Source organism: Mus musculus, chromosome 18 (assembly GCF_000001635.26).
Source record: "Mus musculus strain C57BL/6J chromosome 18, GRCm38.p6 C57BL/6J".
NCBI lineage: Eukaryota > Metazoa > Chordata > Mammalia > Rodentia > Muridae > Mus > Mus musculus.
Window position 1 is genome coordinate 73,601,575 of NC_000084.6, and position 247,681 is coordinate 73,849,255.

General features: G+C 44.3%; 3 protein-coding genes, 3 long non-coding RNA genes and 1 pseudogene across 16 annotated transcripts; 3 read left to right on the plus strand and 4 right to left on the minus strand.

The window, feature by feature from the left end:
- Window positions 1-33,215: 33,215 nt before the first annotated feature.
- On the minus strand, window positions 33,216-102,217 carry Smad4 (SMAD family member 4). Of its 6 annotated transcripts, none has more exons than NM_008540.3 (12): window positions 101,856-102,217; window positions 76,089-76,465; window positions 74,197-74,371; window positions 73,587-73,616; window positions 61,084-61,293; window positions 57,205-57,324; window positions 56,994-57,110; window positions 55,621-55,671; window positions 48,152-48,335; window positions 47,311-47,479; window positions 40,209-40,347; window positions 33,216-38,895 (listed from the first exon to the last, which is right to left on the minus strand). In NM_008540.3, exons 2-12 carry the CDS (start codon window positions 76,335-76,337, stop codon window positions 38,684-38,686), a joined length of 1,656 nt encoding a protein of 551 aa, NP_032566.2. In that variant the 5' UTR covers window positions 76,338-76,465; window positions 101,856-102,217; the 3' UTR covers window positions 33,216-38,683. The 6 variants fall into 6 exon arrangements, 5 of the variants coding, with proteins under 5 accessions (NP_032566.2, NP_001351896.1, NP_001351897.1 ...); XM_011246855.2 differs by having other exon boundaries at window positions 33,284-38,895; window positions 47,297-47,479; window positions 101,856-101,938; NR_157374.1 differs by lacking the exons at window positions 47,311-47,479; window positions 48,152-48,335.
- A 134-nt stretch (window positions 102,218-102,351) lies between these two features.
- On the plus strand, window positions 102,352-105,631 carry 4930578L24Rik (RIKEN cDNA 4930578L24 gene). The gene has a single exon (NR_155448.1). It is a non-coding gene; the product is annotated as an RIKEN cDNA 4930578L24 gene (long non-coding RNA).
- Window positions 105,632-109,753: 4,122 nt separating this feature from the next.
- Window positions 109,754-116,019, plus strand: Gm32548 (predicted gene, 32548). The gene is made up of 3 exons (NR_166872.1): window positions 109,754-109,876; window positions 113,255-113,405; window positions 115,433-116,019. It is a non-coding gene; the product is annotated as a predicted gene, 32548 (long non-coding RNA).
- On the plus strand, window positions 129,190-129,859 carry Gm17943 (predicted gene, 17943; annotated as a pseudogene).
- Window positions 133,464-152,945, minus strand: Elac1 (elaC ribonuclease Z 1). 4 transcript variants are annotated; one of them, XR_385970.4, is made up of 5 exons: window positions 152,828-152,945; window positions 145,593-145,757; window positions 140,763-141,227; window positions 139,984-140,100; window positions 135,956-137,726 (listed from the first exon to the last, which is right to left on the minus strand). XR_385970.4 is itself a non-coding variant. In XM_030250276.1 (4 exons), exons 2-4 carry the CDS (start codon window positions 145,747-145,749, stop codon window positions 140,057-140,059), a joined length of 666 nt encoding a protein of 221 aa, XP_030106136.1. In that variant the 5' UTR covers window positions 145,750-145,757; window positions 152,828-152,945; the 3' UTR covers window positions 133,464-140,056. The 4 variants fall into 4 exon arrangements, 2 of the variants coding, with proteins under 2 accessions (XP_030106136.1, NP_444485.2); XR_003952490.1 differs by having other exon boundaries at window positions 133,464-137,726; window positions 139,984-141,227; XM_030250276.1 differs by having other exon boundaries at window positions 133,464-140,100.
- Window positions 152,946-163,379: 10,434 nt separating this feature from the next.
- On the minus strand, window positions 163,380-213,864 carry Me2 (malic enzyme 2, NAD(+)-dependent, mitochondrial). 3 transcript variants are annotated; one of them, XM_006525496.4, is made up of 17 exons: window positions 213,730-213,819; window positions 210,462-210,560; window positions 203,478-203,595; window positions 200,155-200,288; window positions 196,255-196,404; window positions 194,740-194,815; window positions 193,207-193,368; window positions 192,872-192,975; window positions 190,227-190,336; window positions 190,035-190,132; window positions 189,510-189,623; window positions 186,780-186,894; window positions 184,121-184,263; window positions 179,468-179,570; window positions 173,805-173,875; window positions 171,556-171,654; window positions 163,382-169,234 (listed from the first exon to the last, which is right to left on the minus strand). In XM_006525496.4, exons 2-17 carry the CDS (start codon window positions 210,470-210,472, stop codon window positions 169,052-169,054), a joined length of 1,791 nt encoding a protein of 596 aa, XP_006525559.1. In that variant the 5' UTR covers window positions 210,473-210,560; window positions 213,730-213,819; the 3' UTR covers window positions 163,382-169,051. The 3 variants fall into 3 exon arrangements, 2 of the variants coding, with proteins under 2 accessions (NP_663469.1, XP_006525559.1); NR_157387.1 differs by lacking the exon at window positions 210,462-210,560 and having other exon boundaries at window positions 163,380-169,234; window positions 171,556-171,698; window positions 213,730-213,864; NM_145494.3 differs by lacking the exon at window positions 210,462-210,560 and having other exon boundaries at window positions 163,380-169,234; window positions 213,730-213,864.
- Window positions 213,865-231,216: 17,352 nt separating this feature from the next.
- Gm52346 lies at window positions 231,217-231,738 on the minus strand. The gene is made up of 2 exons (XR_003952631.1): window positions 231,593-231,738; window positions 231,217-231,423 (listed from the first exon to the last, which is right to left on the minus strand). It is a non-coding gene; the product is annotated as a predicted gene, 52346 (long non-coding RNA).
- Window positions 231,739-247,681: the final 15,943 nt, after the last annotated feature.

The window sequence follows — 247,681 nt, forward strand, 5'->3', positions numbered from 1 at the left end:
GCAAGTGCCACTCCTGAAGCTGCTGGCCGCATGTTTCAGAACTGTCACAGGGTGTGGCTGCAATGCAAACTCCAACTCTACTTGGTGTCCAAATAATATGCAGTTGTCTTTCCCAGGGCCCAGACCTTCTCAGGTGGCTTGTGGGCAGTGAGGGCTTCTAGAAACCCACAGTTTCTAGAAACCAGAAGCTGTGACTGCCACAAAAACAAGCCACTCCTAGGGGTGATATTTAAAGACAGGCTAGTTTCTAGAAACAGCCACTGCAAGCCAGAGTCCCTGATTGTTAATTAAGTAGACCCATGTCTTCATGAACGGTCCCCCTTGAGACTTTAGACGGAGCCAGCAGTATGAACATACATCCCTTCTTTACAAAGGATGTTTTAGTTATTGCGTTGGTGCTGTGTCTGTCATAACCGGCTAGCTGCCCTGAGGTGACACAGAACCATCCCTAGCTTCACTAGTGGATGAGGAAATAATAAGGTTTGTACCTTGGCAGGTGAAATGTTATAGACCAAGGGCCTCCCGAGTGGCTTGGAAATGGGCCAAGCATCTCTTGCACAAATCACAAAGGTTTATAATAATTTTGTCAAGCTGGAGATTGGAAAGGAAACCTAGATTTTGGCAGGCTGCTCCAGAATTAGCCGGTCTTTATGTTGGAGTGGTCTTTTCCGTCTCAAAACATTTCCTAGTTATTGTCTTCCTTTGCAAGATCAGGAGTGCAGGTTCTTGGTGCCCATTTGGCTCGTGGTCAGACAGCTGGAGCTGAAATTAGAAGCCAGGACCCCATCTGCTCTCCTGCAAAGGAGGGCCGCCAGAAACTTCCTTTCATAGACACAAGGTTTGGTCTCTGTGGCTCAAGGCCTGAGTGTGAATTCAAATACTGTTCTCCTGAAAGGCAGGAACTCTGGAACTCAGGGGTGAGCAGAAGTGCTTTCACAAGGGGTCAGAGCATAAATGATGTATGTGACACAAAAGTAGCTGCAGGCCACTCGACGGGCCAACGATGCCGGGATGTAAGCTTAGTAAGACATCACAAATACTTGAGGTTTTCAACACTTTCCAAGTCCAAAGCTTAGCACTACGAGTTCGTAAGTCCGTGTTGGAAGAGGCTCTGGGCAGACTTGGCTAACAGGATCTTAGTAACTTCTGTCAGCAGCTGTACCTTGAGTGTAAAATTTTAATGACAGATTAAGTAAGGAAACTGAGAAGGAAAAAATCAAAAAACAAAAACAAAACAAAAAACAAGCACAGGATGCCCCAGACAAGGATGCTGGGGATATTGACTGGCTAATGTCACCTGCTATGCCCTGGAAGATAGCAACTACCCATCTTGGCAGCCATTGTATTTGAGGTACCATCAGAAACAATTCAGCCCTCCTGAGAGCAGAGACCCTGCTAAGCTGGCGTCCACAGGCTAGCTGACCGTGAGCCAGATGGCATCTCCTTCTGCTCAAAGCTTCTCGGGCATTCAGTCCCTTCTGAGGGTCCTTCCTCGACACAGGAAGGTGAAAAGGCCAGGTTGTCCCACATTGCTGTCGTGTTTGAGGTAGCTGAAGCATGGCACTCGGCAAGTTTCAGATTCTGAAGTGTTTAGATTTCAGTTTTTCAAACAAATGATGTGCTGCTAAGTCGACCTAGGGAAGGATTCTAGAACTCAAAACTTGCAGATATCTGAGTCACCCCAAGGCCTCTGCATTCTAGATGAGAGATGCTTCCCCTGCATCTCATGAAGTTGCCCTGAAGAAATGAGATGCCTTAAGATTTTATAAGTGGAGACCTGAAGTGGCCCACCCGAGGCAGAGCACAGGAGGAAGGAACTTCAAATTCCTCTTTTTCTTTCTCTCTTTCCTTTTCTATATAACCCTGGCTGTCCTATAGCTTGCTCATGCTTATGCCAATCAGGCTAACCTTGCCCACAACAGTGATCTGCCTGCCTCTGCTGTGCTAGGATTAAAGGCGTGTGCCACCACACCAGCTAATTTCAAACTCCTTATTCATCTTCCCAGCAGCGTGGTGCCCACAGAAACCACCAGAGACAAGGTCCTTCTGCATGAACAACCACAGGGAATCCTGTGTTTCTATGTGTCCCTTCGTTAATGGGATCACAGACAGGCAGTACAGTGTAGTGGAGGGATGGATGACTGTGTTAATGTTGAATCATCCATCAGATGCCCCAAGTTAAACCTGCAAAGGTTTTCTGGAGTGTGGTCATGCTGAGTCAGCACAATAAGAATGAAGAATGTATCCAGTGGGCCCAGCCCATTTACACACTCGCCTCTCATCCTTGGCCAGCCGTCCGTAGCAAGCGGCACTCTGTCTCACAGAGCAGAGGACTTATGCAAGCTCACGGATCACAGGAGGGAAGTCGACTGACCATCCACAGCTTGTTCTTCTCACATGGTTCTCCTGTCCTTTTGCAGGAAGCTCCATAATATACCTTAAGGACAATGCTTGGGCCCCGAGCAGAGAAAGTTCAGAGATTTCCACACTGCCCAGGCTGCAGCACTGAGTGTAGCTATGCTGGGCCCAGGTAGAAGCTGTTTGCAGTTGTACCTACTCCCCACAGCCTACGCGCACACAAGGTCTACAGTTCTGTTATTTCTCATCAGACGTCAATGCAAACACGTGCAAAATCCTGACATCCCAGGAGGTCCCTCAGAAGTGAGGATGGGTGTGCTTTGATGTGACCATTTAATTGCCCTGTCTGCGCTGTCTGCATCCCATCTTCCGGTACTCCAGAGCCTCCTGAAGAAGGTGTTATTGGGCAGGGGAGATGGAAAAGGTCTTCCTGCCAGCTCTATCCTGCCGGAGCATGGCCTCTGCCCATCCATGTGTTTATCCACATCACCTTCTGACTCGGCCTCTGTGGCCTGCTCTTGGAAGAGAACGGCTGATTGGGGGCCTGACACACAGTGTAGTAATAGCCTGCCCCACACTGGTCTCATGGCTTCCCCACCACGTGCTCCCTCACACCCTGCTGTCTCAGCAGCAACCCTCAGCTCCTCCATACTAGCATCGAGCCTTTCAGTCCTAAGACAACCTTCTCAGAGGACAACACAAAGATCAGAAGCATTATGGCTTTTGAACTTTTGTTTTTGTTTGGTTCCGGTTTTAGTTTTTTGTTTGATTTTTTGTTTGTTCAATCTGGGTTTTTGTTTTGTTTTGTTTGTTTTGCTTTTCTTTTTTGAGACAGGGTTTCTCTGTGTGGCCTTGGCTGTTCTAGAACTTACTCTGTAGACCAGGCTGACCTCCAACTTAGAGATTTGCCTGCTTCTGCCTTCCCAGTGATGAGATTAAAAGTGTGAGCTACCACCACCTGGCTTGTATTTTTGTTTTTATGTTGCATATTATCTTAAGACTGAGTGAGTCAAAATAAATGTCTCCCCTTTAAGAGAAAAACTGGGGGGGGGGGGCAGAAACAACAACAAAAACAGCAGGACGAATTCTTAGCCAGTCTGGGCCACAAAGAGAGCCTCTTGTCTCAAAACACCAAAAATCACTAGGACAGAAAAGACTACTCAGTAGTAGAATGCGTTCTTAGCATTTACATACAAGTCCACGGGTTCAGTCTCCCGGCACTACAAAAGTAAAAAGATAAACCCAGAAATACTGAGGGGCCCCATAGAGGATCCATCTGGATGTCTCGGGGCCACCAAGGCCAGTGGTTCTGAGAAGGGAAGCCAGTAAGTGGGCTCCTCACCACTGCACCACCCAGCCCCCACCAACACCACCAACACCCCCCCCCCCAGCTCCCCACCTTCCCAGCACATACACACACACACACACACACACACACACACACACCCAACACAGTCGTAGCGTTTCTGTCACAGCTCTGCCCTTTCTACAAGGCCAAGTCACAGCCACGTTCAAGGCCAAGGAGTCTGCCTCTAATATGAACTTAGCTGTGTGGTAGGTCCTCCATCCACGCACAGGACTCTGGTCTTTCCCCTAGGGACAGTGGATATTCCACCGCTGTGCTCCATCTGCTTCTGCTGCTTCCATTCAGGCTGGGGTCATTTCCAGACAGCTGCAGCATCTCCTAGGAGCTTGCTGTTAAAAGAGTAAATGCTCACAACCTGTTGGCTCTGACCCACCTGAAGCCAGAGGCCCGCTGCCCTAGATCTGGTCCCTACGTTTATCGGTTGAGATAAAGATAAAGTGAACATTTTTCCAATGCCTCTGTCAGTCCTTCATAGCACAATCTGCTCTTCAGGCAATATTCAGCATAGAAGCCCTATGTGTACATCAGCCCAAGTTACAGATCAGAGATTCTCCAAATAAGATCGCAATAGGAATATTTATGCCATAGAGACTATGGTGGAGGCAAGGGAGGTTTTAAAACAAAATGAGGAGGGGGCTGGTGAAGTGGCTGAGTGTAAGGCACATTGTCCTTTGTCCATGAGGCCTCAACCCTATGCAAAGAGCTTCAGTCAGCGAGGGATGCTGGAAGAGAAACAGTCTCTCTCAGTGAAGAGAACGCCAATTGGTTATCCGACACGTGGCCAGCTCTGAGGCATGTACACAGGTAACACGGAGACTGAGCGGGTTATATTTAGGAATGTATGTGCGTCTGCATTCACCTGCAAAAAACCAGTTCATGACAAAAGAAGCCATGAATCTGAGAGAGAGCCAAGAAGGTTTCTAGGGGAGGATTTGAGGGGTGCAAAGGGGAGAAGGGTGATAACTCAGAAATTTTAAAAAGTTTAAGAAAGAAGTTGTCCTCTCATCTCTACATGCCCATTCACACCTGCAGACCATAAACACGTTATAACAGTATCCAATAGCAGATATGAGGATGGCATCTGATACTGGAAACAGTAATCCTTGGTCACAATGACCGGTACCAAGACCAATCCGGAGGCCAGACCGTTGCTAGGCAGCAACTCCCAGTGGAAATATGTTTTGTATAAGAGTGTGGTAGCCTCTATACACGCTGGTAATTCTGACAGCATTCTTTACCATCATTACTACAATCGCTACGCCACTAACCCTTCCTTTGGGTCCTTCGAGCTTTATTTTTTGTTTGGGTTGACGTGTCTCCATTTTTATTCCGACAACTTTCTTTCTTGTTCCTTTCTCGGGTATGAAACCGTATTTCACTAGTCTTGATTTCAGTTTGACCAAATGCCCTCCTCGTTTCGGCTGATTAAAGAGCCACTGGCTGTTTTTGCTGCCTGCCATCCGGGCCCGTGCACTATCATTTCCACATTAGTGTCATCTTCAGTCCAAAGCTCGGCTTCGGCATGGTTCCCAAGGCACACACACTCTTATTTGTGAGAGTTGGTTCATTTAAAAGCAGCTAACTGGCCCTGGAAGACAGCTCAGCAGTTAAGAGCACTGGCTGCTCTTCCGGAGGGCCTGAGTTTAATCCCCAGTACCCACGTGGTGGCTCACAACGGTCTGCAACTCCTGTTGCAGAGAATCCAATACCCTCATACCGGCATACATACAGGCAAAACACCAATTGTACATAAAATAAAAATAAATACGTTATTAAAGGTAGATAACTAAATCTGGAAATGCCCTTCACTTGGGGGCATTTACGTCACAGTTTGCTCATTGAGCCTTGTACACATAGGACACTCCTTGCACCTCCATGACAGTATAGGACCCCAGGGGTGCAGGGCTTTCTCAGCTTTGCAGTGAGTAAAACTCTTCTCCTCCCAGAAGGATTACTCTCCTGTCCCTTGACCTCAGAGGTCACCTGACACATCACTGGTCCCTACTAATTCCTGCTCTCTGTTCTCCTACAAACCATGGAGGGGTCCCTAAAGAGACACGGAGAATGCACTCTAGACAGATGTGGTATAAACAGCTCCCAGACCCCTGCCTAGAGTCACCTAGAGCCTTGGGTCCCACAAGGGGCCCAGCAGTCAGTAAGGCACCAAGACTTAGAGGAATTGTGAGATGGCTATTCCAGCAAATTCTTGTAGCATTTGAAATCCTATTTCCAGTCACAATCCCCAATGCAGGTGCTTTTAAGTACGTTTTCCACAGCATGGTTTGTGGGCCCAGCCCCACCCAGGGAATGCAAAACAAAAACAGGCCTGTGCTCCTTAGGGGACCTTGGCTCCCTGGGGTGTTAAGAGTGACTAGGGACTGTCACAGAAGGAAGCAACCAAAGCACTTCTTACAGGGAAAGCCAGAAAACACACACACATTTTACAGATGGGGGAGGGGGTCTACAAACACCCGGAGAATGCCACACGTATTCTCTTGACAATTTCAGTTTTGTTCGAATGAAAGTCTTAAAAACCAAGGTGAACATGTTCATACCATATATAAAACCTTCTCACAGAATACCTCTAGGGATTTCAGGATTACATAGTACTGATCTTTGAAAACAGAACAAAAGCAAAACAAACCAAAAACAGGCATTGATTCAGTGTTCCTAGATACTTGGAAGACAGAGGCAGGAGGATCACTCAGTCCTAGTTCAAGATCAGCCTGCACACCATATGAAGACCCCACGTCTTTAGAAAAAGCAGAGCAGACTACAGCAGTTGTAAATACCACACTAGTGTCACTCTGGTGAAGTCACAAAAAACAGGCATGGACATCACTGAGCTTAGAATCAGAAAACAGTGTAACAACTCTCATTAAAGTGCTGACCAGGTGGGGTTGTTTAGTGGGAACCTTCGGTTTTTTTCATTTCTATACTTATCAGTGTCTTAGGGTTATGTAAGAGCTGTTGAAGTAACAGCTTACATCATTGTATGTGGTGCTGACGCTCTATGTGTTTATATTAAATAATGTTTGTGTTTAATGTGAGAAGCAAAATAATTCGTATCAACTCTGGAGTTATGGTTTCCTTTGTCAATAGTTTTGGGCACGAACTCTATTTTTTAAAAATCACCACTTTCGCATCTGAATCACATCTCTACAGTTATTGACAACAAAGGAGGTTGCTGGGAGGATTATGAAGTGTTTGGGGGCTAAGAACTAGCAAAGGGAACAGTGCCAGGAGCTACCTCGAAGTGATGCAGAGGGCAGAGAGAGGCAATGACAACAGCTAGGGAAGACGCAGCCAGGGGAAGCTGGGGGGAGGGGAGAGGGGGGGAGGGGGCCGAATCTAGCATTGCCTCATCCCACCCTTCCTGCTTTAAATGTTCTGATTTTACTGCTGTAGTCAATAAAGACAGTGGATTTCAGAGATGTGTGCTAATGACTAGCTGATATATGATCTATATGTGACCACACACATGCATACAGAGAGAGGAAAAGAAGGGAAGTGGGGCGGGGCAGGAGAGGTTTCCCTAGAGAGCAGCTTCCAAAACACCTCAAGGTACCCAAGCAGGTGAGGTCATTGCCATGGCAACAAGGAACTGCTACTTTGGCTGTGCTGGTTTGAATGGGAATGGCTCTCCATAGGCTCAAAAGTTTGAGTGGTTGGTCACCAGGGAGTGGCACTGATCGAAAGGATTGGGAGGTGTGGCCTTCTTGGAGTGGGTGTGGCCTTCTTGGAGTGGGTGTGGCCTTCTTGGAGTGGGTGTGGCCTTGGAGGAAGTTCACCACTGGGATGGGCTTTGAGGATTCAGAAGCCCGAGCTAGTTCAAGTGGCTCTCCCTCTTCCTGATGCCTGCACATCCGAATGTAGAACCCTCAGCTGCTCCTCCAGCACCATGTCTCTCTGCCTGCTCCGTGCTCCTATGCTCTCCACTACAATAACAGACTAAACCTCTAAAACTGTAAGCCAGCCCCAATCAAATGCTTTCTTTTATAAGAGTCGACATGGTCACGGTGTCTCTTCATAGCAATAGAACATCACCCGTTCCACAACTTTGGAGGGCAGACATGAAGTTCCCCTGATCTCTGTCTCTGAAGCCAGGGCGGAGGATCCCTGGACTAGGATGCCACAGCTGTAAGGGCAAGTTCAGACTTCCTAGGAACCGACCCCGCTCAGGTGCAGAACCAGATGTTCATAAGAGTACAGCCCACCGTGCAAGGCCAGACCTGCCGCCCAGAGGGACACAAGTCCAGTCAACAGCCTTCTGGGCCTCCAGCAGCTGAGTGGAGATGTCAGATGCCAGGTCACCTCAGACCCCAGAGATGAAGTGTTTCTGTCTCCTTAGATGAAATACTGCTAGCATCTGCTCACTCACGAGGAGGCAGCTGGCAAAGGAAGACACATGAGAGAGACACACACTCAAAAAACAAGTGAAAAGGGAAAGGGGTCTCAGAAGATGGTACCCCGGGGGCAGGTGGGTAGGCGTTGCCAGGACGAACAGAAATGTCACCATCCTTCTTGTCAGCCATGAATATCTGACCCCATTCTTAATATGTTCTTGGACTAAGACAACCAGAACTCGTTTCCTCAACATTCTAAAGGCTAGAAATCCAGAACAAAAGGAACCAGCCCTTCGGTGGAGAGTGAAGATCACACAGCCAACCTGCCTTTGTAGGGCTGGAGACTAGTAACTTCTATTCACCAAACGTGATTACCGTCTCAGAGGCTGACTGCTGAATAAGCTCACACTTCCCAGTCCCTTCTGAACGCTAGCTCGCCGCTGGTTCAACTCAGCAGCCCCGCTCAAAACGCCAAGCTGACTGGTTCAGACTGGCTCCTCTCGACTCTTCAGCGTTTTCCCTAAGAGGGAGTCACTCACTAGTCTCCGTTCTAAACAAAGGCAAGTTGGCTGTGGTTTTCGGTCCAGACCCCTCTCTCTGAAGCCCAGGCTGTTGAACTAGCCCTAAGCACTCGCACTGGCTTAGAGTCAGTGACCCTGGGTGCCCAGGCCACCTCAGGTGCTCTTTTGAGTTTTTACTTTCTAAAAATTATGTTTACTCAAACAGGGAAGCAACTGTGCAGCTTCCATGTCTAGTTAACAACCTCTGGTGCGGGGTCGTGTGCTGGGTCCCTAAGTCATCTTCCCCAGACACTTTGGATGGGACTCCCCAGCCCCAGTAGTGGGGGTTGGACCTGCTTATACCCCCATGCATGCTAAGCAAGCATCTGACTGCTGAACTATATCCTCTCCCTCCTTTCATTTCTCTCATTTAGGAACTCAGGAACTCACTAAGTTGATCAGTAGGGTCTTGAACTTTCGATCTTCCTATCTCAGTAGCTGGGATTACAGGCCTGTGCTACCAGATCTTGCCGGGCCATATGGATGGGATGACTCTGTTAGTGGCAATACTCCATTAGGCTCTTCTTCAGACAGAGTAATTTTAGTACTACATTTCTCCTTCTATTATTGACAGAATACGTGGATAGAGCAATTGTTTCGACAACAGGAAAGCTTAGACTAACAAGAATCATTGCAGCCACCCTAGAGCTGATAAGAGAATGAAATGAGTGAGTCACAGATTTCTGGAAGGGCACTAATAGATAAGAAAGGTGTCAAGGGTCCTAGGACACAGATGGCATTACCAAAGAACTCTGTATCCTATCACAGAAATTCTTGCTCGTCAATCATCCTTGCCGCTCCAGTCACAACAACTGGGAAATGAAAATGTGGTCCGTGTTCATGGTGGATTCTACTCACCTGTAACAAAAGGCAGAATGGTGATGACTGCAGGTAAGTGGAACTGGAAAGCCGTCTATTGAGTAAGGCAAACCAAGCACAGGAAAACAAATGCCACAGGTTCGCTCTCATACCTGGATCCTAGTATGGCATCTCTAATTTTACATTTCAACCCGGAGGAGATGTAGAAGCCAGAAAGTAGAAAGAGGGCCCTGGGAGTGGGAGGCCTTATCGGAGGGGAGAACTGCAAAGTAGGTAACGTGTAAGTGGAAGCAGAGAATACTGATGATGGAGATGTCCACACAGGGGCAGGAGAGGGGTGGGGAATAGGGGAGGTAAGAGGGTATGGGTAGAGTTAATAAAAGTGAATGGAATATGAATAGATACATATGAGACACACACATATGGCAGTCTCAATATGAGACTATATGTAAGCCTATCTTATGACCAAACCAAAAAAAACCATTATTTATCTGCTAGTCCAAAGGCAGTGACTTATCTCCACTGATTGTTCATAGTCAGGTAGTTAGAACACCTGTTCTATGCTTTCCCCTTCTCACTACTACACCTGACTAGTTAATTTAAAATAATAATAATGATAATAATTTGGGCTAGAGATATGGCTCAGCCAAGATAGCCAAGTCAGTCAAGATAGGACAATGGGAGAACAAAAGAGAGCAGAGCAGAATCAAACCTTATCTAATACAGTGGACTCCAACCTCATTTCTAACATGCAAACCAAAGCCTATCTCCAGAGGCCCAGGTCTCATCACAAACAAGCAAGATGGGGGGGGGGGGGTAATAAGTTCCCCACCGAGACCACAAGTCCTAGTAATGAGAGCTATAAATGTAAATATGTTCATGGAGAGAAGGATGCAGAGACTAATAAAACACTTGATTGAGGACAGGTGTTTGGTTGAAGTCCAAGAAAACAAAAACAACTAAAAGAAATAGGGAAGACAATTCAGGTTGTAACATGTGACTTCAACCAACCAAGACATTGAAATAGTGAAGAAAACCAAGCTGAAATACATATAAAAAATGAAAATATCAACAACCCAATTCTAAAAAAAAAAAAAAAAAAAATACTCAATAGAAAACCATACAAAGCCGGGAGTGGTGGCACATGCCTTTAATCCCAGCACTTGGGAGGCAGAGGCAGGTGGATTTCTGAGTTCAAGGCCAGTCTGGTTTACAGAGTGAGTTCTAGAACAGCCAGGGCTACACAGAGAAACCCCGTCTCAAAAAACCAAAAAAAACAAAACAAAACAAACAACAACAAAAAGAAAGAAAAGAAAACCATACAAACAGAATGGATCATACAGAAGAAAGAATGTCAGGACTTGATGGGGTTTGTTTTTTAACTCATAAATGGGATATGTAGAAACTGTGAGACACCATGAAAAGACCAAATCTATGACTTATGGCCGTAAAAAAAAAAAAAAAAAAAGAGAACTCCAGGTCAAAGGCACAGACTAGATCTTCCATAGAATCAGAAAAGAAAATGTCCCCGAACTAAGAGAGGTGCCTATTCAAATATAAGAGGCACACCACTACAAACAGGATCAGAAAAGAAATTCCAACATTATATTGTTGTTAAAACACTAAAATACAGAGCAAAGACATGACACTGTAAGACTACAAGTCATGTGTGAAGTCATCTGAATAATGGCTGACTTCATAATGGAAACTTTACAATCCAAAGTGCTTAGAGCAGCCTACTTCTAAGTCCCAAAAGAGCACAGATGCCAACCCAGACTGCTTTACTCAGAACAACTAACTATCTGCCATAGTTGAATGAGAAAGAAAACCTTTCCATGATACAAACAGGCTAAGGGAATCCATGTTCATGGCCACCAACCCAAGCCTGCAGAAAATCCTAGAAGAAATACTTAGAAATGAAGAGAGTAGTAAGCATAGCCAAGAGGCTACAGGATGAGAACAAAGTAACACTGTGATAATAACATTGTCCTAGTTAGCCTCCAGTGTCAACTTGATACAACCTGGAATTGTCTGCCAAGGAGGAAAATGGGGACAATCTCAACTGAGTGATTGTCTTTATCAGATTTATTTAAGTCTGTAATGGGTTGTCACGACTGTGTTAATTGATGTAGAAGGACCCAATTGTGGGTTGCCCCATTTGCTCCACAGGTGGCCCTTGGTTATATCAGAAAGCTTGCTAACCATGAGCCTATCCACCAGCCAGTGAGTGAGCCAGCAAGCTGTGTTCCCCCATGGGTTCAGCTTGAGTTTCCTGCCTTGACTTCCTTCAATGATGAACTGTGACCTGGAAATACAAACCAAATAAACCCTCTCCTCTCCTTAGTTGCTTTTCATCAGAGTGTTTATGACAACAGAAAGCAAGCCAGGACAAGTAGTCCACAGAGTAGGACTACAAACCCGCACAGCACCACAGAGTAGGACTACAAACCCACACAGCACCACGGAGTAAGACTACAAACCTTCACAGCACAAAAGCAGCGCAATGACAGCAATGGACACGCTCCCTCAACAGTACCCTTAAAGAATAATGACCTCAGTTACTCAATCAAAAGGCACAGGCTAGCTGAAAGTGAAAGAACTCAGTGGGGAAACCCCCACTCAGCTCCCGATTCGGCGTGCACCCAAGAATCACGAATAGAACACAACACCTTGATGTAACAACAAGAGGTATTTTAATGGCGAAGCTCCGGGTCGAAACGTATCTCACACAGGAGACAGTGGATTCGACCACGAGGCTTGGAAGCTAGGGGTTTTTATAGAAAAGGAGTGGGGCTGGGGGAGGAATTGGCGCGGTTTCACATGATTGGTCCATTTAAACATCAGCAGCCTGTAACATTTAACTTAGGTCAGAGGGGTGGGAGATAGGGAGGCGATGGGCCTGCCCGGGCATGTCCTGGTCTGTTCTGCTATGTTCTCAGCCCCAGGTTTCAAAGCTCACAAACAACTCTTTGGGCTATTTGACATACATTACGTGAATTACAGTTTTATTTCCTTTCAAAAGTTAGCCCAAAAAAGTAGCTGGAAAATTAGACTAAAGGCAGAAATTAATAAAATGGAAGCAACAACAAAAATACAAAAGAAAAAAAATCAATGAATGAAACAAAGAATTGGTTCTTTGAAAAGATAAACAAGATTGACTAATGCTTACCTTAACTAACTAAAAGAGAGGGAGAAATTTCAAATTAACAAAATTCAGAAATGGAAAGGAAGCCAATACAACAGATACCAATAAAACCTAGAAAATCAATAAGTCTTACTTTAAGAGCATATATTCTATAGAATTAAAAAAAGGAATAGATGAGTTCTTAGATGTGTATCACCTACTAAAATTAAGCCAAGATGGGTTAAATAATTTACACAAATCTATAATAAGCACTGAGTTTAAAACAGTAATTTTGTATCTCACAACTATAAAAAGTCCAGGGCGAATCACTTGTAAATTTTACCGGTCCTTTAAAGGACTAATACCAATAATTCTTAGATTATCCTATAAGATAGACAAGAAAGGACATTACCTAACTCTTTTTTTTTTTAACAAAAATAATATTACCCAGATACCAAAGCAGATAAAGATGCCAAAAGAAAAAACTATGAAACAATTTCCCAGATGGAACTTCAACACAAAAATTATCAGTAAAATAATTGCAAAGTAAACTCAAGGACACATCAAAAATATCATTTAAGCATGACTGAGTTGAGTTTGTTTCAGATATAAAAGGATGCTTTAATATATATAAATTAATAAATGTTAAAAATTACATAAGTGGATCAAAGAACATACATAATAAATGGGCTGTAGGTCAGATTTGCCTGTGTGTCCTCAATCCAGTTGCCCAATAATAATAAGACATTTGTTGATGACCTTGTGTTCATACCTGAAATTCTGTGTAGCCTTGAAAATGCATGAATGTGGGGCTGAAGAGATGGCTCAGCTGTTAAGAGTTTGGGTTGCTCTTCCCCAGGACTAGAGCTTTGGTTCCTATCACCCGGGCAGCTCACATCCCCCTGTAACTCCAACTCTAGGGTGTCAATACCTTCTTCTGGACTCCACAAGCACTTACACGCATGTAACACACACACACACAGGCACACACATGCACACGCACACCACAAATAAAAATAAACCTTAAAACAAAAGAAAATGGATGGACTTTAGCGATTGGCAGCGAGTGAGCTCTATGCAATAGCGTAGGTGAATCTCTAAAAGCCACTTTATTTATTTAAGAGCAAAATGTGAAGTGAAACACCCATTCGGACTGCAAACAGGTATAGTGAACTGAGACATGAGGGAAGGCGATACCACAGAATTCAGGAAAGGTGTCCTCGCTCAATGTCACTGGATGAGATCAGAGGATGGGGGAGGGGTCATGAAGAACATGAAACCGCACTCGCTTTCTGTGTAAGCAGAAGGACACACACACAGGATGCTCACAACCCTCATATCCTAATTATGCTTTCTAACACGTCTACTCACACTCAGTACAACTCATTAATAAGAAAGACATCTACTATACCCACGAAGTGTGGGCCAGCGAGATGGCTCAGTGCTTTCAAGTCTGATGACCAGGGTTCAATCCCCAGGCCCCGCATGGTGAGAAGAGAAAATGAATTCCCAGCGATTTTCGTCGGACCTCCACGAGAGCACCGTGGTACACACTATTTAAATTTTTAATTTGAAAAATACATTTAGTCTAATAACTGAAATTTAAAAAAAAAACAATAAGACTTTTTTTTCCCATACAAGTAAGAAAATGAGCCCCTCCCGGCGCCCAGGGTTTGGTGTTAGTGCTAAGCAAAACCACAGCAGGTACTTGTGAAAGGTGTTTGGCAACAGAGACTTCACCTATGGCTGGCTGGGTGGCAGTGGGGTAGGATTGGAGGGTCAGGAGAGTTTAGGAGAAAGTCTGCCTAAGGTGTTCTTTCTTCTCTTTCTTCCTTACTATAGTAAGTGGTCCTGTGCTCTGCCTCTCCTCTGGCCGTATCTGTGCAAGGTCTAGGACAGGGGTCCACGGTCCGTATCTGTTCTACACCAGGCTGGAATGGAAGAGTGGGGCCCAGGGCAAGCAGGATCCCTGTCCGGTTGGGAGCGGGTGATGAGTTCAGGGTGGGAAGTTCTTCGGGAGTCTTACGAAGTCTAAATGTTATGGCTCCTTTAGGCTAAGGCCTTCCCTGTGGCGATCTCTAATGACGCAGTTCTCTGAGAGGATCTTAGCCTGTTCGTGTTTCTTTATTGGGAGTGGATTTGAATGCATACACTTTATTTGGGGTGAACCAGGGATTAAATGATTTGGGGAAAGGTCGTGAGGCTATCCAGGAATGGAAGGTCATTGGTTGAAGGCTAAGGCTACTGAGATGCCTTGTCAGCATGGAGAGGCATTCCTGGTGCTGCGCTATGTGACCGACTGCCATGGTCACCTTAGCTGAGGGTCCTGGTTATGTGTTCCAGAGGAGGCAGGGAGAGAGCACCTCTACTCCTGCTGTCTCAGGTCTCTGAGATTCTGGGGGTCTGAGCATGCGCCACCTGACCAGTCCCACAATCATCTGGTGGCACAAGTCCAGGTGCCCTACAATAATATTCCTGTTGTTTGTTTCAAAATAGAATGTGTTGCTTTAAAGGTTCTTTTTCTTTGAAGATATTTATTTATTATATGTAAGTACACTGTAGCTGTCTTCAGACACACCAGAAGAGGACATCAGATCTCATTACAGATGGTTGTGAGCCACCATGTGGTTGCTGGGATTTGAACTCAGAACCTCAGGAAGAGCAGTCAGTGCTCTTAACTGATGAGCCATCTCTCCAGCCCCTAGAGGTTCTTAAGATGTATATTTGTAAGCAGAAACCCTAGAATTCCTGGGAACTAGCTGTGCTCACTGGCTAGTGACTATTAAAGCTAGAGAAGGGAGCCTTTGGTCTTGGCTGCAGTTGAACAACTGTAGGCAGATGACACAGTAGCTAGGTTCAACTTCCAGCTCTGGGAGGCCTTGGAGAGGTCAGTTCCAGCTTCCCCGTCTCTGATGTTTTGTGGATAAAGAAGACCTCTTACCTCCAAATCTTCGACCCTCAGGTCCTATAAACACCACCAGGTAGAACAGCCTAGTCAGCACCTTGCCTTCCCTTTGAGGTGTTGGGGAGCAGAGGCCCAGGTAACAGTGTGACAGAGGGGAAGGAGAGAGAAAAAAATAAAGGTGTGGGGGGAGGGAGCGGGGGGGGGGGAGGAAGAACCCACAAAGGAATAAATCAAGCAGGGCTCTGCAGCATTACCTGCTGATCAGAATGAGCCGCCAGCAGCCTCAGCCCAGTTCTGCCAAGGACAACAGGATGCGCATACCACCTTTAAGTGAGTAAGAGAACATGATTTCCACCTCCGTGAGGGGTCTCACACTGCAAGGAAAAGTCAGGCTTGATTGACCCCAGTCCTCGAGAGCCATGCGGAGGTTAACTATTGAAACGAGGCCCGCAGACACTGATCTAGACCTCTGCTGGCACAGGCACACGTGTCCAGCCGTGATGACATCCTTATGTCCACAATGTGTGACTCTGCCTGGGTGGACGGAATGACAAGGTCACATGCAGGATCAGACAGCACAAAGGTACTGGGTCCAAGAAAAGTGTCCTGAAAATAGCCCATCATGTCCTTAGGACACAGGCTAGTTCTGTGAAAACCTACTGGCTTGTCATCTTCTACCCCCCCCTTTTTTTTTCCTTAATAAAAAACTCAGTTTAGAACGTGAGGCCTGAGTCTCATCTGAGTGGCCACACAAAGGCTCTGGCCTCCGAGAGCATATGTTTCTCTGTTGGGTAGTTAGAATCAGCATTTAAGTCTCTATGTCATGAGGCGAGCTAAGTACAGGTGAGTACTGAGCGCACTTTGTAACCCCAAAAGCACTAGGCATTTTTCTGTTCATGTTCTTTGGGTGGTGTCTGCAGAGACCCTGGAAAATTCTGTCAAGCAAGTGAAAAACTCAGGTAAGGTTCAGCCTAGAATAACACTATTTGGCCAGGCAGTGGTGGCGCACGCCTTTAATCCCAGCACTTGGGAGGCAGAGGCAGGCAGATTTCTGAGTTCGTAGGCCAGCCTGGTCTACAGAGTGAGTTCCAGGACAGATAGAGCTATACAGAGAAACCCTGTCTCAAAAAACCAAAAAGAAAAAAGATAAAAAGAAAAACACTCTTTGACTTTTCAAAAGAAACATTTACTCTTGTCAGAAAGTATTCTTAGTTCCTCCCTTACCTCAAGGACCCTTGCTAGGCAAAGGCCACCTTTCATAGTGCATGGGTTAGAAAGTCACAGTTAGTGGCCAGGCTCTAAATTGATATGATGGCATGGACTTTTCTGGGCCCGAGTGAAAAGCCCAGCTTCGAGCTGGCCACACATGCTGTCATGGGACTGTTTCTTGAGCTGCCTGGAAGGCAGAAACGAAGCAATGGGTAAAAACCAGGCCTTCGTGGCTGGGTTGGATCTGGGTCGGAAACGTTCTCTGCATCCTTGGGCCTGTTACCTCGCCATGGCTTCAACAGGTCTCTCCTTTCCTATCTGTGTAACAGGAAAATGAACATCATCTCTTAGCAGGTCTATGTGGAATTTACTAATTCACACGAAGCAGCTGAACTTGCCTAGCTCTGAGATGGGCTTCACAAAGCATTAGCTATTACACTAGGAAACAATAACAAAAGAAATGTCAAAGTTTCCACAGGAAGGCATCCCAGGGAGCCTTCCAGAAATGGACTCACATGAATGATGACGTCTTTCAACCAAGAAGATATTTAGGTGCCCATTCTTCATGGGGCCAATAGGACACAGACTTAGGTTCACACGCAGTAGCAAGTTCATATAGAGGGCCCAGCAAGGTTTGTCTTAAAAGTCTCTAATAATCAAAACCTCTCGAAGAGCTCTGGCTATCAGGGGCTGTGACCACAAGTCAGGGCTGCAAGTTGTCCCATCCACAGGTCAGCAGTTCACTGCCCATGCACTGAAATGTTACTCTAAGCATGGCCTAGCACATTGAGAAGTGGGGGATTCCCCAAGGTCCAGCTGTAACCATTCACTGTCAACACCATTCAGTATTCCAGCATATTTATGAGAGTCCAGGTGTCATTTCAGTGCCCAGCGAATCCCTGTGACCATGAGTGATACTGTCCTCAGTGTCTTCACGATGATCTTTCTGTCCAAGCCTCGGAGTCTACACTCCAGAAACATTCATGACGGCGTCTATGGCCAGGATCCATCAAATCACCAAAGAGTTGGGAGCAACTGACTGCTCTGCTCAGGCCCTTTGGGGTGAGTTTCTCAGCCAGAAGACATGACCCAGAATGGGAATACATAAATTCAGTCACCCAGAGACATAACAAGCAAGTTGGACCAGAGGCTCTCACAGGACACCCTTGGAAAAACAACTGAATTCTTTTAGAATTTCCCTCCATAAAGTACCCATTGAGCCTCGATCTCAGGAGCAGTTACACACACACACACACACACACACACACACACTCATGAGTGTGTCTCAGGGAGGCTCCATGCCTTTCCCGCCCCCCCTACTAATTTTATAAGTTCAATAATCTTCATTCATAAGCCTTTTTAGACAATGTCTCACCTTGTAACCAAAATTGGCCTTGAATTCAACATCTTCCTGCCTCAGTCTCCTGAGTCCTGGGAATAGCAGTATAGATTGCGTGTCCAGCATTGTTTATACACTTTTACTAAAAAAAAAAAAAAAAAAAAAAAAAAATTCACACATGACCAGAAAGAGCAACAGTGCACAGAACCCCGTTGTATTTTGTCATGCCTCCCCTCCCCCAAACAGATGCACCTTGTTTTTGCTAGGATATTTTTGAAAGCAAATCTACTTATTAGTTTCAGAAACAAAAATGCCCTGAATTTAACAGTAAGTCCAATCTAGCAGCATAATCTATGGCTCCAAAATGTCGTTCCATTTATTTTTGTTTGTTTAGGTTTTGGCTTTTTCGAGACAGGGTTTCTCTGTGTAGCCCTGGCTGTCCTGAAACTCACTCTGTAGACCAGGCTGGCCTGGAATCAGAGATCCGCCTGCCTCTATTCAGTGAGACCCAGGGCTGACAACCAGGGCTGCTGCAGCTGCAGCCTGCTTCTTACCAGGAGACCAGGGAGACTGACTTTTCTCTCCGTCTCTAGAGTCTCCTTTCCTTAGCGGTCTTTGGCTTCTTTGGGACTTATGGAATGGGATAGGAGACTGGGAGATACAGGCTGCCAGTGGCACTTTCTCGAGACCCTTCATCCCCCCCCCCCTTCAGATTTTGGATATCTAAGCTGCCCCCAAAGAGATGTCAGAAAGAGAAGCTGTCTTGGGACCTGGAGAAAAGCCTCAGCAGTCAAGAGCACTGGCTTGACCCATGTTTGATACCCAGCACTGACATGGCGGCTCACAACCACCTGTAACTCCAGTTCTAAGGGATCTGATTCCCTTTTTCAGTCTCTGTGCCCACTGCACACCTGCGGTGCAGAGACATTTGTGCAGGCACAACCCCATACACATAAAAAAAAAAAGTATTACATTTTCGTAGTGTCATAGTTAAGGTTTCCATTCCTGTGAAGAGACACCATGACCAAGGCTATACTCTTAGAAAAGACAACATTTAATTGGGGCTGGTTTAAAGGTTCAGAGGTTCAGTCCATTATCATCAAGGTAGGAACATGGCAGCATCCAGGAAGGCATGGCACTGGAGGAGCTGAGAGTTCTACATCTTCATCTGAAGGCCACCAGGAGAAGATGGTCTGTCTCCCAGGCAACTAGGAGGAGGGTCTCAAAGCCCATGCCCACAGTGACACACTTCTTTCAACAAGGCCACACTTACTCCAACAAAGCTGTCACATCTCCTAATAGTGCCACCCCCTGGGCCAAGCATATTCAAACCACCACAAGCAGCATGTTACAAAATTACCACAGACACTGAAAGAAAGAAAGAAAGAAAGAAAGAAAGAAAGAAAGAAAGAAAGAAAAAAAGAAAGAAAGAAAGAAAGAAAGAAGGGAGAGAAAGAAGGGAAGAAAGAAAGAAAGAAGAGAAAGAGAGAGAAAGAAAGAGAAAAGAAAAATGACACTATATTCAACGAAGGCTTGAGTGATGAGTGTCTCCTTAGACCTTCCTATATTACACAGAGTAGGACTAAGACCCAGAAACAAGTGACAAGGAGGTTATAGTCACTTGTGTTCTTCCAGAGCACTTAAGCTCTATCAAGCCGTTTCTGGAAAGTACTGGAAAGAGGGATACATAATCTCCAGAAAATCCCTCTTATATCTATGCCCAAATGAACGTATCTCAATGGCCACTAGCTGTACAGTAGCTGGGGAGATCAATGACAAGTGTCGCGGTGTTTTCCCACTGCCTGAAGAGATGGCAGGTCTGAGCCAGCAGGTCCTGTAGAGGTCTGGATCTCAGGTCAACCAACTGGCAGCCTGAGCCCTTAATCTAGCCCTTAGATCTGTTTGGATTGGCTTCAGTGCTGGACAAATTATTTGAATCATTTGCCAACATTTAAACATTGGGAAACAGCGATAAAAATACAGATCTCCAGTTAGCCTTGAAATCACAGCTCTGGTGGCACGAGGTTCGTTTTTCCTCCTGGCAGTGGGCTGTCCGATTCCTTGGCTGCTTGCTGTCTGCTCTCCACTGTCTGCAGGCAGAGGCATCGTCTCCCTTCCCTACAGGCCATCTGCTGGTCCCCTCCCAGAGTCTCTGGCAGCAGCGGGCAACTGTAACTAACCTGTTCTCTTAACAACACAGCTGAAAATAAATGTACTTCTATATATCTGCCAGTGTCTACAAAACTAAAACGAGTCAAAAGAATTTTCATGGTGTAAGGGTATAGCTCAGAGTGCTTGCTTAGCCCTGAATCTGATTCCCAGCATTGCATACATTGGATATATGTGGTGCAGTGCATCTATAGCCCCAGCACTCAGGGCACGAAGGCAGGAGGGTCAGAAGTCCAACCTCATCCCCAGCTATATACGAAGTTGAGCGTGTTTATCTCAAAACAGAAGGCAGAGATGGCCAGGGACAGAGCTCAGTCCTTAAACTGCTTGCTTCTCCAGCCAGAGGACCAGTAATTCAATCCTCAGCAGCCGATGGGGTGGGGGTGGGGGGCAGGATGAAGGAAGAAAGGAAGAGAAAGAAAGGAAGAAAGAAGACACAGATCCCTGGGGCTCAATGGCCATCTACCCTAGCCTAGCTGCTAAGTTCCAGGCCAATGAGAGACCCTCTCTAAAAAGCAAAACAAAAACAAAAAACAACCAACCCAAACACACACACACACACCTCAAAGCTTCACTTTCTAGGAGTAAAAAAGAAGGGGGATTTTCAGTCCGGCTGTTTCTCTGTTGGCTGGCTGCAAGCGCCTGATGCCCATTACCTAAGAAAAGGTGGCCTGATTTCTCACAAGGAAACTGAGGCAGTGATAAGCAGCCATGAGCTGATTACAAGGAGCTGCTTGGAATGAGATACCCCCAGGGCTCCTGAGCTATGGACAGTCTTTGGGCTTGGTCATTTGCCAGGGCCAGGTCCTCGGGATCTGTCTAGCCAGGGCCCCGGGTGCTTCTGTGACAAGGACAGTTAGCACACCTCTCAGAGCGAGCACAGCCAGTCAAAGAGCAGAGGCCTCCGTGGAAACGTCTGGCTGGAACTCGTGCTCCTTTCCCACTAGGTGACCATCTCTGCTATCATCCCAGCTCCCCGGTCCTCTTCTCTCTCCAGGGTTGTGTAGATCCTGCCACAGACAGGAGCGTCCACAACATGCTAGTCTTTGGGGTGTGCCCCCCATATCGGAAGTCCCGGGGCTCGCCCACTGAAGGGCCTCTCCCTCTCCAAAAGAGAACGCCGGAACCTGTCAGGGTGAGTAACCACTTTCCATTTGCGACCCCGTTATGGTGTGAAGGTGTGCAGACACCAAGACGTCAGAGTGCCACGGGCCTTGTACCCCTAGGGACTGCTGACTGCTTGAGCTGGATTCTAGGAGCACGAGGGCCTGCTTACTCGCTCTTCCAAGAGTGAGATACTTGTAGCCCTAGACCTAAAACGACATTTCCGAGACCTATCTCTCTGGAAGTCCCGCAGCCGCCTTGTTTTCTGCACCGCGCCACGCGGGTCTCGGCCTCCGCCCGGGGCGCAGGCTGCAGCGAGCGTGGGCGGCGCGTGCCGGGACCCGCTGGGCTTCCTCGGGGAAGTCTGTAAAGAGCAAGGGCGGGGAAGGAAACGCCATAGGCAGACGTCCTGCGCCTTTCGCGGGACAATAGCGACGCTGAGTGGTGGCTGCGGGAATGCTCGGAGCTCGAGAGCTCTGCCCTCCTCCAGGGTAAAACCCATCCTAGGGAAAGGCTGCTCCTTCCTGGGGTCCCACTGTCCCGGAGTTCTTAGGTGGCCCTGAATACCAGCACCTAGAGGCACTGATAAGCAGCAGTGCACGGATTTCAAGGATTCTGGAGTGTGATATCTCAAGGCCGTACATCTTTAACGCTCTGGGACACCTGTTCCTGATAACTTGATTTACCACATGAGCATCGCTCTTGCTGACCGCCTTTCCGGCCGCCCCTGGGCAGCTGTGTTGTGGAGAAACGTCTTCCAGGCAATCATGACAAACTCCTCCTGATCCTTTGGCGCAAGGGTTACCTCATACCTACAGTCTGCCAGCCTGTTCGAAAGCGGGAGTCCCAGAGCCCAGGCCACATGCCTCCTGTGATTAGACCCACCTCTTTCAAAAACCAGGCGACATCCCATTTCCGGGCTTTGCATTAAAGATCCCCTAATGAAGGTGTCGTCTGGGGTTTAGTGCACCTTTCTTAGGCACCAAGCCCATTGCCGAGAAGTTAACATATACTTTCCTTATGTCAAAACTAAGAAAGCAGTAGTGTTTTATAAAAACAAAAACAAAAAATGTTAAAAGTTAATTGCTCAAGATCCAACAGTGAGTCGCACAGCTGCGAACTGATCCATGTCTGTTAGATGAGGAGACCCTCTAACCAAGTACTGGCAGTCACTTATCTGTGGGGAAATTACATGCTATAGCAGTGATGGTGCGTCTGCGTGCCCTTCCCCTGCGCCCGCTCTCCACACCTGCACCTCTGTCCCAAAATCATTTGTCTCTCTCCTCCCTGTTCTGAGCAGTCCTTTTGATTGATCCTGCCCTTTGAAAGTCCTGCCCTACCGTTGCCCTGGGTGCTTAAAAACCATTCCCTGGACCCACGACCTACGTTTTCCAGCCTTAACCTTCTCAGCCTTCAGCTCTGCATCTCACTGTAGGCTTCCTCCATCTGACCATACTCCGGTCCTCCTGAGCAACTCCTTCAGCAAAATCACGTGAGGTCCCCAGCCCAGGCCAGTTCTGACTGGTCTCAGACTGGTTTGAGAAATGAATGAACAAACACTGAACTAATTGCCTGTGGCGACTTAACTAAGTACCACAACCTAAACAATGGAATTTATGCTCACACACTGGAGAGTCGGGCCTGAGTCAAGGTGTGGAAGCCACCGGCTGGGGGGGGGGGGGGCACTGGGGGAGGGGGAAGGGGGAGGTGTGCTTTCCTGCCTCTGGTGCTGGGGTCAGTCTCTGGTGATCTATCTTCTTGACAGTGTTAAAAAGTTAAAACTCTTTCTCCCGTTCCTGTAAAGATACTGATCGTACTGATCTCATCTCTCTCTCCACGATTTTTATCCCGTCCCGCGGGACTCAGTTATTCGTGGGTGCGAGGGGGACCGCAAACCTGGAAGGAAATGGGAATAAAAGAAAGAGAGTCGGAGGACCAAGTAGATTGAACCTATCAAGGTCTCGTTTATTAGGCTGAGGTGCCTTCTTTTTAAAGCATACATCGCGGGGAATATGGGAGGGGTCTAGGGAGAATTATACAAAGAACAAAGAAGTGGGCATCTGCTGACATGGGGGCCGAAGTCAGGCGCCAGGCAGCGGGCACTCTGGATCTTATCTCTGGAACATCGATCCTCCTTGACAGCCTTGGGGGTCAGGCTGGGCTCAGGCGTAACTCATGTCCTTGGATGTCATGGGAACTCAGGAAGAGATAGGGAAGAGGGGACTATAATTTAGCTTTTACAGCCTCAGGTGCCAGGAAAGGAATAGGGAGGAAAGGGGGGTGATAACCAGCTCTTAGTACAAGGCCCTTGATTTGTTAAGGAGATTGTGAAGGGCTCACTTTCTCACGGAATGGTCTCTGACAGATTTTATCTGCAAAGACTCTATTCCTGAACAATGTCACTTTCACAGGTACCAGGGGATAAGACACTAACGTGTCCTTTGTGAGGACAAACCTGAACTCAACAACAAAGGGCAATTGGCTTGTGAGCAGGGTTCAGATAGTCACAGGACAGGGCAGCAGGTTGACGGGGGTCACTGCCGACACTGGCTTGCTTCTCTTCTGACTCCTTCTCCTTTTAATTGGCCCATCGGTAATGCTTTGTGGTCATAGTAATGACTGTGTTTACACCAGGCTTAAGTGCCTGTGTTTCTCCCTCTCGTATTAGGTGTAAAATGGAATATTAACTTGGAATATGGCCTCTCCCTCTTGGGCAGTGGTGAGGCAGGCCATTTAATGTCAGAGTAAGTCAAGCTGACCTTGCCTTTCTGTAGAAGCTTCCCCTCTGCCTGTTCTTTAAGGCTCATCAGAGTCAGGCCTCAGCTCCTGGTTCTGGCTATTCCTGCATCTCAAACTCCTGGTGCCTCTTGAATTCCTGAAATGTTAATCAAACTTGATGCTGTATCTTTGTCTTTGTTTAGTGGCGTCTAAGGCCATGTTAAACTCTAGACGCTTCTTGTTAAAACTGGGGGTGGGGGGGGTGGGAATCGTCTTTGTGAATACGTGAAGTCTTAATCCATTTCATCCAATCTCTTGATAAACATGAAAATACAATGAAGTTGCAGTTGTTAGTCAATGATGCTTGTGGCTGTGGAAACATTAATTTTCTCATTCAGAAAAATACCTGAAATGGGGGGGGGGGAAGAGAGGATAATAGAGGGGTAAAAATAATCAAAGCACATACATTATATGTGGTTAAGAGCACTGGCTGCTCTTCCCGAGGTCCTGAGTTCAATTTCCAGCAACCACATGGTGGCTCACAACCATCTGTAATGGGATCTGATGCCCTCTTCTGGTGTGTCTGAAAACAGCTACAGTGTACTTGTGTAAAATAAATAAATACAATCTTCTTTTAAAAAGGAAAGAACCCCCCATTGTCATATTTATAGTCTAAACAAATGTAAAGAGCTTTGGAGCTATAATGACGATAAAATAATGTGGTCTCAAAGTATTTATGGGAGCCTGAGGTGTCGGGAAATGCATCTCAGAGGGTACATTTCAGCTTAGACTTGAAAGACACAGGAGAGCGCCCAGAGAAGAGCGAAAGTAGGTCCCATCAGTGGATCCAAACAGAAGCATAGGGTACTGGCTGGTTTTGTGTCAACTTGACACAAGCTAGAGTCATCAGAGAGAAAGGAGCCTCCCTGAGATCCAGCTGTAGGGCATCTTCTCAATTATTGGTCAATGGAAAGGCCCAGCCCATTGTGGGTGGTGCTGTCTACCGGCTGATAGTCCTGGGTTCTAAAAGAAAGCAGGCTGAACAAGCCACATGAAGCAATGAAGCAAGCCAGGAAGCAGCATCCTCTGCTCCTGCCTCCAGGTCCCCGCCCTGGAAGTGTAAGTCAAATAAACTTTCCTCCCCAACTTGCTGTTTGGTCACAGTGCTTCTTTGCAATAGAAACCCTAAGACACAGGGTTTACGGGAGCAGCTGGAGATTGAGCAGATTAGAATGAACCAGGAAAAGAGAAATAACCTGTGTAGAAGGAAAAACAAACAAACAAAAATCAGTGCAAAGTGTATGAAGAGAAGTGGTTGACTGAGTCGTATCCTATGGGAAATCTGATAAAGACAAGGAAGCGATCACGCAATCCGTGAGAAAGTGGGTTACCGCCGACTAACAACGCGCAGCAGTTGCATCAGAATGGCCAGTTGGAGTGGCGTGGGGAAAGACTGAAAGGGAGGGGAAACAGGAAAAGCAACATAGTGAAGAGTTTTAAAAGTTTTCTCCAAAAGGAAGGCTAGCCAAGGGACAGACCGGAGGAAATTCAGCGGATGTGACCGCACCAGTGGAAGTGCCGCCCCCCACAGAGAGGGAAGCCGGGAAGCAGGCAGGATCCCCAGGTGGAGGCGGGGTGTGCTCAAGAGAGACATTGGCTCTAGACCGTGTACCCAGGTTCCGGCTTTGATAGAAACCTGGCGAACTATTTCTTGTGACAGAAAGAGCATTGGATATGCAAAGAGTGCTGTGGAGCTTAGACTGGAGGTTGGCACTTTGAAAGTTTATGAACATTGGGGGCGTAAGAAGTTAATGTGTGTGTGAGAGAAACAGACAGACATTCAGACACAGAGAGAGAGAGAAAGAGACAGAGACAGAGAACATCATGCAGAATTGAATACACTCAGCATTGTGGTCCCAAGTTGGATCAGCCAGAAACTTTTTCTTCAAGGTTTGTTCAGCTCCCTATATGTGGAAGAGAATAAGACAATTGGTTTTGTTTGGGAATTGGGCGTGGGGGTGGGGGGCGGTGCAGTAAAGGAAAAAAAATAAAAAGTTAAAATTTCTTTAATATATGAAATGCAGTATCAGTCAAATGAGGCAAATGAAGGAGGCAGAGAATAAAGAACAGGGGGTGTATGTTCATGAAATCAAAGCACACCTGGCCTGAGGATGACTGTGAAGCAGACAGTAGAGTTGAAGGCTGTCACACACATGGGGACCCGTGACAGGATGGAGATAAACCAGTAGGAGTGGGTTGCTGGGACATGGTAGGGGGAGTGGGAGGAAAGTGAAGATTAGGAGGGCTCAAGGAATGTGGAGGCCAGGATGTTGGATGAGTTTTTGTGCTACATCATTAGTTTTTGTATGAGATGCAGATTAAGGAACACTGAGGGAGCCCAGCAAGTAGAGGCGCTCTCAATCAGGACCGACAACCTGGGTTCAATCCCTGCCCCATGTAGTAAACTGCCTCCTGAAAGTTACCCTCTAACTTCCACACACAAGCTATGGTACGTTCCCACACACCTAGGCTAATTTTTCAAAAACTTGAATGAGCCTTTAATTTCTCTTCAGTTTTCTGGTGATTTGGTGAAGGGTTAGCTTCCCCCCCACACACACACACACACACACTGGGTTGTTCTGCACCCCTGTCAGAGCTGCACATACCTGAGTGGGGTCTATTTCTGAGGTGTCAGAAAATGGCCCTCTGAGAAGGTATATTGAGGCTTGAAAGATAGAGATTTCCCAGAGACAAACCGAGGTGTAGGCATTCCCAGCTGTGACCCTAAGATGCTTATGTTGTTAGGGAAGCTGGGGCAAGGTCAGCAAGACTCATTTTGACATTAACTTGGGCTGGTCAATACCCAAGAGGGAGAGGCCATTGATCTGTGGGTCTATCCTCTACCAAAGCCATGTGTTGGTTGCTGTAGCTCTCTAGAATCTGAAAATCATAGACTGGTATCTATCATTCAATTCCTTTTTCAAAATTGCATTAACTCTTTTAGGTTTGTCTTTACAAATACATTTTAGTATATAATCTTATCTACATGTTCAAAATTGTAGAAATTGTATTAGGTTGGTAAACTAATAGATTTTATAGAGAAGCGACATATTTACTACGGGTGCTCCAATCCTGACCATGGTGTCTGTCCATGTCTGAGATCTTCAAGTTCTCAGCACTGGGCAGCTTCCAGCACACAGTCTTATTGCTTTGATACCCAAGCACCTGAAGTGATTATGTGATATTACATTTTTAGTTCATGTCCGTATGTTCATTGCTGATATATGAACAGTCTCAGTAGACAGAGTTTGTATGCAATGGTTTCTGCTAGACTCATTCATTCTGGGAGGTTTAGAGATCACATCCCTTGGGCCAGCGAGATGCCTCAGCTAGGAAGGGCATTTGCTGACAGGTCGAAAGACCTCAGGCCGATCCCAAGAATCCACATTGCAGAAGGAGAGAACAGATGCTTGAAAGTTGTCCCAATTTCCACATATATGCTGAGCACCTTTGCAAGAACAAACACACACACACACACACACACACACACACACACACACACACACACCCTGATACCTGATACTTAAAGAATTCTCCAGCAAAACCACCCAGTATGTGCATTTAAATAAGAACAGTAAACCTGATTTTTTTTTCTGACTCTGTTGTCCAGGCTGGCCTTGAACTCACAATGATCCATCTGCCCCTGAGTGCTGGGATTAAAGGCACCACAACCTGCCTGATTTTCTTAATAGCTGTATGACCCATTTACATTTCCTTCTTTCTTTTTTAAAGATTTATTATTATTACATTGTAGCTGTCTTCAGACACACCAGAAGAGGGCATCGGATCTCATTATGGTTGGTTGTGAGCCACCATGTGGTTGCTGGGATTTGAACTCAGGACCTTCGGAAGAGTAGTCAGTGCTCTTACCCACTGAGCCATCTCACCAGCCCTACATTTCTTTCATACTGGATGAATGTGTAGTCTTGTTCCAGCTGTTTTACTTCAGTTCTCACGTTTGTGAGGTATCCCTATTGTCTTTGTGGTGTCTATAGTCTGTCCATTCCATTTAATTCCCTGAATTAGTCATTTGTATGTCTTCCCCATTATCCGTTCTGTTGGATACTTTTTTTTTTTTTTTTTGGCTTTTCGAGACAGGGTTTCTCTGTGTAGCCTTAGCTGTCCTGGAACTCACTTTGTAGACCAGGCTGGCCTCAAACTCGGAAATCCACCTGCCTCTGCCTCCCAAGTGCTGGGATTAAAGGCGTGCGCCACCATGGCCGGTCTGTTGGAAACTTGGATACCTGAGTGTGGTCTGCTAAGAACCATCCAGTGGTTGTGTTGTTGTCTTGTTTTTTTTGTTGTTGTTGTTGTTTTGTTTTTTTCCAATGTTACTAGTGCCTAGCACCTAAGTTTCTTTACTTCTTTCTGATGGCTTTTGATTTGTTTGCTATCCTAAGTGTTGGAGTGGGAACACAATGCGTTGGCTTGGAACTTCCCAGTTTTGGCGTGGTTCTATAGGTTTCCCTCTCAGCACTTGAATGGCTAGACTCACACTGAATGCTTGCTCTCCAGTCTGCAGTACTGTTTTGGGAAGTTGTGGGAACTTTAGGAGGTGGGAACTAGCTAGTGGAGATAGGTCCCTGAAGACAGGTTCTTAAGTATACAGTCCCTGACCCTTCCTGTCCACCAGGAGCTAAGCAGCTGCCAAGCCATACATCCACTGCTGTGATTTTCTGCCTCACAACGGCCCTGGAAGGTGGAACCAGCTGACCACACTCAGATACCACAAGACAGTCTGTTCTCTTTCCAGTTGTCAGTGGTTTTTGTCATCTGGTTCAGAAAACTAATATAACACCGCTGTGTGGACTAGATTTGTGTCAGTGTGGTGTAAGTTAGAGGAAGCCTCAGCTGAGAACATTCCACCATTAAGTTAGGCCTGTGGGCCAGCTCGTGGAGCATTTTCTTAATTAACTGATGGGAGAGGTCCCAGACCATTGTAGGTGGCACCATGCCTGGGCTGGTGATCCTGAGTTCTATAAGAAAGCAGGCTGAGCAAGCCATGAGGAGTAAGGCAGTAAGCAGCACCCTCCATGGCCTCCGCATCAGCTCCTGCCTCCAGGTTCCTGCTCTGTTTGAGTTCTGAATTACTTAAGTGATTAAACAATGATGTGAACCTGAGAGGCAAATAAACCCTTTCCTCCCCAGGTTGCTTTTTGGTCATGGTGTTCCACCATAGCAACAGAAACCATAAGAACTGTTTCCAGACTCCACAACCTCCAGTGTTTTCATTTCCATTCAGATTTAGCTCAGGCTTTTTCTTTATCCCGTTATTTAGAGATGCATTGGTGAGTATCTGAGCAGCCTCTTGTGTCTGCTACCAGTACTTTACAGTGTGTTCAGAGAACAACTTACATGGTTGCAAATCCTTAAAGTGTATCCACTTTATAACCTGTATCATCTATCGCAGTACATGCTGTTACCACTGGGAAAAGCATATGCCTCTTAAAATGTTTTCTTAAACATTCTGAGAATATTTTAATAGTTTTAAAAATTGTGGATAGATTTTAAAAGCAAAAGTAATCAAATATGTGTGCAACTCTGAATACGGGCAAATTTGTTCTTTAAAAACTCATTTTTAAATGGTAAAATGGGATCTGGCTAGGTAGCACAGACTGGGCTCCAAACGAATGATCCTCCTGCCTGTCACCTGAAAGCTGGGATTACAAGCTTACATCACTCTGCCAATTTAGACCTTGCTACTTTTTCTGTGGTTGGTACTTTTAGGTTAGAGTACCAAGATGATTTGAGGCAGCACCTTCGTGCAGGTCATCACTCTATTCTCACGTCCTCCCTCAAACACCACCACCCCCACCAGCCTCTTTCCTCCCTCAGCCAATTCCTCCTCCTGCAATCCTGTTCCGTTACCCTCACCCTATTTCCCACTCCTTTAAGATCTTCTCTCCCCCCCCCCCCCACTTTCTAGTTTCATGACCTCAAATGTGCACCTGTGCCAGCACTTATGTAACTTTAAACGTAGTTTCTGCACAAGAGAAAACGTGGTGGTTTTTCTCTAAGTCACTCAACATTCTGGTACCCACTTCCTTGCAAACTCCATGACTTCATTTCCCTTACGGCTACACAGAATTCTGTTGTGTGTCTATGGCATTTTCATTACCCACTCATCTGTCAGAGGCTATCAGGACCGGTTCCATTCCCTGGCTGTTGTGGACAACACAAGCATGATGCTCAGTACATCTGGGATGTCGACTTATAGTCCTACAGGTACATACCCCAGTACTGGGTCTGAGTCATATAGCAGTTCTACTCTTGGGAACTGATTTCCATAGACGCTACAGAAGTGTACACTCCTACCAGCAGTAATTCAGGTTCTAACTCTCCACAGCCTTCCCAAGCACTTGTTACCATTGGCTTTCGTTGACAGAACCCACTCTGGAAACGGAATTTACTTTCCCTTAAACACCTTCCTGAGTAACAGTGAACCATTTGTAATTCTCCTTTTGAAATTGTCTATTAAGTAACTTATTCATTAACCCAATAAATTTTGACTTTTTGGTGTTTAATTTTTTGTAGTTCTTTATGTATCTTGGCTACCAATCCTGTGTGATGTATAGTTGGCAAATAACTTTTTCTCATTCTGTAGGCAATCTCTTCACTCTGGTGATTTTGTCATACAAAAAACCCTCAATTTCATATAATCCCATTTGTCATCTCTTGGAAGTGTTCTCTGTGCTATTGGAGTCTGCTCAGAAAATCCTTGCTATGCCTGCCTCTGTAATCTTAAATCCTATGATCCATTTTGAATTCATTTTCATGGGGAGAGACATGGACCTAATCCCATTCTCCTAACTATGGAAACGCAATTCTCTTAGCACTATTTGTCAAGAAGGCTGTTTTTACAACATGTTTTTGATAGCTTCAGCAAAATTGACATGGCCAAAACATGTAGTTGTATTGCTGGGTCTTCCATCCCACTCCTCCGGTCTGCACGTTTTGTGCTAGTGTGTGGGGTTTTGTCACTACAGCTCTGTAATATGAGATGAAATATTAGAATAGCTCTGGCACTGCTCTTTCCGCCAAGGACTGCTTCCCCAGTTGGGGACAGTTTGTGCCTCAGTCTGAGGGTTAGCATTTTGTAACTCTGTCAAGAATGTAAGTAAAACTTGGAAGGGGACTGAAATGAACCTGGAAATTGCTTTGGTTCACTTTCTTTCATCTTTAATTAAGTTACCTCTCCTTCCTCCAACTTCTCCTATGTCCCCTGCTCCTTTAAACTCAGCCTCCTAGTCTTTAATTGTACATATTATACAATTTATATAATTGTATTATAGAGTATATTTATATAATCTATATCTATATATATACACAATCTGCTGAGTCAGTTTAGTATTACTTTCCTGTGTTTTTAAGGCTGGCCACTTGGTACTGGATAGCCCATTACGGGGCTCACCCTGGGGAAGGCTAATTCTCCCTTGCTCAGCAGTTAACTGCCTGTAACTCTTCATCTGAGGGGCAGGGCTTCATGAGACTGGTCTCACATTGGCATGTCAATCAGTGTCATTGTTGATATTTTTTTGCCCCCGTCATGGTGAGATTTCATGGGTGGGACTTCCCTGTCATATCTAATCTAGAAAACAACTGTTGCAGCAGACTTCTTGGTCCGCTGGCTTGTTCCCTCTTCCTCCATTTTCTGAGTCTCATATGTAGGAGCTGTGTTGCAGCGGAATCAATTAGGGTTGTGCACCCCAGTCAGTTGTTCTCTGAATTTGGACCAGATAGGGATTTCTGTAATGGTCTTCTGCAAAAGAAGCTCCTCTGATGCAAGACGAGGGTGACAATTAACCATGGGTGCCAACTATTCAGAATATATAGCAATAGTAATTATGCTGGTTTAGCAAAGTGGTAAAAATGGATACGCCAAAGATTCACGACTGCAGCAGGCACAGGTACTTGGCTGGGTTCACTGTAGCAGGCTTGATTTCCCTCCTGTTGAGGAGGCCTTGAGTCCAATTAAGCAGCAACTTGAAGAGGAAAAAGTTTATTTCACCTTGCAGCTGCCAGTTCTTCATGAAGGGAAGTCAGGGCAGGAGCCCAGAGACCGGAACGGAAGCAGAAGTCAAGGAGCACTCTTGCTGGCCTGCTCCTCTCATGGCTGAACTCAGCTTGCCTTCTTACACAACTCAGGACTACCTACCTGCCCAGGGATTGCACCACCCCTTTTGGTCATGATCTTTCTTGCAGTAGCAGGAAGCTATGGCATGTGTGACTTATCCTCCATGTGTCAATCAGACCCTGTCAGCTGCAGGTGGTGCGAAGTTAAGTGCCCTCGGTTAAGCTGCAGAAGTCTCAGGCACCTTTTGCTTCATGTCTTTTGTAGGTCAACTGTCAGGTGGCTGCTGTCCAGGACTCCTCTCTCCTTAATGGACTGCCTTCGTCCCCCTTGTGAGATGCTGCTGCGTGTGCCTGCACTTCTGGCGTACAAGAGGTTGACGAGTTCCAAAGCCAGCCAAATTATGCAGGGAGATCTTGTCTCAAAAAAAAAGGGAGAGGGCAGCCAAGGGCAGAAAGATAAAGATACAGCTTCCCTTTCCCCTGAAATGTGGTCCATCTACTTCCCTCAAGTTCTCTCCTAAGATACTGCAAAATTCAGGTTAGCAAACAGGGAAGAGCAAGTCTCTGGGCCTGGAAAGCATCTCTAAAACTCACAGGAAGAACAGATGCAGTCACACGAGCCATTACTGTCCACACATTTGGTCACACAAGCCATTACTGTCTACACACCTAGCTGGCAGACGTTCTTCTTCCCTAGAGCCTGAAACTTCGAGGGCACGGACTTTCTTCAGTCCTGTCTCCACGCCATGCCTCTCCTTGAAGCACCCGGGGCTCTCACTCCTCCAGCACCCACTGTCCTCAAGTCACTGTCTTCCCACCCCATTTCAGAGGCAAGGCTGAGGGCTGTTATTCCTGGGTTGTCCTTAGAATGTCATTATTTCCCATCTCAGAAAGAGAGAGAGAGAGAGAGAGAGAGAGAGAGAGAGAGAGAGAGAGAGAGAGAGAGAGAGAGAGAGAGAGAGAGAGAGAGAGAGAAGAAACTGTTGATGTGAAGTGTAAAATTCAGGAATTCTTTCCAGATCCAAGACATCCGTGAGTTTAAGAAAACGAGTGAGCACAGGATGATTTAGTTGGCTTTCTCTTTTTAATCAAAAACATACTTTGTTACAGAGTTCTCAAGAAAGATTCAACTATTTTTTTTAAGCCACAGACTTCAACCAGGCAAAAGTCTATAGAAAGAAAGTGGTGGGCCTTTAGCTGACCAGTTTTTCCTAAGAGCCAAGCTAAGAGTGGACCCAGAGTAGGAGACTCTCAGAGCTAGAAGTGTCACCATCAAAGCTGTCCCCAACGCCCAGTCACCTCTTCCACACTGGATCTGCAGCACACCAGTTTTCATAACCTATAGGAAGTCATGCTTTTAAATCACGTTAGATGCATGGAACAAAAAAAAAACCCTCCCCGCTTGGAGAAGTTTGCCAACTCTATATTTAGCCTTTTAAGTAACCCAAACCGGTGAGTCCTTCTACCAATGACAAGCAGCCTTAGCAAGAGCAGCTGGCTTCATCCCTTCTTCACAGCTGCCACAGATGTGGCCTCTACCAGGACTCCCCACCCCACCCCACCCCACCCCACCCCCTAGAAAGGTTCCCAGGTCCGTAAAAATAACAAAGTCGGTTATTATACTCATCCAAGCAGGCTGGAAGAAAACTCTCTGAAAGGCATGATCCAGCCAAAAGTTGTCAATCAAAATGGATATAAAAGAGGCAAAAATAAAGTGGACAGTCATTCACTGGGACTGTCTTTCATAGCATCAATTAAAATATTGATATAATTTCTGAAGAACTTCCTGTTTTGAACATAGAGGAATTAAGCTACAAAAGACCCAAAGAAAGGCCCTCTAATATTACCAGGCATTTACAACAGGATTTCAGTCCAGTTTAGATGAAGAATTGCCAGCACTTAGGAGGACAGAATCATACACATACTAACTTCAAAGTCAGAATGTCATGACAGATGAAGGCCTTTGCAGAGGCTCTGAACACAGACGATGACACAGTGAAATGAAGGTGCCCCCCGCCCCCCACCCCAGTGTTCTGTATGGTACTTACGGCAGCCCCTAAGGTGGTGCTCGGCCTTTGGTTAAAAATAAGTCATAAGGACATATGTAACTACTTGTCCACAGGAGAGCGGGTACTCAAAGATCAAGCCTAGTCTCACTGAGTAACAAAGGAAAAAGTAAGATTCCCCCTCACACAGCAGAAAAAAGGTAAAGAGCGCATCTCAACCTGCTGCAGGGCGGGCAAGGTCACTTAGAAGCCAGAGCTGGCACAATAGTCCAACCCCTCATTTCACAGACGAGGCAGCTGAGGCCCAGAGAAGGGAATGACTTGCCGAGGGAGGACACATGAAGTCGTAAACTACAAGTGCAACGGTCTGGGCGAGTCCAGAGCCTGCTTTAGGTTGAACAAGAACATCAACTCTGGAGCTACTGAGAAAAGCATCTTAAACTGTGTGAAAGCCTTTACAGCAACACAGAGAAATGATTGTCGTCACCCGACGTCTCCTCAGTCCTTCCTGCATTAAAAAAATAAAAGAAAAGAAGGACTTAAAAGTTTCATTCATTTATTTAATTTGATGCTAAAATCCCTGAAAAACATCACTCATTGCATCAGCTATTCCTTGGGGCACGGTATCAGACCCTCAATTCTCATAAAGGCACCTATAGGTCAGAAGTATCTACAGAGGAAGGAGGCCAGAGAGCAGGGTCAGGACACAAAACAAGCAAAGATGTTTTCTAAAAGAGCGTGTGGTTTGCTGGTGCCAACAGGACAGCTTTTTGAGTGAATTCGGTGGAAACTAAATCTTCCACAACACCAGGGAGAGGGGAGCAGCTATGGGCTATGAATATCAATTAAATTCTCTCCACATCAATCGTATAAAACTCATCAAGGATCGGAGACGATGGCAGCAATCAGAACAATGCCGCCCCCGACAGAAAGGTGAACTCTAAGACTATCAGTTGTCGTCTTCCCTCGCCTGAGCAGCGAGGACAGGAAACACTGAGTAGAGGCTCACTAACCACGCAAGAGCAGGAGCTGTGAGGAAGGAGGAAGGGAGAGGAGAGCCCAACAACCCCAGCTGGCTTGGGCATTTCGAATGGCTAGGCAGTACTGTCTATCTCAGAAGCCCCGGAGGTCCACAGAGACAGGAGAGAGAGAAAAAGAAATGGTATAATATTCTGATTTGTGTAAATAGCTCCTGCCAATAAACGGCTCATTTTTCAAAAGTTTTACTGCTTAATAAGGCAAGATGATGAAAACTTTCATTCCTCAGGAGTGCCAGATGCACAGCCTCACTGCGCTGAGAAAAAGGCCCTGCCAAGGGTGCTGCTAGGAGTAAGGCCACGGCTTTTTACATACAGCCTACTGCACCGCAGAGATGCGATTGCTTGGTTACTAGAAGGGAAAACTAGAAAGGCCTGGGCAGGAGTCTCACAGCCTTTTCTCTATGTCATGCAAAGGAGGATTTAAAGGGCTAGTTACAGATGGCTCCATGTAACGAGTCCCTTCCAGGCCCCCACCTGGGAGAGTTGTTCCTGCTCCACTCATGACAGTGACCTAACTTATACTTTACTAACTGACCATTAAAGAAAACAGTGATGAAGACCGGATGAAGACAGGAACTACCAAAAACATCTCTGGCCAGCTCCAAACAAGCTCCTTCCAAGGGGGTCTCAGCTCATTAAAAATTTTTAAAAATCTGAAGAGTGACAATTAGCCAGTTACAAGCAAGGCCAGGAGCAAACACATTTGGCCACCACAGATACTTCACAAGCATTCCAGGAAGCTTCCCTTCTCCAGACTGTAAAACCTCTGAGTTACTTCGCCTTCAAAGCTGCTAATATAAACCACACCATTCCCCACAAAACTGGATTTCTAACTTTGAAATACACACAGTTAAGCATGGTTGTTGCTGGATTCTGCAGGTGTGCGCCTCGGCCGGCTCACCCTGTCTGTGAACTTATACTGTGAACAGGAGCAATGGGTTCAGGCAGTATAAAAAGACTGTCTATGGAAAAGCAAGTTCCCGGCAGTGGCTTAGCATCTATCTGTACAGCAGGGGCGGTAAAGGACAACGATTAAGGTAGACTCTATCCCAGAAAAGAATCTACTTCCAAGCAAATAAAGGCAATACCATTACAGATTCTCTTTAATCATGCAAAGAAAGGCACAAGACAAAAGTAGAATGGTTTCAAACTGGGTGCCCACTGAAATTTAATCTTGGGAGACTTTTGAGCTATGACTTAGAAAAAAAACCCACCCAGAACCATACCCACATCATAATCAGTCTCTAAGAACTAGGGAAACTATTTTATCCCAAAATTTTTCAACTCAGGGAAGTTTTTAAAAGTCTTATTCAAAGATAGCGAAGTGAAAGGAAAAAAGACTAGGACAGGCAAATTACAAATTTCATCAATAACCAGAAATCATTTCTATGGCTCTTAGTAAGAAAACCAAGACAAGTGGCTTGGCTCTGAAGAGATACTTCCCAGCAAATATTTCCCACCTACTTTCTGAAGATGATTAAATATGGGAAAGGTTCCATAAGGTACAACAGGAAGCATCAAGTTACAGCACTGCCTGGTCAGATGAGCTGGGTCTTAAAAACCCGTTACACTACAGCTTACTCTCTCTTCTCACTCCTGTTCCCCGGCCATCGTGAAACGGATCTGAAGACAAGCATTTCTAGAGAAGGTATCTTTTTATAATTCTGTCAATACAACATTTAAAAAAAAAAAATCACCAAACTTCTACAGATAAGATTAGGCCCGAGACAAAGCATCCCTAAGTACAGAAGACAAGACACAGAGGCAGCTTTTACAACGCACGCTGTGTGCGCTGGGCTGAGATGGACCCCAGTCACTGCAGCACTCTGGTTTCTCAGAGCCTCTGGAACCTTCCGCAGCAGGCTGCAGGACGTGGTCATTTCTGTTGGCACAAAGAGAACTGCTATGCACGGGGTTTCCAGAGCTCAAATGCCTACTGCAATTTAAAACTCACAGAAAACTCTCAGGGTAAAAACATCTCCATGGTCTTGATTTTATTCACACTATTTATCCAAGTTTTTTTTTTTTTTTTTGCTACAGTAAAATAAAAACTCAAAAAATAACCAACTACACATGATGCACAGTGTCCATGGGAAAGTCCTGGTAGAGTGGGAGGGAACCAGCGCTGCATGGTACAACTGGCTGCCACCTGTCATTTAGCAGAAGGTGTCTTGCCACTGAGACTGGACTCAAAAGTGCAAAAGGAAAGCATTTTAAAAACCAAATCTAGAATTCCACTTCGTATAGTGACTCAGTTTTATTTACGCTAGTAACTAGGTAGAAAGTATACATGTGTGTCTGTGGTACAGTCAATGTGTCTTAACTCCTCCACTTCAATCTCTACAAAGTCACCGCCAAGTGATCAAGGATGGCAAACACAGGGCTTATAACCAAAAGGTATAAAAAAGTCTGCAGTCTTGCCCTAAGATACAAAAACTGAATTTTAAACAATGTCAAAACATACATGATTTTAACAGTATATGAAAAGAAGTCACACATCAAATCAAGTACAAAAATATCCAAACCACCTGTTACCAACTGCACTGTTTCCATTATTCTGCACAGTATTTAACATAGAATTTAGCAGTTTCCAAAATATTCATTATTTCAGTTGAAGTACTGCCACCTTGCAGAACAGTGAAGCAGCAGGCAGAGTGACACTGCTTTTAGTGTTTTATACAAAACCTTCTCCCTAGGAATTAAGGGAAAAATCCCTCCCCTAGGCTTTTTTTTTTTTTTTTAAATAACTAACCTTGTGCCTAGAAATATAGAAGAATTCATTTACTGTTTAACAGGGCAAAGTATACATCTTGATAGTGGTCATCCATTAGGGATTAAAAAAATTGTAATTTTAAATGGCATTTCTTTGACTGATAATTGTAAGGAATTGTCAATATGCACACAGATTAGTGTTTTGTCTTGGGGAAGAAACCCTGAAGTCTGCAAGACAGTATGAATTTAATTCACCTTCACTGTTTAACTTGCAAAAACCATTGTGAATCAAAGGTTGCTAAAAGGTTTTTAAAGGAGAGTAAAGTTGCTCTTGGTAGAGCTGGCTGGCCCAGCGCCACGTGAGCACAGTGCGTTTAATAACTCGCCCACTAAGGGGCAGGTGGCTTAACTGTGAGAACTTCTCAGCCTTACAATCAGCAGCTCTGACTCTCCTCGGCATGCAAGGCGCTCGCACACACTAAAGGGCTGAGCGCCCAGCACTGGCCGACTCCTCCATACAGAACCAGCAGGGAAGACTCAGCAAGAACTGCATCTTTCTGATCTTCAAGCACTGAGCCACACCTGAAAGTTCTAAAATAGAAAAGAAGTTTTAATTCAGTTTCTGTCTGCTAAGAGCAAGGCAGCAAACACATCTCTCAACCCTTTAGGAAAAGACAGAGCAGAACAAAATGCAATAGATCTTCAGATTATAAACACGAGTATATTTCATAGTCCACCATCCTGGAAATGGTTAGGGCGTCCGTGGTGTGAGATCTCAGTCTAAAGGCTGTGGGTCCGCAATGGGCATGGTGTGCAGGACTTCATCCAAGAGCTGCAGAGCTCGGTGAAGGTGAATCTCAATCCAGCACGGGGTTTCCTTGATGCTCTGCCTGGGGTAGTCTGGGCCCCAGCCCTTCACAAAGCTCATCCTGAGAATGCACAATCGCCGGAGGTCATCCACACCGATGCCAGCAGCAGCAGACAGACCTAACGGAAAGAAGCACAAGTGTGGAGGCTGTGAGGGCGCAGGTCCTCTCTTCCCATCCTCCCCAGTCTGCCTTCTTTGCTTATTTCCTCTCAGCATACAACTTCTCTGTCAAAAATGTCAACAGTAACCGCAGATCTAAACCTTATCACGGGTAAGTGAAAATTTGGTTATGACAGTTTATATATGGACTTTAACTACGGGAGGGCAAGTAAATTTCCACATGCCACCAATAATTCCCCTACTCTTCTCTTCAGAAGTAGGGTATAGGAGCAAAACCAACTTCTCTGTAAGAGGCAGGGCCTGTCCCCGGTTGTAAGAAGCCCAGCCTCTACCGGCCAGGCTGGACTGCAGCAGGACTGACTAATCAGCAGAGCCATGCACTCAGCCTCCCTCACACAGGTCAGCTGACTTTTGTCTGTCTCTAAGTTCTGAGAGAATATGGAGGGGGAAAAGCATGGATAAAAATCAGAAATTCAATACTAGCCTGAATTCTTACAGATCACATTTACAACATTGAAACTAGCAAATGGTTTAGATCCCAGTCTTGTTTAATTCAATTAGTGATGTCTTGAATATACCTAAATTGTAAACTCTTAAACATATGTCACAACAGACTCTCATTTTCTAGTCAGAACATAGTCATATAATCAGTCCACGTTTATCATTATTACCATGAGACCCTGCAGGGCCACTGCAGCTTTCTGAGCAGTGTGACTTGCTCAGCACACTGCAGAAGTTAAGGACACTGCAGCTTTCTGAGCAGTGTGACTTGCTCAGCACACTGCAGAAGTTAAGGACAGGGGTTGAATGGATCACTAGTTACGCCTTCAGATGTGGAAGATGGGTCAGGAGTTTAACTCTGCATTAAAAAACTCCCCATCAGTGTGAAACCTGGCACAGTTCACTTTTACCCTAAAATTAAAAGTCTACAAGTTATAAACTGCTACCCTCACTTAGCTCTCTCCATGCTCAGAAAACTGTTTCTAAATGGAGGTGTCCAGTTCGGAACCTGCAATAGCTGTTCACAGCAGCACAAAGCCAAGCATTCGGTGAGTTAACCCCTAGCTGGTCAGGCAGCAAGTGTCATAGGAGAGACTGAGATATGCCAACCCCCTTTATGCCCTGATGCAAAGAGGCTCCAATCCCAGGAAAAGTGAAACTACAACAGAAGAAAGACTTTTCAAATTCAAATGTTATATATAACCCAGTAAAAAATTTAATTTCTATTATTGCTTAAAACAATGGATCAACTGAGTGAACCGAGGTTACAAGTCACCACTGTACTCTGAACAGAAAAGTCAAAGGTACGTACTGATGGCTGGAGCTATTCCACCCACGGACCCAGGGCCAGGGATGTTCCCTGCCACGGCCGCCGCCTGAGCAGCAGCTGCAGCTTGCGCAGTGGCCGCCTGTTGCTGCATCTGCCGGTGACACTGCCGCAGATCAAAGACCTTTTAAAAGCAAAAGTGTAAGTTTACTATATGAGTGCACTGCCAAAGACTCCATTCATGAGAAGCCAATAAGCAATGTATCAACAACCCGGAGCTCCATTTGCCTCTCGCAAGAAAAGAGCTATCTCCAAGTGTTTACATTTCAAGGCCTTTCCAAAGTACCCAAATTTGATCCTTAGCACCCATGTGACAGCATGTAACTATGTAACTGCAGTCCCAGGGGGTTTGATGCCCTCTTCTAACCTCCAAGGGGCTCCAGACACTCACGTGGGCACAGCCATACATGAAGACAAAGCACCCAGACATACACATACTTTTTCAAAATAAGCTTTTAAAATTTTACAGTTTGGATATCAGCAAAAGGTACATTTCAGTGTTTGGAACAGATCCGTGTAAGCCAGCTGTCCCTTGCTTTGTGAAGAGCTACCTATCTGTATCAAAAGAACAAGAAATTGACCATCCTAAACTATTAAGTTGTCTTTTAAGCTACAAGGGATGGCTTTGATATCTGGCCAGCATCTTTGACAATGCTTAAAATTGGAAAAGCATAGCAAACTTCATTGTTACTATAGAAACATCTATAGTTGTTACATTTAAAACACTTACTGTGTGTATGGGTATGCATGCAATGTGTATGCAGATGCCCAAGACAGCTCGAAAGAGGATGTCCAATCCCTGGAGCTAGAATTGCAGGCAGCTGTGAGCTACTTCATGTGGGCCTGCTGGACGGCTGACGAGTGCTTCACACTGAGATGCTGAAGCTTGTGGAGAAAGCACTTTGCCAACTGAGCCACTTCTCTATTCTTTATCTTATTTTAATGATAAAATAAAATTTATTTATCTTTATTTTAACTTATTTTAATAAAGTCCAAATTATGAACTATTTTTATAAATCAAGCCTTTGATGTTTTATCTAAAGTTATTAACAATCATCTAGGTTTAATTCTGGTAGCTTATATGAAATTCATATTTTGTTGTGTTTTACATTGCCTACATGCAATCACTTTTTAAAAGCCATTACTAAGTATAACACATCTAACTCTCCTTTAAGGGGTGAGGGTGGAGAGGTCTCACTCTACAGATCAGCCTGGCCTGGAACCCACAGAGATCTTCCTGCCTCTGCCTCTGCCTCTGAAGTACTAGGATACAAGTATGTACCAACATGCCTAGCCTAATATGTAATCTTATTATTTAAACACAGGCTAAAAATAGTGCCTCCCCACCCACCACAAATCATTAAAATCAACTGAGTCGTCTTCACGTGTGGGAACAGTACAATGATGTCAGTGATCTCACACACTGCTGAGCACAGTGGTTACATTACACGGAACCACAAAAGGGAGAACTGAGGACTTCAATCTGGAGATGAATAAGAACGACGTACCAGATACCGCAGGAAACCTTCCTTCCACACATCATTCATGTCACTACTATGCTAAACAAAACAAAGTACTCAGCTGAGCCATCCAACACATCTAAGACCCGTGTGCTTCCTGGCACGCTACAGAGAAGGTCAGCTTTCTACACAGATTCTTACGGAATGGGAAACCAAGAGCACTCACGAAAATGGAGCCATCTCCCTTCAGAATCATCTGAGGTGTTGATAGAAGCAATTCCAAGAGACCAAAGGCTATAAATATTCTTTTTAGCAAAAATATAAAACAGTATCTCTGACCCACCCTTCCTAAGCTAAAAAAAAACCATGAATATTTATGATCATGTTTTCTGCAGTTACTTTCATTTAGTTTATTTCAAACTCATTACATAACACGTGTGAGTATAATAGTTCAGTATCTTATCTCTTTTAATCAAGAGCCAACTTTTGCATCTCTTTTATAAGCTTCAATTGTAATTCTACATCAGCTTAAACTAACACCAGGAAATAGCTTAGGAGAGAAACACTGGTGTACTATGCACACCTGTAGACTGCATACAGGATTCACTAAGTTACTGAGCTAACTAAAGGTAGAGATCACAATCTGGGCCTGAGAAAATGGTGCAGTGCTAAGAGCACTTGTTCTTGAAGAGGACTCAAGTCTGAGTCTTAGAACCCACACGGTGGCTACAGACATCTACAATCCCACTTCCAAGAGACTCGCCAGCCGCTGCTGACCTCTGCAAGTACTAGGCCCACATGAGGCATGCATACACACATGCCAGCAAAACACTCCACACAGAAAAATAAATATACTTTAAAAAAAAAAATCACAAAATGCAGGTGCTGGGAATAAATTAAACTTAGTGGGTTCATAACACTGTTCAAGGTAGCTCTATATAAAATTTTTGTTTTAAAAGCATCTTCTGCTTTTTCCCTCAATATGTGTATATTCAAAAACAAGTTAGATTCAACATTCAAGAAATGCTAAAAGAAACCTGCAATGGGATTCCACTAGTATGGATGGAAAACAGATAAACTGAAACCATCACTCACTATCGGGAAGGTATGGGTTTGTAGAACAGTTTGGCACATTGCCCCAGCTAGGGTGACTGCTGCTTGACAAAAGGCCATGAACAAAACCAACTGGGCAGGGCTTATTTCACACAGTTCCATATCAAAAGTTCACATTCATAGCAGTGAGATCAACAACTCAATCAGGGCAGGAACCTGGAGGCAGGAGCTGATTGATGCAGAGGCCCTGGAGGGTCTGCTTACTGGCTTGCACCTTGTGGCTTGCTCAGCCTGCTTTCTTATAGCACCCAGGACCACCTTCCCAGGGATGGCACTGCCCACTATGGGCTGGGGCCCTCCTACTTCAATTACTAAGTAAGAAAATGTCCTACAGGTTGGCCTACACCCATTTTCTCAAGAGAGGCTCCCTCAGTTGAAAAGGTAACTCCAGCTTGTATCACACTGATGAAAAAGCAGCCAGCACACAGACCTTCCAAAACTAGAAGTTACTTTAAAATCAGGAGTTCACAGATGGCTAAGGCCTATCCAGGAAACCGCATGCTTTGGTCAAAGGACAGAGAATCAAACAGGAACTGGGCTAGAAGCTCTCAAAAGACAACTGGCAGGCAGCTGGTGGAGAACTGTCATAACACTGTTACTCAGTGTAGATTCTGAGTGCAACTGACTGAGGACACAGGCAAGAGGTGTCTACTGGTGCCACAGTAGCAAGTCTGCTATGGAAGTAACCAACCACCTCGCATCCTGTTTGATGGTACTGCAAAACCCAACCAAAACCCAGTAGCCGAGGAAGTCAGAGACCCCAAGGAGGAAGTTACTGCTATTTTGTCAAATGCTCATAATAACACGTCCATCAAATTGTCTTCCAATGCCTACATTCATGCCCATGGACTTGTGTTGCCATCAATTTTCTTCAGAAATACTACTTTCTGCAGTAGTCAGTGGTAACCACAGACAAAGTGGTAAGAAGTGCCTACTAGATGCTATTCATAAATAAGCAATCTATTATTGCCTTCTCTAGTGCTCAGAGAACAATGCAGGAGGAGTCAGAACGTAAGAGCTGGAGAAAGAGAGGTGGTGTGGAATGATAACTTTTGAGCACTGCCATGGTTGACTGATTCAAACTCACAGGCGCTGTGATCGCCTGCGCAAGAGCTATACAGGATTGGACCATCAATATCCTGGCATGGAAGAGGGGCAGAGGGGCTCCTAACAAACTGTTGAGGAGATATGATGCAGCCACTGTTCAGAAATCTATGCTTCTGTAATCAACTGTAATGCAACACTAAGTCAACATACAAAGATCAGAATAGTTTACCAAATGTATGACAATGTCACTGTTAAATATATTGCTATGTATAATTAGCATTACCTAAAAAGATATAGGTCTTCTTTCTAGAATAAAGAAATATTCTAAAATGGTTTGGAGATGGTTGTACAATTCTGTAAACACTAAAAGTACTGAATACTTAAAATGATTTGTGTGACATATAAATTGCAATTGCCTCAATAATGCTGTTGAAAACCAGAATTCCCAGGACTAACAGATCAAAGTGACTAGAGAGTTGGTTCCACGGCTAAGAGCACATGTTGCTATCACAGAGCACCCATGTGGCACATCACAACCACTGGTAACTCCAGTTCCAGGGGATCTGATGCCCTCTTCTGACTCTGCAATGCACTACATATGTGGAGGCATTCTTACACACACATACAAGAAAATAATAAAGCCGCATAAAGAAAAAAAAAAGGAAAGAAATTTTTCTTTAAAAATGTCTTTAAAAGCAGGTGTGGTGGAGCCTGCCTGTAATGCCAGGGTCCAAGGCGTAGAAGCAGAAGGGTGGGGAGTTCAAGGTCATCCACAGCTCTGTCACAAATGCAAGGCCAGGCAACAGGGCTATGTGGGCTACAGGAAACCCTATCTCAAAACCCAAAACCATGAATACACTTGTTTACCCTGTTTCAACTCAACAGGGAAATGTCTGTCTGTCTAGGAGTACTTCTCAGTGTAGGCACTTGTACGGGCTCCCATTATTTGCATACATTTCACTTCCCTGGTGAGAACCTACCTGAGAGCAAGTAACTGAAAAACACTCTTTACTCACCACTGCCAAAAACAATCATCAAATTAGAAAATATCAGTAGCTCAATATAAGATATTTGTAAAGAAAGAAAGAAGCCTTGCCAGGCACGGTGGGACGCACTGTTATTCATAGCACTTGGGAGACAGCAACAGGCAGAGCTTTGTAAGTTCAAAGCTAGCCTGCTCTCTACACACAGCTATACGGTAGGACTGTCTCAAAGTGAGCAACTGGGCATGGTGCCACATACCTTTAATTCCAGTACTCAGAAGACAGAGACAGGATATCTCTGTAGTTAAAGCCAGTCAGGGGAATTCTGGGATAGCCAGAACTGCAAAATCATGAATGACTCTTTAAATCTTAAGACAGCTAGGACAAAAAAGGGTATTGTGTCATACCAAATACTCTGTCCCACATTCACTGCAAAAATTTATGAGTAACAAAAAAAATCTATCCATACAGTGAAATATCAAAAAGACTTACCAGAACTTAAACACAAATGTTCAATGAATGGTTCAGCCAAAAAATGACTAGCCAAACAAAGAAACAAATGAGCCCCTTGCAAAACTAAAGTGCCAATACAAAAAAAAGAGAAAGGGAGAGAGAGAGAGAGAGAGGGAGGGAGGGAGAAAAAAAGGGGGTGGGGGGGAACAGCCTCACAGCAGCCAGTCATTAGCACTTCCAAGACCATAAGAGGGTGAAGACAGAAATTCAGTTTTTGTACTATGAAAAGGGACAACAGTCTAGTTTTCAGAGCTACAACTAAGCATGCATCTGCCAATGAATCAAGTACTAGGTAAGATAGTTTGATAGTTCAGTGATGCCCCTAGGGTGTAAATATAGCCTATATCAGAGAAACTCAAGGGAATTCAACTCTCTGCATATCCGGAGGTGGAAATTAGCTCCCCAAAAGACAAAGTCTCCCTACCTCCTACTTATAAAATTGTTTCTAAAAAGTGGGTTCCAGTGACAAGAAAAACTGCCCTGTAGGGAAGGAAAGTAATGATAGGGAAAAAAAATATTTTAATTAAAAAAAAAAAAAGATTCTTTCAAAACAAATTTTCAAACCAACCAAAGTGAAGCACAGGACATATAATGGCACTGTCAGCAGCAGGATAAACAGAGCTCTGGTGTGGCTCTAGCATCCTGTTAGCCTGGGTGTGATGTCTTACGCTTGTAATCCCAGGACTCAGTAAGGAGGGAAAAGGATCACCAATTCAAGGTCAACCTCAGCTACTTAACAAGTGCAAGGCCAACCTGGGCTCCAGAAAGCCTGCCTCAAAACAAAGACGAAAATAGTGATTCAAGTGACAAAACATAAAAATTCCTTGTAGAAAAGTTATACACTGCAAATCCTTCTAATGGCGTGTTCTATGAGCAAACCACACGACGATGCCCTGCTGTAGAATTGCTCCACAGGAGAACTAACAAACGAAACCACGGAGAGTGACCAGTTGTCACGGTCCATAAGTACATCGGAGTGCTCATTTCCTCCATACTTGGTACGTTTCTAAGTTTCACAATAGAAGTCATATGGTGGGTCATATCTGTACTCAGGGATTCAAAGTCAGGCAGGGCTAAAGAGTGAAACAGTCTCTAAAAACCTGCTAAGCCACAGGCATCCTTGGTGACTGTAAGGTCAAGGGTGGAGCGGGTTAGCCACTGGGAAGAAACTCTGCTTTTGTGCACATACTCTGTATCTATTACTGCTACATTCTCTGTATCTGAAGCATTGCCCAGAAGTCCACCATGTTGCCTGCTGGTAAGGAAAGTGCTCAGGATAAAAAAATCTGAAACTGAAAATATATTTAACTCATTGCACCTACTTTCCTCTTGCCAAAAGAGCAAGTGTTAAAAAAACATTAAACTGTGCTTAATATGAACAACAATAAAAAGCAGCCTGTTTCTCAGTGTCTTCATTTGCAGGTTTACGAAGGGATGAGACTACTCCATCCCTTGAAACTCTGAACTCTACAACGGTCCTCCATAAACTCACAAACACTGGCTGAATAAAATTGTAGTTAAATTTTTAACCACTCTCCTGTTGTAGAATACAGGTTTGGAGATTTCAGTCAATGTTTTCAAGAATTTATGTATCACTCTAAATGACTTCAGAGATCTGAAACACTAGGACATGAAAGTAACCACAAAACTACACAGCTGCTTACAGCAAAGCACAGGTCCCCAGAAAACGTGTCTTACACTCAGCACACGCATACTTTGCCGTGGTGGTGCTCCTATTTGTTGAGATGGAGTAGCATCATGCAGCCGAGGCTGGCTTGAAACTCACAAAGCCCAGCATGCTCTGAGCTCACAATTCTCCTGCCGTCTGTTGAATGTGCCCACTGTAAGATAGTCTCTCCCCCTCTGGCCAAAACCATCAACCTAAGACAGCTTCCACTACCTTCACCTCCACTTCCAGGCTTCAGGCAACAGAGGGTTTTAAGTCTAAAATACTTACATATAAACACTGACCTTTATATACGCGCTTGGGTAGATCTTATGAACAGCGTCGCCAGGTGCTCGGCCAGCTTCTCTGTCCAGGTAGTAACTCTGTACAAAGACCGCGTGGTCACTAAGGCACCTGACCCAAACGTCACCTTCACCTTTACATTCCAACTGCACTCCTTTGCCTATGTGCAACCTCAGGAAGGAAAGACAGAACTACATTTCATCTTGTTATAACAGGTTTCAGTTCAGGTGCATAGCAATAATAAAGAATAAAGAATATAAAACAAAAGCTAAAACACAGCCTTGTTAACAACTTTTATAACAAATGAATATTAATTTTTTATAAACACAGTACTTACTATATATCAGAAGTACTCACACAAATTTATTTCACCCAAATAACTCAGTGAGATAAATTCTATACTTTAAGATTTCATTTTTATTTGTGTGTGTGTGTGTGTGTGTGTGTGTGTTGGTCTATTTTTTACAAGAATACTGAGTCTTATATGCTACGCTGCCCAAATCAATAGCCACTGAAAACATAAAGCTATTTAAAATATATGTAAATTCAGCTATTCAGTCAATATTTTAAGTGTTCAATATTTTAAGTGTTCAAAAGCCACATATGATTAACAGCTACTGAATGGAATAGCAGACAGAAATCATAGTTATAAAACAAAGAAAACTTGTTATTTTTTAACTCTATATTTACCAAGTACCTACAATTAAAATGGAAGCTTACAAGTTCTAAAAAAAATATTGAAAATGACTTAATTCCTCGATATTTAAGCTCATATACATAGAAAAACAATAGTCTGGAATAAAAGTTAATGTACTATTCAATTTCTTTACTCTCGAAACATACCTCGCTCTCTCAATCGCTTCTGTCCTGTGGACATTGGAGAGTTGACCCAAGCAAAAGCGATCTCCTCCCGAAGGATCCACATAGCCATCCACAGTCACAACAGGGCAGCTTGAAGGGACCTTAAACGTCTCTCCTACCTGAACGTCCATTTCAAAGTAAGCAATGGAGCACCAGTACTCAGGAGCTACAGAAAGCACAGGGAACAGAGCACAGGCCTCTGTGACAGGGCTCAGGGAGGGAGGGAGTCACCTCACCAAGAAACCAAAACCAAGAGGAAGGGACGACTGAGTAGGGAAGCAAACAAAACAAGTCTACTAAACAAACGTAACATACTTTAAAAATAGTGATTTCCATATTATATTTATAGTACTAATACCTTGACACTCTAAGGAACAAGTCAACTGAGAACTTAAAGTACATCGGAAATCAGACTCTAGCCAGGTGGCAGTGGTACACGCCAGCACGAGAGAGGCAGAGGCAGAAACAGGTGGATTTCAATGAGATAGGCCTGATCTACAAGTAAGTTCCAGGACAGGCGGGGCTACACAGTGAAACCTTGTTCAGAGAAACTAAATAACTAAATCAATCAGATTCTAAAATAAGCTGTTCTATTATGATAGTTCATTCGATTGCACATCTGTTCTGTGGTCTGAATTTTCAATTTTCAAAACCACACTAACCCTGATACATAGTCTGTTATGTTTTTACCGACCCCTAACGAAGATAAAGCTCCTAAGTCAGGCAACACATTCCTGCTGACACTTAGAGTGACATAGTTCCTTTACAAGGAGATTACTGTCTCTCAAAACTCAAAGGGCATTTGCCCAATGTACATACATCCCATGTACAGCAAGGTATAGCGTTAGCAGTTTAGGGAAGCAGTACAATCGGGGCTCTGAACACAGAGTTAGTTTATTCATTTGAAATGACTATCAGGGTGGGGAGAAGGGACAATGCTTGGTTTGGATTGCAAATACAGTTTATTCTGATTTATTTTTGCATTATTAAAGAAAATTTATATACATATTTTTTTGGTTTTCATTTTATATTTATTTAACAGATATATACAGAATATCCAGGGAATCTTTTGGTGATATATGGAAAACAGCAAATGAAAGAGTTTCCAGTCCCTCACACATAAACCTCAAACAGGTGCAGGGCAAATGAGCAAGTGAACATGCGACGTACATCATGGGCAACACTGCAGAGAGGGAGGAGGAGGAGCAGCAGCAGCAACGGAGGACGGGCATGGGAAGGAGGACAGGCAGTGGAGGATAGGGAGGAAGAAGAGTGGCACAGAACAGAAGATGACTGGAGGACACTTCAGCCTACAAATGAGAGAAAAGCTATCTGAAAAACTCAAGAGCAGAGTACAAAAGCCCTGCCCTGGCCCCAGGGGAAGAACTTATGATTAGGAAGGGAGTCATAGTTTTGTCTGCAGAATTTACCTGTATCACAATGTGTTATAGTTTGTATAATCTGAATCAAAGCTTTTAGCACGACAAAAAGAAGCCTACATTTCAAGTCCCTCAATGAAGTATTGACACTTAATACGTAATAAGAAATGATATAAATATAATATTAATGAATGAATTTCACAAAAGAAATTTTTAATTGAGCCAAGAGTGGGGGTGCACACCTTTAATCTCAGCACTCCAGAGGCAGAGGCAGGTGGATCTCTGTTAGCTCAAGGCCAGCCTGGTCTACATAGTGAGTTCCAGGAAAAACAGGGCTATGTAGAAAAATTCTGTCTCCAAAAAAAATAAAGAAAGAAAAGGAAAAATTTAATTAAAAGCAAACAAAAAAACCTAAACAAAACACTTTACAGGATGATGGTTAATACTGTCTACAGGATCTACAATCACCTAAAAGACAAGCTTTGAGAATGTCTGTGATAGTTTTGATATTGGGTTAACTAAGGTAGAAAGACCCACTCTGAGCTGACACAAGAGAAGAGAGCAGGCCACAGGTACTGCTTCCTGACTGCAAATGTAATGTGCCCAACTCCTAACCATCTTGCCGCGCATGACACCCCAACTATGATGAACTATACACCATCCTGTCTTACACATTTTCTCAAACAAGCAAAACAGAAACAAAGTACTGAGAAATGGGGCCATTGCTGTAATCTGCTTGACCCTGTGGCTCTTACGCCTCAAAACTAAGAGGAATGTGGGAGTTTGGAACTTGATCTGGAAAAGTCCTAGAATGCTGTAAGGGGTCATTCTGGTGTGAATTTGAAAGTAGAATGCCAAGAGAAATACAAAATACAGACAGTTGAGGCCAGGCACTCTATCTGAAGCTGGTTAGACTCTGGCTGGACCCTGCCTGTGTTCTGTAAACTTTACTCAGGACAAACTTGAAAGTAATGGGCTCCTGTGCTTGGTGGATGAAATAAGTCTCAGCAGAATATGCAGTCTGTGTCATAATTACTGCTCACAGCTCTCATTCAGGACTACAGTCAAGGAGCAAAAAATTGGACAGTAAAACATGACCAGCACACAGTTGGCCAAGAACAACAAAAATGTGAGCTTAAGTCACACACGAGTAACAGCAGCAGTAAACAGTGAAGGCTCCCACTACAGCTCAGCTATGATGAGCGACTCTCAAACCGGGAGCCAGCTTGCTTTGTTCAGGTGTTGTCACAGCAGTAAAGGCAGCAGCTAACACACAAGGCCCCTGGCAAAGCTGGTCAAGCAACAATCAAGTTCTTTCCAATGAGGAGTCCTTAAGGCGGGCCTGCCTGCCTGGGACACAGCACTCAGCCTGGGACACAGCACTCAGCCTGGGACACAGCACTCACTCAGCCTGGGACACAGCACTCAGCCTGGGACACAGCACTCACTCAGCCTGGGACACAGCACTCAGCCTGGGACACAGCACTCACTCAGCCTGGGACACAGCACTCACTCAGCCTGGGACACAGCACTCAGCCAAGCATGTGAATGATGCCAGCCTGGACTACATACGACTATTTTGGAAGATTGTGTATTTAAAAAAAGAAAAGAAAAAATGAGTAGATGACTCAAAAATGTTTGAACCTTTTGTAACATCAATCCAACTAATTCACTACAAATACAATTCTTTAAATATATTTGGGGGAATGCCAGGGCCAGGAAGTGGGAATGGGTGGGTAGGGGAGCAGGGCAGGGACAGGGTATAGGGGACTTTCAGGATAGCATTTGAAATGTAAGTAAAGATTTTTTTAAACACACACACACACACACACACACACACACACACACACACACACACACCAGTTTTTTGAAACATTCTTGAAGTTATTTTCTATAGTAAGAATCTTGTAGATTCAGTTATTTTCATCTCATTTGTTTGTCTGCATGTGTGTATGTGTACGTGTGTGCACATGTGTGTACATGTGTGTGTGTGTGCGTGTACGTGTGTGTGTGTGTACATGTGTGTGTTCATGTACGTGTGTGTGTGTGTACGTGTGGAACCGAAAGAGGCCAGAACAGAACACCAGATCCCCTAGAACTGCAGTTATGATCTTTGAATAGCTAAAATAAAAACAAAATTGTTATGAAATGAACATAATGCTAAAGGCAAGGCTTTCAATTAAACCCAGTATCTACTGTAGGCTGAAGCTTCATTCATTATAGGCAAGAGTCAACTCAAAGAAGAAAAAAGTAAGTTTTGTAGCCTCCACGTTTGAGAAAAATAAATTCACTACTTCCTTGCCACCAAGATCCCATCTGCCTAATACACCAGACACCACACAACACAGCGATGCTTAAATAAGCTGCAGCCTGATGTGGGGTAACATGCACTGACCTGCTAATAGCTGACAGAGGTTTAAGCAATTAAGAATAAGAAGGAAGTTGTATTAGGTCACAACAGAGAGCAACAATGGAAACCCAAGCCCTAAGAAGGAGGAAAGGAGGAGTCTCTATCTATGAGGACACAAGGCTACAGGTAACCTAAGTGGGAGAGAAGGGAGAGAACTTGGTACAACTGGGCTACAAGCTACTTCACGAAAAGTTTTTTCACTCTCAGAAGTCAGAAGGGAAGGCTTTATTTTAAAAATAATGCAAAGCTGACAGAAAATACCCCTTAAGCTTTTTTTTGCATATATCTGTTATTTTGCCTCAAAGACAAGCCTAAAAAAAATTTAAAATAAAAAATAAAAAATTTCTGTAGGACTAGTAGAAACAAGAAACTGGGGCTATGCAGTCCAGAGAGTACTTCATGAAATGTGCAGGCAAATCCTAAGTGAGAGAGCCCAGACCCAGAAAGACAACATGGCATGTACTCACTGATAAGTGGACATTAGCCATAAAGTACAGGATAGCCATGCTACAGTCCACAGACCCAAAGAAGCCAAGTAATAAGGAGGGACCAAGGGAGGGCGCTGAATCCCACCCAGAAGGGGAAATACAACAGACACTGGAGGTGGAAGGAGGAGGGAACTGGGCAGGAGGAGGGGGTCAGGTGTGAGGAGAGGAAGGGCAGCAGGGCAAGACCGGAGATGGGAAATTGGGGGCATCTCTGGGACAAACCAGAGACCTGAAATGGGGGAGGGTCCCAAGAATCTATGGAGGTGACCCTAGTTGAGACTTCTAGTAACTGGGGATAGTGGCCACCTCCTGAGGCCAAGTGGGACTTCCAGTGGAGGGAGGGGGACACCAACTCATTCAAAAAACCTTTTGACCCAAAATCTGTCCTGCCTACAAGATGTACAGAGATAAAGATGGAGTAAAGATTGAGGGAATGGCCAACCAGTGATTGGCCCAACTTGAGGCCCATCCCATGGGAGATGTAGAGCCAACTCCTGAGACTATTAGTGATACTCTGCTATGCTTGCAGACAGGAACCTAGCATAACAGTCTCCTGAAAGGCTTCATCCAACAGTGGATAAAAAAAGATGGAGAGTCCCACAGCCAAACATTAGGTGGAGCCCAGGGAATCTTGTGGAAGAGTGGGGGGAAGGATTGAGGGAGCCAGAGGGGTTAAGGACACTACAAGAAGATCTACAGTCAATTAATCTAGGCCTGCAGAAGCCCAACAAAGACTGAACCACCAACCAAAGAACATGTATGGGCTGGAACTAGGCCCTACACATTTGTAGCAAATGTGTCTTCATGTGTATCCCCTAGCCATTAGAGTGAGGGCTACCTCTTAACTCTGCTGCCTGACTCTGGATCACTTTCTCCTAACTAGGCTGCCTTGTCAGGCCTTGGTGAGAGACGGTGCACTCAGCCATGCTTCAACTTGATATGCTAGGGTGGGTTGGTGCCCAAGAGAGAGGGGCTTCCCTTTCTCTGAGAAAAAGGAGAGGAAATAGTGGAAGGGGGGGGAGGACTTGGGAGGGAGGGCTGTGAAGAGAGGAGGGAAGGGGCTGCAATCAGGATGTTAAAGTGAATAAATAAATTAATAGAAAAACGATGTCATTAATGACCTGATTTGAGGTTCCTTTGTTTTAGTAATATAAGAACTCAGGTAAATACTGTTTGTAAAGGAGGGGTGGGTTGTAAAGCGCAGGTTTTACAAATACTGTACAGTTGTAGCTCTCCAAAGTATTACCTTTAATTTCTGAAAATAAGAATACAAAATCTGGATGGATGCCTAACAGACTCACTGAGTTACTTTTTATTTGAATGTGATACCAATAAATCTTTTATGAGCATATGAATATTCTCCTGAAACACAAGCAACCTCAAAGATACTGAAGAAAACCTAACAGAGCGACTGACTGTTTAAAGACTTCTTAGGTAAGGCATCGGTAGTGCACACCTTTAATCCAGTACTCCAGAGGCAGAGACAGGTGGAGCTCTGTGAATTTAAGGTCAGCCTGGTCTAAATAGTACGTTTCCAGGACAGCCAGGGTTACAGTGGGGAGAAGACTATTTCTTTTCTATTTGTCCAAGAATGAAAGTAGGTGTGTAGACTGGTCACTGTACATGACTATGGCTGGCATTAGGTGGCAGCAGCGGCACGGACAGTGGAGGGCAGAGTGAGGTGCATGACCCTAGCACTCCAATGTGTCCTGTCTTGTGATACTAACATCTTCGTATCTCTGCCTTGGAGTTTCTATTGCTGTGGTAACACACTATGATGAAAAACAACTTGGGCTTATTTCATCTTACAAGTTTCAAGTCACAATCCATCCCTGAGCAAAGTCAAGGCAGAGCTTGGGCCAGGAACTGAAGCAGAGCCCATGGAGGAACACTGCTAACTAGGCTTGCTCCTCTTATAGCAACCAGAACCACCAACCCAGGAATGGCACTGCCCAGAGTGAGCCGAGCTCTCCCATATCAATCATCAAAAACCAGACCAAAACCAGAGTTCTAACCTACAGACGCTACGCTAGAAGTGTAAGTGCAGAACTACACCTTTCCTCCAATTAAGTGGATAACAATCCCTTTCAGGATGCCCTTGCCATTAAGCCACATCTGTGTTCTACTGAAAGATAGATGCAGGCTGCTACAGCGGTATCATGAAGTAGTCAGTAGTATTCTCTAAACAGTGGGGGCTACTGTGGGAAGAATGAAGTAAATTTAAACTGCCACTACTTATTTCCACTGTACATTTCCTTCAGTATTACGTCTTTCTTCATAACTGGACCATCCTTATTCCTGCAGACCATCTCCTCCTGAGCTACATATAAAACACTAAGTAATCCTTTAACTTATAGGTAAGGGTCCTTGTAGCTATATTTCTAAAGTCTTATTAGAAACATACAGTTGTCCTGTGTCTAGAAAGGGTTGTTCCAGAAGAGCCATCAGACACCAAAACCTGCAGTTGCTTCAGGTCTCTTACGTAAAATGATGCTATGTTTGCAAATAATATACTAAAAGGAACATGTAAACCGTATGAGACTGCTACATGGTCTGATATAAAGGACCTGAACAGTCTGAGAATTGGGTATCTGAGGGGCATCCTAGGATCAGAACCATGTGAATACTGAGAGCCAACTAACTGTAAGTCTATCTTCTGAAATGAAGAAAATCAGTTAAAAAGAAACAGAATTAGAAAACCTCACATTCCCGTTGTTTGTATCTTTGACGCTTCACGTTTTCAGGGTTTTTCTGTTGTCAAACTCTGTCTCTACCACGTGGGCCCTGGGGATCACTCAGTCTCATCAGACTCAACAGCAAGTCCCTTCACCCACTAAACCACATCACTAGCCTCTTCCCTGGGTTTCTAAGGTACAGTTCTGAAACTATTCTACTTAAGCTTACTTTCCTTCTGCTGAATATTTATGTATTCCATGCCCAAACTTGACAATACCATACTTAGTATCTGATTTTAAAAGTTTTTTACTTTTCTTTCAGACAGTTAAAAATTAACTAAATATTATCTATGTGTTACTATCAGCTACTCTTAAACTGCTGATTAAGTCAGTGAATATTACACTATCTGAGTTTAGTTACCCTGTAATATGCACTGGCATATGCATATCAATTATCATAATAAATATATACAGAAAATCAATATTGAAATATACTTACCAGGATGATTGGAAATGGGAGGCTGGAATGCAAGCTCATTGTGAACTGGCCCTAAGAAGAAAACATAATAAAAACCCCATTTTATTCATTAAAAGTTTTCCAGTGCTAAAACTTTTAATAAATCTTAAATACAAATATCATAAGCCTTAAAATTTGTTTAGATCAAGTTTATGTCAAGAATTTAAGTTTATTTCTTGAATTATGTCAGATATCTTAGTGTTATCTGACAAATCCTATCTAACAATTTACCAGCTATACATGCAATACTTAGTACAGCTTATAAATTATTTATATAACAGAATAGTATAATTAATAATGTAATATATAATGATTTAAATTGCTAACCTTTCTAAAAGTAAATGCTTCTACTTGTTAAATTAGGAATATTTATATACTGGAACAGTAGCAATCATAATTGAAAGCTTATTATTTGTTAACACATTGTGCTAAAAACTTCACAGAATTACTATATTCACTTTTTACAATATTGCTTCAAGCAGATAAAATTACAACCCTTGAGGCTTAGTAAGTTTAAACAAGTGACCAGCAAGCATAGAGCAAACCCAATAATTGTACACACTGGTCCTGGCAGCCATTAGAAATCACCTTCTCTGACCACATGGGAAGATAGTAATGTAACTGATATGTGACAATAAGCATATAGCATAAATCTCCCCCTATATATACATATCACACACACACTCATTTATATGACTGGAAGGATATACTAGAAGAATCCTGGGTTATAAGACTCTAGTGTTGTTATTTATACCTTTGTACTTCCCAATATTTGTGTACTATTGATCTTAAAATGAAAGGAAAAGTGATATGGAAGACTAATAGGACACTTTTTTCTTCATCCCTATACTTGTGATTTTTAAAGTCAAATGAACAATGTTCCTATTCGGCCTGAAATGGACTGTCTGTAGGGTGTCGTTCTCAATGATGCCTATATGAAAAAGACAGCTCTACAGAGTCAACGTGTAAGTATCTCTTGTATCTACCGCAATGATTCTGCAGTGAGGGAAACCTTGAGATCATAGCATTCAAGGGCTTAAGTCAACTGTGGGTGGATACACAAACAAGACCTGAAAACAAAAGGCAAACAAATGAATGGAAGTCAATGCGGTGTTGATGAACCATCAGTCACAGTGAAATGAATGTTCTCAGAGACCATCGTGCAAAACAGAGGTATGGTGACTAGTTACAGAGCTGTTTACAAAAAACACTGAAAAAGTAAAAAGCACTAGTTATTTAATAAAATTAAATTCTAAGATGAAAAAAAGATGCAAAACCATTTTTTAAGAAAATAGAAATCAAAGTCCTAGCTAGAAAAGAAAAAGGCCCTGCTTACAATGAAAACGAGAGCTTACAGTAATGTCCAGGATGGGGCGGCATAGGCGGGTGGTGCTGAAGATGGCCGTTTTGGTGGTGAGGCAAATTAGGTGTGTATGGTGCAGTCCTACTTCCAGTCCAGGTGGTAGTGCTGTCTAAAAATTAAGGCCCATATGCATTAATTTGCTTTTATAAAGGCTGCCTATTTTTTCTCAACTATTTAAAAGGTTTTAAAAAGCATGTACATACTATGATGGTAAGTAGCTGGCTGAGCAGTAAATCCATTCTGCTGCTGTCCTGGCTGAGGCCCTGAAGCTATCTGCAACAGTCCTTCACTATGGCTGCCCGCCAGAATACTGGCCGGCTGACCTAGAGAAACAAGAAGACATTAACATGGCACATGGATAGATGCGATTTTATGCTTTTATACAAAACTGAAGATCTAATTATATCTGATAATCCACAATTACAAAAGTGGACCAAAAGTAGAACTCATCCATTGCCTATCAAATAAAAAGTCTACAAGCAAACCTTCGGAAGTTGTTCAGAACGTCCCTTTCCTAGCCATGTCTTCCATGTTAGTGCCTATCTCCTCTCAATGCTGAGAAATGCAGCCGCACGCCTAAGCTATCACAACAGGCTGAGCAGCATCAGTTCACTCCTCACCCAGACCACACTGGACTTTCCTGACTAAGGTCTTCAAAACACAGGCAGGAAAATGCTGCCAACATAAAGTCAGTCGTCATGGCACTGGTGCTGGTAATGCAGGACAATGGCATTCAACAACAACAACAACAACAACAACAACAACGAGCACAGGAGGCACATGTTTTAGATGGAATAGGATGGCAAGGGTGAAAAATAACAGAAAATAAAACAACAACTAGGTCCATGTCAAACCAATACACCGTTTGTAAAACAACCGACAAAAGCCTATCCGTCAATTTTAAACATTTTCATATCCTTTTTACACAATCAGAATCATGCCAAGAATGTCACTGTGTACCCATATTTGTATTAAATTAGTTGCTCTTTCTGTAATACACCAAGAAAATAAGTTTCATTTGGCTCCTATTTTGCTCAAAATAAGTTTCATGATGTTTTATTATCTGGCATTTTAAGGTATTCTGTAAGTGGAAAAAACCTATTTCTTAAAGCAAGCATTGCGTCATGTTTATTCCAGTTGGAAAACACTGAAAGGTTCTTACTATTATTTGTCACCAACACTGTAGAGTGCAATCAGAAACTAAGTCACTGCAATCCAAAAATATCAAGAAAAAGGAACTTGCTAGGCAGAGCGGTATGGCCAAAGTCCCAGCCTGAGAAAGGTAAGCAAGAGCTATAAATGCTAAGACTCTTGTCTCAAAATAACAAAAACAAAAACAAGGGCTATGTCTCCTCCCCACATGGCATTGCTCCTTAAAACCAAGGCCTGCCTGCAAAGCCACTGCTCTTATCTCTAGTGAGCACTGCTGCCACAGCAGACACAATGTCACAGTGAAACAGAGCTCGTGTAAAGGCTTTCCCACCCTCTGTCTGTCTGTCTAATGTCTTTCCTTCAATTTTATCAATGTCTTTTTAGATATAAGAAAAAAATCTTACCACAAGTTCTAAAATCTACATATTTATATTTCAATTATAAAAATCTACTGTAAAAAGTACTAAGGCAGAATTGGATACATTTCCTTCATTCACATCTTTTAACAGCCTTCAAGCACAACTCTTCCTGCAGGAAGGGAAAGGAAAGGAGAGGTAAGAGGAGGGGCAAAAGTCAGAATGAAGTCACCTTGGAAATCCCTGAACAAAGTCTGACTTCCAGAGACCATAAAACAAGCGCAGGCCTGGGCTCCAGCAGCGATCTCCATATAAGAGGATGTCACCTATTTTATTTTCCATCTCCACCATTTCTGTCACCCACACTCCAAATGAGTAAATAGAGACAGGAAGCCAGAAGTGTGAGGTAGGCAACATGCAGCCACACATGTAACACTAGCATTTCAGAGGTGGAAACATGGAAATCAGGAGTCCAAAGCTGACCTGACTTATGGAGTGAAATCTTGTCTCCACCCCTGCCCCCAAAAAGCTATATACATACACATGTCAAATGTGAACATGAATTATCTGTGCTAAGATTGTAACCACTGAAAAATTCTGCTTGCAAGTGGTAGAAATGGACTAATGAGAAATTGTGAAAATATTACAAGGGCTGGGCGTACCCAGTGGGAAACCTCTTGCCTATCATAGGTGACACACTAGCTTAGACCCCAGCCTGGGAGGAAAAGGAGTGGGCAAAAACACTTAAGAAACAAACCTACTTATCCCAAAGATTAAAGTCCAATGTTAAGTCTAACACAGATGAACATTCTCTTAGGTAGTGACAAAATATCAATCCTTATAGTCAAAATCTCTTGCCAATATAGGTTTTTAAACAATGCTCTTAGCAATCAAATGCAATTAACACTGTTCGCATGCTCTATAAGCCATTTAAATGTAAAAATAGTAATTAGGGGCTAAGAAGATGTCTCAGTGCAAAGCGCTTGCTCCCCACGCATGAGGGGCCTAAAATCTAATCCCCAGAAGCCACATAAAGCTAGGTACAATGGTGTGTGTGTGTGTGTGTGTGTGTGTGTGTGTACTTCCTCTGCGGGGTACAGTCAGAATCACCGGCACCAGACAGCTAGACTGGCAGATGCAGCTCAAACAAGAGACCCTGACTCAAGTAAGATGGAGAGAAAGGACCAATGACAGAGGTTGTCCCCGACTTTAGCATGTATACCACAGCACACACAGCACCATTCACACATACATGTATATCACACACAGTCAAAAAAAAATTTTAACAAATTCTCAATTAAAGCAGATTATTCTATAAAACAGGAAGGTTTTCAACCTCTGGTACTGTAAAAGCAAGTAACAATATAAACAAAACCAGATCACACCATCTTGTTAGGCCGAAGGTGAAGTTCAGCCATCAAGGGTTTACCTAGCATGGACAAGGTCTTAATTTCCATTGAAATGATCAAGAAACAAAGAAAGGAAAAGAAGGAAGAAAAGAGAACAAACAGAGATTAAGCCTCCTGTGACATGGTATAAAAGGTAACATTTTTACCACAAGAATTCTTTTCAAAGATGTAGCTTTTAGCTTTATACTGAAACTGGTCAAAAATACTTGAAGGTCTACCCGGGAAATAACTATTGAAAGCAAATCTGTTTAAGTGCCTTTTTTCCCAAGTAATCACAAAAGAAAACTGAGAAATTATAAAGTTACTCTGTCAGATAAAATAATGGACTAAAAATAGGCTTCAAATGCATTGACAGATTTTATAAATATCATGGTTCAAAGATGTTTGCCGGTCCAGTGAGATGGCTCAATAGGTAAGGTTCTCGCAACACAAGCTTGGTCACTTGTGTCACCAAGAACCCATGTGAGAGGCTGGAGAGATGGCTCAGCAGGTAAGAGCACTGACTGCTCTTCCAGAGGTCCTGAGTTCAATTCCCAGCAACCACATGGTGGCTCACAACCATCCGTAATGGGATCTGATGCCCTCTTCTGGTGTGTCTGAAGATAGTGTACTCACATAATATATAAACAAACAAATCTTTAAAAAAAAGAAAATGTAAAGATGGAAGGAGAGAAATGACTCCACAAAGTTGTCCCCTGATCTCCACACACACACTGTGACTCACATGTGCTCATGCACATACATGCGCACACACAATTACACAAACACATATGAAAATTAAAAATTAAATAAAAATTACTTGTTAACTACTTAAATATTTCTCTAAAATCTATCTGAAAACTACAGGACACTTCATGCTCGTACATGTAATAGTAACAACGTATGCAAGATTACAATCAAGGCCATTATACTTGACTGTATGTCAGTATCAGAAACTTTAAATAAATTACAAACACTACCTTCTCCAGAATGAACTCAAACACCAATTTAACATAAGCTTACTTCCAGGCTGAGTGGTAAGGCTCAGGAGTGAGAATTCACCTAAGGCATGGATCAGGCTCCATACCATACCCAGCACCAGAAAGACCACAAAAGCTCCAAGTGGCTACACATAAATACTTGATGGTGAGGAAAACTTTCGACTCGATCTGACTGCAACACTCACTTGTGGAAGCCACAGGAATGTTGGGGAAGTTGGTGGTGCTGGTGGCGTTAGACTCTGCCGGGGCTAACAGAGCCGGGGCGCTGTACGTCTCCGTTGATGCGCGATTACTTGGCGGGTGTTGGATGGTTTGAATCGAATGTCCTTCAGTGGGTAAGGACGGCTGTCCTTCAAAGTCGTGAACGTACTCATCCTTCACTAACATACTTGGAGCTACGCATAAAACACAAACAAAAAAGATTTTCACAGTCTTCCATTTCCACAGAAAGGCTACATACAAGTAATATGACAGTACCTAAAACTTAACCACAGTATAAATAACTCAAATTCAGAATGTTTTTCATATAACAGACATGCATTTTATCAGCTCTAGCTACTTTAGAGATTTTATTAATTTGACTCACTAAACTTTGAAGACATATTCTTCAGTATTCTAGCGAATTCAGAAGTACACAATCGCTTACTCAACTGTGAAAGCCACTTACTCCAGGCAAAGTGCGCGAATGAATACTTAGTTCTACCTTTCTGCACTTCACGCTGTGATGAAGTGGGATTGGAAAGGTATTCAGACCAGGACCAAGGATGACAATTAACATATCATTTGGAGTTGCTGTACACTGAGAGTCCCTTTAAAAAGTCAGCCTGAAGCTAAATGTAGGGTGACTGCCGACAATGTGGCATCCAGAAGGCAGGCTAAAAAGATCACAAATCAACAAGCTTGAATTTCCTTTTCAAAATCCCAATCTACACAAAAATAATGAGAACACCAATAATTAAATCTTTCACAGTTTAGTGAGCAAATCTAGGGTCTGAATCATGAAGAACAGTTATCTTTAGTCAACTAGGGATTGATCTGCTTTGCTGGGGTTTTTGTTGTTGTTTTTTGGTTTTTTTGTTTGTTTGGTTGGTTGGTTGGTTTTTTTTGTGAGTGAAACTGAACTGTATTCCTATCAGTTAGTTCTCTGTTTAGAGCCTTCTCATGTGGTCTTGCACAATGCTTTGGGCTCTGCTGTCTCTCCAGTAAAACCAGCCTTTAGTCTCGCCCCTGCCCCCCCCCCCCCAGGGTTTCTCTGTGTAGCCCTGGCTGTCCTGGAACTCACTTTGTAGACCAGGTTGGCCTCAAACTCAGAAATCCACCTGCCTCTGCCTCCCAAGTGCTGGGATTAAAGGCGTGCGCCACCACGCCTGGTGCCTTTAGTCTTTTGAACTCATACTTGTAGATAACTACTGTAAAGTTACAATCAGCTGAACTCTAGGCTTAGGTATCTTCTTCGAGCTGTTACGTAAAGTCCACAAAGGCATTCTCTTCAACTGAAAAGCGAGTGTGTTACTCTCCTTATCCCGGTTAGCTACTGAATTGAGACTTCTAACAGGAGAAATGTTGCATATCTGTTCACGTTTCTGCATACAACCTCTTTTTTGACCTTTGAAACATGAAAATGTCGCTATTTGTTAAACTCATATATTCCAGTAGGGACTGGAGAGGAGGCTCAGGAGTTAAAGAGAGCAGCTTGCTTATCCCTAGCTTGGTTCCTTCCCAGCACCCCAGGTCAGAGAGTTCATAACTTCCTATCACCCCAGTTCCTGATGCACCTCTAGCCTCAAGGGTCCTACACACATATGCATAAACTCAGAGACACAGAAATAAACACACAATAAAAAATACAGCTTCAAGAAACTCCCATGGAAAACAATTCAATGATAAGATACTTTATACATTATCATTTATCAGTTAAAAAGTCAAACCTACAAGAGCAACCTGCTTACAAGACTTACTGCTGTAATAGTGGAACAAATGTTTCTAGAGTAACCAATCGCTCTTTTTTTTCATCAGATTTAAGGCCCACTTCATAAGATAGACCCCATACCTGACACTGTTAAGGTAGTCACAAACCTAAGCCTAGATAGCTCACAGACCCTAGAGGAAAATGTATTACTATTATTCTGCTAACAGAACAAAGCAACACAACGCCTTCTAAGGGCATCCTGCTGTACTCCTAGATGAGTCATCACCCGTCCCGTATCAGAGAAGCTTCTCTTGCAGCAAATTAACAGAGACTCCCAACTGGACACTGCAGAGAGCAGGAGGCTCGGGATCCCCCACCTCCCCCATGAGTCTTCATCAAATCCCTCCCATCAAGGCCCGGGCAACTGAAGAGGAGGTGAAAGATTGTAAGAGGCAGAGGTGGTAGATGACTGCAAGGAAAGTGTCTTCAGGACACAACAGGACTGATGTAAATATGAACTCAAGAGACTGGAAATACAGACACTGTACAAGTTCAAAGCCAACAAAAATCCCAGCACTGAGATGGTGAAGCAGACACAAAATCATCCAATGGCGTATCACTGGGCATATCAACCACATTCCAGGGCAGGCCCAAGTATCTGGCCAACACAAAATCAATTCTATATTTTTTGTTTTGGTATTTTTTGCCTTGATGGTTATTTGAACCTCTGTTTTTGTTTAATGGGGTTTTTTGAGTGATTGCGGTGGATCATGCACAAGTATGCAATAGGAAGGAGAGTAGGATGTGGGAGGAGTTAGGGAAGAAGGAATATTAACAAAATATACTCTATGTAAAAAGGAATTTTAAATTAGAAAGTTGGCCCTAAATACTCACTAATGTTGAACAAAGTATTATAATAAATAAAATCCTGTTTAAGGCATTAGTTGGGTATGGTTAAACTTTTTTAGTTTTCTAATTATGCTCTTAGCAAAATTCTGGAGTTTTCTTCAGAAAGATCTTGGCATCTCTATTTAATTCCTGGACATTTAGGGCTTTGCTGAAGTGACTGAGGATTTTTTTTTAACCTACTGGCAATGCTAATACAAAAGGAACCAGCTGTGAACTTGAAGGAACTGCTCTGAGAAGACTCCGCGGGCGGGCGACTGTGACATCCGGAAGCAGCAGCTGGCGTCCCTGTAAATAGCTAAGCCTCCTTTCCCAGATACAAGTCTGGACCTTGGACTTTTCAGCTTCCCGACTCCCCGCCTGCTTTCCAGCAGGTCGTTTTCGCTGTTTGTCTGTTGTATATGTGTGTTTCCTCGCCCCAATAAACTTTCCTAGAGCTCAGAATCTGTGATTCTTTCCAACGATGTTTGCAGTGTTCAGAGATTTCGCCAACGCCACCTGTTGCACTTCATTTTTCTGCCTTTTAATTCTTTAACTAGCAGAAAAAAAGAACCTAACCAAAACCCCCAGACTGTCCTTCTCAGACCCTGTCTTGGGAATCCTTCTGAAGATGATCAACTCATTGAGGAAGGGCATGAAGGGAATGTTCCCAGTGCTGAGTTCAGTCCCTCCATCAGACACAGAATGTCTGTATCCCTTCACCTGGTGAGGAAGAATTCTGGCCCCCTGGGAATCAAAGTGCCTGAGTATACATCACCAAGGACATCTATTTAGGCAAACTTGAGTTCCCATGTTTAACCTCATCCTCAAGCCATTGGAGACAAGACCGTTGTCAAACCTAAGAAAATGCACCTAAAAATCACACAGCACAGGAGTCTCTCAAGATCACCAATGTAAAGATGCTGCATTAGTCTACAAGCACACACTCAGGGGCCCAGTCCAACGTGCTTGACTGATGACTCTCCTCTATATCCCACAGGCCTGACTCACTTGAAGCAATGGCACAATCCACATGAAAAGACATCAGCAAGCAGAAAACACTGAGTATGCTGACCATTGAGTTAGCTGAACTTAAAAGCCAACTTCCAGACAAGGGGCTCTGTATCCAAAATATTAAACCTATGACAGGACAGATTAATCACCTTGTCTCTGATGTTGCCCAACTGTTCGTCCAATATGAGGATAGAAAGGTCATCACAGTCCCTGCAACACCCACACGGGGACAGCATGGCGCTATGGACTACCACACTGCTGTTTTTCTATTCCAGGCTGTGAAGAGGAAGCCTATCAGATGACAGGAAACCATTTTCCCCAATCTGATCCCACTCCCTGGTTCTCAGCAACTTCTTACAAGCCACTTGGCTGGGAATTACAAAGCTTTCGGTGAGTGCCATTACAGAGAGCAGGAGTTCCAGCAACCTTCCAGAGGCACCAGATGATACACTCAAAGGCTGGGAAAGGGCTCTCAGCAGAGGCTGCCGTCCTGTCCACACCAGGAGCTGATCATTTCTGTAGCAGTCCTGCTTCAGTCAAGGACATTACATTCCAGAGACTGATAACCCAAGCCTGTCATGAAGGTCTGAGGGCTGTAGCCAAGGGTGCCACAACATTAGGGAAATGGTAGGTCTTATCGGGGAATTGCAGAGAGTTTGATTAGGTTAAAAAATCTAGGAGAAAGTTCCGTAAGCTCTGCATCTCTTCTCAACTGTCTTAGGTTGTCAGCCACATTATAAAATAAAGTCATCATCTTACCCTTTAATTGATTTGACAAACATTGGGGGAAAAAAACCACTTTAGGCACATGAAAGACTGCTCACTGGCACACCATGGGTTGGAAAAAGAACTTACATCAAGACCAGAACTGAAGCACATGAATGTGGATGATTTAGCTCGAGATGCCTGATCATCTTCTATCATGGAGTCTGACAAGATGGTTGCTCAAAATGCACAGATGATAGCACAAGTCATGAAGGATCTGAGGCTTACAGAATATGAACCCAGAATTATAAACTGGATGTTTAAGTGTGCCTTCCAATATGTGAGCACAGTTTTTGATGATGCTAAAATGTATTCAAGCCATATCAAGAAGCTACTGTTGGTGCAGATGCACAAGTGGCAACACAGCACCATGCTGACCAGTCTGCTTTCTCCTCCCCTGAAAGACTTATTGGATTTTGCAAGACAAAGAAATGGTGGCTGTGATAAACTGTGATCCACCCTCGATGCATGTAACAATATATACTTGGTCTCCAATACACTGTACCAAAATTTAACAGCATGCTACACTGTTCAAGCTATATTTTAGAATATGGTATATTAATTATATTTATTATGTTTTCAATTAAAATGTTCAGCTTGTTTTAATAAAATTAGTAATGGTTTCCATCAAACTTTATGCACAGAAATAAAATTGCCAACAATTTCAAAGAAGGAAGGAAGGAAGAAAAAGAAGGAAGGAAGAAAGAAAGGAAAGAAGGAAGGTGGGAGTTAAGTTTGGAAGTGCTGCCAGCCTAGGGATTTTTTTCTTTTTTCAATTTAACTTAAAATATGTATTTCTTGGTAAAAACTTAAGACATCAATTAGGATAAGAGTCTGGAACAAAGGTTTTTGTTTGTTTGTTTGGTTGGTGGGTTTTTGGTTTTTCAAGACGGGTTTCTCTGTGTAGCCCTGGCTGTCCTGGAACTCACTTTGTAGACCAGGCTGGCCTCGAACTCAGAAATCTGCCTGCCTCTGCCTCCCGAGTGCTGGTATTAAAGGCGTGCGCCACCACGCCCGGCTGAAACTAAGTTTTTAACGAGAAAAAAAAAAAAAAAGCAAGTCACAAAACACTAAATATGATGATATACATGATATAGGGGCTTAGGAGATGGTTTGCCACCAAGACTAGATACCTGAGTATGGTTCCAAAAACTCAAAGTAAAAGAAGAGAAATGACACCCAGTAATCATGTGCATGAGCACATGCATGCGCGCAAGCACACACACACATCACTTTCTTAAAAAAAAAAAAAAAAAAGGAAACCCACCAAGGCCCAGAATAGTGTCCACAGTTTGTGACTTTTATATATATATATATAAAAAAGGGAATAATGCATGTATTTTTGGCATGAATACCAAAGAAACCCTGGAAGCAAACACTAGGGGCTAGTCCACGTGACTCACAGGCAGGCACAGAGCTCTGGGGGCACTTTCACTAGATACCTTTCTATACTATTTCATTTATGGACCAATTATACTGCTTATCAAAAAACTAATTAAAAAAGCAGAGTCTATACTTTTTTAAGTCCATAAAGAAAGACACACTGTTAAGGTGGCTCTCTCTCTAGAGGAACAGGACTGATGGAAAGGGTTTACTAGAGGCTTACAGGATGCAGTCAGGCTAGTCCAACAATAGCTGTCTCCTAAAGGGAAGTCCACAAGACTCCATGTCTCAGCCAGCCTTCACTATATATGGCAGTCCTGGAGGAGGAGGCTGACACAGTGAATGGAGGCCTCAGCAGCAACATCTATGAACTTGCCAGTCAGAGTGGGCAAGAAGGCAGAAAGCAAACATTTTTTTCTTCTGTGCCTTTACATAGGCTGCCATGAGGTGCCGCTGGATTTCAGGTGGGTCTTCCTGCCTCAAATGATGCAATAAGGAAACCTCCCCGCCAGGTGTGCCTAGTTGGGGCTTGGGTTTCTAATATAATCAAACTGACAATCAGCACTAGCTAACACAAGTCTTCTAGCCCTTTGTCAACCTGACATACAATCACATCTTATTTCATGCTTCTTTTCCAAATGAAACCAATAATCAGGTCAAAATTACACCTAACATGATACTCTCCCACATACACCCAGAAGCACAGTCTGTACTTTAGAAAGGTGACAATGCTTCGTGAAGGACACTCTTTTAGTACCTCAGATACAAAAAACCACTGGTGTTATTTCAACTAATGCTACACTTCAGGATAAAAAATTAACAGGAAAAAAACCCCACAAATATCTGAACAAACATATTCATAACAAAATATGAAAGAAACATTTATGTCAATTATAAACATCCTATCTGCAACTAGTCATATGATAACTCCTTCCTCTACTACCCATCCTGTAGTCCCTCCCCCCTCAGCAAGCATCTCAGCGGTCCTTTATCCTCCTTCTGGGGGAAGTGATGTACACTTCCATTCCCAGAGTCTGTGTCCTGCATCATCCTTCCTGGATTAGGCTGTCATGGTAACACCAAGAGACACACTGAAGTATCCCGTATACTTCAGACCAATCTTGCTTACTTCCATTATGGAGAAGCCACACAATCCCCTTTCAGTAACCTGGACCAATCACCCTTCCTAACACTGCTCCTATTTTCTTAGACTATAGGGTTAGAGCACCAGAACCCCAAAGTGGCCAAGAAAAAGTCCGAGCTTACAGCTTACAGCTCAGTGCAATGTTTGCTGTATCTCCTGACAGAAGCACTCACTCTGCACCCAAAATTTCTAAGCTAGCACAACTTAAGGTTCCATGACAGAAAGCAAAGTGGTGATGGTGGTGCAATGAGTCCCTTTCCTACCTCTTAGGTCCTAAAGCCACCAGTCCTAACTGTGGGAGAGACCATTTCTAAGCATGTGCTGCCTTCTGGAGAACCCTGCCCCTGGCCTCGAGGTTGGTGCTCCTGAATTGGTGCCATAGCTGTGTTTTCAAAAGACTGATCTTGTAGTGAAAATTCTGAAATTTTAGTTTCTTTAAAAACACAGAAATATTGTATGTTTTGTTTTAATTTTGTGGGGGATACAGGGCTGCTTCTGATTGTCCACAGCAGCTATGAGCTGCCTCGTTTCACTGGTGGTGGAAGAGAGGCCATGACTTTGCCAGCTGCAGATAGTACATTTGGAATTCTGAGAACTTTTCGGAGGGTATATAAATGCTAGGGTCCTGAAAGGCCGGGTGGGTTGTTGGTTATTGTTGGTTACAGTTTGTTAAGCAGTTATGTACAAAGAAGAAACAAAAGAAATTAGATATCCTAATGGCAAAGACCAAACTTAGGAAGTAGTCTAATGATAAGATCCCCCTCTTTTGGATCCCTGACTTTATTCAGGGATCTCTTTCCTTTCCTCTCTATCCTTTTTTTCTCTCTTACCTAGTCTTGGGGTTGAAAGGGTAGAAGGAAAAAAGGATGGAGAAGGGTGGAAAAGAGAAGAACCCACAAAGTAGCAAAAGACAAGACAGCTACATCGATCCATTCTTCTACCAGGACAGCTGCAATGGATCCATGGATCCCCTTACTCTTTCTTCTCTGGCTGTGAAGTGAGGTCCTTGGTCAGAAGCAATGCTGTGTGGATACCATGGTGGTGGATAAGGCATTCTGTAGGTCCATGATGGCAGTGCTGGCAGAGGCATTACATGCTGGAAACAGAGATCCAGAACCAGAAGCAGTATCCATTCTAGCAAGGACAAAGGATTGCCCTCTCTGTGAAGGAAGTGGTCCAATGTACTCAACCTGCCACCAGGCTTGCTGGCTGGTCACCACTCGGAATGGTGCCATATCTGAAAATCAGCGATGGTCTCTGTCCTTAGCGGATCAGCACTCAGCAACAGCTGTGCCCAGGCCAGCCTTGGTGATGGAAGCCCATGCTGTCTCACCCACATATAACCTCCATCTGTGCCACTACAGCCACTTTATTCATAGGCCCACTGGGCAATGACAGGGATGGCTGGAGAAAGGCAGTCCACTAAGGGAACAGTTCATCCTATCTTCATGATTACTGAACACGTCTCTGGTCATCTTTTGATGTGCATGTACATAGGACGGACATAAGCATCTTCACACCCTTAGCCATTCAAAGACGTCAATTCACATGCTTCTTCCCAAATGTCTTTCCAGTGTTCTAATCATGTTCTTTCCAATTCCCTGACTATCCCATCAAACCACTGGTTACAACCAACAAATCATTCAACAATCTTATATCTGACCATTTCTCCTTCAAAGCAAAACTACAACCGTGTGCACTTTTATCTCAAGTTCTACCCACAGTGAGGATTTTCTTTCACTGGTGCCTGCTTAACATGCAGAACCACGGGAAACTAGGCTTAATTTTCTCAGTCAATTACTCATATGGGACAACCCATGAGTCTGTAAGAATAGAGTCTATAAGACTGTGAGTCTATGCTTGTCGAAGAACTTCTCCTATTCCAGGCCCTATTCTAAACTAGTAGAGACCCAAATCACTTGGTCTATTAGCCAGAATAACACACCCAAGGGAGGACATGCTGTCTCCAGAACCCAAGTAGGTCCACTAAACACTTGGTGGTAGAAAGGACCAGGTACAATGACTTATCCTTTATCTTAGAACAACTCTGCATGACCCACACTACTGAGCTAAAAATTTCATGGAGGTAGAAGCCCTTAAATTACAGTTGTACTTATTTCCTATTCTTTGAATGTTGCCAATGTACATAGGAGTCCAAAGTAGTGGCTACCTGCTCACTTGGTCCAGTCACCATAATGCCATCAATATACCTGATCAGTGTGCTATTCTGTGGAAGAGATAGATGAGCACGATCCCTTCTAACTAAATTACAATACAGGTCTGGAGAGTTAATCTATCCTTGAGGTAAAACTGTCATTGTGTACTGCTGGCCTTACCAACTACAAGCAAATTGCTTCTGATAGTCCTTATAGATAGGTACCTGGAAAGGGGTATTTGCTAATCAACAACTGAAAACCATGTACCAGGAGACATCTTAAGCTCTTTAAGTAAGGACACCACATCTGGTACAGCAGCTGCAATCAGAGTCACTACTTGACTAAGCTTTCAACAGTCAACTGTCATTCTCCATGATCTAGGATCTGTCCTCCGCATAAGGCAAATAGGAGAGTTAAAGGGAAATGTAGTGTGAACCACCAATTGTGTATCTTTCAAGTCTAATCTTGGAATGAGGGCTTTGATTTCATTTTCTGCAACTTTTCAGCTCAATGGCTGCTAGAGAGGAAATTCTCTTCCAGGGCACACTGAGAAATCTTTAGGCTGTTTATATACATCTGGAGCTAGCCAAGTGCTCCCCTAAGTTCTTTTCCTCTGCTTCTGCATCTTGAGATACTAAAAGTTGGTTAATTTTATCCATAAACTTATTTTTGTCAATTGCCAATTTATGCAGAAATGCTAGAAGCAACCAACATCATTATTTTCCTTATTCCACATATTGTCAAAAGCTTTATATACAGAACACTAAATTCCCTATTCCAAAGAGCAAACCTTTAAATACTTCTAACCATGGGCTTTGAGTGTTCTCCATACTTTCAGGGGAGCCTTCGGTAACTGCAGGCATTGGCAAAAGTCCAAGCCTGGCCCAGATACTTGAATTCATCCTTAAACTTCTGTTTCCCTGTAACCACAACCCTTTATTAGTCAGAGGTCTCTAAAGGAAGAGAACTAGTAAAATGACTGAAAAAAATACTGCTTTATTTGAGTGCCTTACAGGTTGTAGTCAAGCTTGTCTAACAATGGCTGTCTTCCTAAGGTATATCCAAGAATCCAGCAGTTACCGAGTCCACAAGGTTCAACGAGTTGGCTGGTTTTCAGCATGTACTGGAATCCCGAAAAAGTATGCTCTAGTATCAGTGAACAAATGCACTTGCCAGCGAGAACAAGGGTAACTATAGGCAAAGAACAAAAGCTTCCTTCTTCCATGTGTTTTAAGAATCTGTGGCTCAGATTTAAGGTGAGTCTTCCAACCTCCAGTGATCTGGATTTTCCAATTTAACTAAAAGTCCCTCACAGGTGTGCCCAGCTGCTTGGAGCTTTTTGTCAATTACAGATGTAGTAAGTTGACAACTAAGAATAGCCATTATAGATACCAAATTGTAAAATATTCCCCTGAGTTTATATTTAACAAATTCATTTACTGAAAAGAAAAATGGATTGTGTACCCATGTTCCACATATTCTTATAACAAATGAGATAGATCAAATATGACTCTCTAACTTCATGGAGCCTGACTTTATGATTCTTTTCTGTGGTTTAGTATTTCATAGCAAACCCACATTACTGTGACTCCTAGCTGAGCAAGTTCCTTGCTCTCTAGGTTCTTATCTCCTAATCAGGGAAAGTGAAAATCATCTCACCTAGCACAGAAAAGCATTAAATGGGCAATGGCACAATATTCACTGAGGTGGTTTAACTAGGAATGGTCCCCACAGCCTCCTGTATGTGAAGGCTTGGGTCGTTAGGGACATTAGGGACAATTAGGGACAATACTTGAGAGGGATTAGGAGGTGTGGCCTTGTTGGACAAAGTGTGGGCTTTTGGGTGTTAAAAGTTCAAGCCAGGTTAAACATCTTTCTCTTTTCCTGCTGCCTTTGGATTCAAATGTAGAACTCTCAGCTACTACGTATGTGTGCATGGGACCATGCTCCTCACCATGAGGAAAACGGATTACACCTCTGAAAATATAAGCAAGCCCCAGCTAAATGTTTTCTTTTGTAAGAGTTTCTTGGTGTCTCTTCACAGCAATAGAACATGACTAAAATAATCATAACTCATTTAGCACAGTGCCTTACATACAATAATCATTTAATAACTGCAAGCTATTTTAAAGCATATTTTTAGAGAAGTCATAAGATTGTAAACTTTTGTATGAGAGAAAAAAATGAATTCTCCATAGGTGACAAAGAAAGCTTAAGTCAGTGGTCATTCTGTTACTGCCATTGGCAAGCCCTCACCCCACAGCATGCTATGTCTTGTTAACTTTTTCTTTCCTCCAAAAGACTGAACTTTGAATAGAAGAAATATGCCACATTTTTCAATATCCCTTAGCACAGTAGCAGGCAATAAAAAAATCACTAAATATTTGTAAAAATGAATACATGGGTCAGTCTGGTCACAGCGTCAGGAAAGAGATGAGCTGTACCAGAACCGACGAGCACACAATCCCAGCTGACAAGGACGCAAATGTCTCATTCTTCTCAGCTCCTCGTTACCTGGTCCACTATTATCTCTTTGTCCAGTTCAAAAGTGAAATGTGAGAAAAATCTGTTTTCTAAGCAAATTAAAGCAGGCAGGACTGTCTACAGATCTACCACTAGGGGGATCCACAAGGCTGATGTGGAACCCTCACAACCACTGCATACTGAAATTCTGAAATTATCACTACAGCTTCCTAAACCCTAACTGCAAAACCATGGACAGAGGCTGGTGAGGCCCTGCAGGATCCTAATGTTCAACATGTCCCGAGTCAGCAGAGGCAGAGAGTTCAGCAACTCTAAAGCTACTATCCCCAGACTGTCCGTCAGAGCTCCCACTACCACCAACCACAGCTCTAGAAACCTGAAGCCTGCATGCCTGCATGCCTCTATTACCAGGCACTTGAAGAGAAGAGACTGAAGTCCAACAGTCCTTCCAGAACTGTAGGATTGAGTGAAGAAAGCGCCACCTTCCTCCCTGGTGTACAACACGAGCTCACTTTTTTAAGGTGGCAATGAAAGCATCCCCACAAATTAGGTTTTTAAAGAGATTACAGTTTGCTAATAAACCTATTTGTAAAACCTCATTTTCATATATACCAAAACACTTAAAATAAAACCAAGTAGATTTTCTCATCTCAAAGCACTTTAGCCTTTTGTCTCACTGGGGACTTACTGCCCCTTCCGGCTTCCACAGGCAGCGACTCACATGATACAGATATACATGCAGGCAAAACATTCAAATGCATACAGTAAGGAAATGTAATAAATCCAATTTCAATGTTACTACATACCTCCTCTACAAAATCTGCATGTTCAGTGTAGCAATTTTTCTCGTGTTACTAGCTCCTACACAAACCACTTGTTTATGAACAAAAAATAAACAAGACATGTTAAAAGAAAATATAAAAAAATTAGAAGAATCCAGTTACTTACCATTACTCTGCAGTGTTAATCCTGAGAGATCTTATTTTTTTAAAAGGGAAAGAAAATAAAAACATAAATCATTACAATGAACTTATCTTCCATTACATTTTAAGTTACAGAACATCAATTTAAGCCAGAGATTATAAAATTTCATGAGCCATTTCAATGTAAAAGTGGGGTAAATTTTAATGCTTCCCATACTGTTTGCAACAACCATGTACAAAGTAGACAAAGGATCAATTTTATACTCAGTTCTGGAAGTAAAAAACCCACAAATTTGTTCTGATTTAAGTTTTTCCGTTTCACTGAAAATGCCTAACTCTTGAGGCATGCTGGTGTATGTCTCTAACTCTTGAGGCACGCTGGTGTATGTCTCTAATGCCAGGCCTCAGGAACTGGAGGAAGCAGGCCAAGAACCATGCTTGGCTACACAGCTAGCTCTTAGCCAGCCCGGGACATGAGACCTAGTCTAAATAAAATTTTAATTCTGGTTCTTTAACTTCATTTGAAGTCTTGAGTAGTCCTCAAGTACAAACTTTAAGTAGGAAAAAATTAAAATATGACTAGGATCTTTTCCCTTTACACATCTATGAAGGTGCTGCAGTGGCAGTCAACTTACCAATTCCAGGTGAGACAACCCGCTCATAGTGATATGGATTCACACAGACACTGTCACATTTTAAGTCAAACGCATACTGACAATATTTAACATGCTTTAGTTCATTCTTGTGTAGATCAGGCCACCTCCACAGACGGGCATAGATCACATGAGGAAATCCTTTCCGACCAGCCACCTAGGAAAAGAAACGATCATTTATTAAGTGTAAGTCCTTGCATGACTTACTACCCAGAGTGAGCATCTGTGACACTGCAGAGCACACACGGCTTTGCTCCAACATCCTTGTACACAACTAAAATCTTAGGCTTCTAAAAGCAGTCTCTTTTTTCTGAGATCTAAGCTAACTGAAGGCTACAGCTCCCAAGTATCATCAGGAGGGGATAATCACAGCAAAGACTGTGGCAGAACTTTAGCCCCCACCCACTCCCCAGCTTCTGCTGAAGGGAAAGGTTATAACATAGAGTTAATTACAATGACGTAAATTGTGTCTAGGTAATTAAAATTAAACCTGCAGGAGTGGGGAGGGGGAGGGGAGAAAGAACAGGGTTTGAGAGCTTGGGATAGCTGACCGTGTGGTCGCTGGAGGCTGGTCTTCCTGGAGAGGCTATGGAGGTAAAGTTTACCTTGCCTATGCAATAATCTTCATAATAGTAAATACGGTTTCCTCAGTTAGGGGAGATGGTTAAGGAAATGACTGGCGCCTGTGGGTGGGACTGTGGGAACTCTTTACAGCAGACAGACAGAAGCACAGGTGAAGCAAGCAGACGATTCTGATGGTATCTCCACGTAGCCTGGGTCAGAACTGAAGTGAACTAGAGGCTGCTCAGGTGTGTCACCTGAGGGCCTGCCTATTTGCCAACATAAAAGAGATCTATCTTCACACCTTTTAAGGTCATACAAGTGCTATGTCTTCAGCGTACACTAAGAAAAACAGGTTTGGGAATCCCACACACAAGTCCACCCCCACAGCCAATTTCAGAATGCAACTATCCTTTCATAGATGAGAAATCCAAAGTTCAAAATAATTAGAGCCTAGAGTACACACCTGTAATCTCAACACTCAGGAGGCTGAGGTGGAAAAAAAAAACCCTCAAGTTCTAGGTTAGGCCGAGTTACAAAAAAAATAAATAACCTATCCAGGATCACACATTACATCAAGAATTTGACCAGAGTTCAATTTCAAGGCCTACACTCAGGTTTTTAAAAAATGCAAGAAGTATGAATTTGTCAAAACTTATGCCTAAAATCTAGAAATAAAATTCTAAAATCTACCATCACATTTCCATACTTCTTCACACATAAGATACACCTTTAAATGAAAAAAGTGACCACTGCTTGTTTCATACCGATGAAAGTAGCGTAACCAACCTAAATACAAGAGTCCAATGAATCAGTCTGCATATTTACAATACCGCCAAGGGTAGGCAGGTGGGGAGGGAGTGTGAGCCATGACATGAATGCCGGTGTGCTGGACAGGGGTTAGCTCTCAATACAGGGCTTCTCGTTGGTTTTCCCATTTTCTTCACTGCACAATTTTTTAATAATAACATAAAAATGATAACAGCCATCTTTTGTGTACTCTTCCACATACTCTCATCATGCACACTGGCAAGAGATACACAGTATGCCAAGACACAGAGTCACTGAGCTTGAGAGATGGCCCAGCACTGAGAATGCCCAGTGCTCTATTATGACAAGCAGCTGGATGGCAGCATCTGGGAATGCTCTCTTCTCGCCTCTTTCAGTATCTGTACACACAGAAGTGATAAAAATAAATCTAAATATATTAAATAAATATATGGAGGTGGAGCTCACATTAAATTGGTAGTAACTTAAGAGGAAATTTAAAAATATCTATTACTCTACCAGCACAGAAGACATACAAGACTAACCTGAAGTCGTCCATCCAATGTTCTCTGTATGGTGACACACTTGCTAGGATGAGCTCCATTTGTAGTTATAGCTGTTATTAAAGAATCCAATTCATCTTTTTTCTCTTTCAGCTTCTTTACCAAACTCTCAATTGCTCTTTTTGCAAAGGTTTCACTTTCCCCACCTTGTCTATGACACATCAAACTATGTACAATGCTCAGACAGGCATCGTTACTTGTTGGTGTATTTGTTATAGACATATTGTCCATTTGTTCAAGTTTTTTCTTTTAAATCCAACTCTCCAATTTCTGGAGTAATTTTGATCTTTTGAAGGCAGTGAAAACCAATGGCCAATGTTGCAAGAAAAACTGTCAAGACATCTGGTGAGCAGGATGACCTAAGAAAGAAAAAGAGACATGAGAACACATTTCACAAGGTAGATACAATTATTTGGGGAAGAAAAACTGTTCCATTTAAGTCAAAAGACTCAATGCCCATAGTTTTAAAAATGCTTAAAGTTTGAAATGGCTTAATTATAAAATAAAGCTAGTTTTGATACTCCAAAACCATTATAAATTCCGGTCTCCTCACTATTGCAAAGGCATACTAAATAAAGTCTTACCAAATGTGCCTTTACCTCAAACTCTTCCTTAGCTATTTCCTTAGTTATTTATTAGAACTCATACTGAGCACTGGTGTTTAGCATTCACTTCTGTGAAGCAGTAGTTCCCACCCTTCCTAGCGCTGCAACCCTCTGATACAGTTCTTCAAGTTGTGATGACCCCCAATCATAAAATTATTTCGTTGCTACTTCCTAACTGTAATTTTGCTACTGTTGTGAATCATAATGTAACTATCTGATACCCATGGTATCTGATTCGCAACCCCAGTGAAAGGGCCGTTCAGCCTTCAGAGGGGGTCACAGCCCATAGGCTGAAACTGCTGCACTAAAGGTATTTTTAAAATGCTTCTCAACTCATTATACCCCACATAAAGAAGCAAATTTCATGTCTGTCAATAGTTATCACTTACTCATATGTATAAACATAAATAAAAAGATGAAACAAGGTCTTACTCCATGCTGGCCTGGGCCCACAATACCCCTGTATCAGCCTCTAACTGTTAAGATAAACTCAGTCAATTAAGAGACACTTCCCAGATAAAGATTATTTGCACAGGGTGGGTGGAATCAGAGAGCAGGATTAGGATTCCAGTTATACTAAGATGTTAGACAAAGAGTTACTGAACCCCTGAATCTGAAAATAAAAGGAGAACTCGGGAGAAAAAACAATATGAAGTATACATGGTATTCAGTATCAAGTACTCACTATCTGAATCCTAAGATATTGGTTGTTATTCAAAACGCATTCATTTATATCTTCTCCTAATAAGGCATACCAGAGAAAATATACAAAGACAATGACAGAGGTTAATCACTCATAGTTCAAAGGCATATAGAAGATTACATAAAAAGACAGCCATGCCCACAGTGCCCAAAGTCTTTTTGTTTGTTTGTTTGTTTGTTTGTTTTGAGGCAGGGTTTCTCTGTGTAGCCCTGGCTGTCCTGCAACTCACTCTGTAGACCAGGCTGGCCTCGAACTCAGAAATCTGCCTGCCTCTGCCTCCCAAGTGCTGGGATTAAAGGCGTGCGCCACCACGACCGGCCCCCAAAGTCTTATTTTTAAGTAATGATTTATTTATGGAGAAAAGGAGGAAGGGAGAAGTACAAGAAATCACTGTAGAGTCAAAAAAGGAAAGGTAAACAAGAAGAGAAATGATAAATCCTGTCTGGACATAGTAATGCACACCTGTAATCCTACCTCCTTGGTTGACTGAGACAGGAAAACCATAAATTCAACGCCAGACTGTACAACTCAGTAAGAGCTACCTGTCTGCCATACACCCCTACACACACACACACACACACACACACACACACAAAATTTTCCTAAGGCCAGGATATGGCTAAGTAATAAAATGCCTGCTTAGCATGCTGAAGACCCAAGATTCAATCTTCAGACTGGAAGAACAGAAGAAAGCCTCCAATCTAACCTGAGTACAACTAGTCTGATACCTCTCACTGCCAGACTCACTAGTTTAATTTCCATATTACAAACACCTGCTGTGGTGGTTTGAATAAATATGCCCCCATATGCTCAAATATTTCAATGCTTCATCACCAGGGAATGGCACTATTTGAAAGGATTAGAAGGATTGGGAGATGTAGTCTTGATGGAGGAAGTGTGTCACTGGAGGTATGCTCTCAAGTTTCCAAAGCCCTCCTCATGCCTTCTCTGCCTGCACAACAGGATGTAGCTCAGCTACTGCTCCCACTCTTTTGAGTGTGCCATGCTCCCACCATAATGATAATGGACTAAACCTCTGAAACTGTAAGCAAGCCCCCAACTAACCTGAGTCTTGGTGTCTCTTCCATCTCACTGTTCAGCAAATGAACAGTATGACCAAAACACCTGCGGACTGAAAACTGGAACTGTCATTCTCATCATATACCCATTGCTAGGACAGGTTAAGTTCCACATATTGTCCAACATACACATTGCTGTGTTTCACACACTTAACTCATAACATTTCTTTGGCCTAAAACAGTCAAAACCATTTTAACCACTCAATAATTAAAGCCCTAGCTTCCTTTCAAATTACAGCCAAAATATTTTAATTGCCCCCAAGGGTTTCTCCTACTAAGCTGTCACCTTGCTCTCAATCCCTGAGAATTACTTCCCTAATATGTTTATGTTTCTTTTTTATTGTATTACTTGATCCCCTCCCTCAATTTTAAGGTACATCTTTCATATCCTTTATTATATTTACATACCATATTACAGTAACTTCACCATATCTGTCTTTCAGTTCTAAGTTAAAAAAAATAACATTACAAACTTAGAAAACAGAGTCTCACCTTTCAAATTCCCAACACAATGTAGTTCCTGACTTTGGTGGTTAGACTATAAATAGCCCCACATGCTCCTATGTTTGAATACTTGGTCCCAAGTTGATAAGGACCAGGAGGCGTGACCTCGCTGAAGGAGGTGTGTCATTGGGGGAGGGTCACTCTGGGTTCTCATCACTCTGAAACTGGAAGCAAGCCCCAAATTACACACTTTCTTTTCTAAGTTACCTTGGTCATGGTGCTTTGTCATAGCAGTAAAAAAATGTAAAAAGACATGACACATACCAAGCAAGTGTTGATAGACTGACTGTACTATTTTTTTTCTGTGGTACTGTCTTAGGACAAACTTAAGTTTGCAAAGAAACTCATGTATATTCCATAATTATTATAAATTTGCACCAATGTATAATTAAGTATTTGTATCTAACCATTTTTTCCACGGTGTCAATACTAAAGGTTATTCTTTATTAAACTTAGGCTGTCTGGGGCCTGGCAGTATTGCAAAGGACGTATCAATTTTAAGTTTCTTTAAACACAAAAATAACTTAGCTTTCATAAAAACAGCTTCCTCATATCTTAGATTTTATTGTATTCCTTATATCATAAGGATCTTAAATATAATTTAGAAGTTTCTTACAAGGAAATAGTATCAGCAGTGATATAAATGTATTCCTACATTGTATAGCTTTAGACTATAGAAATGTGATGGGACGTGGGCAAATACTGACAGGATAAAATAGAGCTGTATGTTCCCACTAAAGTTCTTTTTTTTTTTTTTTTTTTTTTCCATTTTTTATTAGGTATTTAGCTCATTTACATTTCCAATGCTATACCAAAGGCCCCCTTACCCACCCACCCCCACTCCCCTACCCACCCACTCCCCCCCTTTGGCCCTGGCGTTCCCCTGTACCGGGGCACACAAAGTCTGCGTGTCCAATGGGCCTCTCTTTCCAGTGATGGCCGACTAGGCCATCTTTTGATACATATGCAGCTAGAGTCAAGAGCTCAGGGGTACTGGTTAGTTCATAATGTTGTTCCACCTATAGGGTTGAAGATCCCTTTAGCTCCTTGGGTACTTTCTCTAGCTCCTCCATTGGGAGCCCTGTGATCCATCCATTAGCTGACTGTGAGCATCCACTTCTGTGTTTGCTAGGCCCCGGCATAGTCTCACAAGAGACAGCTACATCTGGGTCCTTTCAGTAAAATCTTGCTAGTGTATGCAATGGTGTCAGCATTTGGAAGCTGATTATGGGGTGGATCCCTGGATATGGCAGTCTCTACATGGTCCATCCTTTCATCTCAGCTCCATACTTTGTTTCTGTAACTCCTTCCATGGGTGTTTTGTTCCCACTTCTAAGGAGGGGCATAGTGTCCACACTTCAGTCTTCATTTTTCTTGAGTTTCATGTGTTTAGGAAATTGTATCTTATATCGTGGGTATCCTAGGTTTTGGGCTAGTATCCACTTATCAGTGAGTACATATTGTGTGAGTTCCTTTGTGATTGTGTTACCTCACTCAGGATGATGCTCTCCAGGTCCATCCATTTGGCTAGGAATTTCATAAATTCATTCTTTTTAATAGCTGAGTAGTACTCCATTGTGTAGATGTACCACATTTTCTGTATCCATTCCTCTGTTGAGGGGCATCTGGGTTCTTTCCAGTTTCTGGCTATTATAAATAAGGCTGCTATGAACATAGTGGAGCATGTGTCCTTCTTACCAGTTGGGGCTTCTTCTGGATATATGCCCAGGAGAAGTATTGCTGGATCCTCCGGTAGTACTATGTCCAATTTTCTGAGGAACCGCCAGACTGATTTCCAGAGTGGTTGTACAAGCCTGCAATCCCACCAACAATGGAGGAGTGTTCCTCTTTCTCCACATCCTCGCCAGCATCTGCTGTCACCTGAATTTTTGATCTTAGCCATTCTCACTGGTGTGAGGTGGAATCTCAGGGTTGTTTTGATTTGCATTTCCCTGATGATTAAGGATGTTGAACATTTTTTCAGGTGCTTCTCTGCCATTCGGTATTCCTCAGGTGAGAATTCTTTGTTCAGTTCTGAGCCCCATTTTTTAAGGGGGTTATTTGATTTTCTGGAGTCCACCTTCTTGAGTTCTTTATATATGTTGGATATTAGTCCCCTATCTGATTTAGGATAGGTAAAGATCCTTTCCCAGTCTGTTGGTGGTCTTTTTGTCTTATTGACGGTGTCTTTTGCCTTGCAGAAACTTTGGAGTTTCATTAGGTCCCATTTGTCAATTCTCGATCTTACAGCACAAGCCATTGCTGTTCTGTTCAGGAATTTTTCCCCTGTGCCCATATCTTCAAGGCTTTTCCCCACTTTCTCCTCTATAAGTTTCAGTGTCTCTGGTTTTATGTGAAGTTCCTTGATCCACTTAGATTTGACCTTAGTACAAGGAGATAAGTATGGATCGATTCGCATTCTTCTACATGATAACAACCAGTTGTGCCAGCACCAATTGTTGAAAATGCTGTCTTCCTTCCACTGGATGGTTTTGGCTCCCTTGTCGAAGATCAAGTGACCATAGGTGTGTGGGTTCATTTCTGGGTCTTCAATTCTATTCCATTGGTCCACTTGTCTGTCTCTATACCAGTACCATGCAGTTTTTATCACAATTGCTCTGTAGTAAAGCTTTAGGTCAGGCATGGTGATTCCACCAGAGGTTCTTTTATCCTTGAGAAGAGTTTTTGCTATCCTAGGTTTTTTGTTATTCCAGATGAATTTGCAAATTGCTCCTTCTAATTCGTTGAAGAATTGAGTTGGAATTTTAATGGGGATTGCATTAAATCTGTAGATTGCTTTTGGCAAGATAGCCATTTTTACAATGTTGGTCCTGCCAATCCATGAGCATGGGAGATCTTTCCATCTTCTGAGATCTTCTTTAATTTCTTTCTTCAGGGACTTGAAGTTTTTATCATACAGATCTTTCACTTCCTTCGTTAGAGTCACGCCGAGATATTTTATATTATTTGTGGCTATTGAGAAGGGTGTTGTTTCCCTAATTTCTTTCTCAGCCTGTTTATTCTTTGTGTAGAGAAAGGCCATTGACTTGTTTGAGTTAATTTTATATCCAGCTACTTCACCGAAGCTGTTTATCAGGTTTAGGAGTTCTCTGTTGGAATTTTTAGGGTCACTTATATATACTATCATATCATCTGCAAAAAGTGATATTTTGACTTCCTCTTTTCCAATTTGTATCCCCTTGATCTCCTTTTGTTGTCGAATTGCTCTGGCTAATACTTCAAGTACTATGTTGAAAAGGTAGGGAGAAAGTGGGCAGCCTTGTCTAGTCCCTGATTTTAGTGGGATTGCTTCCAGCTTCTCTCCATTTACTTTGATGTTGGCTACTGGTTTGCTGTAGATTGCTTTTATCATGTTTAGGTATTAGCCTTGAATTCCTGATCTTTCCAGAACTTTTATCATGAATGGGTGTTGGATCTTGTCAAATGCTTTTTCTGCATCTAACGAGATGATCATGTGGTTTTTGTCTTTGAGTTTGTTTATATAATGGATTACATTGATGGATTTTCGTATATTAAACCATCCCTGCATCCCTGGAATAAAACCTACTTGGTCAGGATGGATGATTGCTTTAATGTGTTCTTGGATTCGGTTAGCGAGAATTTTATTAAGGATTTTTGCATCGATGTTCATAAGAGAAATTGGTCTGAAGTTCTCTATCTTTGTTGGATCTTTCTGTGGTTTAGGTATCAGAGTAATAGTGGCTTCATAAAATGAGTTGGGTAGAATACCTTCTACTTCTATCTTGTGAAAAAGTTTGTGCAGAACTGGAGTTAGATCTTCTTTGAAGGTCTGATAGAACTCTGCACTAAACCCGTCTGGTCCTGGGCTTTTTTTGGCTGGGAGACTATTAATAACTGCTTCTATTTCTTTAGGGGATATGGGACTGTTTAGAAGGTCAACTTGATCCTGATTCAACTTTGGTACCTGGTATCTGTCCAGAAATTTGTCCATTTCGTCCAGGTTTTCCAGTTTTGTTGAGTATAGCCTTTTGTAGAAGGATCTGATGGTGTTTTGGATTTCTTCAGGATCTGTTGTTATGTCTCCCATTTCATTTCTGATTTTGTTAATTAGGATTTTGTCCCTGTGCCCTTTAGTGAGTCTAGCTAAGGGTTTATCTATCTTGTTGATTTTCTCAAAGAACCAACTCCTCGTTTGGTTAATTCTTTGAATAGTTCTTCTTGTTTCCACTTGGTTGATTTCACCCCTGAGTTTGATTATTTCCTGCCGTCTACTCCTCTTGGGTGAATTTGCTTCCTTTTTTTCTAGAGCTTTTAGATGTGTTGTCAAGCTGCTAGTATGTGCTCTCTCCCGTTTTTTCTTGAAGGCACTCATAGCTATGAGTTTCCCTCTTAGAAATGCTTTCATTGTGTCCCAAAGGTTTGGGTACGTTGTGGCTTCATTTTCATTAAACTCTAAAAAGTCTTTAATTTCTTTCTTTATTCCTTCCTTGACCAAGGTATCATTGAGAAGAGTGTTGTTCAGTTTCCATGTGAATGTTGGCTTTCTGTTATTTATTTTGTTATTGAAGATCAGCCTTAGTGCATGGTGATCTGATAGGATACATGGGACAATTTCAATATTTTTGAATCTGTTGAGGCCTGATTTGTGACCTATTATGTGGTCAATTTTGGAGAAGGTACCATGAGGTGCTGAGAAGAAGGTATATCCTTTTGTTTTAGGATAAAATGTTCTGTAGATATCTGTCAGATCCATTTGTTTCATCACTTCTGTTAGTTTCAGTGTGTCCCTGTTTAGTTTCTGTTTCCATGATCTGTCCATTGGTGAAAGTGGTGTGTTGAAGTCTCCCACTATTATTGTGTGAGGCGCAATGTGTGCTTTGAGCTTTACTAAAGTTTCTTTAGTGAATGTGGCTGCTCTTGTATTTGGAGCATAGATATTCAGAATTGAGAGTTCCTCTTGGAGGATTTTACCTTTGATGAGAATGAAGTGTCCCTCCTTGTCTTTTTTGATGACTTTGGGTTGGAAGTCAATCTTATCAGATATTAGGATGGCTACTCCTGCTTGTTTCTTCATACCATTTGCTTGGAAAATTGTTTTCCAGCCTTTCATTCTGAGGTAGTGTCTATCTTTTTCTCTGAGATGAGTTTCCTGTAAGCAGCAAAATGTTGGGTCTTGTTTGTGTAGCCAGTTTGTTAGTCTATGTCTTTTTATTGGGGAATTGAGACCATTGATGTTAAGAGATATTAAGGAAAAGTAATTGTTGCTTCCTGTTATTTTAGTTGTTAAAGGTGGCATTCTGTTCTTGTGGCTGTCTTCTTTTAGGTTTGTTGAGGGATTACCTTCTTGTTTTTTCTAGGGCGTTGTTCCCGTTCTTGTATTGGTTTTTTTCTGTTATTATCCTTTGAAGGGCTGGATTCGTGGAGAGATAATGCGTGAATTTGGTTTTGTCGTGGAATACTTTGGTTTCTCCCTCTATGATAATTGAGAGTTTGGCTGGGTATAGTAGCCTGGGCTGCAGTTTGTGTTCTCTTAGTGTCTGTATAACATCTGTCCAGGCTCTTCTGGCTTTCATAGTCTCTGGTGAAAAATCTGGTGTAATTCTGATAGGCTTGCCTTTATATGTTACTTGACCTTTTTCCCTTACTGCTTTTAGTATTCTATCTTTATTTAGTGCATTTGATGTTCTGATTATTATGTGTCGGGAGGAATTTCTTTTCTGGTCCAGTCTATTTGGAGTTCTGTAGGCTTCTTGTATGTTCATATGCATCTCATTCTTTAGATTTGGGAAGTTTTCTTCAATAATTTTGTTGAAGATGTTTGCTGGACCTTTGAGTTGAAAATCTTCATTCTCATCCACTCCTATTATCCGTACGTTTGGTCTTCTTATTGTGTCCTGGATTTCCTGGATATTTTGAGTTAGGATCTTTTTGCATTTTCCATTTTCTTTGATTGTTGTGCCGATGTTCTCTATGGAATCTTCTGCACCTGAGATTCTCTCTTCCATCTCTTGTATTCTGTTGCTGATGCTCAAATCTATGGTTCCAGATTTCTTTCCTAGGGTTTCTATCTCCAGTGTTGCCTCGCTTTGAGTTTTCTTTATTGTGTCTACTTCCCTTTTTAGGTCTAGTATGGTTTTGTTCATTTCCATCACCTGTTTGTATGTTTTTTCCTCTTTTTCTGTAAGGACTTCTACCTGTTTGATTGTGTTTTCCTGTTTTTCTTTAAGGACTTGTAACTCTTTAGCAGTGTTCTCCTGTATTTCTTTAAGTGATTTATTAAAGTCCTTCTTGATGTCCTCTACCATCATCATGAGATATGCTTTTAAATCTAGGTCTAGGTTCTCAGGTGTGTTGGGGTTCCCTGGACTGGGCGAAGTGGGTGTGCTGGGTTCTGGTGATGGTGAGTGGTCTTGGTTCCTGTTAGTAAGATTCCTCCGTTTACCTTTCGCCATCTGGTAATCTCTGGAGTTAGTAGTTATAATTGACTCTGTTTAGAGATTGTTCTTCTGGTGATTCTGTTACCGTCTATCAGCAGACCTGGGAGACAGATTCTCTCCTCTGAGTTTCAGTGCTCAGAGCACTCTCTGCTGGCAAGCTCTCTTACAGGGAAGGTGCGCAGATATCTTGTATTTGGACCTCCTCCTGGCCGAAGAAGAAGGCCCAAAACAGGACCTTTCTCAGACACTGTGTTGCTTTGCAGTTCCCAGGTGGTACAGACTCTCACCTAAGCAGACTAAATTCCTAAGTTCCTTGGAGTCCCGGGACCAAGATGGCGACCGCTGCTGCTGTGGCTTAGGTCGCCTCCCCAGCCGGGCGGGCACCTGTCCTCCGGTCCGGAAGGTGGCCGGCTGTCCCCGGCCCACACAGGGTGCTGCCTCAGCCCCTCTGTGCTTCTGCCTGTTCCAGAAGCTGTCAGGTTCTCTGGCGCACCCTCTCACCTGTTCAGTCTAATTTCCTAAGTTCGGCGGGTCCCGGACCAAGATGGCGACCGCTGCTCCCCACTAAAGTTCTAACAACATAAATGACCTCCTTAAATCCCTCCTAGTGGTCTGGTCAATGAAATGGGCACAGTATCTATCTGTCCTGCCCACCCTACAGACTCCCTGAGTAATAAAATGCAACAGGATACACAAAGCCATTTAGGAGCCATAACTGACTCAAGCAACAAACCCACACTTGCAAACACTCTAAAGCTACACATTAGTAGGCATGGATCAAAAAAGCATTTTCTCAGACCAACATCCCATTTCTGTAACAACCTAGAACACCTCCTTTGTTGTCTTGAAATTAAAATGCAATCTACTTAAGAAATTTAACTGTCAGGGGCTGAAGAGATGGCTCAGCGGTTAAGAGTTCAAATCCCAACAACCACATGGTGGCTCACAACCATCCATAATGAGATCTGATGCCCTTTTCTGGTGTGTCTGAAGACAGCTATGGTGTACTTACATATAATAAATAAATCTTAAAAAAAAAAGAAAAAAGAAAGAAATGTAACCGTCTTAGTAGTTAGAAGAGGAAAAGACCCCCACAGTCAGACCCACCTGTATTTTGAGGTAAGGTATACCACCACATCAGAGATATAAACAGAGAGCTTAAAGCCCCTGAACGCAACTCAGCAGAATATATATTTAGCATGGGTTAAACTCTGGAAACCATTCTTTAAAAGGAGTTAAAATACTTGTACTTTTTTTTTTTGTTTATGTGGCCTCATAAACATGAGAGTTACATATTCAGACTTTTTAAGACAAACATTATATTGGGATATGTTGGTGATGTTGATTTTTCTCAAATGGCAAATTAAGGTCAAAAACTTTTTTAAAAAATAAATAAAAAAAAAAACTTCAAATAAGAAAAATTTAATTCCTAGTATTGGACTATACACTAATTTTATTTTCCTCCTATGTGAGTTTGTAGGACATTTTCAAGTTTAGTGAGATGGCAAGGTAATTCTTCACTGTGTCTTCCAGAATGCTATCTTAGACCCCACCTACAAGGCCCTCTCATACAAATGTCTACAATGCTCCTTAAAGAGCAGTGCTTACTCGGTAAGAACTGCCTCTGGCTGGGTGTAGTGGTGATATCGGCGGCACCAGCTAACAGGGAAGCTCAGACAGGAAACCACTGGGGACACAGTTTCTTAAAGTCTAGTTTATGATCCCATCTAGGGGTCCTGAAATTAAACGTAGAAAACACAGAAAATATTCTCTATCTGGCAGCTTCAAGTGTTTAGGCAAAGACCTAATTCTTTATGTAAAAATCAACAAGCCTGTCCATCCTATCAGTACACAAATTTACTTTGATCTTCAATAAATTGTAAAACTTTATGTACAGCAAAATTATTAAATAAATTATGCTTTACCAGTATACCTATTTTTATATGCTATATATCCAAGTCAAATAAAACTGTGTATAAAGAATTAAAAAGCTGAGCAACGCAACAAGATTTCAACTTATAAAATAATAATCTTTTTTCTTTTCTTATTTTTTTTTTTTTTTTTTGTGAGGCAGTGGGGGGTTTCAAGACAGGGTTTCTCTGGGTAGCCCTGGCTGTCCTAGAACTCACTCTGTAGACCAGGCTGGTCTCAATTTGCCTGCCTCTGCCTCCCAAGTGCTGGGATCTAGAATTTGAAGGTAGTGGAGAAACGTGTACCTATGCAGTATCAAGTGCTGGATTCAATCCCTAGCCCATGTGTGTGCACAACACATCTAGAAATCCAAGCATATTACCAAACACGTAAGAACTAAAGAGATATGGGAGCAAATGGACACATAAAACATTTCCATCTTGCTATAGCGCATTACTCAAGTTATAAAGGGCTATGGTACAGTTATAACCAAGTCCCCAAATACCTACTGTTTAAGAAATATTTTGTTTAAGCTGTTCTGTGATTTCATCTCAGATCCACGTGGTGTTACTACCCACTGCCCCATCTCGGAGACTGACAGACAGAGCGCTCTCTTCCCATGTTAGGTAGAAGGGAGGAAGGAAAGCCCCATCTCGGAGACTGACAGACAGAGCGCTCTCTTCCCATGTTAGGTAGAAGGGAGGAAGGAAAGCCCCATCTCGGAGACTGACAGACAGAGCGCTCTCTTCCCATGTTAGGTAGAAGGGGGGAAGGAAAGCCCCATCTCGGAGACTGACAGACAGAGCGCTCTCTTCCCATGTTAGGTAGAAGGGAGGAAGGAAAGCCCCATCTCGGAGACTGACAGACAGAGCGCTCTCTTCCCATGTTAGGTAGAAGGGAGGAAGGAAAGCCCCATCTCGGAGACTGACAGAGCGCTCTCTTCCCATGTTAGGTAGAAGGGGAGAAGGAAAGCCCCATCTCGGAGACTGACAGACAGAGCGCTCTCTTCCCATGTTAGGTAGAAGGGGAGAAGGAAAGCCCCATCTCGGAGACTGACAGACAGAGCGCTCTCTTCCCATGTTAGGTAGAAGGGGAGAAGGAAAGCCCCATCTCGGAGACTGACAGACAGAGCGCTCTCTTCCCATGTTAGGTAGAAGGGGAGAAGGAAAGCCCCATCTCGGAGACTGACAGACAGAGCGCTCTCTTCCCATGTTAGGTAGAAGGGGAGAAGGAAAGCCCCATCTCGGAGACTGACAGACAGAGCGCTCTCTTCCCATGTTAGGTAGAAGGGAGGAAGGAAAGCCCCATCTCGGAGACTGACAGACAGAGCGCTCTCTTCCCATGTTAGGTAGAAGGGGAGAAGGAAAGCCCCATCTCGGAGACTGACTGACAGAGCGCTCTCTTCCCATGTTAGGTAGAAGGGGGGAAGGAAAGCCCCATCTCGGAGACTGACAGACAGAGCGCTCTCTTCCCATGTTAGGTAGAAGGGGAGAAGGAAAGCCCCATCTCGGAGACTGACAGACAGAGCGCTCTCTTCCCATGTTAGGTAGAAGGGAGGAAGGAAAGCCCCATCTCGGAGACTGACAGACAGAGCGCTCTCTTCCCATGTTAGGTAGAAGGGGAGAAGGAAAGCCCCATCTCGGAGACTGACAGACAGAGCGCTCTCTTCCCATGTTAGGTAGAAGGGAGGAAGGAAAGCCCCATCTCGGAGACTGACAGACAGAGCGCTCTCTTCCCATGTTAGGTAGAAGGGGGGAAGGAAAGCCCCATCTCGGAGACTGACAGACAGAGCGCTCTCTTCCCATGTTAGGTAGAAGGGAGGAAGGAAAGCCCCATCTCGGAGACTGACAGACAGAGCGCTCTCTTCCCATGTTAGGTAGAAGGGAGGAAGGAAAGCCCCATCTCGGAGACTGACAGAGCGCTCTCTTCCCATGTTAGGTAGAAGGGGAGAAGGAAAGCCCCATCTCGGAGACTGACAGACAGAGCGCTCTCTTCCCATGTTAGGTAGAAGGGGAGAAGGAAAGCCCCATCTCGGAGACTGACAGACAGAGCGCTCTCTTCCCATGTTAGGTAGAAGGGAGGAAGGAAAGCCCCATCTCGGAGACTGACAGACAGAGCGCTCTCTTCCCATGTTAGGTAGAAGGGGGGAAGGAAAGCCCCATCTCGGAGACTGACAGACAGAGCGCTCTCTTCCCATGTTAGGTAGAAGGGGGGAAGGAAAGCCCCATCTCGGAGACTGACAGACAGAGCGCTCTCTTCCCATGTTAGGTAGAAGGGGGGAAGGAAAGCCCCATCTCGGAGACTGACAGAGCGCTCTCTTCCCATGTTAGGTAGAAGGGGAGAAGGAAAGCCCCATCTCGGAGACTGACAGACAGAGCGCTCTCTTCCCATGTTAGGTAGAAGGGGAGAAGGAAAGCCCCATCTCGGAGACTGACAGACAGAGCGCTCTCTTCCCATGTTAGGTAGAAGGGAGGAAGGAAAGCCCCATCTCGGAGACTGACAGACAGAGCGCTCTCTTCCCATGTTAGGTAGAAGGGAGGAAGGAAAGCCCCATCTCGGAGACTGACAGACAGAGCGCTCTCTTCCCATGTTAGGTAGAAGGGGGGAAGGAAAGCCCCATCTCGGAGACTGACAGACAGAGCGCTCTCTTCCCATGTTAGGTAGAAGGGGAGAAGGAAAGCCCCATCTCGGAGACTGACAGAGCGCTCTCTTCCCATGTTAGGTAGAAGGGGGGAAGGAAAGCCCCATCTCGGAGACTGACAGACAGAGCGCTCTCTTCCCATGTTAGGTAGAAGGGGGGAAGGAAAGCCCCATCTCGGAGACTGACAGAGCGCTCTCTTCCCATGTTAGGTAGAAGGGAGGAAGGAAAGCCCCATCTCGGAGACTGACAGACAGAGCGCTCTCTTCCCATGTTAGGTAGAAGGGGGGAAGGAAAGCCCCATCTCGGAGACTGACAGAGCGCTCTCTTCCCATGTTAGGTAGAAGGGGGGAAGGAAAGCCCCATCTCGGAGACTGACAGACAGAGCGCTCTCTTCCCATGTTAGGTAGAAGGGGGGAAGGAAAGCCCCATCTCGGAGACTGACAGAGCGCTCTCTTCCCATGTTAGGTAGAAGGGGGGAAGGAAAGCCCCATCTCGGAGACTGACAGAGCGCTCTCTTCCCATGTTAGGTAGAAGGGAGGAAGGAAAGCCCCATCTCGGAGACTGACAGACAGAGCGCTCTCTTCCCATGTTAGGTAGAAGGGAGGAAGGAAAGCCCCATCTCGGAGACTGACAGACAGAGCGCTCTCTTCCCATGTTAGGTAGAAGGGGAGAAGGAAAGCCCCATCTCGGAGACTGACAGACAGAGCGCTCTCTTCCCATGTTAGGTAGAAGGGGGGAAGGAAAGCCCCATCTCGGAGACTGACAGACAGAGCGCTCTCTTCCCATGTTAGGTAGAAGGGGAGAAGGAAAGCCCCATCTCGGAGACTGACAGAGCGCTCTCTTCCCATGTTAGGTAGAAGGGAGGAAGGAAAGCCCCATCTCGGAGACTGACTGACAGAGCGCTCTCTTCCCATGTTAGGTAGAAGGGGGGAAGGAAAGCCCCATCTCGGAGACTGACAGAGCGCTCTCTTCCCATGTTAGGTAGAAGGGAGGAAGGAAAGCCCCATCTCGGAGACTGACTGACAGAGCGCTCTCTTCCCATGTTAGGTAGAAGGGAGGAAGGAAAGCCCCATCTCGGAGACTGACAGACAGAGCGCTCTCTTCCCATGTTAGGTAGAAGGGAGGAAGGAAAGCCCCATCTCGGAGACTGACAGACAGAGCGCTCTCTTCCCATGTTAGGTAGAAGGGGAGAAGGAAAGCCCCATCTCGGAGACTGACAGACAGAGCGCTCTCTTCCCATGTTAGGTAGAAGGGGGGAAGGAAAGCCCCATCTCGGAGACTGACAGACAGAGCGCTCTCTTCCCATGTTAGGTAGAAGGGGAGAAGGAAAGCCCCATCTCGGAGACTGACAGAGCGCTCTCTTCCCATGTTAGGTAGAAGGGAGGAAGGAAAGCCCCATCTCGGAGACTGACTGACAGAGCGCTCTCTTCCCATGTTAGGTAGAAGGGGGGAAGGAAAGCCCCATCTCGGAGACTGACAGAGCGCTCTCTTCCCATGTTAGGTAGAAGGGAGGAAGGAAAGCCCCATCTCGGAGACTGACTGACAGAGCGCTCTCTTCCCATGTTAGGTAGAAGGGAGGAAGGAAAGCCCCATCTCGGAGACTGACAGACAGAGCGCTCTCTTCCCATGTTAGGTAGAAGGGAGGAAGGAAAGCCCCATCTCGGAGACTGACAGACAGAGCGCTCTCTTCCCATGTTAGGTAGAAGGGGAGAAGGAAAGCCCCATCTCGGAGACTGACAGACAGAGCGCTCTCTTCCCATGTTAGGTAGAAGGGGGGAAGGAAAGCCCCATCTCGGAGACTGACAGACAGAGCGCTCTCTTCCCATGTTAGGTAGAAGGGGGGAAGGAAAGCCCCATCTCGGAGACTGACAGAGCGCTCTCTTCCCATGTTAGGTAGAAGGGGAGGAAGGATCATGCGTCACCTTTGAAAGGTGATTACGTATCCTTATCTTTGATTGGCCATAGTCAAATGGCAATACCACTGATTCTCAACAAGACAAATTAGTCTCCCAAGGGCCATCTGGCAATGTCTAGAGACACTTTTGGACTCTGGTCCTAACCGTCTGAATGTGACTGTTCTCGGATAGGGGAAGTGGAGCAGGGTCTGGCCTGTTTAGTTCTTAGTCGGGCAAAGTTTTTGATGGCCACTGACGGGAAGGGAAAGTGAGAAGCAGAGAACCACTGGTTGTCTAACGGTAAAGGACAGGAAAGTACCAAGCATCCTTCAAAGGCAGGCAGACTATCCTTCAGAACAAAACAAAACTACCCAAAATGACAATAATTCCTGGGCTATCACAAATTTCAAGAAGAGGGTGCCATGAGAATACTTGGTAAAATAGTACTGTCTGCACACATGAAAATGAACTGCCAGGCTAAGGAGAGTGGGCGGTGATGTAAGAGTCACATAATCTGTCAGAGTAGGTTTCTGTCAGGAAGGAGGAGGAAGCACAGCACCTGGTTACAGGACAGAGACATCAGGAGCTGGGATGGAGTCCACAGAAGCGTGAGCACCAAGTGTGGGGAGAGGTGGAAGGACAAAGAGAACTAACTCTACGACATACACTGTACGAGCATTCGCTTCCTACAAGTTACGTGTTTTGGTAAGTGACTATAAACCTGATACTTAGCATGGAAATATTTTCTACAAGATCAAGAGGTCTGCTCTCTTGCAGGTGCTGGCTTAGTGAAATATGACTGGAAAAAATTCTAAACACAAGCAAGAAAAGCAACTGTTCAGCCTTAGCTCCCTGTGACAAGTTACAGCTTAGATGCTACGCTGACAGCTGAGTAGCGAGAGAACATCTAGAAGCATAAAGTAAAAGAATACAACCAATGCAACAAAAAGAGTATTTGCTCCTAGGATGAACAGGATGAGACAATGGGAACGTGCTGTTGCTCACTCCTAAGTCCTAGATTTAAATGTTTTTACAACACCAGCTTTAAATGAGATAATCTGATTTTAGAATTAACAGGTTCTGAAGCTAGGCATGATGGATCATACATATATGTAATCTTAGCACTTGGGAGGCTGAGGCAGGAGGATTGCCATAAATTAAAAGTCACACAGACAGTACCTATCATATTGTTTAAAAAGAATCAATAAATACTATATATGGCATCTATTTCCTAGGCCAGCATATATTTCACCCTTTTGCGAAGGCAGTCTGATTTTCCAGGAGAAACCTCACTGAGGCAGGTGAGACACCTCCTAGGCAGAGCATCCTGGCCACACTGTAGTTCCAGGGATGGAAAGAACCCAAGCCAGTGATAGTAAGTTCTGATGGAAAATGGGGAAGGGATGTTTGAAAAGAAAATGGGCCCTTTTAAGGCTGGGGATGAGCTTGGTTGGTAGACAGCCTACCTATAGCAAGATACCTAGCTTATGTGGGCCTGGGGATCAATCCCGGGTATCTCAGCCATTATTGTGCACTATTGTGCCTAAATTTGTTAACACTGGAGAGCTGGAGGCAGGCTACAAACCTGAAATCCATGAGACCTTCTCAGCCACAGAGGGGAAGAAGTCCCTTTTACACTCTACCTAACACTGGTAAGAGTTACCCTGCCAATTTAACAGGAAATCAAGTCTAAAAGGTGATTTTGACAATAATGGTTGGGATCCTAAATCTAAATCTAAACTCAAGCCAGCAAAGTCCCTGTTACATGGTCCTGAATGCACAACTAAGCAAAATTTACATCCTTTAACATCTCAGAAGTATCGAGATAAGCCAAAGCATATGAATAATATATTCTATTAGCAATCCAGTAAAAACATGCAGAACTAGTTACTTTAAAACTACTCCCATCAAACTGCTTTCTGATTCTCTTTATTTACATTTGTCTATTTTCTGACGCTAATTTTTAAAAATATGGCTTATATCAACATGTATCTCATTACAAATTAAAACAAATTAAAAATTTATGTAAATTTAATTCATTTTCAAAAGGCCCACTAATGATAGCCTAAATAACTTTTATAAAAAATAATATAAGAATGAGACTATTTGCCAGGCAGTGGTGGCACATGCCTTTAATCCCAGAACTTGGGAGGCAGAGGCAGACAGATTTCTGAGTTTGAGGCCAGCCTGGTCTACAGAGTGAGTTCCAGGACAGCCAGGGCTACACAGAGAAACCCTGTCTCGAAAAACAAACAAACAAAAAAGAATGACACTATTTTATATCTGTGCAAATTTTTCTACTGTATAGATTAACAGATGACAGCTGGATTCTACCTTCTTTAGCATTCAACCTGCTGTGAATTTTAAAGTGCAGGAAGAAATGTGACACAGATATATGTATAATTGGAAAGAATATTTTAATATCCCTCTCAGATAATAATGGATATCCATCTCTTATTCAATGCCAAAACTTAGCAAATGGAGATCAGTTAAGGTTATTAAGTGGAACCTGAATTCTGAGACTCTTGGCTTGTTGTACAGAAACCCACTGGGTTGAGGCTAAGGGAAGTAGCTCAGTCAGGGAACAAGCATGAGACCTGAGTTTGATTCCCTAAACCCATGACAGGAAAAAAAGGGGAGGGGAGGGGAGGGGAGGGGAGGGGAGGGGAGGGGAGAGAAGGGGAGGGGAGGGGAGGGGAAGGGAGGGGAGGGGAAGGGAGAAAAAAGAAAAAGAAAAAGGAAAAGGAAAAAAGAAAAAGAAAAAGGAAAAAAAGAAAAAGAAAAAGAAAAAGAAAAAGAAAAAGCTGAGCGAGATGGCCATGCTGGGAAGTAAAACCAGACAGCTCTCTGGAGCTGAGTACTAAAACAACGGCAAGCTCAAAAGCAAAGTGGACTACTACTGACCAACAGCACTGAGGACAACCCTCTGGCTTCCACGTGAGGCCCATATGAAAATGAATCTCTCCATCTTACTCTGGATATATTTATAACCTTCAGAACTGGTAACCTAGGAAAATACAGGTTCATTGAGTTACTCAGATTTCTAAATGCTGAACCATTTCCTTATAGAATATTTTGTATGTTCATTTGTTGTTGTTTTCACACAGGCTGTCTTAGAACTCACTATGTCGACCAGCCTGACCATGATCTTCTTGCTTCCACTTCCCACAGGCTAGGATTACAGGCACAACAACCATGCTCAGCTTTCATGGATTTTTAAAAACCACATTCCTTAAAAATTACCAACAATCTCACCAGAAAATCTTTTAAGTATTAAAAAAACAGCTAACTAATGCAGACAGAACCAAGTTTTCCAGAACTCTCATTTTCATTTGAAAGACTGGTGTTTTTCTCTGACAGCTCAGTCATTTTCCTGACTGTGCCGTTCCTGTCACCAAACAGCCAGGTCTAAAGGGCAGTCTAGCTACAGGCGCTCTACTCTTCTGTGCAGGGAAAATGAGGACGATGCTCCATCGAGAAGCAGTGTGCAGCCAGCAGTCCTGTAAGCAGTGTTCCTAGACATGAGCAGTACACCTGAACCTGCACGAACGGTTCAGACACACACAAAATACAGACTATTTAAAAGCTAAAGCTGTTTGTTTACTTCTTCACCACTGGCACTCCTAAGCTCAAGCTGGATGTGAAAAGCACACGGTTTGAATTCATGCCAAGAGGCTCCGGCTCGACCCACTGCTGCTCTGTGCCGCAGTGCAAGTGGACACAGGGAAGACCAAACAACGTCCCTGCTCTACTATAAAAATTATTTTGAGCTCATGGCCTCTTTAATAAAAGGAGTGTGGGGCTTCCCAGAAGTCTACAAAGCATATTTTGGAAATCGCTGTTTTAAAGAATTGGAAATGAAGTTGAGTTTTAATACCTGGCAACTGAATGAGGGCTGTGTCTTATTCCACAGAAGCTCCAAGTAGCTACAGCAGGTGAAAGCCAACGGTAAAGAGCCCAAGTCTAGCTCGGTCTAACGCGCTGTCACTTCTACAACGCACTGGTCTAACTCACAGGCTTCTGTTCACACGTCACCAAAACCACAGTTTACTAACAAATTATATCACCACGAATAAATACACATAATTTAAGAGTAATAATAAAGTGGCTTTTAAAAATAATTACCAACATCATTTCAGTAACTACACACATAAAATTATTCTTTCAACTTAAAGTTTACCACTTTTGTTTTTGGTTTCCTTTGAAAAAGCATTTCACTGTGAAGCCTTGGCTGGCTTGGAACTCAAGAGCTCCTCCTGCCTCTGCCCTGGAATGATGATGGGCTGAGGACTGCACCACCACACTCGTCCTCACCTGATCTACATAGGGCCTGTAGCATCAGAGGCGTTCAGTGACTCACAAAAATCAATCTCTCCATCTTACTCTGATTTATGACCTCGGGAACTGGTAACCTGGGAAAACACAGGTTCCCTGAGCTATTCAGATTTCCAAATGCTAAAATCATTTTCTTACAGAATAGTTCACATGCTTGTTCATTTGTTATTGTTTTGACACAGGGTCAAACCGTAGCCCAGGCTATCTTAGAACCCACTATGTAGATCAGGTTAACAACTCCTGGCTTCAGTTGGCTAATTAAGCATTAGTTCTGTCATCCTTCCATCAAACGATTAACGGATACAATGACTGTCCACCTATTAACTAACTTCTCTGGGATTAACTAGTCTGTAGCTATCACTAATAAATATCCTTAATTCAGTTCTGCATTTATGAATATATTTTGAAGGCAGGTGTAGGCACAAATATGTAATCCCATTACTCAAGAGGCCAAGGGAAGATGATCTGAAATTCAAGGCCCTGTGGCAAAACATACATACACACACACACAAACACACAAGCACAAGCACATAACACACACTTAAGCAGAGAGAGCTCAAGCTGTGTACATTCATCCACATTTACAAAAGTCAGACCCTACAAGTAGAGCGTTTATCACAAGTCTTTTCTGTTTAAAATAAAAGATGCATTCAAACATGTAAATTAGAATTTGGTAAATTCTGAACGAAACACTCAAAAGTACTGATGATCAAAAGGTATAAAGAATAAACAGTATAAATGACCAAACCTTCACAGCCAAGGGGGCTTTATTTCCTAACAGTGATAGCCATGTTCCCTCCACTCCACTCCCAGGGTCACGTGTGGGCTCGTGGGTGCGTGGGCGCGTACACGCGTGTTGCCACGTGTGATGGAATTACAGGACAAGAGCAGTTGTATTTTCATAAATCACTCTTCCAAAGCCCAGAGGTGCAGATGGCTCTATAGACCAGCACTCTGCTGGGGCTTCAGGTTCAACAACGAGGAGCGCAGGCAGCTCAGTGGCAGGCCCAGCACCTGTCTAACCAGGGGGAAGGCCCTACCTTTAATCACTTCAAAAACCTGAATAAAAGAGAACATATACCCAGAGGATCTCCCTACAGAACTGCCAACGAGTTGGGCTAGTTGAGCAACTTTCTCACAATACATAAATCAAACCCCCAACTGTACAGGGTTAATGAATGCAACTTTCTTCTAAAAGGCCAGTGAAGTCATGGTTAGAAAACTTTATCACTTCCAAGCAGACCAATCCCTTAACACAACCAAATTCCAGAGCTGAAGAACTGACTAGACAGGAGCACACACTGTTCCTTCTGCAGAGACTGGAGTTTGGTTCCTAGCATCCACCTTGGGTGTGTGGCCTCCTTAGTCACCTGCAAAGACACACACACATATGTGTAGCTAAAAATTAATAAGGGACTGGAGATATGGCTCAAAGGTTAAAAACCAGTGAATGTACTTCCAGGACATGGATTCATGTCCCAGAACCTATGTGGTGGCTCACCACCATCTGTAACTCCAATTTCAGGGGATCCACAGCCCCCTCTCCTTACCACCCCCATACCAGGTACACAGTGGTGAAGTCATACAAGCAGGAAAAATCCATATACATTGGATTTTTTTTAATTAATAGAAATAAATCTTTTTAAAAAGAAACCAAATTCTATTGGGACTTTAAATGTTTGAGACCAATTTCATTATCATAAGAAAAGCATCCTAAAATTTGTTACTAAACAATACAAATAATTTGAAAATAAAGTGAGGGGGACAGGAAGGGGAGGTAGACAAGAGAGGAAGAAGGACCCACTAAATCAGAGTTGCAATGGTTACCTTCTGCATGAATCTATCACAGCATTAACAGGAACGTAAAGCCGAACTGAGCAAATTATCACAGGCCTGGGGCTCAGCAGTTAAGAGCACTGACTGCTCTTCTAGAGGTCCTGAGTTCAAATCCCAGCAACCACATGGTGGTTCACAACCATCCATAACAAGACCTGATTCCCTCTTCTGGTGTCTGAAGACAGCTACAGTGTACTTACGTATAATAAATAAAATCTTAAAAAAAAAAAAAAGATATCACAGGCCTGTTATTGCCCAAAGTTCAAGGCTAGCCACATCTACATCATAGGACCCTGTCTCCTAAACAAATAAAAAAGAGAAAGAATGTAAAACGACCAACCAGCTTAAAAGATGAGGACCCTAAGGCTCAACTACTGTGGTTTCTAAGATGGCTACACAGCCCAGTCCAACTAAATCAAAATTTCTGTGGGTAGGAGTCAGGCATCAGTGTTTTGTAAAGCTCTCCAAGAAATTTCAATGTTCAAACAAGACTGAAATCATTGCCCCTAAACCCTGGGATTGAAAAGAAGTAGCAGAAAGAGCTGGGAGGCCACAGTTCTGTGGCAGAACTTGCCTGGCATTCATGACGACCTAAGTTCTATCCCTAGCAACAGAGGGGGCTAGAGCTGATAAAAAATACATAAATAAAAATCAACCCCATATGATAAGTTTTTTAAACTAGGAAAACAACTCTTATCTAAAATATGAATAAAAAGCAGTTGTGTTGTGAAGACAATCAACATCAAACTGACTGATACAAACACAGTTGTCTCTAGTGTGTCTGACCGGTGGACCTTAGCAACCTCAGCACCTGAGCACAGCAGTGTAGTTTTACATAAGCACGTACCATACTTGTTCGTCCTTAGCTATCCTAGTCGTCAATTTCATATTCCAAATACATTTTCCTGGATGCCAGCTACATCATGTAGTAGTGTCAAGGTGACACAATCTAAAATATCTTGTTTCTGAGAAGCTGGTATTCAGCCAAATTTTCCATTACCAAAATTACACATTTTAAAATAAAGGGAAAAAAAATCCAACAACTCTAAATGTGCCTCATTAGCATGAGCTGAGGATATTACAGTATCATAACAGAAGTAGCTCATATGCATGCTATCTATACATATTTATCAGTTATCTGAATGTCTACCTTAAGTGAATCTTAATCAGCAGATGGGGGAAAGAACTAAGTAATCTGAGAAAGCGGTACTAAATGTGACATCCGCTCTAACTTCAGCTTCCACTTAGCACAGAAACAATGACAGCCTTTAGTCGGGTTAGCTGTATACCTGACTGAGGACCACCTGAGTCAGTCCTCCTCACGGCTTTAACCCAGCACAGTGGAGGGCCGGGGTATCCAACCACAAGGAAGCACTGAGAAAGCTATTACAAGATGCTTATAAAGAGACACTCATTCTGGGTGAATCAAAAATGAAAAGAAAAACAAAAACCTAGGCATCAACTAGATGGGGGACAAAATAGAACTGAAGTAGGTAATATTTCATCAAAAACAAAAAAGAAAAAAAAAAGGATTGTGCTCTCATCTAGAGATCAAATTTTAAAGAAGCCCAAATATGCACTTTAGATTTAACCAACTCTGCAGACTCTGCAGGGTTAACTGCCCTGGTACAGGCCCCAGCTATGCACAGCTCAATTAGAATAGTGTGTGCCAATGTTACTATAACTCTGGCTCAGTTAGAAAAATAAAAAAACAGGTTCTAACGGGGGGGGGGGGGGGGGGGGATCCTGCATAAAGTATTTTACTATTCCACCATTAATACGGCCCCTCCCCCGTGTGTGTGAAGCAGAGAATCCAGAGACAAAACTCACCAACAGAAACACTTGAATTAACATGTAGCATACATGAAAATGACCTTAAAGAAAGAGCAAGATCTGTACAACTCATATAATCAGAACTATTTCAAGAGCAAAACCATCAGGGAAGTTCAGGTCCATATAAAACACACGCCAAATCACTGCACTGACTTGTTTAGCACAAATTTTCCTTAATTCTGTAAACACAATTTTAATTCTTCCCAACTTAAGATTTACAGTGGAAGCATTTAGTCCAAAAGTGTCAACTACATCTTCAAAAACAAAAATATGTAATACCCCTTTAATGCATACTCACTCAAAAGCCTAGAAAGCAAAAAAAAAAAAAAAAAAAAAAAAGCCACCTGTCTTAAGACAGTGACAAAAAACTAAAAACCTTTATGTCAATTCTCTTTGGAAAGGATTTGTTTTAATTCCGGCAATTGAAGCCTACATAATTCATCACATCAGAAGCTGCTTCAGGCTATGGGTATTAGTCTGCCTCGGTGCATGTTTGTAACCAGGTCACTGAAGAAAACACACTCCTGAGCCTATGAGCACCGTGTCGCAATTTTGTATCCCAGCTCCGGAGAAGCTGAGAGACACGGATGGTCAGGAGTTGAAGAGAGGAGCAGGAAGCCCTAGAGACTCATGACAGTACACTGAACAAAGCATTAGGGAGAAACTGTATTTTAAGAAATATTAAAGCAATCATTTACACTCTGAAATAACACGTACTAATCCTACCAGATAGATCCAAGAGATAGAGTCTACAGTAGGGAGAAGTTTACTTCTCTGAATAGCCTATGCTACATACATTTCAACTGCAAGCGCTTCATATCCTGAATGCAAGGTAAACCTGTAAAATCTGTAACAAAAACTATTCAAATGCGGTGCTTGAAATCTAATTGCTTTGTGGAATTTATAATAGATTTCTGTACATTCAGTTAAGATTCCACACGGTTTGTGTCAGCAGAAAGTCCTGAACCTGATTCTTAAAACGTTCAAAGTCTCAAGCTACTACTGAGAGGAAAAGGATGCTAAATCTGGCAAAATTCAACGATTGTTAAAAAATTAAGCGAGATTACAAGCCTGCAGAACACGAATTCAAGGTACTTAAAATAACTCCCTCTTTATCTCGTTACTTTATTTCTAAGTAAGTGACAATCCCACCTTAAGTTATCAGAAACTGAAGGCACTGATAAATTCTAAAATGAATTACCTGAAAACCAACTTTAAAAATTAAGTTTACTCCAGGTTTTGTGGGGTGGGGCAGTGGGGAGGAGCTATCAATAAACAGGGCTTTTTAAAACCTCTGGCAAAGGAACCTTTCAAGTTAACTAAACACGCCCTTGTCTTTGAAAATCTGGCTTGAGAAATCATAACAGCAGTTTGGGGTGCTGAAGCCAACGCCCTCCACCCTCCACCAATTTCACGCTCCGTGCATGTAGCCCTAACAATAAAATAAACTACGCCTTTTATTAGGAGACACGTTTTATTAGGGGAGGGTGGTTCAGTTTGGCGCTAAGAGTGTCTCCCGCACGCCGCCATCACCCACAATACCCAAAAAGTAAACAAATCAAAGCTACAAACGTAAACTCAGAGCACACAACCAGGAAGAGAAAGTGGGGACAAAGAGAAAACAAACACTTGCTGGGGGGTGGGGGAGGTGGGGAAGGCACGAGGACCCGACCCGGGGCACCCCGGGCATAACGCACTCGGGCCGGGCCGACGCGACGGCCCGGGCCGCGGCCAAACTCCTCCCGAACAACAAAGAGCGGCGGCACGGACGGGGACCGGCGACCGAGTTCCCGGGACGGCGGGCTCGCCTAACTGCGAGAGGAGTTGGGGCCCGGGAGCCACGCGCGGGCACGCGAAGCCCCGGACGCGCGGGGGCGACCCACCCGAGCCCCGCTGGGCCCACGCTCGCGCCGGTCGCCGCGGGAGCCCGCCCCGGGGCGGGGAAGCGCGGGCGCCGAGGCCCCGGTTAGGGGAGGACCGCGCGTTACCTGGGCTCCGCGCCGCACCGCGCCTCGCCTCGCTGTCGCTTCCCGGGCCCCGCCCGCGGCGTCCGGCCCAGGCGGCCCCCTCTCCCCGCCGCGCCGCGGACCGCGCCGGCCGGCCGGGCCGCTGGAGCTCCGGAGCCGCCCCGCTGCGGGGGGCCTCGCTCGCGGGCGCCGGCTCCGGTCACGCGCTCCCGCCCCGGGGACGGCCGCGGAGCGGAGCGCGGCGCGGGAAGGGCCTCCGGAGGACGGCGGGCGGGCGGGCGGACGGACGCGAACACGGGCTCCGCCACCCGAGCCGCTCCGTTACCGCAGCGGCGACGACGACCAGGGCCGTGTTGTTGCTGCCAACTTGTCGGAAGGACACTGAGCATGCGCGCGCGGAGACCACATCCGGGTAATTTCAGGGTTTGGCCCTTCCCTCCCCCGCTCCCCTCCCGCAGCGCTCCTTTCTCCCCGCTGCCCCCGCCTCCCGCCCAGAGCAGGGAGGGTCCCAGTGCGCAGGCGCCCGCGGGCAGCCCGGCGGCTCTGGCTGAGTTTGAGCAGCGAGCGAGCAACGGCGCCGGAGGGGAGTCGCCTTTTCGCAGGATGCCCTCTTCAGACACGGAGTGCGGTTCACAGAGTACCCAAGCAGCGTGGGACAGCTCGGGATGAGCGATGGGCAGGCCCGCCGGGTTGGGTTGGCTTTTGAAGACCTTGGTGGACACAGCTGGACCGAGTGCGGGTGTTTGTAGCAGTTTACTTCCGAGCGGATCTCTCACTCTGTCCCTTTCATCACACCGGCTCCAAAAGGTTGAGCTCGGAGGCGCGCGCGACAGTCAAGGAGTCACATTCCAGGGCCTAGCCCGAGGTGGCCAAACGTGAGCAGTTGGGAAAGAGGCGGGAATTTCGAGTTGGAGGCGACCTTCAAGACTTGCTTAAGTGTACACCTGCTAAATAGGTTGTGCAGGCTGGGATGTAAAGAAAGCTCAGTTTCAGAACTTCACACCTTACAAAACAAGTCAAAACTACCTCTCATTACTTAAGTGGTCCGCTATCTAAAACTTTCAGGGCAACGTAAAGGGACAGTTCAAAATTTGTTGTCCATATACAAAGCCCTGGGTCCATCCCACCACAAAAGTGGTGCATTTGGTGGCAAAAGGCCCGTCTTTGATTTTGACTTTGTACTTACTTTCTTGTATAATTTTATGAATATTGTACTTAGTAGCTAGAACACAAGCCTGCCGTATAGTCCCTGGCTTTAAATCACAGCCCATGCATGTAAATCTTAGCCCTTGGGAAGCAGAGACAGAAGGAGCTCCAGCCTGGTGGATTTACGTGGCAAATTTCAAACCAGGACTAAATAGACAGACCCTAACTTTAAATTTATTCAGACGTCTAGGAAACATGAATTATATGTTGTCTTTTTGTTTCCTTTTTCACCTTCCCTCGGGGTTCCTTCTAGTACAGCTGTTAGACCAAGTCATTTCTTAAGTCTGTTGGAGAAACTTTACAACACACACCAATGTGTAACACTGCCCCCCCAGGGTAAGCCAAAGGGACAATTCAAAAGTTGATGTCTGCAATGAGAAAATAAATCACTTAAATGAATCGATAGTAGAATTTCCTTCACAAATCCAATTCTTCATTGTCATCAAAATTGATAGGTGCAGTACAAATTGAGTTATATATAAAAAGAGAGAGAGAGAGAGATATGAAGTTAGGAAAAGGATATTCCAGTGGGGGAGTCCAGGAGCTGTTGTAAGAAAGCCTGGAGTGGATAAGATCTATATACAATGTATAGATACATGTATGACACTCTCAAAGGATACAACTTTAAAGATTGAAGGAAGATCTTTCAGCTGGCAGATCATTAAAACTGGTTGTAGATCAACTCATGACCCTTTGGATGCTCCTGAAAGAAGAATATTAAAACTAAGTTGTCTTACTATCTATCACTCAACTTCTATTCCATCTGTAACAGGTATTTATGACTGTATAGCACGGTACACTTTAGAAGGTTAAAGCAGTACACCTACTGTTCCTGCGGTGTCCAGGCACTGGTCCTCTACAGAAGCAAGACCCCCCCCCCCCCAGGAAAGAAGACTCATTCCCTCACACAGGTGTCGTCAGCATCCACTGCCCGGAGACCACAGGGCTGGAGGTCTCAGTCTCTTGCTGCCTGTCAGCTAGAGGTCCTCCCAGGGACTCTACAACAGTGGTTCTCGGTCTATGGGCCATGACCCCTTTGAGGGTCTACCCACCTTTCACAGGGGTCGCATATCAGATATTATGCACATTAGATATTTATATTAGATATTTATATTACAATTCATAACCTCAAAATTACAGTTATGAAATAGCAACAAAAGTAACTCTGTGATGGTGGGGGGGGGGGTGACCACAACATGAAACCCCCTATTAAAGGTTTGCCGCAGTACGAAGGTTGGGAAACACTGCTGCAGAAGAAGTTTCAGTATGGTGGCTTGCTTCTTCAGAGCCAGCTAAGATAGGCGCTGCATTAAGGTTATATCATTATTATGTTTTTCTCTCTTGCCCTCAGAAGTCCTGTGTGTGTGTGTGTGTGTGTGTGTGTGTGTTCCTACCTGGTGTGTACATGTGTGTATATCAGTGCATGGATGTCTGAAAGTCAGAAACCAACGTCAGGTGTCTTCCTCTGTCAAACTCCACATTATTATTGTTTTGAGATAGGGTCTGTCACTGAACCTGGAGTTCAGAGATTTGTCTAGACTAATTGTCTAGTGAGCTCTAAGAATCCTCTTAGCTCTGCCTCCCCGGTGCTAGGATCACAGATGTGCGCCCCCACACGTGGAGTGCTGAGCATGGAGCCCTTCATGCTGAGTGACAAGTACTGGAGCTTTAATACGAGTGCTGAGCACTGAGCCCAGATCCCCATGCTGAGTCTAAGTACTTTACCAACGGAGCTGCCTCCACAGCCTCATCATTATCTCTCTTTTAAAGAGATGTGACCAAAGCTGACCCAAACTCCTGGCCTCAAGGGATCCTCCTGCCTCAGCCTCCTTAGAGTAGGGACCACTAACACCTGCCTTGGCCATGGTCTTATGCGACATAATCTCATGCGCAGACTTGTATGGGACCTAAAAAAGGAAGCACTGACTGCATTTGTAAAGGGGAAAGGACCACAGGGCATGAACACAGGGCGGTGAGGGCCCTGTGGGATGAGGACCATGTGATCTAGGAATCCTTAGCTCTTCCTCACATTGCCCTTCTGGCACCCTCTGCTTGTTTGCTGAAGGGGAACTTGACTATCCCCTGGGGCACTGCTCTCCCTCTCTCAAGCAGTGGGAAGTGTATTTTCTACCATGAGCTCCTTACACTCTATCTTCCCCGGGGATGAGTCTTTTAAGTGGCCATTCAATACTGAGTGATCAGTCCTGATATCATATACACTCAAGTAACATTAAATGGGCTGATCAAGTTGATTTTATTTATTTAGGTATATGTCATATATTATTTATTTAGGTACATATATTATATGTGTGTATATATACATATATGTGTATAATGTATATGTGTATGTATAATTTATGTATATATTATTTGCATCCTATATGTGTGTATGTATATATATATATATATATATACACGTATATGTATATGTATATATATATATATATATAAAACACAAAAGCATGCCATGAATTCTAGAGGGACAAAGAAAGGGCATGTGAGAACAGTTGAAAGGAGAAAAAAGAAGGGAAAATGATGTAACTATATTTTAAAAAAAATTTTTTTTAAATAAACCATCCAAGTTTCCACTTTCCCAGACATGTGACCTTTATTTTACCATCCCCGTCTCATGAGCCTCCTCCTCCCTTCTAGGGAGAATGTCTGAATTCTGAGGAAGCAGCTCACACACTGGCTGAAGCGAGCTCTTCCCTGAAGGTGGTCCCAACCCATCTCCCCAGGTCAGCAGCTCCACAGACCACTGTTCCCTCCTTTCTGTGACGTCAGTGTTCCCCTCTCCACTGGTCATTCCGTGCGCCTACCAACAGCTGTTACTTCACTCGTCCAAAGCCTTCTCTCTGCCCCATTTGCAAAGCCTCTACCAGGGTGTTTTAGGGTGATACTTCACTTTTAGTTCCCCCATCCAGGAGTGGCATACTTAGAGTATAATACCGTTTCTGTAAAGTCCCAAAATGAGTGATGTAATATGTTAAGACTAACCCATGTGAGCTGGCGATAAGCTTGAGAACCCAGAACCCACATAAAAGCCAGGCATAGCTGTACCTTCTTGTAATCTATCACTGGGAAAGGGGAGACAAAAGTATCCCTAGGGCTCACTGGCCAGCAAAACTAACCTAATTATTGAACCCTGGGTCCCAATGAGAGGCCTTTTCTCAAAAAGAAAAGAAAAAAAAAGGGGTGCCTGAGGAAAATCACCCAAGATTCCACATACATGTTCACAAATATGCACGTACAGACATACACATGCATCTTCAGACACATAAACACACACATATGACTACACACATGAAGTCATAGATGTACCGTACTTTCACTTGTCAGCCGCAGTGGTAGGTCCTTCACTCTCTCCGCAGCTCTCCCATCACACCTTACAGTTTAATACTCTGTCTAAATGACTTTTGGAAAGGTTACTAACGAGCTTTGTTTTGCCTAAATGCAATGGTTAGGTCCCATTCTGATAGACCTTTCTATGACAGCTGACAGGGCTAATCATTGGGTAGAGCAGTGTTTTGGGTGTTTATTTGTTTCAGCTTATTGGTTTCCCTGGTCTCTTTGTCCTTGTCCTTTTTGTGGCTCCACCTCTTCTCTCAAACCATTTAACCTTGCACTGAGTGGCCCCAGGCTCATTCCTTAAATCTTCTCTCTCTCTTTTTTTTCAATCTGTACATATTTTCTCAATGATCTCACCCAGCCTCTTGACTTTGAGTGCCATCGGAGATATATGACATCATCACACAATGACAACGGTCAAATTGATATCACCAGCTCAGCCCTTCTATCTGAATCCTGGACTGTGGTTATCTGCCACATCTCAAACTTCACAGGTCACAAACTGAGCTGTTCTCCCCCACACTGTGACCTCATACCTGAGTCAGGCCACATTCTGTGCTTTCCCACTTCTAACATAACAGCTAGAGGCGCATCCCGGCCAGTCAGGCGTGATGGCACGCCCCAGGTCATCGCACCAATCAGGTTGGAGAGCTTAAGTCCCTCCTGAGCTAAGTAGTGAGATTCTGTCACAGAGGGAGTGAGGGCTGCTTCTACACACACAGCTCTGTGGTGAAGCACTTGCCCACCATACACAAGGCCTGAAGCTTGATCCGCAGTACCAAAATCAATAAATAACAAAGCCTCAACTCATTTCTTTATTAAGTTTCCCCAATTTGTTCGGAGTGAAGGTCTCCATACTCCATAAGAGTTCTAAGTCGAGCACCGCCCCTCCTACCTTGGCCTCTCTCCACTCACTTGTCAGTCTTCTCCAGCCTTCCTGGTAGGAGATGCCACACTCATTCCCTCGGTACAGGCTGTGCCTTCTGCCTGGTACACATTTTCCCAGAGACCTGCATCTACATTCCTTACTACCCTTGGACAGAAACCATCTTTTCAATGAGGCCCACCATGACCTTTCTAAAACCACAACCCATTCTTTCCCTTTCTCTGCTCTGCCAAGCTGAGGTTCAGACCCAGGGCTCTGTAAATGCTAGGGGAGCCCTGGGCTGTATCCCCAACCTTAGCCCTGCTGTCACCTTGCTTTCCCTTTTCTCATGGCACCTATGAAGAAGGTAAAGGTAGATGACCTTGCTTATTGTATAAACAAGACCATAAACCCCATAAGACAGACATTTACTAAGCTGTAGTACTTGCTGGTACATACAAGTACCACCTATGCTCCAAGCACCTGCGTGTTCACATCATTGCATGAGTGTAGAGGACAAGGTCAGCTCAGGCTGTTGGGCTTGGTGGCAAGTGTCCTCGCTCACTGAGCAACCCTTCAGCAACTCCAGACTCTAACTTTAAGCCTATGCCAAAATTGGTTTACGGTGCATGGTAGCAGATGCTCATAATCCCAGAATTTAGGAGGGTGAGTCAGGAGTAGTTAGCTCGAGGCCATCTTGAGCTACATAGCTAGTTCTTAAGTAGTATCTTATGTTGTTTGCATCAATTAGGTATTAGTGGTGATTTGAATGATAAATGTCCCACTCGGGCTCATGTATCTGAAAACTCAATCTATGCTTATGGTGCTGTCTAGGGAGGTTATGGAACCTCTAGCTACTACAGCCTTGTTAGAGGAAGGATGTCACAGTGGGCAAGCTTTGAGAGTTTGTAGCTCACCCCAGTTCCAGTTTACTCTGCTGCCTCTATGGGGCTAAAGATATGATCTCTAAGCTTCCTGCTCTGGGACCTGTTGCCATGCCTACCCCACCATAGGGCCTCTCCTTCTGGAACTGTCAGTCAAAATAAAATCTTTCCTCCATAGGTTGCTTTTCTTCATGGTGTTTCATTACAGCAATAGAAAAGTGACCAATATATGTTGTATTCATTATACAGTCAAGATGGATTTTCTTGCTGGGTATGATGGCTCATGTCGTTTATCCCAGCATTTGGAAGCCAAAGGTAGGTGGGTCTCTGAGTTCAAGGCCATCCTGATCTACATGAGTTCCAGGACAGCCTGAGCTACACAGAGAGACCCTGTCTCAAGAAGAAACAGCAACACAATGACAATAGGTTTTCTTAACCTTCAAAGACTCTGAGACTCCATTTTATAATTTTTTTCAAATCAAAGAGAAATATTATAGGTGGATCAATAAAAAAAATGCCTTTCCAGCCTAAAATATTACACTAAAATGCTCAGAAACACGTGTAATGGAAATCCAAGATCAGAGACCAGAGAATGATATAAAATTTCTGTTAAAGAAAAGCTTGTTCGTGTATTTTTTTTAATGGATGATAGATGGGTTATTCTATTTAGATTCCCCTGGATATACTTAAGGAATGATGTAACAATCTTATTTTAAAATGCCAATACTTATAATGTGATGGAAATAATAAAGCACAGCATCATTTAAAGCTAAAATGAAACATTTTAGATAATGACCTTTAAAAGTACAAGAAACATAGTCTCTCAAATTTCTTTTCTGAGGCAAGCAAGGGAGTCATTTTGAAGACCACTGTCCCAAAGCACTCACAGAGAGCCAAGCCACCACTTTGCAGGGCTTTCCTGAGTGAGCCACCTCTATTTCCGTCCACATCCACCTCTCTGACCTGTGCAGACAGAGGCTTCAAAGTGTTGTGTCCCTGCTGCCCCTGAAGGGGTCCTCCATCTCCTAGGAACAGTCCTCTCCCATGAGAGAGAACCACAGACTCCAGGCAGGCACTGAGTTTGAGATCCTCCATCTGCCCTCCTCACGCGTGGACGCGCGTGCGCGCGCGCACACACACACACACACACACACACACACACACACACACACACACAAGTGCTGGGATGGTGGGTACACGCTACCATGTCCAGCCATTTAACTCAAAGTCTATTTAAAGAAGAACCCCAGGTTGCCCTTTGGTGATTTAACAGTGATTCGCCTAAATGGGAAGTGTTTGAGTAATCTTCAGCTTCGTGTCCAGGACTGTATTTTTGAGTGGTGCCTAGGATGTACATTTGACTGCCAAGCCTTTTGTTCTTTTAGTTTGAGAGGAGAAAAGAAGCCGAGAAGTGAGCGGAGCAAAGGTTCCATCTTTCCGTTTCCTTCTGAAAGTCTGTAATAGCTGCTGTCCAAGCTGGATCGAGCAGGACCTTCATAGGCAGTTGTGGACAGAGTCCCAAGCGGGGAAAGAGGCGGGGCAGGAAGGAAGGAATTAGGAGGGGAGGGGAAAACCCACAGTTCATCTTTGTCCTGGCAGCAACCCTCAAAATCCACAAGAGACCACTGGCATCGCTGACAGCGAAAGACAGCAGCAGGGCAATGCTTTAGGGGCCCCAGTCTCCTCTTCAGTGCATTGGATGCCGTACTCGGTGCCTGCTATGCACCAAATATTGAAAGGTTTGGAGATGAGTCTACCAACCAATATTCTGGAACAGCTCCCAACCCTGTGGGTGACAGTGGAATGCTGGGATAATTCTGAAGGTGTAGGAGTGAATGCTAAGAGGAGAGATGGGGGGCGGGGGGGGGGGGGGAATCAGTAAAAACGGTTCTCCAGCTGAGCCTTGTGAAGCAGTCATTGTCTGGGAGAAAAGAGGGGATTTTTTAAAGGCAAAAGGAACAGACTTAGAAATATGAAACTGTTTGGTGTGTTTGTGGAATGGTTTTTAAAAATCAGTACGTAGCCCATAGATATACTTGCCCATGTTTTCAAAAAGCCAGAAACTGCCAGGCAGTGGTGGTACACACCTTTAATCCCAGCACTTGGGAGGCAGAGGCAGGCAGATTTCTGAGATTGAGGCCAGCCTGGTCTACAGAGTGAGTTCCAGGACAGCCAGGGCTATACAGAGAAACCCTGTCTTGAAAATAAATAAATAAATAAATAAATAAATAAATAGCTAAAAACTATTCATAAAAGATTATACAATGGATTATTTGCTAAAGTAAGTAGAGACTGATATTTATATAAAAAAAAAGACTTGAATAAGTTATGATTCATCCATGCAACAGAGTGTCAGACCTTGGATCTAGGTGTGGCAGCCACTGAAGCAGAGTGATAACAAGGAGACTCTCGTGCTGGCATTTAGGCTGTAGGGAGGAGAAATAAGTTTGTCACAGTATGGGGGTACCACACAGGGTAAGGACAGAACCCATGTGAGTTAGATGAGAGGACATTTTTCACTGTATGGCTCCTTTTGAAACCACGTACCTATATCACCAGTCCAAAAACTTAGATGTAAACCTGATTCAAACTTGAAATTCAACACAACCAGAAAGAACCTAGTCTCTCTGGGACTCTTTGTCGCAGTCCTGGCTTCGGTGAGTCTCTGGGACCACTCTGCATCCACACTGCTACAGACAGTCCAAGCTGCAGGTTCCCTGGGACTCCAGCTTCTCAAGTCCTAACATCAGCTTGAATACAGCCAGGGTCCCACGGGATTTGGGCGCAGAGACAGATGGGTGGGAGATGCACCCAGGAAGATAGGGTGGCGCAGAGCGTGAGAAAAGGTATGCTCAGTACCTAAACTCTTAGGACCACATAGTATGTTTGACTTTTTATAGTTTTATTGAGAAATAATTTAAATATTAAACCTCTTTTTTCAGTAGACAGTTCAATGCATTTCTGTAAATGTATGTGTCATGCAGCAGCCACCAACTCAAGCAAGTTTTAGGGCACTGCATCCTTCTAAACGGTCCCTCATGCCATCCTCATCCTTGGGCCCTTTTGATAAGTTAAGCGTTTTTCTACAAGTTCACATAAGTAGAATCTCATTTGTGTAGCCCTTTATATCTAGAGTCTTTCTCTCAACGTGTTTTGTGATCCGAAGTGTTACTGTGTGTGTGAATAAGCAATCGGACCTTTCATTGTTGGGCATACTCCACTGTACACAAATCCAGAGATGCCAAAGTAGGTTAGTGGGTTAGTGGTCATCAGGAAATGGGAGAGAGACATAGGGCCTCTTGTCAGGATGGTGGAAATATTCTAGAATTAGATAATGCTGGTGATTATACACTGAAATGACCACTCTCAAGGGTTAAAATGGTAAATTCTGTGTTATATACATTTATCTGAAAATTACATTTTAGGATGCACTGCAAGAGGACTTACTAAGCAAATCACCTCGGAAGGCCAGCTGGCCTGGGTTCGAGTAAGAATTTCATTCCAGAGTAGCTTCAAGAACTCGGACAAAGAAGTCTGCCTCAGTTCCTTCTGCAATTCGTCTCCCAGAGCGGTCCTAAGACCTGAGTGATAACTCCAGGAAAAGCACCTCACTTGGGGACTAACACGGGCCTAATCAGTGTTGGCTCCTGGTTCAGCTACCCACACCTGCCATGTGGGAGGCTGGAACTTGATTCAGTCCATCAGCAAGGAATGACGCTGAACCATTAAAACGTTAGGAATGGGCCAGGCCTGGAGGTACAGGCTCTAGTTCCTCCTACTGGGAAAGCTGAGGCAGGAGGACCACAGGTTTGAGGCGAACATTAGCTACAGAACAAGTCTAATGCAAGCCTGTCATTAATCTGTCCAGACGTTGTTTCAAAGTGAAAGATAAAGGCTAGGGTGGGGCACGGTGGCACTGCTTGCAATCATAGCACTTAGAGGAGACGTGGATGGGAGGTTTACTGTGAATTTGAGGCTAGCCTGGTGTACATATTGAGTTTGAACTTACAGCAAGTTCTAGGCCAGCCAGGGCTCCATAGCCCCTCCTCCAAGACAAACCAAAAATGGGCAAGGTTCTCCTCAGTTCAATCCTCAGTACTGGATAAACTAAACAAAATAAACTAATTTAAAATATATATCAATATCAGAAAAGACAAAGACCAAAAAAAGGCTCCTCTACTTCCAGATTAAGGAGACTAACAGACATGCCTTTTTTGCTGCAAAAGATATTATGGAACAGAGACTAAATAATGATATTGAACAGATTTTATTTTGTTTGTGTGTGTGTGTGTAGCTGAGGATTGACTCGGGACTTCAATATATACTAATATACTATATACAATATATACTATATGCAATATATACTATATGCAATATATACTATATGCAATGTATACTATATACAATATATACTAAGCACATGCAGAACCGCTGAGCTCATACACCTCAGCCCCAGCTGTAGGATTTCAACCCTTTATAGCCTCAGCATTCTACAGTGTGTGTGTGTGTCTGTGTGTGTGTGTCTGTGTATGTGTCTGTGTGTGTCTGTGTGTGTCCGTGTGTGTGTGTGTCCGTGTGTGTGTGTCTGTGTGTGTCTGTGTGTGTGTGTGTGTGTGTCCGTGTGTGTGTGTCTGTGTGTCTGTGTGTGTGTGTGTGTCTCTGTGTGTGTGTCTGTGTGTGTGGGGGGGGGTGCTACCCTTTGCCCCAAACAGCAGTAGCCTGAAGCCAGAGCCTCAGATGACCCAGAAGGTGGTCTTAGGAAAGGTTTCTGCATGCATATCCTGCACACACACAGTTTGAGAACCTTAAGGAAGGCTTTGATTCAATGACTGCAGGGCCAGGCTAGATGAAGACCTTCCTAACAAATTCTCTAGTGAGGCTGTCACTGCTGGTCCCTAGACCGTGAATCTCAAGAAGCCAAAGTCCCATACTGTGTGGCCCAGACCTGCAGGGATGCAAACACCGATTTCATTAAGGGACCAACAGCAGAGTGGGAAGAAACGACAAGATTTAGGAGTGACAAGATTTAGGAGTTATCCACCGTCATCAGCCTGCCCACTCCAAATGCTTTCTGGCAGGTCGAGCTGCCTTTCTTCCCAACGGGCTTTCATTCACAGAACATGCGCCCACTGGGTGCCACACTTGAGAATTCAGAGCTGGGCGGGATGAACATTCACTGAAACAGTTACCCTTCATCCGGTCCATCCCTTCTCCCAGGAGACTCGGAGTCAGCCTATAAAGGAGCCTAAGCAGTGTCGAGTCCCACAGGTAAACTTGGCATCCAAGTCTCAATGTCACAGGCACAGAGAGGATGTTGCGGGAAGGGGGTGCCAGAGATTTCAAGTTTATCAAGAGCAGGAAGAAATAAAACAGGAGCTGGCAGTCTTACTGTGGCATTTTGGTGCTAAAAGTCTCCTCGAATTAATATTTGTGTTGTATATTTTTAGCTCTCAACTTTAAACTGCACGACCTAAACAATATCAGCTTTTTCTCAAGTGGGTGTGCGTGTGAGCACGTGTGTCAGAGACACTGAGCTGGAGATACACGTGGTTATGAACCCTGACGCGGGGACCGGGATTCAGACATGGGTCCTCTCCACGAGCAGCATGCGCTCTTATCCACTGAGCCATCTTCCCAGCCCCATCCTCTTCATATTTTTCAAACATTATTCTTAGAATAGACACTTGAGGAAAATAATCAGTTTCACCTAGGACCAACATCAGCTACTGTTTGTAAAGTTCCTGGGATAGTTGTAATGTCACGTTCAGAGGTGGGTTCCGCTCAGCAGGTAGGTGCGGGAGAGCAGGATATGCGCATGGGTGTGGGAGAGCAGGATACTGAGTGCATTTGAGCAGATGGTGCGTTATATTTCCTCACAAAAGATCTGGAAGGATGGTGAGTAGGTTTATATGCAGAACCCTCACCTCTCTGAGGCCTCCTGGACACACCCACCAGCACCCCGAGATTTTCCTGTCCCTTTATCTTTGTGTGTGTCTGCTGTTAACTGTCTGCCTTTGTCTTCTCCCTCTTTCCTGGGACTGACTTTGGTTTCCCTGGTATTCCTGAGTGGTTTCATCCAGCTGCTGCCTGGGAAATGCCCCTGTACTTCTTTGCCTATGGTGGCTTCTGCCCTCACAATCCAGGCACCTGGGCAGGGCACACGTCTTCCATAAAGAAGAGGACACCTCCAGGGAGACAACCCCCTTCTGCATCAGGCTACCAGCCAGAACTATTCACTTCCTTTCAGAAAAGCTGGTTCTGGGGCCACCTCCTACGTGAATTAGCAGTATCCCTGATCAATTTTGTTGTTGTTGTTGTTGTTGTTTTGTTTTGTTTTTGTTTTTTGAGACAGGGTTTCTCTGTATAGCTCTGGCTGTCCTGGAACTCACTTTGTAGACCAGGCTGGCCTCAAACTCAGAAATCCGCCTGCCTCTGCCTCCCGAGTGCTGGGATTAAAGGCGTGTGCCACCACACCTGGCTCCTGATCATCTTTTGAAGAGATGTCCTTGGAGTCTGGGGAGATGGCTTAAAGGGTAAAGCACTCGAACACAAGGACCTGAGGCCATGTAAAGCCGGATACAAATCCAAGGCCCCACAGACAAATGGAAAGTGGAGATAGACGAATCCCCAGTGCCTTAGTTAGGGTTTCTATTCCTGCACAAACATCATGACCAAGAAGCAAATTGGGGAGGAAAGGGTTTATTCAGCTTACACTTCCATACTGCTTTTTATCACCAAGGAAGTCAGGACTGGAACTCAAGCAGGTCAGGAAGCAGGAGCTGATGCAGAGGACATGGAGGGATGGTCTTTACTGTCTTGCTTCCCCTGGCTTGCTCAGCCTGCTTTCTTATGGAATCCAAGACTACCAGCCCAGAGATGGTGCCACCCACAAGGGGCCTTTCCCCCTTGATCACTAATTGAGAAAATGCCCCACTGCTGGATCTCATGGAGGCATTTCCTCACCTGAAGCTCCTTTCTCTGTGATAACTCCAGCCTGTGTCAAGTTGACACAAAACTAACCAGTACACCCAGGGAGGCTCATGGGCCATTTAGACTAACTATAAGGGGATAAACAAGAGACCCTGTCTCAAGGTAGAAGGGGAGACACCTGCGATCACTGTGGTACATGTGCCTTGACCCATGCACATGAAAACACACACCACTCACAACACACATGAAAACACATACAACACACATGTAAACATACAACACACATGAAAACACAATAAAACCCACATGAAAACACAACACACAATACAACACATATACTTTTTTTGTTGTTTTGGTTTTTTTAGGAAGAAAGATACTCTGCGAGAAGTCTTCTCTGAGGCTCACCCTCCTTGCTCAGCAGTCAGGCAAGTAACTTTGCCTGAGAGTTGTGAAGTTCATCAGAACTTGCTTGAACTTGTCCAAAGCTATACCTACTACTTAGAATGTGGTCAAGACTCCAGTGAACCAGGGTCTACTATAGCTCTTTGGAAAATGCTCTCTCCTTACTGCTGTCCTGAGAAGGGAAAATCCAAACAAGATTCTTCAGCCAAGGCCAAGATCATAGTGGACAGTCGATAGCCTACAAGGTCTGGGGTGAAACAGAGTGTTGCCTCCCTCCCGTCCCCGTCTTCCCAAACATCACCCGTCTGAAAGGCCCACGCCTCCTCCCAGTGACTCCATCTCCGCTGATCTCATCCAGGCAGCCACAAGTCACGTCTCTGCTCTTGACTTTTACTGTCCTGTGTGTTTACATTCTACTTAATTAGGAGTCGGTAGCACATCATCTTTGGGTTATAAATGATCTTTGAAGTCAAATGGACAAGGCATTAAAAGTCCTGGGCAAGTTACTAGACATCCGAACCTCAGTTAAATCCTCAACATTAAAAAAGCTTAAAGGAAAAAAAAAAGCATTTGTGTGGATATTTGCACATGAGGGGGAGGTATGTTGTTTTGTGTTTACGGACTGCCCTTGAACTCCTTCTGATCCTCCAGCATCCAGTTCCCAGGTGCTGGGATTATAAAGGTTGCATATCTTGCCCTACCAAGTAACGTGCTCTCTTTTTCTTTTCTTTTTCTTTCCTTTTTCTGTTTCTTTCTTTCTCCTCTTCCTTCCTTCTTTCCTTCCTTCCTTCCTTCCTTCCTTCCTTCCTTCCTTCCTTCCTTCCTTCCTTTCTTTATTCCTTTCTTGGTACTGTAACCTTGTTTAATTTTTTTCTCCCAATAATTAAATGAAAGCTTATATCCAATAAAAATTTACCCAGTGTCCACCATCTGTTAGGCACAGCCCTGGATGGGAACACACTGGCACACAAGGCAAATTCTTTCTCCTTAAAGAGCTTACATTATAATGGATGCTACATACAATAAATATGTAGGTGAGGGAGGTGGTAGATATAATTAAACTGCTTTTTGTTTTCTTCAGAAGAACACAGAGACGTCAAGCGCAGTTTCACACCAGACGATCAGGAGGCTCTCTGAGGAGCTGACACATAAGCAGGGACCTGACTGATGCTAAGAAGGGAGCTGTGAGCTGGGCACTGTGGCACTACACCTTTAATCCCAGCACTCTGGGAACACAGGGAGGCAGATGTGCAGGAGTTTAAGGCTAGTCTGGACCATATATCAAGTTCCAGGCAAGGCAAGGCAAGGCTATATAGTGACACCCTGTCTCAAAGGAGGGGGTGGGGGGATGCAAGTAGTAGTGATACTAAACCAAGAAGTGAGCTATGCACAAATCTGAGAAGAGCAGATAGAAAGGCCCTGAAGCAGAAGGAAGCCCATTCTATTCACAAGACAATCAAGTCAACCCAGAGCAAGGCAAGGAAGCTTTGAGTCTGCAGAGGAAACCAGGGAGATGGTGTGTGAGGAAGAGCTTTGGAATGCAGTGCAAACACCAGAAGTGACAGCTCTGGAGGGCGGCTGCTTTCCTACTGCAGTTTCATGCCCTGTCTTGTCTTTATATGGGGGGGGGGGAGGCTTGGTGTGTGTGTGTGTGTGTGTGTGTGTGTGAGTGTGTGTGTGTTTCGTTTGTTTGCTCCTTTTTGAGACAGCGTCTCCTTTGTGACCTACACAGGCCTTGAACTCCCAGGTTCAAGTGATCCTCCAGTCACAGCCTCCGGGGTAGCTGGGACTGTAGACACATGCACGACACTGGGACTGAGCGAATGTGGTCATCTATTGAGCAAATCCGTACAGAGTGCCATCAGGTCGTTGTGCTACAAGATAAATACGTCATAGTGAATAGCATGGGTGTGAGGGAAGAAAGCCTGTGGTCGTGAGTAGCCCCACTAGGTGCTGGGAACCAAGATCCCTGAAAGAGCAGTAAATGCTCTTAACCAGGCTGAGTCATCTCTCCAGCCCTAATATTTAGTTTTGAAATAAGTTGGGAGTCGGGGACATAGTCAGTGGTAGAGTACTTGCTCAGCATATGTGTGAGACCATCGATTCAATACCCAGCATGGGAAGGGGGAGGGGGGAGGAGAGAAAAGGAAGGGAAAGTAAGAAATGATTTCTAACATGAAAACTCCACATGTCCAGGTATGTTTAAAGTAGATTTATAGTGTCATAGTCACTTACTTAATAAACAAGAAACATTAAAAATTAGATGAGAAAGTATTCAGCACAAAAGCCTAGAAGAAAAATGTAGGAAATAAATAATAAAAATGAGGGTAGAGAAAACTAGTAAATAAGAACAAAATCAAACATTTAATGAATGAACTACTGAAAGTATTTATCGTCTAGAAGATATAGGAGGGTGGGAAGCCAGACAAGTCAATAGCACAAAGTAAAAGGAAGAAAAAAAATTACAGAATAAGTTCCCATTTTAAAATATTAAAAGCCGATTCTTATTGTTTGACTAACATGCATGAAAGAGGGCACTGGCAAGATAACCAGTTAAGAGCACTGGCTGCTCTCAGAGGACCCAGGCTCAATTCCCAGCATTCAACATGGCAGCTCACACATGTCTATAACTTCACTTCCAGGGGATTGGACACCCTCGTCTGACCTCCACACCAGGCACACAGGTGGTGTACAAATTTACATGAAGGAAATACCCATACATATATATATAATAGTTTTTAAAGAAAATACAAATGAAAGAGATACCCAGATGGGAAAAAATTAAATATGGTATAGAAGTCATGGGGCTGGCTCAGCAGGTAAAGGTGCTCACTGCTGAGCCTGACAACCTGAGCCTGGTCCCTGGGACCCACTTGATGGGAGAAGAGAATCAACTGCACAAGGTGAACTCTGTCCACTACAGGTGTACCAAGGTGTGTGTCCGCGCAGACACACAGTCAAGTACACTCACAAATAAATAAATATAAAAATTTGAATATGGCACAAAAGAAACAGATTTTAATCGAATATTATCAAACACTTTAAAATCTTCCCCCATCTGTCGCAGGTTATTCCCTGTCCAATTACATTAGTGCAGAGGAGTTCTGTGATTGGACAGGGAAAAGGAAGGCGGGGCTAAGAGTTGCAGAGAGAGAGAGAGAGAGAGAGAGAGAGAGAGAGAGAGAGAGAGACCCTTTCAGAGAAGAACAAAAGGAAGATGGCTAAGAGGGCATACGCGTGTGCGTGCACGTGCACACACACACATGTATGCACAACTGCACCCACATGAACATATATGCATACACATGTGCACAACATAGGCACATCACAGACATGACAATGAAAAAAGGCAGATATAGTGGTGTGGGGAGGGTGTGCACGCACGTGTGCAACTGTGTGTGTGTGTGTGTGTTAAGGATAGAGTGGTAGAGTATAAATTAGTCATGGGCAAGGCCTGTGTTTGATCCTTAACACAGAAAAAAACCCTTAAACTTAATAATTTGATTCTAGGACATACTCAGGAACAACTTAAATAAATTGTAACACATGCAGAAGTGATAGGTAGGCAGGCAAGCAGTCAGACAGACAGACACAGACAGACAGATGAGAATCTTAACTACTTCTGATGATATTGCTGGTGAAATTAGGGTGCTGTTATTCTGGGACTGTTGTGTGCACAGGTGGATCGTGCAAATGAGCATTTACACTGGTGTTTAGAACACCTGACAATATCCCCTGTGCTCACAACAGTCCCAAGACTTCCTCCCTGGGAGCTGGAGAGATGGCTCCGTGGTTATGAGCACTTGCCCCTCTTCTCAAGGACCCAAGTTCAGTTCCCAGCACCTATGCTGTGTGGTTCACAACCATGTATACTCCAGCTCCAAGAGATCTGACATCCTCTGGACTTCTTAGGCACATGCATTCACACACACACAGGACATACACTCAAATAGACACACATACACATAAATTAATTTTTAAAAATACTTTTACCCCTGAAAATAGGTAAGCAGAAATTCTAAAGTGTGGTTCCCTGGTCCCAGGCAGCAGAACATCAGCTCTGTGTGTATGTAGTAAAGTCTAAGTGAAAGATCTCAAGGCCAAAACATTCTAAGAGGATAAACTTGTCTTTAAAATACAGTAACTTGGTAGCAGCTGCAACCTAATGACTGTTCTGCCCTGACTGGCAGATTGATTATATTGTCTCTTTTTCCTAAGCAGTAAAACACATAAATACACTGTGACCTATGTTGACTTGTTCCAAGCCTTATAAAAAGCCTTTCCTGGCAAGCGAGCCTTTATCAGAGGTCTTGAGAAGTTAAGTGTGATATATGGCTATCTTGTGTGTCATTATCAGTGACCAGGGCACCCATATCACAGGAAAAACTGCCCGGGATTGAGACCAAACACAAGGACAAAACCATCTCCAGTAGCCGGGTTGGAAGAAAGAGACAGTCATTTATAAAAGCAATAGACACAGACCTGAAGAGGCGACTCACTTGCCTGGCTGGGTTGTGGTCCTTACAGGAGAAACACCAGTAGATTTAAATGCCAAGACAGACTTCCTCTCAGGAGTGCCTAGGGCTGCAGCCCTTGCCCTAACACGATCAATATCCCAGGTGTTCATCCAGGTTCATCCTGCCAGAATTGACATGTGAACAGAGCTCTGTCCAGAGAAGGAACAACTCGGTGGGGACCAAGTCACTTATTGCTTGCAATGAATTGACTGTTTCTTGCCACGGCATGTGTGTGCTCGTGGGGTACACGCATGTGTTTGTGTGTGCACGTCAACATACGTGTAGCTGTGCATGTTGATGTCAGCTGTCTTGCTCCATTGCTCGCCACATTATTGTTGGGATGGTCTCTCACTGAACTTGAGGCTTATCAATTTGATAGGCTGGCTGGCCAACAAAGCCCTGGAATCTGCCTGTCTCTGCCTCCCAGTAGGGAGATGGCCAACCTGTAATAACACATGCATTTGGGGTGGGGTGGTAGGTTGTAGAAGCCAAACTTAGGTCCTCATGCTTGTGTCGTAGACTCTTTACCTTGTAAGCCATCTCCCTCCAGTTAATCTTGATTATCTACCCGACTAGTTGGCGTCACTTAGGAGACACACCTCTGCGCTTGTGTGTGAGTCCAGTTTTAGAGAGGCTTAACTGAAGGGGAAAGATCCACTCCGAATGCCAGCAGCATCGTTTCAGGCTGAGTAGAAGGGAGGCAGTGGGCTGAACAACAGTAGCTCACAAGCTGAGGAATAGAGGCAGCCAATGCAAATTGAGAAAGGCAAAGAAACGGGTTCTCCTCTTAGGGAAAGAAGTCAGCCTTAACAACACGTCCATGTTAGCCCAGTGAAATTCCTTTGGACTTCTGGTCTCCAGAACAAGATCATGAATTAAGTCTCTACTGTTTTAAATTGAATTTATGCTAATTTGTGGCAACGGCTATAGGGAACTGATATGCCAGGCATGGTTGGTACTGGTTCCATTGGCCTGAGTTGGGAGCCTTTTTTTTTTTTTAATTCCTAACCACCAATCTTTCCTTCTTCTTTTTTCTTTTATTTTTCCACCAATCTTCTAGTCAGACACTACTATCCCCGTCTGTTTCAAGTGTAGAGACTTAATGGAGGGCTGACCAACCCAGCAATCCATTATCCTAGTGCTCAGGCCTGGGTGTACTCAGCCCCGTGCCAGCCAATTACAGTCCTCTGGGGATGTAAAAGTGAAGCCAGAAGATTCATTGGGCAGGGATTTGGTTGAAGATCCAAAGCTGTAAACTAAAACGGAACATCAGCCTGCGTGGCTAGCAGTGGGTGGAGAAAGGATACCTGCATGAAGACAGAAGAAAACGGAGCCGTGTGGAGAGTCAGTCGCCGGGAGAGGCTCTTTGGAGCCTTGGAATCCAGTTGCTTCTGATGCTGGAGTCACGCTTGTCCTTCACTTAACAAGTCCATATAGCGTGTTACTGCTCACACTCACTGAGCAGGCTTTCAGCTCCCTGAAGTACAAAGACTTCATGATCGCTTTCTGAGCCGTTACCTGCAACGGCTGGAGACCGGGTCCTTCGTACATCTGTCTTTCTCTTCATTTCTACGTCCAACACTGTCTCTGCCTTGTCTCTGTCCCTTTATCTTAGTCATACGATAACATACAAGTTACAAAGAGATTTTAGTCGTTCTGTGTCAACACCTTTACTGACACCTTCATGAAACAAGCAGTTCCCAAACATTGTGTTCTGGGTGAATCAAACTATCTATCTATCTATCTATCTATCTATCTATCTATCAATCATCTATCTATCTACTGTCCATCTATGTTAAAATTTTTATTCATACTTGAAAAATTCATGCATGTATACATTGTATCTTGACCACATTCATCCTCTGTTCTCTCCCTACTCCCCAATCTCTCAAACATGTCCTCTCCCCCTACCATTTGATAGCCTCCCCCTCCTCTTCCTCCTCCCCCTCCTCTTCCTCCTCCCCCTCCTCCCCCTCCTCCTCTTCCTCTTCCTCCTCCCCCTCCCCCTCCTCCCCCTCCTCCTTCCCCTCCTCCCTCTCCTCCTCCCCCTCCTCCCCCTTCTCCCCCTCCTCCCCCTCCTCCTTCCCCTCCTCCCTCTCCTCCTCTTCCTCCTCCTCTTCATATTCCATGAACTACAATTAGTGCTTATTGCATGAGCCTGAACCTACCTGACACTCCTTTCTCTGGTCCCCACCCCCTCCCTTCTAATTAATGACAAAGGACTCATGCTGAAAACTCCGTAGGAAGGACTGCTTTTCCTCAGAGTTCCACCTACAGAATTACTTCTGTTCTACAAATGGCAATTTTTTTTTTGAGACAATCTCATTATGTAGTCCCAGCTGACCTGGAATTCACAGGGATCTGCCTGCCTCTACCTCCAGAGTGCTGGGATCAAAGGTGTGCATTACCATGTCTGACCTTATGTGGAGTTTTGTGGGCATCTTTAACTTAACCTTGTAAGCTTAGTTTTTATTTAAACCCTAATTTTAATAAGGGTTCTTTGTGGAGAGCCGAGCCTCGAGCAATCGCATGTGTGCCGTGAGCAATCGCATTATAAGATGGTGCTGGCTTCCACTGTGCCTAACTAGTAAACAAGCCTTATGCACAAGTGCAAGAGTGAACTCACGCCTAGTCACTGCCCATCTCGCGGCGTAGTAATGGGGTGATGGGCGAGCAACGAATCAGGAGCTGTCACGCCACATCAGGTGCTGAAACGTCACACTGCGGGTGATATAAGCAGCACCATTTTCCTGGTTCAGGGTCTTCCCTCCTGATAAGTAAGCAATAAAAGCTTTGCCTCAGAAGATTCCGGTTGTCCTGAGTATGTTCTTGCCGGCGGGGACAAAAGCTCGGGATAGTTCTTAAATGCTTTAACCTCCCTTCTAGCCCACTACCAACCAGAGGTAGTGAAAAAGAAGTTACTAGGATATGGGGAAGTGGGCCTGTTTAGAAATTGTTCTTTGGAGCAAATCCTATCTGAGTTGTCAAGAAATCAGCAGTTTAGTTCACAGGAATCAGCAACAGCAGCTCAGTCCACTCCCAAACACTTTAAAAAATAAACCAACAGTCCGGTTTAGTAGTGTCAGGATAGCCAACATGAATCAGCAGTAGTGACACAAACTAGCAGAAACAGCCAGGCCTCTGCCAAATCCACACAAGTCAGCAGGAGTGACCAATAGGAATACCTGGAGAAGTCCTCTGCCATGCTCTCTCAATGAAGTAAAGATCAGGGAAGATGAAGATGTGAGACTAAGAAGTGTTGCAAAGCTAGCTATGCAAGCCATCACTGAGTGTTGGGTCCTATTTATACTCCCTCCAGACATCACGTGTTCTCCCACAGGCCTTGCCTCACCACATGAGTCTGTCTTATCAAAACTCCCCATGAGTCCGTATCCACTGACATCACTCTGGCGATCCGCCCGAGTCCACAGAAGCGGCAAGCCACCAGAACAGCACCAGAAGTTTTTTGGTGCATTTCTTCCTATGAAGGCACAACAAGCGGAGCTCAGCAATGCGGTGTAAGCAGAACTAATACTTGCGTGTCAGTAGCAAAGGATCTGTCGTCATGGGTCCTTTCACGTGGTTGCTTTAGCAGAACATTCTCTCACCTGTGTCCACCTCAGGAAAACACTCCTTCATGTGTCTGCCCCAGCAAAACACCATCTGACACAACTGACTTTCCAAAGAAATCAGAAGTTTCTGTTTCGTAACCGGAAGTCAGGTGTGACGAGTTGAGTTATCAAGAAGGCCCTCCATCATTCTAGTTACTTCAGCAATGACTCTCAATGTTTATGTCACATCTTATTTATTTATTATTTCATTTGGGGCATATGAGTATGCATATGAGTGTACACATGTATGAATGTGTGTGTGTGTGTGTGTGTGTGTGTGTGTGTGTGTAGAAATCAGAGGACAAGTTGTGGGAATTGGACCTCTCCTTCCACCATGTGTGTCTGGGAATCAAACTTAGGTTTATCGGTAGGTAGTTTTACCAGATGAGCCATCCCACCCACCCCAGCCATGATTCTTGTTTGTCTTTTAATTCCAAAGTTTCTCAGTCCTAGAACATGGTATTAAATGCTCTTACGTAAAAATATCCACACATTGTAATTCCTCACTGTAGTGGGGAACGGGACTGTATGGTTTACACGGAGAGACTGAGCACAGAATTTGATAAAAGACGGTAAGATGGCTACCACTGACAGGCACTGCCCAGCCTTTCCTAGAAATGAGCTGTTAAACATGGTGAGAAGGTTGCGGGTGTGGGTGGCTTAGTTGGTACAGAGCTTGCCTGACCTACGTGTGGGCTTAGACTCAATTTCCAGCCCTCTCCAAATTAAAAAAAACTAGGGCTGTCAGGGCGGCTCTGGGTGAAGGTGCTCAGCCTGATTACCTGAGTTCAGTCTCCAGGCCCCACAGAGTAGAAGGTGAGAACCTGCACCTGAGAGCTGTTCTCAGAGTTCCACAAAGCACCTGAACACATCTACACACACACACGCACACAGAGAGAGAGAGAGAGAGAGACAGAGAGACAGCAACAGAGAAGCATATAATTTAAAATTAATTAATTAAAACATAAAAAACTGTAGAAAGGGGGGGGATTCTTTTTTTTTTTCTTTCTGATTTTTCAAGACAGGGTTTCTCTGTGTAGCCCTGGCTGTCCTGGAACTCACTCTGTAGACCAGGCTGGCCTCGAACTCAGAGATCTGCCTGCCTCTGCCTCCCAAGTGCTGGGATGAAATGTGTGTGCCACCACTGCCTGGTGAAAGGGGGATTCTTATCACTAACCTCAGTTAAGAAAGTGGAGGGGCTCACGCTGAGCAGCAGGAGACCTGAGTGTGGTGTGAGCTGTACCATTTATTACCATTTAATAAACTCGGGCAATTCAGTTACACCTCTTCATTCCAATGACTTCATCTGTGAGATGAAGTTCATGGCGCACATCTTCCTGTCTCATTGTCTGAGTGTTTGGACACATGCACAGTAAAGATCACCAGGCGAGGTCAGGACTGGCCACCTTTACCCCTTTATTCAATCTTGGGGCTGTGGGATCACAGCTGATCCACCTAACATGATCGGGAAAGAGAGCTGCATCTGATAGACAGTTTCTTTTATGAGTTGAGAATAACACAAGCCTTCATACAGAGTAGTACCAAATTTGGAACATAAGGCCGTTACTATATGCAAATGGTTAAAGACACAACATACGCGTGCACCTGACAATCTAAACAGATGCTACACAGTCCTGCAAAGCATGCGGGGAACGGTCTTCCACAGAAGCTTTGAAACTCTTCCTGAATTATAGCTTTTGAACAGGACCAGAAAGCCGGTGGATTTGTACCAGAGATCTCTGACCTCCTCCACCCCCACAACTGTCTTTACTTCGTACTAAACTTAGAGCAGATGGAGAACCCAGCAAACAGGACAATGCCTGCCTGCATCTGCTAATAAACCAATACAGTTGAGGCAGCAGGGAGAAAGCTCTCAAGTGTCTGTACATCTTAGCAGAGCTGGATGTAATTCATGCCTCAGTTCCTGCTTTTGAGGAATTCACCATTAACATAACTCAGACACAGCACTATCTGGTAACACTTACTAAGCGATTACTAGGTACCTGTAAGGGCTTTAGTCTTATTGACTCGTTTGAGATTTTGATGACCCCATGAAATAGAGATTATCCAGTTTTCATAGTTCAGCGAGTTGGTCCAAGAGTGCATGGCTAAGAAACCACACAGAGATTTCAGTTCATGCCCCTAACCATGATGCTAAGCCACCCCTCTAGAGAGACACAGGAAGGAGTAGAATACCTTTTGATTTGACTCATACCCACTATACATTGTGAAATTTTAAAGATCTATTCTATTTTTATAAAAGATTTATTTTATGTATATGGGTACACTGTTGCTGCCTTCAGACACACCAGAAGAGGGCATCAGATCCCATTACAGATGGTTGTGAGCCACCATGTGGTTGCTGGGAATTGAACTCAGGACCTCTGGAAGAGCGGTCAGTGCTCTTAACTACTGAGCCATCTCTCCAGCCCCAGATTTGTTCTATTTTTAAGTGTGTGTATGTGTGTGTGTGTGTGTGTGTGTGTGTGTGTGTGTGTGTGTGTGTGTGTGTGTGTGTGTGCATGTGAATACAGGTGTCTGTGGAGGCCAGAAAGGGCACTGGATCTCTTGGGCTGGAGTTACAGGCAGCTGTGAGCCACCCCAACCCCACGGCCCTCTCTCACCCTCCCAGCCCTGTTACTGAAACTATTCCTCCCCACAACTTCTCCTACTTTCATGTATTTTGTGTTGTGACCAACCTAGTTTAATTAGGGCTGTTTGGATGAACTTCGATGGGAAGTTATTTATTGGACGGAACACGGGCAACTTATCAGTGGCTAGACCACTGAAGAATGGGAAGCCGTTCTCCTCAGCAACCATGAACAACCAATAACCTCCCCGGCACCCAATCTTCCAGGGCTCTTGCATGAATAGTAACAGTTGTAGTGACTGCATGAGAATAAGAACCAGGTCATGTGCAGAAGACATATTTTTGTGGTGTACCCCTTTGTCCTCTGCTGATTTTGTTCTTTTTCTCCCCTTCTTTCTGTGTTCCCCAAGCCTCAGAGGTGATGATACACATGTCCCATTTAGGACCAAACTCTTATTTTCAGTTGATCAAATTACATGTTTCTGCATTAACTGCTGTGCCCACTGCAGTCAGAGCCCCCCGCCCCCCCCACACACACACAAAGGTTGAGCACATCACTAACCTGAGTATAATTGCCAGTATTTACAAGGTAGGTTGACAACGTGTCCACTTATAAAGCAAATAGCAATAGTTTATTCCTCTTCTTCCCTCACTAGGCCTGAAGACTTCTCTAGCTGTGGGCTTTGGCCAGGTTTTCAGAAGTTCTCCCTTGTGGAGTAGACCTCAAATTCCAGCATAAACTAGTCGGTGAGCCCTATAACAGTCAGGCCATGATCGCACATGTTGCCTGGCAGTCTGTTACCGTTGCTCTCAGGGTTCACAGGTAAGGCTGTTGATGAATTTTCTCTTCCTTCTACCATGTGGGCCTCAAATACCAAACTCAGATCATCAGGATGGACACACTTCTTTACATGCTGAGCCATCTCACCAGCCCTCGAATGTTTTAAGACCATGAAAGAGCCCATGGCAAGCTCTGAGGTGTGTACTTGTGTACTGATGCTGAGACGAGCCAGAGGGGAAAGGACTAGGGGTTGAAGGCTGTTGCTCAGTGGCAGCATAGATTCAGGAGGCTCCAGATTCACTCTCCAGCACCCCAAGGGTGGGAAAGAAGGGGAGAAAGTGGTATGCAGTGAGGTCCAAGCAGGCAAATGGAAGGAAGCTTCGAGTATCCACAAGCTGGGTGGAGGCCCATGAGAGCAGTATTGAGATTAGGAGTTTGTGTCTCCATCAGCGTGTCTGGTTGATTGCCTCAAGACATAGCAGAAGGCTGGAACCTGAATGTGGAAGAGTCCAGTATACCATTGTGGTTTATTTTCTCCTTTCATTAATGACAATCAGGTTCATCAGAAACCTGTATTGGCTGCGGATGGGAAACAGATGCCTTTGATCATTCACAGAAGAGCTGCCACAGTTAGGCGAGGATTTCTCTTCCAGGGAAGTCCAATGTGTATCAGTGGGGATTTTGAGCAGAGTAGTAACACAACCCAAACTGTATCTTTCAAGGACTCCAGTCTCCTCTATACTGGGTGAAGTCCTATTGTGATTCAAATGGTAATTGTGAATTTTCCTGTAGATTCACTAAACAGTTAAAAAAAAATGCCAAGCAGAGTGTCCAATAACCTGGATGGCTGGGAGGCTGAGACAGGATAATTACAAGCTTGAGACAAGCCTGGCTTCCATAATGAGACCCTATCTCAAATACAACAAAACCATACAAAGACAGATGAACTCAATAGTGTGTGTGTGTGTGTGTGTGTGTGTGTGTGTGTGTGTGTGTGTGTGTGCGTATGTATGTGTGTGTGGTATGTGAGTGTGTTGTATGTGTGTGCATCCATGTTCACTCAGCAGGAAGCCAAAGGACACCAAGCATCCTCCTCTATCACTTTACACCTTACATCTTATACCTTCCTTGAGACAGGGTCTCACTGAATCCAAGACGCTCACAATTTCCATGGCCAGAGAGCTCTCAGAATCCACCTGTCTCTGCCCCCACAACACTTGGATCTCAGGCATGTCTGACATTTACATGGGTGATGGAGAACAGCAAGCATCCTTATGCAGTGAACCATCTTCCTAGGCCTGGAGGCAATATTAATAATACAACATAACCTAAGATGGCTAAAATACCATTTTAACATAGAGTCAATACAAACAAATGAATTCTATTACTTTTCTGATGCCTTTGAAATCCAGCGCCCGTTTTCTCCTTCCAGCATATTATGATTGGCCCAGCTATAGCTCAAGTACTCAGGAGCCACATCACGTGTGGCTGGAGGCTTTAGCACGGATGGGAAACAATATGTCCCTCATGTGCCTCCTCCAGCTAGGGGGTTGTAGACACTGCCTTCCAAACACTGCAGGCTGGTGGAGCTCTCTGAAGCAGCCTCTGAGACTTCCTGAGAAGAAGCACATAAAGCCCCAGGGTGCACGTCGATAATGTTGGATCTGTGCATAGCACTCTCTGTCCCAAGCACTTGTCATTGTCATCATGACATCGAACTCATCAGAACACTGCTGCTACCACACCTTCACAGACGAAGGAACTTAGCCACGAGCGATGAAGTCATTTATCCGAAGCCACACCACAGACTTCCGTCAACACTGATGACTTCATCCATGGCCCCAGTGACCCTCAATCGCCCTCTGAAAGCTTTGGAAAACACAGACTCCACTTTTCACTCTCCATCAGAGCTGTTGCAAATGGGGCTTTTCCCCCCCTTTATAAGTAAACTTTATTTTCATATCAACTATGTTCAGCAACCTGGGATAAAGTCATTTGTTAATCCTTTTAGATTATTTAATCCTTTCAGACTTTCTACCCATTTAATTAGATCATCTGCTAACGGCGACCATTTTATTCCTTTCTTCTTAGTTCTTATCTATTTAATGTTATTTTATTGTATTAGCTATGACATTTAAGGAACTACACTATGGTGCATGCCCAAGGCCATTCAGACACCAAAAGGAGAGAGCTATCTCACTTAGAGACTCAGACTATGTGCCTTGTGCCATGGTTTCTAGTGTGGGAAGTGGTGGTAGTGAGTATGTCTACAGGTCCAGCCCACAGAGTGTGTACCATGGGGGTTTCCAGAGGCCCTGTCTTGGAGTCCTTTGTGCAGCATATAACAACCAGCCATTCCTCACCACTTGCAGTGGACACCGAGCCTGCAGCACCGTCCAAAGCATCTACTAGACTGCCTATTCCCTATCGCTATCCTATTCCTATCTCCGCAGCCTTGGGCCTATTCCCACCAGGCCTCACTATGTCTGCTGCCTTGGTTGGAAGAGGGGCTGTGAGCTCACTAGGGATTGTAGAACAGCAACCTGCCAGCCTCCATGTGGGGATGAGGGAGTCACATCCATTCAGACCATCATCACTGCCCCGTGTGATGGCAGGGAGATGCTTGCCGGACAGATATGAATGAATGCACTTCTGGAAAGGCCAGTTGTCCCCAACACTATGTCAATAAGGTGGGCAAGTACTGGTGCCAGTGTTGGGAGGGGCAAAGCCCATCTATAGACGGGATGTTCTGCCTGCCCAGGGGAGCCCCCTCCCTGGTGACCCCAAACCCCTCAACAGGAGTGGCAGCGTGGTGAGGGAGGAGGTGCTCGGGCTGCAAGTCCTGGGTTGACATGCTAGAGCAAAAACTGCAGTTGGTGCTGGCCCCAATGGCGGACCACATCAATTCACTGAGTGAGGTCTCCTTCTCAGAGGAGCAGCAAGTGAAAGAGAGAGAGACAGAGACAGAGAGAGACAGAGAGACAGACAGAGAGACAGAGAGAGACAGAGACAGACAGGGAGAGATCTGCGATAGCATCTCACCTCCCAGGTTGGACTGAGCTGTCACCCCTCTACATCTCTCCCAGCCAGAGTACACAGAGTACAGGCGCTATCTGGTGGTGCTGTGAGCAGAAGGCCCGGCTTTGTCCGTACCTTTCTCAGGAGGTTCCAGGGACCTGAGAATGGGGAGTGGGGTCTTCTGTGATTCTCCCAGTGAGACGCTCCAAGTATAAGAACTCCCTGCCCAGGTGGGGATTGTCCCCATCTTTGTCATGATACAGCTGGGACAAAGAAAGAAAAGGAACTACTACCGTATGGATATGGTTACCGAGTTGGCATCTGTAAATGTTTCTTAGAGACAAAGCTTTTATTAGTAGGTACAGAGTTTACTGCACTTCCAGATATTATCTATTAGAATAAAGACATCCCCTAGTCTTACTTTGATCAGGATTCTTGTTCTAAGCGACTGCTACGTTCTGGGTCTGGGCAGATGATCTTGCCATCATCCCCCAACTTTTGTTGCTATGAAACCAGTGATTTTTCAAAAGCCAAATGAACTCTTCATTCCTGGAATGAACTTCCCTTACGAAGATGTCTTTCTTAATATGTCATTGGATTCAATTAGCTAATTGTCTTCTTCAGGGTTTTATGAGGAAGATTAGTGAGTGATTTTCCTTTCTCTTAATGTCCTTCCACTTTGACATCATCTGGATTAAACCAGCCTCATAAAATGAGGTGGGGCAGGTTCCCTTTTTAATACAATCCAGAAGTGTCTGTGGAAGGAAGGTGTGTTTATTTCTTTAGACTAATTCTCTAATGAAGATCAGAAAAACTTGTAAGATTTTTAGCCATAAATTCAACTTTTAAAAATAATATTCTTATGAACGCTTTGAAAATTTTTATACTATGTATCTTCAACTATTTTTAAAGTAATATATACGTTCTGGTAAACTGTTTTGGGGTTGTTCCTTTTCTTCTTTTTAAGTTTTGATACAGGGACTTACTCTGTTGGCATAGCTGGCCTGAAACTCATGGGTTACAGGCCTTCCCCCAAGCAGTTGGGACTACAGGCAAACACTACTGCATTTGTCTAACTGGGAAAGGAGGGAGTTTGCTTTGGTATGTGTTTTTGTTGGTTATTTTGTTTGTTTGTTTGTTTGTTTTTTGAGACAGGGTTTGACTGAGTGGCCCAAGCTGGCCCTGCTTCGGCCTCCCAAATGCCAGGAGCACCAAGATGCACCACCATGGTCAGCTCCCAACATCTGTTTTCTTAAAAAGTTGCTTTGGTAATTTTACCTAATATAAAAATTATCTATGGGATCATTTTTATCATATTAATATTTATACTGTCTGTACCAATATCCCTCTTTACATTCCTAATAGAGGTATTCTATAGAAAATGTTTCAAAATAATCTATCTATCCCTGACCTACTGAAGGACGACAAATAAAATGCAGGATATCCATAAGTATTATTTAGCCATAAAAAGGAAAAATTACTGATGGGATGCATATTGAAAACATGCTGAATGGAAGAAGCCATTTATAAAGGAAGAAGCCATTTATAAAAAGGAGTGTTGCACAAGTTTATTCATATGAAATATTCAGAATTAGCCAGATCTGATGTTTCCCATAGCGTGGGAGCTTGGGAAGGCAAGGTGAAGAGTGGGGGTGACTGACTGCAGCATTATGGGGTTTCTCTGGAGGATAATAAAAATATTCTACAACTGGTGGTAGTGATAGTTGTCCAGTGAATTCCAGCTCAATGAAGTTGTCCATCTTCAACATATCACTATGAATTTAATACTCAGCACAACAAAAACTAACCAACCAACCAACCAACCAACCAACCAACCAACTAACCAACCAACCAACCAAACCAAACCAACTAAAATCCAAACCTTATGATCTTGGACAAATTACATCCTCCCCCAATTTTTTCTAAATAACAAATTGGAATGTACCCAACCATTTAATATTTGAGCCTCGGTAGCAGTGTCTGTTTTTCTTGCCTTTGGTAACTGGGGAGTCTCCATGCTGACAGCACTCAGCAGTAGCATGGCATGGACTCTCCTGGTTCTCAGGAAGACCGATGCTAGAGTCTCATAAGATAGGATGCCCGTGTATTTCAGGACCATCTTCTAGTTCCAAGACCACTGTCCTAAGTGGCACTGCCTCGGAGGAGAAAGGGATTGTGTTCTAGTTTCTGCTGGCTGTACAGAGATGTATCAAGGCCCCTGGTGAGACAGGTCAGCTCTGGGGTTGCTGACCCAGACTTCGACACTTCAAGATGTTCAACTCCAGTCCAGCCGTGTGGAAGAGATACAGCCAGACTAACCTATCATCTCTGGAAGTCACAACAATGTAGAGACCAACCTGGACAAGATGACCTTGTTTCACTGGGTAACAGGGAACTAAATGCTGCTTGGCTCTGCCTCTGGCAGCTAAGGGGATTCATATCTCACTTTTTTTTTTTTTTTTTTTTTTGGTGGGTGAATTTAATCTTTGTACCTGCCATGTCTGCTGAGTGTATAATTAGCAGGCTGGATCTGAGTGGCAAGGCTTCTCAGCTAGCTTTATTTAGGGATGAAGTATTTTTCTTTTTCTTTTCTTTTTTTCCTTTGAGTAAACTTAGACACCCCAACTTCCTTATAATCCTGATTATGACAGCCTTGCTTAACTCTCAAAGTCCATCAAGAACACAGAAATGCCCGAGTCTAAGTGTCAGTTGGAGTCACCTTGTCCTCTGGATGGGAATGGAACTGGCTTGCTGTGTTAAGTTAGTACCTCTGTACCTCCCCCTAACCCTCTGATCACTTACCTCTGACTACAACTGATGTAAGGTGTTCTCCATCAGGGACTGTCTTGTCTCCCTGCTGCTGGCCATCCTCTCAGGACGTGTATTCAGGATTTGCTCTCAGTTAGTGCTGTGCAGCACTGGGAAGGGATCCACTAAACGTGGACCTAACAGACTCGAAAGTTTAGGATTTATTTTTGAGTAACAAGGCTAGAAATAAAACACACCATTCGAGGTAACCTGTGCCAGCATTGCCAGGTCATAACCACTCAGTTGGCTCAGAACAAATTATTTTCTTGTTTCCTAAAACGAAACAACAACAGAAACAACTGGATGAGGCTCGAGCACCACTCGTCTGCCCTGTGTAAGTCTCCAGACTCTTGCCTAAGGCTCGGCCCTTTCCCTCTCTTCCTTTGCTCTAATACCCTTAAACACAGCCACTATCCAACTTCTTAGGTAAAGAAAACCTTTGTTTAACCTGACTCTAGGGGGTTGTCTCTATACCTTAGAACACCAAACTAAAGTTTCAAGCTGTTATTTATAAGGATTTACCCATGAAAGTCATAGGCAGGCATTCTGCTCCTCCTCCTCTGTGTCAGAGACGAGGTCTGTGCATTTTGTGTTTTTAACATGAGTCAGGAAAAAGGATCCAGGGGATAACAGAGTATTGAGTATTAACAGAACCGCAGGACAAGGAAATGTGATCCAGTCAACACTCTTTATTGAGTGCCTCTGATGTTCCAGGCACTGAGTCAGTCATAAAGGGGAACAGACACAGACAAGAGCTCTGCCCCGGTGTGGCTTACAGAGCTGCTGTGGAGGAGAAACATCACATACAGAGGCTAAATGAAGCTGTGACCGACAAGTATCAAAAAGACGGGTTGACGGGCTGAGCAAAGTACACTTCCTAGCAGGAAGGAGCCGGCCAGGCAGACTTCCATGAGGCCTGAAAGCAAAGCTAAGACGTAAGGTTAATCACTAGGTTGATTTGGGGAGTGTGGCAAATGCCATTTCAGGAGAAGGAAGCAGGAAGGAAGCAGAGACTGGACGGCTCTGTGACATCAGAAGATCTTGAGGCTGGGGCTGCAAACCTAAGGAGCCCTGGGGACTAAGATCAGGTTGGAGAGGTGAGTAAAGCCAGATCACTACCAAGTTTCAAGCCAGGGAGAGATGGCAAAAATTTACATCCTGGGAAAAAGCCCACTCTGGCGGCAGTAGATGGTGAACAGGAATATTACAAAGACTTGAACTGTCAGCTCCCTGGAGTGCCTATGTGGAGATGACCAGTTATCTAGAGGAGTTATTCTGTATGGATGTGCTATGACGTAACTGCTATACTAAATGATATATACACACTCTTCGTCAGAACATCCATCGTACTGGTGACTCATAAAGCCACCACAGAAGCAGCAACCTGTCTTGTCTCCCCAAACTTCTTGCCCCTTCTCCCAAGCCTTCTTTCTCCACTTAAAAAGAATTATTAATACGTTTTAACTGTACCGAATGCGTTTCATCGCTACATCTTCATGCATCCTTATCTGAACCCACTCTTAACCGTTCATGTTCCCTCTCTGCCCCCTTACTTTTCTGTTGTCGAGTAGACACTCTGGGGATCAAGCCCACGACCTTGCTCAGGCTAACCAGTGTCCTATCCCTGAGCTACATTCCCAGCCACTTCTCTTGCTTTTTGAAACATAATGTGCTTAAATAGTTGTTTTTCATTTTTGCACACTGAAGAAAAGAAACATTACCCACTATTACCCCCCAGTCTCCCCTTAGACTTCTTTTTCTCTGTCATGAAAGAATATTCAAAGGTGCGGCCAGTGCTTCCTTCTTAGTATCCCCTAGAAAACCAAACCAAACCAAAGCCCCACATACTTGGGCTCTGGGATCCTTGGCAGGTACAGAGTCCTAGGCTCCGTCCTCAGTACCACATAGACCTAGCATGGTGACATAAGACGGTTACCTCAGCACTCTGGAGGTGGAGACAGAAGTATCACAAATTCAAGGTCATCCTTGGCTACATAGCAGGTTCAAGGTTAGCCTGGGCTACATGAGATTCTAATCTTAAAGGAAAAAAGAAGAAAGAGAAAGAAGGAAGTCGATACTCCTATTAATTCCCTAGCCCTCAAATCAGTCAGTAAAGACAGATCTCGTTCACTTCACGCTAAACATACACCTTTGTGAGGTGAAATACCACCACGCCCATTTGGGATGTGCACACTTGGGAAGGATTCTTATTTCATTAAAAAGAGAAAATGTAGCAAAATTTCAAGCTGACATCAGAATATTCAGAGAAACAAAAGAGTTAGATTATCTGTATTGACTTAAAGACATAAGAAGGATATTAGCACTAGGAGGCAATAATTATCTTTCCTTTTTATACCACAGACCAAAACTAAGCCAGTGCTCTCCCACCAGGCTACACTCCCAGCCTAAAAACTATAAACTTTTCTTGGGAAAGAATTATTCAAAACACTATGGCAGATTACAAATGCATGTTTATAAGCCCAGCTCCTGAGCAGGAGTGCTTGGAGCTTGGGGCCAGTTTGGGCTGCACGGCGAGACCTTGTTAAAAACAGGGAGAGGTGAAAGAGAGGGTAGGACTTCGGTTTTAAGTTGATGAAGTCCTGTCTTCAATAGAGTACTAAGCACTAAGCACTAAGTACTAAGTACTAAGCAGGCCACTCCCATGGACAGTGAGGAATGTGAATGGACATGAGATATGTTACAAGTCACATTTACTTTTTTCTGTCTTTTTTAAAAGATAAAGTCCTACTATGTAGCCCGGGCTCCTATTTTCCTGCCTTAGCCTTGCCACCATGCCTAAGGTGTTCTGTAACACAGAGAGAATGAGAAAGAACTAACTCCTTGGAGATAGAGACCTGAACACAAGAAGTTTGACTTCTTGTCAGTTTCCTTCTACTCACAGAAATCAACCTCAGCGATAAAAGACATTATTAAATGATACAACTCTAAATTACATGAAGTCTCACACTTTGAGAGACTATTTGATGCTAATGAGAGCGTGGGTCTGGACTTGTCGGTAGGCACTGTAATCAGTGTTTCTCAACACCCATCTCTTTGCCCCTTTATGGTTTGTCAACCTTCCAACATTATTTTTATTGTGCCAAAATAATGCCTCAGAATTTCTTACAGAGGATTTTCTGATAATAAACTCCTAGCTTTTATTTGTCCAATAAAATATCTTTATTTTGCTTTAGGAAAATAGTGGAGGGAGGTCAGCCTTCATGTAAAAATATCCATGCATAAAGTATATAATACACAAACATATATATAAGAATCTATAAAATATATATACCCTCAATTTAAATACATAGAAAAAAAAGACAATTTTTTTCTTCTAGGCTAGTTCAATACTCATGTCTTTGAGAATCACCCAGGCTGCTTGGCAGTGCAGCGTCAAGGCCACTCTGACCTCCTAACTTGGTCTCTGGAAGCAGAGGCAGCAGCTCTCTACCCAGCTCCGGGACCACCAGGCCTGAGGCAGACGCTCCCTGGGGAGGGGGTGACTGTCTCTCTCCACATCTGTAAGATTCACTTGATGGCTCATGTCTCCAAATACTACCTGATGTGGCATCCAATTCCAGCACGCCCATCCTTTGCCTCCTATTGGAGGATATGGCTCATCTACTAATCCATTACACCATTAACTTTGGCAGCGCATATTCACATTAGGAATAAAAGGTGGAATCTGTGTCTCTGAACAGGCCTAGAACTTTGAGGTAATTATTACGCAGGACTAACGCAAACTGTGCAGCATATATGGCATTCCTGACCCCCACTGACTAATCTACTGTGCTGTCACCATCTCCCCTCCGTCACTGCAACAGGAAAACCAATCCAATGTATCTAATTCATTCTCAGTAGACTACCCAGGTCCATGTGCTAAAAGAAACCAGAATGTTGAACAAAGTGCTAAGATAAAACTTAGCCCAAACCTGTACTGACCGTTCCGGCGAAAGCACCACCACGTTATCAATACTGCACCAGTATTGCCCGTACGTTTATCCCTGTGTCAGGAACACAAACTCTATGCAAATTCTGCTCCCGTTTTCTAGCCAAGAGGACCCAGTCTTATATACTTTGCCAACAATGGCAACTGAGCTCGGCAAAGCTAAGTCTAACACTGCCCAGAGTGTGGAATTCTCTCTGTAGCAGCAGCCACAGAGTAAGTCCCTGCACATGGATTGTTTTGTCACACCTGCACTTTAAGAAGGATTTTTCATCACCTAAAATTTAAATTTTAAATCATTTAAATTTTTCATCTTTTAAAAATGACTCATCATTCAAAATCTTGTTCCCTCTCACTACTGAGCCAGCTCGGCAATCCAGCTCCATCTTTAGGATTGTTAGGGCCAAAGTAATTTTAAGGAAAAAAAAATCACTCACAACCCACAACACAAAATCTGTGGTGCAGGCCTGGTAATACATCCATACCACGTCCTCATTAATGCACTCAGTAGCTCGGGTTTCATTTCTTGATCGGAATGCCGATCACCATAAAATCTTCTGCTAGAGTCACTTCTTGGAGCTCTAACACGGCCTCTGCTTGCTTCCTCAGCTCTGCGATGCCGTCTGCCTCCCCTTCTCTCGCCAAGGCGGTTGGTTTGTACCTCTGACTGAAGTGGGTCAGAACTAGCCTCTTGGCACGGCACAGCTTTGCAAACGCCGCTGCCATCTGCGGCGTGCTGTGGCCGTGCTCTCTCGCTTTGTCCATCTGGGAATCATCCAGAGTGGCCTCGTGGATCAGCAGGTCGGCCTCAAAGCACAGCTTCACGCCCCCGTCACCCACAACCCCAGAACAGTCACCCAGGATGCAAACTTTTCTTCCAACCATAGGCTTTTTTAAGACGTCTTGGGGAGAAATTGTAACTCCATTATCCAAAACAACAGAAATTCCGTTTTTCAGCTTCCCATAGGCAGGACCTGGTGGCACACCTGATGATACAATGGATATGGAATTATGATTAGCAAAGAGACAACTTTCAACAGCTTATAGCAAACAGCAGATAGCAAAGGCATTCAGGATCCTGGACAGAGATGGCTCAGCAGTTAGGAGCAGTTGCTGCGCTTCCTGAGGACCTGGATTCAGTTCCCAGCACCTCCATGGCAGCTCACAACTGTCTGAGGGTGACAGGCACATACATGGTGCACAGACACAATGCAGACAAAACACCCATACATATACAATTTTAAAAAAAAATTTAAAGGCATCCAATCATTTTCAAACTGAAAGAAATACTTTACCACTTACAGACAACTGTGACATGGGTATTTAAATATTTTAAAAGTTCAGTGTGGACTGTTGTTAATAACAATGGCTCTATGCTTGAAACCTTTTCCGAGCACATATGTAAGCTCACTGTTAAGCTCTGAAGTAACATTTAGATCTTACGACTACCAGCTTGGATTATCTGTGTTGCATGGGAATAACAGTTTTTGAGGATCTTTATTTATTATAACACCAAAGAACAGATGTAAACAATTATGTAATCAATATCTCTAGTCAGAACAAATGTCTATGAACTGACTGACTAAGGAAGAAACTTGCTAAGAGAGATTAATGGGGTCGTAGGTTTGGGTAGGGAGATGGCAGCTGGTTAAGACACTTGCAGCCAAGCCTGACAACCTCCTTTGACCCCTGAGACCCACATGGTAGAAGGAGAGAACTGACTCCCAGAAGCTGTCCTCTGACCTCCATCTGCACACTGTGGCAAACACACGCACACACATGCACACGCGTGCACACACACCAAACAAAACAAACAAAAATACAGCCAAGGGATGTTTAAGGCAATTCTGCATGCTTAATCATAATGGTGGATGGTACCAATTTCAAATTTTCAAGCTTCAGTGTAGTATTAGTATAGATTAACACTGTAGATAATTCTTACAAGCAACTATGTGGCCAACATTTCCAACAGACATCATGTTTAAAGTTTCCAAATATAACAGTATTTCCACAATATTAAGATCACCAAACATATCTTTGGCCTTGTCACTTTTCCTCATTATCTAGAACAGTCTACTGTCTTAGTTGGGAAACATACTGCATACCTAAAAATCAGACAGAATCACCACCATTCCTCCAACAGGGATACCATGGCATGCCAAGCCAAGTATAGTGCTGAAGCTGGAAGTGGGACCCTAAGGAGAAGAAACTACAAAGTCTTCAGGGGCCAGTGCCCATGTTATGTGTTTCCTTCCACCTATGATGAACTGTAGTATGCAAAACTGGGTAAGGTGCATTGTTGCTGGATTTTCCCTGTCTAATTATATTAGGGCAGCAATAGCCTGTGATTGGACAGGGAAAAGGGAGGCGGAGCTAAGAGTTGCAGAGACAGAGAGTGTCTCAGAGGGAGAAAAAGAAAGGAAGATGGAGGCAGATGTAAACCAGTGGGACTTTAACCAGCCACAGGTAGTTATGACATCATAAGGTTAGAATAATTGAGATAAAGCTTTTATCATTATCAATTGGTTCTGAAATTATCATATTGGCTTCTTGTAAATTGAGAATTTATTTATATATCTGATTGGTTAATTATAAGCTTCCAGAGTCTTGTTTCTACCGGGTAGATGGGTGTTGTGGTGGCTGACCGTAGGGTGGATGGTCGTTGCGTGGCAGCGAGAGGAACTTGGGAGCTCGGGCCCCTCAAGAGAGTTGTTGGGTGGAGAGAGCTGGCAGGACAGCAGCAGGCCAAGAGTTGCTGGTACATGTGCCGATTCTTTTTTAATATTTCCCGCAACAGTGCAGTGTTGTGAATACAACAAGGTTGAATGAGCAGGCAGGATAAATAGAAAAGAAACTCTTGAGGTAGTTGGCTGCTAGTGTGAGGTAAACACCTATGGCAAAAATCCTTACACCAAAGATGTCACTGAAGGACCAAGGAGATGGCTCGGTGGGTAAAGTGCTTGCTGAAGAAGCAAGAGGACCTGTGTGCAGAGCCTCAGCACCCATGTGAGAAGCTGGGGTAACGCTTGCATCTGTCACCTCAGCACTGGGGGACAGAAATAGGTGGATCCTAAGGGCTTGCTGAGTAGTAAGCCTAGGTAAAGCAATGAGTTCCAAGCTCAGTGAGAGACCCTATATCAAAAAGGAAGGAAGACACCTCTGGCCTCTGCATGCACAGGTATGGGTGAGGGGACACACAGACACACACCTACACCTCACACAAAGATGTCATTGAAAACATACCTCAGGACTGTGCAACTTCGAATTCCAACCAATCTTGAGGCAGAGGCTGGAGGACCATGAGTCTGGATTTGAGTTATACCGTGACTTGTAGGCCAGCCTGGGCTACAGAGTGAAACCCTGGATCAGACAAAAATAAAAACAGAAACAGATTTTAAAAAGTAACTTCAAGACTGGGACAAGAAGGCGGGCAGTGGCTTAGAGGCGGAGGCCATGGGAGGCCGCAGGCATGACTGCAGGCTTGAACCCCAGCATGGCCCAAGGACAGCGAAAAGGAAGTCTAAGGACATAAAAATAAATCATGGACTTATTGTCCTAATTCAAACCACTGTGCCAACTAAGACAGAGCTGGGCCTGGTCGCACTGCCTGCATCCCAGCTCCTGGCCGCACTGCCTGCATCCCAGCTCCTGGTCACACCGCCTGCATCCCAGCTTAGAATGACCACATCCAAAGCCACCTCAGACAACTCAGATCAGGTAGAAAAAAAAAAAAAAGAAAAACAGTAAAGGAGGTGGTGAGAGCTCAGTGGTAGACAGTGCTTGCTTAGTGCGCATCCTAGATTAAGTTCTAAGTGCAGACAATAAGGAACGGAAAAGGAATGTGAATTCAGGGAGCTAACAAGAAAAGATTCAAATAGACTAAATACTTGAGTTTTGTTCTGAACACTATCTTTGGGCCAAGCAAGTGAGTGCTTCCTCTGAGCACAGGAGACAGGCTCCCCCGACAGCCTCAGTGGTTTCCTGTTGGAAGCGCAGGTAAAGAGAAGGAGGGGTGTGCTTACCGAGATCTCTCAGCTTCTGTGCGTTGAGTTTACCTGCACGCTTCTTTTCCACAACTGAAAAGCCAAAGGATGGAATTCTATGAAAGAGGCGAAATGCTTTTACCACAAACTGCTCGTCATCAACCAGACAGTATGAGTTTTCTTCTGCATCTAGCAAGATAGTTCGTCCTTGTCCTTTGGGAGAGCTGTCTGTTTCATCCATGTGTGCAAATTCTCTCAGTTCTTCTACAGGACACTGGTCAGCTGTAGGAACTAGCTCGTGAACCACGTAAGGAAACACCAACTCCGTGTGAGAGAGCTCCATGGTTCTCCAGATAAAGTCCCGAAGCCCGACGGGGCCGTAGATCTCAATAGGCTGCCTGGCGACCACAGAGCCACTCTGCAGGCTGATGGTACAGAGGAGGCCTGGAAGGCCAAAGAAGTGGTCGCCATGGAGATGTGTGATGAAGATCTTGGTAATTCTCCCTTTTGGTTGAGATGGGGAATATATTAGATAGAAAAGCCGAGACAACTCTTTTACTTAGCATCCCCACCCCTCAGCTCTGTGCCGATCCACCCAGCGCAGACTAGACTCTTGCTCTGCTATTGAGACTGCCGCTGAGGAGCATCCTCAATCCCACAGACAAGCAGTTTCACACAAGCCTAACAGCTTCCATGAAGAGCAGTCAGCTGAAACTCCACAGTCTGTGTTACTACAAACTTACTTACTCCTTTCATTCTGTTGCATGACGTCAGAAGAGAGAGAAACAGGCTTTATCATTTGGCTGACTGGTTGGTTCTGTGGATGTGTGTGTGGGAGGAGGTGCACATGGAGTTGTGTGTAGTCTATGCACATGAGTGTGTTGGACACACATGCATGCAGAGAGCAGAGGAGGAGATTGGATGTCTTACTCTATTGCTCTCTACTTGAGTACCTTGAGCCAGGGTCGCTCCTAACACAGAAGCTCACCATCTTGTCTGGGCTGTCTGAGCACTGCCTCTCTGATTACCCACTAGTGCTAGGATTGCAGGCCCCACGCAACCATGCCCAGTTTTTACATGGATACTGTGGATTTGAACTCAGGACCCCGTGCTTACACAGCATGCACTCTTGCCCTTGATACAGCTTCCCAGCCCTACTCACTTGCTCTCTAAGACGAGATCTCACACTATAGCCTACGCTAGCCTGGAAATCACTGTGTAATCCAGATAGCCTTAGATTTGTGGCAATCCTCCTTAGTTTTCCAAATGACAAGATAGTAGGTTTGAACTACCAACCCAAGCTTTAGTGGCTGGTTTAAACAGGATTGTATCTTTTTTTCCCTTGAATATCTTCACATTACAGTGATTTATAGTGTTCCAATTGTTCTCCTATATATTCTTACTTACCTCACCTAACTGCTGGGCCTTGAGCATCTTTCAGACACACTGTCCCCCACTGTTCCCTCTGAGGCTGGAAACATGGACCTAGAGCAAATGAAATGCTCTGCTGGCTCTAATTGACTAGTCTAAACCTAAAGCTGCCTTTCAAGGTTTCCTTCCTGAGCAGGGATTCACCAACCAAACTGAGATGTGTGTCCCAGTGAGGATTCGGGGGAGGGGCAAACAGGATAAGGACTGAGGAACGAAGAAGAGGAGGAGGAGGAGGAGGAGGAACAGGAGAGGCAGAGGGGAACAAGGAAGAGCAGAGGAAGGGTGAGCACAACAGATATGGGCTGGCACATAGAGTAAAGGCAGGTCCCGACCATATTATACGAGGGCCCAGCTCTTGTTTCCAGCCTGAACCTACACAATAGCCTTTTCACTGCACAGTGGCTTAAGTTATAACTCGATTTAGCTAATGGTAAACCGATTTTACTGCTGGTAAATGGCAGGATGCCGCGTGAGCATTTTCTGAGATGCACCACTGGCATTTTGAAAATAACAATCATAACCAGCACATTTCCAGTAGGACAGGCTCAAAGGGCCACCTATCCAACTATACGATACCATAAAAGTGCAGGAGCAGTTTACTGATACCATAAAAGTACAGGAGCAGTTTATCACACTGTGATTTGTTCTGACAGCAAATACTCTCAAAGCAGTCTTCCCAGAATGACTACACCCAGGCTGCACTGGCCAAGAACAATGGCTGGCTCAGAGGCCGACTTGGGCTCCCCAAGGACCCAAAGAGGTGATCTCTAACTTCACCCGACTTCTCTCGCTACAGAGGACTCTCCCATGCTGCTTTTGCTTTTCGATCCCTCAGGTCTAGTGTGGTAATCTCTGTGTGGTGCTGAGGACTGGATCCAGAGTGCCACGCCCACTTGGCAAGCCCCCAGTCACTGAGCTACCCCAGGCCTCTTCTTAGCCACCTTTTTTTTTTTTTTTTAATTTCAAATGAAAGGATGTTTCTTAAATTTTCCCATTTCCCCTTTCCAGGCAGCCTCTCGGTATAACCCAAGGCCTCTAGAGATAAAAGAACTTCAGCAGCCACTGAGTCCGGGCCCATGTTGGCCTCAAAACTGCCAACTTTTGGGGCCTTCTCACTCTCTGCTGCAAGACAAAGCCAAAGCTGAACACAGACAGCCCAGGAACCCAAAGCAAGCAGGCAAATAAAGAAAGGAAAACTGCTTCCACTGTTAGCAGTTTCCGGAGGCCAGACATCTCATTTTTGGGAAATGTGATTTCTGAGATACAAGGAATGGCAACCACAGTTATGAAAGGTATGAGGAAGCGACCAAGATGAAGAGTCAAGATCACACCCTCTCCCTTCCCCAGGAAGAAGGAAGTGGTGGAGAAACACTGCCCACAGCGGAGCAGAACACTACGCATCCTTGGTTGGACAAGATGATGAAATGAAACCTACTGCCCTATAGTATATGATGATGTTGATGATGTGTGTGTGTGATGTGTGTGAGTGTGTGTGTACATGTGAGCGTGTGTGTGTGTACAAGCTAGAGCGAGAAGGAGAGAGGGAAGGAAGGAAAACATATTGCTGAGGCTGCTATGGTGACACAGACCTGGTGGCACAGGCCACCTACTCCAACTACTGAGAAAGCTGAGTCAGGAAGACCACAAATTCAAGACCTGCCTAGACTACTGGGTAAATTCAAGGACAGCCAATGGTAACTTAGCAAAACCTCATCTCAAAATAAAAATTGTGAAAATACAAACTACTAAGATATGTACTTTGCCAATTGCACTGCTACAATTGCCAGTCCTGCCAGACATATACATATGTAAATCAGTTACAATTATTTTCTTCTTTTAGTGCTGGGGGCTTGCACACATTAAATCCATGCTGTACTACCAAGTTCCATTTAACAATTTTAGCATTGTAAGACCATGCTTTGTAATGCTTGTAGGAGTCACTTTATAATTATTTCTTTTGTTTTGCTGATTTTGGTTTCTGAGCTGGGAACTAGAACCATGGTGTCACACATTCTAAGCATGTATTCTACAATCAGTGCCCCCTTTCCATGCTATATTTAAAAAAATCCCTCCTCACCTCCTCTATCATTACATGATTGATGGCTAGTCCCCAGTCCCTACAAGTATGTTTCTTTAAAAATCAAGTGCCACACCCTCTGATAAGCTGTAGCAGCTCTGATTTACCAAGACCTCAAGAGTGGGAAATCCTAAATGCCCACCTGTTCACAATGAATAGTGCTCACTAGGTGTCCACCAGGCACATAAGTGTCACTAAACTTACCTAACTGTACATCAATGTGCAAACACAGAAATTATGTTATATATATATCATAGTTCTGGATACCAATGCCACTAAGTTAATAAAAACAATGTAAAATAAAGAGATGCCTGCAATGAAGGAGGGAGGTACTGAGAAGATAGCCTTTTAGATGGTATTTAAATGATGAAAACATAATAATTGATAAGCTAATAAAATTATTTTTAAAGGTTTAAATGATGACATGGAAGTAGCCATGTAGGATACAGATAGATAAACAGACAGACAGACAGATATAATATATATTATATATTTCTTTTAGCAATCTTTTTTGATACAAGGTCTCCCCTGTGTAGCTCCCTGGCCTCTAACTCACAACCCTTTCTGCTTCCTGGGTGCTAGGATTCCCAGCAAGCGCCACACACCTAGTTTCTAACATCTCTTTTAGGCACAGTTTGTAACCCTGTTCTTTGAGACGAGGAACGCGTATTTAAGCTGGCTGATCTGCTAAGGTCAAGCCTGAGATACAACTGGGCCTAGTGCCCAGGTCTTCCTGAGTCCAGCCAGAGACTTCACCACTGGCCTCACCCTCCAGGTGCTGCTCTTGGATCACTACTCCGTTCCCTCAGGCTGGACTTCAACTCTCCCCAGGCCAGGAATTATTGTTCCTCTCTCAGCAACTCAGCAACTAGATAAAAGTTTATCTCAGCAACTAGATAAACTTGTCTGAGCCGGCTACCAGAAGAACAAGGGGAAGCTGCTTCCTCCTTCCCCTCCCTCCTCCCTCCCCCTCCCTCTTCCTTCTCCCTTGCCCACTTACTGCCCTTTGCATTCTCCCATGACATTATTTCCTGGTGGAGACAAGTGCAGCCACCACTCCCGAGTTGCGGGGGTGGGGGTGGGGGGCATCTGCTACACCTGCTGTATCTCTCCTCATCCTGTATGCCCCGGCCTTCATAAATCCTCGCTCTTGACACAGAATGAATGAAAAGCAAGTCAAGGCAGACATGGCCTTCAGCAAGCACTGCTGGGTGCCTGACACTCTCTCAAGCCTTGCCGGACAGAGTTCAAGTTGTGAAGTGGATACAGCTTTAGGCCTGTACTGAAGAACAGGGTTCCTGACAGCCAAGAGCATGGGACACAACAGAGGACAGTCCCAAGTAAGCTGGATGCACACTAACCTGCTTTAAGCTGGCTTTTCATAAGCTGGGTCTGTGTTCCCTCCCCACAGTCAAAGAGCCAGCACTCGCCCTCGCACCGAAGAACCACCGCAGAGGCGCCACGGGTCGGTGATGGATATGCTGCTCCTGTCCCAAGAAAGGTCACATCCATAGACATCTTCCACCCTGCAACAGAAACAGCAAAGTCTGCTCCTCTGAGATTTACTACGATTGGTTGAGTTTTTGGTGCTGGGGATAGAACCCAGATCTTGGTACTCTTGGTACTTGCTGAACATGTGCTCTGCATGGAGCTATACCTTCATACATGCTTATGCTCTGGGTATAATGATTTGTTTGTGCATGCGAGCACACACAGGAGCACACACGCACATGTACGCGAGCACACACACGCGCACACACACACACAAACACACACACACACACAGAGTTTGGGGATCAGTAGGTAAAGCCACTTGTGACTAAGCCTGACAACTTGAGTTTGTGGAGCTGGTGAAGGGAATCAGTAGCTCAGCGGCAGATCTCTCGCCTGGCATGTACAAGGCCCTGGGCTTAATCCCCACACTACAGATAAAACACTGTAGTTGAAGTCCAACCCTATGACAGCCTCTAAAAGGCAAACTACAGAGAAAGTAGACAGAGAGAAGAATTAATCAGGGAGTCATTTTTTTTTCTTCCTTTGGTTTTTGGTTTTTGAAGATAGGGTTTCTCTGTGTAGTATATCCAGTATTTCATGAATATCCTGGAACTATCTCTGTAGGCCAGGCTGGCCTCAAACTCGGAGATTCACCCGCCTCTGACTCTCAGGTACTGGGATGAAAGGTGTTCACCACCATGACCCTCAGGGAAGCACATTTTTAAGGAAGAAAAGGAGTAGGTGGTCCCAATACAGAAATGTTGTTATGCGGAGATGTAGCCTGGGGTAAAGCACTCACACAGCAGTGAGCAAGGCTCTGACTTTGACTCCAGAACCCACACATAGGCAAAGAAATATTATATAATGATGTACACGATCCCAACACAAGAACTTAAATTAATAGGTTTCTTTACTAATGAAACGAGCCAACTGAAGTAATCAGAAGAAGAAAGGCAGGTTTATTGAGAGACAGCTCTCTCAAGAGTTCACTAATCTCACAGGTGGAGGTCAGGGAAGTCCACGCCCAGGCTAAAGCAAGGGGGATTTATAAAGTATAGGTGAGGAGTTATGACATGCCAGCTAGGACCTGGGATTATGTCCACACATGGTCAAGAACTGAGCCCCTCGGTGGGCACTCTTAAGTGGGCTTTGGGACTCTCAGAGACAAGGGGTAATGACATGTTAGCCTGGAGGAGGTTTTTCTGTGTGGACAGGGTTGGGGGGAGGGGGCAGATGGGGTTCCCCAGCTTGTGCAGGGAATGAGCAGAGGTTCCAGCCTAACCCAAACAGCATTTGTTTATAATTGTCAGTACTGGCTCGTCAACATACCGGACTGATGTTATGTAGTACAAGACAAAATGAGAAAGGGCACAGTGAGAAGCTTTATGGGCTGTCTCCATAGTTTGCACTAATTCGCTTTTTAAGTCCTAATAAAGAGTCAGCCCCACCTGGGTTTAGTTTGGTCTAAATAAGACAAGTGGTGGCCACAGGGATCCCCTCTGAAGGGCCACGGTGCTGAATAACAGTGTTGATATTTCACAGCGATACAAATGGTGTACTTCACTCAAAGACAGAGTTCACCGTTGGTCAGTTTGCCTTTGCCCTTCTCTTCCCAAGTCCTGAGGTGGAGCATGGGGCCTCAGGCACAGACCAGAAGAGCTCTGCTGTCAGTATACCTCCAGCTGAGGCTCCATCTTATCTCAGTCATCTGCAACCTCATGCATGTGCAGACCTCTGCCAACTCCTAGCACTGTTCTCAGGAGATCTATGCACTGTGCTGCCTCTGATCTTTGTGATGGGAGATGTTCGTCACATACAACAATGAAGGCTAGCAGAAACCTATGACTAACTAGTTCCACATGAGTTAGAAATTTAAATACAAAAAAACCCCTATAAATTTAAAAATTAGTCTTAAAAATTAGTGCTGGGAATATAGTTCAATGTGTGAGCCTTTGCCTAACACGCAAGATGATCTTGTTCCATCCCCACCACAAGGGGAGAAAATCAGGAGAATCTTGATAGAACTTTACGGAATGGGAAGACTTTCTTGCAAAGCCAAGAAGCTCTGAAATTTAAAAATCAACTCATCTACTGCATGGTACAGCATTATGTAACATCTGTGTATCAAAACTCAGTGAAATCACAGGGGAAAAAAAAGGTAAACATGTACAAAACCCCAGGCTGAGGGAAGGCGTCAAAAGGAGCAGAAGCGGTTCTGCAAGAGCCAGATGACCAGGAGCGCACCCACTGCTGGGCAGTGCCTTCTAAATGGGACAGGGAAGTCTCAATAGGACAGTTGCCTAACCGCAGTCTGCAACAAGCAGTCCCACCCCTAGATGAGGAGCTACGATCAGTGGGTGCTTAGGGAGGGCTAACCAGTTTTCTCCAGAGACAAGCCACCTGAGAGATTATCTGCTGTGTCCTGCATGAATGCAGGAATGGACCTGACTGAGGTGGCGAGAGAACAAAGACAAGATGGACATACACAGCCTTACACAGATAGCTGGAGTCGTGGACAAACGCAGAAGTGTATCATCTAGAGTCAACCACTGAGGATTGTTGCACACTGCTTAACAAGGAGACAGGGTTTGTGGTGCAGTGCTGGGCCGAGGAGGCCAGGCTAGCTAATCTCAGCAACGGTGGCCTCTGGAGAGCAGTCTCCATGCCATAAAGGGTGCTGCTATGGTGGACCTCTTCTGCACAGTCAACAGTCATTCTTGAATGGACTCCAGAGGAAAGCTTTGCCCTCTCTCTGAGCTGCACCCTGGGTGGGGAGGGGCACGCTTTGCCATGTTCCTGTGGGCCTGAGGATAGGGTCAATGACATGGCCATGCCCTGGCAACAGCACACATTCTCTCTGGACACATTCACTCAGGGCTTCCGCCACTCCCAACCGGACATCCCTAAACTTATGCACACATGGATTCAGTAGGCCGTATGTGCGTATACACATATACACGTGTAAATGTGTGTAGCAATAGTACTAAAGAAGAGGCCATGAACGTGGGGGGGAGGGGGTGATGTAAATACAGTACTTGTGAGTGAAGCTCTCAATTTAAATTAAAGAAGGTAAAACTTGTTAAGAGATTTAAGCCTCTAAAAATGGCTATGCGTGCTGACAAGCGCTTCAGTGAGAGAGGGAGCTGTAGCCCAGGCTGAGGACTTGAGTTCAATCCCTAGAACGCACACAGTGAACAGAGACAACTCTCACAACTCTGACCTGCACACGTGCCCCTTCCTGTTCATGCGCACACATACACACACAATAGTAAATAGAATATTAACTTTCAGCTTATGGAAATGCATTTAATGAAGAAGACTGACACAAGGAAAAATAAAGAGAATACATAACAAATCACCGAGTACATTCACAATACAACGAAGCCCCCCCGAGTGAAACGCAAACTGAACAGAGACTCAGTTTCCCACACATCACCTGGCAGATGCTAATCAAGCCATGCTAGCCAAAGCTAGCTGGGATGATGGGAAAAGGAGAAACAGACGTAATCACAAGGTAACAATGGGGGAGGGGTGAATAGCTATTACCCTGTGGGAGAATAACATGACAGTAAATATCATCAGTAATGGTACTGTTGATTACAAATCCAAGCAATCTCATTTTCTGGAACCCAGCTACAGAAACAATGTCTGTACAATAATGCTTACTACGGTGTTTTGGATGGGCTAAAATATAGAAGCAATTTAGTTATGTCAACAGGAAAATGACTAATTTATGTTCTTAATGTTAATTATCATTCTGTTAAATTATATTATTCTATAGGTAATAAGCACCGTGCTCTGTAACTACAAGGATAACAATGAGAATCCCAGTATAATGGTAATTTTTAGAACAATGCCTCAGGCCCCACACTCACATAAGACAGTGTGGTGTGAGGGGTGTACAACATATTATTACTATGGCGGGCCTCCTGGGTCTTTAGAATGAAGGGAGGAGAGACCAGAGGATGTCTGCTAACTTGAATCTTTGGATTGTTTCCAATTGTAATGAACAATGTCTTATTTATTTAACAGTGATGATGTTTTTAACGTATCAAAAGGACAAATATGCTTTTCTAACCACACATCATTTAGTTTCCTTTCCCTTGGAGCGGGGCTCCCCACTCACGTTGCCTTTCACACCCCTCCCACACGAGGTAATAATCCGAGCCTTAGGTTACTGTTAGCTTCCCTTCCAAGAGTCACTCCACATTTCTGCCTCTAACCACACTTACCTTTCGACAATTAAATAGTTTAGTGTACACAGGCTTACTGAATTACCTCCTTATTGCTTTGTCCTTTTCAAGAGGGAGAGATAAACAGGAGGAAGTTAACTTAAAGGCTAGTAAAACACAGAAGGAAGAACAAAATGTAACTGTTACTGGAAACTAAGGTTCATGTTGTTTGCCACTCCACTGCAAACTTGGCAGACAGAAACTGATGGAGAAAGAGTTTCTTTACAGTCCTGGCCAGATCTGGGGAAAGAGATGTTCCCAATGGGTCTTTGCCTTGCCGAGAGCAATGCTATAATTTACAAAAAATAAAAAAAAAAGATGAATCAAAAGACAGACAATACGCACACAGGAGTTTAGCTATGAGTCCAAGTCATCAGAGCTGAAATAAGTATCAAGTCAGGGCTCCTGGCTAGTCATTTTCTTTCCTAGGAAATACTGCCTAATCTCTCCAGCTGAGTCTTCTACCCCTACTTTACTAACCACTTTGCCATCCCTAACGAATAATGGACAAGTGGTTGGGGCATCAGAATTAGCCAGGGAGCTTTAAAACATCAACGATTAGGTCCTGCCCTAGGAATAATACACAGGAAATCCTGTGAGTGAGGCATGCGCTGAGTCTGAGAGCACGTTTCCCCTGTCCTCTAACACTGAGTCACACTGAAGAACTATTTAGTGAAGCAGGCTAGGTGGCGCACCCCTATGATCCCAGCACACAGAGGAACTGGGAGGTCAAAACAAGCCAGCTTTAGCTACACAGCAACGTTAAGGCCAGATTGGCTACCAGAGATACCCTCAAACCAGCCCAGCAGACAGACAGACAGACAGACAGACAAACAAACAAGAACTCCTTGTTAGAAAACTATAACCCAAGGGTCGTAACCTGAAATCATTACTCAACATTAAAACAAAGTGTTGTCGGTTTGTTTGGGGTGGGGCATGGTGGCACATGCCGTTAATCACAGCTCTCAGAAGACAGAGGCAGGCAGATCTCTGTCAATTCAACACCAACCTGGGTCTACATACTCCAGGCCACCTAAGGCTACATAGAAAGGACCTGTCTCATAAACAACAACAAAACAAAACAAAACAAAAACAAAACAAACAAACAAACAAAAAACAAAAACAAAAAACCCAGAAAACCAACCAACCCCAAACTGAGCACTGAGAGGCTAGAGAGCTACCTCAGCTGTAACGGGCCTGACTCAAGAGAATGAGGAGTTGTACTCAGCTCCTCAGTGCTTACATAAAGACCAGGGTCTGGTGGGGTGCGGGTATAACCCTAGACCTGAGGGAAGCAGACAGGCAGATCCCTGGAACTCACTGGCTAACAGGCTAGACAATCTGTGAGCCAAAGACCCCATCTCAAAAACTTTAGAGAGTAGCGTGGAAACCATGCAACACTGACTTCTGGCCTCCACATGCATTGGCACACACATGCGCAGACATACATACACACAAAATTCAACTGGATGTGGTAGTGAATGCTTCAGATCCTAGCATAGGGGGAGGAGGCTAAAGTAGAGGAAGTAAGAGTCTGAGGGCCAACTTGGGCTAGAGAAACAAAACAAAACAAAATGAAAAGGAGAAATTTCAAACACATAGAGAATTAGAAATGTCAGTGCAATACATTGTCACAGAGTATTCACGAAGCTTCAAATTCTCAAACCATGGGCAACCTTGATTCATCTCCACTCCACCTTGACACCCACCCCCCTCCAGAAACTCTAAGTGGCAGGAGGTGCTTCCAACAGGCCTGACTCCTTTCCTGACCTAAACATCTACTAATGATCACTGTCAAGATCCACTATTTCGTGGTATGGCCATAAGGTGACAAGTCTCCCGCTGTAGTTGTTAGCTGGCATTCCTCTCTGTAACTCCTTGGTCAATTATCTGGTTACCTGTTATAAAGGTCCATAAAGAGGGATGAGATCTTATTTAACTCCCAACGATGCAGTATGAAATGCATAGCTGGCCTCCATAAGGGGGGTTAAAAAATAGGGGATTAGGAGAGCAAGAGACAAGAGGTATTATGTCTGTAGTATGTGTAGCTTGTTTGGCTCCTGATTTGGATAAACTGATAAGGGAAGGGAGAATGTAAACCACTAGTTGGATAATCGATAATACGAAATGCTAACGAGACTGATTATGACTTCATGTTTAAAAACAGCCATTGTGTCTTATAGACAAGCATTTAGCATATGGAGTAGTGCATTTCATAATCACTTTAAAACAACAGCGGGGAAGAAACAAGTCTGACCATGAATTGGGAATTTTTTTTTCTATGTATGCTTGAAAATTTTCCCCCAATAAAAGGCTTTAAAAAAAATAGACTAAATAATCAAAACCCTCCCAGTAGGTCAGCTGGCAAAAAGCAACTATTTAAGCAATGGTGTATGTTTTGTGATACGCATCGCTCAGGGAATTAGGAATGTAAAGTGAGCAAACCACATTAAAAGCAGCTGCTCGCTTTTTTCAAGGCCGTGATCCACGTTCGTGATAGTGCGCAATTTCAGTCTTGACAGTGCTGTCACTTGTCACCTCGGGCCTGACTTGCAGATGACAAATCTCTGCTGACCGTGGGGACAGCCCACAGCACCTGGGTGACTAGTGGAGACCGGCGCTCCTCAGTTTCCAGGCTGGCAGCGGCGGGCCAGGGGTGGGTGCAGGCGGCTGACACCGCCGCCCCTCACTCGGGAGCTGCGTGGGCCCGAGAGTGAGTGAGTGGCCCGGCCTGTGGCCGCCGCGAGCCCGGGGACACCGCGCGGCGCGTCCTCGCTGTCGGGCGCTCCCGGGACCTCTGCGCCCGCCCCGCGGGCCTGCGAGCTCCGAGGCAGCGCGCCCGCCCCCCTCGGGCGTCCTGCCCAACTCACCCTCTCTCTCCCCGAGGCCCGCCGGAGCGGAGGGAGGCGCAGGCCGGCTCCGAGGCCCAGCAGTGTGCGAGCGGCGACGCGCAGCCGGAAGTGCGCCGCCCCGCGGTCCGGCGCGGCCGCTCTAGGAGCGCGGGAGGTGCGCGGGAGGTCCGTGCTCGGTGGCGCCCGCTCGCCCGGGCTGGCTGCGGGGAGGAGAGGGTCGCAGGTTCGTATCCACTCCTCCGGCTCCCTAATGCGCTGGCTGCGATGCGTGCCTGCTGGGGCTCCTGACCCCGAAGTGGAAACCGCCTTTGGTTTGATTTGTTGTGTCCCGTTTTCCAGACAATTTTTAGTCTTTGGTTAGGATGAATCTTAATTTCTTTTTTTCTTTTAATTATTTAATTAATATTTAATTTGACTTATTTTATCTATATGAGTACACTGTAGCTGTACAGACGGTTGTGAGCCACCATGTGGATTTGAACTTGGGACCTTCCGAAGAGCTCTTAACCGCTGAGCCATCTCTCCAGCCTTGGGATGAATCTTTCAACTGCAAAGCCTGAAAGTGTAAGTTTGTGCCTTGAGAGGAAAGCACTTGACATCCGACTTCATCATCAGCCTAACCGCGTGCCTCCTGAACCTCTTATTTAAGGGGTTTGTTTGTTTGTTTGTTTTTGTTTTGAGACAGTGTCCCGCAGTGTCCCCGTGGCTAGGTTTGAACTTGCTATGTAGACCACTGCTGGCCTCGAACTCGCAGAGAACCCTCAGAGTCAGCCTCTGCCTCCTGAAGGCTGGGATTAAAGGCCTGCTCATGTTTTCCTTTGCTATGTAGGGCTAAACTTTTATCACAGCAACAGAAATGAAGCTAGAACACTAACTGTGGCTTGCATGTTCATCTTGGCTCTCCGTTCTTGTTTTTCTAGCTGGAGGCCTACTTAGTGTTTGATGAGTGCCACTGGCACCAAAGATAGAAATCTCTTAGATTTATCAATGCCCTGTTAGATTAGACGGAACTTCGTTGGCTCATCCTGGAAGACATGATGAGAGCTGATTATTTCCTTTCTTGATCCCCTGCTCACACCGCTGTTAATGTGTATGTAGGTTAAGTCCAAATCTATCCTCCAAAGCTGTGCATTGGAGCTAAAACCCTGCTAGGAATGGCTGCTGCCTCTACTCTCTCTTGATCCTTAAATCTTAAAAGCACCCTCTGTTCTTTTCCTGTCTACTCACAGTTCAGAGGTTTGTTTTCTCTCTGGCAAGCTAATATCCTCAGCAATGGGAACTCTGCCTCCCCGCGGCTGGCTTACTGGTCTGCTTCATAAATGTCTTCAAGGACAACTCTGCCTGCCTTCTTCCCCTCCCCAATGCTGGATTGCAACCTATAACTTTTCTCCCCCTCTAGTCTTCCATCTTTAATTCGAGACTTACACTAAATGATGTTTTGAAGGTTTTCCATAACCTTTAACGCTGAAATAGGTAAATTTAGATATCTCGTGTACTGATTTTGTTAAAAACCTCAGCTCTTTAAAAACCTCAGCTGAGTTTGTTTAAAAACCTCAGCTGCTCTGTGTGTCTGTCCTTAAACTTTGCACCGGACAGACAGTGGTATCTGATCCAGGAGGGAAACTCTGCGTCAGTTTCCCCAGCTTTATTCTAGATGGACCATGTGCCTGATCGACGAGGGTAAAGATAGGCTCATAAGGACAGAGTCTAACTTGATCATTAAGGCTCAAGGAGATGCCCAGTAAAAGTGTAAAAGTCAAGTTCTGGAGCTCATCTGCTGAGTTAAAGCTCTTGTAAGGTCTTTACCGATGGAGGTGCCTTTCTCAACGTCGTTTTAGACCAAAACGTTTGGCCTATAGGGAGTGATGTCCCTTGCCCAGCAATGACTACCCTGGATGGGCCAGCAATTCCTGATCCAGGAGTGAGGCCCTTCCAGGTTGGCAACTGGGATGGACTGATGTTTAAGCCAGGAATCTGTGTTCTTTTATCTCGTCCTGTTTCCCTTTAGTACACAAGCATGCAGAGTTGAGCTTCACTATAAATTTAAAAGGTAAAATGTCGATGAGCCTTGCAGTTTCACTTTTATACGTTTACTAGGTATCTCCTTGAGCCTTAATGATCAGGTTAGACTCTGTCCTTAAGATGTAAGTCTTTCTAAAAAGAAACCTAACCTTTGGGAATACAGATCGAAGGTTAAGGGTTGCTTGGTACCATTAAGAAAATAGATAAGCCAGGTGTTGATGGCACATACCTTTACTCCCAGCACTTGGGAGGCTGAAGCAGGTGGATCTTTGTGAGTTTAAGGCCAGTGTGGTCTACAGAGAGAGTCCCAGGACAGCCAGCGCTACACAGAAAAACCCTGTCTCAAAATACCAATAAGAAAAAGAAAAACAAAGAAAAGAGAAAAGAAAAAAAAAACAAAACAAAACAAACAAAATAGGCTAATTTAAAACTGATAAGGGATAAATCTAAATAAAAATTATAAAATACTTGGTTTTTCTTAACCAGTCTTTATGTATGACTCTGTATATGTTGCATTATTTGTGTCTGCTTGGTTTTTCGTGTTTGTTTGTTTGTTTACTATTTCCATGGAACCAGCTGGCTTATAAGTGATTTATTAAGTAAAGTAAAATAGTTAAATCAGCCCCCCCTTTTTTTTCATAGTATAACTGGAGTTTGACAAAGGGGTAGCAAGGGCTAGGCAAAGGAGATTTAATCAATGTGACCACACTGGGGGAGTGTAGAGCTAATCTCTTCTGCACTGTGTATAAGCATTCACCTATGGAGAAAATAGGGAGGTGGAAGTTCTGGTAGAGAGATAGCTTTCTGGGATTGAGTCAAGGCTCAAGGCTCAGGAGGTTCATACCAGACACAAAAGACGGTCGTATGAAACTGAGGACCAGGTAACCAGCCATGTGGCAAGACTTAGAATAAAATCAATGGGTAACTAAGATATGAGATCGTCAAGGAACAGAGACAAAGCTATCGGCCTAAGCATTTATTTATATTTAAAAGTCTCAGAGTCGGGCTGCCGAGATGGCTCAGCAGTTAAGAGCACTGACTGCTCTTCCGAAGGTCCCGAGTTCAAATCCCACCAACTACATGGTGGCTCACAACCATCTGTAATGAGATCTGATGCCCTCTTCTGGTGTGTCTGAAGACAGTTACGGTGTACCTACATATAATACATAAATCTTTGGACCAGAGTGAGCAAACTGTGGAAAAGTTCAGAGTTACATGGGAGCAAAGATGTATGGTGATCCCAGATACTTCTCCAGCATTAACATGAGCTTTTGTTAGGGTCCAAGAATCGCTGAAAGGAAGATCCTAGACTCAAATAACTGCAAAGGCAAAGAGAGTTTATTCTGAAGAAACAAACAGCATTCAAGGGATCAATCATTCATTTAAATGGCGACAATTCTAGGGGCTCTCAGGCCCCCTTTTATGCAGAGCCAGAGGAATTTTCCAGAAGGGTTAGGTAACCTCTAATATGATTGGTAGGGGCAAACCAGTGACATTGGTACAAATTTGATTGGTTACTAAGTTGGTTTCATTATATTTGAGAGACGTTAGAACGTTAGAACGTTTCAGAAGCCAGCTCAGTCCTGGCCTTGTTAGCTCCTCCAGCCGGCTGTCTGAGGAGATGACTCGGCTCCAGACTTACCCTCCCCAAGTCAGGGTCGTCACTGATTAGTGGCCCATTATCAGTGGGTCCCTCTGAGGAGCCTGGTTTGCTTCTCAGAGAATTGAAAAATTTTATTCCCCAGGTTTTTATTTCTTAGCGGCCATCTCATTTTAAATTTAAATAGAAAGATTAAATAAAAAATATATAGGTGGGGTTGGAGAGATGGCTCAGTGGTTAAAAGCACTTCCAGAGGTCCTGAGTTCAAATCCCAGCAATCACATGGTGACTCACAACCATCTAGAATGAGATCTGATGCCCTCTTCTGGTGTGTCTGAAGAGAGGGACATTGTAGTCACATACATAAAATAAATAAATCTTAAGCCTTCTGCACCAGGAAGGAGTGGGACCAGAGCAAGCAGAGCCAGAGAGAGAAGAAGAAAAAAAATGATTTATGTGTAACTGGACAGACACACAGATCTGTGCTTCAATTCCAATTCTACAAGATGATCTGAAAAGTCTCTAAAGCTTGGGGTGGACTGGTTTTCAGGAGATGAATGCTCTTGTTCTAGGGTACACCCTTGGATAGTGCCTTCATCTGGGGGGGGGGACTCCTCTAGCCTCCACTCTTCCTGGGAAGAGCTCCCAATGACTACTGCCCAGATCAGGTTGGCCCATGGACATGTCTGGGAGGTGGGGGCGGCAGGTTATCTTAATTGACTTAATTGATGTGGGAAGATCAGCCAGAAAGTGGGTGTCACCGTTCCCTGGACTGTGTGAGAAAAGAGAAAGCAAGCTGAGTGATAGAAATACTTGTGTGTTCTTTCCTCTCTGCTCCCACCTATTGGGCACGCCCTGATTAGCTGCTTCAAGCTCCTGCAACTGTGACTTCCCCACAGAGATGGACTTTTACCTGGAATGATGAGCAAAAATAAAACCCTCATCTTCCCTAAGTTGCCTTTCGTTGGGATATTTCATCCCAGCCACAGAAATGAAACTAGGAAAATGGAGACAGTGTATCCACAGACATCCAAGATGAAACTAAGTCTCAGTCAGTCGTTGCCCTAAGCCTTCCGGTTTATTAGCATCCTGGTTAGCAGATATTTAGCAGATGGTTATTGTGCTAAAGGGAACCTGCAGTTTTGGGCTCTGATCTCAGGAGCATGCTTTACTGTCTATGTGGTTTAACGTCTTGAGTAATGACATCATCTTTTTCAGATTTCCTTCAGATAACAGCCCTTCGCTCTCCAAGCTTCAGCCTCCCAGATCCTCTTTTGATCATACACATTGAGATTCTTGATTCCCTGGAAGAGTAAGCCCCCGTGTCCCTGTTCAGCCCAGGAGCTGTAGGAAATGGACCGTCCGCTCTCAAGGGTCATTAAGATTAACAGATCAACATCTCAGAGAGGGAAACCGAGGCAGGATAGAAGATAGGGGAAATTATCCTGACATGAGAACAGAAGGCAGCTCTTTTACTCTAGAGTCCAGTTGAAGTATCTCACCAGCAAAGAAGCAAGATTCCCAGCACAGTTGATGAGTGACTGCTTAAAGACTGTCTCCCTTCCCAGCTGTCAACCTGCAGTCTTCTAGGAATCTCACTGGAAGCCCCACTTACAGGAAAAGGAAATGTATTAAACCCTGAGCAAACACAGTAGCTCCTGGCTTTACCTTATCAGATTATTACTCCAAGGTATCTCCAGAGCCACTCTGTCATCTCGAGTATGAAAGGACAGAAAAGAGGAACCACAGACCTGGTCCAGCAGCTAAGAGTGCTTATGGCTCTTTCCAAGGACCCAAATTTGATTCTCAACACCCAGCACCCGTATTGGGTGGCTCACAACTGCCCATAACTCTAGAGCCTTCTTCTGGCCTCCATAGGACCTGCATGTATGTATACAGAGAGAGAGAGAGAGAGAGAGAGAGAGAGAGAGAGAGAGAGAGAGAGAGAGAGAGAAGAAAAAAAAGAAATTGCTTAATAACTTCTTTTTTAAGATCAAAATTATTTATTTGGGATACGTGGCCATCCATCTTGTTACCCAGGTAACCATGGAGGGGGGGGGGGTGTTTTATTTGCATGAATGCCTCTGTACCACATGCATGCAGTGCCCATGGAGGCCAGAAGGGGGCAGCATATCCTCTGGAACTGGAGTTAGAGAGCTATGAGCCACCACAAAGGTGCTGGGAATCACCCAGTTCCTCCAGAAGAATAGTCAGTGCTCTGAACTGCTGAGCCAACTCTCCAGCCCTCCTTCATAACCATTTAAGCCGCAACTGGAAAGCCACCCACAGAGACCACATAACTAACACTATCAACTGTGGCTCTCACTCAACATGTATGTCAGATCTTCTCTCTGACCAGCTCTCTTTCTCTGAGCCCTCATGGTTAAAATCTATACTAAAATATCTATTCATTCATTCATTCATTTTTGAGACAGGGTCTCTCTATATAGCCCTGACTCTTCTAGAATTGGCTAAGTAGACCAAGCTGGCCTCGAACTCACAAAAATCTGCCTACATCTGCCTTCCAATCACTGAGATTAAAGGTGTGCAGCAGCATACTCAGTCTGTATCAAAGTACCTTTAATAAAATCTCCAGTTCTGCTTCATACCAACAAGTCCTTAAATTCTTTTCCGCGTTGAAACTGTGAATCTCTGTTTGGCCTGCGCTGAAACCCCCCAAAAGATAATGGGTACTCACCTGGCTCCTTAAGGTAGCCACCTGCAGCTCTGGATCTAGCTGCTCCGACATAGAACTACTGACAATTGTTGGCATCCCCCGAGGGTGTTGGGTTTGTCTCTCAAGAGTGGGGGAGGGGGGAATCTACTGTACAAGCTGGGAGGAGGACCCTCGCCAGAAACCAACCAAGATGCCCCTGCTATCCTGTAGCTTCAGCCTTGAGAGCTAGGAGGAAACAAGTTCCTATCATTTCATTGCCAGTCTCTGGTATTTTGCTATGACTATAGCTATAAACTAAGGCAGACAAAAAGTATAGGCTGTTTGGTGTCTGCTTATTGATAGACTGTTTGTTGTTTATGTATGATAGTTGCTTTAAGGTTTGTTCTCATTAATTCATAGTCTTTAGGCCATAAGGGGTAGCTGTACCTTACTCAACTAAAACTCACCTCTGGCACTTGTCATTAAATTTGAAGTGCCTCATTAGGAGCGTGTTTCCAAACCCGCTGCAGTTATTGTACAGTGTAGTCTGGAGTTGGGACAGTAAATCTGGGGTGGGTGGGGGATGGTACACATTAAGAAAACAGAAATTCTAATTACCACATCAACAGCTCTCATCATTTTAGGGTTTCTTATATGCAGACCCACCATATCCAGAATCATCTGCTGGGCTAGCCTGGGCTTTCCAAGAAACACACAAGAGAAAAATTAAGTATGCAAGTAACATATTAGGAGAAATGTCTGTTCAGAGTTGGGGGAAGCCAGCAAGGCTTCGAGCATCTTCACAACACAGTGGAGATGTGACCTGATGTGAAGGAGGCAGGTAAGGACAAAATGGTGGCTATGAAACATATAAGGCGGAGCTATGGTTTGTACATGATCAGGGGAGGGTGGGGGGAGCCGGGGGGGGGGTGAGGGGGAATGAACTGATGTTGCCCTTTAGAAGAGTCCCCGACTCTCAGGAATGGGCCTGCCATCCTCTGCCTGCTGCCTTAAGCTGTCAGCTGAGAGAGCCCACAGGCAGCCTGGCTTCCAACTTGAAAGGGAAAATGGTTTCCAAGTGTAGTACTTGTGGTTCATGCTCCTGACACCAGAGTCTCCGGGAGACAGCGTGTCAGAGTCGAAACAGAACCTGTGGGCTGCAGCACTGCTTGCTTGTAGGGTGAAGGGAAATCCACACGCCAGGAGAGTGGTATGAGTGTATTGTGTGAAAAGCTGAGGTGTTTGTAAACCTGAAAGAAAAAAGGCTTGTACTCATAGCCGTCTTACTCAGTTCAGGAGAGACAAATTAATGGAATAAGTATTATTACTGTATCAGATGATAAATAGGTCTGTGGAGAAAATGACAGGAGATGGGGATGCTGGGGCATCTTGGCGGCAGTTATTAGTGGGTGACACAGAGAAAGCCGTCTGAAGTGATGTGGGCAGACACTGAAAGGTTCAGGTGCCGTGAGGGTTTCCAGGCAGAGGTGAGTGAGGACTGAGGCTGCTTTTGAGGTCCAGGGTGTAGCCTGGAGTAAAGGGACTCCATCCCTGCAACCCACTCCCAGTCACTCAGAAAATAACCTTTATGTGCAGACAAAGGAGAAGGAAGCAGCAAAAGGTAACCAAATGTGCTTCTGGGTTAAGGCTGTCAAGTCCCCAGCATTCTCCTGCACCTGCCCTTCAAACATCTTCCCGCCCCGCCCCGCCCCGCCCCGCCCCGCCCCGCCCCGCCCCGCCCCGCCCCGCCCCGCCCCGCCCCGCCCGGGACGGGACAGGACAAGGCAGGAAGGACTGGAGCTGGAGCTCTGTGGTGAACCATTTCCTTAGCACGCACGCACGCACGAGGCTCTGGGGCAACAGCTGGAGAGGAAGAGGAGCCAAGAGCCCTCCCGGAACTGCTTTCAGGATGAGGGAGGCAGAAGCATGCTTGCATCCTGGTGCTAGCGAACTGCCCAGGGAGGACTGATGGCCAGAGAGGCAGCAGAGCCAGTGGCGCCAGGTTCTTAGATGGAGAAGAAATGATCCAGAGCCCAAAGCGCACTTGGTCCGGGTGTGTGCTTTTCCCAGGAGTGTGGTCCAGATGGATGCTCTCAGTGTTCTCTGGCCAGAGGCCTTCAGGAATCCATATGTAGCTCACCAAGGTGGGTCATTGCTTACCTCTGTGAAGAGGTGCATATATCGGGTGTCGTAATAAGTTAGTACTTTTTGATCTGAGCTCAGGATGCTTGTCTAGCACACATGAGAGCTTGATCCCCAGATTCCATAAATAATTAAAAAAAAAAAAAAAAGGAATAATGGGCTGGAGAGATGGCTCAGTGGCTAGGAGCACTGACTGCTCTTCCAAAGGTCCTGACTTCAAATCCCAGCAACCGCATGGTGGCTCACAACCATCCGTAATGAGCTCTGGCGCCCTCTTCCGGTGCGTCTGAAGAGAGCTACAGTGCACTTAGACATAATAAATTAACTTTTTTTTTTTTTGAAAAAAAAAAAAAAAAACCCTAAGGGGGAAAAAAGCTGGACATGATGACACACGCCTTTAATCCCAGCACTTGGGAGGCAGAAAGAAAATGAATAACTATCTCTCTCTCTTGCAAGATGTAGAACTGGTTAGCTGGTTTTACAGAACCATGGAAGTTGAGGTTCACTCAGGATTGGGTTTGTCAGAAAGCAGGGACATTTCAAGCACCACTAATCTCAATAAGTGATCGGCAGATAATCAGTACTGACCATTCTGATCAGGAGTGTGTGTGTGTGTGTGGCCCCACGAGTGTGTATATAACAGGAAGTCGATTATTTCTTATGGTCTCAGCAATCAATGCCAGCGTTTTATCTCTGTACAGCAAGGTTACAGAGTTCTCCGGTTTTCATCTGGTTCCATCCTGGTCAGCACGGCCTTATCCGAGGTTGATGTTCTACAGAAGATTTATGTGCAACAAAACACGAATCCCTAGATAAGTTGCAAACAATGAGAAGAATGCTGCTGAGAGGCCTAGGGGATCCTCTTCCCATCGATTGTTCTCTTTCTCTGTGAGATGGAAGCATTCTAAGAAGGTAAAGGTGCGGAGAGAATGTCAGAGATGGGAGAGAAGGGACAAAAGACATTACTGGACAGGTACATGCTCAGCAACGGGAAGGGCTTTCTCCTTTTTTATTACTATTATTATTATTATTATTATTATTATTATTATTATTATTGGTTTTTCGAGACAGCGTTTCTCTGTATAGCCCTGGCTGTCCTGGAACTCACTTTGTAGACCAGGCTGGCCTCAAACTCAGAAATCCGCCTCCCGAGGGCTGGGATTAAAGGTGTGTGCCACCACTGCCCGGCTTCCTTTTTTATTTTTATTTTATATGCATTGGTGTTCTATCTTCATGCATGTGTGTATGAGGGTGTCATGAGCTACCATGTGGTTGTTGGGATTTGAACTCAGGACCTCTGGGAGAGCCGTCAGTCTTCTTACCCTCTGAGCCATCTCTCCAGCCCCCAGGAAGGGTTTCTTGGAGTTGGTGATTTTGACTGGCAACGACTGGTTCTGCGGTCATGCTCTGTTGCACTGGCCAGAGATTCAGTTCGGAGAGTCCAACCCAAAGAGGTTCCATCATGACAGGAGAGGTTTGAATCTTGCCATCGCATCTCAGAGACTTGACACCACTATGCCTCTGATTTTACAATTGGGCACTCATTAGTATGGATATCTCCTAAGTGCTGTGTCGTTTAACTGAGTAAATTTGCCAGATAACCGGAACCGTACCGGGATGAGGTGAACGTTCTCAGTGGTGGGGACTGGAGAGATGGCTCAGCGGGTAAGGGCACTGACTGCTCTTCCAAAGGTCCTGTGTTCAAATCCCAGCAACCACATGGTGGCTCACAACCATCCGTAATGAGATCTGACTCCCTCTTCTGGGGTGTCTGAAGACAGCTACAGTGTACTTACATATAATAAATAAATAAATCTTTTTAAAAAAAATTCTCAGTGGCTGTTACCTCTTACAGCATGCACCTCCCTGTCATCGAGTCAGCAGGGTTTTCTAAGTGTTGGCATGGGGGTTTGGCTCTCCTTTACTGTTGAAGTTGAGCTAAATAAGGAGATACAAAGAATGGGAAACAGACTGCAAGAAAATAAAAGGCAAATATGAGGAGTGCCATAGTATTCTGTGTATGAACTTAAGCTAACAAGTTCCCAAGGGGCCAAGGGATTCTGGAAGAAAGCCAGGATAAGGAAGGGCTCACAGCAATATTCACAGCTTTAAAACTATTCTACACACCCCTTAGAAACAAAGTCAGCAACCATTTTTACACATAAGAAAATTTTTACTAAGAAAATATAAGAACACATCTCATTACAAGGAATATATCACAAAAAGGGAAAAACAGTTCACGTAATTATCAAGTCTTTATAGCAGTCTCGGGACTCTCCGTAAGAAGTCAACACAGCATGAAATACTCTACAGAGAGCATGCATTCCCCTTTATCTTCCCATGAGGGAATCACCTCTGAAAAACCTGTCATTCCCACATCCGCCCCCCCCCACCCCAACACACACACACAGTGAGAAATGCTAAGCAATGACACAGGATGTGTGGTTTCTTCGATGACGACGACGACATGAACTGTAAAAATTGTTTTACTTTCTGGTGATTTTAAAACTTATCAGGCAAAGTACAATCAAAACACTGGGTAGGAATTTTGTCAAATGTTCAGCTAAGATAGCTCTCTTCATTCTGCACATAGTCCTCCTTCATGGAAGTACACATAACAGACTTCGATCAGAGAATACCTTCTGGGGGCGCGGGGACAGGACTAGAGTCGCAAAGTGGATGACTGACTGCGGAGGACACTGATTTGTAGAACAGTGACGGCAGCCGGTGGCTCTATGAATATTACTAAATCAAGATTGAACTAGCTACTGAGAATCTTTGGCGTAATCTATCACATTCAAAACAAATAACTTAATATATACATCTAATAATTAACAAGTAAGAGGTTTATAGTGTGTTTGAATCGTTAAGTAGGAACAAAGGGGGGAAAAATCCTACGAACTGGGAAAACGCATTCCAAAGGACTGAGAACTAATCTTGTCCAAACAGGCGAAGAAGACTGTCCCCTTGGCTAGAACTGCCTGCAGAGACTGAAGGGGCTGAGCTCACAAGAGCTCTTCAACTCCCCTGTGGCGCTGCCCTTGCTTGTAAAACAGGGTCAGAGATGCAGGGCTCCAGCGTACATGGGAGATGCTTTGAACACCCGACACAGAGCAGGCACAGTCACACAAGTCAATCTGTCATGACGTGCCAACTGGATCCATCAGATGTACTGGTGGCACTCAATGACCACATGAGAATCGGTGAATTTCTAGAAAATAAAGTTTCTAGGATGTACGCAGACTCTTTCAGCACAGGTGAGGCTAAGTCGCAAGTTGTAAGGCTGGACTCGGTTATGTGGCCCTGCCTCAAACACACAAATGAGCACACAAGCAAAGAAAACTCCTGAGAACTGAAGATACAGACGGGCAGACCAACAGACCGACAGACCCCTCCGAGTCTAAGACTTAAGGGTATGGAATGTCTTAAGGAGCAAACGGCACATACATTTTTAATTGGAAGAAAAAGATGAAGAGAGTTCAGTCATTGGGAAATGACACCTAGCCGAAGATACGCACGCACTAGCTTAATGCACGCACTAGCCTGGGCCTTCCTCTAGACACACAGGTAAAATTAACCATGCAGGGAACACAACCAACTGTGAACGCCATCCTTTTCCTTTTCAGGGACACAATTTTAAGTAGTTGCTTTAAAATCCAAGTATTACTCCAAGTAAATCATAATAAAGATCAGACAGTTCCACAACGCATGTCCCCTCTTGATTATCTGAATGCCTTGAAATTTGAAATAAATAAAAAACAGCACTCTTTCTTCAAGCACGAAGTAAGACATTGACTTCAGATGAAGTGGTTTTCTAAGGCTAGATTATTTTGAATATTTACTTATTTAGTGTATAACTTCAGCTCATCCTTTGAGGGCTTTCTTTGTTGAGGCAGGGTCTCCTGTAGCCCAGGCTAGCCCTGATCTCCATATGTAGTTGAAGCTAGCCTTAACTCCCGATCCTCCTGCTTCTACCTGCCAAGTGCTGGGACTAGAGGCATGCAGCATACCTGGCTAGCAGGTTTCATTTTAACACTGTGTACAAGTGCAAATCACAGTGGCTGATGAGACCTGTCTCCTGTGTGCAGTCAGCAACAGGTCTGCACCGGAACACGTCTTGAATGGAACCTGGATGCTGCTGCTAGCCCAATGAGGATTGGACATGGAACTCCAGTAAGGGAGCTCTCAGGTTTGTATTAATGTTCTTGACTATGGTGAATGCTCCTTAGGGCTGATTTTGGTTAGGAGAGCTGGAGAACACTGACCCCATTGTGACACATCTGTACTTCCTCCACGGCCAGGCTCCCTGCACCGTCTCCACTCCCCGTGGGAACAAATGACTACTGCTCCACTCTGCACTCCTGGAAAGAGCAGTCTAAATCCAGTGGTAACTGGGTAAAATCTCTTCAGAAGCCAGTAAGTTAGAGAAAAATCATCAAGGCCTTCCTCAAAGAAAACTGTTCCATAAATAGACAGTGGATAGCTACTCTTACAAACAAAACAAAACAAAACAAAACAAAACAACAACAACAAAACAACCTGGTCACTAGATTTTATGAGCTTAATAAAGTATCCTAGATTATATGTTTTCAGAAAAATTATGTCTAAAGTTTCCTTATTAACTTAATATCCAATATCAATTAAAGACAACTAGATGAAAGCCATTCTATATGATTTCATATAAACTGAAGCACACAGTTTCTCAGCACTCAGTTCAAAGGTGCAATGCAACATGCTCAGTTTTGCATCTGCACCAACAGCCTGGGCACCAAGGGGATCATTAGACACGTGAGACCTCACCAACCAACCAACCAACCAACCAACCAGACAAAAACCAAACCAAACCAAACCAAACTACCACCACCACCACCACCACCACCAAAACCTCCCAAACCAAAAACCGGAACCAAAAGCACACACACGCCCAGACAAAACCCATGGGCTGTGTTTGCATTTGGCCAGCTACTCCTAGGCTTGGGGACTGCCCTAGTGACATTCCATCTTTTCTGGTTTTTGTTGTTGTTGAGAAATAGAGACAAAGAGAAAGAACAAGAAGTTGAGTGTGTAGGCAGATCTGGGAGGTTGAGAAATGTACAAAATCAACATACATGAAAAAAAAGATTTAATAAAAAAGAAACGAAGAAACACTAGATAGTGAACCCCACCCTGAAACTGTACCAGCAGCAACACGGCTACCTGCCGGCCCACACCAAGGCCTTAGTGTGTGAGAACAAGATGCCATCAGAATCCTTCTCCCCCCCCCCCCCCCAGGTCACTTAGGGCTCTGAAGACAAGGAAATCTCCACTTAAGGGGTTCACAGTGATTCTGAGAGAACCTTCTGGTGGGGAAGCCACCCTTGGAAAATGGTTTAATGAAACCCTCAGAGCTGACCATCCGTGCACCGACTATGCCCTCATCAAGTTTCCCAGCTCTGCTTCACAGTGGGAAGAGAGCAGGGGCCCTTTTCCTCCTGACTGCTGGAAACTCGTGTCCAGCCCTTCCTTTGCCCAGCAGGTGAGGCACCATCACCACTCCTCCAAATAATGACCTTCTTGGTTGGCACAATTCCCCATGGAGAGCCCCAGTAACTCCCTCCCCCACACCCAATTCGACGCCATCAGGGTCTCCCATTGCCCACACTCTTAGATAATAAACATTTAAATTTACATTAGATAATGTTTATAAGCAGGCTATATGTTATCTTGCCATCTTTAAAATGGTTGCTGTGACTTGTACCATCCAGTAAGTAACAACTTAGTAAAAGTGCTGTAACTCAGCCTCTGTCCCGACCGTTAACAAACTGAGCAAAAAAACCCAAAAAACCAGCAACACATTTGTATACTTGTAACATTCAATATTTAGATTTCATAGACAGAATTAAATAAAAACATGAAAAAAAATAAACGTTTCTCTTCATTTTTGTTCATTTATTTATGGTGTGTGTGTGTGTGGCAAGTGGGGGCGGGGGAGGGTAATCAGAAAATAACTTCTGGAAATTGGTTCTTTCTGTCCACCATATGGGTCCTGGAATTAAACTTAAATGTGGAGGCTCAGAGACACAAGAGCCCTAACCACTGAACCATCTTGCAATCACATTGTGAGTTCTTTTGTAGACATTCTGGCTTTGAAGTTGAGATTCTCCTGCTTCAGTACTAGACTCGTACCTGTGTATTCATCTTTCAATCAATGATTTACTTCATTATTGTATTGAACAGACTGCTACTTATGTTAAATTAACCATCGTGTCCACCCATACTTAAAACTGCAATGCCATTGTAAGACTGCCTCTCTGGGGTGGCCCTGTGGACTGAACCCAAGGTCGTGTACACTAAGCAGTCTGAACACACCTTCAGAACTTCAAGTCAATCTTAAGCAGGAAGATGGGAAGAAGTCCCCTTTGCCTATAGAGTATAAACACACACTGGTATGTACCTACAAACCGCTCTGTACTGCCACCATTCTGGGGTGAGCATTTTTAAGTTTTGTTCCTGACCATTGTGGTTCATGGCTATGATAACAACACATGCATGGAAGAAAGTCAGGGACACAGAGTGAGTTTCAGGTCAGCTTGCTAAAATCTCAAAAGAAGAACAAACTTTGTCCCTCAAAGCATCTAGACAGGTGAATGCCACAAACACTAACATTTCTCCAACAAACTTCAGGGTTCTTTCAGAACATGACTCATGAACACTGATGTTACCCTTGGATTGAAAGATAGTACTTCCTGGGTTGGGCTGGGGAGATAGCTCAGTGGTTAAGAGCACTGATTGCTTTTTTAGAGGCCCTAAGCTCAATTCCCAGCAACCACATGGTGACTCACAACCATCTGAAATGGGATCTAATGCCCTCTTCTGGTGTGTCTGAAGACAGTTACAGTGTACTCAAATAAATAAATCTTTTTTTTTTTTTTTTAAAGGCATTTCCTGCCAGGTGTACAGTCCAGGGGGAGCAGTGTACGTCCTCAATTCCCAGCACTCCGGAGGCAGAGGCAGGAGGATCTCTGAGTTCGAGGCTGGCCTGGTCTACAGAGTGAGTTCCAGGAATGCCAGGGCTACATAGTGAGATCCTGTCTTGAAAATACAAAAGAAGGCATTTCCTGGTCTAGTTCATTTATTTATTCTCCACTAAGCTCGGAACCTATTATCCATTCTCAGCAGAGAAAGACGATGAAACTGTTCTCACAATCAACAAACGTAAGTTTCTGTTTGGTCAATAAGATAATGTAACTGAAGCAATTAAATGTAAGGAATTACTTTTATTAATAAAAGTGGGTTTTGTACACTGTTGCACGTGACAGTCCAGTTTGTCTAAAGGCAGCAGTGGCTCCTCCCACTCTTCTATAATGCTAGTTAGCACTGATTTAGTTCTAGGAAGTTTTTTTTTGTATTTCCCCAAATCTGTCTAACTACAAAGGGACGTCAGAGCAGAAAGTGACAAGAACAGAGCAGTTTCTTGGTGCTGACAAGTTTTCTTTGGAATTCGGTGAGCACTCACTCCTTCTCAACGTTCTGTGCTCACGTGCACAGCACTGGAGGGCTGAGGGGGGAAGTGAGAGATACATTCACGTTAACAGCGACAGTACCGTCGCAAGCTTAAAGCAGAGCGCAGGAGGCGACCCATCGGAACGGACGCATTCCCAGAACTGGGCTGTGGGCACTACAGTATAGCCAGCATGTCTGTCCCCAACGAAACTGAGATTCACAGGGAAAAAAAAAAAGCCAAGCAAAGTGGGTACGGAAGAATAAACCACAGATGACACCGTAACTCAGAGAATATTATCTTTTTGTCTAAAAATAGTGGTTCCCTGAAGGCCGGAGCGTCTCAGTGGGGAAGCTTCTCTTCTGTGATCTGAGGAGGTGTCAGTGAAGACTCTGGCCAGTCATACACGTCCGGCAGCAGGGAAACGTAGTTGCTCCGCCATATTCTCTCTCTCACGTATCTGGCCTTGTCCTCGGGTTCTGGGTACCGGAAGGCCATTTTATTAGCGTACAGGTACTCTGCAAGCTGGGAAATGAACAGCATCACTGTTTAGGCTCCGACTGTCGCTCAGAGAAATCAAATAGCATCACGACACAGACACACGTGTAGATGAATTATACTTCACTTTTTCCAAAATGCCAAGTATGACTTTGACTCATTTCAAATTATTTAAAACGTGTCAAGTTTGAAAGAGATAATAAAAATTATCTGTCATCTCGTGAAAGCTTTGATGTGTTCTGGTCACCTTTCCTGATGTAGAAAAGAATGCTTAGTATTTCTTTACATTCAACAGGCACGTCTAAGTTCTAGGATGTCAATCTCCATGCAGGTGATGTAGCAGCCTCTATTCCCATAGCCCTGCTGAAAGGGGCTGTGCTGCTTAGACTCTAATCAAAACCGCCCTATTCGTCAGACAGGTGGTGGTAGCGCACGCCTTTAACCCCAGCATCCTGGAGGCAGAGGCAGATGGATCTCTGAGTTCTAGGCAGGCCTCATCTGCAGATCGAGCTCTAGGACAGCCAGGGATACAGAGAAACCCTGTCTCAAAAAACAAACTGAACAAAGCATGCACCAAACGAACAGAACAAAGGAGCAGAGACTTGCAGGCGTCAGCTGCGGTCAGCCAACTGTTCTGAAGTACGCGGGGCTGACTCAGCCCTGCAATGGCTTCTGCTGCCTTCAGAGCGAATCTTTGTGTATGCCAGTCTTCTTGATGGAAACTTCCTGATCTTGACTCTAGACAATTCCTCCTTCTTACCATCTATCCAGGCTGGTGCCGGGACAGTGCTTAGCTTCTAGGCATTCCAATGTGTGCTTGCCAATGCTAATCAAGGCCCTTGGGTCCCAGGCATCAGCGTCATGTGGGAATTCTGGACTCCGCCCCAAATCTACAAACCCTCTTATGACCAAAGCCTTGCTGTATGGCCCGGACTCTGTCAGTGAGCATTCCAGACAATTTTGATTTGAATTCTTTCCAGCTTGAGATATATTGCCCAGTGTGATAAACCCTATTTCTTCAAACTCTAAACTATCTTTCTTATATTTTTAGTGCTTTTCTCTTAAACATAAAGGGGAAAATTTTTTCACTTTTGATTAAAATATAAAAATATGAAAAAAAAAACCCTCATCAATTCTATCATAACAAGAATTGAATAAGCTAAAAGTTTATAAATTTCTCAGGCCCATCCTGAAATAACAATGTCAGACAACAAAGAAACTTGGAATTCTGAGCTGGCCCCATGGTTAGGAGTACTGGCTGCTCTTGCCAAGAACCTGGGTTCAGTTCCCAACACCTACATGGTGACTTACAACTGCCTGTAATTCTAGTTCCAGGAGGTCTGATACACTTTTCTGGCCACTACAATGATGTGGGACATTTGAATGTCTATACAATAAAGTGTAGACAAAACACATACACATATAAAATTATCTCAAAAAAGAAAAAAAAGGATGAAAAAAGGGGAAGGAACAAAAAAAGAAAAGATTTCATCAAAAGGGGACACCATTCTTCAAGGGAGGATGGGACACTTTGTCACAGTGTGTAGATACGAAGCAGGCACCTAAAACAATAAGGTGCTGCTACAGTCAATGTAAGTTTGTGTTTAATCTGTAATAGTCACAAGGCTCAGGAACAGAGTGGTTCCCACTGGCAATTTCTCCCCAACAGACAGGCTGGCAAAAAAGATCAGATTAGGAGCCCTGGTTGGCCATGCACGCAGGCAGGTGACTGGCACCAAACTCAGGAGCACAGGAGCCCAGCCCTGATGCACAACTCTCCTGCCTCTGTACTATAAGGTGGGGATGGCAGGCTCCTGTGGGCGGGCACATAGTCTCTGGGCTATAAGGTGGGGATGGCAGGCTCCTGTGGGCGGGCACATAGTCTCTGGGCTATAAGGTGGGGATGGCAGGCTCCTGTGGGCGGGCACATAGTCTCTGGGCTATAAGGTGGGGATGGCAGGCTCCTGTGGGCAGGCACATAGTCTCTGGGCTATAAGGTGGGGATGGCAGGCTCCTGTGGGCACAGAGCCGTGCATATTTTCCTGAGCCTTGTCTCTTAAAAAGGAATGCCAACCTCTGTGGCCACAGCAGATTCCCTCCCTTCCCCAGGCCAGGAGTGCAACAAGCCTGAGCTCACAATCCTACCATCATCCAGAATATGTGGGTCTCCTTCACTGTGTCACACGTGACATACTAGCCTGGGCTACATCACATCCTTATAAAACAAAACATCAGAATGTGTACCATATAAATTTTCCTAAATATTAGAAACTTATGTCTAATATGCTTATATTACTTGGACAAGAAAATGTCATTAGAGTTTATGTAAAGTGGCATAAATTGCTTACTTTAATAGCTATGTTAGCAGAAACTTCCTGAATATTAGCCAGCGACGGGTAAAGCCTCCCTTGGGCTAACTCTGCATCTGTCAACTGAGTCGTCAGCGCCTGAGAGGAAAAACAGCGTCGTATCTTTATGTAAACAGAACAATCTAGAAAAATGGAAAAAGCACTGGAGAAACAGAAAATTATAGACAACAAAATTTTTATTTCTTATAGGACTACACTAAACCATTGTAGAAAGTAAAACTGCTCATCATGTGTGGAGAAAGGGGAACACTCCTCCGTTGTTGGTGGGATTGCAGGCTTGTACAACCACTCTGGAAGTCAGTCTGGCGGTTCCTCAGAAAACTGGATATAGTCCTACCGGAAGATCCAGCAATACCTCTCCTGGGCATATATCCAGAAGATGTTCCAACCGGTAAGAAGAACACATGTTCCACTATGTTCATAGCAGCCTTATTTATAATAGCCAGAAGCTGGAAAGAACCCAGATGTCCCTCAACAGAGGAATAGATACAGAAAATGTGGTACATCTACACAATGGAGTACTACTCAGCTATTAAAAAGAATGAATTTATGAAATTCCTAGCCAAATGGATGGACCTGGAGGGCATCATCCTGAGTGAGGTAACACATTCACAAAAGAACTCACACAATATGTACTCACTGATAAGTGGATATTAGCCCAGAAACATAGAACACCCAAGATACAATTTGCAAAACACAAGAAAATCAAGAAGAGGGAAGACCAATGGGTGGATACTTCATTCCTCCTTAGAATAGGGAACAAAATACCCATGAAAGGAGTTACAGAGACAAAGTTTGGAGCTAAGACGAAAGGATGGACTATCCAGAGACTACCCCACCCGGGGATCCATCCCATAACCAGCCACCAAACCCAGACACTATTGCATATGCCAGAAAGATTTTGCTGAAGGGATCCTGTTATAGCCGTCTTGTATGAGGCTATGCCAGTGCCTGGCAAATACAGAAGTGGATGCTCACTGTCATCTATAAGATGGAACACAGGGCCACCAATGGAGAAGCTAGAGAAAGCACTCAAGGAGCTGAAGGGGTCTGCAACCCTATAGGTGGGACAACAATATGAACTAACCAGTACCCCCAGAGCTCATGTCTCTAGCTGCATATGTAGCAGAAGATGGCCTAGTTGGCCATCACTGGGAAGGGAAGCCCCTTGGTATTGCAAACTTTATATGCCCCAGTACAGGGGAATGCCAGGGACAAGAAGCGGGAGTGAGTGGGTAGGGTGGAGGGAGGGTATAGGGAACTTTTGGGACAGCATTTGAAATGTATATAAAGAAAATATCTAATAAAAAATAAATAAATATAAAACAAAAACAAAAACTGCTCATCATGGAGGCCGGAGAGATGGCTCAGTGGTTAAGAGCACTAACCGCTCTTCCAGAGGTCCTGAGTCTAATTCCCAGCAACCACACGGTGGCTCACAACCATCTGTAATGGGGTCTGATATTTTCTTCTTTCTGGTGTGTCTGAAGACAGCTACAATGTACTCATATACATAAAATAAAAATTCTTTTTAAAAAACCACAACTGCTCATCATGGCTGGGCATGGTGGGACACACCTTTCATTTCAGCACCCAGAGGCAAAACAGGGGACCTGTGAGTTTGAGGCCAGCCTTGTCTACAATGTAAGTTCTAGGCTAGCCAGCACTTCACAGTCAGAAAACAAAGCTACAAGCTACAAGGCCCCACCAACACACACCAGAACCAAAACAACACAATTCCTCATTGAACAATAAATAAGCAGATCTAGAGATCTAGGGGTACACGTCCTGCTTCACACATAGAACGCTGGGGATACCAGCAGCTAAGAAGAGAATAGACAGTACCACTGGTACTCATGTGAGCTCTGCAGAGTGCCTTTGGAAAGGTGCAGTACTCCATTAAGAGGGAAGGGTTAATATTTTTATCTATGTTGTAATCACTGATGCTGTCTGCACTGCCATCATATGACAGGTCACATGACACAATGGTAGCACGGAACATGAGATACAGTACAACATGCTATAAATCCAAACTGAATCGCAGCGTCTACAGACATTTGAAAAGCTGGGATTTTAAAAAATTAACATAATACAGAAGTAGACAAAAAAAGTCATGGATTGCTAACTTCCTTTTCATCCATAATGCAGATTTAATGACTCTTGTTTTAAGATCTATGCACCTCTACAATCTATGCTTTATAGAAAATCAGCAGTATTTAGAACATTACCTTTGCAGCTTCTAAGAAAACGGTGTCACTGATGTGTCGGGCTTCACAGAGAATAACAGCTAAAGCCACACCTAGAATACATGTTACACAGTTCATTTAGTAAGGCCACCTTTCAAATTATGAAGGGCTAAATTCCTCAACTGAGAAAAAATAAACTGCAATAAGCTCCCAATGCAACTGCCCCAGAGAAAGCAATACTGAATTAAAGTGATCTTTGTCAATGCTTGCTTCTCACCACTAACACAAGCATTTTAGAAATAGGTGCAGTGTTTTGACAATTATCAACATAGCAAATATTTATGGGTTTGTGTTAGGGCCTTCTTCAGTCAACAGTGCCAAAAAATGAGAAAGAGAGAGAGAGAGAGAGACAGACAGACAGACAGACATATAAACTCAAAAGTAACATCCATCAGCCAAGTAGAAGTACACACTTGCTAACCTTTAAGAAAACAACCAAGCAGCCACCCGACCCGGATTTCAACCCGAGCAGCTGCTGTCCGTTCCTTCAGCTCACTATCTCACTGTTTCCGAGTCTTGACTAACCTGCTCTAGTTTCTTTAGATTCTTGAGCTTTAAAGACTTCCAATTCTTCCTGATCGAATGCAAGCAACCTGCCCTCTTGCTACTTCTAGCCTTCTCTCTCTCCCCAACATGGACAGAAACATAGCTTGGGTCCACCTACATTCACCGTTTACATGAGGACTTTGTAGGCACTATTTAACCCAGGCAGAGTGGACTGTCTCGCCAGAGTTCATGTTCTGTTCCTCCCTTAACTGTTCTGTTAGTGACTAACATCATTCCCTCCTGGAGCTCTTCCTCAGTTGCCCATCTTTGTGTGCTTTCCCCTGCAGCCTGTGGGTTTTCTGGCGTACATCTCTGCAGCTCTCACTGCTCGCCTCTCTTCTCACCCTGTCACTCAGGGACGGGTTTCTCTGACTTCAATTACTAACTCCCCTTTGCCGGTGTTCTGTTACCCTCTCTTTCTAACAGGACAGATTTTCCTGCAGTTGTTCTGAGAAACAACTGATAGGAAATAAATTTTCTCTTTTTTGAAAACCCGCATTTCTGAAAATGTGTGTTTCCCTCTTTCTGCTCATCTGGGCTTCGGATTTTAGTTTGGAAACGTGTTTCCTGCAGAGCTCTGCATCTCCTGGCTTCCAGCCTTGGCCCAGGGTCTGTCTGGTGTCACGTCCTGTTTAGGCATCTGTCTTTTCATCTCTGGAAGCACAGAGCTCTTAGACTAACTTTATAACCCTGTGTCTTGGGGTATCTTTCCACACCTGCTGTGTCTCACACTCAGAGGTGAGCCCTTCCTCTGAAGTCTTTGATGTCCTTCCATTTTTTTTCTTTCCTTTTGTCCTGAAATTTCCATTTTCTGACCTTGTAATCATGGAACAGACAAGTGACTTTATTATTTATTTGTTATCTATCTGTAATCATGGAACAGACAAGTGACTTTATTTATTTGTTATCTATCTCCTGTCCCAACTGTTTAGTGGCTTCCTCAACTTCTTTCTTATATTCTTTCTACTATCAACTTTTATTTCATGAATTTGCTGTTTCTAACCTGAAACCCTCTCATTTGAAATACAGTATCTCTGTAAGGTTATTTACAGCTCCTTCAAACTTTTCCTGTAGGGACCTGTTTTCTCCCAAGATGCCCCTTTTTATTTAAACACTGCTTTATCTGTTATGATACCAACTTTTTTAAGCTTTTGCACGACGTGTGTTAGATGAACACTCTGGAGAGCAGCCAGGGTTCTCGCCTGCTGAGCGGTCTCTCCAGTCCCCCACCCCACCCCCCTTCCCCGGGGTCTCTTTCCTCTTACAGCTTCTCCTCTCCTTCTCTGTTAGTGGGCTGTGTCGTGAGTGAAGACACTTAAGCCTGGTGTTTTGACTGACAGCTGTCTTGCCTGGCGTACAGTTCCTTTTTTTTCTTTTGTTTTTCAATTGTTTCACTTTCTCCCCAAATATTCCCTGACTGGAAATGAGTTGTTGTGGTGGTATTCTAGTATTATCCTCAAGTTTACATTGTGTATCCTCATCAAAAAAAAAATTTTTTTTTTCCATTAGCTTAAAATGTACCTTCCTGCTAGTGTGGATCCCTCATAACACGTTGGGTCTGTTTAACTGAAGGAGCAATGCTGTGCATCTGTGTCCCAGTGTGACTGTTTGGAGTCTATAAACCCTTGCTCTGTCTTCCCTGCATGTTTACAAGACATGTTTGCCCACCCTTCCTTTACACCCGAGCTTCTGGGACTGTTTCCCACTGGCCTGAGGAACAACACTCCCTGTCCTTTCATTTCACTCAAGTATGCAGGCAGAGAGCTCTCTGAATTCCTAAAATGTCTCCATTTTGCTCTAGCTCTTGTGGACTGAACTCGAGGCTGCCAAGTATTTCCTACAAGCAATAGGAACACATCACTCCTCTTCCTCTTGGCCCTCAGCGGTGCTGAGAAACCAAATGCTGCTCCTATATGTGGACCAGCCGCTGCCATGACTTCTCCTCGGGACTTTCTGAAGCCTCAAAGTGAGGGTCTGAGGTCTGGCCTTCTGGTCTACCCCACAGGTTTTCCTTTTCCTGAGGTATGCTGGAAGGCACTCTTAGCCACACAGCCTATGATGCTGCCTCTCCTTCCTTGCCATACTCACCGTCTTCCAGGACTTTACTAGCAATTACAGGTCTCTTGCTTGCTCTCCTGTATTTTCCCCTTGGACTCCGCTTCATTTCCAGTTTCTTCTGTGCTGCCCTCCAGTTACTTGCTGTGGTCTCATCTCCACTCACCCATTAGATCATTATTGCTACTCAACTGCAGAAGTCAGTGATTCTGGCTAATGTTCTCAAACTTGGCTTTCACTGTTGTAAAATAACAATCATGCCTGTGTTACAGCACTGGCTGCCCATTAGACCTGAACCTGCCCTCTTGTCTGCTGGACTTGGGTAGTCCGGTCTTTGCACAGGTCTCCCTTTTCCCTCTAGACAAGAGTGGCATTTGTACGTTTCTCTAGAAAAACAACTTGAGGACCGGTGCTGCGTTTCCAGAGAAAACTTCTACTTGGTTCCGCCAGGCACCGGCATCCAGAGCAAAGGCTGGACATTTCTAAACCAGCCACAGCTACAGCCACAGTCTGCTCCCAGATGCAGTCCTGTAGGGTTTCGGCCCAAGATGGGTAGCCACTCGTAAGGGGAGGGGTCATAACTGGACAAATGTCAATACTATCTTTCCTCTAGGGCAAATATAACTTGTCCCTTGGTTGTTTATTTCCTGATCAGTGTGTGTTTCTCGTGCTAAGGGGATTACAAACTCTAGCCTCCTCAGCATGCTCTCTGCTCTTTAATCTTGACCCAGGATCTCACATCTTATCAGTCCATACATTACTGGCTTCTGATCTCCAAAGGCTGGTTAGTCATATCGTTGTCTGTCTGTCTGTCTGTCTGTCTGTCTGTCTGTCTGTCTGTCTTTCTTTCTTTCTTTCTTTCTTTCTTTGTTTTTGTTTTTGTTTTTTTGTTTCAAGACAAGGTTTCTCTGTGTAGCCCTGGCTGTCCTGGAACTCACTCTGTAGACCAGGCTGGCCTCAAACTCAGAAATCTGCCTGCCTCTGTCTCCCGAGTGCTGGGATTAAAGGCGTGCGCCACCATGCCCGGCCTCTGTCTTTCTTTTAAAGACTCATTTATTTTTATTTTATGTGCATGAGTGTTTTTCTGGAGAGGATGTCTTGCTATGCAATCCTGGCTGACCTACATTTCCTATGTGGCCTAAACAGGCCTCAAACTCATGATAATTCTCCTGCCTCAGCCTCCAAGTGTAGGGTCATGGGCCTGTATGGCCACACATGGTTTCACACATTCTTTAGAATTTTTTAAAAACCTTATTCAAAGATATATTCTAGAAACAGAGGATAGAAGGTGGGCACTCGTGCAGGTGAGCTCTGAGACACTTTACTACAGAGATCAAGAAGTGAGGATGGGGGCCAGAGAGATGGTTCAGGGGGTAAGAGCACTGACTGTTCTTCCCAAGGTCCTGAGTTCAAATCTCAGCAACCACATGGTGGCTCACAACCACCTGTAATGGGATCTATGCCCTCTTCTGGTACGTCTGAAGACAGATACAGTGTACTTATTTATAATAATAAATAATCTTTGGGCTGGAGCGAGCGGAGTTGACTGGAGTGAGTGGGGTTGACTGGAGCAAGCAGAGGTCCTAAATTCAATTTCCCACAACCACATGAAGGCTCGCAACCATCTGTACAGCTGCAGTGTACTCATATACATAAAATATATAAATAAATCTTTAGGTGAGGACAGGAAACTGTAAGGGAGGACCATATTGATTCTTGTGGACAAACGCAATGACAGTGAATTCTATTCTTACCAAGTGACAATCTAGTTGGTGAATGCTAATTACGTAATCTTTTCTACTAAAAGTCTTCTTTTCTACTTATAGTTTTGAATACTCAATCAAACTAGACAGAACATGGAAACTGATGGATCACCACACTTGCTGAAGAACTCCACAGAGCAGAAATAGCAAGTGAGCTTTACCAAGAGTGGAATAAATTCAAAGCTCAACATTAGCATAGTTTCCCCTCTTCACCTGGCAAGCTGATGAGAATGTAATCGGTGGTACTGGTGAGACAACTCAGTGGTTCAGGCAGCTTGTTGTACAACCATGAGGACCCGAGTCTGGATCCCAGAACCCACATAAAAAGCCAGGCATGGTCTCGTGTGCACTTGTAAACACAGCACTGGTTTATAGGCATGGAGACAGAATTGCGGGGGTTTGCTGGCTGCCATACTTGCTGAAAGAACATGAGCTCCAGGTTCAGAAAGAGACCACACCTCAAGAATAAGGCAGAGAGCAGTAAAGGATACAGATGTCCTCCTCTGCATCTGTGTGCACACATTCATACACATATGTGCGCACACACCAACAGGAAAACGTAAACTTCTAACAAAACCCTTTGTTGTATCAGGTAAAGCTCAATGTCTCAGGAGAACAAGGCAGACAGGCCTGCAGGGCAGGAGAGGATCAGAGGAAGGTGTGTAGTACTGCTGATGGATCACACTGGGAAAGCCACACCTACAGGCAATTTAGAAGGTCCATGATAAAGGGATAAGCCTACTGACTGTATCCACAAGAAAAAGGGCAAATACCTGACAGCAGTTATATTCCAGAGTGTGGTGCAAAGGTATAACAGAGCTGAAAACCATAGCCTTCTGTCCTTCTGAACATTTATAGAACATGCACTGTATTATCTCTATAATAAAACCTAACAGTATGATGACATTTTCAAAGAAAACAGAGCAGGTTAGAATTCCTGAATTCCTTGTTTCCCTTGACATATCACACTTCAGTAAATACTATCCATTATGTGGACTTTAAACTCCTAAAGAATTCCATGGACATGTTCTTTTATTACTTTATGTTATCTGGATATTTTGCCTGGGTCTATGCTTTGCAGCACTTTTATGCATGGCTGACAAAAGTCAATCAAAAGTCAAGCCGAGCCATCAGCTTCCCTGGGACTGGAGCCGCCATGAGGGTGTGCTGGGAATCGAACCAGGTTCTCTGGAAAAGCCCCTGGTGCTCTGAGTCAGTCCTCTGAAATATTTTTTATGCAATTAATGATGGATCTATAACATCTGTAATGAAGGCATTTACCTGGGAAAATATATGCATTGTTTCCTTGGCCTGGGGTGAAGACTCGTCCATCCTGGAGTTTCACTGGCTCAAATGGGCTGCCACTGGCAAACAGACACCTGCCCTGTTAGTGACATAAAATAATCTAATTTTTTCCGGCACTTATTCAGGAAAATTCATAAAACATTAGACAACTACATTACCTGGAAACAAGAAATCACTTACTACAAAACAATCCTGTAAATTCTTTTACTGAAATGAGGCTCTCTTTAAACCCTAGCACTTCTACTCCGTTTATAAAAGCACAACTGGTAATAAATAGCATCTCAAATAAGAAAGAGTCATCAGCAGTGTGAACCTCATAAGTGAAGTGAAAAATAGTAAAATGAATTTGCTCCCATCTATGGAACATCTGCTCGGCTAGCTCTGTGTTGGGTGCTTTCTTTGTGGTGTTCAGGTCGTTTACCTTTCCTGAAAACCTGTTTTGACTGGTACTACCTTCTGCTCACTGTAACAAAACAAAACAAAAAAGGTGTGGGAACAACTATGCTGACGGCTCAGGTAAGCATCCTGAGCACACAACTCCATATGCTGAGTCATTCCCACGCCCACACGGTCAGATCTCATGACGTAGCAATCCCGTTCTGCACGCCAGCTCTAACTGGCTACTGAAATATAAAGACATTCTTCAGTCACCTGCAACCCTGGTAGTTCAGGAGGCAGAGGCAAAAAGATAGCAGGGTTCAAGGGCAACCTGAACAACACTGAAAGTGTTTTTCTCACTGAGCAGCAGAGGGTGTTAGAGCAAGTCTTTTCTCCCCTCAACGGAGGGGCACTACAAACTTAAAAGGCAAATTCAAAATTTAACACCAGTGTTTTGCGTGGCAGGGAGAAGGTATCTATAAGCTATGATTCAATGGCTCCACGCTTTTTATTCTGGTAAGGCTTCAAAGTTACAGAGCTGTGGAGAGATGCAGGTCTGAAGAGTTTTCACACTTGGTGCTTGGTTACACATTAAGATAAAGCGGAGGACCCCTGGCAGGTTTTTCTTTCCTTCCACATGGAACTGCAGGCTGAACTCAGAACACTAATCTCGGGGGTCAGGGCCTTTACCTGCTGAGCCATTCCTGCAGCCTAAAGTCTGCACTCCAAACTGACCGATTACAGTTTATCCAACGATTCTCCTTGGAGAATTTTATTCCTTCAAAGATGTCTATTTAGTTCAATAATATTACTCAGCACACTCATATTCAGAAATAAATTTCTCAAAGACCTGAGCAGTATTACTTTACTACTTTATAAAACATTATACACACACACACACACATATGTCTACCCACATGCAAATAAGTTATACATAATTTTACTTGAAAATGTCAGAGCTAATGATATATTGGATCTGAGCCTTATATTCACTGTGCAAGAGAAAGGCTTAACTTGGAGAACAGCAGTCATCACCATTTTACCCATATAAAACTAGGTAAACTATACCCAATAACCTGGTAGATAGGATAAGCAATGACGCTAATGATGATAATAATAATGGTAAAGCTTAAGCACAAATTTTAGGAAACAATGAAAGCTTTATGTGTGTGTTTGGCTGCATGCGTGTCTGCGCACCCTGTGTGTGTTTGGCTGCATGCGTGTCTGCGCACCCTGTGTGTGTTTGGCTGCACGCGTGTCTGCGCACCCTGTGTGTGTTTGGCTGCACGCGTGTCTGCGCACCCTGTGCTGCCCGGTGCCTGGGAAGGGTGGAAAGGAAGCGATGAGCTGGAAAAACTCTTTATGTTGATTTGTGACTGACTTAAAAAGAAAGGGTTTCAATCGGTATGAAAGGTTTATATCATTATCTCTAATATATTCACAGAATTGACTTTTTCCTAACAGTAGCGACAGGAAAGCAGGAGATAAGCACTCCGTAACAAAGAGAAAAAGAAGTGCTACGGAAGTCTGCAACATGGACCAAGTCCAAAACCTTCCCGAGGAGAAGCAGGGTGTCAGTCACCACGGCAATGGTATTAAGGACTGGGGGACAGGAAGACGAAGGCTCCTGAGACCCACACGTGACGCCAGCAGCAAAGGTGTGGCTGAGGTCCCCAGCAGCAGAGCTTTGACACTGAAGTGCAGGGAGCAGGAACCATAAAAGCTGCTAAGAGATTCTTCAGGGCAGATTTATACCCAAAGAGCTGCCCAGCTGGAAGGGGTGAGGACAGGATAGAACTCTAGACCTTACCTGATGAGCCAAGTGAGTTATGACGATCAAAGCCAGCCTAACAGCCATTGGAGAAGTAAAGGCCCCAAGTAAGATAGGCTCACCCCAAGCCTCCCGCAACTTACAACCTGCCATCCACATCACCCAGCACTCAGATATACAAAGCCAGCAAACACTATGCTTAGAAGAGAATTAAAAACTAATTACTAAGTTGGGAGAGAGGGAAGTAATAAAAATGGATTTACAGAAAGTGAGACTTTGTTACAATCAGAAACTTTAACTAGAATTCACATACTCAAGAAAGTAAATAAAACGACAAAAAATGTCAACAGTCAGATATGGTGGCTAGCGCAGGCCTGTAATCCCAGCATCTGAGAAGTTGAAGCAGGAGATACTACGGTTCAAGCCCAGGCTACATACACAGCAGGACTTTGTTTCAAAACAAACAACAAATCCACAAAGGGAAAAAGATCTTCAGAAGAAAGCTGAAGGCAAGGGTAGGGAGTAAACTAAGTACTAAACATTACAACTGCAGGGGCAGTGAGAGGGCTCGGTGGCCACTGTGTCTGCTGCCAAGCCTAAATTTGATAAAGAAAAGTGGCTCCCCAGGTTGTCCTCCGACCAACACATACACGATATGTTGTGTGGCGTGTGTGTGCCCACCTCATACACACAGAATAAATAAGCATGTTTTTAAGTTTAAATATGGCACAGTACTATTTATAATTATACATTTTAAGCACTTGTTTACTGGACGGGGATGTACGAGCTCCTATCAGGGCACACAGGTAGTGCTAAGAAGACAACTTGTGGGAGTCGGGTCTCTCCTCCCACCACATGGATTCTGGAAGCTGAACAAGGTTGCCAAGGCCAGTGCAGAACCCTTTACCTGCTGAGCCGTCTTACTAGCACCTGTATGCTATTTGAGACTCAACTTCTGAGAGATATGCCTACAATCAATATCCAAGATCTTTAAAATCATCCGAGGAGATATGAAAGAAAACAAGATTACCGGTGACTTATTAGTGGAGAGAATATTAAAGACTTACTACATTCCTTATTCTTGAGAGTATAACCCAACAACTGTAGTCACATATTCAAGAAGTTACATGAGAATTTGATATATCATGGTAAACAGAACTGTAAAATTCACTTCCTAGGGCCTAGGAATATAGCTTAGTGGTAGCTTGCTTGCCTAAATGTGTATATCTGCAAGGCTGTAGTAGGTTCATTACACAGAACAAAAACCCAAAAGCTCCCAGTTCCCGAAATCACTCTGATGACCTACAAGGAGGCAAGAAGTGATTCCACGGTCCACAGTGGAGGCTAAAACGCCATCCGGCAGAGCACGGGGAAGCCCACTACATGACAGCGCAGAAGCTGGGGTCTGTAGCTGAAACGCTCTACAACAGCGTCAAAGGCCCCAAAGCACTGGCCTGCTACCAGGCTGGGGGAAAAGTAAAAAATCCATTCCAGACAGCCATTGGTTTAAAAACAAGATAAAGGCAGCCCTAGAAAGGCAAAAGCTGATGGCCAAGGGATCCAAGGCAAGTAAAAGGATGGTTTATAGAATAAGGGCAAGAAAGCAGAGTTTCTGATTATCTTGAAGTTTTATGACTGAAAAGTACATAAGAACTAAAACTAAGAACCCAAGGACAGAACGACAGAGTAGGAAAGTGACCACCAAGTGGAAGGACCGAGGCAGTCAGACCGAGGCAGAGCTAAGTGGGCAGCACACACAAAAACACAAACACTCAACACTGGCAATCGAGTCTCACAACAGCGAACGTGGCCAAAGCAGAGACACCAGGCCTGTGTCAAACCAAAGCTAACCGCAGCAGTCAGTTATCAACTACAGACTCAGGAGTACTCTAGCCTCCAGGGAGGACCAATAAGTCATATGTAGGTTCAAACCCAGAGGAATGGTGTCAAGACACAATCCAGAAAACAACCAACTACTTTTAAAGTACTACAGCAACTCCCAGTTCTTAATTCCAAGTGGGGTGAAAATGCCCTTCAAGATGCAGGTAAAATATGGCACCATGGGAATTCTTCAGATCCATACTTAAGGCCTTCTGGGAGGAGGAAAACCATCCCAGACAGAAGCAGCCAGGCAGGAGGGATGGCCACAGAAAGACAGAAGCAAGCAAGCTAACAAAACAAAATGTAAATGTAGGCACATCTAAATGGATAGTTTCTATATACAAAGAATTAAGAAAAAAAAAAAAAGAAACATATTTGGTTTCAAAATACACAGAAAAGCACTAGGGGCTTAGCCCAGAGCTGAGTGAGCCAGTGAGCAGTAGCCGGCATTCAGTAACTCTCTCAGAACTGACACACTTACGGCAGACTTGGTGACTCACTGCCATCTCCACTCAAACACTAACGAACTGAGTGTGCAAGAAGTGCAACCAACAAGCCAACGAGACAGAACCAACTTGCAGGATTCTCACTGATAATACCTCTGTGAGCGTGTACGCGTCCTCGGCTGTGCACTCGGCCTGTGCTGTAGGATTACTTAGAGCAAATATTATAGGTCTCTCGTTGATAGAGGCCATGGCTTTGATTACACCGTGAGTAAAAAGCGGGCCGGCACCTGCCACTCCTGCAATAAAGAAAGGAAAAAAAAAAAACCAAACAACTTCAGCACAGATATAACAAACCGGTTCTCACGAACAGTGTTTCTACAAAACATTTACCACGAGGAAACCACGGGTATCGGTACAAAGACGGACTTTGTATTGCTGAGAGAAGAGTATGAGAGCACAGCTTCAGATATGAACAGGCAAACAATGAAATGTTGGAAATTCTCACTTACACATTTATTGTCTAGCACACACAGTAAATTCTAGGGCAAACTGTCCAGCGTGGGAGAATCTACATCATGCTAACCAGTGACGAGGTTCACAGTGCTGTGTGAGCGTCTACTCATCTGAGTGACCCCAAAGAACCCTCAGAGAGAGACCAGAGAGCAGCTGCCAGGGATAGGGGGAGTGCTACGTTATTCAACGTAGAGTTGCCGGTAATGGAAATCCTATATATATATATATATAGTTAACAGCCTGACTGCAGCTGGAAATTCTTAAGTGATATTCTTCTTCTTCTTTTTTTTTTTTTTTGGTTTTTCAAGACAGGGTTTCTCTGTATAGCCCTGGCTGTCCTAGAACTCACTTTTGTAGACCAGGCTGGCCTCAAACTCAGAAATAGGTATTCTTAAGTGGTCAGAAGACTGTCCTGACTAAAGCAATCACTTTTTCGACGCAGTTGATTTACCTTTACTAAGCCCTCACCATGTCCCAGACACTAAATTAGACCACTAGGTCTAAGAATAAACATAGGAGCTGGGTGTGGTGGTGCACACCTTTAACTGCAACACTCAGGAGGCAAAGGTAGGCAAATCTCTATGAGTTTAAGGCCAGCGTGGTCTACATAGTGAAACCTCGTAAAAACAAACAAACAAACAAACAAACAAAACAAAAGCTGGATGTAGGATGTAGGGACTGGGGATTTAGCTAAGAAGCAGATCACTTGCCAAGCAAACACAAAACCCTAGGCTTGGTCTCTAGCACTAAGAAAGCAAAAAAGAATGTAATACAGCCAGATTATAGTCGACAAAAGAATAAAGCAGAATTTTTTCTTCAGCAAGTTGTTAAAGACAAATTGTACAAGGTTGTGAAAGATCTGTGTGAAGGGAGAACACTCAGGCCTCGGTGGGATCTGGAGGTAACTAAATGTGGCCTTTGCTGAGAACAGTCCCTCACCTTCTTTCTGTTTCCTTGCTCCCCTGGAGATAGACACACGAGTGACTACATTCTCACATTTCCATACCGACTTTTAAGAGAAGTGATGTAGAAAACCCTGTAAGATCTTCTTGGTGTGCGTGCGTGCATGCTCGAGTGTGTGTGTGTGTGTGTGTGTGTGTGTGTGTGCGCGCGCGCCTGTGTGAGAGAAAACAGACATTTTTCTGAGCATAGGAACTCATTGTGAAGATTTTATAGTTAAACATTAACAGAGTTCCCACATGAAAACTACTAGAAGCTACAGAGAATCAAACAGCCCGCGTCTGTGCTAAGAACTCATCGCTGTGTCAGCACAGCAACAAGTGTCGACATCAGGAAACACATGGAAAGTTTCCACTTTGAAATTCTCACTCTGCACTGCATTTTCCTGGTATAGTCTGTCAAATGACCTTGGTCTTTTAAAGCTGAGTTTAACAGTCACAACAACTCTAGAAGCAAAACACCATAAAGAGCCAGGTTTGTAGCCCCAGCAACTTGGGAGACTCAGGTGGGACACACACTGGAGCCCAGATGTTCAAAGCCAGTTTACAGGAGAGCAAAGCTGCTTCCGTGTAGTTACATTCACTACTCAGTGTCTGTATGTGTGAGTCTGGGGCACCCGGGCACCCTGCCACAGAGTACATGTGGTGAGGACAACATGTGGCAAATGCTCTGCTCCTGCCAAGTGGACCCTAGGGACTCAACTCACATCATCAGACTTTCAGCAGCAAGCACCGCTACCTGCTGAGCCGTCTCGCCGGCCCCTTTCCAGAATTTTAGGTGTTTCACTGTGTAGCCCAAACTGGCCCTGAACTCATAATCTTGCCTTAGTCTCTGCTGTGTTGAGATTATAAGTGTGCACCACATGCCTCGCATGGAATCCTGTCCCTTAAAACCTTTGTGCAGAGAAGTCCAATATTTGGAGCCAGCCCTCTCTATCTGTGAGACTCAATACATGGACATTTTCAACATAGGGCAAGAGTGCAGAGGGAAACAAAGCTGTGCACAGAGTGAGCACGTGCGCCTTTCTGCATCATCCCCAACAATACAGCAGAAGAACCACTCACACAGCACCCACTCAGCAAGCCACTAGAGGTGCACTCAGGTGCACTGCAAGACGTGCACGGGTTATGCACAGCCCTACCCCTCTGAGCACAGGGGACTTAGGCGCACCAGGCTTCGGTGAGTCCGGTGGGCTGTCCCACCAGTCCCTAACACACCGAGAGACCACCTGCATACGCTGAAGGCGAGGTAAAAATGCAGCAACTTACTTTAGTAATCCTACATGCGAGTTACGGCTGACAGTTAAAGGACAGGATTACGTACGAACATCTTCACTTACCAATTATAACTGAAGGCTTAAGTTTATTTACTGCATCTTCAAAAGTCGCAGGTATGCTCTCTGGGGCCGCATGGGCATATGGTTCCTGGTTGCTATCTATGCTAGCAGTCCGCCCCTGTGGGTTTTGATAAAGTACAGTGTCAGTAAGGGCATATTAAAGATAAACTGAACATATGAACTGTCTGTTAGAAAGATTTTGTCCTTGAACCACTAATGTCTTTGGTTTACTTTTCTCTTCCACCTCTATCTGCTAACTCTAACTTTACAGACTTCAAACACAGCTCATCAAATCAATTCTGTCCAGAAACATTGCAGTGCCTCTCAAAAACTCATCCTCCTAAAATCCGTATTTACAGTTAATAATCTTTAGTATTTTAAGAATGTAATATAGCAGTATACAAGTATTATAAATTTGCCCACCATATGTGAAGACCACAGCCTAACAAACTTATGAACAGCCACATCAAACCGTTTTGTTTTGTTTTGTCTTTTGGTACTAGAAAAAGAACCCCAGGGCTTGAACATACTAGTCAAACGCTTTACTGTTGTTAAGGCCGACTCCCCAACTGCCTTCTCCCTAGGGTACCTAGCCTCAGCTGGTCTAAAGCTCACTACGGAGTTAAAGCCCTGCCCCACCTCCCCATCTCTAATTAAAGGAGGCTAAGACTAATCAGAATACTGGCTTCTTACACTGTCTTGGCATCATCCCAGCTCTGGAGAGTGGGGATCTAGGGGGACACTCAGCGTCTGCAAAAGGATGACAGGTTTAGGATCACTAGAAGAGATCTGAAATCCCAAGGCCCACAGCCAAGCTACCTATACATTCTAAAGAACAGAGCAAAGACAGGCTTTGAGGTTGGAGGTAAACAGGAATTCTTGGCTGTGGGGGAAGCTGTTGTATCCACCACCAAGGTGGCAGTCATTTTATACCCATACCCTTGATGACAACCAGGTGAAGGTCTGAGCTGTCTGTCAGCAGAGACATACTCCCCTCTAGGTAAGAACGTGACGTTCACAATCCTTCACTATGTGTAGAAACATATGCTAGCAAACACTTGAGGCACAGTGCCGTGGGGACAGCTTCACGAGTCAGAGTCTGGACTCTATAACTCAGGCAACACGCTTAGGTTTGTATTCTGCCTCTGTCTCTTTGAAACTAATGACTTTGAAAAGGCAAAAATCTCTGTTCATTAAAAAAAAAAAAAAAAAAAAGCCTCCGCAGCAAGCGCTCTTAACTGCTGAGCCACCCCTCCAGCCCTCAATGATCATTTTTTTTTCTTTTTTTTTTCCATTTTTTATTAGGTATTTAGCTCATTTACATTTCCAATGCTATACCAAAAGTCCTCCATACCCACCCACCCCCACCTCAATGATCATTTTAAACTTGTTTCTGTGGTTATAAAATTTCGTAAGAAAAAAAAATGAGCTAAAAAAATTTCATAAGGAAAACAAAAACAAGATAAAAACCCAATATCCACTCCCACCCACCCCTCAGACCCTAGCCTCCCTGCCTAAGGATGTGTTTTGACAGGACTAATAACATCTAATGTTATCCCAGTATCTGATTATTGACATGAACAGAAAATAGCCAGGATGAGAGGCGTATCCATGCTCCATATATATAAATGTATGTGGATAGCATGCAGTATGCATGTGAATGGGAAGGAGATGTCCTGTCATTAGATTATGGTGTAGACATGGGAAACTAGAATAGCAGTCATACTGGATAAATGGAACACACATGTAACATATGCCCTATGAAAATCGTTAGCTAATTAGTAGGAGTAACAACGCAAAGGAATGCAGGCAGGCTCAGGAGGGAAGACCCTCCTACACATGGACTAACACCAGGGATTAGGACTTAAACATTACAGTCTTTAGGAGTTTCTGCTCAAACATTAAATAGATGTATTGCTAATAGCTTCTGCAGGATGTTGAATTCCAATTCAAAACTTAGTTTGAGGGTGCAGCCCAATGGTAGGATGTTTATGTTTGACTAGCATGCATATAAAACCTTGGGATGAATCCTTAGTACCACACAACATTTCAGTTTAAAAGAGTTAGATACAATCAGACATCATAATTATTCCATCTCCTAAGAGCCTGAGCACAATGCTAGAGAGTGTGTCTTGTAGCAAGCAGATTATGATTTAAGTATGAACTAAAAAAAAAAAAGACAGTGTATCTGCAATTGCCAGTTTCAACAACAACCTTAGATCACTTGATAAAAGTCTAAATGAGGAGCTATTTAGACCAGGCTGGCCTTTGGGCATGCATGCCTAGGGGGAGTTAGACACATGTGTGAAGGTTGTGTGTGTGTGAGGTGGTGTCTGGATTGCCTTAATTAGGCTTAGATGGACAGCCTGCCCTGACTGCCGAGAGCAAGCACTCATACCTTTACTCTCTCCGCTCTTGCCTGTGCAGTGAGTATCAGTTTCTTGACTTCCCCATAGCAATGGATTATAATCACAACTATAAGCCAAGGGAGCCCCGTCTCCTCTCCCCTGCATTACTTTTGGTTAGGGTCATTTTATCACAGCCACAAAACTGAGAGCAGGCCAGCCAGCCAGCCAGCCAGGCGGGGTGACTGTGCTGGGGACGCAGTGGACGCCGGCTCCTGTACACTGCCAGGTCAGTGAGGGGTAGGATGGCAAGAGAGGGTGCTGTCAATGCCCAACTCCAACACCACAGCCAGAGGCTCGGCTGCTTCTCCAGGTTCTGCACCCTTACCTTAACCAGCAAGCCACTCTTGTCAAACATCCAGATCTTTCTCTGCGCCTCCTCTTCTGAGAGACCACTTTCCACCATTGATAGAACTATGAGATTGGCAATTCCAAGTGCAGCCTGCCCAGTAAACACATTTAAAAATCAAGACTAGGTTATGAGGGAACGCCCATATGCTTTGTTCTCCCTGTAGAAATTATACGTAAGTAGATTCTTTGTCAGTCTCTCTGAACACAAATTACTTATTTTATAAGAGGTCAAGATTCTCGTACCATTTCAGTGAATTCTAAATTCCTTGTTATCTTCAATAAGCACCAATGTGTTGTCTTACTTTCATTTCAGACGCTTCCTTTCTATAGCCCTGGCTGTCCTGGAACTCACTATGTAGTCCAGGCTGGCCTAAAACTCACTTCTGCCTCTGCCCCCTGAGTGCAATAGGATGAAAGGCATGACCACCACCCCTGGCCAGTCGGACTTTACAAAAGAAAACAGAGCATTGCCTTTAAATTGTAAAAAGGTTTAAAAACTTACTTCTCCTGCTCCAAGAAATAAGATTTTGTGTTCTGAGACTGGTTTATTAATAACTCTTTGGGCCGCAAGAAGACCAGACAGAGCAACTGCAGCTGTCCCTGTAGGAAAACCCGACATTTTAAAAACGAAACAAACAAAACACACATTATAAACGCTTAGAAGGTGGGGGGAAGTCTTTTATTTTAGCTTTACCTTGAATGTCATCATTGAAGGTACAGTATTTTTGTTGATATTTTCTTAAGAACCTGAATGCATTATGATTTCCAAAGTCTTCAAACTGAATGAGTGTGTTCCGGCCGTATCTAGAAACACCAAAGTCTTAATAACTTTGTTGAAAGCATCACTACTACACAGATTTCCCATTTACTGTTTCTATGACTAGAGTCTGAGAGTTAGTTATTATACTAGCTCAAGGCCATGAGCTTCAGAGCTTGTGAAAATCTAGAGCCAGACTGCAGACACCTGTTATTTCAAGGACACGCAGCACAAATGAGTCTGTGGCCACGGCCTGTATAAACTACTTCCAGAGGCCCAGGAGAGTGGCCAGTACTTAGCCCCCAAAGGGACTCTTTCTACAGATTAGAGGGTGAAGCTCTGAAATGGATGTGTCTGCTTATATAACAGGAAGATGTATTAAGTAAAAAAACATCTGCCAGCTGAGGGCTTTCTTGGTGAACAGTGGAAAGAAGGGAAGGAAGGCCACGGCAGGTATGGAGGCACACGTGCACTGACGCAGAGGGGCCAAGGCAGGAGGACCACAGGTTTGAGGCCAGTCTAAAAAACACAGGGGAGACTGACTCAGACAAATAAACCAAAGAAAAGAAAAGGCAGAGAAGAATAGAAAGGCAGTTTCACTGAGTCTGCACCTGGGAAATGAAGACGCAGCAGAGAGGGGAGTTAACCAAGACCTTGCACGTTCAGTAGCCAGTGTATTCACACTGAAGGACAAGGAGAAGCTAAGTCAAGGAGGGGACAAGGAACTTGTATGTCTCATGTTGACTTCCTGAAGGCTGTCGAGGGAAGAATTCACCAAGGTAGCCTGCTGGTGGGTGTCACGTGCATGTGAGGAGATGACAGAAGCAATGACACAGGAAACATGAAGCACGTGCCATGAGAACAGACAGACTGCAGAGTGAGGAGCCAGTTCACTGCTAAGGCAGTGGCACAGCTAAGAAAACGCCACCTTGTCCGGGGAAGGCAAGTGAAGGAGGAAGGACCAGAGGACAGCGTGTAAGAAGACGAGCAGTTCAGCCTTGAATCTGCCATCGTCTTTACCTAGAGTAAGGAACTCATTTCTGAGTATTTTGTTGCCTGTAATTTTAAAAGCTGAGTTTGCAAGATGGCTTCCAGAATTTTATCCCCTCTGGTCAAAGTGCTTGCCCATTAAGCGTGAGGACTGAGTCCAAATACCAAGAATAAGAGCTGGGTCCAGTGAGCATATGTAACCCAGCCTCTTACAGGGACAGAATGCAGAGCAGTAGTCTCTGGAAGCTTGGGAGCCGGCTAGCAGCTTAAAGAGTATGTCAGATAAGAGTATATAGTAGAAAAAACACTAAGAAGATCCTGATTCACGGTAGAAGTAGGGATGGACACCAGAGGTTGTCTTTTGACCTCCACATGCTTGACTTGGCACATGGGTCATAAATAGAGATGCACATCCATGCACGACACACACACACACACACACACACACACACACACACACACACACCCCACAGACACACACACACATACACCACAGGCAGGCCATAAAGATGAAGAACCTGGGTTTTAATCTGTGGCTATAGAAAACCATTGCAAAAAACTACGTAAGACAATGCCTATTTTATATGATTAATCCTAGTGTTAGATGGAAATTAACTAGAGAGAAGCTGGAGAAGGGTTTATAGGAAGCCGGGAGAGTTGAAAGAAGACTGTGGTAACAGAAGACACGCACTTATGCGGCTGATACTGAGGAAGCCCTGATGGCACGGTTGGCTGGTAAAGAAGAGCCACAAACAGCACCAAGATTCAAGATCTGGCAATGGGTGAACGCTACTGCCACTGTTAGCACTTGGGAATACAGAGGGCAGGCAGTTTGGAAAGAATTCCATTTGAGATAGAAACAGGATGCGGTAACGGAATTTCTCAAGGCAGGATAGCCCAGCAGCTGCGAGTGCGGGGGGTGGGGGGGTGGGGGGCCCCACACGGGTGCTTTATGAGTCACATGTATGAAGACCACAAGTTATGAATAAGATCACATGCAAGAACTGACAGTCTAGCTCAGTCATTCAGGTGCTTGTCTGGTGTGTATGAGGTCCTGGATTCCACTCCCAGGATAGCATGCCATAAATATATGCATAAAGGATCCATTATGCATAATGCGTAAACATATGCATTAGAGGATCCATTCACTAGGGTCCAGGTAAAGTGCTTGCCAAGCAAGCCTGGCAACCTGCATTCAACCTACAGAAAGGTAGATGGAGACAACAGTCCCCACAAAGGTGTCCTCAGATCTCCCCATGCGCATAGTAACACAGATGGACACACCTCCAGGACATAAATAAGCAGGTAGGTAAAGAAATAAACAGGTCCAAGAAAACAGGCCCAAGTTCGATGTCAGAGCTGCAGGAGAGCTCTGGTGGGGTGGTGGGAATGAGGCTGGCCATGGAAGACTTATGGGAGGAACGCACGCACTGTGAGGGTTTAGGAGCCGTGAATACAGACTTCCTTCCAGAAATCAGGTAATCCCAGCCAGGGATGCACAACAGAAGCGCGCTATCACTGGGCACGAAAGGCCCCCAGCTTAACCCTTCCCTTACAGAGGCTCTTTCATACCCGTCGGCTTCATAGGATACCTGTCAGTAATCGCCTTCATAAACTCGTCCATCAGATCATCATAGAGCTGGGAACGATCTCGCTTCTGATACAAGCCCATATAAAACGGATCTTTTAATAGTGCCTATATAAAAAGCCAAATGCAAAAATAAAGTCTTTTGTTCCATTTATTTACATTAAACATATAATATAAAGTCTTTAAGAAACTTAATAGGCTTATTAACTCACTGTTATTTACATAAACATTAAAAGCCAAGCTTAAGAAAAAGACTAACATCAAAAATTATAAGCTCTTTCCCCCTTAACAAATCATCTGCAAACAGGGGTGGGTGGGGAAGGGGAGAGATGCACTCACCATGTTATCAGTGCCCACGTCGATGCACACGGGCAGGCACTTCTCGGGCTGTATCCCTGCACAGGCTGTATACAGGCACAGCTTCCCTACTGGAATCCCCATTCCATAGACACCCAGATCGCCAAGGCCCAGGATCCTCTCTCCATCAGTCACCACAACAGCCTTTATCACAAACAAAGTAAAACAAAACGTGAGTTCGAAACTGCCAAAAGTAGGAGAGTAATGAAGTGACTTTTTTAAAGGATGGGTTCTTTTGCTATATTTCTACTCTCATTTACAAAGGACAAGTCACTAGTCTAATTCCCAGTATAACCCAGGGAGCATACTCAAACTAGGCTACCGCCTACGATGAGGAATTAAGGAGAATTAGAGGGGTTTTCCAGCTGACTTTGGATTGGAAACACAATGAGGGGGCAGAAGGACCAATGCAAGTACTGTTTCCATAAATTAAACATGGGAGAAGTAAGTTAAAGTCTGAGGTTACCACAATAAAGTCTAGAAATAAAGAGTGTGCCCTACTAACCTAGGACAGTCAGAAAAACCTTAGCAACAGTAGGGAGAAAACAACATAGATTTGTAAAATATAAATATATAAATACCTACACATGAGGTCGAAAAATAATACTGTAAATTTAGTTATTTTACCAAATTTTTCTGAACTCATGATTTTGGAAGGATGGAGGAAAAGGAGGAAATTTAGCACAAGCTGGCCTATTTGAAAGATCACGTGATCTTTCTGCTTCCACTTTGGAAAAGTGTTGGCCCTGGCCCCTGGCTGAACTCGTGGTTCATCATGGTTTACTCTGGTCAAGAAGGCAGGCATAATAAAGGCAGTAAGATTGCTGTAGTGACAAGCACAAAGCTACCCAAAGATCTTTAAAAAGGTTATTCAATTTGCCTCATAAAATAGTTACATTGATCCTGGCTTGTATTTTTTGTATTTGCTACATTAAAACATTAAAAACTCTTTTTACAGTGTGGTATTTGCCAAGGATCTAAATCTACCTTAGTCAGAGAGAGAGAGAGAGAGAGAGAGACAGACAGACAGAGACAGAGAGAGAGAGAGAGAGAGAGAGAGAGAGCGAGCACATAACTACCACCCAGAACTTATGTCATCTCCTTCCCTTTTTGAGGCAGGGTCTCATGTGTCCCGGGATGGCCTTACACTCAAGCTTCTGACCCTCCTGCCCTTACCTGCCAAGGGATCAAGTGTATCGTAAGGATTAGATCTGCACCAGCAGACTTGGTGGAGCATCTAATTTTCTCTACCACGAAAGTCAAGCAGTGGGTGGGGGTGGGGGCTATGCCCAGGCTCGCCCTGTACACTGGTGTCAGTGTCTTTCTCGGGGCCAAGCACGGCCCTGGGGATCCACCTCAGAATGATGCTCGCAGCATCTCCTCAGACACAAAGCATACGTTTGCATGTTCATACTATAAGTAAGCAGAGAGACGGGGAAGCTGGTCCTTGGCAATGCAGAGTTGACTTACAAGGAGAAAGGAGACATTGTGCAAGGGAGGGTGTGCTCTTAGTACCTTAACATGATTTTCTGGCCAGTTATCCACAATTGATCTAACATGACCTCTGTCTGAGATTGAAATAAACAATCCCCTGCAACAGAACAAAAACACCTTTGCATTTCATGACAGTTTTTTTGTTTTTTTTTTTTTCCTACGTTTCTGTCCATAATTGGGATACTTAGATATTCTGATAAAAATCAAGATACGGTTTAATTTCCAAGCACTGATTTATCTCCAAACATTTCAACTCTTTCAAATGATAATTACGTTGCTTACCGAACAGCTCTAGCAAAGATTATTGTTAACTGATGTGATTACTATCCCCAAAGAGAAATGTGTCCACATCATAAGCATCCAGGTGGAAAATGAAGTAACTATTCCTACAATGGGTACAGTGGATTCACGGCATGATCCAAATCTCTGCCCCATGACGCCTCATCTCCGCTCAGTCCTCATCCGAGGTGCAAGCCAGAGTCACAGCAGGGGCATTCTCAGCTACACCTGGGCCCACGCCTGCCAGAGACCCAGACCCCCTGAGGGGGAGGGCTGGGCAGCGTGCTTCCAGTTTCCTTGCTCCTCTAATCTGAGCTGAGAGACACTTTCTAACAAGAATGCACACGTGTGCTAGGCTACCTCCTAGAGGTGTTTTACATACGTTGGTGACAGCACCATACGGGTTAGGTTAAACAGGGCTTTTCAGGGTGCTGGCTAACTTCAGCTGCCAGAGCTTCCTCATTGGAGTCTTGTGGGGAGAAAGCTGGCAGGGGTCAGCCTTTTAAAAAACTCAACGAATGCATCTTATGCACTGTGAAGTTGAGAGGAGCCTTCAGATGAGATGCGGGGGCTGAGGGTCACGCTCGGCCCTGTCTGGATGCCTACACTGATATCAATGCATGAGCTGGCCATGGGAAAAAACAAGGGTTAAGGTAAACAACAGGTCAGAAGGGGCATAAAAACTCAGATAAAAAATAGTCTTAGATCCAGCACATTACTCCCTTTCGGTGGTTTCCAACAGGATCAGTCATCCTTGGCTGACAACCAGTCATGTGCTCACTCAAGGACTTGAGGGAGTGGCTCAGGGGGTAAAACTCTTCCTACTGAAATGTCTGATAGAAGTTGAAACAGTCTGAAATTTGAAATTCACGAAAGCTAATTTTTCTTTTAAAGGGGAAGAGGAGAAGCATCAGAAATTAAAGCTGATAAATGAGACGCAATCCCAACCTGGCAAACTACCAAAAGGCTTAACAGTAATTCCGGTCCTAAGGGGAGGAGGAGAAAACAGCTACTACACAACTCCTCCAACAATGGCAGTAACGATCAGGAGCTGGTTAAGTGAGCTGTTTCTACAAAAACAAAGATGTGAACATGTTGACTTTTTATTAATATCTTTTAATACAAATTAGGCTTTTATGAGGCAAGAAACCTGGCTGGATAATATTGTAACACACAAGAAATCTAATTAGATGTCACAGAATGATTCTTTTATTACACAATAATCAATATATATTTGTATTTAAAAATAAGTCTTACTTAGGTCTCCTAAAGATGTGCCCATATTGACAGCAGGCAAGACCAACTGTTGGCGTGTACACAATCGGCATCAGACTTTCAATATCATCCTGCAGGATTCTATAGAACAGTTTCTCATTTCTTTCTTGGATGCCCATTATATAAATGTATCTGAAATTAAGCACAGCAAATCACATCCAAGTTAGCCTACATCACACTGGAAATTTTGACCTTTGAAAGTCAACCTAAATGTTTAAAACTGAGCTCACATGCACGCACACACACGCGCACACACAGACACACACACACACACAGAGACACACACACACACACACCCTTCACTAAAGAAACCACACCAAAACCCTAACTTATAATTCTAGAACACTCAGACCTAAAAATTAGCAAGACACAGACGTACTGAAATGGTAGCTGCTAACAAGAGAAACAGCAGCTAACCCTTTGAACAAAGGCCTGGAAATGCTAAGGAGTCAACAGAAGGCGTCCACGTAAATGACAACGAAGCTAAAGGAAGTGGCGACTCCAGAGGTACGGCCTGGAGTCCCATGCTAAAGGGTTTAGAATCCAGTTGTGTGTGTGTTTTTTTTAAAGATTTATTTATTTATTATATGTAAGTACACTGTAGCTGTCCTCAGAAACTCCAGAAGAGGGAGTCAGATCTCATTATAGATGGTTGTGAGCCACCATGTGGTTGCTGGGATTTGAACTCCTGACCTTCGGAAGAATAGTCGGATGCTCTTACCCACTGAGCCATCTCACCAGCCCTCCAGTTGTGTTTTAAGCATTCTTCCATACAGGGAGCAGAAACAACACTGAGACAGAATGCATTGAACAGGAGGCCATTCTTAGTTTCTCCGACCTTTCTCTACCACAATCCGGTATAGATCATCGAGGCCCAAAGCATCCACTGCAGGTGTCCTTCAAATATGGCCATGTCTTTTCCCCACATCCAGCCTAAACCACTAACTAGTCTGAATACAGCTTTCCTTCCCTGCTCCAATCCCCCTCACTTCCTCCACACTGACTTATGTCTAACTCTTCCCTGGGAGCCATGTATCTGACGGCCTCGATCAGTCTCTTACTGTAGCTCAGAGGCCAGTCCCCTCTCCTACCCCCCACTTCCACTCAACTTTCCTGTGTTCTGCACCCACACTACTGTATGACTTCTTGTGTATTCAACTTACATTGCTTTTATACTGTTTTGTTTTGTTTTGTTTTTAATTCTAAGCTGGCCCACCCTAAGGGAGTGCTCGTCGGTAAGAGAGGATCCCTGTGTAGGCTATGTGCAAATGTTCTCTCAGGCTGAGCAGCTACAGTGAGCCTCGGCTTCCAGGGAGCCACGCAACCAAAGGTCAGGACTTTGCTCTGAAATGAACTGGGCTGCTGAGCTGTATTTGGTAGGTTGGGTGTGCTAAACATACACTCACCTTGTAATATTTTCAATTTACAAATGGTTTGTTAGACTATAACTCCACCTTAGGCTAAGACTTCTGTATTTCTGTATTTTACTGGGTGAATACATAAGTGGAGCACTCAGCCAACGAACTGCATTGCTCCTGGGAACAAAGATGACACACATAGGTAGAATACGATAGAAGATTTCTTCTCACTGGAGGGAAAGAGCCAAAAGCAACCAGGCTATAAAACCAAAAAACAAAACAAAACAAAACCCAGCTTTCTGAAAGAAAAGTACAAAGGGTTAAAGAAGAGAAACAGATGGTCTATCGGGCATGGGAGGGGAAGCTGGGACATTGCTGGGCCTCTTCAGGCGACTACTCTCACCTTTAGTCACACTTGTGTTTGCCTCTCAGTGATCTTGCTCCTACCTAGGGCTCTGAAAGCCTAGGGCCGACAGCTGCCCTGAACTCCACACTGGCCACAGCCTGACCATTTACCTTACCTAGTCATTATTACACTAGCTATTCACGGCCTCACTTCCTAATGGTTTGAACTCCCTACCCAGCACTTCCATGGGCTCCCACTTTGTCTAGTTACGGCCCATCTACGACTGTGAGTCTCGGGGTCACTCCCCTCACTCTGAGCAATCCCTCACCATCTGCTTGCAGCTGCACGCATCTCTACCACTGCACAACCCCACCAGAGCATGTGTCCCCATCCCCAATCTCACACTCAACTCCAGACAAGCAGGCTGAATTCCACTTTACAGTGAGAACCCTGGAACAGTGCCAACGCCTAGTGGACACTACAGTTCTCCTTTTCTGTAGAAAAGAACAGGGCTGTGCATAGCAGCACAGCAGACGAGACCCTTCCACAAGGCCTCCAGGGGCTGCCCTCACCCTGTCTGTCCAGGCTGGGTCTCACTATGTAGCCAAGGCTCTTCCTCCACATCTGCTCCTGCTCCTTCCGCCTCAGTTTCTCAAGTGCTGCAACACGTGAGAAGTGGGTGTTCTGTACCACAGCACCAGGGTCACTCTTTTCTAACCTACCTTGGAGGGGCTTTACTTCCTAACCAAGTGGCTATTCCTGACAGGACAGGCTTTCTCAGCTTGACATTAGCCCTTCCATATTTTATCTGGGATGTCCACATTCTGTTTCACTAAGAAAACCCCAACCACCAGGCATGCGTTCAGAGCCATCACTGGCATCTTTACCCGTAACGTCTGTATTTATCTCCCTCTGGATTAATAGAGACTTTCTAGCTCTGCCCTTGAGCCTATGCCTTCCTCTGCAAACTTGCTGTGGCAGTATCTCGGGACTCTCTTCTGTGCAACTATGAACATATTCAACGTGTGAGACTATTTAAAGCAGAGGTCCACGTGTTTTATAGTCCAATGTCTTTCCTCCTTCCCACTCGAGCTTCTTTGGGGTAGACTATATTTCCCACCCACCCGCTTCTCAGTGCAACTCTCTTGTCCTGTCGCGACACTGACACTCCTCACAGGCCAGCGGTGTTCACATGTCCTGCAACAGACTCAGTCAGCCCTGAATTCCGACTGCTCCCCCAGCCTGCCATTCCTTGTCCTTTCTCATTTTGATGCTTTGTTAACAACAACACACTTTACACTTTAGCTCAGATATTCCATCCTTCGGGAAGTTTTATCTGGTTCCTCGAGTCGGGCCCCACGCCTCTCATGCTTTCAGGATAGATTCCACATGTGCAGTTTTTCTACAGTAATATCCAGGCAGAACAGCCGCAGGTTAGCACCGCTGCTCAACACCCAGAGGCAGGGCTGTATGCTACTTACTGGATTAGCTTCTGGGCTATCAAGGGCGCAGGTTAGTTGTCGACAGATGGAACCTATTTGTAAAAGACCATTCCCTCACTATTCGATGTCCTATACAATCTCAAAAATGTATGGTCTCAGGGCTGGAGAGATGGCTCAGCAGTTAAGAGCACTGACTGCTCTTCCAGAGGTCCTGAGTTCAATTCCCAGCAACCACATGGTGGCTCACAACCATCCGTAATGAGATCTGACGCCCTCTTCTGGTGTGTCTGAAGACGGTGACATTATACTCATATGTAATAAGTAAACCTTTAAAATTATATATACAGTCTCTACTGGAAGATGTAGCCACTTATCCCTGGATGCCTTCTATTAGCAGAGTGTCACACGCAACGTGGGAGATCAGTGAACGCTGTGGAATGAGACGTGAGCAAATGAGATGATACCTCATGTTGCCAATGTTCTCATCACACACAGAGTGTGAACGCAAGTAATTATCAGTGGCATACAACTTACTCCTGCCAAACTCCACCACAGTGATCCCTGGCAAGCGCACCGTAAAGTGACAAGGACACAACCATCACAGGAGCAAAGCGACAAAAGAACAGCGTCACTGTGTGACGTCACTGTGTGGAGTGCACACACCCTGTGCCTTCATCACACCACGATTCTAAGATAAGGCTGCCAACATAAAAATCAGACGCCAATCAACTCTTACTTTTCCAAAGGGCTAGTCATTTTTTTCAAGTTTCTATGGAATCGTAAGGCTTGAATATCCTGTGTCTCTATTTTAGGAGGTAAAAGTCCTTGAAGACCAAGCATTTGTCGCTCTTGTAACGTAAACGCCATTCCCTAAAAACAGAAAGAATTAAAGAATTAAAATTAGTAGTAACTACAGCAGCAATAGCACTGTCCTTTAAAACACAATTCGAGTGCAAATTCTGAAAAGTAAAATACACTTTCCAGGAATTTCAAAATGCTTTGAGGCGGATGCCATCACATCCTGATGAGCATATGCAAAGAGTTACCTCTCACAGAGAAATGTGTAGTATAAGATTCTGGAAAACAGCCTAAGGATCCAGCCCATATGTCTTGCTTGTTTTTTTTCAATACAGAGTCTCTGCATACCCCTGGAACTTGTTCTATAAACGAGGCAGACCTCCAACTCAAGAGATCTGCTTGTCTCTGCATCTCTAGTGCTAGGATTAAAGGCATGCACTACCACCTTGGCTACACTTAAATACTTTAATGCACACATTTGTAGTTAAGCAATATGACCTGCACATAGCCATTCCAGATACATCTCTAGATAGCTAGGGAATGCAGAGGTATATAACATCGAGCAGTTCTAACAGTCCCTAGATCACAGACTAGATAAAGGTCATCTCTGTGCAGTAAGCAATCTATGGTATATCCACACCATGAATAATTCAGAGTTGCCAATCAAAGCACACTGCTAACCCATTTGTGCTTAGAAAACATTCCTAAGACCTCATATCACGTTCAGATGCATGTAACACATAAATGAAACCAAGAATATACAGTTAAAAATGAGTCTATGTCTGAACATTCAATTTCCAGTTTTTAGCTGTGGGATAAATTATATTAAAATGAGCCCAGCAAAAATGCTTGGGTGTGGATTTCTAAAAAATCTTTCCTCCTTAAAAGGGCTGAGAGCATCAGCCAAATGATCAACTCTTCTCTTAGTTCTGGAAAATAACTAAAGGCTTACAACGATCAAGGAGCATTTTACCAGGCAGAGCTAGAAGCAAACCTGCAGGCTACGCGAGCAGGAGCTACTCGATGGCTCAGCGGTGTGGGCCTGCACACACCATGCAACGGAGCCCTTAGGAAAGGAAGCATGCAAGACTGCACGGTTCTAGCTCCAGTCATTTAAGGCTTTGCTGAATCTTTAGCTGACCTCCAACCTAACCAGAGACTTCATTAGATACACGTAACAAAAACACACACTTAAATGTTACCATAAAGTAGAACTTGAGACATAGCTCAGTGACAGAGGCTGGCTTAACATGTACAGGGCCCAGTGCTGGGATTGGAAGACAAAGAGAAAGAAAGAAGAGAGAGAAAAGGAAACATCTGCCAGTCTAAGAAGCCAGGCATAGTGTGCTAGAAAGATGGGTCAGGAGCTGAGGGGACTTGCTGCTCTCCAGAGAACTCAAGTTCAACTCCAGGCACCCACATCAGGAGCCTCAGAACCACCTGTAACAGCTCCGAGGATTCTGACACTGTTGCCTCTGCAAGCACCTACACACACATGCACAGACCCACCGACAGACAGACAGACACACATACACACAAGTAAAATAAGTAAACCCAACGGATTCACAAAATGGCTGCTGTAAGACATTTAAAAAGATACAAAATAGAGAATGGTAATTGCTGCAAAGAAACAGGAAATAAAAAGATATAAACTCATGGAAACATGATCTTAAGATACAAAAAGCAGCAGAACAGGAAAACACTGGTGATGCCAGAGGGACAGGGGCAAAAAGCTGCTGCCAGGTTTCAGAGACCGAGGACTCTCCTGTCTACGCTGGTGTCAAAGGCCCCTGGTGTTCAGCTCGGGCTTGCTTTGTAATGTGTCTGGCCGTTGGATCCAGAGTCTCCAAGCATGCTATGCTGGCTCTCTTCCATGACACTACAGCTCTGGTCCTGCACTGGAAACGAGTGACAGGCTAAAGAGCAAGTGATATTTGGAGTCAAGAAAAAAACAAGAAGGGACGTTCTTCACTAAGCTTCCTTTAATTGGTGGCCTGTGCAACTCTCTGGCTAGTACCAAGCATGCTAACGAGAGGATTCCCGCACCTAACTTTCCTTTGCAGGCCTGAAACTCCTATAAACGTGTTATACTAAACAGCTCCTATTTTTTTCTCTTATAATAATAAAAAATAATAAAAATAAAAGATTGGCAAAATTTTTTATGGCAAGTTTTTTAAAATAGGTCACACCTCTAATCTCAATGCACCACTTCTCAAAAGGTGCACTTCATTCACTGTGACAACCTCTCTGTGTCATCTTACAAGCTTTTTCTAAGAAATATCTCTTCAGAATTATATTTCAAAGCTATTTTGTGTATATATTTACCCAGGGTTGCATTTTATTCACGTCATTTTTGTGGTGCTAAGTACTGAATCCAGAAACCTGGTAGCACGCACTCCATCACTGAACTATTCTCCCACCATTACTTCCAGACCCTAACCACATGCCAGGCAGGCACTATGCAGAGCATGTCCAGGCCCGTTTTAGTCTCTCCATCCGAAGCATCGACGTGCAGGAGCTACCGCTCCGCCAGTCCTTTCTGAATACATGAGGTGGGTTGCCAAGAGAGATTATTCAGATGCCAGTGTCGAACTGGAGTCAAAACCCAGAGTCCTGTCCAGTAGATCCTGCTTAGTATTTAATATGACTACTAAATACTGAGAAGGATTCGCCTATTGAGCCCAGCTTACACAAAGATGAAGACATACCTGGCTGGATCTTCCACTGATGCCTTCTGCCCTACTAGTGATAATCTAAAAGTCAAGGCAATTTCTCCTTTGTAGCATTTGCTGAATTAACAGCCAAAAATATATGCAATGATTTGTGTCCAAAACGATGGGTGTGAGCTGGAAGGTCAACAAGGGTTTCATTTCAAGGTTTTACCCAATCAACCAAAGGTCTAATTGTCCCAGGGTGAGTTCCCTGATTCAAGCTAGGTAAAGCTACCTAACCCTCTTGCCAAAGGTCCTGGCCAGAGCACCCCTCTGAGGTGGTTCCCACACTAATGCTGCTTTACTGCCCTCACCTAGCACTAGGAAGCAGTCAAGCCTTTTCTAGCAGTAAAAGATGTGAAGAGTAAGACTTAGAAGGGATGAAACAGCCCAATGGAAAAGATACATACTACATACAACAGGCAACTCTCCCCAGAAGGCCTCACTCAGTTGCGCTGCTACAGAGCTACTGAATGCAAAATCTTCAAGCCTTACACAGCCCTGCCTAACCAGGAAGACAAGCCACGTTAGTGCTGTTGACGTTACTAACCTTGTTTGTTCTTGGATTCAACATGAGTGGCTTGCCCTTCTCTTTCAGGTGCACTCGGCGGCAGGTCAAGGTACAAGGAGTGGTAACAGCTCTTAGCCGGGAAAACATCTTCTCTCCCCTGGAAGACAACACAATGGTAAGCACCACACAGCACCACACACTGTAAGCATTTTCAAAAGCAGATGTGGATACTTGCTGCGTACTGAAAAATGCTTCAGTTTTAAGGCATCACCGAGAGAGAAGGCATCCCACCAGCACTGGGAGCCACTACATCCCTTTACGCAAGTATGTGATGGTTTGTATATGATCAGCCCAGATGGTGGTGCTATTAGAAGGTGTGGCCCTGTTGGAGTAGGTTGGGCTTTAAGACCCTCATCCTTGCTGCCTGGAAGCCAGTATTCTGCTAGCAGCCTTCAGATGAGGATGTAGAACTCTCAGTTCCTCCTACACCATGCCTGCCTGGATGCTGCCATGTTCCCGCCTTGATGATAACGACTGAACCTCTGAACCTGTAAGCCAGCCCCAATTAAATGTTGTCCTTATAAGGGTTGCCTTGGTCATGGTGTCTGTTCACAGCAGTAAAACCCACACTGAGACAGATGGAGAGAGGGGAGTGAGAGCAGCAGGATGGATTCAGCACTATGAAGAGGGGAGGGACGGGAGACTCAAGGGTGGGGAGGAACAGCCTCGTGTGAGAAGCCTCCACTGTCACCTGAGGCCATGGCAAAACTCCGGCCTGTGTTGATGGCCATGTTTGGATCTGAATCCAGACAGGAGTCTGTATCAATGTCCATGGCCTATCTTACCACCAAAGGTCACATGGACGTCCCTGATGCCTGGGATCATGGTGATATCCAAGGGAAGTGCAGAGCTGGCCTTACTCCTCAAAGGCTGCAGCGCTGGGGAAGGCAGGCCCTACACCTCTCCTGAGCAGCCCAGTAGAACTTGACCCTGGAGGTGTGGGTGCTGGTGAGCCACCGGAGAGCCTGAGAGCTGACCCCGTCAGGGCAGTGCTGGAGAACCCTCCCTGGTGGTGTGAGGAAGAGCTGGCAGGCTGACTGACTCAGCTTCCACCCAAGGCCCAGATCCAGGGCTTTGAGTCAGCTCACCCCAACACCTACCCCATTGATGTACTACTATTGAATGAAGTTCATTAAGAGGCCCATTCTACAGATCCAAAGCTGCAGGGTCTCCATGACACAGGGCAACAACAGGATATCTGAGAAGAGTCCCCATGAGGATCCAGTATTGATGATGTAGCAGAAGTCAGAGGCCTTGAATAGACCAATGACTCAATGCAACAAACAGCTGCAAGCAAAGATGTGTAGACAAAAGGGTGTGTGTATATACTGAGTGACACACTGCAGCATCCACAGGAAGGTTTTTGTTTTCATTTTGGGGGTTCTTTTTTCTATTTTAATTTTTTATTTTCTTCTTGAGTGTTGAGGGGAGGTTACAAGGGCCAAGTGCAGACACAAAGGACAGGAAGAGAAGTGGGATTAGGGTGCATAATAAATCAATAAATACAGGGTATCCTCGAGATAGCCGACAAACAGGGAGCTAAACTACTGACAGGAGGAGACATTTATACTTCCTGACCTTGGTAACTTGGCTACATTTCACTGTCAACTTGACTGAAATTAGAATCCCCCAGGAGACACTCGTCTAGGTATCTGTGAGCCCATTTCCAGAAAGGTTCAGTGGGAAAGTCCTACCCTTCCTGGATGACACCATGGCAAGGGATAGGGTCATAAACCAAAACCAAAACAAACAAACAAACAAACAGCCAGGGGTGGTGGCGCACTCCTTTAATCCCAGCACTCGGGAGGCAGAAGCAGGCGGATCTCTGGGTTCGAGGCCAGCCTGGTCTACAGAGTAAGTTCCAGGACAGCCAGGGCTACACAGAGAAACTCTGTCTTGTAAAACCAAAAAAGAAAAAAGAAAAAAAAAACCCAACAAAACCCAAAAAACAAACAAACAAAAAAAGATGTATACAGATGAAGCCAGCCTTCATCTCCCTCGGCTCCCTTGGTCCCAGCCACAAGCTCCTCCTGCTGTCGTGAACTCTGCCATGTTTTCCTGCCAGGATGGTCCTTACCCAGGATAAAGTCTTCTCCTTATAAGGTTCTTTGTCCAGGCTTTGATCACAGCAACAACAACAACCAAAAAAAAGCAAATATACAGTAGCCACAAGTACCGTACTCCATTTTGAATGCATGTTACAAAGTTACAGGTGGAAAAGGCATGACACATGTGTAAAATACATCAGAAATTACTTCAAAAGAGAAACGTATATAGTAGTGTCAAGCGTGCCCGCAAACATTGAAATAACCATTGATTTATTATAAGACCTTAAGGAAGGCTGAAATGGCATTGCATACAAAGCTGGAATTATGAAGCTACATGGAGGGCTGAAACATAGCCCCCGAATGTCTAGGTGGTGATGTTATGGAAAGCCTTCGCTTCTCCACTTCTCTTTCCAAGTTTCCTACCGAACAGGAAGATCCTTTGCTAAGCAGAAGTTCAAAGCCAATGGAGTGCTTAACCAAGCAATAAAACAAAACACAACTAGACCAACTTAAAGAAAGAATTCCTAAAGAACAACCATAAAATAGAATAAAGCTCTCGTTCCAGCCTTCACAGCTGCTACAGGGACAGTACGGTGTTCTTGGATTTCCTTTCCTCCCAGTTTCTGGTCTCCTCCTGCTTCCCACGGGAGATGATCCCAAAACAATAGGAATTCTCTAGTGAAGAAAAATGCATACCACACTTTAAATTTTACCATCAAAGAAGACACTGGCTTCAAAGTATCTCAAGACTACACTGTTTTATTGACAAAGCAATACAGCTTTATGGAATTTAGTGTAGGTTGGCAATCAAAGATGCTTTTCTAAAAGCAGCAGACTATGCATGGCCAGTTTGTTCTACAGGGTCCTTAGCCTGAGAATGGGCTTCACAGTTTTATAGGGTTACAACACACACACAAAACACTTGTGGCTCAGAAAGCCTGAACTATCCACTCACTGGTTCCTTACCTAAAAAAAGGCTGCTGGACCCTGCTGCAGAGGCTACAAACCCTGTCATCTGGAGAACAGAAAATCTCCCACCTGCAGGCTGGAGAGATGGCTTGGTGGTTAAAGAGCACTGAATACTCCTCCAGAGGACCTGGGTTCAATTCCCAGCACACACACACACACACACACACACACACACACACACACACACGGCAGCTCACAACTCTCCTAACTCCAAGATCAAACATCCTCACACAGACACATGAAGGCATAGTGCACATAAAATAAAATAAATTATCTTTTCAAAAAAAGAAAGAAAATCTCCCACACATATTTTACTAGCACACACACGCTATGGGCCTGGAAGCCAGCAGCATTTCTGAATTATTTCTACAAATATTTCAGTCCAGTGATCAGCAAATTAAAATAAGGTGAGTTTTCCAAGGTAAATCCCTTAGTCCTGGACACTGAAATACTGGCCGTGTAAGTAACTCTTTTGAGCTGTTTTCTGCCTCGCACCAGAAACTGAAAGAAAGATGGGATACAGTGTTTCCGGGGCATCTGCTTGGCGCCCGCAGCCCCCACCAACACACTCCCATCCTGGGGGGGGGGGGGGGGAGATGGGATGCTGACGCTTGTGTAAGGCAAAGCTGAAGGCTTGCAACAGTGTTTCAATCGCTTTACACAATCATAGATACAAGGAACTTCTAAACAAAGTGTGAAAGGTTATGAAGGCAGAGAGAAGAACCTGTGAACAGGGTTTCCTTCTTGGAGGAAGTGAAAAATCACTGTCCATAAAAGACCAAGGCAGACAAGAACTTGTTCAACTGTAGGGAGGAGATCTAAGCTGAGAAGAGAGGCAGTGGTGAGAAGAGAAAAATGGATGATGGAGGGAGAACTAACAATCAAAATCTTCATAAGTGACCCGTTGGGGCCCTCAAAGACCATCTATGATCCAACTCCAGGCCGCAATTAAAATGCAGCTGTGGTTTCTTTTAAGTGAGAAAAACTGGCAAAAGTCTTTAGATGGAAGCAGAGTTCTGTGTTTAGAGAAGACTGTACACATGTAACAGGAATAACACACTGAAAACAAATGTACAAACATAAACAAACACGTAATTACAATCTGGAGAGACGGAGAACAGAGAGAACACAAGACAATTTTTCAATTTTTACTTCACGTAATCTTTTTTTTTTTTCTTTTTTGGTTTTTCAAGACATGGTTTCTCTGCATAGCCCTTGCTGTCCTGGAACTCACTCTGTAGACCAGGCTGGCCTCGAACTCAGAAATTCGCCCATTTCTGCCTTGCAGGTGCTGGGATTAAAGGTGTGCACCACCACTTCCTGGCATTCATCCCTAAAATTTTAATTTTATTTATACATAACCTGAATATCTATAAAGATATCTAAGTTTACTGTCTGAAGATCACAAAGCCCAGAGACCCAAAAGTCAAATAGCCTCATTTCTTCAGATTTAAATGTACTTTTCATTTACACATTGGAAACTGAAGACAGCATTAAGAGAACAGTGAATGGTTTTGTGTTCCCTCCCATGCAGCCCCCCCCCCCCCCCCGCTCCTCTGGACACACAAGCACTGTAACTTATTTCGTATCCTATAGAACAACTAAGGAACAAAACTATGTATTTATTTATAGAAACGTCTTACTCTCCTACATTTCAGCCACCAATTCTATGAAGATATAGCATCTCTCCTATAAATTACAACAAATGACTGCGCAGATGTATATAGGGACTTACTCCAATACAAACAACTCTACAGCAGGTAACAGAGGTGCCCTACGAATACATTCAACTGTGATAGCAGACATAGTGCCAACCAGCAGGTTAAAGACCCACACTCACGCAGAGTGTCACCTGTCCTTCTCAACAAGCACTCTCTAAGGGCTTAATAGTTTGTAGAATAGTTTACAGTACTCAGAGGGAGACTTGCTACATTTACCGTTTAGTTATAAGACATGGGAAGGCTGCAGATGAACAGCAAGACGGAGAGATGTACTGGGCAAAGTTCAAAGACACAGGATGCGCAGCCTTCTCTGCTCTGCCACGCACTTGGCAACCCAGGAGAGCATGAACCCTTCTAAGTCAGGAGGTTTGACAGAGCTTAATGTCCTGCCCCACCCTTGGCAGAGATCAGGGGTGAGGTTCAATGTTCCAGCCCTTGGGTCCCTGCATTACCCTGTCCCATCCTGGAACTCTCCAGGAACACCACCAAGTTACCTCATTAGCATAAAATGGTGTGATCAAAAAGTCTTACCAAGAACAACAAGTGACATTCCTGTCACTCAAGAAACTCCGAGAATTGCAGCTCTCAGCAAAGAACAAATACATGTCAGAGTCATAGGATATGTGAATGTGACCCTGGTATTTTTTTCTTTCTTTCCTTAGATCTTTAAATAAAATACTACTGTCATTCTACACATGTATGTAATACATTCTGGTAACACACACACACACACACACACACACACACACACACACACACACACACATCCTCTTCCCATCCCATGACCCTAACCAGTCCCCTTCCAACTATCATGTCTTTTGGAGAGGGGGTTGTTTTGTGATCTTCCCCCCTTTTTTGAGGAGTAGGGCTGCACTCTGCACCTCCAAATCAAGTAAACGTTTCTGCCTAAAGCCAAAGATCATAGATTCTTAAACCAAATCCGTAACCTTAGTTAACCCTGCCCTCATTAGTGGATTTACATACTCAACAGCTTTTCCTTGAATCACACCTACAGTTCCACCTACCTTCCACTTAATTTATTGGAAACCATGACAGCTCAATGACAGGAACTGGCACACGCTCTTTCACCCCACTTAACAGTTACTGTCTGGATTTCTGATCTGGCTTTCCCTTCATGTTCCAAACCCACCGCCCTTGAAACTTTGGTTAGATTCGTTTTGTTTCTTCAAATTTCATGTAGTTATTTCCTGTCCCTCTTAATCCCATCCTTCCAAATAAAATTACTAGTTAAACAATGTCCCTGTCCTAAATTCTCATATGTCGTTAGTGCTCTGTTTCTTTTCTTTGAGACGAGTCTCAGATGTGAGCCCTCATGCTTCCAATCTTCCCGCCGCCACCCCAAAGGCACTGCCCCGCCTGGCTGGATCTGCTGTGCTAGACGGCAAACCCAAGGAACCAGGCACACAGGCAAGCGCTCTACCAACTCAGCCTTCTACATCCCCGCCCCGATTACCTGTTGCGGGTGGGCACTCTTTCCACTTTATTTGTCCACATGTCTACTTGAACACTTCTTATATTCGCCTGTTCATATTTTATAACTTAAAATTCTGGTTTCATTACATACTCCTAGACCTTTTCAGGACCCTTCACAAATCATTTGAATGTCTCTAGTACTAAGATACAAATTTTGGTTTCTTTCCTGACATAATTTTTACCCGAGGTCATTTTCTTTTGAAAATGGCAGACATCTTTGACCGTGACCACTGTTTTCTGCCAACTTTTGGGGGCCACTGCAAGTTTGCTTCAGTGAGATCCAGGGTTTACAGCCTAAAACCAGTTCTTAAATTAGTCCATATTCTAAATAGAGGTATAGCTCCAAACCCGGATTCAAGTGAGCTGAAGATATTTCAACTGTAAAGCCACTGCACTTTTTTTTTTTTTTTTTTTTTTTTTTGGTTTTTCGAGACAGGGTTTCTCTGTAGCCCTGACTGTCCTGGAACTCACTTTGTAGACCAGGCTGGCCTCAAACTCAGAAATCCACCTGCCTCTGCCTCCCAAGTGCTGGGATTGAAGGCGTGCGCCACCACGCCCAGCTACCACTGCATATCTTGGCAACAGAAACGAGCTGGTCACCATCTGGAAAGGCTATCTCCACTAGAGACCAGGGCCTTTCCCACTATTCAGAAAACAGAGGTCATGACTTGGTGTAATGAGCAAGTTTGGCAGTTAGAGACCTGAACTTGAACGTGGACTCGGATAATTACCAGTTTCGCATGAGCAGTCACTCTGGAGATCAGAAACGGTCTTTGAATTGGCACTGGGGTCAGTCACCTTTTCACGGGCTGTGACCACCTACGGAGAAACTAGGACAATATAATAGCATTGCTCATAATATTAACTCTATCCTTTGTCTTTATGTTATGAACTATGACTTCCCTTTCTGGTGGTGAAATCCTATCTCTTAGGGCAGGGTCGGTCAGTGAGCTTTTCAGGGGCTTTTGTTACTGTCTTAAAGACACAGTTCTATGTTCCAAAAGGTTGGTCCTAAAGTCACTAATCACAAAAGGTGGGTCTCAAAATCATAGCAGCCCTCCTGCCTGCCAAACAGGATTTACAGTAGTCTTTAAGGCTTTCAACTTCAAGAAACACTGGCAATCTCATGTCTGGTCCCAAATACCTACATATATAACAACATACCTCTACATATATACTTAACGACAACAAAAGCTATTATTAAAGTTTAGTCTGGGAACCAACCGCTCCATTAGAACACTTGTGTTTTTGGTTCAATGAGTAAAGTGCTCCCTTCACAATCATGAGGAACCTGAGTTAAAATCCTCATTATAGCCAGTTTCATAGGTGCATGCAACTGCAGTGCCAGGAGTCATGGGATTGAGGCAGCAGATCTTGCCTGCTAGTCAGTCTTGACAAAGGTCAGCCCGAGGACTAGTAAAAGATCCTGTCTCAGAAACTAAGATGGAGAAGTAACTGAGGAAGACGGCTGTGGCCTCCATACTTAGTACACACAAATGCAACAGACACGAAAGGAAAGAGAAGCCCAGTTGTGAAACGCACAGAGTGTCAGAGGATGTGCACACATAATGTTGTGATCTTATTACAAGCTCTGCTGCCTGACTTGAAGGTTTTTCCAATAAAAAGAAAGGTCATTTGGCAGGCACCGCAGTCAATACTGCCTGGACTTAAACCTTGGTTTGCCACTTGCTGTGGGTACACAGCACTATTTGGTAGTTAAGTTACACCCTCCCTGTGTTTCAGTTCTCCTCCAAGCTCAGAGCAGGAACGACTCAAAGGGCTTCCTCCACTCCCTGAAGACTTAAATTAAGATAGCTTTAAATTAGACCCATAATGCTTATTGAAATGCTGTATAATAAACGCTCCTTATAAGGATAACCACTGCTGCTGGCTAACCTGGACAGAAGTTGCATTCTAAATGCCAGCGAGTTTCTGCATCAACATTTTTTAATGACTAAATTAAGAGGCTATGAGGATAATCAAGATTAACTCTTAAAATACCTCATTCTCTATCCGGGTCAGGAAGGACCCATATGAACAGCACAGAGATCCAGACAACAGAAAATACTGCAGTAGCTACAGAAGTAACGTGTTTGTCACTTTGAAATTTGTAAACATTGATCAGTTTCATCCATATAAGCATATTTCAGCCATAAGCATTTACCTTCAAGTAAACTAGCTAACCTGCAATAAAATAATGAAGTCAAATATAACTTTAACCCCAGATTTGTTCCCTAAGATCAAAGGATTTGTGTTTTCTTTGTGTCTCAAATATAACAAGTTTGCTTCACAATCAATGAGTTATAATTTTAATTTAACATAATATAAAAAGTTAATACAGATGAGAATTTAAAAAATGGAATTAAATACAAATTAGGCATAAACGGAATCACGAAGCTTTTAACTTAAACAAGGACAAAGCCTGTAAAACGAGCAGGTGTGGAGGCTCTGGTGTTCAAGCGCTTGGGAATCCCTGGGCAGGAGTCAATTCCAGGCCAGCTTGGGCGGTGTCAGACCCTGTCTAAAAACCAACCAACTAACGAAATAAAAACACAGCCCTGAAATGGTGAGTCACTTATGACTTTGAAATGTAGGTTTCATAAGTTTACTAAACTCCTTATAAGAATGTAACTCAGTCGCTTCTTCACCAGCAGCTTGGGGAGAAGGAATGGGACCCAACTAATAAAAGCCAGGTCCAGCAGCCCTAACGATGAGAAGGCATTATCTCATCACTTCTGGCCTCTGTGTCTAACTTTCAAGCTTTCACGACTACGCAAAAGAGCCAGGCTCAGCTTGCAAATCGAAGCTCAAACAGGATTTCTTAGAAGTCCAGTATTAAAAAGTTACAAACTCTTTTCCTGAATTTCTGGAAACCATGTAGCAGATATATAGCCAGCCTGTTATAGCGGTTAGACATAAGATGCATACACAAGATACATGTACTTTTTTATTTATTAGGGAGATGTGTTTCTCCTCTAACTCCCAGAATATTTGGAAACTAAAATTAAAACATTCGTTTGCAATCCCTTGACAACATAAACAATGCTTAAGGAGTATGCCTGGTTAAGAGTACAACTATGAAGTCAGCTTAAATCCAGTCCTTTCTTACTTAAAGACCCCCCACCCCCGTCTTGAAATAAGTTACTTAACCTTCTGAAGTATTTGCTGGGACACAATAGCACTAACCTGAAAGGGTTATTCTGGAAGCAACCTGTTCAGAGAACAGTGCCCAGACCATTTCTAACAACAGTGTTGCTACTGGTTGCTAACAATTCCTACACCAGCAGAAATAACAACGATATTAACTGCTTTGCTTAGAAGTGATTGCCACAAGCAATTAAGAGGATAATTCCAGGGACCCAATGTTATACTAAGGGTGCACTTCGGTTGAGGTCAGTTATTTTGATCACGCTTCTCACCACAAGCAATGCTCATTTTCTAGAACGATCGTCAGTACCAAAAATAAATAAATAAGGTCGAACCTAAAGCCACAACAAACGCAACACCTGACTCTGGGTTGGTTATGAAAAGCGTTAAGAGTCACCTGCCAATCCCGGTGCACATATGCCATTTCATAAGAATGGACAGAACCACGCCAATCTTGGAACTTTTGCCTGCCACAACTCTTTCTATTAAAATAAGGTACACACACACATGCACACATCCCAACTCCTGTGCCTCCCTGAGCTCGGTTGGGAAAGAAATCTTGCTAAAGAGGGTTTGAACCACAAAATAAGTCTTTCCCAAGCGCAGTGGGAAAGGAGACTTGGGATGCTCGAGGTCTGGGAGCCACCTGGCTGGAGCCCTAGGAGGAAAGCGCGGTGTCCTGGCACCAGCGAGCCCGGAATCCCAGAGAGCGCGGCGCCCCTCCCTCCGCCCCGCTGCCCACCGGCCAGGCCCGCCGCACGCGCGAACACAAGCCGCGCGCGCAGTTCCCGGAGCGAAAAGGCCCGGGGCCACCCCCCACCCCCGAGCCAGGCCCTCCGCTCGGCGCCTTACCGGACGCCTGGCCCGTGCCAGGTGGTGCAGCAAGCAGAGAGGCCGCGGCGCTACAGCCGGAGATGCTCGGCCCTGGCGCCACCCTGCCAGCCTCCCGCGAGCTCCTGGCAGCCGGCGCCAGCTCCGGCTCGCTCTGCCGGGGACCCGCCCCACACGCGCAGAGGTAGCGGAGAAAGAGGCGCGGGCCGGTGCCGGGCTGACCGACAGGCACGCGGGCCAATGGGAGGCTCGGAGCTGGCGCGGGGCGTGGCTCAGGCCTGGTTCCGCCCTCGGCTCGGTTCCTCTCGGCGGCACCTTCCTGCGCCGAGTTCCTGGGTGTTAACTGTTCTGAGGCCGCATGCATCAGCTCACGTGCGACCCCGACGGCGGGAGGACGGACGTGCTTCGGGGGAGCAGGGTTGTAATCGGCTCCATGGGATAGCGCAGGGTGGCTTATCCCGATCACCGGCCAGGTCCGCAGGGCGTTCACGCGAGAAGACGTTGTGCGCAGGCGCGGCGCTGGGTCGGCGGGTACCAATCTCCCAGTCCAACAGACAGGAGAAAATAATGGTGTGGGTTCTCGTGGACCGCCGGTGGAGGAGGGAAGAAGCGGACGACGCAGGAGAGTAGAGACCACAAGAAACCCTAGCTCCGTCGCTTTTGGAGCGCCGTATTTTTCTGATTAGTATTTATTGGTGTGTATAGATCTTCTGTAAAATTCTGTGCCATCGTCCATGGCTGCTGGCCCAGTTACTGACCTACCGGGAATTTACTAATCACTAATGCTGCCACCGTCGCCGTAAATATACAGTGTTCCTGGGAAAGTGCTACAGGAGTTCATCTTCGAATCCTTGAAAGCAGCAAGGAACCTACACATACTCTCTCTCTCTCTTTCTCTCTCTCTCTCTCTCTCTCTCTCTCTCTCTCTCTCTCTCTCTCACACACACACACACACACTCACACCCCTTCCCATATATGCTCCTACTCTCAGCTAGGATTTTGGAGAATATTTATTTTTGTTTCAGAAACCGTAATCGCTAGGAATTGTTCAGTGTAATGGAATCTATTTACACTTAAGGAATAGAAACAGTAATTTAAAAAAGATAGAAGGGTAAATAAGAGGCAACAAAGAATAAGAAAATTAAAGGTGATGGAAATGTATAAGAAAAGTTTAAGAGAAGACAGGAAAACGAATTGTTCCCCTCAAAGCAGTTACAGGGCTCTGAAGGGTGGGGCACGTGAGGAAAGACTGCAATTAGATGACCGATGATAGGCATGGCTGCTAGAGTCACCACCGCAGTAAAGAGGAAGTATAAATAAATGTGGCCTGACATAACCCTGCCTGCCAGAAACTCAAGGTGTGGCCAGCTGAACGGAGGAGCTACAAAGTGCAAGTGTCATGAATTCATCAGTGAAGTTCTGTTGTCCTCCACAGTCTGCCCTCTGTTAGGATTATTGTGCAAAGAACTGTCACAATAGAATTAATTTTGCTTGAGGTCAATAGAGTCCTTATTAAATGCAGTGTCTGCTAATGTCAAGAAGACAGGCGCCCATTTGCCTGAAGTACTCAGACTTGCAGATTTTCCCAAGAGATTGGTCAAATGCCTTCCAATGAAACTTAAATGATTTGTTACTATACAAACAAGCTAGTCTTTCTGCTGTCCTCCCTCTTTCCCCACTCCACCCCTACACACACTCACACACACACACACACACACATCACTCACTCTCGGAAAGGGCTGGGCATGTTGTGTGAAGTGGTGAAAGGAAATCAGCCAGACACATCAATCACAGTGTCATAAGATGGTGATCCGGGATGAAGAGTACTGAGAGTCTGAAGAGCTGGGGTTTCTCACCTGTTCTGTGTTCACAAACATTCTGAAGAACGGTGACTTAATCCTTAGAACCCTCGTTTCTGTAGACAAGAGTTACATTGAAGGCTCTCATCCCTGAGATGGTAAAGCGGTCATTGCTTTGTAACTGACAAATCATGAAATATACACAAGCCTTAGAAAGTTCTGTACTCTTGACTTTACTGTTTAGCAAACACCTAATCTAATCTATTCAGTGTTGCTAGGGTCAAGAAATTCCATCCTCACATGGTACTGGGTTTGGTTCTATAGTACTTGTAGCATAACAGTGAGATAGCTTGTTAATATTTGCCTTTTTGAATCTGGAAGGTGTGGGCACATACATTGGAAGTCAGGGGACACCCATGGGAGTCAGGTCTTTCCTTTCACAACGAGGAATTGAACTCGTCATTAGGTTTTGCATTGTGTCTTTTATCTGCTGAGTCACCTCCCTAGTCCTCACCAGTTAATACTTCAAAGATGGAGATTTGTTCTATCTGGAGATAGAACGAGAGTACACTGGTTCGTGTTTAAACAGACAAAGGAACCATTACACATCTCTGCATCTCTAGGAGTAATGCAAGCAGGTGGGCATTTTTGCTTTCCATACAGATTTAACCCAGGGCTTCAGGCATACTAGACAGCCATTCTGTTGCTGAACTATATCCCTAGCCTTCGTTTTACTTTTTACTCAAGACAGGCTCTCACAGGCTGGCCTTGAACTCACTGTTGTGTGGCAGTTTTTCAAAAGGAAGGCAAAACATTCTGTCATGCAGACTAGCTACACTAGGCCCCTCTCTACAAGTGCATGTGAGCACTAAAGACCGAGAGGCACTCTTAGCTAAGCCCATCTGTGTAGCAAACTCTCATATAAACTGAGCGGCCCAGAAGAGGCTTGGGCCAACTAAGCTGCCTGGAAGAAGATACCCTCCAAGCTACTGGGCTGCCTGCTGGTTGTGTGGTGTACTCCAGGTCTCCTCACCTGCTGCCAACCATGCTGGTGTGGGATTTTGGCAACTCAGCTGTCTTTGAGTCATTTTGTACCTGTGCGGTACCTCGGTAAAGCTCATTGGTTCACCAAATTGGATTTTGTGGTGTCCTTACTTAGGTGGGTCATCAGTTGTGTATCTGGAGTGAGTAGACATTGGTCTTAGTTAGGGTTTCATTGCTGTGAAGAGACACCATGACCACGGCAACTCTTATAAAGGAAAACACATAATTGGGCCTGGCTTAGAATTCAGAGGTCTAGTCAATTGCCATTGTGGTGGGAAGCATGGCAGTGTGCAGGCAGACATGGTGCGGGGGACAGAGCTGAGAGTTCCATGTCTTAATCCACAGGCAGCAGAAGTGTGCCACACTGAATATAGATGGAGCACATGAGACTTCAAAGCTTGCCTCCAAAGTGACACACTTTCAACAAGGCCACACCTACAAGACCACAGGTCCTAATAGTGCCATTCCCTGTGGTCCAAGCTTTCAAATTCATGAGTCTATGGGGCCATTCCTATTCAAACCACCACAACGTTTCTTCACATCTCCCCAGGAACAGTAAGTATCATAGCACCTTCTCTGTAACTAGTACAGAATTTTAAAAATACAAATGAAAAGGTCTGCTGTCTGTGGCAGTGGGTCGGGGTACACAGAACAAAATATTACTGTCCTATTCATGGTATTAAAAGATCCTGTATTCTCAATTTCATCTAACAGGTGTTAAGATATATTCTATAAAAGAATGATTATTGTGATACAAACAAGATATTTTTTCTACATTTGGACAGTAACTGTTAGAAGCTGAGCAGGGCTTAATCACTTTCTGAATGGTCCCTAAGAGAATGAAAGAACTTCCAAAGGAGAAGAGTCCCTAGTAAATGGAGCTAGAAGCTTACGACCTTGACTAGAAGCATGGCTCAACTCTAAACCGAGCGAAGATGAGGAAGAAGCCTGCTGCGCATGCCCTAGGAAAGAGTCACTGGATTCCAATGTGTTTGTGTTTCTGGAAAGTGCTTTAATCCAGAGACTGTCTTTATAAATGCTTGCTTGTTTACCTTGAAGGGACGAGCTCACTTTGGGAGTTTGTATATTTGAGTTCTGGTAACCTCTCTTTCACTCAGACTTTTAACAGGGCACCTAGGACAACCTCTGTCTTGTCAGACAGAGATAGCTGCACTTTTCCTACCTATCCCAGAGGGCATTGGCAGGAGGGATTGGGAAACACAATGCAAGGAAGTACAACCCAAGCAGAGAATTCTCACTTAGAGCCCCTGCCTGGCATACAGGTGATGTTCCGGAAATAATATTTATCTTTTGTTAGGCATTGAATTTTTGCTGAACATTGCTTTTCAAATCTCATTTACATACTAAAATTATTTCACCGAATTAGTAAGACCATGAGGTTAGCATAACTATTGTTGAATTTTACTTACCAGAATACTGGGGACTAGAAGGCTACTCTCTCCACAAGTACCACTAGTAAGTGGAAAGGAAAGTCAAACTATGCTACAAACATTTGTTTTAGTATTTCTATGTACAAGTTGAAAACTGCTGTGTTAGAGAAATGTAACGGGCCCCACCCTGGACCCAGTGAGTAAAGAAACCCTGCAATGTCAGCTTTGGGCACTCTTTTGCTTTGTGTTTTGTTTCTTTGTTTCTGTCATTCTGGGGATGGAACCCAGGCATGCCAGGCAAGCTGCCTACTACAGAGCCTTTGCCCTAGCAGGTGAGTGGGGAGCAAGCTCAAGTTCACCATGCATCCATCTCGAGGAAATAGAGAAATAGTCGCTATGGACACAACCCCTCCCTCAAGACATCCTATTATAAAACAACCGCAAAGCATTCACTCACAGGAGCATCATAAGACTGTGTGTTGTTAGGTGCATCTTCTCATAAACAGATTGTAAGGAGTAGTGTGGTGTGAAATGTCTGAGGATGGGGAATATGATGGCAATGTTTGCACTCTGGGGAAAATGGAGAATAATGAAATAATATTGTCAAGGTCGGTTGACAGTTTTACGAGGGATTATTACACTCAAATGTCTACTTTTGTGTTTAACCTAATATTTTATTTTGAACAGACTTTTTAAAAAAAATATGTGAAGAATAAGCTCCAAGTACTGTCCTTATTCAAAGGAGGGATTACCTTAGAAAGCTCTGTGGGGGACTTGACATGCAGGCAAGCCTTGATCCTTAGAGAAGTTCCTTAGATGACACCTGGTCGGCTCCACAAAATGTTATCAGCAATTCTCAAATCCAAATGTTTCAAAATATTGGTAGTTTAGGAATTTGTGACAATCACAAGATGTCACAGGGTTCTCTCTGTGGTTCTTGTTTTCCTAACATAATATAAGTAGTTATCAATTTCTCTTCTGGGATGGCTCAAGAGGTAATGTGTTTGCTGACGATCTGGGTGCACACTTGCGCTCACATACACACTCACACTCACTCATACACACACATACATACACACATTAACACACATACACTCACACTGACACACACTGACACATACACACACATACACACTGACACAAACACATACACACTCACACACACAATGCATACATGCAGTAAAAAAAAAAATTGAAAACTGCGAATGCATTTTTCGAGGTCTAGCCCCAGACCCCATTGTGAGTATTACATGACATGCACAATACACACCTCATATTTTTCTGAATCCAAAGGTTTCCAAATCCTCAAGCCCAAGGCCTTGTCCATTTGTATAATTTTTTTTAAGGCTATCTTTGTCCCAGTGCATGAAAGCGAGGAAAGGCGACAGGCAGTTCTTTGTACTTACTGGGATTAAATAGATTACATATTGGCTTCATGTTTATATGCACAGGTATGGTTATCTCCTGTTGTGCGGGTCTCCAGGACTGCACTATCCCCAGACTGCTTATTATAATGCTGAAAAAGCTAAGTTTACTGTGAATGAGAAACAACTATTTTGATATTTTACATGCTTTTCTCAGCATAGAAATATCCGACTCGTCGAGCTTTAAGATTTAGTCTTAATACTCTGCTGATAGAGGTCAGTAGTGAGGTGTTACATTTAACATCAGCTCACTGAAAGATGTAAAAGAAATCTCGGGAAGCTAGCTCAGGCTGGGCAACAGCTATTCAGATGTGGACTTATTGAAATGAGCTTTCTATACACACCCCTCTGCATGACTTTTATATCTACCCTGATACCTACATAAAGTAACTCACGTTAATGAATTGTTCCTTGTAAAGTGAATGCACTCTGGTGTAGGCCTACTGTCTTCCTGACCTGTTTCCTCATTGCTGTTGGAGCCTCCAATAGAACGGAGAGATCTCTCTCCGCCTGTTTATGGCCAACTGGAATGGAATTCACCTGGCCTTGCAGGCAAATGCAAACGACACTGGGTCCAGAAAGAGGACAGAGGCTCTTCTTCCTGGAAACGTGGAGTCTAAGATGTGAGCGTAGGGGAAATCAATAGGAAGCCCAAAGGAGGAAGCGGTCGTCAGACAGCTCATTGAACGAACAGAAAGCCTATCTATCAGTCTGTTCAGTTTGAGTCCTGAACTGCGGAGTTGAGCCTGCTACCGGGCGGGGCTCTGTGGTCCTTTTGCTCTGTTTGCCTGTGAAGTGGAAGGAGTCTAAAAGGACAGGCAACTGATACATATCTGGTCAGGGGATTTTTCTCTGTAAAATTCTTCAGATTGGCAGGGTGCAGAGTGGTGTGTTAATAGGGAAGACATGAAGTAGCTGGCATGCCTGTAATCCCAGCACTCAGGAGGCAGAAGCCGAAGCCGAAGGATGGGGTGTTCAAAGCCAGCCTGGACTACAGAGAAAAACCTGCTTTACCTAGATGCAGCAGGAGTGTGTGTTTCCCAGTTACCTCAGGATGGCAAACTCCCCAGCCTTTGTCAAAAAACCAAGGAGAATTCTAGAGGAGACCTTTGTGTTGGTCGGTCGCCATAGAAACTGAGCAGTTTCTTTCGCTGCGTCCAAACACCCAGAATGTGTTTCCTTACAGAAAATCCGTAGAGTTTTCTGAGAATTCTGGGAGGTCATTTTCTTTGCATGAAAGGGGTGGTTGATTATAAGTTCCTTCCATCCGTAGCACCAGCAGATACAGTGTGCTGATCACATTTTGCAATCATCCTGCTGTGACCAGAGAGCAGATTAGGAAAACCTATACCAGACTGATCTTATGCCTAGGTGGTTCTCTGCACCTTAGCCTTGGAGAGTGTGGAGGGCCTCTGCTGTCCTAAATACTGGGGATGTACAATGTAATCAACAGATTGTTATTTCTGGATACTGAATAATGTAAAATCCATTAATATGTATTACAACACATATGCATGTTATATATATATGCCTATATAATATATATGTGGTGTGTGTATATATATTTATACCTTCAAGGGATATTGACAGAGTGCTTGTTTAGCATGCAAATGGCCATGGGTTTCACCATCAACACTGTGTAAACTGGGTATTGTGGTGCACATCTGTAATTGTAGCTCTCAGGAGGTAGAGGCAGGAGGACCAGAAGTTCAAAGTCATCTTATGATGACTCCCTAGTAAAGGGCTGGAGAGATGGCTCAGCGGATAAGAACACTGACTGCTCTTCTGAAGGTCCTGAGTTCAAATCCCGGAAACCACATGGTGGCTCACAACCATCTGTAATGAGATCTGATGTCCTCTTCTGGTGTGTCTGAAGTCAGCTACAGTGTGCTTACATATAATAAATCTTTGGGCTAGAGCAAGAAGAAAAAGTGTCAAGACAGATACAGTGCACTTACATATAATAAATAAATAAATCTTAAAAAAAAAAAAGGGATACCTAGTAAGTTTGAAGCCATCTTGGGAAATGTTTTAAAATTTTTCTGTGGCAAGACAAACATGGCTTGCTCTACTTCTTTGTCACATTAAGAATAAATTATGCCATCTTACATCAAAATCAATTAATATTATATAATGTATTATACTGTAGTAAGAATGTATTAATGCATATTAAATCACACAATCTTTCTTGTTCATTCTTGTGTGTGCAGTGATCATATTTCCTAAGAGAAGGCTTGCAGCAAATACCACAGATGCATGGTCTCTCTCGGGCTGATGACTGAAGGGAAAACGTACAAAGTTAGCCTGGATCCTTCAAACAATGTTCTTGGCAGTTTGAGCAGTGCTCTGTGTGAATTTGTAGCAGCCCCAGCAGGTGTTGAAGTTCTTAAATAACACTGTTTGGAAGCTTTGAAATTCTAGCTTTTAGGGGCAACATGGGACCTTTTTTTTTTCCTATAAAGTATTTAAGACTCTGTTGGCCAAGAAGCCTGCTACAACAGCAACAGTAACTTAAGTTGAATATCTAATACCTCCTCCCTCTAAGCTGTAAATGGTCGATCCTGTGATATGAGGGACGTCAAAACCCAGCAAAACGGTGTTGACAGAGTTACCTCAGCAAGACACACTCAGACCACACAAGAAAGCTCCTGGATGGTATTGCCCTCCCAATACTTCTGCTGCGTTTTCAGACACGGTTGCCCATGCTAGCTTGAAGCACACGATCCCCCTGCCTCGGTCTCCTGAGTATTAGGGGATAAGAGGGTGCCGTGGGCACTCGGCTCCCAGTACCTTTTGATTTGAAACTTGCTGGTGGCATTCACCAGTACTTTCTAATATAAACTACCCTTTCGTGTCCCAGTGCTCCCCCTGGCCTGGAAATTTCAGAGTTTCTCTCTATGGATAGCGCCTTCCTCAGGATTATTTAGAGGAATTCAGAACTTCCCCAGAGACTTGTCTCAATGCCAGTGTGTTCACTTGAGCCATGAGTCATGTCGGGGCCTCATTAGGCCCAGTGAATAGGGAGGGCTCTGACTGTCCGAAAGGAAGAAGGACATCCACATTCTGCTGCACTTGAACGAAAATTATACTTGCATTGCACAGACTAGGATTAAATGATTAGTCCTAAAAAAAAAAGAACTCCACCTTGCAGAAAGGGTAGTTAGTGCACAATGCTGGAGACTGCGTGGTTGAGCAAAGTGGGTTCGTGTCACGTCAGGCCGTAACGCGGGGGAAGGAGAAAGTTCGCGCTGCTTACTCTCTGCATCCTCCCCTTCTCTGGATTGCTCGCCCGCCAGTGAGGTGGAACCACTCACATTCAGGGCAGACCACCCTCCCTCCATCCTGTCTGGAAAGGCCTTCAGAGACACACCTGGACTTACACACCTCACTATCTTCTGGTTGTTTCTAACTCTAATCAAGTTGACACGCAAAAAGAACCATCCTAGCTGGGAGTCTGTCTTCATGGTAGAGCACTCGGCTAATATTGACGAGGTCCTAGGTTCAGTCTGCTGTGGATAAGAGTGGCGCTGAAGAGGAGCAAAGTGCACTAGGATGTCGTACGGGCAAGGGAAGCAACTGGCCTGTTAATGAATCGGGCCATTTTTATTGTTTGTAAGGTGTAGTTTTTAAAAACATGTTCCTGCCTTCGACCGGGACTGGGACCGGCGGGGCCAGTGCTCTGGCCCTCCCGGTTTAGCTGTGCCAAACTCGCTTCTGCCTTTCCCAGGAGTTATGCCTGCCCCTGCTCTGGCCCCTCGTGGCTTAGCTCCGAGATGGAGATCAGCTGCTGCCAGCCCCACTCCTGGCTTGCTGTCGCTTTGGTTGTTCATTTGGTTGTTCATTTGTTTGTTTGAGACAGACTTGCTACGTAGCCAACCCGATCTAGAACTCGCAATCCTCCGGCCTCTAGTTCTCCATGTTAGAATTATAGGTATGTACCATAAAGCCCACCTACTACTGGGTCGTTATGTTGTTCAGTGGTGGCTGTGGCTGTGTCCCTGTCAGTAGAGCAGCCTGGGGACCAGGGTCTGCAGAGTCTGCAGGTGTGATGAGCACTCAAAGGTGACGAGTTCCCTTCTTTGAGTGCTGAGATGTCTTCATGGTGTATTTGACCTGAGTAAAGGATGCATGGAATATCACCAAAGAGGGTTTAAAGAGGAAAGATTTTTCCACTCTGATGAAACAGTATAAGAAACAGTTTATCCCAAGCCATTAGGAACTGCTGCAACAGGATAGAGGGCAAAAGCAAGAAATGGTGTTGGAGAGGAGGGAAGGAAAGGATGATAAGAGGCACAGGAGGTTTTTACGAAGATGATCGATACAGTCACTCAGGATTGCTGTGTGGGGGATGGGGGCTCATCCCAGCACCCAGTTTCCCAAGGAAGGCAGCAAAGGGGTATGAGGTTAGTGGTCAGGGCCAAAGCTGCTTTCTCTTTGGCGATTCACTATTCTGTAGCCAAAAGCTACTTTGGGCAATTATTCTGTCCTTAACACTTTGCTATTCTGTGGCCAAAAGCTACTTACTTTTAGCAGTTTTTCTGACTTCAACTGTTTGGCCAAAAGCTGCTTACTTTCAGTAATTTTTCTCTTCCTTTAACCCTTGGCTATTCTAAGACCAAAATCCACTGGCTTCTGGTAATTTAAGTCCCACTGATAGCAGCAGGGGAATTAGAAAAAAAGAAAGAAAAAGGCTTAGTTTCTCTCTGGCTCAAGGGTCCCTCTCTGGCCAGGTGAGAGCCTTGGAGTTTGTTAACCCTTTGTGAGCCAGAGAGAAAAAGAAGAGGAAGGGGGAATCCAAGCACACTCATAGGAACACACAGACACACACACTTTGCCCAGGCCGGACCATCGTCTTCAACATTCCACAAGTGTTCATGCATACTTACATGAACCTACATTCACATGTAGTGGCGAATTAGGTAAGCCACTGTAACTCCCACTGAGTCATTCACACTGCACCAGCCTGAAACACACACACACACACACACACACACACACAGAGAGAGGCTAGCTATTTTTGATATACCTTGACTAGCTCAATGGCTGGGCATTTCTTTTTTTCTTTTTTTTTTTTTACTTCAATATTCTTTTTGTTTTTTTTAAATTAGGTATTTTCCTCGTTTACATTTTCAATGCTATCCCAAAGGTCCCCCATACCCAACCCCCCAATCCCCTACCCACCCACTCCCCCTGGCGTTCCCCTGTACTGGGGCATATAAAGTTTGCAAGTCCAATGGGCCTCTCTTTGCAGTGATGGCCGACTAGGCCATCTTTTGATACATATGCAGCTAAAGACAAGAGCTCCCGGGTACTGATTAGTTCATATTGTTGTTCTACCTATAGGGTTGCAGTTCCCTTTAGCTCCTTGGGTAATTTCTCTAGCTCCTCCATTAGGGGCCGTGTGACCCATCCAATAGCTGACTGTGATCATCCACTTCTGTGTTTGCTAGGCCCCGGCATAGTCTCACAAGAGAGAGCTATATCTGGGTCCTTTCAGCAAAATCTTGCTAGTGTATGCAATGGTGTCAGCATTTGGAAGCTGATTATGGGATGGATCCCTGCATATGGCAGTCACTAGATGGTCCATCCTTTCGTCACAGCTCCAAATTTTGTCTCTATAACTCCTTCTATGGGTGTTTTGTTCCCATTTCTAAGAAAGGGTAAAGTGTCCACACTTTGGTCTTCATTCTTCTTGAATTTCATGCGTTTGGCAAGTTGTATCTTATATCTTGGGTATCCTAAGTTTCTGGGCTAATATCCACTTATCAGTGAGTACATATTGTGTGAGTTCCTTTGTGATTGGGTTACTTCACTCAGGATGATACCCTCCAGGTCCATCCATTTGCCTAGGAATTTCATAAATTCATTTTTTTAAATAGCTGAGTAGTATTTTTCTAATCCTCCATGCTGCTAGCATGCATTCTCCCGTCCAGTTTTCCTGAGTCAACTTGCTAAATCAACATTTCATCTCTGCTACCCCAGACCCAATGGGGGAGTGGCTACCAGGGCCATTTTCCTGAATTCTTTTTTGTTTTGTTTTTTTGTTTTTTGTTTTTTGTTTTTTTTGAGACAGGGTTTCTCTGTGTAGCCCTGGCTGTCCTGGAACTCACTCTGTAGACCAGGCTGGCCTCAAACTCAGAAATCTGCCTGCCTCTGCCTCTGCCTCCCGAGTGCTGGGATTAAAGGCGTGCGCCACCACACCCAGCTAGTTTCCTGAATTCTTACATGGCTGGTTGCTTGCTTTCCTGTCACTCTGATCCTTTTCCCTCTGAGTCAGGGTGATTCTGTCTCTCCTCTCTCTCCCAGCCCCTCACCCGTGAAGTATAAAAGTCCCGCCTCCATCTTTATGTCCAGCCATTGGTTGTATCACCCGTGAAGTATAAAAGTCCCGCCTCCGTCTTTATGTCCAGCCATTGGTCGTATGGTGATTCTTTATTATCAGTTGAAGCCAGCTGGGGTAGGGACCCTTAGATCTGGAAGTGTGGCTTTTTGAGAGCTAAAATAAAACAAAGCATTAGAACCAATCCCTATCTCACCTTTTCTGTCCAAAAATTTTTTTTAAACTCTTCTCTTAGAAATAAATTGAGCATAACCATAATAATTATGTAAATTAAAGGGTGTGATATTAACATCCAGCCTATCATAATTGTCAATTAGATAAAGCACTCTTTTCATCTATCCTAACTTAGAGAACTTACAATTCTATACTGGAGTTATGTTCTGACTTTAACTTGTTTTACCATCTGAACCTCATCCTTTCCATATCATCTGTCTCAATGCTAAACAACTTAAGTTTGATTATGAGACTATACTGAGTCTTCAACCTCGTCAGAAATCTGAGAACAAATTAAATATTACCTGAATACATAGGAAGCACAAAAACATAGCTTCCAAAACTTAACCAAATTTGCAGAGACAGCTGACTGCTTGGACAGTGCCCTATTACTCAAAACGTCGGAACATCTGTCTTCAGCCTTCTGGCCCAGAACCACGTGATAGACTTTGAGATGAAGCAGGAACTATGAAGGGCTATCTTACTCTGTCTTGGCAGGGATGAACTGTCGACTATCCTGCATCAAGTGTCCTTTCTTGGACAATATTTTTTGTCTGTAGACGAATAGGGTAATTTTGTCCAGTGCCTCTCTGACCATATCTGGAGCAACTCTATATGGAGGTTTTGATGCTCAGTTTCTTCTTTGAACCAAGAAGGGGATATTGTCAGGAGCAGACATGTCTCTAGTCAAATTATCTTTAATAATGAATTAATGTTAAATGTCATATTCTGTGGATTTCTGATGTTCTTGAAGACTAGCTATATAAAGTATATCTGAATTGTTGAACCTTGACTACTCTGAGCTATTTCTATTTGAATATTGTAGAAAGCACCTTAATATAATTAGATAATTACCTGGCCCTTAACTTGTATTACTTAATCACTCTAAACAGTTTGTAATAGCAGTTATTAGAAGGACTGGGTCTAAACCTTGTGTTCTTAAATGAGTTGCATAGGCACAATGCCTACCTATGAGTAACAATATTAATTTCAAATTTTGTATCAATATAAGAAATTTGTATCAACAACAAAAACCTTAAATCCGCATCAATCCATAGATTCTGTACCAATGTAAAATATAATTTCAATTTTTATCAACTAAAAAGATTTCTACCAATGTAAGATTGTGGCTATATAATGCTTTGCTTAAGAATAAATTTAGTAGGGACTGGAGAGATGGCTCAGTGGTTAAGAGCACTGACTGCTCGTCCAGAGGACTGATAATGTGTAAGAGTCATGCAGGTGGTACTGGTTTTGAAGGCATGGAGGGGTTGTGAAGAGCAGCTGAGGCTTGGCACTGTGAGAGGCTATGGAAGGCCATTGGTGAAGGTGCAGCCTCAGTTGCAGTTGATGGCCCAGGACTGAAGGAATCATGCAAAGAATTTGAGGCTTGGCACCATGAAGAGATCCTATGAGAGGTTATGTGAAGCCTAGTTGCAGCAGAAGACCCCAGAGTATTGGAGATGCCAGTACCATGGGATGATCACCAAGAACAGCAGCAGCAATGGAGTAGATCAACCTGAGCCTAGAGTCCTACAGAGGGCAGAGCTGGAGAAGTGATGTCAGCCCTTTGGAGAAGCCCAGAAGATCATGTGTAGATCCCAGACATTGAAACAAGAAGCTGTAACATTAAAGTTGCCTTGGAGACCCCAAGATGTTCAAGATGCCAGAGCCATGGGCTATCTGCTGAGGAAAAACTGCTAACAGGGAGTGGAATCAGCCCAGGAGAAAGAAGTTGGTTGCAGTCAACAAAGATGAAAAAGGAGTTGGAGATCTGAAAACTGCTTTGACATCAGACTTGGAGGTGCAGAGTTTGGAGTTTGCCCAGTTAGTTTCCTGTCTTGATTTGGGGATTACAATTAAATGATTGGATGGATCTCAGAAGAGACCTTGAACTTTAGACTTTTAACATTGTTGATACTGCTATAGACTAGGGGTACTTTGGAAGTTGGACTAAATGTATTTTTTATTGTACTATGGCTAGATATGTCCCCATAGACTCATGTATTTGAACAAGCCTTTAGGAGGCAGGGAGTGGAATGTCACGGATAGAATATGCCTGGGCCAGAGAGTGGCACTGTTTGGAGGGGAGTCCTTGTTGGAGTAGGTGTGTCACTGTGGGAGTGGGCTTCAATACCCTCATCCTAGCTGTGTGGAAGGGAGTATTCTGCTAGCAGCCCTCAGAAGAAGATGTAGAACTCTCAGCTCCTCCTGCACCATGCCTACCTGGATGCTGCCATTTCCTATCTTGATGATAATGGACTGAACCTCTGAACCTGTAAGCCAGCCCCCAATTAAATGTTGTCCTTATAAGAACTGCCTTGGTCATGGTGTCTGTTCACAGCAGTAAAACCCTAACTAAACACTCTTTCAGTTACACACCTAGACCTGGCCCCTTGAGGCCAGTACTGATGCAAAGCCACTGCAACTTTTGGTAGCCATTTGTCCACAAAGGAATCTGAAAATTAATCCCCCTATCAAGATATGTATGGTGGACTTTACTCTTGGGAGCAGGACCAAGCCTGCTTCTTGTCTTTGTACTTCCCAGAGTTCTTGGCGAATACAGTGGGGCTGGAATAAGAAAGGAACACCCTTGTTTCTCCTTCTTACCACTCTCTTTCCACACCTGCTGTTCTCCCTGTCTGCCTCCCCTCTTCTGGGCCAAGGTCAGACAGATCTTACAGCCCGACTGACTCCCTAAGGAGGAATTGGATGGAGACCTGACTCTTTTCATTACCAGGCTGACAGGATGATCATCTATCTACAATGGGCTATCAGCATCCTGTGTGGGATGTTGGTCAGATTTCACTACTTATTTGTTAGCAAGCCTGTGCGGATGACTCACCAACTGCTCTGGGAGAAAAACAGCTCTGGGAGAGCCCAGCACACATCCCTGAGCCTTGCCAAGCTGTAATCTAATCTTTGCCTTCATTTGCTGAGTCCTTGAATGAGTTGCTTCACCTTCTGAATCCCTTTCTTCCCCTAACTCCCAGGGAAGGACAAAAGAACCGGCCCTTGTAGAACTGTCTCCCACGGTTATCTCAGAGACAATTCACTAGGACTGATAACCAAAGCTCATCTGCACGGAGATTAACCTCTGGACTGAAAGACGATGATAACAGGAGGAATGATTAACGCCACCTCTTGACAAAATGTACCTAGGTCTTAAAAGTCTGAAGTTGAAGCAATTAAATTGTGTTTTTAAATGATGAACAAATTCACCACCTGTAGATAAATGTGTTAACACTTAACATTGAAGAACATGCCAGGCACTAAAAGGGATATACGGAGTCAATTCTCCCATTTTATAGTTTGCAAAGGGGAAAAGCTAGGGTGTGTACATGAGTTACTACTATCCAAAGAGGTGTTTCGTGCTCTGGTGAAGGTTCACAGAAGCATATGAGAAATGCTCAAGGCTTGCAGGGAGAGAAAATAAAAGAAGCTATTTCAGTCACTGTGCTCAAACAACTTACAGGCATTTGTCTTGGCTTGTGGTTTCAGAATGCCTCAGTTAGAGATAACAAGGGAGACACGGAAGAGTTGTTTCGTGTATAGTGTTGGAAGTTGTGATGGCTGCTCACATGGGGCAGGAGACAGAGAGTGGCTTGAGTCAGCGCTGGGCTATAACCTGCGATGGTCCAGCCACAGACTTACTGTGGACAATCAGGTCATACCACCTACCTAAAAGCTCCATAGCCTTCCCCAAACAGGGCTAACACGTGGGGATCAAGCACTCAGAACCTGAGCCAGAAGGGACCGTTTCACCAAATTGCAACAGAAGATTGCACAAAACTGTCCTTTTTATCTCCACGTTGAAAGATAGAGTTCCATGGGGAGTTTTGGTTTGGTTGGTTGGTTTTTTGTTGTGGTGGTAGTGGTGGTGATGGTGGTAGTGGTGGTGGTGGTGGTGGTGGTGGTGGTGGCTGGCATTTTGTCTATCCCTGCCCTCCCTCCCCCTTTATGTTTTTATAAAACACAACAGTGGTGGTGGTTGTTGTTTGAGACATGGTTTCTCTGTGTGGCCCTGGCTGTCCTGGAACTCAATTGGTAGATCAGGCTGGCCTCAAACTCACAGAGATCTGCCTGCCTCTGCCTCTAGAGTGCTGTAATTAAAGGCGTGCACCACCACTGCCCAGCTGAGTTCTTTTTCATTTTTTAAGGCTTATTTTTATTTTTTAAAATTACCTGTATGCATGCACATGGGTACAGGTGCTTTTAAAGGCCTCCCTGGAGCTACAGTTACAGACAGTTGTGGATCAGTAGACATGGATGTTGGGACCCAACATTGGCTCCTCTGCAAGAACAATATGTACTTTAAACTGCCAACCCATCTCTTCAGCTCCATACCTAAGGTTCTAAAAGGTGGAAATAATTTGTGGATAAAAACTTAAATGTGGAGCCTTAGGACTTTGTGGTGGTTTGAAAATGCTTGGCCTATAGGGAGTGCCTCTGTTGGGGGGTGTCGCCTTGTTGGAGGAAGTGTGTCACTGTGAGCATGGGCTTGGAGACCCTCCTTCTAGCTGCCTGGAAGCCAGCATTCTGTTACAGCCTTCAGATGAAGATGTAGAACTCTCAGCTCTTCCTGCACCATGTCTGCCTGGATGCTGTCATGCTCCTGCCTTGATTGAGAATGGACTAAACCTCTGAACCTGTAATCCAGCCCCAATTAAATGTTGTCCTTTATAAGAGTTGCTTCGGTCATGGTGTCTCTTCAAGCAATGGAAATCCTAGCTAAGACAGACTTATTCCATGAGAAGGACTGTAGAGTTGGAGATTGTAAAATGACACTGGCAGTTAAGATTCAGAAGATGGAATTGCCTGGTGTGATATTGAATTCTTTGGGCTCTATTTCTCACCGAAAAGTGTGTGTGTGTGTGTGTGTGTGTGTGTGTGTGTGTGTGTGTGTGTGAAGATGACAGTGGTGACAGGATGAGACACAATGCTGCAGCATTCTGGAGTGGCATCAGGGATCAGATGACCATGTGAGAAGATAGAGGCAGGTTCCATATTAGCAAAATCATGACGAGATCTAAAGGAGGAGGACCGGGATTGAAGAAGGGCAAGGGATTAGAGCTTTCCAACTTTAAGAAACATTTATTATCCAAAAAAAAAAAAAAAAAAAAAAAAAAAAAGCCAGGCGGTGGTGGCACACGCCTTTAACCCCAGCACTTGGGAGGCAGGGGCAGGTGGATTTCTGAGTTCGAGGTCAGCCTGGTCTACAGAGTGAGTTCCAGGACAGCCAGAGCTATACAGAGAAACCCTGTCTCGAAAAACAAAACAAAACAAAACAAAACAAACCAAAACAAACAAAAAGAAACATTTATTATTATTATTACTTTAGTTAAGATTTGTGTGATGGATAATCTTCATTGCCAACTCAAGTGGATTTAGAGTCATCTAGGAGGCTCATCACTGTCTGTGAAGATGTTTCCAGCGAGGTTTAACTGAGGAAGCTGACACCTCCTGAACGTGCGTACCGCCGGCCCACAGGCTGGACTACTAGACTGAATTTAAAAAGTGAGAACGTGAGCAGGATCGCCAGTGTTCACCTCTCTGCTTCGTCACTGCAGAGGCAACGTCAGCAGCCACCACATATTTCCACAGCCACTCCTTACCACCGTGACGGACTTCATCCCTTCAAACTGTAAGCCACAGACCACCTCCCTTACTTACATTTCTTTTACTAGATTCTGCTGAATTCTTGTATTAAATTTTCTTTGATTTCTCAGAGCAATGAGAAAAGTAACTGAGGTAAAACTGATACTGAGATGCGGGAGCACTACGGTGATAAGTTGGTCCATAGGAGTCGTGGGCCTTTGGAACTGTTTATGGGCGGAATGTGGAAGAGCTTGGAGCTTTGGGGCAACAGAAGTGTTAGAATTCTGTAAGAAGAAAAGCTTAGTGGGCCATTCTGGTGAGGGTGTGTTAAACGGAAATGTCAGAAAGGAAGATGATAAAGACTGTGTTCATGAGGTTTCAGAGAGGAAAAGGACTCTATCAGGAACAGAGATAGAGGCCATTTATGTTACATTCTGGGGGGCGGTGGGGGGGTGTTCTTGCTGCTTGTGTCTTGAACACCGGAATGAGACTGTATTATAAGCTATGACTGAGCCGGAGAGATGGCTCAGGGGTTAAGAGCACTCACTGCCCTTCTAGAAGACATGGGTTCAGCTCCTAACACCTACGTGGTAGCTTAAAGCCGCCTGTAACTTCAGTTCTAGGAAATCCAATGCCCTCTTCTGGCCTCCCCCAGCACCGGGCACACATGTAGTGCATATACATGCATGCAGGCAGAACACTTTTCCACATCAAAATAAGTAAATAAGTATTTTTATTAAAAAGGCAATGAAGCCTGGTGTTGTGGTGCACACCTTTGATCCCAGCACTCAGGGAGGCAGAGGCAGGAGGATTTCTGAATTCGAGGCCAGCCTGGTGTACAGAGTGAGTTCCAGGAGAGTCAGGGCTATACAGAGAAACCCTGTCTCAAAAAACAAAAACAAAAAACAAAACAAAACAAAACAAAAAAGGCCTCTGCATCAGCTCAGGCCTCCAGATTCCTACCCTGCCCTGTCTTGAACTTCCTTCAAAAATGAACAATGATGTATAAACATAAGCCTATAATAAACCCTTTCCTCCCTAACTTGTTTCTTGGTCATAGTAAGTATTTCATCACAGCAATAGAAACCCTAACTAAGACCCTGGGATCTGGGTTGACTTTTGAAACTTCGGAGCCCACTCCCAGTAACATACTTCTCCCAATAACCTCCTCCTTCTCCTCCTCCTCCTCCTCCTCCTCCAACAAGATGACACCTCTTAATCACTCCCAAATAGGGTCATTCCCTGATGATTAATCATGCAAATATGTATGCCTATGGGCTCATTCTTTTTTGTTTGTTTGTTTAGTTTTGGGCAGGATGCTTTTGAGTTGTTTGGAGGGTTTATGTAGCTGGCTATCTTGGATCTTGCTCTGTAGACCAGGCTGGCCTCAAACTCACAGAGATCTGTCTGTTCCTGCCTCCCGAGTGCTGGAATTAAAGGTGTGTACCATTACCACCTGGCTGTGGGCAATCATTCTTATTCAAACCACTATTGATATATGGTATAAACAAATGTAGTTTAGTATCGTCAATACGTGTGAGATAGAAGTCAATAGTATATATTCTATATATTGTAGTACAAACCTTTCTGCATTTCTCTCTATGTATGTGTATCTATCTTCATACACACATATTATATGTAGATGATTATATTTTATGTTAAGGGGATTTTCAGGTTCTTTGCCTCTCAGTCAAGGAATCAAAACTAGGGCTGAGTGTGGTGACTCTCAGGAGGCAGATGCAGGTGGACCTCTGTGGGGTTATGGCCAGCCTTGTTCTTACACAGCAAGTTCTAGGCCAGCCAAGGGCACACAGTGAGACCTTTCGTCACAAAATATTGATCCTGTTTCTAGAATTGGGGCCTGTAAAATGTTCACACAGTAAAGTAAAGCCAAAGTGTGTCTGGAAGCCTTCTTACCAGTAGGTATTTGACTCTGCTAACTGGGCTATATTTAACTTCCAAGCCACAGGCTAGTCTGAGTTTACTTTGTAATTCTGCAGCCCTATAATGTCAGGGTTCTTACACAGTTAAAGAGGGGACAACTACACACAGCCACTAGAAAACCAGGTCACACCCAAAGCCATCAGCCTACTTGAAAGCAGCCAGCTTCACCAGCATCTACTGTTGCCATGCCAAACTGTTGAGTAAACTCATTCCTGGTTGATCTTTGTCTCTTACCATGCTTTATATGTGTGGGAGGAAGCCCACCAGCAGCTAAGAATAACTTTTTGTTTCCTCTAATCTGAAAGAGTCCTGGGTGAGCATCTTTTCAAACCACACAGCTCTGTTGCTTGATAACTGGTTTCTGGTTCCAGAGTGTGCAGGACTCTGTCACATTGGTAAGTGAGGGGAAGAGAGACAGCAGGGCTGAGCTAGAAAGGAAGTCCTTCCTTCCTGCTCTTTGTTTTTAAATCTCCAAACCACAGAACTCATAACATGATCCATCTTGACTTTTCACACAGTCTTTTTAAATACAATAAATCAAAAGAATTGTTTGTTCTCTTCCAAATGGGGGTAATGCCGGGGCCGTTTACGAACAGTCTCTTGGCTTTTTATCCACCTTGTGAGCTAAGTTTGGGAGAGAACTGCCACAGAGCAGCGCTTCACCAGCTGAGCACACACAGCCACCTGGAGCTGAGACTGCAAGGTGCCATTGAACCAGAGCGGAAGTAAAACAGTCACAGCTACACACACTTCATAATTTCACCCACGCACCAGGGTGTTAAATTCCTAAAACTTAAAACAAGAGGAAGTACCACTGAGCAGGTGGCTCCTAGTTCACCTCTGGGTGTTTTTTTGGTTTCTTAATAAAGGAGTAAAAATTGGAGCTGGGCGTGGTGCCTCTTATGAGACAGAGGCAGGTTTGATCTCTGTGAGTTCCAGGGCAACCTGGTCTAAAGCTACATAGCAAATTTGAGGCCATCCAGGCCTATGTACATAGTGAGACCCTGTCTCTCAACACACACACACACACACACACACACACACACACACACACACACAGAGAGAGAGAGAGAGAGAGACAGAGAGAGAGACAGAGAGAGAGAGAGAGAGACAGAGACAGAGAGGCAGAGAGACAGAGACAGAGAGGCAGAGAGAGAAAGAGAGAGATAGAGAGAGAGAGACATACACACACACACACACAGAAAGACTCACTGAAGGAGCAGAAGCCACAGGAAGTGCTCTAAGCTACAGTCTCTGAGGTCTCTTTTTAAGTGTTTTAAAGGAAAAGGGGCTAGTTTCTAAGGGTATAATTTGGATGAGTAAGAAAAGCCACTGAGCATTCAGTGCTTGGTGAGCTGTTCTGTGGGAGCTCGGAAGATAAGAAAGTTGTGGTCAGTGCAGACAACGGAGGCCTGGCTTATGACATGTCAGAGGGAAGTTTAAAGAGTCTATAAGGGACAATTGCTATTCTGAATTAAGCTCCTGTGGTTCTGGTTAGCTGGGGCCGATGAATCAACTGTGATGAACAAGATGCAAGAACAACTACAGCAAAGCTGGGCTTTGCTGGGATACTTGATGTTGGATGCCTGGATCGGAAAAATTCGTGATGATGAAGAAGAGACGAGCATCACTGAGCTGAAATCTTCCGGGAGGTCTTTCCTGAGAACCTACACGCACGAGTTATGTTCCAGAAGCAACTAAAGTTGTACCTTGCACTGGCAGCAGAACTTGGTAGTTCAAGAGTCACCCAGGTGGGACTTCACCTTCTTTATTTGGCTAGGAGGTGTGTAGTAAGGGTGTGTCTGTGTTCCAGCCAGAGGAGTTAAAGGTGTGTGTTAAGGGCTGAGCCACACCACATCTAAGAACAGGTTTGTTTGTTTTTTTTTTCTTTCTCTCAGTAAATAACACAATCTCAGGTATCACAGTATAATCAAATATCCTGTAACAGATCACATACTCATTTTTCTTGTTGCTCACATCCCTCCCCCATAATGCATCTGATTTTAATCATATGCACACCCAATTACGCATAGGCATAAAATGTTTCTTCTTAAAAGTTGACTTGTGCACACAGTGTTGCCTTACTGCATATGCGCCCTGTTCACTATACCAGTTCTGGCTGGATCAACTTCTTCATTCTTTGTACCCAGGTACACTGGGAATATATTTTAATAGAATTTGCATAAATTTGATGGCTCTTAGGGGCAAGGAAAATTCTAGTATTGTTCAGAGATGAATGGACAAGAAGCCTGCTGCAGGTGGGGGTCGGGGTGGGAAGGTTGAAATTACCAGAGACATTGTTTAAACAGAGTTGTGTCTTCATACTAGGAAGAGGAAAAGAAGTTAGGGTGCCAAGTGCATTATTTATTATTTAGGTGGCTCAGCTGGTAAGAACACTTGTTGCTCTTGCAGAGGACCCAGGTTGGTTTCCAGCATACACATAAGAGAGCTCCCAACTCCTTCTCCTCCAGGTTCAGATTATTCAATGCCCTCTTTGGACGTCTGAGTTCATCTGCATGCATGCGGCATATAGAAATAATGGAGGGATTATATGCATATGCACATAAAATCAACTAAATAAATCTCTCCAAAAAGAAGTAGACTGGGAACGAATGGATAACCTGAAGCAAGTCAAGTCCCAGATCCAAACTATTGCTTCCACTTGCCTGCCTCAAAGCCATGTGATTCTTCTCAGCTGGACTAGGCGACCTTATTGGCCTCTGCTGCTCTAGTCATGAAGAAAGCTACAGATATTCCCATCTCATTGGACTGTACACTTAAACAAATGAATGGCATGGTAGTTATGATCAACTGCATAATGGGGAATATGTTCTCCCGGAATTCATATAGCTAGAAGCACAAGCCCTCCAGTGTTTCCGAGTGTAGCCGAGTCTTCAAGATAGGTCTGTGAAGAGGTAACAATGAACAGCAGTGAGATCGCTAGGGTGGGTTCTGGTCAAATATGACTGGTCTCTTCATAAAAAAGGCGAAGTTTGGATACAGACATGGAAGATCATTGAAAGATATGAGGGGAAAGTGGCCACCTGTGAGCTGAAAGGGAAGCCTCAGAAGAAGCCAGTCCTGCAGACAGTGTGACTGGCTGTCTACACCCCTGAAATGTAAAATGATAACATTCTGATGTTTAAGTTTCCTGTCTGTGGTAGCCTGTTACGGCAGCTCAACATGGCTAATGTTAGGCATCAACTTGTCTGGCCTAGCGCATCCAGCTATTTGGTCAGACATTACTTGGGATTAGTCTGTAAATATGTCTTGGTGAGATTTGTATGGAATCAGTGGAAGTTGAGTCAGGAAGATTCCCACATAAGTGGATCTTAGCCAGTCAGTTGAGGGCCGGGGTAGAATAAACCCTGACCTGCCTTGAGAAAGAGGAAACTTGCGTTTGAACTGCAACCCTTTCCTGGTCTCCAGCGTGCGAGCTCACCCTACAAATTTGATTGGTTATCAACAATAGCATGTGCTATTTCCTTAAAATAAATCTCTTCCCTACTCTCTCCTCTTTTCCCTCCAATTTCCTTTCCTTTTTGTTTACTATTATTAGTGTTACTACTAGTATATGTGTCTATGCATGCATGCATGTGTGTGTGTAAGTGCATGCATGCATGCGTGTGTGTGAGTGTGCACACATGAACAGGTAAATACAAGTGCATGTTGTGGTGAATGTATGACTATAAGAGGCAAGGGAGTTCCTGGGATTAAGCTCAGCCATTGGGCTTGCAGAGTAAGCTATTTATCATCATCGTTGTAGTCGTCGTCGTCGTCACCCTCATCATCATCATCATCGTGGTCCTCATCATCGTGGTCATTATTGTCATTGTGGTCATCAGTCGTCTATGTCCCAGTCACTGCCACGCCCAACGCCACCAACACCATTTCTCTGAGGACTTTTTGCAAGGTATTTTGTTCACATCTACCCCCAACCCCTCCAAAAGCCTTCTAGATCCATCCCCTTTCTACCAACTCTGGGTCCTCTTCATTTCTTTATCTTAAACCCATCAAGCACACTTGGTGTGCTGCTCTCTCTGGGCTATCTGGCCGTCCAGTGGAGCATGGTCAATCTACCAGAGATGGCACCTTTCAAGAAATGACTCTTCCTCTCCCGGCAGCTATTAATGTCAATATCTACTTAGCTATTGATGAGATGCTGTGACCATTTCTGCTCTCATGTTCAGATTTTGTCTGGCTTGAGCTTGTGCGAGTCTTGTACATGCCTGCCGTTTGAACTGCTGTGAGTTCATCTGTGTGACTTCGCTTCTCTACCTAGAAAACAGCTCTGAACCTTCTGCAGAACCTTTATTCTCTGCACCGTGACTGGTTGTGGGTCTCTGTGTTAACGACTACACACTGAAAAGCATCTCCAATGAAAATTGCGAGATGCACTTATCTATGGGTATAGCAAGGCATTAGCGGAAAATAACAGTACTAGGTTCTCGACTGGGGCCTATACCATGTCTCGTTACAGGTTCTTGGCCCCGGGATTGGTGCCAGACACAGGTTTCAACTTCTGAAGCAAGCTTAAATCCAATCTGAACGTAGTTGGTTGCTCCCGTGAGATCCTGGCCCTAATGCACCAGTGGGAATATCTCATCAGGGTGGTCAGGATTCACAGATGAACGAGGCTGGCAATAAGATATATGATATGATATGATTCTGTACCCAAAAGACCACAAAGACTCTGTAACAGGAAGTCTTGAGCTAAAGGCCGCTGTCCACGGGTTTGGATCTTTTCCAAAGGTGAATACTCGACATTGAGGAACAGATGACAAAGTAAATACTCAGAGAAAGTGAAAGCAAGCATTTATGGAAGCATGGAGGTGCCCTTTGTAATAGGCAGGGTTTCCAGAGCTTGTAGACCACCAAATGGCCGCTGAATAGGTGGTTTATAGGGACCTTGGGCTCTCTTCTCCTCCTCTTTCCCATTATTTAATCTCATTGGATGGTCCTTGGCCTAGGGAGATAACAAAGGGGAGTGAGGCTGGCTCCAAGCTGTGAGGCTCCTGTGCTATCTCCCCTTACATAATAGTTGCTCCCCAGGAATGTTATCTCTCCCTCTGGACTTGCCTCGGACTATTTCCTGCTAACTCCTCAGGACTCCACCAGAATTCAGCACTCTCAGCAAAATAGCAGAATACAAAATTAGCATACAAAATCGGCAGCCTTCTTTTCTGCAAATCACAAACAGCCCAAGGAAGAAATCAAAGAAACAAACCCTGTCGTCACAGCCTTAAAAATACATTGAAATAAACCTAACCAGGTGAAAGGCATTGAAAAAGAAACGAAGCTACAAAAGATGGAAAGATCAATCATGCTCATCGATTGGCAAGGTTAATACTATAAGAATGGCCTTCCTACCAAAAACAAATTACAGATTCAATACAATATCCATCAAAATTCCAATGCAATTCTTTACAGGAATTGAAAAAAAATTAAATTTTATATAAACACACAAAAGACACAGGATAGCCAAAATAACCCTTAACAACAACAACAATGTGCTGAAGATGTCACCATTCCAGGTTTCGAGTTCTACTTATAGCACTATAGCTATAGTACTAACAGCATGGTACTGGGATGAGAACAGATCACTGGCTAGTGGAATAGAATTTAGGACACACAGATAAACTTCCACTCCTACAGCCACATAGTTTTTGACAAAGAAGTCCAACAACCCACACAGGAAAAAAAAAGATCGCATCTTCAACAAATGGTTCTGGACAAACTGTGTAGCTGTCTGTAGAAGAGTGAAACTTGGCCCTTGTTTCTCTCTTGTACAAAACTCAACTCCAAATCTATCAAGGACCTTATATTATTTTCGCGTCTGTTGCTGTGATAAAACACCATGACCAAGGCAACTGTCTTAGTACTTTCCTAAAATGCCATGGCTAAGGCAACTGATAAAAGAAAGCATTTAGTTTGGAGTTTGGGGTTCCAGAAGGTTAGCTGTAGGTATAATGTTTTTTGTGCACTGTGTCTTTAAAAGATTACCCCTTGTGTTATCCAAATGCTGATTTCTCTGCTGTTGTATCTTTGTTGTGATCCAGACATGGCGTTGTAATGATTATTCCAAATATCTCCTGGGTCAAGTTTCTGTAAACAATGCTTACCATTTATTCTATGCCTTGTCAATAGAAGCTGTTCAGGTAATGGCTGGGCAAGAGAGAGAGAGAATAGGGCAGGACGTCTGCCAGCCAGGGGAAGGAGAGAGAGAAGACTAAGGGGGATTCAGCTATGAGGAGGCAAGAAGAGACATCTTAGGAGAAGACATCTGAAACCCAGATAGCAAAACCAGTACTGAAACATAAGTATCTCAGGCATTTGACTGGGAGGTGGGCAGGTTAGCTTAGAGGATCAGAATAGATCAATGGCTGCCCAGGTTTTGTGCTGTAAAGCTTGCCTAAATGAATCTAGTCATCCTAGTCTCATTCATTTGGGAACTAGTGGGGGGAGGAGGGGGCAATGTAGAGAAAAACTATACAACCTTTATGAGAGAGAGAGAGAGAGAGAGAGAGAGAGAGAGAGAGAGAGAGAGAGAGAATTGGGAATGTCTCAGAATGGCATGGTCATTTGAACCCTTCAAGTCGGTTGCCTGTGACACACCTTACAGAAGAGTTTACTTGAGTTTATAGTTCCAGAGGGCTGAGAGTCAGTCATAGCAGAGGACCGTGGCAGCAATGGAGGTGTGGAGGACTTGCCTGGTATACATAAAGCTCAGGGTCCGGCCACCAGTACTGCATGATCAGAGTGTGGTGGTCCACAAGTTCAAGGCCATCCTTTGCTATGCAGCATGCTCAGGGCCAGCTTGGAAAACATGAAACGCTCTGTTAAAAAAAAGGAATTGAATAGATTCCTCTTTTCTGTCTGTTTCACTTATTCATTGATTCAATTCCCTTGCAAGCTTTTACTAAGAACATGCTATATCCAAGGGTAAGACCAGATGTCAAATATTTCAAAACACACAAGCAGACTCATTTCAATTGTGAGGTGTTTACTGTAGTGAGGAGCTACCGCGGTGCACTGTGATAAGAGCTCCTACAGAGTAGACCTTGAACTGTTTGTGTGCCTTGTTGCCGGTCCAGAGAAGAGGAGTGGCAACATAGGCTTTGCCAACCCTCAGGACAGTCCTGCCAAACACTTACCGTCATCCCCACTTTGGACACGAGGAAGATGAGCCTCAGAGAGCTTATATAAGCTGCCCAATTGTCAGGAGCAGGAGGAGAACTAGACCTGAGCACATCTGACTCCGAAGTCCGTATTCCTAGTGTGTTTATAGTCTGTTGTTTAATGGTTTCTCAAATGGCCAAGCAAAGAAGCGTTCACATGACACACTCTTTACATTTTACTTAGAAATTAGGACTCCTATCTCTGAATTCTGTATCATTTGATTTAGTCTCAATTAACTTTCCCTACCCTTCCAAAAAAACTCCCAGAGCTGACAGCTATAACAGCAACAGCGCGTGTATGTTCACTAAACAATTGCTATGTGATAAACACTTGCTGCCTGGTATAGTTCTCACCAAATCTGCATAGCCTGACGAGGTAGGCTGTGGTGTTGTCCCTGTTTCATAGAAGAGTAAACTAAGGCTTCAAAAACTTAAGTTATATGCTGTCCAGTGGCAAAGCTGAGATCTGAATCCCAAGGCAACATACACTTCTTTTTTTGTTTTTTTTTTTTTTGTTTGTTTGTTTTTTTTCGAGACAGGGTTTCTCTGTGTAGCCCTGGCTGTCCTGGAACTCACTTTGTAGACCAGGCTGGCCTCGAACTCAGAAATCCGCCTGCCTCTGCCTCCCGAGTGCTGGGATTAAAGACGTGCGCCACCACGCCCGGCAACATACACTTCTTAAGTTATTCATATATTTATCTACATTTGTTTATTTGCTTGTTTATGTTTGTGTATACATGTACCTGATAGACTTTATGGTTACCATATGCATGTAGGCCAGTAGAAACACTGCGTTATCTGGGACTGGAGTTAGAGGCAGTTGTGAACTGCTTAGTGTAGATGTTGGGACCAGGATCTGGGTCTTCAAAACGTGCAATAATTGCTCTTAACCTCTGTGGCATCTCTCTAGCAACCACCCCCAGCTCCCCAGATGTTTTAAAACTAATTTTTGCTGTGGTAGTTAAAGCCAGGTAGCAGCCTAAATACCCACCACTAAGTACCGATTTTCATTAGGACACAGAGGATTCTGGAAAGTGACCGATCTTCTACATCGAGAGCAATGAGCAGGGATTTCTCTCATTTCCTGAAGGGGATCTTGTTATCGCAGTAGTGACTGAGTAGATAGTGCTGATCTGCACCCCTCCTGAGTTGTCTGAGATTTGGAGTAGCTCTGAGGCAGGACATCTGGATACACAACTAAGGGTACTCATACACAGCCCTTTGTGAACGCCATCTAGCTAGGGGGCTCTAGTGTTCTCTCCTACTGAAGCTATTTGTCTCACTCCTCTTCTACTGTGCCCTCAGATATCTGGAAGCTCTTGGAGGGCTGACTCTCCACTGAACCATTCCTGTGGCCTCATCATTACAGTGACGAATCATCACTATGGAGGAAGGAGAGCTAGAAGCAGCTGCATTTCCTTAGGGCACTCAGTCCTGATGGGTGACTCTTGGGTTTTGGAATGAACTGTGAACTGGGCAGTCAATAGAGGTAGCTTAGTCCTTAGTAACCATCCCTGAGACCTGCAGGTTCTGGAGAAATCTAGGCACAGAGAAGGAAACAGTGCAGGCCCAAAGCTAAGAGTCTAATTGGGAGAAAGGCTAAGATTAAGCCAGGAAAATGCCCTAGACAGAGTACTGTAGATCAAGCCTAGAGCAGAGGAAACACAACTTTCAGGATGTCATCTGTGTGTTAACTCTTTGCTGGTTTGCTGGAAGTTCAGGAAACTCACGACTGCAGTAGAGGGGACTGGAACGCGCCTATCTCAGCCTGGATCTCCAGTGCGGCTCCAAGCTTCGGAGTTTAGATAACAGAATTTACCAGCCTCTCTTCAAAGTTTGCCAGCAGGTCAAAAGTGAGGTTTAGTCATCCCTGCATTCTCCATCTGATACACCTTCCCACCTTGCTCAGGCAGGTGAAGAACTCTGCAGGAGAGACGGAAGCTAGATTGTGAAGGGAGATGTGGGTATGTCCTGGAAACCAGCAAGCTGCAATTTCCTGGGTACAGCACAAGATCTCTGGGGTCTATCTTGAGCACTAGGTACAGTGGTAACGTTAGGACAAAATGGTACACACCTGTATAATATCAGCTAATTGGGAAGCTGAAACAGGAGGATTGCCGTGACTTCCAAGGCTAGCTCATAAGTTCCAGGCCTATCTTAAAAAAAAAAAAAAAGTAGCAAAAGCAAACAAAAGGAAGTGCCGTGAGCGCTGTGGTAACGCTGGACTATAGGAAGCTGTGTGGGAGGAATGTGCCTCAGGGACGTGCAAGCCCCTAGCTACTGTGGTACAGCCTTCTGGAAAGACATTACAAAGAAAAAACGCTCATCACGCAAGGTTAGAATGGCGATTGGACATCAGGGCCATGACGTCATCTCTGAGAGACATGGGAAACACTGCCCACAGACGGTGAGGAAAGATCTGGACCAGGAGAGGATTGTTCCTGAAGCTGAAAACGAATGTGGGATGGTGTTTGATGATGACCCACGGCACCTCGTGCTCTCCTGGGAATTTCTTTCCCTTAAACACCTTTACTGACCTCCATTAACCTTAGACAACCTGTGGGTGTCCTCCATAGAATGAACAAATAAATTCAAGGATCAATATTACAGATGCAATCTACGTGTTTATTCAGTAAATTTGCAAACACACAAAGAAATCAATGCAATCCAACAAATATTTGCCAGATAGCTAGCAAGCGCCCTTGTGGGGATTCATGTTTGGTTTAGAGGCTTAATTCTTTTAAGTTTTGATTAACACACAAAACTGTCGACAATCATGGGTTACCATGTGACATTTTAATAATCTTTTTAATGCTTTTAATTACAAGAAATCTATTTTATGTTGACTTAGAACATATATACACAAATGTAAACTTGCAGTAGAAGTTTCATGAGGCAATTTTTACTTTATTAGATAACACACATTCTGCTCTTTTCTTCTTCTTCTTCTTCTTCTTCTTCTTCTTCTTCTTCTTCTTCTTCTTCTTCTTCTTCTTCTTCTTCTTCTTTTTTGTTTTTGTTTTTCGAGACAGGGTTTCTCTGTAGCCTTGGCTGTCCTGGAGGTCACTCTGTAGACCAGGCTGGCCTCAAACTCAGAAATCTACCTGTCTTTGCCTCCCAAGTGCTGGGATTAAAGGCATGTGCCACTACTGCCCGGCTCTTTTCTTCTTTCTTTCTTTCTCTCTTTCTTTCTTTCTTTCTTTCTTTCTTTCTTTCTTTCTTTCTTTCTTTCTTTCTTTCTTTCTTTCTTTTTGAGACAGGGTTTCCTCTGTGTAGCCCTGGCTGTCCTGGAACTCACTTTGTAGACCAGGCTGGCCTCGAACTCAGAAATCCGCCTGCCTCTGCCTCCCGAGTGCTGGGATTAAAGGCATGTGCCGCCACCACCACCGTCCGGCCCCACTCAAGCATTCTTAACCGCCGAGCCATCATCTCTCCCACCTCCATAGTGGAGGTTTATTCAGCCACAATGAAGAATGAAGTGATGTCATTTCCAGGAAACTGTATGAAACTGTAGATTATCATATTAAGTTGAATAAGACACATTCAGAAATATTACATTTTATTTCTCATCTGCTGAAGGAGACAGATTAGGGACAGCATTGGAGAAACTGACTAAAATGACTGACGCCAGGCCACCTGGAAGGCTGGAGTGGATGTTATCTAACAACCTGCTGATCTCTGTGCTATTCTGTGGAACCCGACGTCCTGAATCTCTCCCAAACCCAGAGCTTTGTCTCTTAGTTTATAAAACTCACCCTTTTGAAAGAGATCCCGTGTTCTTTGCATCCTCCATCTTAGAATCTATCCTTGTGTTTATGACAAATCCTTCCTCTTTAGGCCTTGACCTGAGCTCTGTTTATTGGTCAATAGAACTCACTCTTACTGTAAAGGTCCCAGGTGCTTTGCCACTTTGCAAGGGAGTTTCTGTGTAGCTATGCCTAAAGTTTGTTGGGATAATTGTCACCCAGAAACCCCTTTCCAACATTTTACTGGGCTTAACTGTGTAAGAGGAAGAAACCATGAGGCTGGACTATGGACGTGTTGACCCAGCACCGGCTGAAGTGTGCTGAGTGAGTCTCATTCTTTATCTCCCGGGGATCCTACCCCTGCTGGCCGTGAGGCTAGGGGTGGGGGCGCTGAAAATATATGGGATGTGAATGAAAATCTATGCATACATGTGATCTGCAAGGACAAGAAGAGGACTAGCTGAAGGGACACAGAGACAAGAACAGGTAACAGGGAGTGGATATGAGCACATAAGAGTGTTGTTATGAGACAATTATTTAATACGATGAATAAACACACACACACACAGAGCCAGCTAAGACCCACTGATTTTATCTCATAACCTTTAATGTGCCTCAGGTGTTGTTTGGAGGATACTAAATGATACATGAAGTATTGAATTTTTATTATTTTTTTACTTATTCAAAGTATTCAATTTTTAATCTCGTCTCCACTTATCTAAAACTCGAGAGAGTCCGTCCAGCAGCTGGGGATCACAAGTCGATGCATGATTCACTTCCTAGTGTCACATCCAAAAGTTCCTGTGCCTGGAGCCAGGTGACAAAGAGGCAGAGAAGCCATGACCTCCAGCAGAGGGTGCAGAGAAACCAGGAAACCCACAATTTGTTCTTGTGACTCCCTTCCCACCCACGCATGACCCGAAGATCATCAGGGAAGGTAACAGAGAGTTTTGTTTTCACGTGAACGAGGGGGAGTCAGGAAGCCCAGGGTTGCTGTTACAGCGCTTGCTTGTTCTTAGGAGGGAAAAGCATGGATTCGTTTGCTGACTGTACTGGCTGGTTTTGGGTGTCAACTTGACACAAGTTGGAGTTATCACAGAGAAAGGAGCTTCAGTTGGGGAGATGCCTCCACGAGATCCACCTGTGGGGCATTTTCTCAATTAGTGATCAAGGGGGGAGGGCCCCTTGTGGGTGGGACCATCTCTGGACTGGTAGTATTGGTTCTATAAGAGAGCAGGCTGAGCAAGCCAGGAGAAGCAAGCCAGTAAAGTAACATCCCTCCATGGCCTCTGCATCAGCTCCTGCTTCCTGACCTGCATGAGTTCTTGTCCTGACTTTCTTTGGTGATGAACAGCACTATGGAAGTGTAAGCTGAATAAACCCTTTCCTCCCCAAGTGCTTCTTCGTCATGATGTTTGTGCAGGAATAGAAACCCTGACTAAGACACTGAACAAAGAAAAATAGCTGCAAAAGATAACAACAGTAGCCACTGTGAAACAGAGCTGGAGAGCCTAAGAGACCATAACCTGAATCAGGTCCAAACAGAAGCACAACACAAGATACTTTTAATCATACACAAGATATGTACGTGTGTGTGTGTGTGTGTGTGTGTGTGTGTGTGTGTGTACATGATCTTATTTTGGCTTCAGATCATAATGAAAGCTCAAGAAGGAATCATGTAATCCAATCCAGCTTCCTGCTTTAAGAAGAAGCCCTGCTTTATAAAAGGATAAAGACAAATAAGAAATCCCTGAAGACGTAGTCAAGTTACCCCTAGTCGTTGTAATGCACAGAGAGTGCTGGAGGAGGTGATGGGCAAAGTGTAGTGAGCGCTGCTCCATGTCTCAGACATCACAGAGCCCTTTTAGGTGCACACAACCAGTCTCGGTCACCAATGCCTCTCCTTTCTTGGGCGAAATGTCTTCTAGCTGGCTAATGTTTCTTGTTCAATAGCTGATTCGATGTTAGCTTAGGGAAGTGATGGGAAGACATCTACTTCCCCAGACTTCTGACTTCCTTGCTTCATTTGCAGTTAGAAAGGAAGTATCCACATGGCTACTTCTTGACAGCACTCATAGTGGAAGGGATGCCGATCCTGTCACTGAAGGGAAAGGGTTCATCCTGAATGTGGGGTGAAACCTCTCGATGTGGGGGCTACCTCAGACATGCAGGAAGGAGCCCTGGGTCATAGCAGAAAGGGGAAGATGGACAAGCTGGGAGCCTGAGAGAAGCTGGGCATCTACCTGCTAAAGAGTCTTGCCTCTGAGTCTTTGTAATAAAACCCCCAATCACATTTTCTTCTGTTTTAGATACTGAAGTAGATACCTTGATACTTGTAGCTAAAAGCACTCCAAATTCGATCCACCTAACAGAAGTGTATCAGTGACCAGATATCCACATCATGTCAAAGAGTGTTCTAGAACTAATGGAAAGACATTGGACTTTAGTAAAATGCTAATGTAATGGCTATTCGTGGTTGTCAACTTGACTGTATCTGGAATGAACTACAGTTCAGAGTTGGAGGGCTCATCTATGATACAGATCCTGAGGCTGGAAGACACAAATTTCTGGCCTGGATCTTACCATGGAGATCTTGAGGCATAGTGGCCATGAAAAGCTTAGGCTCAGGTGAGATAGTACATGCCTTTAGTACCAGGAGACTGAGGCAAGGAGATCTCTGAGTTCAAGGTCAGCCTGGGACAAGCAAGTCCCAGGTCCAAGGTTGGTGGTACACACTTTAATCTGGGATATATCTTCTGTTTGAGGCCTACATAAGGACATTGGAAGAAAGAGGATTCGCTCTTCTTGCCTGCTTGCATTCACTTGCCAGCACATCTGTTGGAACCTGCTTCTTCAGGATTTCGGATCATAAAGAAGACCAGCTGAAACTACTAGCCTCTTGGGACTGAGCAACTACTGGATTCTTGGACTTTCCATCAGCAGCTGCCCATTGTTGGGGTAGTTGGACTGCAGACTAAGTCAGAACAACAAATTCCCTCAATAGAGAGAGACATTCCATAAGTTCTGTGACTCCAGAGAACCCTGACTAATACAGAAGTTGGTGCCAGGGACTGGGGTATTAGTGTGACAGGCCTGACCATGCTTTTGTTTGGAAGAATGTGGATTTGGGGACTGGATTTGGAACACTGTGGAAAGCTTTAAATGGGGTTTAATGGGCTATCCTAGTAGGAATATGGAAGACTTTGTTACTGAGAGTGATTTGAATTGTGTGGACCAGGCCCAAGAGGTTTCAGTGGAGAATTTCAGTGTGGCCAGAGACTATTTTTGTGGTATTT

What these genes read in the sequence shown, in the direction of transcription:
- Smad4 (NM_008540.3), bottom strand. Translation starts at nt 76,337, where the DNA reads ATGGACAATATGTCTATAACAAATACACCAACAAGTAACGATGCCTGT. An exon ending in CATTGGATGGACGACTTCAG is followed by an intron (nt 74,372 to 76,088) that starts GTTAGTCTTGTA and finishes TTCTTTTCCTAG; the next exon opens with GTGGCTGGTCGGAAAGGATT. An exon ending in GGTTGTCTCACCTGGAATTG is followed by an intron (nt 73,617 to 74,196) that starts GTAAGTTGACTG and finishes TAAAAAAATAAG; the next exon opens with ATCTCTCAGGATTAACACTG.
- Elac1 (NM_053255.3), bottom strand. Translation starts at nt 145,749, where the DNA reads ATGTCTATGGATGTGACCTTTCTTGGGACAGGAGCAGCATATCCATCA. An exon ending in GAAAAGCCAGCTTAAAGCAG is followed by an intron (nt 141,228 to 145,592) that starts GTTAGTGTGCAT and finishes CTCAACCAAAAG; the next exon opens with GGAGAATTACCAAGATCTTC. An exon ending in ACAGAAGCTGAGAGATCTCG is followed by an intron (nt 137,727 to 140,762) that starts GTAAGCACACCC and finishes TTGTATCATCAG; the next exon opens with GTGTGCCACCAGGTCCTGCC.
- Me2 (XM_006525496.4), bottom strand. An exon ending in GGCCAGAAAATCATGTTAAG is followed by an intron (nt 193,369 to 194,739) that starts GTACTAAGAGCA and finishes TTTGTGATAAAG; the next exon opens with GCTGTTGTGGTGACTGATGG. An exon ending in AGAGTGGCTTGCTGGTTAAG is followed by an intron (nt 186,895 to 189,509) that starts GTAAGGGTGCAG and finishes CAAAACCCACAG; the next exon opens with GGGCGGACTGCTAGCATAGA.